Raw genomic sequence first — 288358 nt, forward strand, 5'->3', positions numbered from 1 at the left:
ATTAATATTTTGTAAGTGTAGTTGTTGACTGACCTTGGTGAATGTCTGTATGGTCTTTTTGGGCAATTATAATCTTTGTTGATTCTCTCTGCAAAACACAAAGGTTCAATAAGTAATTTGCAGTGCATTAGATAAACACTGAATAATGATAGGATTAGCAATTTTTTTAAAAAGGTTTTCATCTACAAAGCTGGCATGCACCAAGCAACTAAACTGCAAAACAAAAGCCAGTAGAGCTTGACCCTACCCTAAATACAATAATCTCTCAAAATAGCACCTGAATAATTCCCCTGTTGGTTACTGGGTAACCAACCAGTACAGACCACTACACCACCACCATCGGAGTGGTGGTGGTGTAGTGGTCTAAGCACATAACTGGTAATCTGGTAATCAGAAGGTTGGTGGTTTGATCCCCACAGCCACCACCATTGTGTCCTTGAGCAAGGCACTTAACTCCAGGTTGCTCCGGGGGGATTGTCCCTGTAATAAGTGCACTGTAAGTCGCTTTGGATAAAAGTGTCTGCCAAATGCATAAATGTAAATGTACTGACCATCAGGAGGTGTTCCATTCAATCAGCTAACACCATCATTAGCCAGCTGTAATGGCAGACTACAGTGACCAAGGCTCACCCAAATGGAATGCTATTAAAGGCTTTTTTTATTATTATTATAATTTTATATAGTTAGCAGTCATTAAGTCTGTCCACTTTTGTTCACGTTATTCAAAGGGACTCCTGTGGGGAGACATCACATTTACGAGTGAGACGCATGTGAACCACTGACCTTCATCCTAGCTGAAACTGGAGTGCAACAGCCACGTGCTGGAGAGCAGATGGGGAATTTGTCTGGACTCCCTGGCCAATAGCACTCCAGGCACATGAATGTTGTTTCTTAAACATACAATAAAAATACTTTGAATAAGTACATTTTATTGAGAACATAAACAGTTATTTATGAATTGATATTCTTAAAGATGGTGGGTTATTCCATGTCAAATCAACCAAATGTAAGAAACTTCCCCACTTTATTTCTTAAGAATGAGAAACATAAATGATGATGAAAGCTAAGATATTAAATCAATATTTTTGGAGGATTCCATTATTCTGTAGAGGGGGGTCAAAATGACAATTCGCCAATGATTTGGATCAAAACTACAGTTCCAAAAAATAACCTTTGTAAGGTAGCAGCATCATTATTTATAAATGTGTAGGTCTATTATTAAAATCAGCTGACTTCAGTGCCCCTTGTTTCACTATATGCCAATAGTGCGAGTCCAAAAATGGGAAGGGGGTTATTTATTTTTAAAGTTGGAATGCATTTAACCCTAGAAGTACAAAGTATCGGAGTGACTATTTGCACTAGGTGTAAATACCACCTGGCACACAGCACAGCTATAGCAAACTGCACCCCCACTGTAATGGTGTAGTGGGTAACAACTGAGTCGATTGTGCATATTTTCATGTGGAATACACAGGTTCTAATCCGCGTTTTGTCCCACCTTTTCCCATCCTGTTTTGGTCTCCATCCTAATATTTCCTGTAACACTACTTATAATAATGAATACAAAATGAATATGAAGTTTCATTTCCTCGTAGTAATTTGGTCACAGTGAAGGTCTGGGAATTGAGAGAATGGTTAGAGCCAGGTACAATTAGCCATGATTTTACTATAGTAATATTGTAGTAGCCATATTTTAATGCAATTAATCATTGTACTACTACAGCAATATGGTGATAGTATAGTAACATGTTTAATTTTGTGGTGACTGATTTGACTACAAAATACAATGGTGATAATATGGTTACTTTAGTAAAACAATGGTGGAGATTTGTAAGGGAATGTTAGGGTTAGGTGTAAGGGTTGATTTAGGTTCTCTGTAGGACTCATTATATATAAACACAATAAACACGCTGCAGTGATGCCACTATACTGTATGTTAGTTTTTAAATAAGGGTGCAAATTGTATCTGCCACTATTTGCACTTAGTGCAAAGATGCTTATTTTGCTATTTACACATGCAAATAGCCTCTGCCATAAAATATATCTTAATATCCTTTTAGATTCTGGTTCAGAACAAATTTTCCCAAATGTATCTTCATATTATTCATGACCTTATATAGTTAAATCCCAGAGATATGAGTCTCTCAATGTGGCTTTGTGCATAAATTGTTAAATGTTACAGTTTTCAATGGTCGAAAACCAAACGTGGGTCACATGCTATAAAAAAAAAGGTCTAACAAAGTACACATTCTGTTGAAATTAGAAATGTGCCTGTATTTATACCCATAAAAAGAATAAACTTAAAATCTCAATTTTGATAGTAGAAAAATACACTATTTTTTAGAATAAGCGGCACATTTAAGCAGTGCAATGCATATCTAGATTACGGATTTCAGAAATGTACCTGTAGTTTTGCTCTATGTGCAGCAATTTTCATTGTAACCCCCCTTAAAAAAAAGTGGATTAGATAATGATCCTGATGATGGGAACGAGATTGCAAATTGTAATTCTATTCGATTTACCTGCTTGTGCTGAAGAATTCATTATTCTCAGAAGCTCTTCTTTTATAGAGCTCTTAATCTGAGAGATGTACCACAGAGCTGTGTGACCTCTTTGGTCTGTGATGTTCGTGTCACTGGAAAGAAGAACAAGTGAATTAGTGAAGATTCATCATGAGATCTTGATCTCCATTTCACCCTGTGACTTTCAAATACCTTGGTTCAAGAAGATTTCAGAATGCTTACAAAATAATCTGTGATGTTATGAAATGAAGTGCACTGGAGTTCCTTACACTGAAAGAGACATAAGTTCTTTCACCACTTCCAGTGGTTGATATTCCCATGGCATCTCCAGTCCTTCAAACAGATCCACATCCCTTACAGCCAGAATAAGAGGGGTCAGTCCATCTCTGTTCTGTTTATTGAGGTCCACCAAGTCTGTCTGGGCCTATCACACACAACAAAAGACTAGAGAAAAATATATCTTGTTCTCTCAACCTGTCAGATGGCCAATACTGATCCATCAGAGAACTCTCCATGGAGTCGGACCTGCTGTGACTGAACCTAGTGTTGATATCATATTTCAAATAGTAAAATGGCAAGTGGAAATGTTAGCCTGAGCCACTCACCATCAGGTCCTGTAGACAGCAGAGGTCTCCCCTCCAGGCTGCCTCTGAGAGCTGCTGCTGGTGGGGTAAATCTCTGATGATCAGGCCCAACAGCAGCTCCCCCTGGAGTGCTGGCTGACTAACATGAAGCGCTGTGTGGTTATTGTTGTTACATAGAGTAGCATCTGCTGCTCTTTCTAGAAGGAAATGCATCACCTATGTCCAGAATATATGTTGAAAGAGGTTTCATCAATGAAAAGATCTAATGATCATTAATTATTATTTGGCCATATATCCAGGAACACAGGTTTATGATATTGCTAAATGAAACGTATACATCCATGAAACAGGAACAAGTAAGAAGTCATTAGAGAAATATAATGTCCACACAATCAATCTGTACATTACACCCCTATCAGCTTCACTACACAAGTCACCTATCAGCTTAGCTTTTCAAAAATGATGATCATATCAACCCTGGTGTCACATACCATAGTAAGTCCCCTCTGGCAGACACAGATAAGCGGAGTGGAGCCTTGTGAATCATGAGGCAGGTTAATTTCGTCCCAGGAGTAAAGTCTTTGCTGCAGCCCCAGAGCCACGGCCTCCAGATCTTCCTTCAACAGCAGCCCAATAAATCTGCTTCTGTCATGCGTCCCCATGCTCCAGTGTTCTAGTAGATCCACAAGCACAGAAACTAGTGTCAGTGAAACTCTTGTCACCTTACTGTAATGAATATCACGCCTTTCTTGGTATTCTCAGCTCTACATGAAAAAGAGCTTTTCTTCATCCATGCGGTTTTGTGTTTACAAAGAAATTCCCATTACAGCTCTATTTGAGCTGGAATAAGATATGCAATATTTTGCTCTTGCTGACAAATTCCTTAATAAATAATGCATTTTTTTTTTGGCATGTTTTCTTATTGATTTGTTCCAATGCAACTAAATAATACATACTGTAGATTAAAAATGACCATAGACATGAAAACAGCTTTAAAGTCACAGGAAGAAAATCACTTAGTCATAATAGATAGCTGAAAAACTCATACCAGAGATTCCAAAGACAAATCAGATGATGTCAAATTAAGAATGACTGATTTTAAGTTAACGAAAAGCCTCTTGCTGTCATTTACATTAAGCCAGTAAGACTCACCTGCACCAGCCGTTTGTTGTCCAGTGTTTCTGGATTTAAGTGTTTCAGTTAAATGTGCAAACAGTTCCTGTATTTACGTCTTTGTCTTTTTAGGGGTCAGTGCTTTGTCTTCATTGCATCTTTCTGCCTGAAGCAGCTTTGAGTTTACAGCCTGTTGCCAAGGAGACAGTGGCTTTGGCATGGAGACAATGAACTCACTATGAGACCTTTGTTTTGGTTTCATAGGGGGAATTGGGCCGAAATGTCCATAGAAGCATTTAGTTATGATAATATACTACCTTATATTTCAATGTGAAAACTTGTAGGTTACATTGTCCACTGTACTGTAAGCAGTTTAGTAAACATACAAGAAAATAATAAAGAAACAGAACTCTATTTCCTGAACATGAAAAGTGGAATTCTTTAACAACATTACACAGCCTGAGTGCTTCTCTGAGAAGAGTTGGTGCAACATAAATATGCACATCATTTTATAACCACAAACCCATCACTGTCAGTGATATAGAAATATCACAAATCTCTATTACTTTATTCAAATAATTGACATCATATTGTACACCAGAAGGTCTGCAGAGAAGTTGTAATTTGTAACATCTTTGCATATCATGCCCATGGCCATCATTCTGTGGGATTGGCCTTTAATAGGTGCAACAGCCTTCATAGAGCAGCATTATACACTTTTATCCTGCTGCATTAAAGGATCATTTTATATAATCCACTTATATGATCTGAACCTTTACTACTTTTTCAGTAGTTACTGGAACACCACAACATTTTAGATGTTGCTTTTGTATTTATTGAAACTACAGCTACATGAATTAATCCAGAACACAAATGCTTCAAAGATTAAAGTATTAATGACAAGATACATGAAAGATCAAAAGACCCATATCAAAAGTAAGCACTACACATTTGCAAGGGCTGACAAGAGGAACATGAAGACAGTAAACAAGAAACACAACCATTTCACACTAAATGTGTTTTTACAAGGCCGATCCAAGGCTGCTCTGTGCCTTCTCAAATTTCTGTGTAAGGATACAACGGTGCAAATAAACCAGACTAAAGATGCCTGCTTTGACCCACCTCCTCAGCCGCTAGTATTAAAGGCAGTTCTGATACTGCTTTGGTTCTGTGTAAATAAAATGCATCATCAGAGCAAGCTTAAACTTTATTGTTTTCATGATAGAGCATTTATTTCATAATTTAGTTTAATATTTAAAAGTAAAACTTAATATTTTCATTATTTTTACATTTCTATATTCATAATTTGAGTTTGATCTGTTCAAATTACTATCTCTCTCTCTGAGATGCGTGTGTGTGTGTGTGTGTGTGTGTGTGTGTGTATACTGTATAACAAGCATAGTTAGTTTACAGATCCCCAATATGTCATTATAATGAAGATCGCTCAGTATTAGATTCATTACAACAGCAACAGGCCTACATGCAGATTTTTCAGGAAAAATGTATCCATCCTCAAACTAAATATTAGCTCCACTCTACTACACTTAAAACAAAATACCACTTAACTTTAAAATGTTTTTTCCCAATTCAGTCCCTTGAAAAGCATGCAAGGATCTGGACATCCCTTGTTCGGTTTCAGCAATACATTGATGGAACAAATATTATTCACATGGTCATAACACAATTGGATTAAGTGAACATAGATGGATTGTAAATATTGAAATTAAGTCGAGACCAGATGCTAAAGAATTGTGTTTGATTAGCTCATTTCAGAGAAACAGACACAATGGTCATAACGTGAGTCATGAATAGTGGGCAATGGAAAAAGCTCGGTAAGACAGGGGTTAGCTGGTAATACTTCACAAGGAAGAATGGATATGCATGGCTATATATACATATAGCTATATATGGCTATATATGTGGCAAACAGGAAATGAGCAGTGAAGGAATGTGTGATGATCAGTATTCGGGAGAGAGCTCCCTCTGGTGGTTGGTAGGTTGTGTATCAAACACAGATGTCTGCACATCTTAGTTCCTCTCTAATTAATTTGACTTCCTGGAAAAGAAAGCACATGGATAAAACTTGCCTGGGTTGCCATGATGTTGTGATATAACCGCTCCAATGCCACAGTCTGATACAGTACATCAACTTCCACCACGAATGGAAGGTTAGGGTCTGGAAGTTGTTTTTTAGAGAGATTAAACCCTCTTGAGCTGCATCACTCCATGGCAATTTTTTGGGTTTACCCTTGAGTAGTGACGTGAGAGGAGCTGCGATGAGACTCTAGTTTCTTATAAATCTATGGTAAAAGAGGGCAAAACCCCAAAATCACTGGAGCTCTTTGATTGTATTGGGTTTCGGCCATTCTGTAACTGCCTGGATCTTGGAAGTGTCCATTTCTACGCCTGGTATGAGTGGTGTGTAACTCACATTTCTCAGCTTTGACATAAAGTTGGTGTTGTTGGAGGCGTGAAAGTACAGTCTTGATGTGTTGGATGTGTTGTTCTGTGAATAGATGAGGATATCGTCAATATATGTAATGACATACTGGTTGAGAACTCACGGAAGATTTCATTGATGAAAGATTGAAATACAGCTATTGAGTTAGCAAGCCCATAGGGCATGACCTGGTATTCATAGTGCCCCCTACTGAATGCAGTTTTCCACTCGTCCTCTTCTCTAATTCCGATGAGATTGTAGGTGCTTCTCAGATCAATCTTGGTAAATATGTGGACTTCACAAAGCTGTTCAAGGGCTCAATGTTTAGCTCATTTCAAAGAAACAGGAACAATGGTCATAACGTTAGACATGAATAGCAGGCTATGGAAAATACTCGGTAAGACAGGGGTTAGGCAATACTTTGCAAGGATCAATGGATATGCATGGCTATATATACATGTGGCAAACAGGAAATTAGCAGTGAAGGAATGTGTGATGATCAGTGTTCAGGAGAGGGCTCCCTCTGGTGGTTAGTAGGATGGGTATCAACCTCAGATGTTACAGCTGCTTTCCCTTTTTTCAGTGAGCCTGCTCTGAGTAGTGTAAATGTAAAAAAATACCACCTCAGATGCAGCTTCTGTGCCACCTTTGCTGTGTATAGATGGCTTAAGACACACAGTGGAAACAATATGTGAGGCGATCTGTTATCTTTAATAACTGTTGTTGAGAAATCTATAAATCAAGTTAAAATTAATGGTGTTATGTCTGAACATGGATTCAAATATAATTTTAAAAAAAGTCAGTTAATAAAAACAAAATCAGTCAGGCATAAGCAACGACTGGCAGAAGACTGAGTGTCCAATAATAGAAGAGGCAAATTGCAGATTTAATTTTTTTTTTATTATCAACTGCTTCGATTTACCTATTAGAACTGTTTCCAGTTTGATCAACATTTCTGTATATATTAGTGGCTGAATATTTGATTACCAGATTGCTGTTGTTATTGTTGTTTTATCTGTTTAGACATTTCATAATTGCTTGTTCAGTTGATTGATATAGATTTCCCAAATGATTGTTTAATGGTACCTACAGATGGGGCCCCATGGTGTAGGACTATGAGATATCAGGGAGTCTATCATAGATTATCATAAATTGTCTGCTTTTCCCATTTCAACATTTGATTCACAGTTTTTATTGTCATTGTTTTTCCAATCAGTGTTGAAATAAATGAGTGAATTAACAGTGTCTGCATTTAAATTCATGATTTGGATTATTGCTTGGACTGGCCACACTTACTGTTAACATGGAATGACAGGAAGAGGAATTTACTGAATTGCAATTCAAAGAAATTAAACAGAACAGAACAATTTCATCAGTTCAGAAAAAATTGACAAGAGCTATATGAATGAAATGAACGATGCAGAGCAACGGTGCTAATACCTTTATATGATTTTAGTTCATTGTTTTGCATTTACGCACAGCTCTGCGGCGAGGCGCTGTTGGATAGAAAAAGCGCCCTTAAGAAAGACCGGCCCATTAGACTTTCCGCAAGCAGACAGAAGGTGGAACTGTCCAGTGCTGATGCTCATCCAACGCTTAAAGGTGGACTCGGGTGAAGCTCCAAATATCTTCCATCAACGCAAAGCATTTGTCGACACGTCTAAGTGATTATAAGTGGCATTTAAAAGCATCTGCAGGAGTTGCGTCTTTTATTTGAGGTTGGTTTAAGTTTCAAGGCTTCTTTCGCTCGCGCAGTGGGAATGGACATTACGGGCTAAACAGCTGGCAAGCATTAAGACATTAAGATTGTTTGACTGGTGCATCCCTCTCTAAAGTGCGGGCTGGATGTAAAGATCTCTTGACAAGAGAGAAAGTTTCGTTGGATAACATTAGGTCGTATCATTCACGATGGTGGATGCAGCTGAATGTTGCGTGAAGGTGATGTGCCGATTCAGGCCACTTAACGAATCAGAAATCAACAGAGGTGACAAATACATACCGAAATTCAAAGGAGAAGACACCGTCGTTATTTCGGTAAGATACCTTCAGACTAGCGCACAATCTGGAGAAGTTCCTGAAGCATTTTCTCACGATCTACTTTCCATTCTTTGTGCATGATCTTTGTGCAACCTCAGTTAAATGTAGCCTATTGTACTACCTTGATAGATTGATTTATCCTATTCATATTACGTTTTGCTTCTAAAGGTTCATCCTGCACTTCAGTAACAGAGTTTAGGGACTGTATAAATCTGGTGCATCTCATTGGTCGTTGTTGTTGGTTTTCTTCTATATACTGTATTAAGTGGAAACCTGCAATTGTTACATTAAGGAGCTATTTCTACATGTTTTGTTGGTGTATCCTAATGTATTCAATGTGATTCAGTGATGATAAATAATATTCGACTGAAATTAGCCCAGATAATTTAGATGAAGCACATTTTCTTTTCTGAGTATACAACCCCAAATCTCTTTTATTTTATGTACTTTGAGTAACGTTTGTTGCTTTTCATTTTCTAAGCATTTTAGGTCGTTTGCAACCATTAATCCTTTCACTTATATCTACTGGAGAACAGATTTTCCTTTGTTGTCTATAGATCTGGAATTGTGTATTTTTTAAATCATGGCGTCTCTTGATTTGGGTCCCTTCCAATCATAATTATTGTTGCAGGATACAAAAGTATTAAATCATTTTCACATTGGCTATGAAAGTTATTTGTCTATATTGAGTGTCACAATTTCAATACGCCCTATTACGCAAGTGCACATAAGACACAGTTGAACGATAATGAAAGAAACAGCAAAGTCAATAATAGCAAAAGACATTTACAATATTTATTTCTTTGCCTCATTAGAAGACTTTTGTTTACTTTAATGTCTTAATTGGTCTTAATTGCCAGCAGTTGTCTCGGGCTTCTTTAAGCTATAATTTGGAATGACACGAAATTTGTTACATATTTCACATAATTTCATTTGTGTCTTTAATTCAGTTTCACACAGGAAGTATTTTCTTTCTGGGTGAGCTTATTGCATTATATGCTTCTTCTTCTTTCTTTTTTTTTTTTTTTTTTTTGTATCTTTGCATGTTTGTGTCATTTAAATATTGAAGAACATGTTGATTTAGATTATGACTACAAATGTTTTAGCAGTTTTTAATACTACAATTTTTTTTGTAAATGAACACAGGCGTATATTCTGTATATACATTTAGTTTTTCCACTAGAGGAAATATTTCATTCTTGTGAGCTTGTCAACAGTTGCAAAGGCTTCACTTTTAGGAATGTAATAATTTGTGGTTACTTTGGAAGATACGCTACTGGTTGTGGATCAAAGCTATTAACAAAATATGTATTACATTGTATAGGCTAATCAAAGTAAAGATCATTTGATATCTGGAATGCAGAGTGTGAGTAACTGTGCATGTGTCTGTGTGGGTGGGACTTGCTATAAATACTGCATCATGTCGGCGCATCAACACAGTAAGACGCTGATGATTTTCATGTTCTACAGTAAACCTATAGAATTCCCTTGTGAAAACTAAATAGGCCATATTATCTCACTTTTTCAGATGGTAATCGCCTTTACCATGCCAAATCGGCACAGAAAATCAAGCATAGTACGTATTAGCATTCTGTTTATAATGTAAATTTCCATGAGTGGTACCCTGAAGCCTCAACCCAGCCAGCTGATCCTCATGCCAGACATTTAGCTTTAGGATACAAGTGTGATAATGACTGTAGATCTGGATAATATATGTAGATTCATTACAGTCAATGTTTAACTATCTACATCTTATTAGTAATTGTTGTTTAGAAATGGACGTTTCTGTCAAAGGCTACATAAACAGCTTTAACCCAAAAGGTTTTAAATGGTCAATGAAATAAAATATATGGGGGAAGGGGGAATTTTCACACATCATCCCCCAACAGCACTGCTGGATTGGAAATGAAGAGGTCTATCTATCTATCCATCCATCCATCCATCCATCCATCCATCCATCCATCCTATAACTATCTCCATTTTCAAGTCTCTTTTCTCTTTTTAAAGAACATAAAAACTAGCATAGCTATCAGTTTACTAATATATCTACTGTACATAGCATCTGTGTGTATGCACTCTATGTACAAACAATTGCAGAGAGATTCATACAACTGTTATTGAAAGATTGTGTTTGCTACTGATATGCAGTTTGTCAGTATCAGGCTGGATTTGATGTTTTGCTTTATGGGGGTTGCCTGTTCAGCAGTGTTTAATTTAGGTGGTAGCATCCTATTATATGTGCAAGGCCACAAAGAGGCCCAGGGCTCCTGCAAGTAATTGCTGTTGCCGTAGTGACCATAGAGGTGCCGTTTTAGGGGTCATGACTGGCGGGGAATAGATGGGATGTATTAGTGGAATATTTATGCAAGTCCACAGAGAACTGGGAGCACTGGTGTTCGACACACTGTTAGGATCCTGTCATCTTTGTCAGTCATGTTTATTGTTGTGACAGTATCCTGACACATATGATCTGTTAGTTCATCGCTCTGTGTGAGTGCACAGTTTTTGGTTGTTTTCCGTGCCGTGTGCTCTTCTGTTTTGTCTGTGTTTCATGTTAAGAGCATGGTGCCTGGATCCTGACTCTTCAGTCTTGTTTCTGAGTTGGGATCTGGACACTCATGCTCCATGTCTTGTCTTTGTGAGCGCATGTCTTTGTGTTCGGTTTCGGTTCTCTTGCCATGCGCTTCCTGTCTGTTGTGTTTGGTACGAGCACATGGTTCTTGTTCAGTTCTTTGCCATGTGCTCTCCATCTCTCGACCTCACCCCACCCCCTTGTTAACGCATTATTAGTTAATTTGCTTCACCTGCCTTCCTCGTTTTCTTTCCTATTTAACCCCATTGTGTATTTTGTCTTGTGCCAGTTTATTGTGGATGTTCCTGTGAATGTTTCCCTGCCAGGTGTCTGTTTGTTGGTTCCTGTCTGTCCCAGCCCTGTGTCTCCAGCCCAGCCCGTCTTCCCTTCGCCTGCCATGGACTGTTGAGTTTTCCTCTACAGGGTAGTTTTGTTAATTTTAAAGTTCAAATAAAGCCCATCCTTATTTCTTCATCTGAGTCCTGCCACACACACACAGACACACACACACACACACACACACACACAGACACAGACACACACATACAATGACATTTCATTCAGATTGAGTGGTGTGTGCATTGGAAAAATGGCCCGTTCAGGCTATAGTACCATTAATGTATTATTTGCTGCACACAGATCAATGGATGATGGACCCTTGTATTTACATAATTCCAGATATATGTAGTGTACTATTTATTCTAGAAACCCTTTGGAAAACAAGGAGAGGATAATCCTGCATTATCTTTTAATACACGAGCAATGATCAGAAATAGGCTGCATGGATTTTTGATTGAAGGTTGTAAAATGCTAAGAAAAGCCTTGATGGTCCCCAGACATTTGCATCAATTATTGTCTTAATGCTGTGCGTTCTCCTGGCCACATGTGTGGTTCTATACAATAAGCAGCCTTTAGTGTGTGCATCTGTGCAAATAATACTCATCTGTGTGGAAGCATACGTTTCTGTTTCTATTTTACGGAGCTTAATTTGAGATTGCACACTTTGCTGTAGGCCAATTTTATACAAAATGGCATTAATATGGTAAGGTCACAGAAGAAATCATGTTCATTTGTGGTAGTATTTGTTTGTTTGTTTTTTGTTGATCACAAAATATGAAATACCAGTTTAGAAAAATATATATTATTTATTTCTATCCATATAATCAAAGATAGAATGCGAGAGAGGTCATGAATGCCTGTTGACCGTGGTTTTCTGGTAATTATTCTTTCTTCTCCGTGTACTTGTTTAACGTAAGATTTAATAAGTGTTTATTTGACATTATTATCACTTTTCAAATAAAAAAAATGGAAAGATGGAAGGCTTTTATGATTGCCATCACTTTATCTCAGAAATCATGCTATTCTCCTTCACTATTGGCTACTGACAGACTGGTGCTGCCAATCAGCCAATCAGAGCATGATTTTTAGGGTGAGATGTTGTTTCCGTGGTGACAGTCTGGTTTAGAGCAACAGCTCTCATTTCTGTCTCGGTGGGAATGCATGACCCCTACCTGCTTAATCAAACAGAAAAGGAAATCATGTGAACACTGTCAACCATTAGTACAGTCAGATTAGTGTCTACAATAAAAGCAAAAACACAGTTAATTTGCCCATGATCTAATTGTAAAAAAAAAATGTCTTTAAATTATTGGCATGGGCAGACAAAAGAACAGATGACTGACATCTGTTGGTTTTGTGTCTTATACAGAAAATCAACATTTCAGGCACATTTCATTGTGCTGTTTTATCTCATTTGGTCGAAATAATTTGATGTTACATTTTTGAGTTGAATAAAACAAGTTAATTTAGATGTTACCAGACCACATCTGTGTTTTTGTGTGCATATGTGTGAAAGAAGTGGAATACATATGAGCTCCCCATGATGTCTGTGTTCATATATAAATAGTAGGCTAATGCTAATGCTAATGCTAATACTTTTCTGATAAGTGTCAGGATCTTGCATTCTGTATGGTTTCTTGTTTATTCTTTATTGGCAGAAACCTGGCACTTATGTTCTGTTGTTTCCTCTCTGTCATAATGTCTGTTATGTTGTCTCTCCATGGATATCTCCCTCTATATATTCTCCTTGTGTCTCTTGTCTCGTATCGGATTCTTCCATTGGCTTCCCTCAGTCTGGTCCCCAGTGTTTGGTCTTGTTGGTCCACGGCAGTTGTTTTGTACACGGTTTTCTAATATGTGTTATTAGATTCAGATCCAGTGCTTTTTGTTCATTTTCTTAGTTTGTTAGTTTCTTACTTGGTTTGTTTCCTTTTAGCTTTTGCCCTCCCATGGGTTGTTTTTGTTTCCAGCCCCGTTTGGCTAAAGTCTGGGCATTTATGTTTGTTTTTGCACAGTTTTGTGTTTGTTCTTTTCCCTTTTTTAATAAAGAAGCATTTTTTGAGTTATTGACTGTCTGCAATTGGGATCTTCTTTACAAGAAACCTGACAATAATTTGCTTTTCTATGTATATAATGAAGAAACTCGCTGCATTTCTTGTTCAAGCGTTCATTTAATTTGTGTTAATATTTTTTATTTGTGTCATGATACAGTTTTTCTGTTGGTGAACTATTTGTTGTTGCTAATCACATTTGAAGCAAGTTTCTGGATTTCAGCAGCAGGTTGATGCTCTGGTTTGGAGAAACTAAAGAAAAGAGAGGGATTTGTTTGGGCTCAAGAAGATTGAAAGGCAGTTGGGGGATGGTTGTAATGATCACAAGGCCCCTCTTATTTTCTCTTTAACAGTGTATAGCTACCTCTGAAATCCTCTGGGGAAGTTTGTAATAACAGCTGTTTTTAGATTCCATTCAGTGTCAGCAGAAAAAGGAGTTGGGTCCATTTATGTGAGCAACCTCTTTATGTAAGCTAATGGTATTGTTTTACATTTATAAATTATATTATTTAAGGTGTGTGCACATGTCTTGTGAAATGAATTCAGCTCTTTCCATATACTTAATCTAGTCCTTGAAACTACGTATTGTTCGATTATAACCGTAACATTAAGTTTGCTGCTTGTGTTTCAGTTTCACGTTTGTTGAAGTATTCAATGGAGCTCTCTAGATTCGCATTCATGGAACTTTCAGGGTTCTATTCAACATTCTGTTGTTCTGATCCTCCATATACTGTGTGTTCATACAAAACATTTACGAGAAAACAAATGGGCAGTTTTGACATGAAGTTAAACCCCTTATCTAAACCTAACCAATCAGTAGTGTGTGTAAACATGATAGGAATCTGCTGTGTGTGACAGAAGCAAGTAATTGTCACATGAGAGTGTGTTGGAAGACACAGGGTTGGGAGGGTTACTTTCGAAATGCATTCCACTACAGATTACAGAATACATGCTGTAAAATGTAATTTGTAACATATTCCGTTAGATTACTCAATGTCTGTAATGTAATCTAAATACTTTGGATTACTTCTTCAGCACTGGTAGATTTGTTTTCACTTGTGTTGACTATAAAAACTCTGCCAGTACTGTAAGACAAAATACACACGTTAAAAATACATTCTCTGAAAAACCCAAATATCTTATGCAGTGTTGTTTCTAAAATAAGATCAATACAATTGATCTTGTTAAAAGGATTTTTAGATATTTTTACAGGAAAACAATACAAAAATGATCAAAAAACCATGGGAGTGGTTGTGGCGGAGTGGGCTAAAGCACTAAACTGTTAATCAGAAGGTTGCTGGTTCGATCCCCACGGCCACCACCATTGTGTCCTTGAGCAAGACACTTAACTCCAGGTTGCTCCGGGGGGATTGTCCCTGTAATAAGTGCACTGTAAGTCGCTTTGGATAAAAGCGTCTGTCAAATGCATAAATGTAAAATGTAAATGTAATATCAAAGGTCTTAATAGAAAAAGTAATTATGATCCAACGTGAATTTTCTTGATAAATAAATATGATCTTGCCTGGTAACATGTGCATGTAAAATGGCTAGAAATAGCATTTTAGTTTAGCATAAAGCTGACAATTTACACAAGGTTTATTTCTATTTCTTCTGCTCCAAACTTACTTCAAACTTACTTCTCTGTCTGCTCGTATAAATGTAACACATCATAAGAAAGTGTTTCACTGCTATTTAAATGCACTTTGAATCGCATCATTTATATGTATAAATGTTTTCCATCTGAATGGACAAAATATTAAATTAAATAAATTACAATAAAATGCAAAGTAATCTCTTCAGTAATCAAAATACATTTCAAATGTAACTGTATTATAATTACCAATTATTTAAATTCTAACTATAGTGGAATTGTTACTTATATTTAGTATTTTAAATGCGTAATCCCATTACATGTATTCTGTTACTCCCCAACCCTGGTCATACATACATACATTACAGATCGACCTGATTTACTCCACAGATCCAGTTACAAAAACGTGCCACACAGAAGGAATGCCTTTGTAAATTTGTAAATCTGTATATTTCATATCATTGTGGGGTTTTAAAGCCTAAAACGATCAATTCTATCAAATATATGAGCTGTTCTTTGACAGAGATACCTCTTGAACTGTTTCTTTAGGCTATTACTTGTTTTTGACTGACCTGCTTTTCTTTGTAGGGGAAGCCATATGTCTTTGACCGAGTCCTTCCTCCGAACACAACACAGGAACAAGTATATGACAACTGTGCCAAACAAATTGTAAAAGGTTGTATATTCATTACATTTTTTGCAAATCATGGTGAAGAGAAAGGCTAAATTGTACAGACCTGGAAAGAAATGCATAAATGTGTAAAACCTGTGATGTCAGTTACAAATTAGTCATTTTCTTTTAAATAATGTCAAAATTTGTAATGGTTTTTCAAATATTTGAGAAATGAATATTGGGTAATACTTATTTTAGAGTGTCCTTGTTACACATATTACATGCATTGACTATAGTAATATCAGTAAATGATACATAATTACAAGCAACTAAACCTAAACAAAACCCTAAACCTATAGTAAGCACTTATTGTTAATAATTATTACTCAGTACTTACTTGTGTAATTACACTGTAACAAGGACACTGAATCTTGCATTTCAGATGTGCTGGGTGGCTATAACGGGACCATTTTTGCCTATGGCCAAACCGCATCAGGCAAGACTCACACTATGGAGGTAAAGAAGCAAACCCCTTGTATCATAAGATAATAATGTTTCAGAAGAAGGTCTCACGTTGTCTTAGTTCATCAACAGAATACCATTTAGCCACGTGTAAGGCTCATAGGGGAAGATACATTTTTGCTATCCTCAGTCACCAAATGCTTTAAAAGGATAAATATCTTTCAACATCTTTCGTGAAATGACTGAAATGTCAAACCGCTGCAGTAGCTGCAAAATGGCACTTGACTGCAGGCGTTGCCCTGGAAACAGAAGGTTCTTTCAGCAAGTGATTTGAATGTAAAATTCAGACGTTTGAACAAATGTTGTCTGAGGTGTCACAATTCATAAAAATTATGTACTCTGTAACTTTCATCTCTATCCTGGTACCTCATAAATCCCTCAGAAGCAATAAAGACATGTGACCCTGTCTGCTCTAGGGGTGCCGTATCAAGGCTAACCCTGCGCTCTGACCCCAGCTTAATAATTTCACTGTATATGTGCAAATGTATAATGTGTGACAAAAATAAAGCCTTCTTCGAATTCTGCTAAACAGTGTTTAGTTCTCACACAACCCTGCTGCATGATTTTGCAGACTCCAGTAGCATCTGATCAAATATTAGTCTTGACAGGGAAATGACTCCCTTTTGTGCCCTTTTGTCTCAAACACACACAGGGACAACTACACAGCCCTCAGCAGATGGGTATCATCCCTCGCATTGCACAGGACATCTTTGACCACATCTACTCCATGGATGAAAACCTGGAGTTCCATATCAAGGTATTCAAAAAAGGGAAATATTCAACAATAAATTTACTTGTGAATTTTCACATTTGATGCCACCAAATACTACATTAGTTTTACTAATATGCACATTTTAGCCAACACACATGCACATTTAACTGCCTGTGGAGTGGTGGTGGCGTAGTGGTCTAAAGCACATAACTGGTAATCTGGTAATCAGAAGGTCGCTGGTTCGATCCCCACAGTCACCACCATTGTGTCCTTGAGCAAGGCACTTAACTCCAGGTTGCTCCGGGGGGATTGTCCCTGTAATAAGTGCACTGTAAGTCACTTTGGATAAAAGGGTCTGCCATATGCATAAATGTAAATGTAAATGCCTAGTAAAACAAATATAAGTGGGCACTGGCATACATCATTATTCAGTTATATGTTTTACTATGTGTTTTACAACTAATTGAGATGTTTTTATATATTTAGTCATTTAGTATTAGTTAATGATTTATTAATGGTGTCCTCAGTAATTGTTTTCAGTAAGGGATGCTGTTACTGGACAGAATAAATGCTGTGTGTCAAAATACAGCATTCTCACATTCCCATCAGTCACCGAAAACATTTGCATTTGGGCGATGCTACATCCACCCCAATAAGTGTCAGTATAAAGTCAAAGATTGCCACCATTTGTGCCAGCACAATATTTATACATTTTTTTGCTGAGTGCACTTTTAATAAATAGGCCCCTTTTCAGCCCAAACTATTGTATCTTTAACTGTTCCTACGCATACAGAATAGGGTCATTATTTTTTTATTCATGCATATTAAAGGTTATTCCTTACCACAGGTCTCTTATTTTGAAATCTACCTGGATAAAATCAGAGACTTACTTGATGGTAAGTCTCATTTAACTTCTAATTCTTTTTGAATAGAATCAATGGTTATTTCTTGGTGTGAATTAAATGTTTGTTTTCTATTTCTAAAGTTTCCAAAACCAATCTTGCTGTACATGAGGATAAGAACCGAGTGCCCTTTGTCAAGGTATGACTCCTGCCCAATACAGACTGTTTAATGTTTTTTAGTCACCAGCAGGGATGGATTACCGACTGGGACAGTGCCCAGGGGCCCTTGGCTTTAAGGTTGCATTATCTACCTGCTTGAAAACCCATTAACATCTTTTGGGCATGAAAATAAAACAACCCCCACGCTCAACTAATTTTGTAGGGGGGCCCTTGGAGATAATTGGCCCCGGGGCCTTTGCAAGTCATAATCCGTCCCTGGTCACCAGGGATGAAGCAAACTGTACCTTGATGTCTCGTGTTGTTTGATGTTTTTCGGTGGGCAGGGTTGCACAGAACGCTTTGTATCCAGTCCAGAGGACGTCATGGATGTGATCGATGATGGAAAATCCAATCGTCATGTGGCCGTCACGAGTGAGTGGCCTTACAAAAAAATATAAACTAGCTGCAAATTTTGCCGCTCGTTATTTTCACATGCAAGTTAGCTTGTGATTCACCACAAATGTTTGCCAGAAGTTTGCAGCTCTTCACTGGTAGTGGTGATCCTCGGCAAACCTTTGGCAACAGTGGACAATTTGCCGCAAAGCTCATTTGCATGTGAAAAGTATCTGTGGCAAGAACACTACATTTTTGTAAGAGTAACCATTTAACATGTTTTCCTTCACTGAATACATCAAACCTTGCTTATCAAATACAGTATAACAAATATACAGTGCTATTATCCTGGCTGTGTGTTACAATATTAAATCCTAACCCATGGTCCTCTGATAGTTTACTGTGTCTGTCTTTCCACAGATATGAATGAGCATAGCTCCCGCAGTCACAGCATTTTCCTCATTAATATTAAGCAGGAGAATGTGGAGACTGAGAAGAAATTGTGTGGGAAGCTCTACCTGGTGGATCTGGCTGGAAGTGAAAAGGTGTCATTTAGTTTTTTCTGTTTTTGCTTTTGGCTGTGGTCAGTGAAATCCTATCGAGATTTGTCTCTAGAAAAGTAAACGAAAAAAAAAAGTACACTGTATTCAGCCATTCGGTACTCTTGCATAATTAAGGATGCTGGAATTATGCTCGTTTTTACAAGACTCCTAAATTGATATGAGCAGATATATAATATAAAATATGCTAAGATAAAATTTCACTCTCTGTCCCTCTCTCGTACAGGTCAGTAAAACCGGAGCAGAAGGATCTGTGTTGGACGAGGCTAAAAATATCAATAAGTCTCTTTCTGCTCTGGGGAACGTCATCTCAGCCTTGGCTGAGGGAACTGTAAGTGCTCTGCCTGGCTCATCTGACCAAATGTTTCCTTTTCCAATCATTTATTTGAGATGCTGCTCATCCTGTGTAGAATATCTAGGCCATATATACACAGACATTTGTTTTGTTTTTTTTACATTTGCTTTATGCTTTTATATTATAATATTATATTATATTAAATATGAATTATTCACTAGCTTTATTATCTTTCTCTTAACAGAAAACTCATGTGCCATACAGAGATAGTAAAATGACCAGGATTCTTCAGGATTCTTTGGGTGGGAACTGTAGAACCACAATCGTCATCTGCTGCTCTCCCTCCATATTTAATGAGGCTGAGAGCAAATCCACTCTCATGTTTGGCCAGAGGTGATTCCATTTATGACCTCTAATATTACTCTTTCAGCTGAATGAAGATCGACATTCACAGTCAATTTTACTGAAACAAACAACTGACTGTTGATAAGAGTGCACTTGATAAAATATCTTCCTATTGTTTCTTAACGCAGAGCAAAAACCATCAAAAACACTGTTTCTGTTAACATGGAACTGACAGCTGAAGAATGGAAGAAAAAATATGAGAAAGAGAAAGAGAAGACCAGGGGTCTGAAAATCATCATCCAGAGACTAGAAAATGAGCTCAAAAGATGGCGGAAAGGTATACAGAGAAGAGAGTAAACACACGCACACAGCGGTTGAAAAACTGCAATGTTAAGCTGGCGTCACACTAGCAGACTCCAAACAACTCAATTTGCTTACCAACTGTTTTGCTGATGTTTCGCTCGTTTCCGTTGAAGGTATGCCACATTTGCTGATACAAAATAGTGGAGGGGTGACAGACATAATGACTCCCCATGGCTCTCTCTCTGATTCCCTGTCACGTGGAGCTTGCCAAAATAACAACAGGAGTACCGTGAACATAAGAAATTTTAAAAGAGGGATTTAGGATGTTTGTGATTGTGTATTTATCGCCTTAAGGCTTGCCGTTGAACACGTTTGTCTATTTGTTGTTTCAGTAAAGAATTATTTTCCGTAAAAACACTGTATTGCCTCAGGTTTTTAAGTTAATTTGTCATTTTAGTGTAGGAGAACGCCAGGAATACATAAACAGAATCACAATCTGCATTTGTAATGGTATGCGGATGAGTGCGATCACTGATGAAAATGTTCAACTCAGCATGACGTCTTGTCAGTTCTTCAATAAAAGAAGAAGCTCATTAGTCACTTGATGAGAACTTTAGCCCGTCCTGGCTTCTGATAAGCCAACAACTCACCCTCATTTCCTATTTTATGCCATATTAAAGCAAATTAACTTTGTTGTGTCTGCCATTACAAACGTACAAATCTTTAAAAAGACTGTAATAGGTAATGAGGTTTAGATTGCTGCTTTGCCATAAACTGCTTATGGGTTTGTTTATTGGAGTCAGGTTTGCAGAGAAGCTAGGGACATTTGTTGATGTAATTGTCTTAACAAAAGCATTGTTTTTGAGTTTTTCGAGATCTTAGATGGAGAGCCTGTTTGGCCCCATATGTCTGATAATGAGATGTTTTTTTTTTTCAAAGTGAAATAATGATGTTCACAAAGGGGCAATAAAGTTATCCCATAGTATACTGTATTTATTGCTGAGAACTTGACAAAAAGTGGCCTCCATGTAAATCCCGTCTTCAGGGTTCAAATGTACTGATGACAAAAAGGCAAAATAATTGGCACTGATAAATACCAATTACCACAGATCCCACAGATTGTGGAATAATAAACAAAGATTGATAGGCCTGTCTTTAAGCAAATGCTTGTACATGTAAATGTGAACAATGCTACAGAATATGGCTAAATATGTTTATGTTTAATCTTTTCAGATCTCGGGTAAGCTTTTACTTTCGTCTATATATTCTCATATATTTTTCATCATTCTATCAGCGTGTATCACTTTTCTCTACCGCATTCTAATGTAATCATTTTCATCTCTCTCAATGTGACAAGCTCTCACTCAGCTGTGTCTAGAAGGCAACACCCCAGCAGCCTAAGTGTAATATATTAAGGGCCATCAAGTTTTGGTATTTCCGTGCAAGCATGCGCTAAGTCTAGGCACAAGCGGGTCTGGCGAAATCGCATGCACAGCGTGCAATGCTCAAAAAGGCTAGAACAAGTGCAATTGAATTCTGAGGTTGTTCTCTGGTTATTCCAGCAAGCCATATTTTAACTTCTTTATCTTCAGGTGAGAGTGTACCTGCTGATGAGCAACTCAACAGCAAAGAATCCAAGAATTCTGAAGCCCCTCCCATAATTGACAAATCGGCTCCACCCCCTGAGCCTCTTTCAGATGCAGAAAAAACCCAGTACGAGGAACTGATCAATGACCTGTATCAGCAGCTAGATGAAAAGGTGATAAATACCTCACAAAGGGTGTTAGATGTGTTACATATGTCTAAACATTTCAGGAGGATAGTGCAACCCCCCCCCCCACCCCCCACAATCTCTTTTTGCCTCTCCTTCACCTCTCCCTTTCTCTTTTTCCCTCTTTTCCATCAGGATGATGAGATCAACCAGCACAGTCAGCTGGCAGAGAACCTGAAGCAGCAGATGGCAGATCAGGATGAGGTGAGTTCACTCCAATAGCGTCACCATAGAGCACAACACCCATGCCATCCACTATGTGTGCCTTATGTCGCACTTAAGTCAAAAAGAGGGGGAAAGCTCGCACACACAAAATTAAAATTTTTAAGTTGCCAAAAAGTGCAAAAAGTGCTCAGTGCAATGACAAAACATTTTCATTTACATTGTAATCAGTGTCCCGTTAACAGTAGCGCAACTGATTCCATTTATAAAGAGGGAGTATTTACCGAATATGTCCTAATAGAATATACTTAAAAATATACAAATGTTTGCTAAATGTTATGGACATATATTGCCTCTTTATATGGTATACCGGCATTCACATATATTACTAAAGCAACAAAGACAAGTTATCACAAATCTATGTGCATACATATATACATAAAAATGACATATACAAATATGACCCATTATATTTTTATATCACTGCCATATACCAATAATATTCATTATTCAAAGAAGAATTGTTGTATGCACACAAATCATTGAAGAATTATATTTTGTGTCATATTTACTTTATACTTGTCAATTATGTCAATTATGTCAATCGTGCATAATTCCAAAACATGGGCATAGTACTACAATCACTCGATATACAAAAATGTCTACATGTATTTCCAAAAGTAAACAAAGTTATATTTGCAAATATACCATGATTCAAATCATAAGCATGTGCAAATAGAGATGTATCATAATAATCCTACAGAAAACTGCTGAGGGACAAATCTTCATTTTTGAATATCGAGTGATTGTAGTATTAATATGTCATTTTTATGTAATTTATCTCCTGATATATACATGTAGATACATAATAACTTGTCTTTGATTAGTAATATATGTGAATGCTGGTATGCCATATAAAGAGGCAATGTATGTCTATAACATTTAGCAAATATTCGTATATTTTTAAGTATATTCTATTAAGACAAATATCTTCGTTTATATATTTTTATATAAATACTTGCTCTTTATAAATGGAATCAGTTGTGCTATTGTTAATGGGACAATGATGACAATGTAAATCGAAAATGTTTTGTCATTGCACTGAGCACGTTTTTGCACTTTTGCACTTTTTAGCCTCTCAATAAACAAAACATTTTTAAGACGTTTTCTACACATTGTCTGCAAGCTTCCCCTCTCTTTTGGACTAAAGCTACTGTACTTGGAAATATAAGCCCTTTCAATATTTTGGCAAGGATGTCTTTACAGTTTTTGTTCTGCTGTTGGTTTACTAATGTCACATTTTGAAATAGAAAAAAAGTATTTTTGAGAAGGCTTGCAACAACATAATGAATAACTAAAACTGTAAAAATGCTTGAAGACCTTTTCACACCAGAGCTGATGCAATTTTGAGAAATGAATTGCAGACAAATGGCCTGTTCACATTAATAATGTATTATTGAAAAGCATAAAGTAGGAATTCCAAAAGATTACAAAAGGTTTCAATAGTCCTTTGATGTCCAAACTCACCAATCCTGCATACGCAGCTCCTGGCATCCAAACGACATGACTATGAGAAGATCCAGGAAGACCTGAGCCACTTGCAGCATGAGAACGAGGCAGCTAAAGAAGAGGTGAAAGAGGTGCTTCAAGCCTTAGAGGAGCTGGCAGTGAACTATGACCAGAAAAGCCATGAGGTGGAGGAGAGAGGAAAGACAAACCAACAACTTTCAGAAGAGCTTGTGCAGAAAAGTGTAAGTAAAACAAGGAGAAGGGAAAGAGAGAATGCAGATATCAGGATAAGGCCACAAGAGTGACTACTGAATAGCTCATGTGAGTGAAGAATGAAGGTTTTGTCGCTTTGTGGAGTGATTCTGGCCTGTTATTATCTTGTAGGCAGCTCTGGTTGGTGTGGAGAGGGATTTCGCTGCTCTGCAGGAACTGAGTGGACATCACAAGAAGAGATCAGCAGATATCCTCAGTCTATTGCTCCGAGATCTCAGTGAGATTGGCAGTGTTATTGCCTTGAGTGACCAAAAGGTTGTGAGAACACACACCTGTCATACAAACACATACAACATACATTTGCCCTTAGCATCAGTAGCAGGCATTTTAGCATCTCTTTTAGCATATTTACTAATGGTCTACCATGGGGAGCATGGTAAATGCTACACAAAAAAATAGCTTTTGATAGCTATTATAAGACGATATATGTGTGTGAGGCCATACAATATTAATGGGTTTTTTTTATATAGAGAGATCATTGATGTGCCTGAGATCACACAAATAATAAATAAATGGAAAAGAAAATCTTAGTTTCCACCTCTAGCCCTATTTATGTAGTTTCTATTTCCTCAGATGACAGAGGTGAATGGAGGAATGGAAGAGGAATTCACCATGGCACGTCTCTTTATAAGTAAGATGAAGTCAGAAGTGAAGTCTCTGGTCAACCGCAGCAAACAGCTCGAAAGCGCACAGACCGATACAGTGTGCAAAATGCAGGCCAACGAGAAAGAGCTCGCTTCCTGCCAGCTCCTGATCTCTCAGGTACCCATTATTACTGATCTATTCATTAAAGGGCAGCACACAGCTCCCTCTAGTGGTGAATTAGAAAGAAATACTGTAACCTCTATACTGAGCCTAATGAGATGTATTTCTCAGTGATTAAAAATGTCATATGATAATCTACGCTTTTCAGCCTTTGATTTGAGCATCCCTCCACATTCTAGTTCATCCAAACCAGGTCTATTTACAGCAAAAAGTCCATAAAACAACAAACAAAAACAAGACAGTTTATTTGATCAATATGGACCCCTTTTTGCTGTGATAAGGTCAATTCTTTATGCTTTGTTTCAGTGTTGAATGACTGAATGGCATCAGAGATATGTAAGCGCAGTGTAGTTCTAGCGGGAAGACTAGCAGCTGTACATCATCGCGCCATTAACTGGGTAACTCCTAGCCAATCACATGTAAGCCGTTGCTTTATAAGTCTGCTCACAATCTATCACATTGGTGTTTCAGTGTGCTAACCTCCACCACCCCACCACCACCAGTTGAGTCCCCTCCTGCACGGGGGTAGGCTCCTCGCCCCTGCTTCCTATCTCCGGCAGGATATGACAGTTCCGAGGACAACTCATTCGCCTACTGCCTACGCCAAAGAGAGACATTACTTTTCTGTTTTACATTCTTCAAATAGATGTCATCTTAAATCGCACTCGAGTCTGCAAGTCTTCCTGATAGAAGTGCTATGCAAAGAAATGTAATCTTTAGTTGTCTATTGTCTTTCTCAGTACCAGACATTGGAATGTGTGTGTTTGTCTTTTGTTCTAGCATCAGGCAAAGATCAAATCCCTTACAGACTATATGCAGAACATGGAGCAGAAGAAGAGACAACTGGAGGAAAGCCACGATTCACTGACGGAGGAGCTCGCTAAACTCCACGCAAAAGGTCTGTGCGGTACACATACACATTTTGTACTGAATGCGTTTAGGCATTACCTACAAAAAGTTGTGATAAATTATTTGTATCTTTTGACAGCCCATATATCATACTAATATAATAATGAATTCATATTTTTTGTTTTATAGCAAGTTTCACATAGCAAATCAAAATCTTTCCATGTCACCCTGGTACCGCATACGGTGTTTCCGTAACTCTGGTTGAGAATCACTGTACCTAAACAATCCTTGTGCCACAAAAATTCTGAGCACCAGATGTGGTTTCATTTAAATCTAGAAGCTCAACATGTTTATTTGACAGTGATTTGTCTTTGTTTTTGTTGTTTTTTGTTTTTGCTTTTGTTTATACAGAAAAGATGCATGATGTGTCAGTTCTTGATAAGGAAAAGGAACACATGAGCAAAATCCAGGATGCTGTGGAGATGAAGGTGATCAATGCAACAACTGTTTTCTGCTATTCTCACCTCTGACCCACATAGGGTAAAGGCACAGTTCACCCCAAAATGAAAATACTCTCATCATTTACTTACCCTCATGCCATCCCAGATGTGTATGACTTTCTTTCTTCTCCTGAACAAAAACAAAGAATTTTAGAAGAATATCTCAGCTCTGTAGGTCCTTATAATGCAAGTGAATGGTGACCAGAATTCCAAAAGCTCCAAAAAGGAGATAAAGGCAGCACAAAAGTAATCCATACGACTCCAATTTAACCAATGTCTTCTGAAGCGATCCAATTCATTTTGGTTATGAACAGACCAAAATGTAACTCTTTTTCACTGTACATCATGACAGCAGCGATCATGACTTCATACTCGATTACACTTCCTAGCGCCATCTAGCGATCTGCGCATGCACCAAACACTAGGACGTGTAACTGAGTTTGTACATAAAACACATGATCGTGCCTAGAGACTGCAATGGCAAGATGTAAAGTGAAAAAGGAGTTACATTTTGGTCTGTTCTCACGCAAAACCTACTGGATCGCTTCAGAAACATGGATTAAACCACTGGAGTCGTATGGATTACTTTTATGCTGCAATTATGTGTTCCTTGGAACTTCAAAGTTTTGGTTACCATTCACTTGCATTGTACTGTCATACAGAGCGGACATATTCTTCTAAAAAACTATGTTTGTGTTCAGAAGAAGAAAGAAAGCCTTACACATCTAGGATGGCATGAGGGTGAGTAAATTAGATCATTTTCATTTTGGGGTGAACTAACCCTTTAATGCACTATTTCTTTTCATCCATATTTAATCTCTTGATGCTTCACGTTTGTTCTGTCAATTCACATCACAAGATCACATAAATCTGCTGTATAGATACAGTGGATAGTTTAATAATACAAATAATGCCATTTTGAAAAACTTTAGTGAATGTAGGTTAAAACAAGTACAAATGTTTTCTACTTCTTCTCTATGGATGTCCTACAGTACCTTCTTGGACCACCAGGGGTCCCCAGACTCTGGTTTAAAACCTCAGTATTGAAGATTACCAGACAGTGATTTTTACATAGTGAAATAAGTACATTCTCTGTATATTTGTATGTAGAAAGCCCTTGAACAGCAGATGGAAAGCCACAGAGAGGCTCATCAGAAGCAGGTCTCTCGTCTCCGAGATGAGATCGAAGAGAAACAGAGGATTTTGGATGAGCTGAAGGAGTAAGGGCTTTTTCACAGTTTATTTCTGCAGAGTTGTGGGCAGTTCAGTAGTTGTTTATTATGATATTCACTTGAAAATTGTGTTAAAAAAAACGAATCCAAAATACTTAAAATGTCCCTGTCGTTTCCCATCTGATGTCAGTTTGAATCAAGCTGTACAGCTTGAACAGAAGCAGCTTATGTCTGACTATGTGAAGCTGAAACAGGAGGAACAGAAGAAGGATGAGAGACTACAGAAGCTTGTGTGAGTCTACTGCTCATATGAATAAAGTCATATCAATGATCTTTAGCTCATGAAAGCTGAAGTGTAGAATAAAGTTACCTAGAGCCTCAGTAACAAGCAGTGACAATGTCAGATTCAGTTCAATGATGTTGTGTTTGTTTATATGCGTTTAGTAAAGACATCTTTTACATATAATGAATTATACCTTGTGTTATAATTAGGTTGTTGAATGAGAAGAAGGAGCAAGCCAAAGAAGATCTCAAGGGTCTGGAAGATACTGTTGTGAGTCGGCTCTCTGCGTGGTTCTTCAACATAACATTCAGCATCTGTACAGCTGTTGTTCTTATCAATATACAATATTTTTTTAGATTTTGATCATGTCGTTTTATTATCTAATAGGCCAAAGAGCTCCAGACTCTCCACGATCTGCGCAAGCTGTTCATTCAGGAAATCAGTGATCGAATTGGACGAGTGAGTTGTCAAACATTGAGTATCTCTCTGTTTTTGAATTTACTGTCATCTGAGTCTCATCAGGCAGGGTTTTGTTCTGTTATCTGTGCCTAAAAGCTGCCTGTAAACTGTCGCTAATGATGCAACAAACCACAGTAACGGAAATAAGGAAACGCTCTTTCAGCCCTGTTCAAATGAATACATGATCACTGGCCATTGCTTGTGAATGTGAAATAAAATAAATGGCATTGCTTGTTAAAACTTGTCTGGTTTGTAGAGTATGGAACTGGACGATGATGAATCAGGGGGAAGTCTGGCTCAAAAACAAAAGATTATTTTCCTGGAGAACAACCTGGAACAGCTCACTAAAGTCCACAAGCAGGTTTTTTGAATTTCTGAAAACTTTCAAATATAGCAATGCACTGAGCAATAATACATTATATCAACTGAAGTAATTCTACCTGTATTCGATATCTGTCTATATCCTTTTTATGTATCTATAGTTGGTACGTGATAATGCAGACTTGAGATGTGAGCTGCCTAAACTTGAGAAGCGCCTACGTGCGACTACTGAGCGGGTGAAAATTTTGGAGTCTGCTCTGAGAGAGGCGAAAGAAAGTGCCATGAGAGACCGTAAGCGGTACCAGCAAGAGGTGGACCGCATCAAGGAGGTCATCCAAGCGAAGAATCAGGCCAGGAGGAACCACACTGCACAAATTGGTCTGAAAATCCCCTTTACGTGTGTGTGTGTGTGTGTGTGTGTGTGTGTGTGTGTGTGTGTGTGTGTGTGTGTGTGTGTGTGTGTGTGTGTGTGTGTGTGTGTGTGTGTGTGTGTGTGTGTTTGCTTTCATGGGATTAACATTCAAATATTGCACTCTGTCGTGTGCATTTCTCAGTAATATTGAGTGTTTTACTCTATAGAGATCTTGCTTTGTCTTCTTGCTTTTTGGAAAACATTTAGCTAAATACCTGCTTACAGTGCCAAAGTCTGTAAAAAGAAGACTTCAATGTTGCACTGTAGCCAATATGGGGTGCCATATACTCACAAACAGCTAAAATGCTTTGTCTCCAGTTACCTGAAGACCAAATATGTGCATGCATTGCTGCAAATGTCTTGTCTTGTCTCCATATACTGTGCATATTCCATATGTTTGCATGTATTTATGCATAAAGGGTGAATACATGTGAAGTGTGGCACTTTCTTACTATTTTTTTATTGTCGTTGTTTTTAAAATATGATGCCAAATTATTGATCCCCTCACACGGTACCATTTTAATGGTTTGACGGCATTTGTGGCATAATGTTGATTACCACAAAATATTTTAAAATCGAAGTTACAGTGAGGCACTTACACTGGAAGTGATGGGGTCAATTGTTGGAGGGTTTAAAGGCAGAAATGTGAAGCTTATAATTGTATAAAATAACTTAAATAAAAATCACGTATTATTTGAAGTTGTTTAAATCATAATTATTTACAGTCGTTTTAGGGTTTGTTGACATTACATCGTCATGGCAATTAAGTTGTAAAACTGGATATAACTTTACACCAAGAAGGTTAGTAAGTGATGATATCACACTAAAATCATGTAAACAGACATATTGTTTTTGTCTTGCGGCTGTACTTTTGAAACTGTGAGTATTTTAATATTTACGGATTGAAAGAAAAGGAGGGATGACATTATGCCACAAATGCTGTTAATTAGGCTTAACTTGTATTGAACCCTAAATATTCCTTTATATAGCTAAAGATCTCCTCCACCATACAGAGGACAACATGAAGAATTATAAATACGTACACTTAAGTGTCCCACTTTACCTGTATTCGCCCGTCAAGCGTGCATATTCATTTGCGTTTAGATTCTATCTACTGAATGTGTACAGTATGTTATTAGGAGCTATTTCTCTGTTATAATTACATTTCTTTTTGAACTGCGCTGTTTCTTTTATAGCTAAGCCTATTCGTGCTGGACATCACCATCCAGTGGCTTCTGCCTCATCTGGCCACACTGTCAGAGGAGGTGTCTCCAGCCCACGACGACACCATCATCAGCACCAACAACAACAACAACAGCAGTATCATCACAGGACCAAGTGAAAACAGGCCAAGTAAGTGTGTTACACTACACTCTGTTTTGCTATAAAATGGATTTATATCTTTTCTGCTACAACATTTAAATTTTTTTACTTTCAAGAATTCAATTTATATGTCTTGGAATCCTGTTGTAGATGCATTAAACGTTGATATTTCTTGCATTTTAATATTGTGAGACATCTGACATCTCACTTTGCTTTGAAGCATCTGCTGAATAAATGAATAAATGCAAATATCACATGATTAACAGCTTTTCAATAGAGGAATACCAACATATCTGACTTTACCAGTTAACAAGTATTTTTTCTGACCTCTCTCAGAGCTAAATTTCTGGATTCCTATCACACAGAGCATGTTACAAGACTGTCATAGGAAAAAGTTTTGCTTTCCTTCACAGGCATATTTGTCATGCTGCTTATTTAATGTCGGGACATGCTGGTGTGTTTATCTTGGGCTTAATGTTGAGATTAATGGGGCAGTGCAGAGAACTGCAGCTAATTAGGTTTCAGTAGCATGTGATGCATCTGGGAACCACTAGCGACTTAAGTCGGAAAGTTGTGGTGTAGCATTAGTTACTGTGCCAACTATTTGACAAAGATGGAGCAACACAGTTATAATAGCTACAAAGGATCTGTGCCGGCATATGCCCAGGAGTCCTTGGGAAAGTCAATGAACGATGGACAGTTTCTGGCACCATCTGGCATTCACTGCCATCTAGTTTATGGATCTATTTAAGGTTAGTTTTTTCCATTGTTTTCCTTGTCATGAAAATGACTTTAGTCAGATTAGTGATGGTACAATCTCTGGAAGAAAAGCTGTTTTTGTCAGTAGTGATAAAATAACCAATGTTTTTTTGTTTTGTTTTTTGTTTCTTTCTTTCTTTGTTCCTTCGCACAGGATGCTTTCTGAAATTTGTCTAACTTTTACCAATTCCAACAGGGTTGAAAAAAATGTGCCATCAAGAGTACGTCTTTTTCAATGAGGAAAAAGAACCACTGTCATCTTTTACGAAGAATTCTCAAGTTAACTTGCTGTCCTTACCATGACCTCCACTCATTCATTCTGTTTAAGTCGGCTCCTTCCCTCCATTTATTCATCAGCCCTGAATGGGGATCTGAGATCGCTGGACTCTTCCATAATTAAACATTCACAGAAATGGGCAAACTCAAACCCACACTCTTAAGACAAAGTGATAGTGTCTTTTAAATTGAAGTGCTAACTTCATCTAAGTGCTATTTTATTGCTTGTTTCATGTTCTGACTCTTCCTCTCTATGGCTTCTTTCTACCCTGAGTCACTTTGTATTTGAAAAAGTCTTCAATGTTGGTGTCACATTCTGATTATAGTAATTCAACTCATCTTTCATCATAGATGCCAGGTTAGTTTCCATCAAAGGAAATAACAGTCTTGGAAGATAATATTGCATAGATAAAACATTGTCACTAAAACAGCATTAGAAGACATTATACACCCCTGGAGTAACATTAGGGCCATTCTGCGGTTCTCTTAATTGGCACTAATTCTTTCAGTCTTAATGGCCACAAAGAACATGCAGTGACATGACGGGGGAATGTAATTTAGGAACACAAACATTGTTTCGAACTTAATGCTGAATTATTTAATTATTTATAATGCTTCAATGACTGAAAATGCTTTTACTGCATGTTCATTTTTTATATTTACTATTTATTTTTGTATACATTATGAGTGATTTCAATTTATTTCCAAATGCAATTTTTTACTTTTTGTATATTAATTTTAAGTTCCTCACTTAGAGCCAGGAAAAACGTGCATACACATTTTTATACAGATACCGATATGGGTGCTAAATGTGCTCTGGAGCAAGAAAAGAACAAATCAATTTGAGATAACAAATGACCACGGAGAGAAATTTCACAGCTAATTCCATTCCAAAATGTATACTTTTTTTATCATAGTATCCATCCATCCATCCATCCATCGTCAACCGCTTATCCTGTGTACAGGGTCGCGGGTATCATAGTATCATTATTTATAATTTGTTCATTTTTAGTAGTTTAATCACGAAGTGATGAAACCGTATTGTAATTGTCAGGATTTTTAGTATTATTTTTCCACCCTAAAACTGATCGTGTAGACCAAACCGTAAGGCCTAGAGCAAGGGTGGGGAACCCTGCTCCTGGAGGGCCACTGTCCTGCAGGGTTTAGCTCCAACCCTAATCAGACAAACCTGAGGAAACGAATCATGGTCTTGATTATGTGAAAAATGTAAGGGCAGGTGTGTTTGATTAGGGTTGGAGCTAAACTCTGCAGGACAGTGGCCCTCCAGGAGCAGGGTTCCCCACCCCTGGCCTAGAGACTTCAACCTTTGGGGAATGGTAGCTGGCTAATCATACAAATGGACGCTAAATTAAAAGCAAATGACCATAACTTTGGGCCATAACTCCTGAAATGTATGTCTTATATCATTGGAATCCTTCCAGCTATTTTGGATTTTTCTAAAAACCTGCTTTTTCAAACTAGTCCTTGGCTGTTGGCCCGATTGAAAACAAACCAGTGCAGAAAGATTCTCTGGAGTCTCAATATCAATAATTATCCAAAAAAAAGAACTTTCGAGTCACCTTCGCAACAATACACCAAAACTTACAAATTTGAAAATAATTTGCCACCAAGAGGCACTATCGTGTTTTACATGATCGTATATACAGCGGTGTTACATACAATTCATATCATATGATAGCACTCCTCATTTTGAACAACTTTGCCTCAAGAACCATTGGTGTGAATTGTTTGTTAAATATTTAAGATTTTTTAACCTTTTTAAACTAGTCCTAGGCCGTTCGCCCGATCGGAAGCAAACCAGTGAGTCCCAACATCAATAATGGCCAAGAAACGTAACTTTCAATTGATTGTCGTAACAGTATGCCAAAACACACGAAGTGGGTGTGGACACTTTTACTTAAATGGATATAACTCTTGAGCAGACTGAGATATTTTCACCAAATTTGGGACATTTATGTGGGAGGTCAATCTGAGGACACATGAAAAAAACAGAGGCCACCTTTACCTCACTATAACAGTCAGGAATATAACAAATGCCATACCTCTGTGCTACCTAACCTGATGGTTCTGAAAATAAAGGTGCTTTATCATTGTTTTAGACTGTTCAAGTAATACTCGATATCTGCCACATATTTACTTAAAAGCTTGAACTCTGTTAATCGGCTGCTTGCAGTTATATTTACTTTTGATATAGCTCTATGGTCATAAAAATGCAAATACATCAACACAAATTCATATTAGTTGAGAATCTCCCGTCACATTAACTCCTTCACTATAGAATCAAATAATACGTTTGTTCTTCTTTAGACAATCTTCTAATGTAAAGTGCACAAACACCAGTGATTTACCCAGGTGTAGTGTTTTTTTGTATCTAGTACAATGTTCTTGTACTGTGTTTTACCTTGCACAGCTTTATGGTGGTGATTTACTGTACTGCACACACAGACCTCTATTACAGTATGTGTTTGTCTTCAGGTTCTTGTTCATCAGTGTTTTAAAGTTTATGTGCTATGAACTTTACCTCTGAAAATGAGATATCAGAGAACATTGAATAAACTTTAAATGCCACGACAAGGATTTCAAATGAATGTTTGTTACAATATATCAAGCTTAAAGCACACAAGTTTAATAACAGGGTTTCAGCTTCAGAGTGTAACACTCATTTATCAGATGTTGTGGAATAAATAAACGTTTACTGAATGTATCCTGTATTGCTTTCTGTCTTTCTTTACTTTAACTTGCTTCGGTTCCAAAATCTTAATTTCTATTGTATTGATGGATTAAAATGTCAAACCTTACCAATTGGATGACATATATAATGCAGGCCACAAAGTTTTGGGTGGTGACAGCAACAGGACCCAGTCACATGGCAATAATTCTACAACGCAAGCGAGCGGGACACGTTTTTGGATGGACCTTCACAATCTACAATACAGATAATTACATAAAATATAGTATGAATATAGTAGTGTGTTGTCTTCTTGAGCATCAATGAATGTTTGCACCTTGTGTAATAGTTGTGAACAAGTCCCTCAATTTTCCTAAATGTCAAAAGCTTGATCTTCTCTCTCTCTCTCTCTCTCTCTCTCTCTCTCTCTCTCTCTCTCTCTCTCTCTCTAAATTCATGTATCAATCAATATTTGGTGTGAACACTTTTGCCTTCAAAACAGCACCAATTCACATACTTACACCTGGACACAGTTTTACTTGGTTGTTGGCAGATAGGATGTTCCAAGCTTCTTGGAGAGTTCGCCACAGTTCCTTTATTTATTTAGGCTGCCTCAATTACTTCTGTCTCTTCGTGCAATCCCAGACTGACCCGATGTTCAGTGGGGGGCCCTGTGAGGGACATGCCATTTGTTGCAAGGCTCCCTGTACTACTACAAGCTTGCATTTCTCAGTAATCTTCCATATTACGGTCCAGGGACATTGCGATTAATTGTGTACATTTTTTTAACGCGTAATTTTTAATTAAATTAATCGCACTGAATAAACGTGTTAAATCGACAGCCCTAATATCTCTCTCTCTCTCTCTCTCTCTCTCTCTCTCTCTCTCTCTCTATATATATATATATATATATATATATATATAGTATATATACAGTATATATACAGTATATAAACTGTTACCAGATGGCCCAGACACTGAGATTACATGAATGCAAATTGAATGAAATCCCAGATGCAGTTTATTGTGCTACTCCAATCCCAATCAATAATTACCAGAAGAAAAAAGTGGTACGCAATACAGGACTTTTAATTATAAGCCTGAAATACACATGGGACTCTTATTTTGAAATGTCTATACTTCCAGTTGTGAGCTCACTGATGGCTGATTCGCTGAGAAAGTGAATCTGATTCAAATTGCTAACCTGTGCTCTTGAGTTCAAACCCTCAGTTCTTTTCGGGTGATTCATGAAAAAGATCCAGTTCAAAAGAGGCATTTAGTCACAACTTTCTTGCTCTGGGTTTGTTTTTGTGTGCGGTTCAGCAAGCTCGTCAGAAATAGAATGGTGGAAAAGTGGCACGAGACACACTGGCACTCTATACATGTATTCACATAACTCACAAGATGATATCTAACAAAACGTCTCTGGTTGCGTATGTAACTTCGGTTCCATGAGATGTAGGGAATGAGACATCACGTCACTGACGCTTATGGGAAAAACTCCTTTTCTCAGATTTCTGAACTCCTATTGGATCACGCAAATTGAGAAAATGGTGTTCGCGTCCGCTCAGCCAGTGACATTGAGCGCGCGGTGCTCAGCTCTCTATTTAAGCGGACGGCATAGGTAGTATAAACAAAGTATGACAGCGCTTAACATGAAGGGCCGAGTATTGCATTGTTGAATAGAAAATGCTAAGTGGACCTAGGAGAGCACAGGCGTGTCAGTCTGGGAGCGAAGTGAATTCATCGAGTTCTCAAAGAGGACCAAGGTTGTAAAATCATGCAAAGGTGTTGGGTGAAGCCCAACCTGCCACCAGGCAGATTTCTTTTATGGATACACCATTTTCCCACGCCCAAGAGGTGGCCATACTCTCGTTGAGTGGGCTTTAAAGCCAATAGGGCATTGGGCTCCCTGAGATATGTATGCCAGTGTTATAGCATCGACAATCCAATTTGACAGTCTCTGCTCTGTTACATATACTTTAAGTGCAGAAATAGGGCAAATAATGGGATTGTCACGTCGGGTTTTGCACCATTTCACAAACACATTCCATTTGTAGGCATAGAGCCGTCTCGTAGATGGGGCTCTAGCATGCAAAATCTTATTCTTTCTCACCTGTGAGAGGTCTTCGTCATCCAACATGACCCATTAATGCCACACATGTAGATTCCACAACTCCAGCTGCAGGTGCCAAATCAAAACTCGAGCCTGAGAAAGAAGGTACTGTCTCAGTGGGATTTCCCACGGATGTGCATAAAGGAACTCCTCTATTTCTGGAAACCACGGTTGATTGTGCCACCTCGGCACAATCAGTAGTTCTGTTTCCATTTCCTCCCTGATTTTGGAGAGGAGTTGAGGAATGAGGCGCAGCAGAGTGAATGCATACTTTCAACCTGCTGTCCATTTGTAAGCTAACGCATCCACTCCCAACGGGGCCTGTCCTGTCATGGAATACCACAGTGAACAATGAGGGTCTCCTGGGAGGCAAATCAATCTATCGTCACCCTCCCAAACCTGTTCCAGATCTCTGAGTATCCACTCCCCTGGGATCACTCCCCGTCGAGAGAGCATGTCCGCTACGAAATTCAGGGCTCCGGGCACATGGGTTGCCTGTAATGACAGGAGATGCTTACCGCTCCATTTCACGAGCTGCCACGCGAGTGTCATCATTGTTGGAGCCCTGGTTATTTATGTATGCTACTACCGACTTGTTGTTGGTGCGAATCAAAATATGATGCCCCGTCACCTCTCACTCGAATGCTTTTAGGGCTAAAATAACCGGCGACATCTCCAAGCGGTTGATGTGCAAGGTCTGTTTCACATTTGTCCATTCCCCAAATGCCGGGCGGCTATTGCATAACGCACCCCAGCCCGTTTTGGACGCATCTGTACTAACTACATTGTGTCTGGAAACCTGACCTAAGGTGACCCCAGGCCAGAAAAACCCTGGAGCTGTCCATGGTGCTATCGCAGTTAGACAGTGGTTGGTGACTACAATGTGATGGTGCCCGTAGCGCCATGCCCATTGAGGAACTTGGTGGTTGAGCCAGCATTGCAGAGGTCTGATGTGTAAAAGACCAAGGGGTGTGACTGCCTCTGTGGCTGCCATAAGCCCGAGAATTTCTGAAAGCATTTCAGAGTTAGAGCCCTGCTAAATTTGAAACTCGCTGCCGTGCTGCATATCGAGTATATTCTCTCAACTGAGAGCAAGCGCGCATTGTTACAGAGTTCAAACGCAACCCGAGGAAGGATATTTCCCTGACTGGGAATTAATGAGCTCTTCCTCACATTGACCAGTAGGCCATGTGTATTCAAATGTACGAGCAGCCTATTACCACAATCTCTCACTGTGCTCAAATGCGCAGCCCCTCTGCTTTCATATGAGCTAAAGCTGCATCCATCGCGGAAGAGGGAAAGGCCGAATAGCAGGAATTTTCCTTGAATGCGAACCTCAAGAAGCGTATGTGATGAGGAACAATCGGGATATGAAAATAGGCATCTTTCAGGTCTATTGAGACAAACCAGTCATTCTGATGGATGTATGCTATGATCTGCTTTTGTATCAACATTTTGAACTGACGCTTTGACAGAGTGTGGTTCAGAAGTCCAGAATTGGACGCAACCCGCCATCTTTCTTCGGTACAAGAAAATAACGGCATTAAGCTCAACAGGTTCTATTGCCGTTACTGCTAGCAGGCTGTCAATTTCTGCACACAGAATGTGAGCATTCTGAAATGACATTGTGGATGGCTTCGCGCCATTGAAGCCCAGAGGCTGTCTCGCAAACTGAAGTGTGTAACTGTGCTATGGAGTTGTTAACACCCAATTTGATATGCCGGGAAGGGATTACCATGCTTTTATTTGCTATGACCTCGGGGATAGCGAGATGGCTGTAGAGCTCTACATGGTACCTAGCCCAGGGGCGGGGCTGATGGTTTGTGGGATGTGCTCTTTTCGAAAATGTTTATTTATTTATTTTCACACTGCCTGCAAGGCGGGCCGTCAGGAACGCTGAGGCTGATCAGAGGAATGTTTTCCCGATGGGCGGGGCCCTTGGTGCGGTGGCTGTGGATAGCGGCGCTTTGGCCAATGCTTTATCGAGTGAACGGCCATCTCAGATGGACCCTGAGGGACCTGGGTCTCCACCTCTTAGGTTTGGGGAGAAGCAGTGTGCTCCATTGAAGCCGACGTCTGGCGAGCAAAGACTTTTAGTGAACAGGACGGGGGAAGAAGAGTGTGGGGGTGTGGGTGCATGCGGGACCTGATCCGGCAGTACAGCCTCACAATCGGTTTGCTCCATATCCTCGCCTTGATCATCATTGTTCCCCAGGTCATCGAGGAATGGGGGAGGCAACAGAGCGAGAAAAGGTCATTGTGCTTAAACAGCGCTATCAGAGCGCGGAGTGTTTTCAGGCACATTGCCTCGCAGTGTGGGCATTCAGCCTTGACCAGCGCTGCTTCTTTGTTGGTGGCCCAGACATAACACACAGGTCTTATGGCCATCAGACATGGGAACAAGTTTCCCACATCTGCACTTATGCGACGGCATCTTGAGAAGGTCCATGCATGTATGGGAATTATTTAACTCTTTTAGATCACTGGCAGTCATCTTCAGGAAGGGAAGTGCTGTCCACTGCAGGTAAGTGTGATTCGACAGTGAAATCCAGGAGTAAAGGAGATCAATTCTGACTGATGGCGTTATGCCGCCTGCTTAGCAATGTCATTGGCTGAGCAGGCACGAACGGCATTGTTGCATCTGAATTGCCTGAATTGAGTTCAGAAATCTGAGAAAAGGAGTTTTTACCTTAAGCATCAGCGATGCAATGTAAGTGACCAAAATCGAAAGGAAACCGCACAACCTGACTGTCGCCAGTGGCGACTAGATTTTAAATTATAGTTGCACTAAATTATTTTTGGTCACATTTGCCTGGAGCCCTGCTTACAATGGCGGCCAAAAGTTTGGAATAATCTACAGATTTTGCTCTTATGGAAATAAATTGGTACTTTTATTCACCAAAGTGGCATTCAACTGATCACAATGTATAGTCAGGATTTTAAGAACATGAAAAATTACTATTACAATTTTAAAAAAATTTACTTCTTAAACTACTTCAAAGAGTTCTCATCAAAAAATCCTCCACATTCTAGCTGTCAGTTTGTCCAGATACTCTGGTGACATTTCACCCCACACTTCCTGTAGCACTTGCCATAGATGTGTCTGTCTTGTCGGGCACTTCTCAGGCACCTTACCGTCTAGCTGATCCCACAAAAGCTCAATGGGTTTAGGATCCAGAAACTCTTCTCCAATTATCTGTTTTTCAGTGTCTGTGTTTCTTTGCCCACTCGAACAATTTATTTTTTTTTTCTGTTTTAAAAGTGGCTTTTTCTTTGCAATTCTTCCCATAAGTCCTGCACCTCTGAGTCTTCTCTTTACTTTTGTACATGAAACTGGTGTTTAGCGGGTATAATTCAATGAAGCTGTCAGAGGAGGACATGTGAGGCGTCTATTTCTCAAACTAGAGACACTGATGTTCTTATCCTCTTGTTTAGATTTTCTAGGACCAAATTAGCAATTTAGCATGATTACTCAAGGATAAGTTATTGGAGTGATGGCTGCTGGAAATGGGGCCTGTCTAGATTTGATCAAAAATGACTTTTTTAAAATAGTGATGGTGCTGTTTTTTTACATCAGTAATGTCCTGACTATACTTTGTGATCAGTTAAATGCCACTTTGGTGAATTAAAGTACCCATTTACATCTGAAACAGCAAAATCTGTACATTATTCCAAACTTTTGGCCGCCTGTGTACATCCAAACGAAGAAAATCTCATTACTCGAAACCTTCCTTCAGTGAATAAGATGAATGAACTTCAGATTGAGTTTCAAAGAGGCTCAAATAAATAAGGAGGTTGGTGCTAGTTGTCAAAAATGTTATTCCGTCTAATATTTCTCATGGTACGATAATTATTTTACAAAGTGCACGTATCTTGATGTCTTGACAGTAAAAAAAGACACATGAACACATGTTAACCTTTTGTGTCCATATAGCAGTAATATCCTAAGACATGTTGAAACTGCTGCTTATTTATTGACACAGTATTTCAATTATAAACAGTAAAACAGTTATAGGTGTTTGAAACCAACATTAATGCTAGAGAAAGCATTATCAAGTGCACTTTGACTCAAAACCTCATTGTTGAGATATATCCCTAGTGACAATATCCCCATGTGTCAGCTAGACCTCACTTTGACTGAAACAAGACTTTAACGCATGCAGAAGGTATTTTCCTGTTAAGAAGAAGAAGAAGAAAAACAGAACAGAGGTTTATTATTGTTCTGCCAACTTTTCAAGATGGCAAGCATCTATCCACCTGTTCTGACAGCAGCTGGTGTACAACAGTTTTTAAAGTATTGTGTTTACCCAGCTGTTGTGTAGTTGATTTAAAGAACAGAACAGGATCAGTCTTTCAATGCACTTCAAGACAAATCTCTCAATGTGATTCCTTGACTGCACAAGAGTTCCAACAACACTTCTCAGATCCACACCTCCAAATCCACAGATCCTGGCAGCTGACAAGAGAATATTACATTTGATACACCAAATTAAATGTAGGATACACAAATTACTGTATCTTTTACAGCTATTGGGAAACAAATGGTTGTCCCTCTAAAGGAAGCAGCAGAACAACTAACATTTAGGCTATTTCTCCAACCTGCAAACTTAGTTATACAGTACTCACCTGCATCCCTACACTTGTCAGGTCTTTTATTTTAAGTCCATCACTGAAAAACATTTGTATGTCCTAAGACACAATAAATACAATTCTTGCATATAATTGAGCAGGTTTGGGCAAAATGAAATTCATTGGATTTTGAATTGATTTAATCACACCCCACAGGATATTAAATAGTAATGACAGGACGAGGAATACACTGAGCTGCAATTCACAGAAATTGAACACATCACACAACAGAAAAGTTTCAGTTCTCCATATTGTGACAAAACATAAGTAATTACATCATTACTTTTGACTAACTGAGCCTATTTATACTCATGTAATACTCATTGATTCAGTACCATCAAAACAATACATCCGATATTTTAAATTTGTGACACAGCTCCACAAAATTCAACAACCAAAAATAGTCCACAATGTATTGTTTTCAGATAGCTTTATAAAAAATAAATATTGAAATTGAAATGAGAATCAATTAAGGATATATTGATGTTTGTCTCCGTTTAGTTTGAGCAAAATTAGAGCATTTTTAGGAAATTAAATGTTCTTCCAGTCTATAAAATAAAACACCCATATTTTTGTGTATTATAATATGTTTATAGTTAATTCATACAAAAAAATTATTAGTTAAATGAATCTTTGAATTGTATTCCATTTACAATTTTACTGTTTTAAATTCAAATTCGAATTTCAATTCTGCATCCTGATTGTTATCTCATTTTAAACTCAGAAACTGAATCCGAATTTAAAAAGCATTCTCAATTCAATTCATAATGGCACACCCACCTGATATGTTCCCCACCTCTTGCCACCCTCCCAACCCTTTTACATTTTGTCCTCTGCCTATCTTCCTCCATCTGTAAATGTTCCATGTGCTGAGGAGTAAAAGGGAGCCCCTCCTCTCTACTTACCTCAGCTGTCACTCATCTCGTTTCTCATGTAGAACTGGAGGACACCAGCAGATCACAGGCAGGATTGTTCTCTTTGATGTGTCCCTCTGCTCATCTAGATAGCCAGAGAGGGAGCCTCAATGATACGAGAGAGCGTCCATTAGTCTGTCATTGACAGCGCTCTCTTTCTCTGGGATGGCGGGGATCAGATTCTGCTGTCAGCTGGCATGTATCTGTGCAATCGAGAGTCCAACTGTAATACAAATTTGTTTTGGAGCCCACAAGATAGAGATGAGTGTGTCATGTCAAGTCATTCAAACCCTGGTGTGCCGTACACCTCTCTGACCCCAAAGATTTGAATGGTTTACTGTTTAATCACCCCTCACACATTTAAACAACTTTGTAAAAACTCAGCTAGTTTTAGCTAACTTGTGTATCTCATTTAACACTAGTTGCGTCCAAATTCAAAACTTTCGGTCAGACGGATCTCACTGTGAATTCAGTAACAGCAGGTGGACAGTTCTTGAGCAAAACTTGGTCTGTGCTTACCATATTTGGAACTACTGCCTCCAGTGGCCAAAGTGGGAAGTGTTTTTGAAGGTAAGTGCACGTGTGAGCTCCAGGGTGAAATGTCCACAGAGGAGTGCCAAAAGAGAGTTGTAAAGGGAGTTGTTAATAATTGTAAATTATATAATACAGTGAAGAGGAATGCATTTTTTATTAATTGTACCTCCTAACACAAACCCTAATCTTAAACCTAACTGTCAGTGGAGGAACATGGAACCTCTGGATCTAAATAGTCTCTGATAATGTAAATGCAACTACTTCCTGGTTTCAATGTGGGACGAGAACCGAGGTAGTAACTTACCTAACACTGCTTGTCAGTAACTTGGCCGTCAGTATCACGGGTTGATGCCAGGTTACTTGAACATTTGGTAGCACCATACTGTCTTTCCATGTTGTTTCAGAGTATGTGCAGCATGGAAGTTGCAAGAACCTAGGCTGTCTCCTTGCAGCAGTAAATACAAGCAAATCCTTGTCTTAATGTTTTTTGTCAGTAACCTTGCAACAGTTTGGATCAAAGCCACATGACTCGCTCTTTTGGTCCTTCCCTCCTGTCAGTTCACTAACTGGCTCCATCTTGGTTGATTCTTAGCAATTGCTGTGGAATTTAATGAGTGGCCACATAACACCAATTATGTTTTTATCACTTGTGTAGAGAGTGGAAGCCTTGTTTTCCTACCCTGTTTGATTCAGAAGATTTGTTTTGCTGTGGGAAGAAGACAAAGGGAGACATATGGTAAGAAATCTTTATAATCATGGAAGGTTAAGAGGTTGCAGTTGCTGTTGACTGACCTTAACTGCATTGTATTGAGTGTTATCACACAAAAAATGTGCTATACTGAAACTCCTTTGTGTGTTACTTTGAAGGTTGCATTACAAAGACCATTTCATGTGGTCAAATCATTTGTTTGTAATCAGGGGAAGATATGTCTCCTCTCTTCCCGTTTTGGCAGTACATGTTTTTCCACATTTTTGTCCAGGTTCGTTCCTTATGGATGATGTACAAAGTTTTTTGCTTAATTGGTGCTTAGATGTTCTTTAAACACAGGGTTGTTTTACTTCCTGAAGTGCTGCTTGCAATACCTAAGTGCTCAGCTATATGCACTCATCTCAGTGTACTCTATCATTAGAGTTAGTCATGACTATCATCTCTTTACATGTACCTGCTCGTGTCACATGAATTTAGTTATGTCATCTTAAAGTTAAGGAATCATGCAAAGATGCCGTTTCAGTTCTTCTAAAGGTTCTAACTTGTATATTTTGCCCCTGTTTTGAACTACTACCAATATAGACCCTGAATTTCTGCGGTCATGTTTAAAGCAATACATCCAGGTGTAAAGGTTATTTCTTGAAGCTACCATTTCACAGGTTGTTGCTCAGTAGTGTGTCACTGTGGGCATGTGAATTTAACCCTTCAGAAGGATTGGGGATGGTTATGCATGGAGATAAGCTTGACCTGAGGAACTTTTCTGTCAGAAATATCACAATGTCACGGAGTAGAATGACAGGGGAGGGTCACCTGTTTTTGCCCTCAAGGTCACAAGAACAATAGAGGTCTACAGGGTCATCGATTAGGGGCACATACTTTTCTATCTCCAAAGTGAGAGGAAGCATTAGGAAATGATCTAGAATCAACTCTTTGTGTATAGCCTTATGAGAAATGTTTGTTCTCTATTCACTATGTACAATTTTCTGGAACATCTTGGCGTCTGGTTGGATTCGCATTGTTTATGAACAGCATCAGGTATCCTTCTTGGAGTTTGAGCACATACTTTCATTGTATAGCAAAGGGGCTGGTATAGCAATCAGGGCAGGAGACATTATTCTGTACTCTTTCCAGACTGATCTCACCATTAAATTTTAAACACTGCCCCCAGTGGCCAAAATCGGTAAGTGTTATTGGGCGTTTGGGCACGGAGGGGGTGGTAGGGTAGCCAAAAACTGTACTCAAGTAAAATTACAATTACTTCAAAAACATAATTACTCAAGTAGAAGTAAAAGTATTAACATAAATAATTACTTGAGTAAGAGTCAGAAAGTACCTAATTAAAAGAGTACTCAAGTAGTGTGTAACTCGTTACTTTCTCAAATGACATAATAGATGTTTACTCCCCTATGTTCCATTACATAATACACATTCAACATGTACTGCAGAATTATGATTATTATTAATGGAAATTCTGTCATCATTCACCATCATGTTGTTCCAAACCCATATGACTTTCAGTCTTCCATGCAACACAATAAGGAGATGTTAGACAGAATGTTTGCCTTAGTCACTATTACTTTCAGTGAATGTTTATATATATATATTATTTGTAATTATTATTTTTTTTTAATTGTTTTTTTTTTAAAGTCATGTAAATGTAACGGAGTAAATGTAATATGTTACTACCCACCTCTGGGGGTCAAAATGAGTTTTGAATCGAGTTGTGCCCACTGTACAGGTGTCTGGGTTTATTTTTTGTTTTTTGTTTTAAGCTGTACAGAATGTAATACAGTGATGAGGAATGAATATTTTATAAACTGTACCCCTAACCCAACCCAACCCATCCCAAAACCTAAATCTAAACCTAACCATCAGTGGTGTAAAAATGTAATGTTAGAGGATAATGTGCATAATGTGGCCGATCCTAGTGTACTGGCACTCTCGGAAACATCATGTTGACTTCCCGTGTGAACATGTAGCTATTTCTACCTTTTTGTCTCTTTCCTCAACTGCCAATGACCTCTGCAGTATTGTGCCACTTATTCCATACATTTCTTCTAATTGCTCCTTTTAATAACAGCACTGTAATCCTCATCAAATCTTGAGAATACAGGGAGAGAGTTTAGAGCTTACTGCTCTCTCAGACAGAATAAATGTCTACACATCTCTATTCAGCTTCCTTGGCCACAGTCCCAGGTGAGACAGCTAAAGGGTTCTATTTAATCTTAACTTGACGAGAGCATTTTGGAATAAAAGACAATCTCTCATCATTTTGGGAGATTAGACCTACACACGTTCAAATCAGCTGCGATGAAAGCACTGGCCAAAGTAATGGGCACTTAGGTCTTCTGACCCCAGTGTATCTGTAGATAGAGCACTCTGCAAAGTTAATTAAACATGAATAGAACGATTCTGCAAGAGTAACAAGTAGCACTTGACAATCCACGCTGATATGAGCTGAAAACAGATACAATCCATGCCTAGATATTCTGAATACGCAAACTTAAGGCAATACACGGTGATGTTGGGTGCTTCAACAAGCTTCAACAGGCCAAAGTAGAGACACTGGTCTTCACATCTCACATCTTGCATGTTTGTTTACACACAGGACTGCATGTGTTTCTCCCAGTCGGTGGCGGCAGCAGAATGAGACACGTTTTTAAAAGCTGTGCTTGTACCGCTTTTAAAAAGCAAGCGCACATTGTGGAAACACATCAAAACTATCAAAGACGTCCATCTAGTTCATAATAGCACAGATGGGGGCAAAACAGTCCAGGACACCTTCAAAACAGCACAACAGCATGACAGCGCAGCTGATTGAAACAAAATAGGGGTCTCCTTTTTAGAGTTATAACTTGACATTGACCATTATCATGCATCTCGTGCTGCTTTTAAATGACGCAAAGACAATCATCTAGTGCATGTTTATGTAGAAAAACATTTAAATCCAGATAGGCTAATGAAGATGTCCTGTGGAAGTCCCTTTTGGATTAATCTCTCATGACAGGCCATCTCTCTCCTCTTCACCTGTGTGATTGACTGAGTGACGGTGGGTGCTCAAATTCCAAAATTCCAAACAATAAATTTTTCCATATTTGTGTAAATAAATGCTCTTTTTCTATTAAAGAGGAAGTTTTCGGTTCTGATTATACTTTTTTATAGTAAAATGACCTCTTTTATGTCAAAAGATCAAGGAAAATTTGATTCCTCATGCCATGGCCCCTTTAAATGTTTTCAAGATAATAAGATGTGGCACAAAATGTGGTATATCACTAGCAAAATACAGTTAGAAGGTACAATATCAAAAGTAAACCATCAAAAGAATGTTCTTTATGATTTGTACATTATGCTTATTAGTTGCCATTGCTAAGGATCTTTAAAGATGTAATGCTCTTGTAGGGGCTCTTCTAGTTTGGCTGGAATAATTAAATCAACGTCAAGCAGGACTATCCCGATTCTGATAAGGATTCTTAATATCATGCTTTAAAAAGTCAAAGGATCCATAGTCACAAGTAGGGCAGCACAATTCAATGAAAAAATAAGAACGAGACAAAGGGACCCAAAAGCAGAGGAACAGTTCAAAGGATTTATTTACAATAAATAATAATGTTAACTGTGCTAAGTGAAGACTGGAGATCCCGGCACCGGCTGCCGTAGAGGGAAGGAATCTTGTGAATGAGGGTGCGCCGTAATCGCACAATGGCCAGAAGAGTTTTAGAGTGTGTGCATTGAGAAATCAGAAGCAGATCTGTAGGAATCCTCTATAGAAACGTAGTGAGGTGCAGAGAATAACTGTCAGCAGATTTTAAGGTAATCACATTCCCGACATGCGGACAAAGACGAGGAATCCTGCACTGAAGAGTGCAGAGAACAAGCGGACATACAGCAACCTGGAAGGTACACACACAAGCGACATGTGGGTAGAGATGGGCAACCACACAGATACCGGCAGCCAGTGGAGAGAGACAAAGAGTGGTGTAAAATGTGCTCTGTTTGGTTCATTAAAGGCCAGACGTGCTGCTGCATTCTGGATCATTTGGAGAGGTCTAATAGCACATGCAGGAAGACCTGCAATGAGAGAGTTACAGTAGTCCAGTCTAGTTATGACAAGGGACTGAACGAGCAGTTGTGTGGCATGTACAGAGAGGAAAGGTCTTATCTTCCTGATATTGTAGAGTGTAAATCTACATGATCTTGCAGTCTTTGAGATGCGGTCTGTGAAATTTAGCTCATCATCAATGGTTACCCCTGGATTTCTGACCGTTTTGGAAGGCGATACTGTAGTTGAACCCAGCTGCATGGTGATGTTGTGTTCAACAGCAGGGTTGGCTGGTAGTAGCCCCACACAAATGAAGTATTTAAATGTAAATTCTATTAATCAAGATGAATAATCACAATTACAATGCCAAGGGAAATAATCAACAATTATGATTTTCATTTTGGAAAAGCATATACAATTAATGCTGTTAGCAGTGTGGTTTGAGGGACCATTAATACCCCTGGAATCTAAGCTAAGATTGAGTTTAGACTGAGCAAAACTTAAACAATGATGATGAGAAGAATTAACTTAAAGAGTGTTAACTTGGCACCATTGTGAAGAACATCGGTGCGCTATAGTCATGAAATGCATTCTCTGGATTGAAATGCATTTTTGATTTTTCCAGATCTAGTCTAGTTAGATATCAATTCAAAGCCATATGTTTCACCTGCCGTTAGTGATACCTGAACCTGCTTTTCTCCCAGGGCCTCATCCAGCCCTCACTGCGGCCTCAGAGGCAAATAGACAAACTCATCTCCATTTCCCAGCCCAGTGAAGCACACAAAGGAAGCTGTTGTTCTAGGGCTCTGATCCCTCTGAACCTGCAGGCCAGAGAACAGGAAGGCTTCTGAGAGTCCGCTAGAGAAAGGGGGGAGTGATAGAGTGTACGTGGTGTAATCACTTGGCCAATTAAACAGACCCTGGTCTCTCGCCCCCATGTAATGAGAGAGCCTGACACTCAAGGGTTTGTTTCTTAACATATGAACCCTGTGAAGGGCCACTTCTGCTTCTTTGGTAATGCAGAGATAAGCTATAGCTTAAACATTCCTTATACTCTTGTTACTATAAGATATTAACGTGATCTCAGGATTAAAATACTATCTACATTGTTTTGAAAGCAGATGGAAGTTCTACTTGCAGGAACTGAGAAATGTAAGTTGATCTTACTTAGATTTTTTTATGCTTTTTTTGAGTATACGTACCTTTTTGGCTCAAGTAAACTGAAATTAATTGTTTTAAGTAAAGTTAACTAGTTACAAGTACGCTTAACTTGTCTGTGATTAAAGTATCATTGTTTTTATTTGGAGTGGTGGTGGCGTAGTAGCTAAAGCACAGGGCTGGTAATCAGAAGGTTGCTGGTTCGAACCCCACAGCCACCACCATTGTGCTCTGGAGCAAAGCACTTAACTCCAGGTTGCTCCGGGGGAATTGTCCCTGTTATAAGTGCACTGTAAGTCACTTTGGATAAAAGTGTCTGCCAAATGCATAAATGTAAATGTTTATTTAATTATTTATATTGAATTATAGCACATCATACAATATAAGGGAAATTATAACTGGAATCTCAGTTAGCCATATGGCACACTGGATTATTTTCAGTGCACATACTGTACATCGCACATACATATTGTAAAGTACAATTCAGTAAAGAAGAATGGCTTAAATTGAACAGGCTCTAGGTTTACCGGACGTAACACTAATGACCCTAATTGTGACATCAAACAAATAACAAATATCAACCAGATACAACAAAGCAACAACAATAGTCATAAGAATTTAAATTGTTATTTTTCTACATAAGTTCACTTGTTTTGACCAAACATGTATAATCTATTAAAGCGCAAAGACTTATGGGTATTCTCCACAGTTGCAATTTTGTACTTGATCAAGTCAAAGTTTAAAGATTGTATATATTTGAATAATGATTCCAAAATGTAACATTTCAAGTACTGTTCAATTAGGACCACTTAAATGTTTTTATTAAAGACAACTTCAGAGTTTAGAGAGTAACTGTAAATTAATTACTGAGAACTTAATACAAGTAAGAACAGTAAAACAAATGAAGCTTAATGTTATTAAACTTCTACTTATTTTTTTACAATTTTAGATAACTATTAATATTTACAGTGAATATTTTTCCTCCCTTAAACCATTTGGAACTGAAGGCCAAATTACTTCAAATTATGAACAGTTGAACATATGTGGACTTATGAAAGAGTAGGACAGCCAGAACTCTTTGAGACAGCAAATGGATGTTCTCAGTGGTTTTCTAAGGGTTTCTAAGCTGCTTTTAGGTGTCATGTACCAAAAAGTATTCAATACATGGGAAAGGGCCCACAAGAAATTTGAAGTGACATATGAGACGTGTGTAATTTTACCAGTGTGGCTGATGAACTCTTAAAATTGCATTGGAAGAGATGTTCGGATTCCCTTCTCTTAAACACTTTTCTTGGTTCATTGCTGGTGCCAAACAGTACAGCTCATTCTTCTGATTATTTTCAACCATTTGATCTTTGGACCAATTACTTATTTTCTCATAATTTACAACAAAGATTGTCCACATTGCCTTTCCAGTGTTCATATGGAATTTATCATTTCAATATATATGAACATTTCCCTAACGCCTTCCCTAAATATAAGCCTAAATATAAGCAAAGACTTCAGGCATTAGGTTGAAGCTTTTACGAGCATGTGATGTTTCCATTTCTTATCAAATTAAACAGCATGGAATGTTTTGTAGCAATTAAAAATAAAAATTGTATACTATTCTAGGTCTAGATGAAACTCCATGATGCAATTTAAAATGATACACCGCAAGCAAATTTTTTTTAATCATAACTCAACATGACCCTCCTCTTCACAAACGCACAAATACACACCTCAGGGATTTTCCACACTAATCTCACTTAGGCACGACTAGACCTGATCGGGTAACAGTAAGGCATTATGCTTAATTTATTACTGTACGTCACCTCCGTTATCCATATGAATTAGCCTGAAGGATATAATGGAATCTTTAAATGGTACTTTTATATTACGATAAATAGTTTGACGGTGATCTGTGCACGGAAAAGGTTATGTAAGTCGATATTTACGGAATTAATACATCAGATTTATTACTGTGCTTTTTGAATAGCTTATCCTGCACTGAATGACCAGAATAATAAAGAATAATAAAAATTGCATGATCTGTTCATTTTCTTCTTCTTTGTTTTACTTAATAAAAATAATACCTTCCCAAAGTCATTTAATTGTTTTTGGAGTTCTAAAGCAGTTACTGTATAATGAACAATGATTTATTATTCCCACTTTAGAATGTTTAAGAATATTATTCATTTACTTCTGAAATATTACATAAACTCATTTATTGAAGAGACAAAAAATAATAAATATGATCTGTAAATCTAATAGCTCCTCTGCTTGTTCTTTCAGTCCTGGTCTATTGTCATGGTGCCTTTGTGTTTTACAACCTACATGCCTGTGTGCTGAATTGGTCAGCATTGATAAATGAGTGAGAAAGGCACCAATCACAATTGAGCAATAAAAGCCACCACAAAAAGCCTCCTTGAGTTTATTTCCTTGACCTGGTGTTTTATGATGGTCTGCCTTCCTGTGAAGGTGGGCTCTCATTCCTAACTATTCTGTGATGAAAGCAAGACAAAGAAGATACTTGTGTTGAGATTGTGTTGGAAAATCCCTGTACTTTTTAAGTTTTATATGTGTGGTTGCTTAACAAGATTTTTCATCTTTATCAGCTGTTTAAGAGGAAGAGTGGTTGCTGGGCTGTATCCTTTTGAGGGACTCTACAAGAAATCTCAGGTAACTAACATTTGAATGTTTTATTGATATAGTTGAGTAGGATCAGTGTTGCTATTCTGTGGTGATTCATGAGTTTGGGGAAATATACACACACACTAGAGGGTGGTTTACTTGAAATGCTGCCAGTGTTACTGTGGACTGTGCAACATGTAGGTCTAATAAATATGGCTTTGATGTCACTATTTACCCGTATGTGCAAACAGAAATGTGATGCCTCATATATTTTGTTTGATGAAGGTGTCCTGGAACCAGGGTGTTTAGGTCTTTAGAGATTATTTTTCTTCTCCATACTAAACCCGCAGTATTTCAAAAGGTGAGAATGACATGAGGGTTTAAGTATTTTTCACTTAAATTGTCAGGATCCGGGTAGGTAACTATACAGATGCCTCCAAGTGAACTGTGTGAATTTTTTTTTCCCCCTTCTTCATGTTCAGACAAATTGTTTTTATATTGCTACATTTAGAATGGCATTGAAGATATGGTTGTTCAGGAACATAAAGTAATGCCAGTCTTAGGACGGAAAGATTACAAGTCAGGTTTTAAGTAATTTCAAGTTATAAATAAAATGATTTCTGCAGAAGTGTTACGTTTGAAGTTGGCCTTTGACTCATAATTTAGGTCAGATTACATCTGACATCATGTGCAATTTTGTCCTCGCTTTTAGCTCTAAGCAATCCCACATTTCAACTTCTCACATTCCTCTTTTTTGTATTGTAACCTCAAAGAAGCAACTTCATAAAGTATAATGAATATTCAATATGATGAATTTATAATGTTGTGATGAATATTCAATAAAATGAAATGAATCCAATGGTCCCTCAGGGGATTAGACAAGCCCTCCAGCACTTGAGAATGCAGTACCTATAGAAGAAATGTGTTCTGCTTTTCTGTTTTAAAGAAGAGCTGCAGGTTTCAAAACATAGTAGTAAATCTGTCAACAATGACTCTTGCAGTAAAAGAGCTGATAGAGCAATATAGTGTCCCTGTGACATATAGGTATCATGCAATACTGCAAATGATTCATTTAATGTGCACTTTATTAGGAACAACTGTACACCTACAGTTACCTACATCTTATTCATGCGATTATATAATCAGCCAATCGTGTGGCATCAGTGCAGTGCATAAAATAATGCAGCTACGGGTTAGAAGCTTTGGTTAATGTTCACATCAACCATCAGAATGGGAAAAACTGTGATCTCTGTCATTTGGACCGTGGCATGATTGTTGGTGCCAGACGGGCTGGTTTTAGTATACGGGCTGGTTCTGAGCTCCCGGGATTTTCATGCACAACAGTCTCTAGAGTTTACTCAGAATAGTGCCAAAAACAAATAAAAACATCCAGTGAGCGGCATCTCTGCAGACGGAAACGCCTTATTGAAGAGAGGTACATCAACGGAGAAAGGTCAGACTGGTTCGAGCTGACAGAAAGTCTATGGTAACTCAGATAACCACTCTGTACAATTGTAGTGAGCAGAATAGCATCTCAGAATGCACAACACGCCAAACCTTGAGGTGGATGGGCTACAACCGCTGAAGATCATGTCTGGCACTTTATTCGGACCATAGTTATCCTAATAAAGAGCTCAGTGAGTATATTTTGATTGATATTTTGAAGTTTATGTGCTAAAAAAACCATTGTAGAAATAATGTTGATCACATGTAAGTAGCTGTCAGAGTTATGGTGTCTGATTCTTTCACTAGGCTGATCAGATCTTTGGCCTTGTAATTTTAGTTTGCTCTGATTCTCATTCTGTACATAGGGAAAATATTCATCTCCATTCAAAGCAAATTCCAAGCAAATATTCATTTATTTATTTATGTGTTTATTTTGTACTCATGCAGTTAACTCTGAGTTCACTAATTGTATGCCTCTGACACTTAGTAGCAAGGGTAATTTTGCTCTTTTAATTGTTATGGTCACTACACATACAGTATACTCTATATTAGCTTGATTTTGATGCTATTTAAAACACTCTTTAATAAAATGTGTATTTATTAATGGAAAATAGTGATTGACTAGTTAAAAACTAATTTAACCCTAAAGGCATGACCATTTGTCCCTCTCCTTCCCTTCAAATCATGTTGAAGGTCTATCTTTTTAAATCTTCTTAACTATGGAAGGCAGTTCCCTTGAGGCAAGGCACATGAGTGGGGTTGAGAGTTTGCATTCCCCAGATGGACTTAGATAGAGAACTTGAATATGCAATAAAATACACTCACTGAGCACTTTATTAGGAACACTTTGGCCTTAATAAAGCACCCAATGTGGTCTTCTGCTTTTGTAGCCCATCCGCCTTAAGGTTTGACGTGTTGTGCATTCTGAGATGCTATTCTGCTCACTTCAATTGTACAGAGTGGTTATCTGAGTTACCGTAGCCTTTCTGTCAGCTTGAACCAGTCTGACCTTTCTCCATTGACCTCTCATCAACAAAGCATTTTTGTCACAGAACTGCCACTCACTGGATTGTGGCAGGGCGGAGGGCGGGGATAAAGGTCCCCTGCAGTCGACCTTTATCCCTCACGGAGGCTTAATTAGCCTAATACGGGACCGGGTGTGTAGGATCCCGCCCTCCGCCCTGCCACATGGATGTTTTCTGTTTTTGGCACTATTCTGAGTAAACTCTAGAGACTGTTGAGCATGAAAATCTCAGAAGATCAGCAGTTACAGAAGTACTCAGACCAGCCCATCTGGCACTGTCATGCCATGGTCCAAATCACCGATATCACATTTGTTCCCCATTCTGATGGTTGATGTGAACATTAACTGAAGCTCCTGACCTGTATCTACGATTGTATGCATTGCACCGCTGCCACATGATTGGCTGATTAGATAATCGCTTAAATAAGTAGGTGTACAGATGTTCCTAATAAATTGCTATTATAGTGTATATATAAGAGAAATAGTGCTATTACAGAGAGCAAAATAATTAAATTGGAACAGGTGGCTGTGACCTCCAGTAAAAACTTGAAATTCTACCCTAAAAGATGGATGTGAGCGATACCAAACAGTTCAGGACCGATAGACTGTAAAAGATTAAAGCAGTTATAAAATATTCAGGAATTTATTTTAAGAATATCATCAGTGTTTTAATGTGGATATGCATTCAAAGAATGAGCCACCATTACTTTGAGGGATTTTTAAATGCTCAAGTTAGTTTAGGAACATTCCTGTAATTCAAAGCCTGTCATCACATCAGGCTTATGTAAACCTCAAAGGATGCTCCAAAACTCACTGTTGTATGGTATTTACACAAGGCTTGAAGATTTCACAGCTGTAATTTATTGTTCAAGCCTTGAGGGACTGCCAGAACTTAAGACAGTCTAGAGTATGAACCATGCCTTTTCAAATTTCATTGATATTTCATTATTTCAACATGAGTCTTCTCATTCAAAGCTTTTGAGGACATTATGGACACTTGCAGAAAGGCATAATATATTTGACAAAATATAGAATATTGCACCATGTACATCTTCAGAGCTCAACATGTTGAACTAAATAATTTTAGATCATGATGCTATAACAAAAAGTCAAGATGAATTGATGAAAGCAGAATAATACATTTAATGTACTAATTTTGTCATAAATATTCAAATATTCTGGCTTTTCCTTCTATATACATTTATGTTATTGATAGACATGCCCCTATCCAAATATGTAAATTGTGTTTTTTATGTGTTTGTGGCACTGAACACATTTACATGCACTTAAGAAAACAGTTTATTCCAGTGTTTTTGCAGAAAGCAACCTCATGTAAACAAGAACGGCAGTTTCCTTACGCAGCTAAAAGGATTAAGAGAAAACGGTTTAACACACCTAGGTTCCTCCCAGTAAATGCAGTTTATGTGGCCTTGTAAACACATAAGCACTGTTCTTACAGGTTTTTGAAGAGTGAGTATGTGTGTGAAACAGACCAGATAACAAACTTCAAAGCATGGAGCCCAACAACAAGTCAACACAGTGGAAAGAATTCAAAATGTTTGTGAGTACAGTGTGCAAAGCTCGTACACTGGGGGAATCCCAGAGTTTTATGTAAGAGGGAAACTCTTAAAAAACTCTTAAAAAAAGTAAAGTAAAACAACTGAGAATAAAATAGCGAAGTCTTCATCTGATGGACATTATGTTGCTGTGGAGAAAGCTGCTTACTGACAGAGCCACAAGAATACGGGAGTAAAGAGAAAGCCGGTAACACAGTACATGTAAACGCATTTACCTATTTTGAGCCTTTTTCACAATAAACAGCTTGATGGTGTCCAATTTTTACCAAACAAACATTGGCTATATTCATCTAAAGATACAAATCAAAGCACTTTTATACAGCATATTGCATGAGAGAGTCATGTGTTGCCATATACAGACATTAGTCAGATAATTCCAAAGGGGCCTCAGTGCTGTTATTGAATTTATTAATTGTTCTCCTGTAGGGTTAAGTCAAGTCAAGTCATTTTTATTTGTATTGCACCTTTCAAAACACACATCATTTCAAAGAAGCTTTACAGAAGATCAGGCATTAACAGACGATAAAACTGTAATGTCTATAATGTCAATGAATCATCATTGTGTAATTAGATAAAATACGATTGTTTAAAAATAAGTAATTAAATAATAATTTTATTATTAACCGCAGTGAGCAAGCTGAAAGCGACTGTGGTAAGGAACACAAAACTCCATAAGATGTTGTTTAATGGAGAAAAATAACCTTGGGAGAAACCAGTCCATCATTAGACCAAGGTGATGCAGGCAGAGATCAGTGAGGTTCATCGCAGTTCAACCTGGCCGGTAATTTCGGTGAGGTCCATCCTTAGTCCAAGGTTTAGGCAATGTCACATGAAATATCCCATGTCTTATGGTTGGAGTTGGCATCAGTTCATCATCTGAAGTCAATCGTAATAGACTGAAGTGATGTTTGGCTGGCACCGGCTGCTATAATTCATCATCACTCAGCAACACGTAGCAGTGGAGTCCAACACAAAGCAGGAATGTAGCTGGATCCAGCCAGTTCTGGTGAACTCAGGATAGGAGTCCCGAGATTGAGACAGGGAAACCAATAGAATAATATTAGCATAGTTGCCATTCAATTCATTGCAGAGTTATAGATCAGGATCAATGTTTCTGGTTTCTGGTTCCAGTAGACCTAACTAAAGCTGCCTAATTGTGAGTTGAAGGATACATTTGGAGTATGCCTGGCTAAATAGATGAGTCTTTAGTCGAGACTTAAATTGAGTGTGTCTGCATCTTGAACAGTGTTAGGGAGACTATTCCATTGTTTAGGAGCCAAATATGAAAAAGATCTACCTCCTTTTGTGGATTTTGATATTCATGGAACTATTAACAGGCCAGAATTTTGCGATCATAATGAACATGATGGAATGTAGCGTGGTAGAAGGTCACTGAAGTACTGCGGAGCTAAACTTTATAAGTTAACAGAATTTAAAATTTAATAAGAAATTTAACAGGTAGCCAATGTAACGACGATAAAATGGGGCTAATATGATCATATTTCTTGGTTCTAGTCAGCAGTCTGGCTGCTGCATTTTGAATCAATTTAAGTTTTTTATTGTTCTTGCTGGACATCCTTCCAGTAATGCATTACAATAATCTGGTCTTGAGGTCAAGAATGCATGAATTCGTTTTTCGGCATCAGCAACAGAGAGCATGTGTCGTAATTTAGCAATATTTCTTAGGTGGAAGAATGCTGCTCTATAAACATTGGTAATTAGATTTTTACAGGACAGATTGGTATCAAATATAACACCTAATTTCTTCGCTGTTGAAGACGATGTAACAGTACATTCATTGAGAGTCAAATTATATTTTATCGGCTTGTTTTTAGAGGTTTTTGGTCCAATAATTAGTACCTCTGTTTTGTCGGATTTGAGTAGAAGGAAATTTCTGGCCATCCAAACTTTTTTTTTCATTGATATACTCTGTTATTTGGAGAATTGTGAAATCTCATCAGGTTTTGAAGAAATATAAAGCATAACATAAACTTATTTCATGATTCCTGATAATATCTTCCAGGGGAAGCATATACAAGGAGAAAAGCAGATGCCCTAAAACTGATCCCTCTGGCACTCCATACTTTACTTTTGTTTGGTTTGACAATTCCTCATTTTCATAGACAAAGTTGTAGCGGTCTGCTTTATAGGACCTAAACCATGCTAATGCAACTCCACAAATGCCAACATAATTCTCTAACCTATTCAAGAGAATGTCATGATCTATTGTGTCGAATGCAGCTCTAAGATCTAAACTAGCACTAGAAGTGAAATGCAGCCGTGACTCAGATGATAAAAGTTTCTTGGGACATGTCCCAAATATAGCGATGAGTTAATAATATTAAGAAGAGGTTCTGAGATTACAGGGAATACCTCTTTTAAGAGCTTGGTTGGTATTGGATCTAACATAAAATGTTGTGGCTTTTGATATTTCAAAAAGTTTGTTAGCTCTTCATGACCTATGACAGCGAATGATTGAAGTTGTATGTGAGGAAAATTATGAGACACTGTTTCCGGAGGTACTGTTAGAGATGATTGCATTATTTCAATCATTTCAGTAAAAAAACACATGAAGTCAATACTCTTGTGCTGCAACGGAATATCTGGTTCTGTTGAGGCTTTATCCCTAACCAATTTAGCCACAGTACTGAATAAACACCTAGGATTGTTGTGGTTATTTTCTATGAGTTTGCTAAAATATGCTGACCTAGCAGCTTTTAGTGCCTATCTGTAGCTACAGAGACTATCCTTTCATGCACCACGAAATACCTCTAATTTTGTATTCTTCTACTTCGCTCCATTATCTAAGCTGCTCTTTTGAGAGCATGAGTGTGATCATTGTACCATGGTGCAGTGCTTTTTCTTTCATTTTCTTTCATCGAAGGGGGGCGACATTTGAAAGAGTGCTAGAGATGTCTGTATGTATATTTTCTGTTATTTCGTCAAGTTCTTCTAGACTTTGGGGCTTGTTGAGTGTATGAGTAATGATCTGGATGATTATTTGTGAAGCTTTCTTTAGTGGTCGAAAAAATAGTTCTACCTGAATGATAACGTGGTGTAGATTGAGTAACATTAGCTGATCACAGCATACAAGAGACGAGGTAATGATCTGAGATGTCATAGCTATGTGGCAGAATTTCTATGGTATCAACATCAACACAATATGGCAGAACTAAATCTAGTGAATGATTGTGCCGGTGAGTTTGTCCTGTTACATTTTGTCTGACTCCAAGAGAGTTGAGAATATCGATAAATGCTAATCCTAATATGTCATTTTCATTGTCTAATTGAATGTTGAATCACCAACAATTAAAGCTCCATCTACAGTAACTACAAGATCTGATAAAAAATTTGCTATATCACCAAGGAAATCTGAATAAGGCCCAGGTGATCTATATACTGTAGCAAGGGTAAAAGACAAGTTTTTTTATTTATATCTGACGGTTTCACATTAAGCATTATTAGTTCAAAAGACTTACATTTATATCCTGTCCTCTGATTAACACCAAAAATGTCACTGCAAATTGTAGCAACACCTCCTCCTCGACCCTTCAAATGAGCCTCATGTTTATAACAATAACTTGGGGGAGTAGATTCATTTAAACTAAAATTAATCTGGTTTAAGCCAGATTTCAGTCAGAGCACATCCAAACTATGATCTGTAATAATTTCATTTACAATTAGTGCTTTGGTAGAAAGAGATCTAATTATTAGTAGCCCTAACTTCATACAATATTTATCTTTAATTTGTTTTGTTTTTTTTACCTTAATAACATTTTTATATATGATTTAGCGAGAGTTTTGTGTTTGGTAGTTCGGGGAACAGACACAATCTAGATGATTCAGTCTCTATGTGTTGTAGTTTATGTGACCTGTGTGACATCTCAAGGCAGCTAGCAGCTAGTTTGGATAAACCAGTTTGTCTGCTCCCTGACCTGGGCCCCAGTTAGTCAAATGCTATCATTATTAAGAATATGAGCCAAATTATTAGAGAGAAGAGCGGCACCTTCCCTGAAGGGATGGAGTCTGTCTCTCTTTAGCAGGTCAGGTCTACCACAAAAACTCTTCTAATTGTCTATACATCTTATTCTGCTCTCCAGACACCACTCAGACATCCAGCCATTCAGTGACACAAATCTACTATAAACCTCATCACAACGAAGAGCAGGGAGGGGGCCAGAGCATATTACAGTGTCTGACATTGTTTTTGCAAATTCACACAACTCTTTAACATTATCTCTAGTGATTTCCAACTGGCGAAGCCGGACATCATTAGTGCCGACATGAATAACAATTTTAGAAAATCTACGTTTAGCATTAAACAGCACTTGTATATTTGATCTGATATCAGATGCTCTGGTACCCAAAATGCATTTAACAATAGTGGTTGGAGTCTCTATTTCCATGTTCCTTACAATAGAATCACCAATAACAAGGGCTCTTCAACATCATTCTCAGTGGGTGCATCACTGAGTGGAGAGAATCGATTGGAAACCCTAACAGGAACGGGAGAGTGGTGTCACTTTGCTGAACGAGTATGCCGCCGAGACGTCACCCAAATGCCCTGCTGCGGGTGCTCTACAGCCGGAACCAAAGTGTGTGTGTGTGCTGCTCTCTGTACTGCCCGTATCTGAAACAGTATCTACCGGCTTCTCTTTCTCACTAACCCCCACTATTACAGGATATATACAGGAGATACATCCTGTATCTCACATTGACAGTGTTGGGATACGATTTGCACACTGTTTTATGTAATCCACAGTTGTAGGTCAAATTCTAGATTCAGTTTTGTAGACAGAATTTGCAATTCAATAGATTTAATGAAATCTTATAAAATATATACAGTATATATTCAAGAGGAAACTGCAGCTAAACGTAGAACGCAAAAGTCAATTTGCAAAAATTTAGTTATAGTAATGTTCATGCTATGAGACTAGGCTGGTTTAACAAATGTAATTTATATTGGTTGATGTCTACTCCTCTATTTTAAGGTGTTGCATACATTTTTCTTTAATTTCTCGCTATTCAGTAAACTGCATTGTTGTAATTAAAAGGGCAGTCTATTGTTTTAAAGAAGACAATAATATTCTGTTTTTAAGACAAATAAAATCTGATTTTCTCTCCAATACAGATTTCCATGCTAAAATACTGAAATAAAGCAATTGAACAATTCTGCTAGTTAAATGATATAGATAGCAGATTTTTTATTCACAGATCAACTTTATCTAGCACAGTTTTGCAGACAATTGAGAAAATTTGAACATTGCTTTATGATAATTCTGTACCAGAATGGAAAAATAGCCATGCTGCCATATGTCAATCCTCTACCACAATGAAAAATCTGCATATCCATCTATTTTTACAGAAGAGTTAATAAATTGGATCAAACCATTGGAGATTTGAAAGTTAAAATTGCCATTGACTGTGCAGTTCTATCGAAGACAATCAAGTACCTCATATAGTAAAGTGTTTTTATTACTGTATTGATCTCTACTGCTATGATTCACTCATGCCAGTGTTTTCAGGAAATTACTGCTAATGTAGCAGACTGAAGTGTGTTCTTTGTTTGGGGCTTTTGGGCTCTTTACGGGTTATGAGAATGGGGTGTGTTTAAGGAGGGTGTTGCTGAGTGAATGGTAATTACATGGGCTAGACTGGCTTGACACCACACTGTTGACTTCACACAATGGCTAGAGGCTCCACCCCCAAACTGCACCTGCTGTCCAATCAAAAGAGGGGGGTTGCCAGTTGGTTGAGGACAGCGGTTTCTTTGCTGTTGTTGTGGGAGAGAGCTAAAAGTGTAAATGACTCCTAAGCTTTCTCTTGCCTTTTCATTTGAAAGTCTGAGTCAAGACAGGATTGTCTGTGCACTTTAGCAGGAAGTCTATCTGTTTGGCTGGAGCTGCATGTAAGCTTTTATTTTCTTTTTTTTCTGAAAGCTTTCTATTTTACAGACAGAAGGTAAGTCTTTGTTTCTTGAATGTTGAATTTCAAATTCATGTATAGATCCTTTGTGAAACTTTCTAAATATTATTTTGTGTGTTTGTGGATTGTATTAATTTTATTTGTATTTTTTTTTTTATTACTTGTTTTATTACTTGTCAATTGACAAGTTTATGTTTTAGCCTATTTAGTCTCTCTAACAAGTGGGTTTTTGGTTATTCATATGGCTTTGCAGACCACTGAAGCAATCAAAAGGCCTCTCCTTTGGTTCTTAAACCAGTCAAGACAGCAACTGACATGTGTAGCTCATTAACATGGACTTAATTGACAATTACTTGAAAGAATGCATTTATATGCATAAAAGACCAGCATTCTGTACAACTTGCAAATAATTAGTGGCTATGTAAGAATGAATATCTTTGTGTATGTGTGAGTTTACATTTGATGCAAATAACAATTTTACTCTCTTCAAGCTTAATGAACTGCTTTTACGTCCCTACATGTCCACGGGCTGATCTGTGACCTAAGAGCAATTGTGTTTTGAGCTGAAAAGATTTGAGACTACAGGCTCCTGTGTGTGTTCTAACCTCTGGGTCAGTGGAGCTGATTGCTGTTGTTGTGTCAGTCGTTATATATCTGTGATCTCTGGAAACTCTCAAACCCACAGTGTCATTACCACAAGATTAATGACACTTTTCTGTTTGTTTAAAAGCACATGCTACAGTATATCAGAGCTGATTCATTTATATCCTGTAGAGATCTGCAGGTCACTTTCAATGTTTTTCAATTTACTCACCCTCTTTTTGTATCAAACCATACATGAAGAATATCTTTGCCACTCTTATAATGAAAGTGAATGAGGACTGAGACTGTCAAGCTCCAAAATGAACGATAAAAAGCATTATTTTACAGATTTGTGTTTATTTAAAGATGTTCACAGGGTGTTGAACTGATTCAGTCTCATGTTTATTCAGACAGACAGAATACGTTACTAGCCTAAGATCTTTCACACAATGTGAGATTGTCAATACTACAAAGTAACCAAACACTGATGGAAACAAGCACTAGAGCATGTTAATGTACTCAGAGGATGTGTGTTCAGCCTTAATGATTAACCTCTGAGGTCATCATGCCTTACTGCTCCTTTAAATGCCAGGGGCAGGTGAGGGAGATCTTCCATTGAAAGAAATTTCAACTATTTGGTCGGACGTCAGCTAGATATGCACTTTGCTTAAGCCTCTAGACATCAGTTATTATGGTCATATTCAGAATTTTGGTTTCTTGTTTGAAAAGCAGACATTTGTATCAAATATCTCAGATGGCTTTGTACAAATAAATATATGTGACTTTAATGCCATAATTTATAAATGTAATGCAATTCGGTTATATATATATATATATATATTATATATATATATATATATATATATATATATATATTAGTGTGTATATATATATATAATACGAATGTCACCAGTTGACATGACTGACAATTATTGCAATATGAGTCTCTTTGTCTTTTGACACTTGGAGGAAATCAGATTTAACTGATCTGTTAACTATTTATTTTAGGTGTCACTATCAGTGTTTTAAACATGACAACAGATCTGGCCTTAGTCACTATTGTCGTTCAGCTTCTTGCTGATTTGGTGACAAGCGACAACATCGACTTCTACAATCTCATGCCTGCTCTAGAAGGTGTGTTTATCCAATCAAAATCATGAATACATTTTTCATGACATTATATATTTGAATGTACATTAGCCGATTAAAGCACAATTTCATGTAATAATGTTTGTCAATGTTATTAATGAATGATATTATAGTGTGTATACATTTATATTATAATGTGTTGATGTCTTTACAGCTTCCCCGTACCCCAACAGTTTCAAGTGCTTCACATGTGAACAGGCCTCGGACAACTACAGCTGTAATCGCTGGGCAGAGGATGTTTGGTGCCCTCAAAGTGAGTTTATTTGTAACATACAAAACACAAACCCAGCACTCTCTGACCTTCACGCTCATAGACACACCCGGCCCCTAATCAGACTAATCAAGTCTCAGAGAGGGATAAAGGCCGAATGAAAGCTGCAAGTGCGAGAGAGAGAATTAAGGACAGCTGTCCGACACCTTTGTGTGTTTGTCTTTTTGTTTCAGTTTTATATTAAACTATTATTTGTATTATCAAGCCGGTTCTCGCCTCCTCCTCTCCATTTAATCCCTTTACAATGTATTTTCTTTTTTTTTTTTTTTTAGGTTCCAGCATTCCAGCCTTTTGCTGCCTCCTTTCCAATTGGTAACTGGTTAGAATTAAATTAAAGAACGGTTAATAACTTTTTTTTTTTAATTTTGCATTATTATAATAATTGATAATTGAGTTAAATCTTTGTTATTGAAAAGATGAGGTATTCAAATAAGCCCACAAGTGTTTCTAACATCTCCTGCATATCACATTTCTATTTTGTATTTGTAAAGCAGTTCAATGGAAAGGAGGAGGCGAGAACCGGCTTGTCAATATAAATAATATTTTAATAATAAACTTAAACAAACGACAAACACACACGACGGACATGTCCGTAAACTATCTCTCTCTCTCGCACAATCCTCCGCAGTCGACCTTTATCCCTCTCGGAGGCTTGATTAGTCTGATAAGGGACCGAGTGTGTAGAATCACGACCCGGCCCCGCCCTCCGCCCTGCCACATTCCTCCCTTGTTCTCTCAGGCAGGGGAGCCCCCGGCATGACGTACATCCCCCCTTTCCCTGGGGAGGGGCGGGCCTTTTTGCCCCGTCTGCCGGCAGGTCATCCCAGTCTACCTGGACAAGGGAGGGGACAAGCGGAGGGAAATAGAAATAATTAAATAGGGGGGGTAGTCCTGTAACAGTGTAGTACCCCCCAAAAAAACACTAAAATTTAAACGAGAGGGAAAAGGCCAACGCGGAGCGGCAGTGAGAAAAAAAATAAAACAAACTTAATAGCCAGTTCTCCGATATGCCGTAGCTTGTTGCTCGGCCACTCTTCCACCCTCTAACGGACGACAGCCGTGCCTCTGGCGGACGGAACGCCCCACTGCTTTCTCGGGGAACAGAAGGGGTCTCCCCTGCCCCTGGCAGCGGTTCTCCCGCTCCAGGCGGTCGGCGGTCTCAGACCCCGCCGCGTTTCAGCGGGTGGTAGGCGACTCCTCCGCTCCAGGCGGTCGGTTAGGAGCCCCTTCTCCCCTCGCGGTCGGCAGCCGTTGTCCTCTTCCAGGCGGCCGGGCTCCTCGTCTCCCGGTAGATGGCCGCGGCTGCTCCGTTGAGGTGGACGGTAGTGGCGAGAACTCTACTACGGTGTATCCCTCCTCTTTCCCGGATTTCGGCACCAGTGTAAAGCAATCAATTGAAAGGAGGAGGCGAGAACCGGCTTGTCAAAATAATATTTGAATAATAAACTTAAACAAACGACAAACACACACAACGGACATGTCCGTAAACGATCTCTCTCTCTCGCACAATCCTCCGCAGTCGGCCTTTATCCCTCTCGGAGGCTTGATTAGCCCGATAAGGGACCGGGTGTGTATAATCACGAGCCGGCCCCGCCCTCCGCCCTGCGACAGTATTATTGATTTGTTCTTTTATTATTGGTATGCCAAATAATAAAAAAATCTATTAAACAATTTTGATCCATGTAAGGCAATTATCAGCACAGAAATCAAGTATACAGTAGCCTATATAAAATATTTTAAATAAATATATGCTTTATACAAAATAAATCTTCAAAAATATGTAAAATATTTAAAAAATTAATCTGGCCATTTAAAATCAAATAATAAAAAAGATATCTCTCTCCTGCATGCACACTGCTTGGGTGTGTTTGGACCAAGTATAATTTTATGCAGTATATTTGTAATAATTAATTTATTATTTTATTTTAATTATATGTTTTAACTGCAGATCTGTTACTCGGTTAGAACCAGCAGCGTCAAATCTGCATCAATGCATCATATCTAACAATCATTCAGTGAATACTTAAAACAATTGAGAAATGTACTTTTTACCCCAATATTTTTCCTTGTATCTGGATTAACCATACATGTACATGTAGTAATAATATAATTATCTAAAAGGTCTTCAGCGTGTCACAAACATTCTACAACATTCATTCAGGCAAAAAGAAATGTGTGATGCAGCAGTTTCCTTAAGAATCAAAAGATAAGCTCATCATGGCCAACTAAAAAGAGAGAATGTGTACAGGAAGTCGAGTAATTCCGAAAAATTACTATCTTTGACTTTGGTTTAATGAAAAAAATTATTAAAATGAAATTAACAGGTTTTAACAAGTTACCAACATTTTAAAAAGTTTTAACTGCGGAACATTTGAAAGGGACTTTGTTCCCATTTTCGGCTTTCGTTTGCGTTCCTTGGAACGTTTTCAGTCCCTGCTCACAGAAAACATAATTAAAACGATTTTTAGGGAGCCATTTAAAACAGTGATGTTTTCCTTAGAAATATTAACTGTTCTTGAAGTTTTTCAGGTTATAATATATCACAGAGATCTCTAGATTATATGGAACGTTCTGTCAAAGGACTAGTTCACCAAAAAATTTAAATTCTGTCATTTACTCAACCTCACTCACCCGTTTTGAAGCTTAAAAGCTTTAGTCCCCATTCATTGTAATTGCACGTAAAAGAGAAACACGTACAAGGTTCTGAATTTCTCCTTTTGTGTTTCATCGCAGAAAAAAAGCCATATGGGTGAGCAAATCATGACTGCATTTTCATTCAACTATTACTTTCAGCAAATTACAACAGACATTGAATTATTCAGGGACTTTCTACATCAATATCCTTTCCTAATTTCTTGTTTCTTCATCAATAGATACACAGTACTGTATGACAATACATCACTTCAACCATCATGGAAAGACAAAGTTTGTTACCAAAAGATGTGCAGTGCATGAAGAATGTCAGTTAACAGGCTGTAAACATCACAAAAATGGACACCAGATTGTGAGTATCCACACACACACACACACACACACACACACACAATTCTCCACTTTAAAAGCACAATTTGTCCACATAAGCAATTATCTTTTTACTTAAAGGGATGGTTCACTCAAAAATGTCAATTCTGTCATTAGTTACTTATCATTACTCATTATGATGACATCTGAAACCCGCTTGACCTTCAGTGAAATACAAAAGGAGATTTTAGGCAGAATTTAGTTTGGCCAGCCTCCACATTCAACAAGTTTTTCCTTTTGTGTTCAATGGAAGAATGAAGGTCATGTTGGCAAGGTCATGAGGGTAAGTGATGTCAGAATTTTCATTTTTAGATGCACTAACCCTTTCATATATTAAAATTTCATATATTTCACATACAGTGCAATATATGGACAATCTCTTGAATATTTTCATTTTTTTATTTACATTATCACCTTCTGATTCTTTGTAGAACATTCTATCTTGCAGGAGTGTGTATCTTGCTGTGAAGGGATGGTTTGTAACATAGAGCTGCCAACCAATCACACTAATGCAGTGTTTGCTCGGAGCCAAACCCACAGCTCTGTGACACCCACTTTCAGGACCTGGGATTCTGTGTTTCTGCTCATCCCAGTTCTCACTGGACTGTTACCATTGTGATACTCATTCATACGAACCTGTTCAGTGATGAACAGTACACAAAAGAATGAGTCATTGCCACGGAAGCCAGAATCCACCCTGGAATATCGCATTCATCTGTCATGGGCAAAGTCTGCTGTGTGAAAGACTGCAAATAAAATGGAAAAACATGATTTGGACTCTGAAAAGAGACAGCCAGTCCGCCAATGGTGGTAGTGCTGTAATCAGATTTCAATCCGGAATTTCTATCAATGGAATACTATTACTGGTTCCTAAGGAAAAAAGGCATTTAGCAGCTAAAGGCAGTGGATGTGACTTGAGATGCTTAACTGGATTTGTATTGACCAAATTAAGGCTCGAACTGAGCACTGAAAGCCTCTATGTGGGTAGGACGGCCTTGCTTGATGGCTCAGATCCCAGATTCTGTCAAACAACCCTAGCACAGCAATGAGAAGGCATGGAATGTATTGTTCTAGTTTTCTGAACAATGCAGAAGTCTCTTAAAGATATCTTGATTGCTGCAGAAATATCTCAATGCTTTAAGAACATGGACTATTCTGCTCACTACAATTGTACAGAGTGGTTATCTGAGGTACCGTAGCCTTTCTGTCAGCTCGAACCTGTCTGACCTGTCTCCGTTGACCTCTCTCATCAACAAGGCATTTCTGTCCGCAGAACTGGATGTTTTTCTGTTTTTGGCACCATTCTGAGTAAACTCTAGAGACTGTTGTGTGTGAAAATCCCAGGAGATCAACAGTTACAGAAATACTCAAACCAGCCCGTCTGGCACCACCAATCAGGCCATGGTCGAAATCACTGAGATCACATTTTTTCCCCATTCTGTTGGTTGATGTGAACATTAACTGAAGATCCTGACCTGTATTTGAATGATGTTATGCATTGCACTGCTGCCACATGATTGGCTTATTTGATAATCGCATGAATAAGTAGGTGTACAGATTTCCCTAATTACGAGCTTTGTGAGTGTATACACAACAGCAGGAAAATACCTTTTATTATTTTTTATTCAAAGCCTTTTGAAAATGACCTTATTTAACTTACAATTTTAACTCATGCACAAATTGCAATATGCCAAATTTTATGTCCATTTATTAAGGTGCAGTCATGTTTTCTTTCACATGGCAAAAATTCCATGGGTGAAAAACAGTCATCTCAATCCATGCAACTGTGAATTTCGGGTGGAGTTAAAGTTTGGTGAACTTTGACAGGCCACTTTGACCAATAGGAAATTGCTTGCTTTGACAGTGACCTCTGTGTGGGTGGTTCTTCTTCCACAGCTACACTGAATGTTCACAATAGACAATAGGTATAACGGCTGCAGCAAGTTTCTTTTTAACTTCACTCTCCTAGAGTATAAAGTGCAGCATTAAAAAGAGCCAATCATTTTTTTGCTGGTTTCACACACGCTTAACATCAGCCCTCGACGTTTTCATTCACAGAATTTAGCCATGTAATGGTAAACGTGACCCCGCCTTTACACTACTGACATCTTCATTTAAAAACGATTTAAAACTTACCAATTAAGCTGAATTTGAAGTAAAAAAATTGTTCTTTCAAAGGGAATTCTAATTTCTGTTTAATTATGCCAAAATAGTCAGTGCATATTAAAATGAATATGAAACAAATTTGTTTGCAAATAAACAAAATTAATAAAAACTATTGCCGCAGACTATATCTCAATGTTTTCTTTATAGATTTACCAACTTGACAACATAGTTTTGCCCATTTGCTTTTCTAATGTTGAGTGGATCTGACATACACTCTTGTTTATGTTCATTAGTTTGTAGTACTGAATGACAGTTTATCTCTTCGTAGTGTAAATAGTTCCTTATTCTTCTAATGTATAACATACTGCTGTGCTTTTTCTATGTGTGCAGCAAGGGCTCATTTTTGACGGCTCAGGTTTGAATTTGAAATAGGGAGCTAGACCTTGATCAGTACAAAAGAGCAGCTTCCCTCCAGAGCTTGCAGCATAATAAACACATTCCCATGAGCATCCCAGTGTGGGACACAAAGCCGTGGACCATTAATATCACTGCTGTCTGGAATAATGAGAGTTTTTTTCCAGAATGAACATGATAAATGACTTTTACTTCAATATTGTTGCTGGGGAAATGAGATGTATTGTACTGTATGTTTGTTTCAGTGTAAATGCTTCACTGTGAAGATAGTGTGTGTGTGCGTGTGTGCACGTGTGCGTGTGTGCGTGTGTGTGTGTGTGTGTGTGTGTGAGACCTTGTGGTGACATTTTGTCGGTCCCCATGAGGAAAACAGCTAATAAATCATACTAAATGATGTTTTTTGAAAATGTAAAAAGGTTTCTGTGAGGGTTAGATTTAGGGGTAGGGTTGTTCAGTATAAAAACCATTATGTCTATGGAAAGTCCCCATAAAACATGGAAACACATCGTGTGAGTCTGAGTGTGTGTGTGTGTGTGTGTGTGTGTGTGTGTGTGTGTGTGTGTGTGTGTGTGTGTGTGTGTGTGTGTGTGTGTGTGTGCGTGCGTGCGTGCGTGTGTGTGTGGTTTACGAGGACAATCTTTTTAGGTTACAAACGGGTAATTACAAGGGTATTATGCTATAAATGTGGTTTATGAGGACATTTCTAGTGTCCCCATCATTTAAATAGCTTAAAAACATATTAAACTATGTTTTATTGAAAATGTAAAAATGCAGAAAGTTTTTGTGAGGGTTAGATTTAGGGGTTGTGCTAGGTTTAGGGGATATAATCTATAGTTTGTTCAGTTTAAAAATCATTATGTCTTTGGAAAATCCTTATAATGATATGTAGACCAACGTTGTGTGTGTGTGTGTGTGTGTGTGTGTGTGTGTGTGTGTGTGTGTGTGTGTGTGTGTGTGTTCCTGCTCTGCTGACTGTCTCGCCATGTATGCTGTTTGCGCTGGCTGCTGGCTCTCTTTGTTCTGGTTTTATTAGGCGTAGATTTGGAGTCTATCACTTTCAGTCACTTTTCTCCCATTGTGAGAGAAACACTATTTATTCTGCTGCTCTAATTTGCCTGTGCCTTTAATATTCAGAACTCACTATGACCATCAAGAAGCGATAAAGGTTATTCCATATTCAGAAGCAGTGTTGGGGATAGTGTGTTACAAGTAACATGTATTACATAATCAGATTACTTTCTCGAGTAACGAGTAAAGTAACGCAATATATTTTTGTTTATTTTAGACCATAGTATCGGAGTTACTATTTAAATAAAGTAACTTGTTGCTTTTGTACACCTCTACTTTCCTTGTATTGTGAGAAATCAGGAGTAAAAGTGTGCAAACTCTGGGGAGGAGACATAGAGCATGATGGGTATAGTTCTGTAGAGTGTGAGGCTAGAGACAATTTAGCAGAGATGAATCACTTCTATTTAAATAATGGGAGAAACTGGAACACCCAACCAAGAAGCTCTAGCACCCAACTGTCAATGGATGTAGACAGGAAGTCCTGCCTTGCAGGTAAAAGAGCCAATCTCCTGTCAATCAACTTGCTAACTCACATGCGCATTAGCTATACAAGCCAGGAAAGTTGCGTGTTTTAGCTTCATATGAGTTTAACGTTCGGTAGAATGAAACACGATTGATTCATGTGTTAATACACACTGCATTAAAAAACCAGTAAACACATTTAGGCAGAGGGATTATAAGACTAGTCTTCCACTGGCCACAACATGATACACAGGATGAAATACTTGCTCAATTCACGGACTTATGCAGCTGTGTTTCAGCTCCCTGTAACTGGGAGAATGGGATGAGAAAATCTGACTCTGGATCAGTGACTCCGGGCAACATTCTACATCGATTGTGTATGTATAAATTGTCTTAATTTCTAAAAAGATTCTAAATTTTTGTTTTATAATAAACACGTAGTTTGATTCATGAAACAAACTATTTTTATGACATTTTGGTAGCATTAAAACCAATTCCATTTAAGTTGTATCAACATGCGCCTTTGCAGTTGTATGCGATTAACCAGTGGTGTCTGTACGCACCGTGGTTACACAACTCAAAACAAGCATTCACCGACCATTATCAGACACATTCCTTGAACATGTTAGGCTGGCATTCCCCACGGAATATTATCCTAACTTTTGAAAATGATCTTATGTTGACTCTGACATTGTCGTGGGCACAGCACATGGACTTTGCTGCTTTGGGTAATACAGTGGTTATACTTCATTGTTCATATTGGCTGCCATGTTGATGGAAATACAAATCATGCATATTCATGTTATTGATTCTTTATCATAAATATGATGTGACGACCTGCTTTCTAAATATCTGTTTGTTTACTATGTTGTTTTGACATGAGTGTTGTTCAGTAGCTAGCATGACCTGTAATGTCTCTCGTATGCAATGCATGGCTTATTTATATGGAATGCATAGCATAGAACAAGAGAGTGGTGGTGAGAAAATAAGTAACACAAAAATAACGTAAAATTTACTTTCCATAAATATTTACTTTTTAATTAATTAAGTTTATTTTTTAAGGAGTAATACAATATTCTAAGGAGTTTTAAAAGTACCATTACCCAACACTGTTCAGAAGCATTAAAGTCTGTGTACATTAGCCCTCGGAAAGACATGCCATTTTTTTAAGAATCATAAGTAATAGAAAACATCATGCTTATTACACTCACCTAAAGGATTATTAGGAACACCTGTTCAATTTCTCATTAATGCAATTATCTAATCAACCAATCACATGGCAGTTGCTTCAATGCATTTAGGGGTGTGGTCCTGGTCAAGACAATCTCCTGAACTCCAAACTGAATGTCAGAATGGGAAAGAAAGGTGATTTAAGCAATTTTGAGCGTGGCATGGTTGTTGGTGCCAGACGGGCCGGTCTGAGTATTTCACAATCTGCTCAGTTACTGGGATTTTCATGCACAACCATTTCTAGGGTTTACAAAGAATGGTGTGAAAAGGGAAAAACATCCAGTATCGCGGCAGTCCTGTGGGCAAAAATGCCTTGTTGATGCTAGAGGTCAGAGGAGAATGGGCCGACTGATTCAAGCTGATAGAAGAGCAACTTTGCCTGAAATAACCACTCGTTACAACCGAGGTATGCAGCGAAGCATTTGTGAAGCCACAACACGCACAACCTTGAGGCGGATGGGCTACAACAGCAGAAGACCCCACCGGGTACCACTCATCTCCACTACAAATAGGAAAAAGAGGCTACAATTTGCAAGAGCTCACCAAAATTGGACAGTTGAAGACTGGAAAAATATTGCCTGGTCTGATGAGTCTCGATTTCTGTGTAAACAGAATGTAAACAGAATTTGGCGTAAACAGAATGAGAACATGGATCCATCATGCCTTGTTACCACTGTGCAGGCTGGTGGTGGCGGTGTAATGGTGTGGGGGATGTTTTCTTGGCACACTTTAGGCCCCTTAGTGCCAATTGGGCATTGTTTAAATGCCACGGCCTACCTGAGCATTGTTTCTGACCATGTCCATCCCTTTATGGCCACCATGTACCCATCCTCTGATGGCTACTTCCAGCAGGATAATGCACCATGTCACAAAGCTCGAATCATTTCAAATTGGTTTCTTGAACATGACAATGAGTTCACTGTACTAAAATGGCCCCCACAGTCACCAGATCTCAACCCAATAGAGCATCTTTGGGATGTGGTGGAACGGGAGCTTCGTGCCCTGGATGTGCATCCCACAAATCTCCATCAACTGCAAGATGCTATCCTATCAATATGGGCCAACATTTCTAAAGAATGCTTTCAGCACCTTGTTGAATCAATGCCACGTAGAATTAAGGCAGTTCTGAAGGCGAAAGGGGGTCAAACACAGCATTAGTATGGTGTTCCTAATAATCCTTTAGGTGAGTGTATATAACACATATATCAACAAACGGTGCCATTTATCTTTTTATATCTTTATATTTATGCATTTGGCACACTTTTATCCAAAGCAACTTGCAGTCCATTTATTACAATCATGTTTTATGAGTATGTGTGTTCCCTGGGAATTGAATCCACAACCTTGGTGTTGCTACCACAGTTGAGTCTCTGCCATAAATTATGAGTATGCTATTGAAGCCATAAACTCACTGGAAAGTCCCCTCATAATTATTTATTATTTTATATGCAGTGACTAAATGAATGAATTATTGAATTATCTAGTGAAGCATTTGGACATATGAGTGATTGTAAATGTTTATGTCATAAAAGTACAAAAAATACATTAATTTACTTAATGACATTTGCTTCTGTTAAACAAAGAACAATCTAAATTCCTGCCCTTGTTGTTATGGTGGCGCCACAAAAATTTGTTTTATTGAATTCTTGTGATTGATGATGTCTTCTCACACAAGCCATTTTCAATAATTAGTTTCCCCTTGTTGAGGAAGTGACTTGTGGGTGGCTCTACTCTACACATGATTCCTTCTTTAGCAAATAATATGAAAGCAATCAATACACTCACTGAGCACTTATAGGAACACTATGGTCCTAATAAAGTGCTCGACATGGTCTTCTGCTGTTGTAGCCCTTACGTCTCAAGGTTCAACGTGTTGTGCATTCTGAGATGTTATTCTGCTCACTACAATTGTACAGAGTGGTTATCTGTACAATAAGTTACTGTAGCCTTTCTGTCAGCTCAAACCAGTCTCCAACAATCATACCATGGTTGAAGTCACATTTTATGTATTGCACTGCTGCCACACAGATCTTTTTTTTTTCTGGGCATAAATCTGGAATGCAGAGCAGAGGTTTCACTAGCCTGGGGCTGTAGTGCCAAATCTTTTCTGTATAGCCATACATATTTTAGAGGCACAAGGATAAAGAAAGTGAATTCAATTTGACTTTATAAGTGGGTCATTAACAGACATGCTAAAAAATATATAAAAGTATACAAAATTATTTGGCAATAATAATCTAATACAGACCCAAACAATAATCCTTCTCAAAATAATTCCAACTGCTAAATCAGAAACAATGGCAGATCCTGGCATAGCCAAAGCTCTTCCTGGAGCAGCATCCTTTCACTCTGTGACAGTTTCTCAAGATTGCACCCGCTCTTGGAACTGCACCCTTTCTCACCACTTAACATAAATAATGGAGCGCAACAGTGCCCGCCCACTTTGGATCCTGAAGTGTTTGTTTTTTTCCATAGAGACTTCATAAAGTCTTCATAAAAGCGTTCTAAGCCATGAACCAAACCAACCAAATCTGAGGTGAATCACAAGACTACATAATTTGATTTGAAGTAAAAAAGTATTTGAAAATAGCATAAACTACAATCCCATGAAGTATTGCGAAGAGCGTAATCAAATTAAAAAATAAAAAATAAACAAAACTATTGTTTTTAAGTTACTACCCATTAGTACCCCCATGTCTACCCACTACCCATTTTCAAGTATATATAGTGATACTGATACTAACTTTTCCACCTCTTGTATCTGTCACGAGGTGAGGTAGCGGAGTGAGTCCCTTATAAGCATTGAGTGGGGGTATGTGGGCTGTGCCCCCTTTAGTGAGCCGCCGGCACCCTCATTTACATGGAGGTATGCATTGCATAAATCTTTGCGCCTCTGATTATGATAATGTACTAAATATTGTACACATCTTGCAAAATATTTACATATATACAAATACTTAATTAGTTTGAGCTTGTTGGGAGACCGACTCAATTGCATCATTTACAGTGTGTCGTGGGAGTGCGCTGCAGAGATTGGTTGCTGTGGTTGGTCGGTCTTAAATTATATATTTGATTCTTGATTTAGGTGAGCATTTATTTTATTTGTTCATTTATTATCTTTGTTCAAGCAAACCTTTGCATTGTGATAAACCCAGGATGTAATTTATTCCTTACCGAAGCCACCGATTCTTAGTCTAGTTCTGCTGTTCTGAGAATCCAGGCACAACTTGGCAGCTGCTTCACATCTTTAGTTGTCAGTGAATGAAATTCTGAAAAAAGAGACAACAAACCAATGGAAATATGCCCTTCCTTGCTGTAAGGGCTCTTGGCAGACTGCTATTTAATCCAAAAATTTACTTTGAACACAAATACCCTCCTTTTGGACAACCCTTGTTTTTTATGTGGTAATCAAAACACAGCACTGGTTGCATTTGATCATTGGATCTGTCCAGTCCTTTAATCCAAATGTGTTACCCCGGTTGCATTGTCTACTTGTGTATATGCTGTGTGACGACCAGCAAGGCTTAACATTCCGACGCAGGGCCAGAGTTCACTTTGCTAATTGGCAGTGGCGCAGTGTTTCCAAAGAGATTTTGTTCTCCATGAGGATGTGACCCCTCGGAAACCTGGTTGAGCCAGACATCAAAGGCAGCCCTGTCCCCTCTGTGGCACTTAGTCATGGGAGGATAAAAACACCAATGACCGAGAAGTTCTTTAGATGGATTGCAGAGCAGTGGCCTTCCCCGATGCTTATGCATCTGTATTCATCGAACAGGGACATTGCCTGTTGATCCTATAGAAATACACTTAGTATACAGTGGGTTTATGCTATAGTGATATTATGTCATTAGCACAGATGTTTCTTAATAAAGTTTAAATTCATAAAGAAATAGTTCACCCAAAATAAAACAAATCTGTCATCATTTACTCACCCTCATGTCTTTGGAATGACTTGTATGAACATGAAATGAGTTAGACTATTTATACCAGAATATCCAAGCTGCAACTTTTCTATACTAAGAAAGTGAATGGCCATGGCTCTCTAACAAGATTTTCAGTGAATAAAGACTTAAAATGCAGTCTGTTTGGCTTACTATCATTTGGCTTTGGAAGACTTTAAAAAAATACAGTAGTGCATGGATACTTTTAGGGTGCATTTTTGTCCTTTTGGAGCTTGATTCCCAGGGTCCCTATCCACTTTCATTCTATGGAACAGAGTAGCATGAACATGCTTCAAAATATTTCCTTTTTTTTTTTTTATGAACTACCGATTGTAACAAATTAAAAAATCCTGAAACTCAAGTCAGAAACAAATTGTATAATGAATGCTCTGATTGTTAAAGACCTTCCAATGTAGCCCTACCATTTAATACAGGAAGGATGAGGATACATTTATGATCCCTAATAAGTCCTTAACAACATATGAGCATGCATGGCCACTGCTTTGTGTCTGAGTGAAACACTGATAAACTTGGGCTGCCACCTCTGAGTAGGTTCTAACAATAGGTCAACACTCAGGGTGGTCTTGTATGTCCTTCGCTGTAGCAGCATGCATGAGTTTTATTACCCACTGGTCATTGAATCTCCTTTACAATTCCTGATGATATAAGACTTCTGCTTCCAGCTGATGAGCAAAATATAAAATATTTTCATTAGCATCACAGATGCATATAACTTCCTTTCTTCAGCAGAACACATTTGAAGAAAAATTTAAAATATCTCAGCTGTTGGTCCTTTAATGGAAGTCGATGGTAACGTGATTTTTGATGCTCCAAAAAAGCACAGACAATCTGCATTAACGTCATACACACAACTCAAGTGGTTAAGACCTTGGTCAGAAGGTGGAGGGTAATGCCTATGCTTTGTAGTGACATTCAGCTGATAGGACAGAGACAGGTGTAACTCTGTGATCTGGCACTTGTGAAGAGCAGTTTCTGTGAAGTCTGAAGACTTGCTGAGATCATACACCCCCTGTGTTGCCAAACAAACATTTCAACATAATGAAGAAATAACTTGTGGTTGATGGAAAGTGCATACTTGCTCCTTGTTGAGCCTCTTTCCCCAAACATTTAAAGTGAACAAAGATGACCCAAAGCATAAATTGGATCCAGTCTGTGAATTGGCTCTCATGGGATATAATGGGAAGCAATGGTAGTTTAGCCACCTTGCCTTAATCAATACAAATAGCACAGTTAAATGTAATTTATACAACAGTTAATTCTGTTCCTCTAATCTCATTCGACAAATTCGCTCATTCGCTGACTTCATTTACATGGACACCAGAAAGCGGCCTTTTGCGGATAAAGTGGGTTATTTACTAGAAAGCAACATTCTAGTTTACCGTAATTTCCGGACTATTGAGCGCACCTGAATATAAGCCGCACCCACTGAATTTTAAAAAAATTATTATTTTGAACATAAATAAGCTGCACCTGTCTATAAGCCGCAGGTGCCTACCGGTACATTGAAACAAATGAACTTTACACAGGCTTTAACGAAACACGGCTTGTAACAAAAATAAATAAGCTTTAACGAAACACGGTGTGGCAGCGGGGGCGTAGTCAAGTGCCCGTCCGGGAGAGAAAAGCGGTAAGGGCACTTACATCAAGTGCTGAAAACTGTCAAACTGGTGCCAGTGTGACAGTTTTCCCAAGAAGGACACGTGAAACAAGGCACTTGACGTTCCAGGTAAGGCTTTTAATGGCCACAGCAATGTTTACAATCAATTTTATAAAGTTTCTCAATTCTTGGTCTTCTATGCGCCAACACTAGACTGATGTGTGTCTGTCTGTCACTCACTCACTCTCTCACTCACTCACTCAGTCTCTGCTGCCTTTTTATGCCGCTCTACCCACGCTTACTGAAATTAGACACAGGTGTTACACAACAGCTCAGGTGTAAGCGCCCTTACCGCTTTTCTCTCCCGGACGGGCGCTTGACCACGCCCCCGCTGCCACACACGGCTTGTAACAAAAAATTAAAAATTAGCAGTAAACAGTAGCCTAGCAAGAAAGTCATTGGTCACTATCTTCCTCCTCTTGTGCACATGAAACCAATGAAGTCATCTCTTTCGGTGTCGGAGTTGAATAGCCTCAGCTTTAGTTGTTTTTTGCACTGAGTCAGTTCATCAATTCATTTTTTGCACTGCTGTTTCTAACGTCTCCCGTGCAGCAGCTCTATTTCCTTTTCCAACAGCCAGATCAATCACCTTCAACTTGAAAGCTGCATCATATGCATTTCTCCGTGTCTTGAGGGTGACAAAATAACTACCGTAATCAGAATGATGGGAAGTTTGAGCGCGCTCGATTTAATCTAAACCGTAAACAAAAAAGTTGTTTGACCTTAACCCGTTCGGCAATTTCATTGGTCTAATGAAAGCTTCATGCCGAGCATGTCACAGAATGTTTTTTTTTTTTTTAAATAAAATTTGAATGCGGGAAAAATCCATATATTAGCCGCATCATTGTTTAAGCCGTGAGGTTCAAAGCGTGGGAAAAAAGTTGCGGCTTATAGTCCGGAAATTACGGTACATGGATTGTAGAAGTGGCATACGCTTTACTCCAGTATACATGCAGCTCAGACAGTAAGCCTTCGAGAGCGTTGGGCTGGACCGGATCTTCCTGTCCCACACTCAGCCCTCACGGATAGATAGTTGGTTCCTCGGGTCAGGGCACCGCTCACAGCCAATCTCCTCACTCGTCCGTTCTCACTACCTTCGACGGTGGGGTGGTCCACCTGGTGGGATCGCCCAGTAGTCCCCTCCGAGGACGATGTCGTCCCTGGCATCCAACCGGACGGGCCGCTTATGCTCTGCATGCCTCGGCCCTCCTGCAAACCCACCAGGCCAATGCACTTAAAGAACTGCACTTGATTAGTCCTTAGCCTGATGTGCTGCAGGAACTATTGCAGCGCAGGCACTCAGACAGGTGATGGCCACCCTCGTGGTCCAGGAACAACATCTGTGTCTGGACCTGGTTGAGATACTTATACTGAACACGAGTGGTGGTGTAGTGGTCTAAACTTCATAACTGGTAAACTGGTAATCAGAAGGTCGCTGGTTCGATCCCCACAGCCACCACCATTGTGTCCTTGAGCAAGGCACTTAACTCCAGGTTGCTCCAGGGGGATTGTCCCTGTAATAAGGGCTGTGTAAGTCGGCCGGTTCTGATGAGTCCAGAGGACGCCTCACTAGGACATCCTCCTCAGTCACTAACCCGCCCCCCAGCTGGGTACGCGGAGCAAGGTAAGTGCTTTGAGTCTTTTCTCAGCACACATGCCTCAGGGTGCAACTTTGCCTCCCAAAGCAACACTATCTGCTCCCCGGCACTGCAAAGCTCCACCAGATATGTCAAAAGCAATCGTCCCCTTAGTGCCCCTCGCGCAGAGCTTGGACACGTGGCTTACGCTTTCCAACCTGTCGTGCTGGCTGGCCAGGATCATCCGACTCGGCTACGTGATTCAGTTCGCCAGGCGCCCACGCCGTTTCAGCGGCATCTGCCCCATCTCGCTGCATGGCGAAAAAGCCAGCAACCTGTGCATGGAAATCAGTACCCTTTTACAAAAGGATGCGATAGAGCCTGTCCCTCCAGCCGAGATGGAGAAGGGTTTCTACAGCACTTACTTCATCGTACCCAAAAAAGGAGGTGGGTTGAGGCCAATCTTGGACCTGAGAGTTCTCAACCGGGCTCTGCACAAGCTCCCGTTCAAGATGCTCATGCAAAAACACATTCTAACATGCGTCCATCAAGATTGGTTCACAGCAGTAGACCTGAAGGTCACGTCAGGTGTTCCAGTACAAGGTCCTCCCCTTCGGCCTGTCCCCCCGCCCTTGCCCCGCTAAGGGAATTGGGCATCCGCATACTCAACTACCTTGATGACTGGCTGATCTTAGCTCACTCTCAAGAGGCACTATGCACACACAGGGACCAGGTGCTCAGGCACCTCAGCCGTTTAGGGCTTCAGGTCAACTGGGAAAAGAGAAAGCTCTCCCCCGGTTCAGAGCATCTCTTTTCTTGACATGGAGTTAGACTCATTCTCAATGATAGCGTGCCTCACATCGAGCGCACGCAGTAAATGCTGAATTGCCTTTTGTCATTCAAAATAGGCACTGCAGTCCCACTAAAATAGTTCCAGAGGCTCCTGGGGCATATGGCATCCTTGGCCGCAGTCGCGCCGCTAGGGTTAATGCATATGAGACCCCTTCAGCACTGGCTTCAGACTCGAGTCGCGAGATGGGACGTGTGCAACGGGCATGCAGCTGCTGGCTCCTGATCAGGCCAGTGATTACTTTGGCACATCAACTGCCTAGAGTTCTTCTTGCCCTGCAGAGGTTCCTCCCACTGATCCGAGGTAAGCAAGTCTCGATCCGTTCAGACAGCACCATAACGGTAGCGTACATAAAGCAGAAATGGAATGCTGTCTCCAAACAGAGGCTCACCCACTGGGTAGTCGACACCATTGCATTGGCCTATCGGACCCAGGCCATTCCCAACCCCTTGCAGGTTCAAGCACACTCTACAAGGAGCGTGGCACCTTCGTGGGCACTGGCCAACGTCACCTCCTTAGCAGACATCTGCAGAGCAGCGGTCAACACCCAATACCTTTGCGAGAATCTACAATCTCCGGGTTGAGTCGGTTTCATCCCGTGATTTGTCAGGTCTGAGCATGTAGAACTCAGTAACACGGGACAACTGACCATGTATACCGCTTGCGTTAGAGCATTTCCCCTCCACTGAGGCGAACACATGAGCTTTTTCTCCCAGGTGAGCCCACAAACTTGCGCTCCCTGGATGTTCTTCCTCCCTAGCCCTCTGGCTTGCGAATTCAGCAGAGGAATTGCCGACCAGACCCACTACTATTACTCTGTACTGGTATAGGTGCTCCATAGGTGCTGGTTATCATGGTAACCCCCTGTGATGTATTTTCTGCAGTCCATGCTGCCCCGGTCGCCATGTTTGTAGAGCTCATCCCTCATTAGGCAGGACCTACCAATGCGCCACTTTCATGTGTGCCATAACTGGCCCATGTGACATATTTGCCACATATTTACCTCCCCAGCCTGGGCAGGATGAGGTCTCCGCGGGGTCTTTTCCCCCTGAAATAATAGGACTGGAAAAGAACGCATTCCGCAATGTGTGTTATAGCTAGATGGCCCCAGCCGCATCTAACACTCTATGAGGAGAAACATAGAGAGAGAAAAGGGTGGCGCGGCCTGCTCCCATGCTTGTCACGTTGCTTGTTCCCACCCCTCAACGGAAACCTTGGAAAAAATAAAAACAATATGACCTCTTAGTGGAGCATTGGGGAAGGTTACATGCAGTCTGATGCCCATGCTCCTTTGGTACGCTACAGCTTGCTTTCACCAGCATCAGCAGATCACGTAACACGGTTCAGTGTAGGTGGTGTTATTGAATAGGGGACCCTTGTGTCACTACAATCTACACAACTTCGAGTGAGTGACAGAATGGGAACGTCTATGTTACTAGTGTAACCCCCGTTGCCTGCAAGTGTCCCACTTGCCACAACACTGTACCAAGCTGCTGTAATGGCTGAACCGTATCCTCGGCAACTCGGAGAACCTGACAGAACAGATGCACGATCCCCACATTTCTACCCATATGTCCGGGGACGGAACATGCAAATTCTGTTCGCCAATTTGAAATTGGCCTTTTCTCATATTCAGAGGTATCTGAGGCTCTCGAAAGAAGCCCCTTGTGTCACTACAATTGACACAACGTCTTGCTCCCTCCATCAGGGAATGGGGGTTACACTAGTAACCTAGACTTTCTTTCCGCTGTGTTGACTTGTTGTTTGGTTCCATCCTATGGTGTTTGTTTTCCAGTCTGTTCATGCAGTGGCGCCTGCAGCTGTACGGCCATACCATGAGTGCTCTGCTCGACCAGAGAAATATTTACTCTCAGAATATTAAATCAATCATGAAGTGTCCCGTATTTCTGTAGGCTGTAGTCTGAAAAAATGCTTCTCACAAAGTCACCAGAATTGAATGCTTTTGCGTTGTTTTTGCAAAAAAAATCTCACGGGGGAGCATGCTCCCGGACCCCCCTAGATATAAGGTTATATTGGGCAGATTTCTGTGCGTACCCTCACATGCAATTAAATTTGTTCACGCACATGCACACTTTTCAAAAACCCATCAGAATACCGCTTATGCATTTACATGGCCACATTAAACTACATTTTTGAGGAAAAACCTAGGTGTGTTAAAACGCTAGTCAAAGTTTGTCTGGAATGTAAATTATTCAATATTATTTTCTTGTTTTAGAACTATTGTGTAAGAGCAATATCACACTCACAATTTTGCTGTTGTATTGTATATCAGCACAGCTGTGATTACCAACAGCCCACTACCTGCATTACAACAGCACTCTTTCTTGCGTGATATGGTGTAACGAATCCCGCCTCTTCGGCTCAACCCATTCCCTCGTGTTCCCACACTAGTTCAGTTTCCCCGAGCGTTCATGCTCGCTCGCATTCTCCCCCCTCGGGCACTCATGCCCGCTCCCTATCGCCAGAGTATTAGACGCTTCCGCACTCGCCTCTCAGCCCCTCATTGCACACACCTGCCACAGTCCCAATCACCTGTCATTCGTTTCACCTGCACCGCTGCTTTGGTTCACTATATCTACCACTACACATTCATTTCAGCATTTGTTGGTTATCGTATAGTTTACCCCTGCACTTTGCCAGCTACTAGTGATCCCCTAGTTTATCCTTGTCCTTTCTACTTGCTAGATTACCCTGCTATATATTTGATTACCCGGCTTGACCCCTCGCTTCCCTTGACCACTCTATTTGTAGATTTGCCCTTCTGTTTCATCCTGATTACCCGGCTCTCGACCCTACGCTTTCCTCGACCATTCTCTCTGGATTTTCCTTATTGTACCTTCGCCTGCTCTTATAAAAATAAAAGCAGTTTTGATATACATTGTGACTGTCTCATCTTGTGTGTGCGAGTGTGGGTTACAGAATAACCAACCCCACCGCAGGCAGTCACAATGGAAACCGCTGAAGATTTCCGCAGCTCATTGGAGCCGGATTTGCACGGCGCTTTCGCCCAGGGATCTACGATCGGCCAACACGACCGAACTCTCATGACTCAGGGACAGCAGATTCAGGAGATCCTGCAGGCGATGCGTGCTATTTCTACTCAGTTTTTATCTGTTCGCCTGCACCTGTCCCTGTGTCCGTTGATGTTCCCACTGGTGATGTTCCCAATGCATTCCCCAGCGCCGCTGAGCTTTCAAACCCCGAGCGGTTTGGCGGTTCGTCGGGCGCTTGCCAGGGGTTTTGATGCAATGCTCTGTGTACATGATGTATCACCCCTTTTGCAAACCGACTGTGAGAAGGTGCACTTTGTTATTTCACTGCTCTCGGGCAAAGCACGGCAATGGGCCACCGCATTGTGGGCGGCGCAGAGTCCCCTGTTGTTATCATACAGTCAGTTCTGTCACCAAATTGCCGTGGTCTTTAATCACCCGTCAGCTGGCGAGATCTCGGCAGCCGCCTCATGTTTTTAAAGCAGGCGTCGCGCCGCGGCCGCCGCCCTACGCACTCGATTTTAGCACCATTGCCGCGGGTAGCGGGTTCAGCGACCGGCATTATTAACTGTTTACCGCCTGGGGTTGAATGATCGACTCCAGATGGAGTTAAGCGTGCGCGGGAGTCGCTGTCACTGGAGGACTATATACAGCTCTCTATCACCGTGGATAATCTGCTTCGGGATCGTGCTTTTGAGCCCTTCTGTAGTCAAGAGCCTCCAACAGCTCGCAACCCATCGAGACCCGTAGCTTCCGAGCTCTTCGCTATTGAGCCCATGCAGCTGCGGCGCCCCACTAACTCTGGCGGGCGAACCAGGCGGCTGAAGCTGAACCTCTGCATGTACTGTGGCAACCGGGGCACGGCGTTAATTCCTGCCCGCTCTGCCCTCGAGGCTCTCTCTGGAAGCCAGGTGAGAGCGTCTGTTTTTCTCAACATTACCCAAAAACAAGTCTGCCTCCCAGTAGCGTTGATTTTTAACAATGTCTCTTTCCCTACCCCAGCCCTAGTGGATTCGAGGTGACAGGGAATTTTTAGGCGATGGCTTGGTCAGGAGCTGTCCATCCCCTCTGTCGGTCGTACCACCCCTCAGAATCAATTCTCTGGATGGGGCACCCCTCGAACAGGTCTCATCACCCTCCGGACCATGCCATTGTCCCTCCAAGTGGGCCTTTTCCACACGGAGGTAATCCAGTTTTTTATTATACACTCCCTAGGGACCCTGTGGTTTTAGGCCACCCCTGGTTAGCGCTCCATGACCCCCATATTTCCTGGCGCGCGGGGAGCTGTTGCGCTGGACAAACCACTGCCTATCCCACTGTATTTCCCTTCCTGTGTCCTCCACCTCCGTAGAGAGCCCGAAGTGGAGTCGGTCTGTTACCATCCCACCTGACTATTCTGCGTTTGCAGGCGTGTTATGAGACCCAGATGCGCCTTCCCCCCACCGTAGTAGTGACTGTGCCATTGAACTCCTCCGGGGACTCCACTCCCCAAGAGCCGAGCCTACCCTCTAACATTGCCCGAAACCAAGGCCATGGAGGATTATATCGATGAAGCACTCAGGCTGGGCATCATCCGGCCGTCCACATCCCGGTGGCGTCCGGTTTCTTCTTCGTGGGCAAAAAAGATGGCGGACTCCGCCCCTGCATCGATTACGGGCCCTAAACAAGGCCACTGTGAAATTAGCCTACCCCCTACCTCTCATCCAACCGTCCCTCGAGCAGGTCAGTAAGGCGAAAGTCTTCACAAAACTTCGACCTCAGGAGTCGCGTACAACCTCGTCGCGCATCCGCCAAGGGGCGAGTGGAAGACGGCGTTCATCACCACTAGGGGGCACTATGAATATTTGGTGATGCCGTATGGCCTCGCCAGCGCCCCTCAGTGTTCCAGTCATTTATGAGCGGCGTCTTCGAGACATGCTAGACCGCTTTCTTCTCGTCTACATCGACGACCTGCTGATCTACTCCGCCACGCTCTCCGAGCACACCGTCCACGTCTCGAGGGTGTTGCAGAGACTACGTGAGCATGATCTCTTTGTTAAGGCCGAAAAATGTGCCTTCCACCGCCCCTCCGTCTCATTCTTGGGCTATGTCCTATCAGCAGGAACCATGGAGATGGAGACCGACAAGGTGGCTGCGGTTCTGTCTTGGCCCGTGCCGAGCACGCTCAAGGAACTACAGCGGTTCTTGGGTTTAGCCAACTACTACCGGCGTTTTATCAGGGACTTCGGCAAAATCGCCGCACCCCTCACGTCCCTCACGCGGGCAACCCGAAGTTCCTCACCTGGAACACACCTGCCCAGCAAGCCTTCCAGGCCCTTAAAGAGGCCTTCACGACCTCGCCGGTCCTTCAGCAGCCCGACCCCACTCTCCCGTTAGGTGGTAGAGGTAGACGCCTCTGAGGTAGGGGTGGGGCTGTACTCTCCCAACCCCACGGAACTCCTGCCAAGTTAAAACCGTGTGCGTTTTATTCCCACAAGCTGTCTCCCCGAGGAAAACTACGACGTCGGGAATCGAGAACTGCTGGCCATCAAGCTGGCCCTGGAGGAGTGGCGCCATTGGCTGGAGGGCTCAAGGTTCCCCTTTGTCGTCTTCACTGATCATAAGAACCTTGAGTACCTCCGCGCAGCCAAGAGGTTAAACCCTCGGCAGGCCAGGTGGGCAATGTTCTTCACCGGTTCAACTTCACCGTAACCTTTCGTCCGGGCTCCCAGAACCTCAAGGCGGACGCCCTGTCTCGCCTGTTAGGCCGTGGTTCGAGACTCCGGGTCAGAGAACATCCTCCCCATGTAGATCCGTCGTAGCACCCGTCCAGTGGGAGCTGGCGGAGGCCATCCTACAGGCCCAGGGTGGCGAACCCACGCCTCCTCAGACCCCCCAACAGAGTATATGTCCCCACTGCTATCCGCCCCCAGCTCATGCAGTGGGTACACACCTCACTTTGTTCTGGCCACCCGGGATTACCCGATCCACCCAACTGCTCGCTAAGAGATATTGGTGGCCCTCACTCGTTGATCGACATTTCTGACTTTGTCCTCTCTTGTCCAGTTTGTGCCCAGTCTAAAGCGCCCGCCACCTTCCTGCAGGTCTCCTCCAGCCATTGCCCGTACCTGACCGTCCGTGGTCTCACATAGCCATGGACTTCATCACAGATTTGCCCCCTCCGGCGGCCGGACCGAGATCCTGGTGGTCATTGACCGTTTTCGAAGATGTGCCGTCTTATCCCTCTGCCGGGTTGCCCAATGCTACACAGCTGGCCGACCTGGTGATAACCCACGTCTTCGGAACTTTGGCATTCCGAGGAGATCACCTCTGATCGGGGCACCCAGTTCACATCCTGCTTCTGGCGAGCTTTCAGCGACAGGCTGGGCATCCAGCTCAACTTCTCCTCGGGATACCACCCTCAAACCAATGGCCAAACCGAGCCTCAACCAAGAGGTAGGCAGGTACCTAAGGTCCTATTAGCCCAAAACCAAGGCAGCTGGCACACCTACCTCCCTTGGGCCGAGTATGCCCAGAACAGTCTGGTCAGCTCCTCTACACACCTCACCCCCTTCCAGTGCGTCCTCGGCTACCAACCACCTCTATTTCCGTGGGAGGCTAACCCCAGTGGCGTTCCAGCGGTGGATGCCTGGGCCCAGAGAAGCGCCCAGGTCTGGAGGGCCACCCATGACCGCATACAGCGCTCGGTCCAAACCCAGAAAGCTAAGGCAGACCGCCCGGCGCCGTCCTGCCCCCTGTTCCATCCGGGCCAAAGGGTTTGGCTCTCCACCCGTGACATCCGACTCCGGCTGCCGTCCAGAAGCTAAGTCCGAAATACATTGGGCCCTTTAAAATTATGTCGCGTATTAACCCGTCACCTATAAGTTACTTTTACCACCCGCTACAAAATTTGTCCTGTGTTTCATGTGTCCCTTCTCAAACCAGTGCACTACAGCCCTATGTTTCCACCCACGGCAGCCCAGACACCCCCTCCACCACTTTCGATGTCGGTGGCCAGCCCGCCCTATACAGTCCGGGCTCTACTTGACTCCCGGCGTCGAGGAGGCGAGTTGCAGTACCTGGTCGATTGGGAGGGCTACGGACCTGAGGAACAGTCATGGGTGCGATCTAGGGATGTCTTGGATCCAGCTCTCAAACTGGACTACCACCGCCAGCATCCCGATCGCCCGCACCACTTCCTAGAGGTCGCGCCCCTCGTAACGGCCGGCCGTCAGGAGCCGCCCGTAGCAGAGGGGAGTACTGTAGCGAATCCGCCTCTTCGGCTCAACCCATTCCCTCGTGTTCCCACACTAGTTCAGTTTCCCGGCGTTCATGCTCGCTCGCGTTCTCCCCTCGGGCACTCATGCCCGCTCCCTATCGCCAGAGTATTAGGCGCTTCGCACTTCGCCTCTCAGCCCCTCATTGCACACACCTGCCACAGTCCCAATCACCTGTCATTCGTTTCACCTGCACCGCTGCTTTGGTTCACTATATCTACCACTACACATTCATTTCAGCATTTGTTGGTTATCGTATAGTTTACCCCTGCACTTTGCCAGCTACTAGTGATCCCCTAGTTTATCCTTGTCCTTTCTACTTGCTAGATTACCCTGCTATATATTTGATTACCCGGCTTGACCCCTCGCTTCCCTTGACCACTCTATTTGTAGATTTGCCCTTCTGTTTCATCCTGATTACCCGGCTCTCGACCCTACGCTTTCCTCGACCATTCTCTCTGGATTTTCCTTATTGTACCTTCGCCTGCTCTTATAAAAATAAAAGCAGTTTTGATATACATTGTGACTGTCTCATCTTGTGTGTGCGAGTGTGGGTTACATATGGCTTCATTTTCCAAACATTAAAATGACTACATTCCCCTTTATACAACATAGGGTCATAATAATTTATTTTTGGACATCAACCCTAAATGTAATTTTACCCCACATGTGAACCATTTAAAAGAAAAATAACCTAATGCAAATGTGTGAGACTTGATTGTAGATGAAAGGAGAAAAATAAGGAAGTGGCAAAGGATGTTAGATGTAGAAATAAAGAACAAAAGAATTTCTGCCAGCGTTTCAGCTGTAAATCCCCTAAGTTGAGATGGGCAGAGGCATTTGTCTCATTCAGTAGAAATGATTGACATGTTGTGAGGAAAGATCATCGCACCTTGAAGAGGCCATCTCTGCTGATTGAACTATGCTATAGGCAGTCATGTGTTCACTAATGTTCTGTCCCTCTAGTGTGTATCATCAAAGCCAACCCCTTCATTCAGTTTTAGATGACTATGCACCTCTTGCATGCCAACTAACTCAACAAGAAGCGTGGTGACAGGTAAGAGGACATACCAGGTGTGTTAATCCCCTCAGGATGTAAATAGCATAAAATGGTTGTGATGAGTAATAGTAATAGCCTGTCATCTCATTGATGTGTTTTGGACTAAACACATGGGAAAACACTCAATGTTTTGGGTTGTTTTGTAGATTTTTACCATGGATTGCAAAGAAGGTTATTATGTAGACCAGCTCTTTCCTCTAGTTTGAGTTAAGGTTTGTTTGGGCTTATTATCTTTTTTTATACTTAATAAAAGGAAGTAGAATTTTGGGTTCACTGTAATATCAGATGAGGTCATCAACATCACAAACCTCACCACAGCACTGCCTGAAATACAACTACAACTGAGACATTCCCAAAGAGAGCATGCAGGTCTGTAATGACTGGCAGTGTAGGTTTGCAGCTGCTATAGCCTCGGGCAGAAATGACAACGGCAGTTTAATCTGTTTGTTACCTTTGCCTGTGTTTATAGCAGCTCTATTTTCAGAGGAGCTGGAGGAATGTGGACAGCAGATCTAAAAGAAAAGGTGTTCTGACTAAAGAATATTTACTTTCCAAATCCTGCACATTACAGAACTCTTAAAATAAAAAGAGCTTTGATTCACTTTGACATTTCAGATCAAATCACAGCATTTATTTGTGTGTCATGTTCCTTGTGCATGCATTTTATATACTGTATATATTTCTCAGTGAGATACCAACTAATCCAAGTGCATGCCGGGAATGCATATAATACAGAAGATAAAACAGATGCTTTAGTCTCTGATTTCTGTTTCTTAATGACTTTTGACTAATACTACAGATAGTGCTGTCACAGTGACTTTCCACTTGAGATAATTTTCCTAAAAATGATCTCCTATTCTTCCAAGAACATTCAAGCATCACTGTAGACACTTTAAATATTGCACTTGAGAAGCAACATATGGAATCACCATAGATTAGTGTTATATGCCACCTCATATTTGTTTTTAATGAACTGCTGCTTTAACCTTAATGTTCTGTTTGGGGCTTGAGTGAAAAGAACAAAGTTTGATGAAATTAGAGTTTAAAAGATAAACACCATAATCCAAGATGGCAGCAGGGACTATTAAGAGATGAGCCACTTCTACTAAAATGAATTGGAGAAGTTGGAATGCCCAATGGTCAACGGATGTGGAAAGAAAGTCCCGCCTTACAGGTAAAAAAGCAAATCACATTTTAGATACAGACATCGCCTGTTAATCAACTCAAGAATGCACATGCAAATTAGCTATACAAGCCTATAAAGTGTGTTATTTAGTGTAATCTGATGTAAAGAAGCACAATTTAGTTCACCATTGTTGTCAGATATTACTGCTGATCTGAAATATGTTTTTTAATCATAATCTTAACCAACAGCTTCAAGTAGATATGAGCTGCTTGTTTACATAGAAAATAGCTGCCCGAGAGCATTCCAAAGATGGTCGCCGAATGGACCGACTTGCTAGAAATACTTTGATGGTGGCCACTGTAATGGGTGGAGTTTTAATGTAAGGGGTCTATTAAAATTAGCAAAAGGAGATACATTAGATAAAAAAAGAGTTTGGTTTCTTGGCCAAACAGTTGAAATGGTATGCACAAAAGAAAAGTAAATTTTTCAACTTCTGGCTGTTCTAGAATTTGTCCTAGAGTCCGCAAATTTGCACTGGGGGCTATTTCCTATCAGCGTGCTAAATGTAATAATTTTTCTATGTATGGTTCATATAAGGCTGCCATAGACACCAAGCTAGCAGAATAATAATACAAAAAATACCAGATAAAATAGGGACCACGCACCTTCTGTGCCAAAAAACGTAACATTGCGGAATGTTCAGAAATGTAAATCCCAACCGATGTTTTCACACACACAGACACCAAAGGGCCTGACAGCCCTGCATCTCTCCCAGCATGATGCTAGCACGTTTTTAGCATGTTTTAGCACTTGATTTTAGGTCATTACTTATTGGCTGCTTGTTAATATAAATCCTCTGAGGGAGATCTAGCATCATAATAACACATGCTAGCATCGCCTAGCAAAGTGTTAAAACATGCTAAAAATGTGCTAACATCATGCTAACAGATGCTAGCATCACCTTACGAAGTGCTAAAACATGCTAAAAACGTTCTAGCATCATGCTAATACATGCTAGTATTGCCTAGCGAAGTGTTAAAACATGATTAAAACGTGCTAGCATCATGCTAACACATGCTAGCATCGCATAGTTATGTGATAAACATAACACCTACATGCTACCATCATGAAAAACACATGCTAGTAACATTCTAGGACCATAATTTTAGTGCTTAGCAACAAGTTATAACATGCTATTTGACGAGTTTTGCCACGGCAAGCACCACTCACATTTTCTTCAGGAAATGTACCTATCTAGTTATTATCATTATTATAAACATTATAATAAACAGATATATTTGTATTATTCTTTTATTGTTCCTTTTATTAATATTATTATTACTGGGGTTATTATATCACTGGGGTTTCTGGGACCCCAAACCATTAAACACTCAATGTAAAAGACAACACAAGGGTTAAATATTCACTTTCATTCTTCCTCCAGTGTCTGTGTGAGCTGCTGTTTCTCTGCTATGCACTGTTCATTTCAGCCTGTAGTAAAATTATCCTTATCTTGTGGCTCTGCATACCAGGGAGACGCTGCACCTCCATTACATGAAACCTGACCCTCTTGGAGGAGGTTGTAATTATGGCTGAACGGCTGATTTTAGATTTAAACTTCAAGCGGAATTCAGTCATGCACAAAATTTGTACAGGGTGCTGATGTTCTTTTTCCCAACATGACAGCCATGTCAGGCTGAAATTCCACTTGCTGTTTTGTTGGACACTATCTCAGCCTGACAGACAGGAAATTCATGAGTGAATGAATGTCATGTAGCCATGTATTGCTTTTACAGTAGTGTGAAATAGTAGTCTGAGAAAAAATCATTATCATTGTCATATTTTTTGCTGAGCAATCTCTGAACATCTATTTCTGTTTATTTGTCAAGTTACTTTGCTAGTTTTTGCATTGTGCCCTATGGTACCTACTTTCAAAACGAGAGCTGTGTAATAAGTCAGTAAACCACACTAAAACACTGTATTTACATGACTGGTCTCACCTCATGTTCTAACCCTGACATCAATCTGTTTGCACTTCCTTTCGTCTCCCTCATTGCTGTCTAAATCCGTTCACTACAAATCAAACTCTCATCCTGTGTAGGTTCCTTGAGCACCAGTGCTTTGAAGTAGATCTTATGCGTGGCTTTTAACTAGCTACGATGGATTTATTTACACTAAGTTCATATTTCAATAGTTTTTCCAGAGGAAGTCAGTCATCTTCAAAATACCAATCTTTAATAATATTTTACATTATGTTTTGTAGGCTACACACAGAAAAAGAGAAAACATGCTAGCTGGTTATTTTTACCTAATTAATTTACATCTTTTTTGTTTTTTTTACTTTAGACAATATTAAAGAATTTTTATGTGATGTCAAGCATTAACATTAATGCAATGGTTTCAGTGACTTCTGCATACACACGTCTGCATTCCTCCTGCTTATGTCACATTTGATCAGCTTCTCTGTCTTTAGACTATGTTGGAAATAGTTGCCTTGGGGGAAACTTTTAGGATTTTTGTGGTATGGAGTCTTTTACAACACATTCAAGACATTATAGATACAATATTTGAAGATTTAGCTGACGATTCGTTAATTAGAAGTTTAGCAAGGCAGATTTACTGTGAGCATACATGATATCGTTATGTGGGAGGTGGATGCTTTTAATCAACGTGATTCACAGTACACTAATTACAGAGACAGTCCCCTTAAAGATACCTGGGTCTTGCTCAAAGGAAGAATGGTGACAGGGGGTTCTCTGAACCCTGGTTCATGGGTTACCCCCCTCATGGCTTTTGACTTGTCCTTGAAATAATACATTTTGTTAAATTACACATTTATGTGACTATCAACCTGGATGCCCACAAAGACAATATCTCAAGGTTCTGAGTTGGTGATTTTGCTTAAAGTATGAGAGTGTTATTTCAAGAATTATTCAAGTTCAAGTTAAGCTCAATTGACAGCAATTGTGGCATGATATTTATTACCACGATGAGTCTTAATTTAGACTCGTCCCTCCTTTTCTCTGGGTTACAGTGAGGCACTTAAAATGGAAGTGAATGGGGCCAATTCATAAACGTCAAAATACTCACTATTTCAAAAGTATAGCCACAAGACATGATTTTAGCATGATAAAATTGCATACTAACATTTTCTGAAGTTATAGTCAATTTTACAACTTTATTGCCATGATGATGTAATGTCAACAAACCCTAAAATGACTGTCAAAATTATTTTAAACAACTTTACAGCCCAAATAATACATGATTTTTAACAGAAGAATGAATGTAAGTGTTTTTATACAATTATAAGCTTCAAATTTCTGCCCTTTAAACCCTCCAAATATTGGCCACATTCACTTCCATGTGCTTTACTGTAACTTTGATATTTGAGCTTTTTTAAAGAAAAGGAGGGACGAGTCAAAAAACTGTTTTTGTGGTAATCAGTTTTATAGCTGATTTACTTTGAAAATCCAGTCTTATTGTTTTAAATGATCTGTTCAATTATTTGGTGACAGATTGATTTAGCTCCTACAAAAGGAAAAGGAAAAGGTAATTGCAAATAGATACTACAGCATCTAGTATGTAAAAAAAAAAAAAATGTCTATTTATTATTTGTTGGAGGAAAAAGATTATATATATATATATATATATATATATATATATATATATATATATATATATATATATATATATATAAACTTTTATGTATTATATATGGTTTGTAGCGATTTATTGCATGATTAGAATTTATAAGTCTGTTTTTCGCTGTAAAAAAGCTATTTGGCTGTGGTTTATTGAGAAGGCTGTTGATGTAATAGTTTGTGTTGCATTCACCATCTGAAATAAAGTCTGTCTGTGTTTAGAAAAACATGGTCAAATGTATCTACCATTGTGGGGCATTAATTTACATGTGTATGATGCTCAAAATGCTGTCTCTAGGCAGTTCACTACTGATATGCAGCTATTGACTAGATGTTTCTGACAGATTAAATATAGATTTACCTAACTGTACAAATAAATGAAAAGCTGTAAACGGTCTTCAGGCCAAGAGATTTTAACCATGGCTCCAGGTGGTGTGAATAAGATCAGTAGTGCTCTCTCTCTGTGTGTGTGTGTGTGTGTGTGTGTGTGTGTGTGTGTGTGTGTGTGTGTGTGTGTGTGTGTGTGTGTGTGTGTGTGTCCATCGGGACGCACCTCCTCTCAACCTCTGATAGGCGCAGCCGAGAGTCTCATCCGCCTTTTAGTAAACCTGAGTTCAGAGGGATTCAGCTCGGACGTGTCATGAGGAGAACTGAACGGAGACCAGTGATATACATGAGTCGTTTCGGTCTGTGCCACACAGGAATAAATCTGCCGTCTTTAAAGTTTCACTTCAGTCGTTTGAGTCATTTTAGGTAAGCACATTTTTTTATTTGACCTGCTGCGCGTGTTCTTAGTGCATTCACACCCTTTAAAGTCTCTGTGTTGTGTTGTGTTGCACAAATGTTTTTTTTCCCTTCATCATATTAATAGTGTTTTTGAACTCTTTTGCTGTAAAACGAATATTTTATTACTGAACAGGGCGATAATTGCTCCTATCTTGATCCAAACTATAACATAATGACACAAACACAACAAAATAACAGAGACAGACTGTTTGACAGCAAGCGCGCGACAAACTAGAACGCTTCCATGATAACCTGCGACACTGTACATTACACGCGCGCGACCAACGCTCCTATTGATTATAATGAGAGCATTTAAGTTTGTCACGTAGCTAGGAGTGCAGATGGGATGTTTTGAAACTTATGAATAAACAACGTAAAGGAAAGGTGTGGAAAAAGTGAGACAATATCCCATTTTCAAATGTTATCTTATAAGAGTTGCATTCGCGGATCGATTCTCACCATTCGATTTCGACCGAATATTTATGTTGCGAATGTAAATTTATTCAGTTCGATTGTTCAATGTAAGTAGCTTAATAAATATATATAATATATATAATTATGCACTGTAGGCTGCATCTCTCTAAACCCTGCGTTGGCTTTCATTTATCTTATTTTCTTTTTCCACTCTCGTGTAAACGTGAGTATTTTGACATTTTGTCAAAAGCTAGAGGTGACCCGTCAGTCATTGTACATACAAAAGGTCAGGAATCACGTGCAGTTGCCCATCCCGATTCAATGCTAGGAATGTAGGTTCACTGTCATGCATTTGTACTGTATTAGATGGAACTAATCAACAATGAAGGGCTCTTAGATCCACTAGTATGATACAAAAAGAAAAATTCAACACTAATTTGATAGTAAATTATGCAGCCGGTGCATGGATACTGCATTAAAAGGGGTTCATTTTATGTATTTGGGGTGGTTTTGACCCCAAGCTTTAATGGAGCTTTGTGTGCCGCTTTGTGTTTGCCATGTTGTGTAGGAGTGGTTAAATCACAGTGTGTATTTGTGTGCCCTGTTCACATCGGCTCCTACCATTTGTACTCTATAGCCCTTAATTATGCATTGTCTTATCTGAATATGTGATGTGTAGGCTGCTGAAATTCTTCTTTATTGCATGTTATGTAAAGATGTTATTTGGCTCAAAGTCAATGCCTAATTTTGACTGAACATCTCAACTTCTCATTTCTATGACTTTTTTTTTATGAAAGAACCCCTTGTAGAACAGTCTGTTGTTTATCTCTTTATTGGAATGATGCTAGATTTCATTTCGCTGCACTGCACCTGCGTGGGGTTGGGGAAGACAAACGACTCCATGCTCATTTCCTCAGTGAGATTATTTTGGGGGGAAATTGTGTCTGAAACGCATCTTATCGGCAGGCTGTGTTAGGTTGGGTGAAGAGAGAGACTCAACACAGGCAGCCAAGGACAAGGGGAAGGAACACTGCTAAAAATTCACACTTTGCAGTGAGAACAAATCCATCGTGCAGGAGTTACTTATGAGTCGAGCTGCCTTTGATATCAGAGCTAAGAGAAAGCATTTCCACTGAGGTGGAAAATTATCACTGGGAAAGCACAAAAACTATTTCAGACAATGCAAAGTGAAAATAGTAAATCTTGGAGCCATGAAGCGACATTCTATTCACCTTAAAATTCAGTAATATCGATTGAATTATCCTGGGATTGGACTAAGCAGTTTTCACTTTTGAACAAACTAAGGCCTATAGTCTCAACTTCCAGTCATGGTCAGAACGAAGGAAATGCATTGTCTCCTGCAAACATGCATAGGAATAATAGAATTATACAGTTATGTGTGTGTCTAAAGCCCATCTGTAGACTGTCTGATTTTGTGGTGGGGCAGCAGTCTTGGTTGAAGAGACACGGACAGAACAATGAATTCAAGAAGAAAATGTTTAAGAGATGAAAGGATCCTCACCAGCGTGAAGAATGCATTTGTCTTCGTTATACAAATCTCAGTGCCCACGCAAGATTTAGTGTCCTTTCTCTTGGGTCTGATGGGTTCACTTTATCTGGGTGGGGGTGGCGGAACCCCATAACATCTCGTGCATAGGCTTATATATGATTTTCTGTACATCTAAACTGAATAGGTTTGCATTAATGGGTTGTTTGCAAAGCATAAAGGTATAAACCTCAGTAAATACAGTCAATATGCTCTTAATATGCATTGTAATTAAATGCTGTAGCTTAAAGTCATTTTTATTTTTCGCCAATGTTATACTGTCAATTCAAGATTTATGCATTCGATTCTAATTAATCCAAACTAATAGGATGTGCATTCTAAATAGCAACTTTAAATGCAAGACTTTAATAATACACTTATTTCACAAAAAAACACTTTATTTTAACGTGTCCTTGTTACACATATTGCATATATTTACTATAGTAATAATAGTCAATTATGAGTGATTATAAGCAACTAACCCTATAGTAAGTACATGTTGTTAATTAGTAATAATCAGTAATTACGTGTGTAATTACACTGTTGCAAGGTCACTAAAATAAAGTGTAACTGAAAGAACAACTAGTCATATTTTGATGTCACAGCTTTTTCAAAGTACCTGTTTATTGTTACAGTAATACATTTGTCACATAGTGATGATATACATTGTAGTAATATAGTATAATAAAATAATACTTCAGCTTTGAAGAGTGATTGAGTAATCTAACATCCTGATGAATTAGCTTCACCTGACAATCAGTTAGCTCAGATTTGTGGATACTTTCCCTTATAGATACTTCTGACAATAAAGCCCGCATATTTACGTTCCTTGACCCAAAAAAACATTTGTTGAACACCAGTATGATAACATGTTCGAGCCGGTGCAGGTGTTTCCCCAGATGGGCCAGCCGAGGAACTGAAAGGTGTTATTTGAGCCGTCCTAATGACAAGGATGTGGAAGCATTAAGAGACGTTATATGGGTCATTATTAGCAGACGTCATGGCCAAGTGTGGGTTTTTATGTGATGTTATGATGCAGGCAAAAGGAATGTCATGAGAAGGTTAGATTTGGTCCTTCTCAAGTGTGTTTTATAGCTGGGTTTCTTAGATCATGACGATGGATTGCCCTAAATGTAATATCCAGGCACACACTGCGGTCACTGTGTGTTGATTTTTCATTTTTTGTTAATCTATTTATCTCTTTCTCAGTGGTTCTTTATCCCTAATGGATAGGTTTGGAATGCAGTAAACTATAGTGGGGTTAACGTCAGTGGAGGTGAATGGGAGACAATATTTGCACCAACAGCAAAAGAAAAAATCCACTATTATGTTTCCAGGACTTTCCAAAAAAGGAAAGGATGGATTGCGTCAGTCAAGATGTCAAATTTACTCTCACTCCCTCAGAAGCTGCATTTGAAACCTCATCACAGCAGTAGGGCTGGGCAATATGGCTACAAAAATTATATCTAGATATTTTTCAGCCAATTTACGATATTCTATATATATCGCTAATTATGAATTTGCTCTGAAATACTCAAAAGTGATTTTTTTTGTCAGAGAAACCATAATTTCATCCAAGTAGATTCCATATTTTACAGGTGTTGAATACAAATCTATTTAAAAATAATAAAGGCATGTTTCCAAGCAATTTTGCACTAAATGAACACAAGGGAGAATGATATTAAATAATTTTCATTGAAGTGCACATTTATATTGATATTTTATAGACAATGGTAGATAGTAGTTTAATAAAAAGCATTATTAATCTTTGTATATTTAAAAAAAAAATATATATATATTTAGCAAAAACTAATCCACTAGTTTTTTGGAACCCAATTTAATATTGCATAATAATTAATTTCTAAACAATTTCTGTGAGACCCAGTCAAATGTATTATTATAATATATTTGTGTCCTATTTACTATTTTGACACTGAAAGTGCACTGTGTATTTGACAGTTTGTAATGTTCCGTATCTGATACGCTGTCATCTCCTCCTTTTCTGTTATACTGTGCTGCATTACTAGATATGTAAAATAACTTGTAGCGGTTACTAAAGCTTGAACCTGCAAATGCTTTTCTTTCACCTTGCCTGTGAACTGCTCTTAAAACACTAAAACACGAGCCCATGCACGTGCACAGAACAGCTTGTCACCTGATTATTCTGAAGTGCACGTCTGTCTTTAATCGCAGACTTTTGCAGTTTTATAATGACAAATGACAATATCGCAATTTTTATGTTATTTTTATTAATTTTGCAGCTCTGAAGGATCGTGGAATTAGTCTGATGTGCTCTATTTATAGGGCTGGGCGATATGGACAAAATTGTTATCACGATAATGTTTTTCATATTGTTCGATATCGATATTTATCACGATATACATTTACAGGTTGCACTTTCTTTTTTTTATATTCAAAGTTGAAAAATGTATTTTAAACAGTCAAAATAGTCTCTACAAAACCGCACAGGGGGTCCAGAGACGGCCAAAGCAGCGGTGTCTGCGGGATCTTTTACCAATTTTTCCGTCTTTTACCGTTTATCAATTGAAAATTAATGTTAAAAGATCATCTGTTTGTTCTGAAGCGACAGCAGTCCAGTATTTGTTGGAATATTTTTACGTTACAATGAAATCTTTTTTATATTTCTTTAGATTCAGATACCCAAGTATGGGGCATAGAAGCCCTTGTGACTGTGGAATGAGGCTGAATGTGGGTTCAGGGGTGTCCTGAGAGAAAATGTAGAAAATGTTTTTTTAAAAATGTAAATGTACATTTTCATTAAAGTGAGAGACTAGTCTACCAACTAGTAATTTTAGTCTTTCCTTATCCATTCCAGACATCTAATTCATTTTCACAAAATTAGAACAGAAATCGATTTGGATTTTTTAATTGTTTAATATTAAAGGCTCGTAACACGCTGATTAATAAAGATACATTTAGAAGGGAAAAATGTTTTGGTCTAAAAGGTGCTTTGAAACCACGTTAATTCATGCGGCGCTTCATGTCTACACACATGCAGGGAAAAGAGGTGACGCGTGCGGAGTGGGACAGGGCAGAAATGATGCATGTTTGGTGCTAGAGAACAATATTCAAGATTACAGCGCAGAAAGATCAGAGCTGTTGTCCACATCACTGTTGTTCTGTCGCGCTCTTCACTAGAGACTATGAGAGGGCGCAACTGTGTTCATGAAGCATCTTGCGGTGCGGATGGAATCAATCCAGTGTCCGACGTAAACTAATCATTAGCAAGGCAGCTAGCATTAGCAAGTTCATCCAGTCTGACCCTACGTTACCACTGGCACGTTGTGAGCGAAGCTGAGAGCGTTTTCAATTAATTCCTATGAAAGCCGAGCGTCATGCTCGCAAGGTGGATCGTAGGATTAGCAGCGGTGTGGGGCGAGCTCTCTCCTACCGCTGTGAGCGCCTTTGAGCGGATTTCGTCCACCCCTGTTGAAACGCAGCCCGAGAAAGCCGAAGTGCTTGTGTTTTAGCGACATGCAGTAAATATCGAAAATTCCTCAAAAGCTTATCGTGGATTTTCTTTATCGTGATATATATCGATAGCCCTAGATATTTAACAGTAATCATTTACAACTTTTTATTTTCAAAAGCAAATATTCATTGAATCAAGCAAAATATAATCTTACTAGCGAAAATAAATGTATAATATAGAGGTTTCTTGCAAAGTCACCATAACATTTCTGAAATGAGAAGAGTGCCAGGTCGTTTGGTCTATCCTGAGACATTTCTGCTCTCGGGTAGATTTAGAAAGTCTTGCTAGCTGATATTAACACAGGGTCCAAAATTAACTTAAAATTAGGGCTTGCCTGGGTATTGTTACAGATTTCTAGATGCTAGGTATTTTTTGGTTACAATTGCCATTTAACTTAAATATGAAATAAATAATTTCTCAGCTCAACCTTCTAGGTACAATTTGCAAATATTACTTTTTTAAATTATATTTTGTCAGTGTTTATCATATTTGTTGCATTTTAGCTTTTGATAAATGGTCAAATTCATGATATTCCATCAATAAATGTCTTGATACTGCATTTATTATTTTGCATATATATATATATATATATATATATATGCAAACACTGAAGATTTCATATAAAGGTGTACACTACAGTTCCCCTTCTGTCGCTCACTCCACGTTGTGTCAGAGAAGCGACACTAGGGGTCTCTCTTGAGCGCCGATATTCACCTCTGATCTATGAAAAAAGGCCAATGAGAAGTTGGCAGCCGGTATTTGCATATCCCGCCCCCGGACATACGGGTATTTAGGCGGCGCAAATACGGGAGTTCATTCAGGATTTTTCTGAGGAGCCGGAAATGGTCCGGCAACAACAGTGGCTCGGCTCAGCGACGTGGCGGGGAAGACACAACGTCTCGTTCCCTCCATCGGGGAACGGAGGTTACATACGTAACCTAGACGTTCCTCTTCTGTCGCTCTCTCCACGTTGTGTCAGAGAAGCGACACTAGGGCTCAAGAGAGACCCCTAGTGTCGCTTCTCAGACACAACATCTCGTTCCCTCCATCAGGGAACGGAGGTTACATACGTAACTTAGACGTTTTCAAAGATAAAGGACAACTGTCTCTAACAAGGACAGAAAGAGATGTGGAAGACCAGATGTACAACTAAACAAGAGGATAAGTACATCAGAGACTCTAGTTTGAGAAATAGACGCATCACATGTCCTCCGCTGACAGCTTCATTGAATTCTACCTGCTCAACACCAGTTTCATGTGCAACAGTAAAGAGAAGACTCAGGAGGACATATGGGAAGAATTGCAAAGAAAAAGCCACTTTTGAAACAGAAAAACAAAATTAAATGTTCGAGTTGGCAAAGAAACACAGACACTGAACAACAGATAATTGGAGAAGAGTGTTACGGATCTTAACCCCATTGAGCTTTTGTGGGATCAGCTAGACTGTAAGGTGTGTGAGAAGTGCCTGACAAGACAGACACATCTATGGCAAGTGCTACAGGAAGTGTGGGGTGAAATGTCACCTGAGTATCTGGACAAACTGACAGCTAGAATGCCAAGGATCTGCAAAGCTGTCATTGCTGCACATGGAGGATTTTTTATAAGAAATCTTTGAAGTAGTTTAAGAAGTTGTACCAATGAAGTAGAATAATGTGAAAAAAAAAATCACATTATTAACATTTACGTGTTTGGCAGATGCTTTTTATCCAAAGCGAATTACAGTGCACTTATTACAGGGACAATCCCCCCGGAGCAACCTGGAGTTAAGTGCCTTACTCAATGAGCACAATGGTGGTGGCCATGGGGATCGAACCAGCAACCTTCTGATTACCAGCTATGTGCTTTAGTCCACTACGCCACCACCACTCGCATATGTAAACCAACTTCTTTCCATAATAGCAAAATCTGTATATTATTCCAAACTTTTGGACACCAGTGTATATACACACACACACACACACACACACACATATATATATATAATGCTAGATTTACACTTCTAAACAAGGCAGAGATGTGACATTACACTCTTTAAAATGGGTCTAATGCAGAATAGCTGGGCTAATAGTATTTGTTTGCAGTCCGTATGGCTGACCGCTTGATACTTAATGCATACAGAACTGGATCTGTTAAGCTTTTATCTGATTGGCTGGCTTTACACAAGTTCCATGCATAAGGGCACAATAAAGTTGGAAACAAAGTTGTGTTGAAAAGGAAGCAGGTTGACAAGATTTCTTCTGGAAGAACTAATCACTGGATTTGCCTAAATTTACCAGATTAATGACTTCAAAAATGATTCAGTGTTTTGTTTTTTACATTTGGGTCTGTACAAATTGTCTGTACTTATTTTCTGCACTGTACTAAACTTAAGGCCTTTCACACCAAAAACAAATTCACAGTGATTTCTCACCATGATTAAGATTTTGAATAGAAACGTTGGATTCCTATGCAGATTCCAATTTTGTATTATTATTATTATTTAATTCATATTTAATTATATATAATTTTTTATCACTGTCTATTATTGTGGTATAATCTATCTGAGATAAACCCGCTCCTAAATGGCATGTAAAAAACTATGGCTAGTGATTACAGTTTTCTGTGATTATTTATAATTAATCATGGCACATGGTACATTTAAACGAACATAATCATAAATACATTTACTTTATACTTTGTCTCAAATAATTTGCAAGGCATTAGTTAATCATCATTTATTTAAATTATTTAAATATGTACATATTTCATTTTGTGCATAGAGTTCATTAGACACAAGTCTTTTATACAAGTAATGTATATGTTTGTATATTATATATAAAATCAGTGGATATGCTGTAATTAAAAGTTAAGCTAAATCTTTTGGTGTTTTCAAGTGGACTTTTTTAATTATAGTATCAAGTTAAACTTAAAAGTACATTGCCAATGCATCATTAGACACTATACTTACAAATATTAAACAAATGCAAAGCTAAAGTTTAATTTGCTAAAGTTTAAAATCTCAAAATTATCATTTCTATGGGTGCCGTTCAGTCTCTCTCATGCACACGCTTGGTCTCATTCGGTGGGCATGTTGGGCGATGCGAACTGTCCGTATCTCTCCCATACCTGGCTCACCACTTGTGGGTTAAATCTCCATTCTCCATACAGTAAATCAAGTCGAGTTGTGCATGGACCTCCTAGAAATGTATATATGCCAAGTTTGGCCACAGAAAGTGAAAAAAACAGATTTTTAAATTTTTTTTAAATAAGTTAAACAGTAAATCTTTAATAGCAAAAAATGAACGCATTAAATTTCCCAGCCCTAGTAAAAACAAAATTAACTGTGATCGATCGTGGTTATAACACTTCTTGCCAGTAAAAGGTCTGGCTATACAGGATTAGTATGGATGTGAGGAACAGCATTATTTTCTATCATCTTGGAATCCACAATGACAAATGTGGTTTAAAAGTTGGGTGAAAATGACACCTTTTTATAAGAGGTCAGCTCCATCGCGTGACTATCAGAGCAGCATTCCGTGTTGTTGTGGGGGAGGGGGCTCAGTGCTCCATGTGCTGATCAGGCTCTACATTACCCAGAGTGCCATCTCAATGGGGACAGTGAGGCAGAAGGCAGAGCAATGGCTTCATCTGACCCCTTTGTTTCCCTGCACCATGTCAAGAAACTTGACAATGGCTGATGGTCTTTGGATAATGACACTTCTGCATGGGCTCTGTATATAACACAAGCTTGTGCACCAGAGCGTATAAAAGAATCCCTCAGCGCTGTGCATTACTTATGCTCTTTTTGAATTATTTAGCAAAGTTTGTTTTGCGTTAACTGCATGAGTGACCATGGCAAGATCACAGTCACTGGGTCAGAACAAGTATGCCTGAGGCTTTCAGCACTCTTAATGCATGTTATTTTTGCACATCACACCCTATTATTAATTTATAATTAATAATAAATATTTTGATTTACAAAACAATGTATATATATACAGTATATCTATCTATCTATATATATATATATATATATATATATATATATATATATATATATATATATATATATAAATACGGGAGAAGATAGGCCTAAGACTTTGTCGTGTTAAGAAGCTTTTGTCAAATTTTGATGCTAATTAGAGGCTCTTGTACCTCATTTGAATGCTTTACTGAGCAGATGTATCCGATTTGTCTTACGGGGCCTTTTTGTACCCTGTTGTGAAGCTGCTGCCATCCTTTGTCGGTGTATGAAGATTTATATGTAGTCTGTTAGAACACTGTGCACTAGAGGATTTCAATAAGAATGTTTTAACTCTTTCAAAGTGACTGTACACTTCATATTAATGTAAATAGATGTATATTTTGTACGTTTTGCTTCTCAAACATTTTCTTATGAAGTCAAGTTTTATAGGTTTTCTGTTTCCTTTTTAACATAAAGATTTTTTAATACCAAACTACATTTTTCTTTCTCATTGCCAGGACTGCTACAGTATTTTTGCCAATACACATGAACCCCATATGTATGTAGTCAACCTTGATGTTGTCTTGTAGATTCACTGGTGCGGTCCATTTTTCCTTCTTCAGCACCAGCAACTATATACTTAATGTCTCCAGAGGATTTAGTTCCTTTGAAGTTTTATTTATTTTTTGCTCCACGAGAAACATTGGTTTGATTCTTGTTAATTCACTTTGCACATCCTACAAGTTAAGAGCTTTTAACATGTTCATGTTTTGGCTTAAATGTCAAAAAGTGAACAGGTTAAAAGCGCTTTACTTTACATAGCCTATACAACTGTAAAAAGTGGTAACCTGCTATTGTTTACTTGAGGAGCTATTTCTAACAAACCTAACCCCTTAAATCAGTTTTGTTGGTGTAATCTAATGTATTCGGGTTGATGCAGGGATGTTATATTTTGTACTTAAACCAAACCAGTCATTTAGATGGCAATTTATATTTTGCTATTATCAGCATCGGCCGAAAACCAGGTTCACTTGTGCCTAACCCTTCACCCCTTGTGTCAGTTCCGTCAGTGAATATCCAACACTTTCTGTTTTCAAGGTTTTTTTCTTTTGAAGTTTTTGAATTAAATACATATTTAATAAAAAACTTGTTTGTTTTGCTTTAGACATTTGGTGTAAATCTGATTTGCTGTTTTTAAATTGTATTATGGTTATGGGCATTTATATCGGCCAACCTGCTCCCTAGATATTGGTATTGGCCATCGACAGACCTGTATCGGTCGACCACTAAATGTAATCTTTAACAGTACTAAATGAAATTCTGAATGTCTGGGTGAAATTTTAGGGTATGATAGACTTTTTTTTTCTTAATGAATATAAATTAAGCCAAATGCCCTTTAAGTTATTCCTTGCAAATATAGTCCAGCCATCCCATATTTTGTTGAGGACATTGTAGACATAAGCTTTAAAGCCCCATGTCTAATTGTAGTCTGGTGGTTTTTCTCTCACTGCTGTCTCAAACCTTTAAAGTTTCTAAAGGGAAATTAAGTCAAAAATCTCATTCTCTATAAAGCTGACATGACTTGCTTCATGTCTGGATGCACATTGGTGGTTTTGCAAAACATAGATTGAAATGATTTCTTTACGCAGCCATCTGATAATCTGTCTTTCTGCTTTCTCACTCCTGCCATTTGGACCTTGAACAGACCTTGATCACTATAGTGGTCTTATGTTTGGGGAATTTATGTGAAGAATGATGTTCTTTGACATGGTAGGCCGACTGAATCACAAGCTCATCTAGTGTCAGGTGATCTCTAAATATACTAATGATGTCTGAACAGTGTTTAGAGCTGTTTTTGATTTGTGAACATGCACAAAAGCACCAGTGATAGGATCACAGAATGGGAGGTGTGTTTCCCCCATGTGTGGAACTTGATTAAACTCAGACACACTCGGTCCATGATCATGGTGTGGAAAGGTCGTGTTAGGAGACTGTGTGGTTTGCCATCTGAGCCCCAAAGACAAAAAGAGGGAAGCAAATCCTTTCATGAAAATTCCTAATTAGCCCCATTGCCCTTTCTTCCTGCCATGGTTTTGGTGGCCCAAAGTTCAAGGGACTTAAACACAACCCACACCCCACCCTTTTGGTTTTCTTCAGCTGCCACAAGGATATCTTATCCTTCCTCAGTCTGATCCCCCAGCACCAAGACATTATTGCATCTCTCCCACCATGCGAAGGGCTCTACTCTCTACCCCAGTTTCTGGAATTGGGGTTCACCAACTGAGAGGGAAAGAAGAGGTAGTAATGTAGAGATCGTTATAATCAAGCTAAATAAGTTAAATATAAAACAACACGAGCAACAAAGATGATTGACTCAATAACTTGCACGAAAAGCATTTACAATTGGCATTGGTGTTTCAAATGTCCATATTGAAAATCTAGGATTCAAAATATTATTTAAACCTGACATAATAACATAATAACTAGTTTTATGATTTAAAAAAAATAAAAAAATAAAAATATTGATATAAAATGAATAATAAATATTTAAGAGTCAGCACTATTTCTAGGTCACTAATAAAATTAGCAAATTTGTGACATGCTAACTCCTTTGCACAAAAGGACAGATAAAAAATCTTTGGAATGTTCTCAAATCTCGATGGGATGACATGAATCATCAGGTTTTGCATAAACTTGTGGAATCCATGCCAGCTGGAGTGCATTCATGCATTACAGCAAAAGGAGGATATATCAAATTGTAAGAAATGTATGTACATTCTTATTTTCATATTTTCACTACATTTTTATGCTGATAATATCATTTGTAATTAAAAAAATATTCAACCAGAAAACAGTAATCAAAAAGCATTTTCACAAGTAGACTCATATGCTTGAACTCCACTGTATGTACTGTATATTATAGTGCATAAAGATACAAATTATAACAATAACTTATTAATAACTCAAATATTTTGCTTAACTTATGCATGCAGCATACGGCACATTGTATCATGTTAATATTATTCCAACAAAGATTTTAAAACAGACTCCCCTTTTCTGAAGTATTTGCAGCTGATGTTCCATTGTGTTATTCTGAACTACATGACTGATTCCTTGGATCTTTAAATGTGTCAAGAGGCTGAAGAGAGGATTAAAAATTATACAGCTGAACCGGACCACTTCAAAAGAATAGTGCCGGATTAGTGTGTGTGTGCATGTAGGATTTCAATTAGCTGGCCTGTGACTCTGATCCATCGTGACTTCTTTGGTTTTGTTGGGGTGCACTGCAGGGCAGAGGCATAGTTCATTGCCATTTTGACAACAGAACTCTCTGCTGAGAATACATTGTGCTCTCTGAAATGAATGGAGGAACACAGGTTCATCATTAGAAATGCAATACAACCATATGCTTGCCATAGTAATGACTTAAGCATTAGCACAGTGCCAAAAGACATTAGAGAGTAGCTGTCATTGTCAAAAGAGAGGATTGAAATCTGGAAAGTTTCCCCTTGCTCATGTCCATCGCGATGTGGCGCTGAATTCACGAGGCCCATCAGAGATATAAGTGTCAGAGGCATTACTGTATATTATGCATTCATGCATATGCTGTGTCTAAAACCACCAGTTACTATTCATTACATAGTGAGTGCCACATGTTAGCATAATGATGGGATTCATAAACAGCTGAACTCTGAACTGTAGGACAGGGCTTACGCTAATTTATCTACGGTAAATATCTCTAATACTATAGTCGTTTTAAATCAACATCATTAGGTTTGTCAAACTCTATTTAATAATGTTTAATTTCATACAATTTACTTTATTAGTATATGCCAGGTGCGCACGTGTAGGAATAGTTGCACTGTCAATTGTTAGCAACTGCTTATGGAGCTAAGTCAAACATCATTTGAAAGTATAAGTAAACCTAAACACAAGCACCAATATTCACCACAATGGTTACCCCCCAAACTTCAGCCTAACAGAAACTTTTTTAAAATACCAATCTAATAAACCAGAACATTAAACAAATAAAAAAATATCCTCTTCTCATTTTGCTCAAAAATGCATAGAATAACACTTCTACATTTGTTCACCCCATCCAATTGTTGGAAAATGGAAATCCCCTGCCCAGTTTTAACAATGCTACAAATAGTATTCATGTAGTCCCAATTTAAGTGGAATTAAATCAAGTTGTGTTGCTTTATTTCATTTTAATTAAGTAAACTGGATAACCTGCAAATATCCTTTTTTTGAGTGTACTTTACATTGTGTATGATGTTAAAATCATGTCACATCAAGAAAAAAACACGAAAGAAAAGACAAATGCTTTTCTACAACTCTCTTTTAATTGATTTCAAATCACATGTAAATGTGGTTTGGCTCAGTTTTGTGAAAATTAAAATGCATGTGTTGTTTTGCTGTTCAGAATATACAAACTAAACGGATCTGAGCCAGATATACAAAAAAAAATACAAAAAATATTCGTTGCATGGAAAGGGACTGTTTTATTGTAATATTATTGTCTATTGTGTTTTTGTGCAGCTTCTACCATATGATCTTACTCATAGAGGAAATTTATGCCTGTCGCAAACTGGAAAAGAGCCACAACTGACAGCTTGTGGGTTCCTCACAGCTCTTTTCGTTTCCCCCTTCTCAAACTTGTGCAAAATCTGGTCCAGCAAGTTTTGGAAGTCACAAGAGAGGATTTGCATTTCTCTCCCTCCGTTAATGGGAGCGACTGCCATTCACAGGCCAATTCACAACCCAGTATATCATGTTTCTGACCTGAGTTAGTCTTACTCACCTGGCATTGGCTCATGCAGGAACTCCAGAGCCCTAAACCTGCAGAGAGTCACATGCCTCCCCTTGCTGCCTCTTACCTCCACCCTGCTGGGTCTGAGTCAGCCAGTGACCTTCAGTAATGAGATGACATGAATGTGACTGGGTGTATCATAGTTTAAAGAAAGGAAGTCATGCGTTCAATGCCACAGAGGGTCCACAGTGATTTCTTGCATTGTATTTCATTGGTGCTAAAACTAACATCAGCACTTTGTTTTAAAAGCTGTTTGGATGGTTTAAAATTTGTTGTCATGGGGTGACTAATTGTTTTAAGGTATTCTAATTGGTTCTTTTTAAATATATTTGCTCAGATTTGCTGAGATTCTAAAGTCTGCCTGTCAGAGATTACAATATTCAGCAACAGATAATGCTGAGAAAGATGCCTCTGGTCTGAAGACACCTTTGAGTTCAAACTGAAGCCATGTTCTCTTATCAGTAGGATAAGAGACATTTCTAATCAAATTCTTCCAAAATTAATTTTTCTGAGCAATGCTATACACATTCATTTTATGGTATGTCATAAAATGACTGTATGTCAAAAATGTTCTCATTTGTTTGTATTTTTCAAAAAGGAGATAATGGCAGCAGATCTCCTTTATAATATATTCTTTTTGGAGTTTCAAAGGCCTGATCTCCATTCACTTCCGTTGTAAGGACCTACGGAGCTGAGATATTCTTCTAAAAATCGATGTTTGAAAGTCACACACATCTGGGATGCCATGAGGTAATGATGGGATCATTTTCATTTTTGGGTGACCTATCCTTTTAAGGCTGCCAATTTCACTCCACAAAAATACTTTTCCTAATCAGTGTTTATGGCTTGTTTTCAGGTATTAAAATTTCTAAGAATACTGTCAATAAATTTCTAAATAATTTACTTGAGAAGCAAAATTACATAGATATTAATACTTGTTTTGCAGTGAAAATATATATATAATTTAAATAAAATTACCCCATAGACATTTTTGTCTTGTTTTAAACACAGTAAATCATGTAGCATTTGTAATGTTTATGCTTAAAACACACACACAGACACACACACACAATTTTCCACTTTGTCGTATATCAGGTCTCAGTCCTTTTCTTTTGTTGAAGGTCTCTTATCACACATGTTCTTAAAGTTGTGGTCTAGCAGCTGGGGCTCGGAGGACAATGACATTAGATTCCTCAACCACAGATAATGCTGAGAAAGATGCCTCTAGTCTAGAGACACCGTTGTGTTGAAACTGAAGCCGTGTTCTCTTATCAGTAGGATGTCTTTTTTTGTTACTCAAGGCTTTGCTTACTTAACTAATTTTCTCAGCCCTTAATTTCAGACTCATACAGGTGGTTATTTTTTGAGAGCTTTTATCGGTTTGCTACTCACTTCACCTGAAAATGAATGCTGTTTATTGTATCAATACAATGCAATCAAATTAAGCACCGACTTAGTTACAAACAAACTAGTAGTTACTAAGACCTTAGTGTGAACTTTACGTCCCAACTTACACTCAGCTGGGTAGGGTTGCCCCAGCTGTGCGTATGTTGTCACGTAAGTTAGGACGTAAAGTTCACACTTAAAAAAACCTAACTAGTAGGTCATAAAGCTCTCTGTAAAGTAATGCGTAATCGCCTCTGGGACTGCCACAATGGAACTGCTGTGCCTTGTCTGAACAAACTTTTCAGCACCGGCTGCGTGTGCTCGCTTGTGAGGCACGCTGTCATTGAGACTGAATCAAACTCCATTCCGAGAAAATGGGAACAGCTCATCTTGTTCAGCCACAGATGTCATTCCTGGACCATGAGGGTGGCCATCACCTGTCCAAATGTCTGCGCTTTGACCTTTGTGGCCCGGAGGGCGAGGTCAGTTTGCTGAGCGCAGTTCCAGCTGCACATCAGGATCAGGACTACCCAAGTGCAGTTCTTTAAGTGCCTTGGCCTGGTGGGTTTGCAGGAGGGCCGTGGCATGCAGAGCATAAGTGACCATCTGGTGGCTCTGTAGGCTTTGGACACCAGGGACGTTGTCGTCCTACAGGCCTTGGAGGGGGTTACTGAGCAATCCTGCCAGGCAACCGCTTTGTCCACCTGGGAGACCTCCGTGTACCCGTGGACCGCCCCGCCGTCATTGGGGCGGTCGATACAGTTGCTTCTAGCATGCAGCAGTCTGCTTACACCTGTGTTAGCAGTTCACGTAGCATGGTCTAGTCCATGGCGCTTTTGAACGGGACCCCTTGTGTCACTTAATTCGACACAACGTTGAGTGAGTGACAGAAGGGGAACGTCACGGTTACTGTTGTAACCTCCATTCCCTGAGGGAGGTTACGAGATGTTGTGTCCCTTCTGCCACAACACTGGACCTACCGCTGTAAACGGCCTTACCTTATTCTCGGCTCCTTAATGCAAAAACCTGACTGACAGACACGCCCGCTTCCCTTTATACCCTTATATGCGGGGGCGGGACATGCAAATTCTGTCTGTCAATTTCTCATTGGCCTTTTCTCAAGTTCAGAGGTACGTGAGGCTCCCAAGGAAGACCCTTTGTGTCACTTCATTCGACACAATGTCTCGTTCCCTCCCTCAGGGAACAGAGGTTACAACAGTAACCGTGATGATTTTATGAGTCAGCAATTTTGCAAAGAGGAGTTCAATTTCAGAGTGTGCGAGTTATATACAAAGTTAGAAATGAATGGATTGATTTCTGGCCTCCCTGCCTGACTCACTGAAGAAAGCACACAAAGCGGTTTAGTCAAGCACTTCTGAAAAATGTGTTATCTGCCTCTGCTTTTCGTTTCAGTAATGTAAACCACACAGCTCTGTGTTTAAGCCATGGTTTTTCCTCTAGGCTTATTTTAGCCTTTCAGAGTTCATTTTTTTTTATAGAATAATAGCATGAAAAGTGTCACAGATCCTTCTTATTTTCCTATCTGCCTTTGTAGCGGATATTAAAAATGTTACTTGCTGAAAATAAACCTTAAAAGCTTTTAAATAGAAAATGTATTTTACAGACAATTTAGAAGGTAAAGTGTGAAAATTTTTGAAATACTTTTTTTAGGCCAATGCCAATTGTGTCATTGATTAAATGTATCAAAACTGTGCCTCACAAAGCACATACAAGTTCTGTTCAACTACAGTAAGTGTGAGCCTACTATATTTAAAGGATTGCAAATATTGCTGTCCATTTTGTTCTCTTAAAAAAACTAATTCTGTGAGACCATGGCATTTACTAATTGAAACAATGGATCACTGTTTGTTGTCTATTGCCAACAACCAAACAGCTAATATGGTCACTGTTGCTGGAGGGTCAGGACATTGGCAGACAGCTGACATTGTCATTGATATAATAAGGGACTTGCTGTAATAACAAGCATGGCTCATTGTGTCCGGTGTTTTGAAAAGAGATTGAAATGCTTTTGAACTGCTTTAATCCTGTAGTTTCCTCTCTATCTTCAGCAGATTTGTCTTTAATCTGTTGTTAAACAGGTCAGATGTATTTGCCTCTCAATAGAACATTTGGTTTGGCATGACTATTGTTTTATGTGTTTAATAAATAGCCGTTTTCTTTAACAGGTGCTGTGGTGGATCTGGCTTATTGCACATGTGAGTTTTCCTCCAGCAATGAAACCCTGGCCTATTATGGCCTGGGGCCTAATGCTGACCGCCATCACTGGCTGGATAAAAAATGCTCAATCAAGGGACTTTACAGAAAAAGACATAATTTTCCTCCATCCCTCAAGTAAGCGTATGTTTTTTTCTCTTTCTTTCATCTTAGATTCTGACACAATGGAATGTATTAAATGGACCATAAAATGTAAATGTATTCACATATCCTCATGTTGTTTCAAACCTGTACTTCTTTCCTCGGTGGAGCACAAAAGAAGATATTAGGCACAATGTTAGTCTCAGTCACCATTCACTTGCATTGCATCTTTTTTCAATTCATTTTCATGCAAGTGAATGATGACTGACACCTAACCCAACATTCTGTGTTCCGCAGAAGAATGTAGAGGTGTGTTCCAAACCGCTTCTGTACTATTTTACGCTATTTTGATGTGTAGTACGAGTAGTACATTTACACTGAAAATGCACTACAAGTACCCGGATGATGCACTTTTTCAACCGTCAAAACAGAGTGTGGAATGTTGGACACTTCATGCACTCAGCGCACGCGGGTTGCCGTACATAGCGGAAGGGCGCAGTTACCGGTGTTCTGTCAATGTAGCATACTTTGTCAGAATAGCATACCGGAAGTTGAGTTTTATAGCAGGGTCTGTCAATTTAGCCTACTTTGTCAAAACAGCACACCAGTGTTTGTGAAGGGTATGCTGTTTTGATAGCCCCTGGTTTAATAAAAATACAGTTTATAAAGGGGTATGCTGTTCTGATAGCCCCTGGTTCAATAAAAATACAGTTTATAAAGGGGTATGCTGTTTTTATAGCCCCTGTTTTTATAGGTCTTGATTCATAGAAAATGAAGTGTTGGGGTATCCTTTTTTGTTAGTTTTCACACTTACCATCATACCCCTTCATAACCTATTTCTGTGTATCTTACTAAAAGAAAATAAATTATAAAAACATTCTTTGTTTATAGACAGATTGAAAAATTTAACGTTTTAACGCGACTTTACGACTCCACTTGCTAAAAATAATATATTGAAAACGTCTGTCAACAATTCTTGTGATTGTACAAGAATTGTACAAGGCAACAATTAGGTAATGTGTATATAATACGCAATATAATACACCAACACTTACCGCTTGTAATCTTAGGTTTGCTGAAATTATGTTTTAAATTTAACGCATGCGCAATTCTACATATTTCACTGCTGTGCATGCGCATTAACCGAAGGTATCCCATTCTGATGGGTATGATGTTTTGTCAGAACACCGGCAGCAATGGTGATCTGGCAAAACAATTGTAAATAATGGAGAATATGAAAACTAGTGAAACTTCTTTGAAGACAGCACCTTACAAAAGTGAGTTAATGCTTTACCATCATACCATGCTGTGTGAATATGTATATTATTGAGATATAAGTGTTGAAATGAGGGTGGATAGCACACTAAAGCTAGCGAAAACACAATGCTTGGGTTTGAAATGTCACTTCCATCAGCTGTTAAACGGCTTCCGTGTAGTAAAAAACATTAAGTATTCCATTTGGGATGATACTACACATTGAAATTTCATTCACTATATTGATGAGTGCATAGTACATTTTGTAAGTGCATAGTTTAGTGTGTCATTTGGGACACAGCTTAGGTTATGTAGGTTTTGAACAAAATGTGAGTAAGTAAATAATAAAATAATACATTTTGGGTATCCCTTGAATCCTTGAAAACGAAAGATATTAAATAACAAGGAACCCTATTTGGCACATATGTACTGTCATCATTTAAATGTTCCTCAGCTCAAAATGTATATGATAGCCTTTACATTTCATTGATATCAATCATTTCTATAGCTCAAGAATACAGCTGCAGCAAACACCTATGCAAAGGTCAGCTTTAGTGTGCATTGCAGATAATCCATGTTATCCTTGGTCAGGTTTGGATTCCAGGACAAACAAAAGGATCACACCTCAGTTGTCAGTCATGGCTTCGGCTGGCGTAGAGCTGTCTGACCTTCTGACTCTGGTGTTTATGACAGGGCAGCTCCAGCTTTGTTCTTAAAGCTCTTGATCTCCTCTAGTTGTCATGGTAGTTATCTCAGCCATGTCCAATAATAATGGTTGGGTCTAATCTGATATACTCATCATATTTTAGGTATTCAGTCATTTGTTCACATATTTTATATCTGAAACAGGATTGTTCCCAATGTAGTGCCCTATAGGGTATATATTGCATAATGTTGCCTAATATTTCAGGCAAATAATAATTGCCTAATTACTGGCAGCAGGCTCAACAAAATATGTGCTCATCAAATATGTGGGTAGCAATTTATAATAACTAGTGCTGTTAGTCTATTACATTTTTTTAATTGCCATTAATCGTTTAATTTTTCCTACTTAATCGCGATTAAGTGCAGATTTTGAAAGTGCTGAAATTTCACTCTAAATATCTTCTTTTCCTGTCAAAATGCATTTATGTCCTTATTGGGGAAAAAACATAATATGTAAAAATATAATGCTTTATTAAAATTTTCTAAACAAAGCCTTCCACAGTATAAAGATAGAAATGCACTAAAATAGCACCAATACAAGTAACGTTAAATGCTTCCCAAAAGTGGCAGTTTGAGCCTGACTACTTGAAAGAACTAGTCCCCACATAGGTTGCATATTCATTGAAATGGGCATTCAATCTCTTAAACTCTCTTCCTCACCAATGTTAATTAGCTGGCAGACTGTGGCTATCCACTTTGCTACAGAAATCGTGAAGCTGCGTTCATGATTCACGTCAGGGCCTCAGCGCCAACATCAAGTGCTGCTTTGAACTTCACATGAAAAGTGCTTACAGACAGAAACTTCTCATTCTGCATTTTGGTGAGAGTTAAGACTTGCCGTGCTTCTTTGGTAATTAAAATGCACCTTACTTGAAAAATACTTGATTTCTGTCACAAGTTGCAACTAGGCTTGTTTTGTTCTTGATCACTGACACAGAATCACTGCTCTGTGTGTGTGTGTGGGGGGGGTTGAATGTCAGTGTAATGACATATAGTGTAGCATTACTACATTATACACTGCTTATCTGTACTACTTGCCTCTGAGTGCCATTAATCACATCAAGAATTTATGAATAGTGTTTGACGATGAGCTTAACACATATTAGCAATGTCAGCAAAACAGCATATTATCATCTTTGCAACATCTCTAAGGTATGTGATATTCTCTCCTCTGCTGACAGTGAGAAACTTCCTGGTTACTTTAGTAACCTCCATTACCTGATGGAGGGAACGAGACGTTGTGTCGATGTAGTGACACTAGGGGTCACTCTTGGGAGCCCGAGACGCCTCTGATCTTTGATAAAAGGCCAATGGGAATTGATAATCAGGTCGTGCTTTCCTAAGGACTTGCCGTCCACTGTGTTGTGGTGCGCAGCTATGGCCGCTACGTACACCTTCAAGGTGGAGGGGTCAGCCGTCCCCCCAACCTCTCCTGCAGAAAGGAAGTACTGAGCTGACTGTGCATCATTTGTGGAACCTCCCAAAATCACTGTATGAATCAGTATAAAAGCCAGAGGAGACTGATTGCATAAAGACTCCTCTCAATAGTTAACTGCGTTCAAATGATGCAACGTCATCTACTTTTGTTCATTATATGGCTGAAAAAGAATCAGAGATATCCATTCAAGCCAATCAGCTTTCAGTAGCACGTTAATGCTTCATCAAGCATGCTTGTGGTTAACATGACAGGTGAAGAGACAATATCAATTCAATTATATAATTATTGAAGTATCTAAAACGTGTATGACTGAACAACAAGATTATATATATAAATCTGACTCTATGAAGCTGTGGAAGATGGAGTTAGATGGAGTAGATGTTACTGTACATGGAATGGGGCCGTCCATGTATTTATAAATGTTTGCATTGATTATAGTCTGTAGATGGCACTGCTTGATTTGTTCTGTTTGTTTACTGTATAAAAAGTGTTGGGTTAGTGATCGGAAAGATTATAACACATTGGTTTCAAGACTATTTTAAAATAAAAGGGGGAGGGGATCATGTGTGTATGGGAGAATTACCAGCATAAAACATGATATAACATGAACCCACTGCAATCTTTTTATTGGTTTGATCTTTTAATACTGATTTATATATTTGCCTCCCTGGAAAATTCCCTCATGGACCACCACTGTACCTTAGCACTATTAAATACCCTCCACCTAAAGCCCTCAGATCACCCAACTTCAATTTGCTGGTGGTCACTAAAACAGGACTGAAAAATGGGGAGTCAGCCATTAGACACTATGATCCCAAGCTTCTCTCTCTCTCTCTCTCTCTCTCTGATAGCCCACGAGCAACTGACACAATTAGCACTTTTAAAAAGTATCTCAAAGCACACTTATTCACTAGGGCTTTTTTTCTCTATTTTATTCTCAGATTTTTATTTCTAAATTCTATTTTTAGTTTTACTCTATTTTATTATCTGTATGTGAACATCTGTAAAGGACTGTTGAAGGAGATATATACGTAAATACAACTTTACTTACTCATTAATAGCATAATTTGTTAATGTACATTCAAATAATACTTATTGTTTTAATAAGCATTATATTCATATTTAATGTGTTCGTCTGTGCAGTAGTAAATGTTTGTTAAAGGGATTGTTGTAAAATGAAAACTCAGTCCTTATTTACTCACCCTCATACTATAGATTTCTTTCTCCTGTAGAACACAACAGGAGATGTTGGGCAGAATGTTAGCCTCAGTCACCATTCACTTTCATTGCTCAGAGAATTGTTACTGAGACTAACATTCTGCCTGATGTCTCTTTTGTGTTCCATTGAAGAAAGTACAGTAAGTCATACAGGTTTTGAACAACATGATGGTGATTAAATGATGACAACATTTTCATTTTAGAGTGAACTACCCCTTAAATGACTTATTAATAAAAGTTATAATGTGTTACCAATACATTCTGGAGAATCTTTAGAATCATTTGGTTACTTTGGGTAACATACAAGTCCAATTATTGTTGACCATAATGAGAGACAATAGAAGTCACTAATTTCACGTTCAGAGTTTCAGTTCCGTTAAGAGAATTAATCTCTAAAATCCCAGACTCTTTGATCACAGAGAGCAGGACCTCCCAAGATCACTTTAGCTGTGAGCTGGCTCTCCGGTGTACAGCTGGAGATATCCGTATCTGCTCAATATGCCAGTGGGGATTGTGTGAATGTGTGTGTGGATAAGGTTAAAATAAACCTGACCTCAAAATAGTTTGTGTACCCAACACTAGTTCTGTGACCTGCTGATATCCTGCTGTTGCTTATTGATGTAGAGGATTTGTCATTGTGGTGAAGTTCACTTAGTTTTATTACTCCAGATGTCAAGTATCGATTTACAATCCTATGAGACCATCCGATGCAATGCATAGGAGGAAAATGTATAATGTTATGATGACACAGATACCAGACCAGAGGGTTGTAAATTAGAGGGTTGTGTGTGTATATTTAGTATTTTACTGTTGTTGCTTTTTAGAAGGTTACTCTCTCCTTTAAGACTATTCTATATAAGGAGGATACAGATGCATCTTCATTTTTTAGTACACTAACCATATGGCCACATACAAAGGCATCAGAAGAATTTGGGGAGAGTTCTAACTGTAAAAACGAAATGTCATAAATGAACTACTAATCTCTGTTTCTAATAACACTTGAGGGTTATCTGCATGAATGAATGGCCTATTTGAAATGGTCACTTGATCAGATTCTTGAAATGATTGCTGAGAGAGGTCAACAAGAGGTTTTTCTCAACTTTAAGGCAAAACGGGACTCATGTTTCTGTTTCATGTGAGCCGGTTAATCTGTCTGAGGACTTCCAGAAAGAACTGTTTTAGCAAGGATTTTTTCCCCTAATAATTAATGGCAAATGTTAGAGGAAATGCACTTGATTAGATGGTGTTTGTCTTTGGCAGGTGCTTCTATTGATTATGACTGGGTTTTCCAAATGAGGAATCACAAATTCCTAGTGGTTTTGATGGAACTACAGGAGGTGTGTTAGACTGTAATGGAAACGCTAATGCTTAATTAAATTAAACAGCGTAACTTTTACAATGAACTATGTTGAATGTTTTGAAAGACTAGTCAGAATAGTAGACCTGATGGCTAGAAGCAAAAACATATTTTTAGCCATGTAATATAAAGTCAATAATGTGTGGGAAAGTTGTTATATTATTTCATTCTTATAGATTTGCATTGAGTTTAGTGTTTGCATATCCTGTGCATTGTGATGCAGTTTGGGAAATATAATTTTTCTTGTGTGAGTGAGACAAGTAAAGAGCACTATTGCATAGATTGATCTCTGTCCAGTGTCTTCAGATATTTGGGAGACCAGGGCTAGTTTTCTAATATTTCTCAGGGAAGATTTATTGTTGAAAGTCAATTTCTGCATAGCTACACCTTGAAGCCTTGCTGCAAAAAAACAGTTTTACTGTTCTTGCCCAGCAAAAAAGATACAGCCTTCACTTTGTAACGCCAGGTCAGGTTTGACTGTAAGCTTAATGTGACATTATTGCAAAAACTCTTCAAACAGTAAAAAAAAAAGTTAAACTTTGACATATAATAGTTTGATAATTTCTAAATAAATATCTATCTAAATGCATACCTTTTGATAAAATGTAGAATTACTACACAGAAGGTGGCTGCATAGAACACTGCAGCCATCTACTGGCTATTATTGTCATAACATGATTTTTAAGTCATGTTATTTATCTTTTTTCACCAAATAGCAGCAATCTGCCCTCAATACAGGACACATTCTCTTATTTTCTTTATTTTTAAACTAGGTTTTTACTGTAGTGAAGAATAAATGTGGCAATTTGCATATGCAAATGAATGGTGAAATCGAAATGTACATATTAATAATATAAAATCTTAAAAGAAGTGCATAATTTTATTGTTTTTTTTTTTACTTAAGGGAAGAAGAAATGTTATAAATGAATAATAGGGTTAAAAACACCAATGTGCCCTGACCTGACTTTCATTAAAAATGTATTTGTCCTCATAACACATTTAAACCTTTTGGTACAAATCTGCCTTCATTATATCATTGTCCCTTGGAGTGCTGGGCGGATTACTTGTGAATTGTAATCAGGTAATGATTACAAATTACATGACAAAAAATGCAATCAGCAATGATTACTTTTGGATTACTTTCAACCTGATTCTATTTTATTTGATGTCACATCCATTTGAGTAGGATAATCATTTTAACATAAAAGTGCAAAGAGGATGAAAATATATTCCATTCTTTATTACTAACAAAAAAGCCTCAGAAAAAAGAGCTTGTTATGACATTTTTTAAAAGTGCATTAAACATTACATTAAATCTAACAGCAATGACAGTTTCAGTGCATGGCCAAAGTTCATAATTCAAAACACTGATATATCAATTTAATTTTAATTACATAAAACAATAGCATCATTATGAACATTAATAATCATAAAGTCAACATAAATGATAAAACGAATGCAAATTAATGACCATAAAATCAACAGTAACAGTGTTGCCTAGGTCAAAGAAACACTGAAACACTTTGAACCCTTACTTTACTGATAGTCCATCGCTTAGTCCAAAGCTGAGGTGCAAGCTATTATCTTTTGAACAGCAAGAATATATTATAAAAGAGCAGAATATTTCAAAACAGCAGAGTTCCACCAATCACACAAGGAACAATTGTGTCAAGTTTCACACAGTGGACTTCACTGCATCAACAGCAACAGTAGAGCGATGGACATAAAATGAACTAGACATTACTAGGTCATTGCTAATATGTAATCATGTAATCCATAAAAAGTAATTGGAGTAAGATTACAAGTAGTTTAAAATGTCATCTAATACAATTATAAGTACTTGATTTGTGTAATCTGATTATATAATCCTGATTACATGGAATCTGTTACTACCCAGCACTGGTCCCTTGTGTTCATGTGTGCCAGTGTGGTTTGATTATGTTTCCCAAGAGCTGTAACAAAGCTATGACAGTGAAAGTTTACTTTTGAGGATAGAATTGATGCAAATTATTCTAATTTAATAGGGTTTTGAGCTAGTTTATAAACAGAATACCAAACCTCTGCTAGAGAAAACACAGGTTTGTTCTCTCCTATATATTTTCTGCTGCAGGTGTAACCTAAATATATCACTAAGACCAACGCTTGAACATGTTATTTAGCTTTCTCTCCTTAAAACTTTTATATAAAACATTTGGAACCACTGAATTGGTAAATTATATTTATAATTAATAAGAGGTCCATCACTCACATTTGATCCTCATTTGATAAACGCTGTTTGTGAAAATCATATGTCAGATGAGGATGTTTGGGATGTTCGCAATGATGATGTCAGCTGTTAAACTTTGTTTTACCAGCAGTTTTGCATGCACTAAACTAAATCATTCCCATTCTTTTTACATTGATTATGCTTTTGTCACCTGTTTTTCTAGCAACCCCATATCCAGGAGGATTTAAATGCTTTACTTGTGAAGATGCACCTGACAACTATGAATGCAATCGCTGGGCTCCAGATTTGTACTGTCCAAGAGGTACTAACATGTACATTAAATCTGTCTTATTAGAGAGAATGCTTAAATTACTTTGAAAGAACCAACTATTATTTGTCTTTTTACTGCACGGCCACTCTTTCTCTAACATACAGTATTTTTTGACATTCTGCAAAATGCTCACATGCCTATGAACTTTCATTTGGATTAGGCACTTTGCAAAAGGACTTGCTATGCCTGTGTGTTGCTCCATATAATTCAATCAGTAAAAGGTTTAGCCATGAATAGCCTCCCATATAAGGTGGGTTGTGCTGTGCGTGGACTGATTTACAGCACTGTTTTAATGACTCAGGATTTCTTACCCCCTTTCACTCATTCTTTCAGTAAGCACATGTGCTGCTGCAGGTCATCTGGAATATTGCACGGAACTTCATGGAATGCTTAAACATAGTTAAAGGGATAGTGCACCCAAAATTGAAATTCTGTCATGTTGTTTCAAATCTGTATGGCTTCCTTTTTCTGTGGAACACAAAAGGAAATAGGTAGAATGACGCAGCCTGATCTGCAGCCTGATCTTTTCTTTAGCTGAAAGCTAAAAAGCTAGCTGATATTTATCCAGGAGAGGTCACCAGAAGCCATTTGTAAATAGAATTGCTTTTAGCTGAAAAAGGTGTAAAACAGTGAAGAGAAATGCTTATTTTATTTAATCTACCCCCCAACCAAAACCCAAATCCAACCCTAACCATTACTAGAGACAAAATACAATGTTAGGGATAATAATTTAACCTCCTTATCATGCTTGTGATTGTTTATCGTGATTACTTCCTCGTTTGAATGGGGATTGGACTGCGGTCTCCCATGCAACTGACGCAATGCACTATGCCACGAGGGAAAGTAATTGTTGTTGAGCCGTTCCAAATATGTCCAATGGGAGACGATCGTCCATACTGTTGACGATCCTAGGGTAGCGGAACTTTTGGAAACAGCATGCAGACTTCCTGTGCGATCATGTTGAATGATGGCCTCAGTCCCATTAACTTGAATTGCATCTTTTTTATATTCAATGAAAGCTGTTAATCTGCGTAATATAGAACATCTCCAACAACAGCACTAGTAATAGATAGTTATAGATACTGTGCAATATTGTAAAAGCCACATTTCTTGCCAGTTTTTAAAGATTTTTGAGGTAAGTACTTCAAGATCCTATAACAATTTTTTTTCAGTGGAATCTGAATCTATTAATGAGATACGTTGTGTTTTGTGATGTACATTGTATGCTAATTTTAACATTATGTGAACAAAAAATGTCTTTGTAACTTTCAGAGAGCAGATATTGCTACACACATCATAAGATGATCTGGGATGGGACCACAGTGTCAGTCACAAAGCGTTGTGTGGCACTGGAAGACTGTCTTGCAACAGGGTGCACTGAGATAGATCATGAAGGAAACAAGGTGAGCACAATTAAAATAAAACTCACCATATCAATGTTAAATCTTATGTGTATCAAGAGCAACCACATACTAACAAATTATGCAAGTCATGGTTCCATTGTCACTGTACTGAATGTATCAGAAGTAAGGCTGTCAATTGAATGCATTTATTTGGAAAAATTATTAATAAAAAAAATGCATTATGCAAATAGCATGACATTTTTTTTACGCAAATTAATGATTTATGGTCCCAGACCCATATGCAAATTGTATAATAGGGAATTTTCCTACCATTGGAGCCATTCAAGCTTAAGGTACCATATAAATTCAAGAAAAGGGCATGTTTGTGTCCTCTAAGACACAGTTACGCCTCCTTCAAATAACTGGCAAATTGTTGAAGTCACATTTATCTTTGATTCTCATCTCACCTTAGAGTCCACTTGAAGTGATCTTTTTTCTTCTTCTCCCCAATCTGGAATGCCCAGTGGAATTGGCATCCATGCACAACTCACCATGCGCCCCACCAAGAGCGAGAACCACACATTATAGCAACCAGGAGGAGGTTACCCCATGTGACTCTACTCTCCCTAGCAACCGGGCCAATTTGGTCACTTGAGTCACTCAGCACGCCCTGGATTCGAACTCACGACTCCAGGGGTGGTACTCGGCGTCAATACTCCCTGAGTTACCCACGCCCCCACTTGAAGTGATCTTAAAGAAAACATGTAGAGTGGACGATACAGATATCTGATCGCCCCTGCTGCTCATAGGATATGGCTCAGTCAGTGACACTAAACTCTGCTCTTTAGCTAATCCATTTATCCTCTCAGGTGATTTCACTGCAGATGAGATAAAGTGGTGAGTTATGCTCACTTCTCTCAGTAATCCCTCTCTCAGTAATCCCTCTTGAAAGATGAGCCTGGTCACTGCCTGAATGCTTTGTGTCTTAACTTTTACCTCTAGAGTAGGGCAAGAGTTATGAGGAGGGCAGGGGGCAGATGTGAGAAGGGCAGATTGAGAGATAAATGTGGTGTAAAGATGCCACAGCTACACTGCAAGGGGTCATTTAGGAGTGAAATGTTCATTCTGATTTATGTGTTTTGTCTGAATGTAATTTATCTGTGTGTAACCTATAAATAAATACAGTTCAGTTGTCATGTTCAAACAATGTGAAGAGCAGCATTCTGGTTAGGGGTTTATCCAGGTGCTATCTATATTAGATTTTATTTTTTCTCTTAATACTTAATATACAAGAAATGTAACATTAAGGTTTGCAAATCTCCCTTTGACCTACATTGATAAAATGTTCATCATTCCAAAAGTCAATATTTTCATACTGAATTGCAGTTGGTCTTTCTTTCTTACATTTATTTGCATACTGAATTGTGATCGGTCTTGTCTTCCTTGCATATACTTCACCACCTACAGTACTGTGCAAAGGTTTTAGACACAAAATTAATGCCATAAATAGTTCCAGTAAAATCATAAAATGTCCAGTAAACATAAAATAGCTTAATCAATGTTTGGTGTGACCGCCTTTGCCTTCTAAAGGCACCAATTCTAGGTTCCAATTCATTAAGTACACCTGGAAACTGTTTTTACTGGGTTGTTGTCAGACAGGATGTTTCAAGCTTCTTGGAGAATTCGCCACAGTTCTTCTCAATATTTAGGCGAGAAGTTTTAATTGCTTCTGTCTCTATATGTAATCTCAGATGGACACAATGTTCAGTGGGGGGCTCTGTGGGAGCCATGGCATCTGTTGCAGGGCTCCTTGTTCTTCTATTCTATAGGCCTTTATCACACGTCCGTGGTCGCAGAGCGGAAGCTTAGCTTAGTAGCGTAAAACAATTTCCACTGCAGTCTGTTTCAATGACAGTGCCCAGAGCGCAGAATTATTGTGGACTATTTTCTGTACAATTCATCTCAAATACTTAATCTAAACAGACCACCTCACCATGCAATCATTACTAAGGCATGATTAAGTAAAGAAAAACAGTGTCAGTTTCTTTACATTTTCAAATAAAGAAACCTTTCCATCCCAGAGTCTGATTACAGAAAATAACTGGTTTAATCGTTGTAAACTTGGAGTTATATAATTGTGGTTTGAGAACATGAAGATTAAAATGTCCCAATGTCTACAACTGTATTATATTAACAATAGTGAAAACAACGACATTAAAACACTTAAACGCTGTCTCTTCGGATTTGTGTTGAGCACAATATTCCTCTGGGACTAAGCTGAACTAAGCACAGCTCCTTGTGAATTGGGAACACTTGCACTGATGTTCGCCTCACTCAGATACTATTACACATTAAAGTGGTAGATAACACATATGTTGAAGTTTTGTGTTTATCCAAAGAAGCAATTAAACATCATATGTTTACTGCCAAGTGCATCCAAGTTGGCTACACATATTTAGAAAAACTGTGATCGTCCATAGACAGAGTTGTGAGACGGATGTGACGACACATGGACTGTGATAAAGGCCTATTCCTCTAGTTGCAAAAGGAACGTTTGGTCTAAAATGTATATTTCCATTTAACTAGTGCAATCTAATTAAAAAATGCAAATCTAGACACATTTGTCAATTTGTACTTTTTTTTTAATCTGTGTATTATTTGGTTATCTCAATGCAGGTGTGCACAGCCTGTTGTGAAGGGAACATCTGTAACATGCCCCTCCCACAAAACGAGACTGACGCCATCTTTGCCACCACATCCCCCATTAACAAGAGCATGCGACCGGCACAGAGTCATGTGCTGCTGCTTTCTTTCTGTATCATCAGCCTGATGCTCCACAGTATTAACTGAAAGAGTTGTCCATAGTGGAATAAACCGTAATGGCAGTACTTTTGGAAATTATTTGATGACAGCTGACTTTTTGAGGACAGCTGTGGGCATCACTTTTCTCAACATGAAGTGTTAATTGTTTGACGTAAGAATACGTTTTCATGATTCTTATACTAATGTTAATCCAATTTCTATAACTGCTTATCCTATGTAGGGTCGCAGAGAGTGCTGGAGCCTATCCCAGCTACTTTGGGTCGTAGGCAGGGTATCACCCTGGACAGATGGTTAGTCCATCACAGGGCTAACACACAGACAAACACATTCACACTCTCACTCACACCTACGGGCAATTTAGAGTTTTCAGTTCACTTAACCTGCATGTTTTTGGACTGGAGGGATACCAGAGCACCTGGAAGAACACATGCGAACAAAGGGAAAACTCTAGGACTTGGCCTAGTTCTGTGAGGTGACAGTGCTAACAACTGGGCCACCATGCCACCTGTTTACTATGAAAAAATATAGTCCAGGATAGGGACTAAAAACAAAATGTTTATCCTTTTGTTTCGTTCTAAGCTGAAACAGTACTTTTTCATTCTGGTTTCCGGCGCTCAAAGGCCTCCTTCCTACAGTTATTGTTCTTTTTAAAATGACTGTACTCTATGCTAAGAGAAACAAGATAAAAATAAGGGACTTCTGAAAATAAGTGATTACATTTTATTTGAATTATCAGCATAAAAATCATAATATGTATAGTATACTGTATAGTAGTTTAGATCAAATAATGCATTTTCAATAATATTAAATATCCCAAAAAATATTTTAAATATACATCTGATGATCTAAAATCAATTACAGTTCTTCTTCTTTCGGCTGCTCCCGTTAGGCTCGCCACATACATGATATTTGACTTGGCACAGGTTTTACGCCCAGTGGCCGGGGGATTCTAACTCACACCTACGGGGCAATTTAGAGTCTTCAGTTAACTTTATATGCATGTTTTTGGACTTGTGGGGGAAACCGGAGCACCCGGAGGAAACCCATGCAAACACAGGGAGAACATTTAAACTCCACATAGAAAGCCCCAGTTGAGCCGGGACTCGAACCCGGGACCTTCTTGCTGTGAGGCCTAAAATAATTTACCATTAATAGCCTAAATATATCAGTTCTGCATACACAATCTGTATTTGGACTAAATGTTTTTGTACCCCCTGAGTGTGCCAGCACAGACCATGTTCTTCAGGAGCTAATAAAGTACTAGAATCAACTTCTATAATGCTTTAATAACCAACATTGGGGTAAAACAGAAGGACACATTCATCGCTCTTGGCTCTTACATATCTGTTCTAATGCATCATAATTAACAATAATCCAGTGAAGACTTGAAAACTACTGAGAAATTAACTTTTTATGTCTAAAAATATTTTAATCGTGCCTGTATAGTGTATGTAGTAATTATATATATTTGTTAAGAAAGGTCTTCAACTTGAAGGCTAAATCCACAATGTGCAATTAGGAAAAGAAATGTGTGATGCAGCGTTTTTATTCAGAACCAAAGCATATGCTGATGTTCGACTAAAAAGAGAGAAACCTCAAATTTTTTCATTCAACAGAAAGTGGAGTAGTTCTGAAAGTTTACTGTGATAAACCCTTTGGTCTTTAGTTTCATGAAGAAAAAAATCGCAAATAAAAATAATTTTTTTATCATTAAAATAAAGTAACATTTTCACTTCGGAACAACTGACTTTGTTTCCATTTTGGGTTACGTTCCACAAAAAACTATTTCATCGGCTTACGATTTGTGTTTTTGTTCCTTCTACGTTATTTTAGTCGGTGGTCCAGGATGCAATACTGTAGAACTTCTTACAACCAGCTTCAAAAATATGGGTTAAAAACCAAAGTTTTTGAAGTCATTTCCTTCAGCCTGTGTGGACTTGTCTAGCAGGCTCTGAACTGGACCATGCTGTACACAGGAAAGGAAGAGTTAGGGTGGGAAGTGAGATATTTATGGCAAAACTGAAACAAAACTGCACAACTTTGTTTTTAATCAATGTGATTCGTGTTTTATACATTTGTAAAGATATATTTATTTTTGTATTCATTTTTTGTAGGCGACTGAGCATAATTTAGGAGTCAAGCTAACTTTCCACCCAAAACAGGTAACTCCTCTCATCGTTGTTGTATGGTTAGAGTATTTTGGTCAACATGGGGGAAGGGCTTGGCACCTAGGAAACAAGCTCTATGTTTCATCTAGAAACAGTATGGAAAAAAAGTGCTTCCTCACTCCTATTAAAAGAACGTTCTATTTTAGTTTTTGCACTCTTGTTTGTTACTGTTACATATTGCAACATAATCTTAAAGCACTTGTGTACAGATTTTTGTCATGTGGATGCTTTTAGTGACTTTTGAAGAATTTCTAATGACCTAATTCCTCATTAGCATTTGGCCTCCACAATATAGCCTACAGTGTAGGGCTTTGTTATTATAATGTATGTTCCTAAAACACATTTGTCAATCCATTGTTCTGTGCTTTAACATTTCCTAATCATGATTCTTAGCTGACAGTGCCATCAGTAAAAAAGTGTTGAGTTGTTATTTTATTGTAATTGTTTTTCTAGCTTTATGATTTATTTTGGCGACCTCCCCAGCTGGAAAATCTATTTCCTGTCTTTGCTTTGTCTTGGAAAAAGATATGAAAGAGATATGTTGAGATATGAAAAGTATTGTAGCATTCGCTGAAATCAGTAACATTTAAGGGAATGGTGATCACAGAAGGGCTAAAACTCTAGTGTATTTACTCAGGTAATTATGGATCACCTAGTGCCAGTTAACTAATGAATAGAACACCTTTAACCTGAGTAGACCCAGCCAAACTTTTTGAAGGTTAACTGAGGTTTTATGCAGAAATCTTTTCTCAGAATGTGCTGATATAAAATCAGCTCTCCTTAGCTCAGATTTTTATGATTATGTACATTTTTTTACTCTCATCTCAACTGTAACAAAATAATAATAATAATAGGACTTGTAATGAGTTTGCATGATCTTCTTCTACTTACAAAAGTGGGACTACTGCATGCCAACATGTGCCAAGACTTTTTCTATGCTTGTTTGGAATATTCCTGTATATTCTTGTGTATATAAATGTGGATGTGCTTTGTAATGTCAAGCTAAAGATAAGTATGTTTTAAATCACAGCTTTGGAGTAATTTTTTAACACCTGTGGTTGTTTCTTACTTGTGTTGTTATGTATTAATTGTAATGTAAGAAAGTTTACCATTGTTTTGTTTACTGATAATAAAAATGAATCTCGAAAGTGAACTTTGTTTTTGCTACATTATACAGAATCATGTTTCAAGAAGAAACACAAATGAGTTTGTGCATGTTCTTGCAATGAGTGTTGTCAAATAAGAGACATGCTATTTGAGTCACGCAACAGATATTTTCCACTCAATCTCTTTGTACACTACTGCAGATTTTCCACCCAAAAGGACAAACCTAAATTTCTAAATTTGTCTTGTGGTGTTTTCTTTTTACTTTTGTGTCTATAGTTAACCACTCTTAAGTCCATATCGGTGCTAAATAACATTAAATTACATTATCAGGATGATGAGTGATCTGAAGAGCTATATGGGAAAAAAGGAATAGTTCTATAGGAATAGTTCGTTTTTTAAAGGAATAGTTCTATAGGAATAGATACTTTTTAAAGGAATAGTTCTATAGGAATAGTTCGTTTTTAAAGGAATAGTTCTATAGGAATAGATACTTTTTAAAGGAATAGTTCTATAGGAATAGTTCGTTTTTAAAGGAATAGTTCTATAGGAATAGTTACTTTTTAAAGGAATAGTTCTATAGGAATATTTACTTTTTAAAGGAATAGTTCTATAGGAATAGTTACTTTTTAAAGGAATAGTTCTATAGGAATAGTTTGTTTTTAAAGGAATAGTTCTATAGGAATAGTTCGTTTTTAAAGGAATAGTTCTATAGGAATAGTTCGTTTTTAAAGGAATAGTTCTATAGGAATAGTTCGTTTTTAAAGGAATAGTTCTATAGGAATAGTTCGTTTTTAAAGGAATAGTTCTATAGGAATAGTTCGTTTTTAAAGGAATAGTTTTATAGGAATAGTTCGTTTTTAAAGGAATATTTCTATAGGAATAGTTCGTTTTTAAAGGAATAGTTCTATAGGAATAGTTTGTTTTTAAAGGAATAGTTCTATAGGAATAGTTCGTTTTTAAAGGAATAGTTCTATAGGAATAGTTCGTTTTTAAAGGAATAGTTCTATAGGAATAGTTCGTTTTTAAAGGAATAGTTCTATAGGAATAGTTCGTTTTTAAAGGAATAGTTTTATAGGAATAGTTCGTTTTTAAAGGAATATTTCTATAGGAATAGTTCGTTTTTAAAGGAATAGTTCTATAGGAATAGTTCCTTTTTAAAGGAATAGTTCTATAGGAATAGTTACTTTTTAAAGGAATAGTTCTATAGGAATAGTTCATTTTTAAAGGAATAGTTCTATAGGAATAGTTACTATTTAAAGGAATAGTTCTATAGGAATAGTTCGTTTTTAAAGGAATAGTTCTATAGGAATAGTTACTTTTTAAAGGAATAGTTTTATAGGAATAGTTCGTTTTTAAAGGAATAGTTCTATAGGAATAGTTACTTTTTAAAGGAATAGTTCTATAGGAATAGTTACTTTTTAAAGGAATAGTTCTATAGGAATAGTTACTTTTTAAAGGAATAGTTCTATAGGAATAGTTCGTTTTTAAAGGAATAGTTCTATAGGAATAGTTTGTTTTTAAAGGAATAGTTCTATAGGAATAGTTCGTTTTTAAAGGAATAGTTCTATAGGAATAGTTCGTTTTTAAAGGAATAGTTCTATAGGAATAGTTCGTTTTTAAAGGAATAGTTCTATAGGAATAGTTACTTTTTAAAGGAATAGTTCTATAGGAATAGTTAGTTTTTAAAGGAATAGTTCTATAGGAATAGTTCCTTTTTAAAGGAATAGTTCTATAGGAATAGTTACTTTTTAAAGGAATAGTTCTATAGGAATAGTTCATTTTTAAAGGAATAGTTTTATAGGAATAGTTACTATTTAAAGGAATAGTTCTATAGGAATAGTTCGTTTTTAAAGGAATAGTTCTATAGGAATAGTTACTATTTAAAGGAATAGTTCTATAGGAATAGTTACTTTTTAAAGAAATATTCCCCCCAAAATCAAAATTCTGTCATCATTTACTCACTCTCATGTTGTTACAGACCCATATAGCTTTCTTTCCTCAGTGCACCACAAAATGAGATGTTACAAGTTGGCAGAATGTTTGCCAAAATCACTGTTCGCTTTTATTGCTACTTTTTTCCATAAATTGAAAGTGAATCGTGACTGAGGCTAACATTCTGCCTAACATCCCATTTTGTGTTCTGCGGAGAAACAAAAGCCATACAGATTTGGAACATTTTGAGCGTGAGTAAATAATGACAAGATTTGCATTTTTGGGATGACTTTCCCTTTAAGTCAGAGCTGACATAAGCTGATTATTGTGGATTTACTGACTCCAATGGCTCATATCACTCACATTTAATCTTTGAAATATCTAGACAGGTTTATATCTTATTTTATTGGTCTTTAGATTTATGATGTAGTTGTGGCTTTTTGAAATGTAGCAAGAAAGAGGAAACTCTTATTAAGCCTAATGCCAGAGGTCAAAGGTGAAAACCCTGCGGCCTTGTGTTCATTTGTGTCACAGATGGACTACAGGTTAAATATGAAGTCGACTTTAGTCAGTCATGAGGGTGATAACTCTGCTATTGTGACAGTAGAAACCTGGATCTTCAATGACCTTTTAACATAGGGGTTGTGTCATATGAGAACATGAGTGGAGGGCAAAGAATAAAACAGAAGAGCTGCCTTGCAGGGCCAGAGGAGACAATCCCTTCAGAAACCTTGACCAGGAAGTCTTTCATGTTGTCTCTTTTATGGCATTATCTTACATGACTTTTCTACAAACAAATAAAACCCACTACAGGAGGTCATGTGATGTGTCAGGTTCATGTTCAAAAGACCAGCATATGTTGTGTTTTGTATCCGGATCCTCAGAGGGGAACTGGCCCCCACAGTGAGTCTGGATTCTCCCAATGTTATTGGGCTTGCTCACAGGGGTTCAAAATACAATTATTATTTAATTATTTATTTTTATACACAGTATACAATTGTATTTAATCAAACTACACAATGATGACTCTAAGACTTTATAGATATTACAGTTTCATGGTCTGTTAATGCATGATTTTCTGTAAAGCCGCTTTTGAAACGATGTGTGTTGTAAAACACGCTACACAAATAAAAATGACTTGACTTGGGACATGGAATGCTGGAGACCCCACCAGTCTTCTTAAAGGGATAGTTCACCCAGAAATTTGAACCTCCTGTTGTTCTTAACCAGTGAAACCTTTTCTCTTCTTCGGTACATTTTGAAAAAACAAATCTACTCAAGATTTAAAAGATGCAAAAGTATAATTCAGAAGTCATAAAAGTTATAAATTATTCATTATGACTCATGCCTTGTTCAGAAGGCATATGATAAGGTTTTTTGAGAAAAGCTCTCCTGTCAGCGTTCATGAGAGTGCACCCCCTTGCGAGATGGGCCGTTCAAGTAAAAACTTGCCTGTATGCTTCAATCAGACTGTGGCTTATTTATGTATGTGCAGCTCTTCAATCTTTCACAGTTTGATTTCTGAATACTGTGGTTTATACATGTAAGGCTGGGCAAAGAAATGCATCTCCTCTTCGAATTCAAACTCATCAGACATGTTTTGTATGTTTGGTTCTATGCTCCAAACCTTATTGGTGCACCTTCGGCATGAGTCACGTTGAAAAAATTATTAGACTTCTGAATAAAACTTTTGTGTCCTTTTGAAGCTTGACGAGTGGTCACCATCCACTGCCATGTTATGACATCACTAAGTAGATTTGTGTACCGAAAAAGATGTTCTAAACCAGTTACATTGGTTTAGAACGACACTAAGGTGAGTTAATAATGAATTAATTTTCATTTCCAGGTGGACTATCCCTTTATCTAGCAAGACTTCATGAGTCAAACAGTTTTCTGTTTAACATCTTGGCTATGCTGGTCCACCTGCTAGACTACCAAACCAGCACTATCCAGCATAAACCAGCATTGACATTTTCAGCAGGGTTAAACAAAGTTGTTTAATTGCACAAGCACCAAGGTCAGCTTTACATTTTATTATCTTCTGAAAAGGAGGTGATGTTTGGAGCAAAAGAAGAAATAAAAACGAAATGAACCAAAATAAAATAGGGTACATTTACGCATTTGGCCGACGCTTTTATCCAAAGCGACTTACAGTGCACTTATTACAGGGACAATCCCCCCCCGGAGCAACCTGGAGTTAAGTGCCTAGCTCAAGGACACAATGGTGGTGGCTGTGGGGATTGAACCAGCAACCTTCTGATTAACAGTTTAGTGCTTTAGCCCACTACACCACCACCACTCCATGGTGGTGGCACTTCATAGTAATGTTATATATGTTAACATTAGTTAAAAGTTAACATGAAATATCAATGAACACTACTTTTATAGCATTTATTAGTCTTGGTTTATGTTCATTTTTACATGCTAATACATTTTAACACTGCAATTTCAATATGTTAACATAAGTTAAGGCACTACAAACGTATACAGTATGCTGACATTAACTAACATTAATAAATGCTGTACAATTATTGCTTATTGCTAGTTTATGCATCAACTAATGTTTTGGAATGTGTTTTGTTCAGATCGCTGAACAATTGTAATTGCAAAAAAAAAAAACATTTTGACAATCAACAAAAGCTGCCTTTAACTTCTTGCTTTCCTCTGCTAATCCAGTTTCTTGGCTCATTCCCTGCCGATTCAAAGTCAAATTCCCTCTCGAGCTGACTTTCCAGATGAGCAGTAACATGTTTTTAATGATCAAGAGCTGTTGCAGGCAAGGTTTCAGGTACCTTGTCTGGAGTCCAAAGAATGACCCTTATTGTTGGAGACATGGCAGCATATCCTGTTCAGTATGGCCATGCTGGGATTTTAATTACTCTACTGCAGAGCTTTGGGATAGATTGAGCAGCGATGGAAACAAGTGCAGCCCTTCTTAACTGTGGGGAAAACGACAACTGTCTGCGTCCAGCGTGCTTCAGCCACATGTAAAAATAAAGGTTTAATATTGCATGAGACAAAAACATATTAATGACAGAAGGAAGAATTTTTCTCACAATCTCAGCAGTTTTAATTCTACTGCAATGATGCATGTGGCATTAAGACTGGAGTATAGAATATCATTTGTTTTTACTAATTTGTACAGAAAAGGAATGCAAAAATTCTAAAGTGAAAATTGTTATTTGGTAACTGCTGTAAGTAGTGATATTATATTCCAAAATTCTGTATATTTTTACTGTTAAATATTGTGTGAATTAGAATGAATTGTTTTACAATTAACATTGAATGTCATTTAGCAAGACAATACATACACTTTAAAATATTTTTTTCAATTATGCTTTAATAAGTAAAATGTATGAAACATATAGGCACCATAATAGCATTCTGTAATGCCACTGTATTACATTCTAATAACATAACCATTTTTAATGCACATTTCTGGCGACCACAGCGGCAAGTTTATTTTACCATACATTTTTTTTTTTTTTCTAATAACTTATTCCTTTGCATAAAATTAATAATTATACTTATGTTGGCTTGACAAAGGTTTTTCCAAAATCCTTAAACCAAGACCAAAATTATGAATTTGTGTGTGTGTGTGTGTGTGTGTGTGTGTGTGTGTGTGTGTGTGTGTGTGTGTGAGCGTGTATTTATCACTTTGTGGGGACCAAATGTCCCCATAAGGATAGTAAAACCCGAAATTTTTGACCTTGTGGGGACATTTTGTCGGTCCCCATGAGGAAAACAGCTTATAAATCATACTAAATTATGTTTTTTGAAAATGTAAAAATGCAGAAAGTTTTCTGTGAGGGTTAGGTTTAGGGGTAGGGTTAGGTTTAGGGGATAGAATATAAAGTTTGTACAGTATAAAAACCATTATGTCTATGGAAAGTCCCCATAAAACATGGAAACACAACATGTGTGTGTGTGTGTGTGTGAGTTGTTTTTTTGTGGTTTACGCAAAACATTTTTTAAGTTATAAACTAGTAATTCCGAGGGTATTGTGCCATAAATGTGGTTTATGAGGACACCCCTGGTGTCCCTGCAATTCAAACAGTTTAAAAAACATACTAAATAATGTTTTTTTTTAATGTAAAAATGCAAGTTTTCTGTGAGGGGTAGATTTAGGGGTAGGGGATAGAATATATATAGTTTGTACAATATAATAATCATTATGACTCTTATGTCTAATGTCAACATTTGTCAAGCTAACATCAAAGTTTGTATTGACAGACTTGACTACTGTTATACAATTGTATTGAGAGAAATGTAGCTAAAAAAAAAGCATAAATAATGGCTTTATTGGTTATAGAGAATCATACCTTTGACAAGGTTATACATTGAAAAACATGTTAACCTAAAAAGTGTGCTTCATGTCATAACATCTAAATGAACTGGTTTTATTGCAGTCCAGCTGATATAACATCACAGAATCAACCTGTTGTTGAATACATTGTAACATCAGGTAAAGAAAAACTACTTAACGTAACAATTGCAGGTTATACTTTTTACAGTGTACACAAGATTGTGTTTTTAAGCATGCCATGCACTTTGAAGTTACAAGGCTTGAAAATGTGTCAAGGATACGAAAACTAAAAATGGTTTCATAATGACAATGTGAACAGACAGAGAGCAGAGGTTATTTGTGTTCCTGAAACACCTGGATTACTGCATGAAGCCAAACACGCAGAACAAACTCAACATCACATTTTACTGACCAACATCATGTGAATTCCTAATCATTTCCAGAACAAGGTGGAGGCAACAACAGATAATGATGTAAGTGTGAAAAAAACTGTCTTCAAAGGAAGACAGAGACAGTGGGAAAATCTCACAGGACAGGAAGAATGTCTGCTGAAGTGTTTTGAGAAGACCTGAGGAAGGGGTGGACTAAGAGAAGTGCAGAATCGAGTAATTCTATCATTCAACAAACTTTTAAAATATAGCAATGCAAGCAGGACAGAAAATGTGAGCAAAAATAGTCCACAAAAAGCCAGATCTAAAGGAAAAATAGTTTGATAATCATTTTGTAGAACATTGGAAATATCTTTAAAAATACTTAATTATTTGTTGAAAATATAAGAAAATCTGGTTCAGCATCAACTGTCTGCAGAGTCAAATAAAGTAGTTTTTGAAGATCCAATTATTTTATACATGTGTAAACTGTTCTGGCTCATTCTGTCTGAGTTCTCTTGTTCATTACAAGTGTTAACTTTATTTTCAGCCTTAATTCGTTGAAATTCCTGCAGAGAAAGCCCTAAAAGGATTACGAATCAGAATACACAGAGCTGAATGAAAAAAGAGCACATGAGCTTAAACAACACAGACTTGAGAGTTTTTGGTCTTATGTTCTGTCTGATGAATTATCAGTTCTGCCAGTTTGCAAAAGTCATCAAAACTTGACTCTGGAAAAATGAAAAGGTTAAATATACAAATCAACTTTAAAGGGTGTCGTTATTGAAATGTAAATTGCCACAGCAGATACCTGGATACTGTCCTTAGTTTTAACCCTGTAAAATCACCTTCCATTGTTTGGCCAGTTCAGAGAATATGTATAGTCATATCTACTTAAAAAGCTCTCTGACCAAGCCAATGTAAATCTTAGCTGGTTTCTAAAAACAGGAAAGTGTTGGCAGATAACTAATGGGAATGTTCCATTGTCTGAACAGACCTCTGACATCAGGTTTTCCTTTGCTTTGCTGGCCTTGCTTTGGTTGTCACTGGCCTAACAAGGGGGAGAGAAGCACTCCTCCCCCCCTCTTACCCATTACACACAGTTTTAACAGTATTTTTTGATCACCAGTTGATTTTCTTGATTTTATGTTGATATACTTTCATACATTGAATCCATTTGAATTCTCTACACCTCCACTGTCAAATGTGTCTCAGGTGCAATAAATATGATTTCAAAGGACATCTTCAAAACAATGACACAGGATTTAAATAGGACCTGTATTGATCAAATACACAGACATTTCATAATCGGGGGTGTTTGAATAATTCATTTATCAGGAAAGTAACAAGATGGCTGTCTGACCTAGATTTGTAACCCCATTTAAAAATGCATGACTCGTTTCCTCGTGTGATTTTGAATTATTCCACAATTGCAAATCCTTTAGTTGAGAACGAGAAATAATATTAAAATATTATCATTTATTTTTAAATATATAATTAATCTTACACTTACAGTTAAGAAGAAACTTAAAGAACTGTAGGAAGCAGTAAGGGACTGTTAAATGTTAAAAAAAAGAGTGAAATAAATCATGACAAATAAAATGCAAAAAAATTAAATAAATATTATTTCATGTTTTCTAAGTGATTAATTCCAAAACATAATTCAGTGTTTGAAAACCAAATTTTATCTGATCTTGGACTTAAAGCCTCATGTTTCTTTGAATTGAGATGTGCAGATACCTTGGTCAGCTGGTCCATTTTTATTTTATCTATATATATATATATATATATATATATACACACACACTATTGGGTAAAAGTTTTGAAACACTTATTCATTCTTTATTTTATATATATATATATATATATAACTTTTTTTTTCACATTTTAGAATAATAGTAAAGTCATCAAAACTATGGAATAACATAAACTGAACAATGGGAATTATGTTGTGACTAAACAACATCCAAAATAAATCAAAACTGTGTTAAATTTTAGCATCTTCAAAGTAGTCACTCTTTTGACTACAATTTGCAGAAATGTACTCTAGACATTTTCTCAACCACCTACTTGAGGTATCATCCTGGGATGTTTTTTAAACACTATTGAAGGAGTTCCCATCTATGTTGGGCAGTTATTGACTGCTTTTCTTTATATTTGGTCCAAATCAACAATTTCAAAAACTTAATTTTGTTTTTATTAAATTTTAGTTTTATAATGAAATAAATTTATATGGTGTTACTATTATATTTTGGTTAACAAAACTAATTTTAAGATTATGAGAAACATTTCAGTCAAGTGTATAAGAATATATTTGTATATATATCAACACAGTGGCGATTTATATATTCAAACATTTATAAAGTTCCTCTGGAGGGGTTAAAGGAACAATTCACTTTATAATCATTATAACTATTAAAAATTAATTATCGCATTACTCTAGAATAGTCCCATGACTTTAGTGAAACAGCAAGCTTTCAGATTAACAAAGGGGAGGGACAATTTACTTGATAGCTACATCAATCAAGCTTGGCTGTTAGACATGCATGGGGTGATGTCCGTTGTCCCAAAAGCATGATTTAATATCCAAACGCAGCCTGTCTTTTAACAACCAAATACACCTTGATTAGACCACACGGACAGCTAAATGTTCTTTTGGTAAATATCTTCAATTACATCTTCAGATGGTGGTTATTATAATAAAATGGTAGCTTGTACAAATTCAATGCACTTGCCATACAATTGTTGACTCAACATATTTCAAGGGCAGAAAAGCTGTAAGCAATAGGGAATATCTGATTAAATAATGCCATAGATTTTAAATGTAATAAGAAAAAACTTGCCATTATCTCGGCTTGTGTCTTACTCCTATAGATGCATTTCAGAATGATTACAGACAGAGCTTAACACATATTCACTGACAGACATGTACTAATGGAGAGTGAAGAATTGGCTAAATAATTGAAGTCTCAAAGTTGAATGATAACTGATTATAGTACATCAGATCTGATTCAGAATTCTATTGACACCCATGAGATGCCGACCCCAGCAACTGTTACTTTTGATCGCTTCAAGCTAATCAGGCCTAAACCTTCACCATTCAGTTTAGAGACAGGCTAAGATATCTAATCTCTAAAATAAAACAAACATTACAGAGAACAATCCTCCTTTCTTATTTATTGTGTCTATCATGGACATATAGAGAAATCTTTTCCTGAATAACTGAATTAAGTTGAAAGGCCCTGGATTACTTCTATTCTTTGATTAATATGTCGTACACTACTTAATAACTTAATCACCATTGACCGGTACTTCCCAATTCTGATGGAGCAATGTGGCAGAAAACAATCTGAACTCTACAACTGCTTTCAGAATAAGTTTCTTTGAGGTTTGCATTAAAAGAAAGGCAACACAGAGAGAGAGCTTCTCAAGAGATGTAACATCTAACATACTTTTTACTGACACAGAACAATGCTCTGTAACACAAGCAACCAAAATCAAAGTCACATCAAAAGTGCCTTTTGTTCTACAAAAATAAATACACATTTCTCATCACCATTGAGCAACTTCGTTGTGTGCACTATTGGACACAAGTATGTTTTTGATTTTGTTGAATGGTGTTAAAAAAATAAAATTAAAAAAATTAAACACAAAGATTGTTTCAATCTGCATTCTGGTTTTGAGACTGATAGTGTTCCCATGGTGACATGGTATCTTTAACTTTAATGCCCCTGTAGCTTCTTCATGATTTGGCTGTTGGGTGGCGCTGTAGTGAAAAGTGTCCCCACAAAAGCGTGCGTCCCCCACATCGTGTGCCGGATCACTTTACAACAGCCCAGATCCTCGATCTGAAAACCTAAATGGCGATACCTTTCATCCGTTTCAAAGAGGGTGTTGTTTGTGTATGATCCAAAAAACTGAGGAAAGAGAATAAAAAGTCACAGAGATTAAGACATGTTAAAAGTTTAGCAGCAGCTTTTGGACTGTTTCTTGAGGTTGGTACTAGTTTGTGACTTACTGCAAGACCAGAGGATGGGTCAATGAAATCTGCCCAAAATCCTTCTGTTCGGAGCGCTAAACATATCTCCTTAGCACCTGCAATAAACTGCATATAACACAATTATCAACACTCTCCATTCAGTAATCTTTCGAAAACCATGGAGCATGCATTAAGTTAGCTTACAACAATGCTTTGGCACATGCTCAGTTATAAAGCTTCCCTTTGAAATGTAGTGGCCCACAAATAAACAAATACCATGAGAATAATACGGTCACTCCAGTATTCCAAGAGCTGGGCACCATGCCAATTGCACAAGAGCCCCACAGCCATGTGAACCAGACAGTAAATAACAAAGACTCTCAAAAGGCATGCATTGCAGAGTCACAACTATCTCACTTTGTCACAAACATGTTCTAATGTACTTCAGCCTTACAAATTTGTTAAGACAAAAGACAATGAAAAACAAAATCACTTAAAAGGCACTAAAGTTTCGATTAATCATTAGCACTTAACAGATTATTCAGCTTGTGTCCAACTTAAAAGGTTGTATTAAACATGCTTACTAACAATAAAGCAGACAAAATCATCTTTTAAAAGTACCTCTAAATGAAAATACTTTTTATTAGGATACATTTTCTTAAAACAAGTCCAAATATTAAGTATTTTCTCATGAAATTGTAACTTGTTTTAAAGGATTTTTAGACCATTTTAAAATGGAAAACAAGACAAAAACTCTTGATAACAATAAGATTTTTTGCAGTGAATTTCTTTACTGAATTAATCATTATAATTCAGTAAAGAAATTCACTGCATAAAATGGGGAGGGTAGAGGCACATGGGGTAACCTCCTCCTGATCGCTATAATGTGTGGTTCTCGCTCTCGATGGGGCGCATGGTGAGTTGTACGTGGATGCATCGGAGAATTGCTTGGGCCTCCACATGTGCTACTTCTCCACGGTAACGCGCTCAACAAGCCATGTGATAAGATTGACGGTCTCAGATGCGAAGGCAACTGAGATTCATCCAACGCCACATGGACTGAGGCGAGACACTTACACCACCATGAGGACTTCGAGCATATTGAGAATTGGGCATTCCAAATTGGTGAGAAAAAGGGAAAGAATGTGAAACGTCAGAATAATAGAAGAGATCTCATCACATTCCCAGTGGGTCAGAAGTTTACATACACTATGTTAGTATTTGGAAGCATAGCCTTTAAATTGTTTGACTTGGGTCAAGCATTTTTGGGTAGACTTCCACAAAATTCTTACAATAAGTTGTAAGAACACACTTTTTCAGTTCTGCCCACAAATTGTCTATCGGATTTAGGTCAGGGCTTTGTGATGGCCACTCCAATCCCTTGACTTTGTTGCCCTTAAGCCATTTTGCCACAACTTTGGAGGTATGCTTGGGGTCATTGTCCATTTGGAAGACCCATTTGCAACCAAGCTTTAACTTCCTGGCTGATGTCTTGAGATATCCACATCATTTTCCTTCCTCATGATGCCATCTATTTTGTGAAGAGCACTAGTCCCTCCTGCAGCAAATCATCCCCACAACACGATGCTGCCACCCATATTCTTCACGGTTGGGATGGCGTTCTTCAGCTTGCAAGCCTCACCCTTTTTCCTCTAAACATAATGATGGTCATTATGGCCAAACAGTTACATTTTTGGTTCATTAGACCAGGGGACATTTCTCCAAAAAGTAAGATCTGGATGAAACAGTCTTGTGGAGGTCCACAATAATGTTTCTAAGGTATTGGCTGATTTCTTTTGATTTTCCCATGATGTTAAGCAAAGAGGCACAGAGTTTAAAGGTAGACCTTAAAATACATCCAATGCTACACCTCCAATTCAGTACACCTCACTCCTGTGCCATCTGCCACGAAAGCCATTTACACATCTGGCCAAAATAAGATATGCCACTATCACATTTCGTTTGTCTGTATTATGAACATTAACATTTTACATGTCCATAAATTACAATAAAGGGTAATTGGCGCATATGACCCTGTATAGTTTGTTGAGGATAACCATCATTAATTCACAATGTAAACGTGACAAATTAAACCACCTGGTCATCTTATGGTTAGATGGAGACCTGGAGTGGCCATCAAGCACAGTGTCTCGACCCACTGTGAAATTTGCCGGAGGATCATGATGATCAGGGGGTGCTTAAGCAAGGCTGGAATTGGGCAGATTTGTCTTTGTGAAGGACGCATGAATCAAGGCATGTCACTTCCTTCTGCTCTGACAGTGTTCCCAAACTATAAGGATTGTTTTTTCCAGCAGAACAATGCTCCATGCCACACAGCCAGGTCAATCAAGGTGTGGATGGAAGACCACGGGATCAAGACCGGTCATGGACAGCCCAATCTCCAGACCTTAACCTCCACCTTAAGATGGATGGCCACAAGCCAACAAGTCAAATAAAGTCAAGCTGCTTGATTTTTTGTGCCAAGAGTGGCATAAAGTCACCCAATAGCTATCTGTACATTTTACTCCAACACATCCTTATAAATAGTAAATCCAGAGAAACTGATCATTTTTGCCCAGAGCTGTACAGTAATACATTTTTAAAATCAAACATTGTACATGTTAACATTAGTTTATACATTAGGTATCATGACCAAACAATGAACAATATAATTTTGACAGCATTAATCTATGTTTATGTTAGTTAACAGTGTATCAACTAATGTAAATATATACAACTTAAGACTTTATTGTTCATTGTTAGTTCATGTTAACTAATGTTAACAAATGGAACATTATTGGAACATAAGTGTTACCAAGTAATCTATGTCACTGAGTCCAGTTAAGTAAAACAACTAGATCAACTCACCTGAGCCAGCAGCTGTTCTCTCTCCTGGTCCACCTTTTCAGTCCAGGCCGTCATATCGTTCTGTGTCCTTTGAGTAACGGTGACCACCATCATGCTAGCTGACGGTGCTTCAGGAAACATTGACTCAAAATCTGAATAACAAGACAAAAGGGACACAAAACTAGAGCCAACTGCATAAATAAACAACAATCACGTTTGGTTGACACTCAAATAAAATACTTGCTGTATATGACGGAGTAAAGCTACACTGCAGAAAAAAAGCTAATATGGTGTATTCTGTACAGTAGTTACACACTCATGGCTAAACTTAACTTTAAATTGTTCTTAAACTAAATGCTACATTAAGTGTCTAACATAATAATGGAAATGCTACCCTCTTGTGGCCAAATTGTACACAACACCATTTAACACAAACCTGATTTTAATGTGTACCTACAAAATTGTCCCAGACAGAGCTCAGCCCTACTAGGACACCCTTCCCTTCTTATTAGATAGTTATAAAGCATTACACTAGTTCAGGTTAAACCTGAGAAGCTCAGCTAGTCTTGAGACTGAAGCATGCATACCTCTCTTTAACAGTTCAGGGCAAGACTGAACAGCACACTCCACAATGGAATGATCAAAATAATTTTCTGCTTTATTGATGTCCTGTGCTGCAGCGGTTTTATCACTTTCCTATTTAAAACAAAAAAAAAAACAGGAAGTCATCAGGAACAAGAATTAGAATATCTGAACTTATAATCACACAACATAATGAACAAACTTTATCATTAAGATTAGAAATCCCTTTTTTTATATACAAGATATTATTACAATCACAAATTAAGTCTATTCCAAAAAGAGATAATTCGGTCTCGAAGGATCATACATGAAGTTCGTGGATGAACTGGGCCAGGATGAAGTTGTGCCTCTCGCAGCTAGACTGAGCAGTGAGCACATCTGGCATCACACTGTGGATTGGTGCAGTCTTCTGCTGGACAGTGCCCTCTAAATGGCAGTCAAAACCAATGTTACCCGGCAATTGGAAACGTTTATCCTGAGGTCCAAACGGGCCCATGGTGTCATCTGGCCACACTGTCCTCGGCGCTAATAACAAACACAGAATGTTACTAAATGGTCTATATAGCCTTTATATCAGTAACTCAGATTTCTTTGGTATAATACAGATAAATGCACTTATTCACCAATGTCAGGGGTTGTGTTGTTCAGGTGTGGCTCATCTGAACCAGATGCCCCAGAGAAAGTTCTGGCCCCTACAACACGGTGAACTAGAACGTGAAGCCCCGGCAGGTATGTCACCAGCCGAGCTCTGCCACAGAGCACCTGAGAGAACAGAAGACACATATTACTACACATCTATGATTAAATTCGTTTTTTAGGTTCTTCGACTATGCATGTAACCCTTTGCATATGACAAACTGAATGGGCAAATTGCAGAACTGAAAAGTACACATACACTGGTCATCCTGTTGGGCTTCTCTTGTTCAAGAATGGACTGTGGGTAGAAAATAAAACGACTATAAGTCAGAAAAAGCCAGAGCAATGAAATATAGCTCCAAACACACAGTGAAGGTATTTATTTATTTTTTTTTATCTGAACGGGTAAATAAAGGGTTAAAAGAAACTGCAACATTAGTAAAATATTTTCCTGAGTAGCAAATATTTCCTATGAGAACAACTTATAACAAATTTGTTGTTATACACATCTTAGAAATTAGCAAGGTGTATTACAGCAGATTCAATTTCATTTTAAGTGACATGTTGAATAATAATGTTCGTAGGTTCAATAAAGGAAGTGTATAAAGTTATTGACCAAAACTGAAATGTTTTGACCAGAAAAGAATACAAAAATATAGACAGTTAATGACACAATCCGAGTCTACACAACTGTGTCATTAGCATAGATGCTAACTAAATAAGTTGGGGTCGCATTTAATAACACTCCTTTAAAACTGACACATAACTTGTATTATATCTTCTTTGGCACTCTCTTTGTGAATAAGCAGTAAGTATATTTAGATAACGAATGTATTTGTTCTTACCTGAATATTTGTATGACTTATCTTAGCTGTTTGCTTGCTAGAAGCTAGTCTCCTTTAACCTTATGAATACGTAATTACGGCAACCTGTAAGGGACAAACAAAAACAGTTCCTGCAATTCATTACAGCTCCACAAGATGTCAGTAGATATAAGAAATGTTGTCTGTAACAATTTCTCTCTCTCTCTCTCTCTCTCTCTCTCTCTCTCTCTCTCTCTCTCTCTCTCTCTCTCTCTCTCTCTCAATTTTCAATTGTCAATTTCAATTTAAAAGTACTTTATTAGCATGATTGTGTTTACATACAATATTGCCAAAGCATTAGTACACAAAACAGATAATGACAAGACAAATAATAATGATAAGATAGAATTAAAATAAGGTGCCAGGTAATTAATCAAATAAAATAACAATATACACTATACAATATAAAATAAAATATGCATTTGACAGGACATTATGAACATAAGAGTATATGTTCAGTTTAGCTGCAACTGATGCATGATCTCTCTCTCTCTCTCTCTCTCTCTCTCTCTCTCTCTCTCTCTCTCTCTCTCTCGTCTCGCTCTTCTAGACAGAAAGATTAAAAAAAAAAAAAAACAATTGTCACACAAATAGTTAGTCATTCACACTCTCCAACTAGAAAATTTAATTTGAGTTTTAATCATCAATGATTGGACATGTCAGTTGTCGTGCTGATTTCTCACTCAATTTTAAATTTGAAAGTACTTTATTGGCATGATTGTGTTTACATACAATATTGCCAAAGCATTACACAAAACAGATCATGACAAGACAAACAATAATAATAAAATAGTAACAAATAACAATGAAAATAGAATTAAAATTAGGTGCCGGGTAATGAATAAAAATAAAATAAAAACTATAATAACAATATACAATACAATATAAAATAAAATAAGCATTTAACACAACATTATGTACATAAGAAAATAAAAGCACTGTGCAGAACTGTGACCTTGTATGGGTATGTTTAAGGCTGCCCATTGCACAAATGGGCCTCTATTTGTTCCTGGGAGACAACAGATGCCCTAACCCCGCCCCCTCCCTAATCCTAACCATATGGAGTATCCTGCAAGGAACAACCAGAGGCTACTTTCTCCCATCGTGGTTTAGGGGAAGGTGTAGATGTGGCCTTTAGGGATAGGGACCAATCAGGGGAATAAGAATCTGGTGGGGAGTCAGATTTCGGCACAACATCGGCACATGGTGCATTGTCAGATTCGTCAACAGTCATGTCATGCATCTCTTTTCCTCAGAAATATGTTTGAGAAACCTCAGTTATGCAGACTGTTCTAGTGTTTCTCCTCAGTGAAAATCTTCCAGTAATCTTCCATCTGTGTGAGGGACATAAAGAGTGGAAAGCACATTCTGTTTGCTTTGTAAAAAAATATTCTAGATTTTTTTTTTTTCTTGCAAATGCATTTAATTGGCAGCTGTAGCTTGAAATGAAAAACATGTTACACAGTAAGTGTAGAAATATTTAATACGTAAAAGCAAACACTATGAGCTTTCCACTTTTTAAAATCCCAGACAGATATGATAACTGGACATTTACTGCAGCTATGCAGGGATGAATATTATAATTTCACACAAAGGTTTGGGGTCACATGCCTGAAATGTTTCCAATGATCTTAAAAATCTTTTTATCTGAAGGCATATGCTTAAATGTTTGAAATTAGTTTTGTAGACAAAAATAAAATTATTGCAACATATTAATTTTTAACATAAAACATTTTATATTTTGCATATTCATACTCAATTTATATATATATATATATATTAAATGGATTACTTAGAATAAATAAGAAAAGCTGCTATATGCAGCACTAAGTGCCCAACATATAGATGGGAACTCCTTCAAGACTGTTTAAAAAGCATCCCAGGGTGATACCTCAAGAAGTTGGTTGAGAAAATGTCAAGAGTACATTTCTGCAAATTCTAAGCAACGGGTGACAACAGTTTTGAATTATTTGTATTTATTTTTTTCACATATATTTTATTTAATTCAAATATTTCTTTTTCTATTATTCCATAGGTGTGATGACTTTACTATTATTCTAAAATGTGAAAAAATAAATAAAAAATAATTAATAAAGAAGGACTTTTGAACGGTAGAGTACTGTACATTCAAAAGAAAGTTTCCCAGCTGCCTATATCAGTACTGAATTCAAGGCATGTAAATGCAATTCCTGTCTTATTCAAATCAAATGATAGAACACTGCTGTGGCATTGTGCATAGTGCACCATGTTTTAGGCATGTTCTTACCAAAACAACTTACAGTAAAGAGCACAAATCTAAATCCTGCCAGTTACCAGGACATATATGTGCATGACGCCTTCAGTTCAACATAAGGTTTCATTTGTAAACATTAGTTATTCATGAACTAACAATGAACAACATGTATTATTACAGCATTTATTCATCTTTATTAATATTAGTCAATAAAATACAATTGTTCATTGTTAGTTCATGTTAGATCATAGTGAATTAACTAATGTTAATATATACAGCTTTCGATTAAAAAAATGTGTATCCATGTATGTAGGCTATACATACTATATGTTGATGTACTAAGTGTATAGAGATTTTTCCATCTCAAAGAACAAAACTATGTTAAACCTTGACAGACAGAAAATATGATAGCCTGTTAAAATGCCTTTGTCTTGCTTTTCCATTCTGCTAAAGCCAGTTGGAGAATAAACGCATGGAATACATAATAACCAATGCCAAATCTAAGATATAATATTTCATCTTTCAGAGCTAATTTAGCATCTTTTGACAAATGTTAGGTGCACCGAAATCATTTCCTTCTTTCCTTCTTAAAGGAAACTCCATGAAGAAGGCTGGGCTTCATTAGTCTGTTTGGACTTTTAGAGCTTATTTGTCTTAAAGAACAAATTATGAGACAATTTCTCCTCTCTGTTGGATATTGAGAAGACTCAATAAAGAATATTTTATAATGCTGTTGCCATAGTTTCTGACTTTAATAAACACATCATTGTTCTGATTAAACATAAATATTTTCTATACTGTGAATGTATAATACTGACTGTATTTATTTAAGCATTTTAGGGCTAATACGTTTATTTAGTAGTTGGCAATATATGCAATATTAAAAGAAAATTATGTAATAAATTATTATATACATTTAATTAAGGAAATTACATTCGCTACTTTGCTTTTGTACCTAAGCTTTCTGTTTCAGTTTAGTGTTATGCCTACATTAACATACAGTTTATAAAACATTGACAAATGTGAAGGTGTACTGGGAGGGTATTTGTGCTCTTTTTTGTCTTTTTGTCCTTTTTGCATTTTGTCCATTTGGGACAGAATTATGGCTTTCACTGCATTGTATGCTCCTCAGAATCTCTAAGAACATTCAGGTCACCCTGAAGCTCTGAAGTCCATTACCAGCAACCGTTTGTCAATCCTGTCAATGAGCTTGTGGCATCTCTTTTAACTTTTAAAAGCAGAATCCACGTCAAAGCGTTTCTTTTGAACAAAAGACACGAGTTGAAAACTGCAGCAGTGCACTTACTCTAATGAAGTGTAATGGAAGCTACAATAGCTTCAGGTTTTTCCACAGTGTTCTTTTAGTGGCACCCTTGCAGCCATTTGGCTGCCATATTTCTTATTGTAAAAACATGAAAGATGTCCCAAAATGCTTTCAGTGTCTAGATGTGTGTTGAAGAAATGCTTGTGCTGGGGCAACCACTGAAATATTGCAGACAAGTATTCTTACTTGATTAATAGATTGTGTTTTCACATCACATGAGGGCAGATTGTTTAAAGGGGAAGTGTGTAAAAAAATAAATAATAAAATACATATCCCAGCTTGATACACAAGACAGCTTTAAGTAAGCCACTTGTAATTGTTTCAGTTGAAAATTGTGGCTCTGTGGTGATATGTAGTGGGCTAAAGTGCTGAGCTTGTAATCAGAAGGTCGCTGGTTCGATCCCCACAGCCACCACAATAGTGTCCTTGAGCAAGGCACTTAACTCCAGTTTGCTCCAGGGGGATTGTCTCTGTAATAAGTGCACTGTAAGTCGCTTTGCATAAAAGCGTCTGGCAAATGCATAAATGTAAATGTAAATGATTTGTCATTGGTGCATCCCGACCAACCTGGCATAGCGACATTGGCTCAATGGAGTGAGTTTGGGGTGGGACAACTTGTTTAAAACCATGTGGGGGGTTTCTAAATGCACTTGTAAATACCTCTGAAAATCAAAAAGCAAAATGAGAGATGTTCCTAGAGATTTTCAGGTCAAGAAGGCATAAAATGAAGTCAAACTACAAATCTTTCCCATCTGCAGAGCTCTGTCATCAAAACCACAATTCTCATGTATTTATAAGTTTATCAACTAGACCATTAAGCCGAAACTACTAATGATCTAGTTGTTTCCCTTAGTCAATTTCTGCGGTTTGCATTTTTGGTATACAAACTAGCTGAACGTCCTCTGCCCAAGGTTTTATCTCAATACAAAGTTATAAACTTTTCAAAGTTTTCTGGCATCATATCTATAAATAAAACTATGTTGCAATCATACAGTACATTGGAAAAATGTACTAAGTGAAAACAGATGCAAGATAATCTCCCATCAATTTTGAGTGATTTCCAGACCATGCAAACACTACAATTTATAGACAAAATATTGCAATGGAGTAAGCAACAGATTAGGCAAGCTGTGAATATTTTCATATGCAATGCTATTTTATGAATTTCACAGAATGTCCAAATTTGTACTTGATATTTTAAAGTTGTATTTTCAGCAGATGCCAGGGGGTAAAAACTAGCACTGGCAGCACATTCAGTTAGTTATGGTATCAGCTGTTGCTTATTCTTATGCATCACTGTCTCCAGGAATCTTACTCAAAAGATGAGATAATGCACCCATCACACATATCATAAACATAGTCTTATCAACAACAAAAATCACTGATCCACCACTAGCATATATTTCATGATCCAGTAAATGGTTTGTGCCTCTGGCTCCAAGTAGCAGTAAATGTGTGTTGCACAGGAGCCAGACAGTATCTCTGAGTCTGAGCCGACCGGTTCATCTGGTGCTTTGGGATGTGACAGCATGTGGTGTCTTGTCACGATTTAAGTGGTTTTGACTTGAATGACAATGAGGCTCAGAGATGAACAATTAAAGTATTTCTCCATACTGTATTTATACATCATGGCACATCATGAGTCTTCTACAGTGTTCGCATTTTACACTGTTTTCCACAAAAACAGCAATTGTCTTAACTGCGGTTGCCTATGTGTTTAGCAATCCCGCAACTGACTCTGCCTGGCATTCCAATCCTCCAGTTGGACATTTTTCCATGAGACACCACTATAATCCAGTGACCTCCCAGAATCTGAGTTACAATCAATCTAGACAATGAACAGGAATACAGGAGTTCCAGGAGTACATTAACACAGAAGAAAGAAACAACAGTAATTAAAGCCATATCAGAGACTATTTAGCAGAGACGGGCCAGTTCTATTAAAATGAATGGGAGAAATTGGATGCCCTGCAGTTAACGGATCTAGAAAGGAAGTCGCGCCTACAGTATAAGAGCCAATCACCTTTTAGATACAGACATTGACTGTCAGTCAACTCGAGAGAGGAATTTTTATTTGTATTTATTTTTTTTTTTTTTTGCGTAATCTGAGGTAAAGAAGCACAATTTATGTCAGATTTTACTGCTGATTTGAAATATGTTCTTTGATCATAGTCTTGACCAACCATTTTGGAGATTTCTGTCTTTCCCCATTCAGTAGATAGCAGCTGCACTTTCATGACTGGAAATAACTTTCCAAAGATGTCTGCCATTGGACTGACTTGCTAGAAAGACTTTTACCAAATAATTTCACAATTTGACGAAACAGATAAGTTCTAAAAACTTTCCAAACATTGGTTATATCAGACTGCTTAACATTAGTTATTAAAAATGAATGTAGCCTACACCATTATTATTAATTTTGAGAGCAGGTGCTAGGGCGTTGGTGAGTTGCTAGGTTTATTTTGGATGACATCCATGGTCCCCTTGTCCACTGTTGGTGATTGAATGCGGGCTCCTCTGCCCACAACTCATAATAACTCTAGAACTCAAAACAATCCACAAACAGGCACTATCTCCTATCCTCTTTGAACTCAGGACTTCACCATCTGCAAAGACTCATGAATGATAGTGAAAAATTATATTGTCATAATGAAAATGAAATGAAATGAGCTGAAAGACTACCAAAAGAAAAACAATTTCGAGATCCTCTCAAATGTATTCTCAGCTTTTCTAACTTCGCTAACTTTGATCTGCAGCTAGATAACAAGCTAAAAAGCCAACACAATGAATTTACTCAGGTTTATTCGGCTAGTGTTGTTGAATTGTCCAGCTCTAAGAGTGATCATTTGCTGTTGAAACAGGAAGTTCAGGTGGGACATATCAAAGTGCTTGTCCCATTTTTAAATAACTACTATTAGGGGGAGGGATGTTTTCATTTCAGAGAGCATTTTATTGGACAAAGATTTGAATTCAGCCAGTGCAGAATGAGTCATCAATATATTTAATTAATTTCTGGAAAAGACTGAAAATTTTAAAATGTTAAAAGATACAGTCGAAGTAGGGGTACACTAGCGTACAGCTTGTCTACTGCTAACAGTCAAGGACTAAAAGCCTTAAATCTCAAATTCCAAACTTTATGGGTCATAGCCATGATTTAAAAAAGAAAATAATCACAACTGCGCTCCTGGTTACACTTGGCTATGGCTTTTTGCAAAACACAGCTTTTGGGGGCATTTCCTCAAACTCATGAAATGGCCGCAAATATAAATATCTAAATATACATCTCTTTCTAGTAAGACTGGTCTTGCAAATAGCAGTGTAGTTATTTATTTTGTTCGGGTATCCCTCTACAGTGGGAACAGCACATATTTCTGGCAAATTGCCCGCATCTTTGACCCTTTCCTCCCCTCACTGGCTCAAGCTAAAATGAGAGAGCTCTTTTATCAGGTGAGGAGTTGCCTTGCAACAAAAGAGGCCCATGCTTCATGTTTAACTTTCACATTCCACAGACTCACAAAGTTTGTTATTGTATATTCTAGTGGTCCAGTGGGGGGTTGCGAATAACCTTTTAGAAAAATAGTGTTATCAAATCCATATGCTTCCACACACAGTGAGTGACCGCTACCTTCGATTTTTCAGTTCAGTGTAGAGCACATGTGGTTTTTCTGCTCAATCAGCACAATGTTACACCAGCCATAGCCAAAAGTTTCTAGGGACAGAAAAGGAAATGACACAAACATATATTGACAGAGACATAAATACAAATACTTGTGAGTGATTAAAAACACCAAATGTGAATAACATTCAAGATTCTACAGTATACAGTTCTATAACAATATCAAATACACTGTGCTACTAAAAAATAAATGCTGTAATTTAATATGTTATTAGTTTTCATGGAAAAATATTAATGGGTCATGACATATTCTTTTTTTTATACATATAATAACTATGTCTTCTCTGAGGTCCACTGATAATGTTAGTGAAGTTTTTTGCACTAAAACAGTCCTAATTTAGTGATTTTCCACCCTGCCTCTGGCCCTCTGTCTAAAACGCTCAGTTTTGGCCTCTGCGCCTCCTTTAAACTTCAACGTAACACCCAATGTTATGATTGGCTTACATCATGCAGCCTCTCAAATACAACCATATTTGAAACTCAATCAGAAGAGAATGAATAAGCTCTACTACATTATAAGACAAATTTTACACATTTCACACATCCAACACATTGCATCTGAATATATTAAACTGTTCATCTCAAGCACAGCAGCACCATAAACTATCAAAAAGACATGACATTTTAAATATTTCTGAATTAAACTAATTACTAATGGTTTTGCGATGAGGTCCAATAGTATTTTTAACTGCCACGTCTTTCAATAACAGTTTATTTGCAAGGCTTGAATCATATTATGACTGGTTCACAAACAATCCACGCTGATATGAGCCAAAAGAACACACATGCATAGTCCAAAGCGTGATGAAACAAATGCACACACATACAGTATCATCCTGCCCTGAGGCACACATAGGTAGAAATGCATCAAAACTGTCTAAGATGTCCATCTAGTACATACACAAACAATAAAAAATAGCACAGATGTGGCCTGGGTAGCTCAGCGAGTATTGACGTATTGAGTATCATGAGTTCGAATCCAGGGGTGTTAAATCACTCCAGCCAGGTCTCCTAAGCAACCACATTGGCCCGGTTGCTAGGGAGGGTATGTCACATGGGGAAATCTCGCCGTCACAATTAGTGGTTCTCGCTCTCAATGGGGCACATGGTAAGTTGTGCGTGGATCGCTGTGTGTAGCATGAGCCTCCATGTGCTGTGAGTCTCTGCGGTGTCATGCACAACGAGCCACGTGATAAGATGCACGGATTGACTGTCTCAGGAGCGAGAGGTAACTGAGACTTGTCCTCTGCCACCCGGATTGAGGTGAGTAACCGCGCCACCATGAGGACCTACTAAGAAGTGGGAATTAGGGAGAAAAAGGGGAGAAAAAAATTGCACAGCTGGGGCAAGGACGTGTCCAGGACACGTTTGTGCTCAAAACAAAAAGACTCAGAGCAGCTAAATGAAATAGAATGCCGTCTCCTTTTTAAACATGACACTGCATCTTTTAAAAGTGGTGCAAGATACATGACAGTGGTCAAAGATGTCTGTCTAGAGCATGTTTATATACAAAAATAATCCCAAATAGTTTTAAAATTTACAGTATGTTTTTAGAGAACAATGACCTCTTCTATATCAAAATATTAAGACAATTTGATTCCTCATGACATGACCACTTTATGTCATGCCAAAGAGGATGCTTACAGAAGTATGAATAAAATCTTGTACATCCAGGCCAGAAACACACTGATTAAGGAAAAGTTTTTAGTTGCTAAAAGAATATACTCTGAAAAGCTGAAAAAAACTGTTTTCAGCTAACGATCCTGCATCTGTGTGGAAAAACCTGAAAAGCATTACCAAGATAAGATATGCAATTGAATGTGTTTTACTGCAGGTTTGAAAAGCCCAGTCTAACACCTCCCACCCCTTATGATCTTCACTTTATACACACCAACACCTCCTGCAACTGCACTTATGGTCTGTGAGGTGGATGTGTGCCAGGTCTTCCGGAAACAAAAGAATAGGAAAGCTTCAGGCCCAGATGGTGTCTCACCTGCCTGTCTGAAAATCTGTGGTGACCAACTGGCCCCCATCTTCACTCAGATCTTCAATAGATCACTGGAGCATTGTGAATTTCCCTACTGCTTCAAATGTTCCACCATCATTCCGGTCCCCAAAAAAACAAAATCACAGGACTTAATGACTACAGAGCTGTCACACTCGCGTCTGTTGACATGAAGTTGTTGGAGAGACTGGTTTTGGCCTACCTGAAGGACATCACTGGACCCCTGCTAGACCGCCTTCAGTTTGCTTATAGAGCAAACATGTCTGTGGATGATGCTGTCAACATGGGGTTCAGCCACCAAATCAGACAGAAGGAAACTACAACGGACAGTCAGGACTGCTGAGAGGATTATTGGTGCCCCCCTGCCAACACTCCAAGACCTGTACATCTCCAGGGTGAGGAAATATGCAGGTAGAATGACTCTGGACCCCACAAACCCTGCCCACTCCCTTTTTGAGCAGTTGCCCTCTGGCTGGCGCTACAGAGCACTCAGTGCCAGGACAACCAGACACAAGAACAGTTTTTACCCTCAGGCCATTTACCACATGAACAATTAAACTGCCTTCAGGACTCCCATAGTGTAATAATATATAAATATGTAATATACATATGTAAATTCACTCACATTTAATTCAATAACTCTACATACCCCTCCCTTGCACATATATTACCACTTGCACATGTACACATGCCATTCTATGCTATATGTACAGTTTTCTATGTCTGTTTATACTCTTACCTTGTTTTATTTTCTGTGTCTCACTGTAATTTTCTATGTACACTTGCTTGTTTCTCCTATCACAAGCACACTTGGCATTAATGCTCATTCTGATTCTGATATCTGCTCAATGTTCCTGAAAGTGATTTCACAAGTATTTACCATCATTTGTAGATCAAGGAAGGAGACATTCCTTGTTAGTTGACTCTTAGGATGTGGTATTCAGCCATGAGCAGCTTCTTGCTCTGGCTGTATCCCAAACATTCCTGCTCTGGGTTGTGCTCTTAAAAGGCTGCTGACACACAGAAACAGGAGGGTGATCTCTATTATTTTCAGCATAGATAAAACACGTTAAAAAACAATAATGAAAATTGTATTTAATCTGATGAAGAAAATCTGATTAACATGATTATAATCAGATTATGATTTGTTGAATAGGTCCTGCAATCTGCTCAAATGGCAATATTAATTCAAAAAGCAGATATGATTTAATTATCATGATGATTAGTGAAATGTATTTACACCACACAGTGAAAATACATGATTCATGAGTTTTTAATGTTTAGATGTAGGCTTGTGGAGCCAGCAATATTGCGAAACTGAGTTGAGAAAAGAGGACACACCAACCACAAGACATTCTTCTCACATTTTCTCAAAAGCTTGCGCTCCCATAATGTTGAAATTTTCCTTTATGGGTATTTCCTCTTAAAATATCTCAGTAAGTGCCCTTTAAGACAAAAGAAACAGTCTTAAGGAAGCAAGCACATATTCCAGAAAAAAAAAAAACAAAGTAAAATGTAATTAGTTCAGATTCAGAACAGTACAAGTGAGGATCAGATACCGTAACTTTAGTTAAATGTTGCAAATGTTGCTTCTGTTATAGCTGGACTGAGAGTTTGTGATAAATGGTATTTGATTTAAAACCAAACAAGTTTTCATAAGTGACTGATGTTCCATATCTGCTCTATTTTAGGCACCTGTTCAAAAGGCTGACTAAAATTCTCCTGGTTTTCCGGTTGACCATTTTTTCATCCGGAGAAACAATGTTGTATTCATGCACATTTGTTGCATGAATGCCACGATAGGCTATATAATTTGTATTTTAAAAGTATTTAAAATCAAGTCAATAATTTTAGTGTTGTTTGCTCATAAATATTAAATGTATTAAGATATTTGAATTTTGAAATTTGGGGAAAAGTAAACCATTCTTAACTTTCATAAATATTGATGAATAAATTCTTCCAAAAAACTTGCACAAGGCTATTTAACCTATTGCACTGTATGTGATAAAAGATAACTGATAACTGGAAGTAAACATCGCTTATGAATAAGTGAAAACATTTTTATTAAAAAAATAAATCAATAAATAAAGAAGATTTTTTTTTTTTTTTTTTTTACACCAGGGTCCTGTGATATGTCTGTAATTACAAGTGAGCACATGTGTACTCTTCAGCACGTGTCTCTTCGGTTGTCTATGTCAGTTTTGAGGGATAGGGCGCGTCTCTTCTCTCTCTCTCTCTCTCTCTCTCTCTCGCGCGCGCGCGCTCTCTCTCTCTCTCTCTCTTTTCTCTGATGGGCGGTCTCGCTCTGCGCTCATCACACAAGTATGTGAACGTTTACAGTCTCCAGAGCGAGACGACTGAAGATATTTACTTCTCAGTGTTGAGGATGCACCTCATGCCTATTCAATTGTAAGAGCTCGATAGAGTGCACCAGCACAACCTAGCTTCACTTATACAGATAACTAAACTTTATAAACACTTGAGGACCACTGTGAACATCTTGAAGCGTTTAAGATTTATGGATAGAGTAAAGATTCTCACGGGGGATCTGGATGATGTTTAACGACACTGAATGAAGATGAGGTTGACATCGTTTCGGTGCAGTTAGTCCATGATGGATCACCATCACGATCTGAAATGTAAAATAGTTGTGGTCGGGGACACTCAGTGTGGGAAAACGTCTTTGTTAAGTGTTTTTGCCAAGGACTCCTTTCCAGAGGTTTGTAGAAATTGTTATTTTTGCTGTTTTCAAAGGTTGTATCTCATTCGTTTGAAATGGAAATATGCTCTAAATGTGAACATTAGATTCGTGTATGCATTTGTGTTGTAGATTTAAAACTTTGTTTCAGTCACAAATCCTAAAAGCATGGGATAGCTGTTTCATTTGAATGTCATGCATTTTTAGGGACCGTTCAAACCGAACGTGTTCTTGCGCAAAAAAAAAAAAAAAAAAAAAAAAAGAAAAAGGAGAAGAAGAAAAGAAAAAGCTAGAAGAGAGCGCGTGCATCTCGAGACGCGTTTATAAGTTCTTTCCAAAAAAAAAAACGCGGCGCGAGACGCTGAAAAACGGTCAAGTTTACATAGAAAATCAATTGGAAAACAGACGGACGCAAAAAATAAATAAATAAATAAATAAATAAATAAAATAAAAACACAGTTCGTTGTGAACGACCCCTAATGGTTTCTTCTTTACTTGCAGAACTATGTTCCGACTGTGTTTGAGAACTACACAGCCAGTTTTGAGATCGACGCGTTGAGAGTTGAGCTCAGCCTTTGGGACACTTCAGGTGAGCAGGACGGGCCATTTGCTGATGAACAAAACCTCTTTGAGGACATACAGATAGATTTTCATCCAAGACTGCATAATATGGTCCATAGGATGTACAAAGATGTGGTGTCTAGTCTTTTTAAGAAAACAAATCGCTATTTATAGGTATAAAATACCCTAATTCAGTAGCACACCTTTAATTCTTAAGTTTTGGCAAGTGCGATTATGTCATTTAAAGGTTTTGTCCTTCTGGGAACTGGGAGAAGACCACAGAGGGGACAGTGAAATACTTGTCGGATTGATATAATTACAGAAATAGGCAATTCAATTTCACAAATACAGAACACAGGCTGAAAAAGTCTTCCCTCATTCCTCATCATTTTATATTTGAATAAACTAAAGTGACCTACAGTAGATCCTGCTTTTGTGATATAGACTCAACCCGGATTTCCCATGTTGTTCTCACACACTCAAAAACATGACTAGTAAGATTTACTTCATTTTTATCTTGCAAGTTTATGCACACAGTTTTTCACAGTAAATCTTAACTGTATAAAACAAATTAAAAAATGTTAGAACGTAATATTGATTAAAGTTTTGCGAGAAAAATTAACAAACATTTGAGTATATTGAGTATGTTTTCTTAAAAATACTGTATATAATAGATATACTACTTAAATGAAGTGAATCAGCGAACAGCTTCGAAGTTAATTACATTTGACTTATTTTTATTTACCAGTGAAATTGACTGAAATTAGCAAATAAATATGACAAGATTTTCTACATTAGGATTAATGCAGGATGACACATTGTAAAAATAACAAATCATAAATAATATTAACATATGCTAGAGCATACATTTGTACATTTGTACAAGTTTGAATGTAGAATTTACAGGTTTATGCTTTAACTTACTTTATGTAGAAAGTTCTTGATCTTTTCTGCTATATTTACTTAACCACAAAACTTACAGATATGAAAATATCTAATTACAGATATGTTAGCGATAAGCAAGATTTGATGATGTCCTGGTTACGCATTAATTCCATTTAATTCTTTTGACAACAAAGAGATTAAAACATGTATGTATATATAAAATATTTCAGTAATGGTGGCTAATGATCTGAGCTTTGAACTCATTTCAAGCCATACAAACTTTCTAGAGCATATTCAACAGTCACCTCCCAGAAATGCAGTGTAACCTAATTTACTGTGCTTGAATCATGGGTACATGCTGTCTTCATATTTAGGGATATGGAAAATCAAGATACGGATCAGACAAGAAGATTGTACTTTCAGCAAGACAAGGCGAGGAACATTGTCGACTACAGTACAGCAATTTAATTATTTGCAGAATATGAATTGTGGATATCAACAATTCAAGTTTCACTAGTTAAAATACTAATTCTTGATATTAGGAATTGAATTACTTGTGACATCACACATATTTTAAGTAATTACATTTGAACTAGTAAAAACTTTTATTCTTGATATCAAAAATGACATAATCACTCACAGAAATACACAATGTTAATATAATTTTGTTTATTTCAACTTGTAAAAACTGTAATTCTTGATATTTTCAAGAAGTAATTTCACACTTATTTGTCATCCACTTCTATTCAAAACGCAATTGCGGATCTCTAAAATTTGTTTCTTACTACTTTAGTTGAAATTCCAATTTCACTTAAAAAATCTAAAATTTTCACATCAATAATGACATGTTTACTATAGTGCAAATGTCCATTCTTGTGATCAAAACTGAGTTAAAATGCTCAATTTTGGATTCCAATAGTGGCAATGTTAATTTCTGATATCTGTAATGTGATTGTAACTAGTTATTATAACTTGTAATTATATTATATTATTTTTTTAATTACTTTCCAATTTATTGATATCCAAAATCCATTTCCAGATATCTGAAACATCAAATCTACAAGTTGAAATACATATAGAGATTTGAAAAAATTGTCATTTTCACCAGTTGAATTTAATTGTTGATATCAGGAATGCATATTTGCACTATAGTAACAATGTAATTATTGATAACAAAAATTAGCATTTGTACTAGTAGAGTACACAGATTTTGCTGTTGTATGGAAAATTCGAAATAAATAAATAGTCAAAAAGTAAATAAATGATTATACAATCTTTAAGTGGTGTAATATATGACATTGTGTAGTATCTTGTCGTCTCTTCCATCAGCTTTTATAAAAATAAGAAAAGCACTTGCCATAAGAGCAATGATTTCTTTTATAAAGCTCCCATGTAGTTCAGATGAAAATCTTGAATTGAAATTGCCAGTGAGCTTTGTTGAGGATATTGTTATGCTATCGCTTAAAGCAGTGTTTTTGTGGGTATTTCGCCTCTTTAAATGCAGAGGGTGGCATCTATGGCACAAAGACACATTAATCAACAGTGTAGTAGAGATTTCTTTCTTCTGAAAAATGAGACCTTTAGACAAATGGATTCATAAGCTCTCAAGTGAAAATGCTTTTGTTGGGTGGTGAAATATCTGCTGTTTAGTGTAACTGAAATAAATAAATGAAATTAATTTCATGAGATAATCCCAGCTTGGTCTGTGCTGCATACTTTGTCCTGTTATGTCCATAAAGTGAGTCTGGGTTTGAATTTCACAATAGCAATATGTTTTTGTAACAGATTGTGAATAGAAGTAAAGTTTGAAAGATAAATGTATCTCTAAATATGGAATACATCAAATAGCAATATACCATCTTTGTACAGTTCACTTTATCAGCTGCTTAAATGTATTATGAGTATGACATGCTGCAACAGCTTTCTAGTTACCAATTTTCTAGTTAACAGTTTTCCATTGCATTGTCAGGCTTATATTGTTCAGAGTTTTTATTCATTTATGTTCATTAATCATTTCTGAAGTAGTTTTTGTTGTTTGGCTTATTGTAGGATCTCCATACTATGACAACGTGCGCCCCCTCTCTTACCAGGATGCTGATGCAGTTCTCATCTGTTTTGACATCAGTCGACCAGACACTCTTGACACTGTTTTAAGGAAGGTAAGCAGTTTTATCGATTTTATAGACTTTATTATAGACTTACATCACTTCAATTATATTCTCTGTATATAGTTATATAAAGCTCTCAGATCTAATTTCCAGAACTCTCTTGGAAATATATTTTCTGCGGAACAATCTATAACACTTTAAACAACTGAACATTTCATTGAAGAGATCGTCTATCCCTCACATTGTTTGTCATTCCCGTCAAAAATCAAAGATGGCGCTGCTGTGAATAAGGTCTCCTAGCTCTCCTGAATTGTGTTTGGTTGGAAAGTAGTAAGTACTGATATTCTCACAAGCCTTGCCTTTGTGGTAGCGCGAACAAAAGTCCAGACATCTGAGAAAAGGGTCAAATGAATGAGGGAGGGAATGTGTGGGAGTAATTGGATCCTTTGACTATCACATGAAGGGGATAACAGCAACCAAAAAGAGCTAGTTTACATTTAGTCTCAGAATCATAGAGCCTTTGTGTGGCAGAATGCCTTGTAACCTCTGATGTAATTTACACTACAAGTGGTGCCAAAGGGGAGAACTGCACATGAAGTATAGAGACAGCATGACCTTCTAGATAAGAGATAAGAAAAGAGTTAGACATCTGCTTTTTTTCTCTCTCTCTCTTATGCTCCCGCAGAGAAAGGTGATCTGTGCCAACCGTGCATTGATTTATGCACTTCTTGGACTGCACAGTACAAACAATGTGGAAAACAATGTTGGGGGCCAATTTAACTCTCGTTTTCAGTTATGCAAGAAGCAATGGCGAAGATTTGGTTTGAAAATTTTTGTGTGTGTGTATGTGGGGGGGCAAATGTGGGTCCGGTGGGGTTGTAAAGTTTCATTACAACACGTTACAGAGTGCATAATAACTGTTCAAATTAATGCACAGATAAATAAAAAATTATATTAATGACATAATCTTAAATGCTTACACTGTGTAACATATCAAACATTCAGAAAGTTAAAAAAAAACCATGAACCCTTTTATAACAATGTACAGAATAACAATATAAAAATGTTTACACAGATAATATACAACATATATATATTTATATATACAAACTGAACAATTTAGGGCAATTGCACTGAATTGAATTAAGCACAGTATACATAACGTGCAGTGATGTGTGGTATTTACTATTGTGTTGCCATTAATTCTCAGATGTGCATGAAGAGGTAGATATGAATAATGATAGACATGATTTATACTGTAGATACATAATGAGTCCAGTGAAATCCAGTGAAATTAGTGTTAATGTCCCAGGGTATGGAGTTGTTAACAGTTCAGCAGTATGATGTCCTGAGGGAAAAAGCTATCCCTCAGCCTGCTGGTGTGGGCTCTGATGCTGCGGTACCATCTGCCATATGGTAGCAGTGAGAGCAGTCCATGGCTTGGATGGCTGGAGTCTCTGATGATCCTCCATGTTTCCTTACATATCGCCTGGTATTGATGTCCTGGAGGGAGGGAAGCTCACCTCCAATGGTGTGCTAAGAACACAGCTCCAGTGGAGCTCCAGTATTGAGGTTCAGTGGAGTAGAGATGTTGCTGCCCATTCTGACCACCTGGCGTCTGCCTGACAGGAAGTCCAGGATCTAGCTGCACAGCAAGCTGTCTAAGCCCAGAGCCCAGAGCTTAACATCAAGCTTGGAGGGCACTATGGTGTTGGATGCTGAACTGTAGTCCACAAACAGCATTCTCACATATGTGCTCCTATTGTCCAGGAAGGAGAGAGCAGTGTGTAGAGTGAAAGTGATGACATCATCAGTGGAGCGGTTGCCACGGTAAGCAAACTGTAGTGGATCCACAGAGGCAGCAAAGAGCAAATGTGATCTCTGATTAGTCTCTCAAAACATTTGCTGATTATGGAGTCAGAGCAGCAGGACGGCAATCATTTAAGCAGGTGATTTTAGATTGCTTCTGTACAGGCACAATGGTGGACATTTTGAAGCATTTGGGAACTTTAGACAGGAAGAGGTTGAAATTGTCAGTGAAAACACCCGGTAGTTTGCCTGCGCATGCTCTGAGGACTTGCCGTCTGGACCCACGGCCTTGCAAATGTTTACTCATTTGAGAGATCGGGTTACATTCGCAATCGACAGTTAGTGAACTAGCCTCTGCTATGTCGGCTGCGGTTGCTCTTTCCACGAGGGTGTTGTTGTTTACCTCAAAGCGAGCGTAGAAGGTGTTAAGCTCGTCCGGAAGAGTGGCGGCTATGTTTTTTGGGAGTGTTAAACAAGTTTCTAGTGTCGCTGGTGTTAAACTGTAACACCACTTTATCCCTGTAGGGAATAACTGACTTATTTTTGCTCCTCCTTGTTCCCGGTATTAAAAGCGGAGGTCCACGCATTTAGAGCTGCACGGACATCGCCATTAATCCACGGTTTTCTGTTGGGGTAAATCCTTATTGTTTTGGTTGGTAGTAGGGTTGGGCGATCCTATCATCAGCCTGTGAGATTGCCAAAATCGCGGTGTCCACGTTCAAACCGACAAACACTGGTATTACCGCTGGTTGGACGTTAGGTTGTACTATGGGGTCATTTTTGTTAAGCAGGGTTAGAGTTCAGCCTACACAATAAAGCAAGACACCTTGATTTCAAACTTTGTACTTTATTTTTTATTTATTTTAACTAACATTCAGATGAAATGTTGAAAAATGAAAAATTAAGTGCAATTAAAATGTGTGTTGTTCAACCTTTTGAAGGATGGCTTTACAACAATTGTGAAGGCAACATCTCTTTGGAAACTAACCTACTTCATTTGTGCATTCTCTACCGGTTGGGTATTTCATTGTCCAGGAAAATACATCATGTGTGTGAATAAATTTGTCTCGTTCCCTCCTTCACGCTACATATATACACTGCCAGCCAAAAGTTTGGAATAATGTACAGATTTAGCTGTTTTGGTTGGAAATTGGTTCTTTAATTTACCAAAGTGGCATTCAACTGATCACAAAGTATAGTCAGGACATTACTGATGCAAAAAACAGCACATCACTATTTGAAAAGAAATATATATTTGTTTTAATCAAATCACTTGCCATTACATCAAACACAGTTGAAAGCTATTTGGTTCAATAAATGAAGCTTAAAATTGACTTTGTGTTTGATTTTGAGTTGCCACTGTATGCAATAGACTGGGATGTCTTAAGGTCAATATTAGGTCAAAAATGGCCTAAAAAACTTTCTCTAGAAACTCAACAGTCTTCAAAGATAAAGGACAACTGTCTCTAACAAGGACAGAAAGAGATGTGGAAGGCCAGATGTACAACTAAACAAGAGGATAAGTACATCAGAGTCTCTAGTTTGAGAAATAGACGCCTCACATGTCCTCCGCTGACAGCTTCATTGAATTCTACCCGCTCAACACCAGTTTCATGTACAACAGTAAAGAGAAGACTCAGGAGGACTTTTGGGAAGAACTGCAAAGAAAAAGCTACTTTTTGAAACTGAAATCAAAAAGAAAAGGTTAGAGTGGGCAAAGAAACACAGACATTGGACAACAGATAATTGGAAAAGAGTGTTATGGATCTTAACCCCATTGAGCGTTTGTGGGATCAGTTTGACTGTAAGGTGCGTGAGAAGTGCCTGACAAGACAGACACATCTATGGCAAGTGCTACAGGAAGTGTGGGGGGAAATGTCACCAGAGTATCTGGACAAACTGACTGCAAGAATAACAAGGATCTGCAAAGCTGTCATTGCTGCGAATGGAGGAATTTTGATGAGAACTCTTTGAAATAGTTTAAGAAGAAAAAAAAATCTAAATGTAATAGTAATTTTTCACATTATTAATGTCCTGACTATACATTGTGATCCGTTGAATGCCATTTTGGTGAATAAAAGTACAAATGTCTTGCCATAAGATTAACCACCTTTCCATTTACTGTCAGGCAAGTGTCTGTCTAAATATGCAGGTGGAAAATTACTTACACAAATGAAGACATAAAAACAATTATAAATGTAAAAATAATAATTATAATGATGATATTAATCACTGAAATATAAATCATGGTTCGAGTTGAATGTGTTTTTGTATTATTATATATTTTAATCACAGAATGTGTAGGCTGCAGAGTTGTGGTCAATATTAGCTGCTCTGTGAAAAAAATCAAGTGAATTGAACTCAAAGCACCTCCTGAGCTGAGACGTCTGGGGTCGTTTGCAGCACTCATTGATGATACTGTTCTTGCAAAAACAAAATTCAGAAGACAGAAACGAAGAAAGAGTTAGAACCTTTTACATGAGGCAATTGGCCAATCAGAACTGAGTATTTTGTAGTGCTGTGCAATTAAAACTTACAGCTGAATCCGGTTTTATCTGGATAACACATAATCAAATCCATTTTTGTCTTATATTACTTATAGTACGTTTTAGTATTGCTTTACTGAATTGAATGATGATGGTTTATAATAATAGCATTACCGTGGTCATAATAATAACCAGTATAATATTTTGTACCATGATTTATGTTTGCCATTGGTCTAACACCATGTTTCCCTTAGTGGAAGAGGGAAATTGAGGAGTTCTGCCCCAATACCAAAATACTGTTGGTTGGATGCAAGTCAGACCTGCGGACAGACCTGGCCACATTTGTGCAGCTGTCCAATGACATACCTTTATCTTACGACCAGGTGGGTTGTTAAAAAGGAGTTTAAACAGTAGCTATACCAGAATAACAAAACTGGAAATAGAAAAGGTGTAACACAATTCCTAAAGATTATACTACAAAGTAATGCAATCCGATAATTGGAAATAAAGTAATTTGCTCTGAAGCAGTTGGCTGAGTTTATATTTTTGTCTCCTTATCTCTTTTAGGGGTCAAACATGGCAAAGCAGATCTCCGCCCCTTACATCGAATGCTCAGCACAGCAGTCTGAGAACAGTGTGAGGGACATTTTCCATATAGCCACACTGGCTTGCGTCAATAAAACAAAAAAGAATGTCAAGCGCATCAAGTCAAGCAGAGCCACCAAGAGGACCTCACACGTACCTAACAGGCCTGAGCTAAACTCAGTGTCATGTCTACACAAGACCAAAACAAAAACCTGCATGGTAATGTGATTTCAAAAGCCACAGAAAAGACTTGAGGCAATTTCCGCTGCATGCATTCCTCCAATCAGGATTTTTCCTAAAAGTCCATTGGAAATAAATGGGACATGAGCTGAAGGGAGCTAATTTGCACTTCACAAGCATTCATACTAATTTCCAGCTGCAATATGTACCTCTGAACTAAGACAAGGACATGTATTAATGGTAATGAAGTCTATTCTTCCCTGTTTATGTATGCATTTAAAAAGCACTTCAGAATATTTTTGGCCATTTTTAGTCATCATTAAAAAACTTAAAGCAAGGAAAACATCCATTGTCTCATATACTGCCTAAAACGGAGCACTCCAAAACAAGAATCTGCTCTGGATTTAGTTGTGATTTATAACAACACCCAATTTATGGAAATAACACATTTTAACACTTGATCAGTGCTGTCCTGACTACACTAAAAACTTGTTAAATAATGTTGCAAATATACATTGTAGGTAGAGTTTTGTATTATGAGAAAAAAATATGACAAAATCAATGAAGAATATACCTGGTCCAAACGCCTGATTTGGTCACCTCATGTCTAACATTTCGCCAGCAACAACACAGCCTCAAAGCTATTATAAGAGCTCTTCTATTTGTCTGTTTGTATTTCTATTTCTTCTATCTATTGTGAATGATTTAAGGATGCAAAATATCAAGAATCTAAACGAAGTAATCTGGCTCATTGTTCAGCAGGCTTTCACCCAGTTTCTTTGAAATGCTCCGTTATCAAGTCTAGCTTATTTCTTATTGAGTTTTTTCAATGTATTGGTGGATCCCTTATGAAACTGAAATGGTAAAGTGCATTTCAGATAGATAATTCGTCATTGTGACTGTGGAATCCATAGACTCTGCTGGGATTTGGAGAATTGTGGTTAAAAATTCCAATTGCGATCAAATGCAAATGTCTACCATGGTGTGACATCACAATGTGGAGGAGGTAAAGAACGAGTCATTTTGGCATCTTGGTTTGAACAACTGCTCTTTTTGCATTGAGGAGCTCTGAAACTTAGTTTTTTTTTAGTACAATTGTTTTATAGTACTAAGATCAAGGAAAATTGTATTCCTGATGTCATGATCCCATACAGTTTTTTTTTTTCTTTTTTAATTGGAATTTTTTTGTGAATTTTTTGAAAATTTGAACCATTTGAGAAGTGGGAAACAGGAATTGTAAGACCTTTGCTAAACTCTGTGTCATGAATAAAGTAATATGTACTAAATGCATTCCTTTTTCATCAATTAATAAGTGCTTAATAATAATAAAGCGGAAAACAGATAGTCAGCACACTTAACCATCACATGTCTATATACTGTATATTGTTTATTGGTGAATTATGTTTGTAATGATCTACAAGTTGAAATGTCAATTAATCAGAAACATGTACAGAGACCTGCTGAAAATCTTTCCATATGCAGAAAATTAATGCACCTTAAATTATTAATAACTGCTAGCCATTAGATGGTTGGAAATATCTATTGCATTTTCAATTCTCAGCAACATAGAGGCATCAGTAGAGCTCCTTCTACAACAGAAAAGAGATATCTATTGGAATTCCAGTAGTGAGACAGTGTTCCAACTGTGGATATGTGTTGGTATCTGTTATGGACCATGCATTCTGACACAGGAAACATTAATACAAACAAAAATATTACTTAAAATATTTAACAGAGGAATTCACAACAAACTAAAATGAATGACAGATTATTTGTACAGAATAAAAATAAAGGCTCTTATATCAGCTTGGCAGGAACCTGGCCGATGAATCCACATGCAATATCATTAAAAAATAAAACAATTTATACTATGTAATGCCACAAAAATTATATTTCATTTACAGCTCTATACTAAACATATATATATTCTAAATATATATACTATGCAATGGACAAGGCATCAGTAAAACAACGTTTTTAGTATGGCATTAGCTTTGTATCCACAAGGTATGAATTGTGTCATTTATGTTTATGGTGTATGCCTAAACAACATCACATACAACACATTGCAATAAAATCTGCAGTCATTTAGATAGAAGCCTTTGCTTTGACTGGATCCTCTTGCTGGTTTTGCCTGTCATAAAATTGAAGGTCAACGGATGTGGCTGGGATCAGCAAAGTTCTTGTGATTGGTTGCACAGTCCTTCCTGAAGGGTCTGGGCGCACTTCATAGTGTTTAATTAACTGCAACATGCAAAAATAAACATTTTAAACAAATTGAAATCTACACAACCTATTGATCAACCCTGAAACAGCCATGGTTTACCACACAAGCTGATGAAATGAGAAGAAGTATACTGCAAATATTGTTCGACTGTTGTATGACTGCTTAAATTGCTTGTGATGTTCCTCATTTAGCGTCTGTTAAATGATTACGTTGAAATGCAATGTAATCCTAAAGGGTAGCTGACATAAGCAGTGATAGAAGTGTTACATCCGTCATATACTTCAAAAGCATTTAACATGCTTAAAGCATTCATCTTTGTTACTCATTATCAAGCAGAATTATCTCTGACCAAAGGTGGTCAGACCAGTCAATACCCAAATAACTTAATAAGATCCAAAGCTAACACACTGTTTCACATTCATTGTACTGTATGTAACGTATTGCTAGTGCTGGCTAATGGCGAAGTCGATGAAATGAAGAACCCAAGGGCAGTTTTATTTACAATAGTGCAAACTAGTCACCATGAAAACATGAACTATACTTGACATAAACTAGACTGGGCTTGACTTAAACATAACATGACTTGACTTGACTATGAACTGCGTTACACATTCAGTACTTGGCAAGGGACAATGGAACTCATGAGGGCTTACATACACAGACATGGGTAACAACACCACCGATGAACAGACAAAACTATAAACAAGATAACAAGACTAATAAACTTAAAGCAATGACAAACTAGAACTGATAATGAGTAAAAAGACAATACACCACTCCACCTGGCATGGAGCAGGCTGAAGTATGGCTGAGACATGGCATAGCAGACTGAGGTTCGGCTGAGACATGGCATGGAGCAGACGGAAGTTTGGCTTTGACATGGCATGGAGCAGACTAAGGTCTGGCTGCGACATGGCATGGAGTAGTCTGGGTCGTGGCTGTGACAAGGCCTGGAGCTGACTCTGGCTTGGCTGTGACATGGCTTGGAGCTGACTCTGGCTTGGCTGTGACATGGCCTGGAGCTGACTCTGGCTTGGCTGTGACATGGACTGGAGCTGACTCTGGCTTGGCTGTGACATGGCCTGGAGCTGACTCTGGCTTGGCTGTGACATGGCCTGGAGCTGACTCTGGCTTGGCTGTGACATGGCCTGGAGCTGACTCTGGTGTGGCTGTCATGACTTGGGGAAAAGTTGTGTAAGGTGGAGCTGTGGGAGGCTCGAAACTAAGAGTCCTGGTTGACTGGGAAAAGACCTCATTGGTCGTGAACATGAACAGAGTTTCGGAAGCGACCTCTATGGTAGTGGGCATGGACTGAGTCTTGGGAATGAACTTTGGGGTCGTGGGCTGTGACATGGCATGGAGCAGACTGAGGTTTGGCTGAGACATGGCATGGAGCAGATGGAAGTTTGGCTTTGACATGGCATGGAACAGACAGGGGATTGGCTGAGACATGGCATGGAGCAGACTGAGGTTTGGCTGTGACATAGCATGGAGCAGTCTGGGGTTTGGCTGAGACATGGCATGGTGCAGACTGAGGTCCTGCTGTGACATGGCATGGAGTAGTATGGTGCTTGGCTGAGACGTGGCATGGAGCAGACTGAGGTTCGGCTGTGACATGGCATACCTCAGACTGCTCCATGCCATGTGGCTGTGACATGGCCTGGAGCTGACTCTGGCGTGGCTGTGACATGGCCTGGAACTGACTCTGGCATGGCTGTGACATGGCCTGGAGCTGACTCTGGCGTGGCTGTGACATGGCCTGGAGCTGACTCTGGCAGACTTTGAAACGACCTCCGGGATCGTGTACATGGGCAGAGACTTGGAAACGACCTCCGTGGTCGAGTACATGGGCAGAGACTTGGAAACGACCTCCGTGGCCGTGCACATGGGCAGAGACTTCGAAATGACCTCCATGGTCGAGTACGTGGGCAGAGACTTGGAAACGACCTCCTTGGTCGTAAACATGGGCAGAGACTTGGAAAAGACCTCTGTGGTTGTGTACATGGGCAGAGACTTGGAAACAATCTTCATGGTCATGTACATGGGCAGAGAATTGGAAACGACTTCCGTGGACGTGTACATGGGCAGAGACTTGGAAACAAAAGTCTTTCTCTTCCTCCGGGAGGCCGAAGTTGGCAGTGCAGGCTCTGGGATGGACAAAGCTGACAATGCTGGCTCTGGGATGGATGAGTCTGGCAACGCTGGCCCTGGGACGGACAAAGTTGCCAGCTCGTTGGCGGTGGCAGGCGTGGCCATTTGCTCGTCAACTGTGGCAGTTTCTCATCGGCCATGACGTGGGACGCTGGATCGTCGACCATGTCGTGGGACACTGGCTTGGAGGCCATGAGGTGAAACTCTGGCTCGGCATCCGCCTCCCCCACAGGGAACGTGGAATCAATGATCTGCAGGGTGAGGTCGATATATTGAGCGAGGGTGAGGGTACTCTTACCTCCTGGCATCAAAATGGAGATTGGCCAAATCGCAAAAGTCCTCCATAAAGTCCTCCAGGGGACGATTCCCCTGACGTAGGCGCAGAAGCCGAACTGCTGGGTTCATTATTCGGTCAAGTATTCTGCAACATATTGCTGGTGATGGCAAATGACGTTGATGTTGAAATGAAGAACCCAAGTGCAGTTTTATTTACAATAGTTCAAACTAAAAACCGTAAATTCAATGTGAAAACATGAACTAGACATAAACTAGACTTGACATAAACTAGACTGGTCTTAACTCAGGGCTGGACTGGTAATGTGGCATTTTCCTGGTGGGCCGACGCACTTTGGGGCCGATCAGGGGCTGACTGGTCATCGGGAGAACCGAGCAGGCCGGTGGGTCGGCCGCGAAATGTACCGAATGGGCCGCAATAAGCAAAAAAAGACTAAAAAACCTCAATCTATGTGTCATTATAAAGCTGAGATCTTCCCTATTGCGATGTTGTATAACATTTCATCATCAATAGTCAATAACATACATATATTTCCAATTATTTGTTTAGTTTGCTTTCCTGCTAGACTGCATATTTTGTTCTGGACATCAAGCTATAACATTGGATTATTCGCACAAGTAAAAAATTGCTAATATTTTAGAAAACTGCAAAAGGTACAAACAGGTATAAAGTTTTTAGCTTTTTGGGGCTTTCAGCAGCAGTGATCGGCACATAAAAGAGACGTTTATATTTAATGTATTACAAAAAATATATTTCTGTGTTTCTTGTGAATGTATTCGGAGACTTAAACATTTTAAGCCACCGGCGGTTTCCAAAGAATAAAAGAGGTTAAAAGTTAAATTCTGTTTGTGAATTTTTCAATCAGATTTTTTTATCGATAATAGAAAACAAACAGGTGCAAAACCATGAAATGGTTGATATCCACACTTACCCTGGACAAAAGGAGATACATCTCCAGTTCAGCCACTCTGCGACCCAGGCAAGCACGGATGCCGAAGCCAAACGGTACAGAACCAAAGGGGTGATGGCTTAACTGCTTCTGCCCACGGATCCAACGCTGTGGGAGGAAGGCATAAGGATTTGGGAACACCTTCTCATCGTAGGACACAGCAAAGTGGCAGAGATGGAACAGAGTCTAAAAAAAGATGCCATAAACAATCTGATTAGTTTGGATGTCTATTTATTGGTATAAATTTAAAGGGCTTTGTAACTTTAAAACTTGTAATTAATTAAGATAGGAGGCAAATGAATGCATATATGATTCTTACAAAACGTTTGACAAATGAAGTCATTTTTGCATGTACCATGTGGAATTATTTGAACAACTTTCTCTATTTGGGGTTTGATATTGCAAGAACAAATAATCTTTTTGGTGTTTGATGTTGCTGCAAGTTATCAGGGTCATGAGATGCCAGTTTGTAGTTCAGCTTACGTTTTTAGGGAAGAGATGGCCACCAACCACTATTTCATTTTCAGCGACAATACGAGCATTCCCTGGAACCACTGGGTATAAACTGAGAATGCAATGTGGATTAATATAGCATGTTAAACAGGACGCGCTCTTGCAATGAAAAACAGAATTGAGGCATATTTTTTAAATTTGAACTACCTGACAAAGCATCTTACAAAGCAACAAATATGCCGCGAGAAAAACAGCGAGACCCGATGCAACAACCAAAGACATCCTTCTGATGCATGTACATAGAATAAATAAATAACACAGATGTAATGCAAGAACACATCCTTTGTTTGTATATTTCCTCAAAAAAATGTTTTTGCTGACATCCTATTACGTTTATAACACAGTATGGATGTGAGATACAGTATGATGTACCGGAGAGTCTCTCTAACAATGGCTTTCAGCAATGGCATCCTGGTGATCTCATCACTGCAGGGCACTTTGTCACCAGGGCAGACACTGACCACCTCCTCATACAGCTTCTGTTGGATCTCTGGCTCTTGTGCCAAGTGATAAAGAGCCCAGGAAATAGTGTTTGATGTCTAGAATGAGAACATATCAAGAGCCACTAGAAGAGTCCTAAATTTGCTCTCAATATCATGCCCATTAAGCAAAGTTATATGATAAGTTTGGGTGAGAAACAGATCAATATTTAAGTACATTTTTACCATATATTCTTCGACATACCCAGTAGGTGGCGATATGCACAAAGAATGCAAATCACCAAAAACTAAAAAAAGAAGAATGTGAAAGTGTAGACTGATAGTAAAAAGGACTAAACTATTGATCTGTTTCTCACCCACACCTATCATGGATTCAACCACCAGTCTTATGGATTAGTTTTATGCTGCCTTTATGTCTTTTTGGAGCTTTGCCATTTTGATACTCATTTACTTGCATTGTTTGGACCTACAGAGCTGAAATATTCTTGTAAAAATATTTGTTTGTGTTCTGCAGACTAAAGAAAGTCATACACATCTGGGATGGCATGACAATGAGTAAATGATTAGAGAATAAAAATTTTGGGGTGAACTACTCCAAACACAAGAAAAAATAGATTATCTCTATAAAAATAGTGAAAATGCTTACGGTGTCGACTCCAGCCAATAGTAGCTCAGTAATGCTTCCCAAAACCTCAGTGACAGACATCTGTTCACTGACCAGGAGGTGTGTGAGATACTCTCCCTCCACTGGGTGACCTTGTTTCACCATTTCCTCAATCTCGGACATCTTCTTCTGCACCAGTTTCTCAGCTGTGCATTTTTAAGAATGACTGTTATGGTGTTTTAGAATATACATGCTGTATATACAGTATAATATAAATAAAATTGACTTGATTTGATTCAATTTAAACAAGTAACAGAAACATAATTTCAAATGCAGTTTTGAGAATACATATCAAACCTTTATGGAGAGCGATTTGTACTTAAACATTTGTGTTAGTGGTTTGTGGGTTGGATTCCAGCTGTAAGCCATGCCTTTGAAAACTGTGGACTTTTCAATCTGCATGACAATACTGTCCTTTGGAAATTAACCATCTTATTCTTGATTCCAAAACAAGTACTCACCAACTTTGAACAAATGGTCCCAAATAGCCACAAAGTGCTTCCAAAAAGGCATGTAGGGCCAGACAGATTTGGGGAACAGGACTATGATTGGGGAAAGACGGAACATTTCTCCAACTGAGAAGATAAACTTCTGTGTTTCTTCAGGAACAACTTCATTCAGACAGCCCAACCGAGTCTCAAACAACACTGAGCAAATTCCTTATGAAGGAAGAAACAAAAACCAAATCAGTGTGATGGACGCCAAGGTCATTTACAAAAATCATCGTTTACCCACCATCACATTGTTTCAAACCTCTATAACTTTTTTTTTAGCCAGAACGTCAGTCTGACAGTCACCCCATATCCTTTCATTTAGACTGTCAGTTTCTTACATTCTGACCAACATCTCCTTTTATGTTGCATTTATGAAAGAATGCCATAGGGGTTGGAACAATGAGGGTGGGTAAATGATGATAGAATTCGTATTTAACATCTAATATAGTATTTGGGTGCAATTGCTTTATAGTTCTATAGTATCTATTAAGCAATTCTCAGAGTAATTAAGGCCAAAGTCAATTGCACATCACCAGAAGCTATCAACACATTAAGCCCAATGTTCTTTATAGGATTACCAGTAGTGTCATTGGTAATTAAAGAGTTGAATTGGCATGAAGCCTTTGTCCGATACAAAGTGGAAGTACTTTAACTAGTAATTTCTTGTGGGTTTCCTTTATACTTTGCTCCCTTGTCATTTTATGACATAACTATAGCACAACTTATCTAGAAAATATCTTATCTAGATCATGCCTTACCACTTACATCAATGTACACAGATATGATAAAAATGTATTAGCATTCTGGTGCATAACATACTCATAATTGGCATACACTTTATTCAATCCTGTAAATCAACAATTCATTAAGAAATCTGCTAATATGAATACCTGGTGGGACACAAACTATATAACATAGTCCAGGCAATGACCTTGACCTTGAAATTGCCCAATATGTCATACCTTCAAAGGCGAACTTGTACAATTCTCCTGCCAGGTCATGCACCATAACGCCATTGCCTTTTGTTGTCCTAAGCCAAGCCACCTTCTCAATAAAGTCAGTCACTACGTCATTAATGGCACAGGTGTAAGTGGACACATGTTTGGGCTTCAGCATTCGAGGGTTCAGGATGCTTCTGATGCGCTGCCACTCAACTCCCATCCTGCAACAGAAAGCCGGACTTATATGAAACAATAGATACATTAAGTTAAGAGTTTTTGGGAGTTATGAATACTCAGAGCCGGCCCAAGGCATAAGCGAACTAAGCGGCTGCTTAGGGCCCCTGTGGCCGCCAGGGGGCCCCCAAGAGCACAAGAAATGACAGCTTATTGGTAATTATACAAAAACGAAATATTAAACGCAATATTATGTTAACGGGCTGCAGCATGCAAGCAGAGTCAGACAGTTAGTTCATTGAAGAGGCTGCAGCGTTGCAGAAAATCATCAATGTCACAAAAAAGGACATATTCCTCTGGTGCAGAGAAAAAGAAAAAAACAGAGCAAGAGAAAAAAACAACATGAAAGTGACAGGTATGTTAAGTAGCAAGGCTATGTTGCGAGCTAACATTAGCTGGCTAGTTAGTTAACATACAGTGAGGAAAATAAGTATTTGAACACCCTGCTATTTTGCAAGTTCTCCCACTTAGAAATCATGGAGGGGTCTGAAATTGTCATCGTAGGTGCATGTCCACTGTGAGAGACATAATCTAAAAAAAAAAATCCAGAAATCACAATGTATGATTTTTTAACTATTTATTTGTATGATACAGCTGCAAATAAGTATTTGAACACCTGAGAAAATCAATGTTAATATTTGGTACAGTAGCCTTTGTTTGCAATTACAGAGGTCAAACGTTTCCTGTAGTTTTTCACCAGGTTTGCACACACTGCAGGAGGGATTTTGGCCCACTCCTCCACACAGATCTTCTCTAGATCAGTCAGGTTTCTGGGCTGTCGCTGAGAAACACGGAGTTTGAGCTCCCTCCAAAGATTCTCTATTGGGTTTAGGTCTGGAGACTGGCTAGGCCACGCCAGAACCTTGATATGCTTCTTATAGAGCCACTCCTTGGTTATCCTGGCTGTGTGCTTCGGGTCATTGTCATGTTGGAAGACCCAGCCTCGACCCATCTTCAATGCTCTAACTGAGGGAAGGAGGTTGTTCCCCAAAATCTCGCAATACATGGCCCCGGTCATCCTCTCCTTAATACAGTGCAGTCAGCCCTGTCCCATGTGCAGAAAAACACCCCCAAAGCATGATGCTACCACCCCCATGCTTCACAGTAGGGATGGTGTTCTTGGGATGGTACTCATCATTCTTCTTCCTCCAAACACGGTTAGTGGAATTATGACCAAAATGTTATATTTTGGTCTCATCTGATCCACATGACTTTCTCCCATGACTCCTCTGGATCATCCAAATGGTCATTGGCAAACTTAAGACGGGCCTTGACATGTGCTGGTTTAAGCAGGGGAACCTTCCGTGCCATGCATGATTTCAAACCATGGCGTCTTAGTGTATTACCAACAGTAACCTTGGAAGCGGTGGTCCCAGCTCTTTTCAGGTCATTGACCAGCTCCTCCCGTGTAGTTCTGGGCTGATTTCTCACCTTTCTTAGGATCATTGAGACCCCACGAGGTGAGATCTTGCATGGAGCCCCAGTCCGAGGGAGAATGACAGTCATGTTTGGCTTCTTCCATTTTCTAATGATTGCTCCAACAGTGGACCTTTTTTCACCAAGCTGCTTGGCAATTTCCCGTAGCCCTTTCCAGCCTTCTGGAGGTGTACAATTTTGTCTCTAGTGTCTTTGGACAGCTCTTTGGTCTTGGCCATGTTAGTAGTTGGATTCTTACTGATTGTATGGGGTGGACAGGTGTCTTTATGCAGCTAACAACCTCAAACAGGTGCATCTAATTTAGGATAATAAATGGAGTGGAGGTGGACATTTTAAAGGCAGACTAACAGGTCTTTGAGGGTCAGAATTCTAGCTGATAGACAGGTGTTCAAATACTTATTTGCAGCTGTATCATACAAATAAATAGTTAAAAAATCATACATTGTGATTTCTGGATATTTTTTTTTTAGATTATGTCTCTCACAGTGGACATGCACCTACGATGACAATTTCAGACCCCTCCATGATTTCTAAGTGGGAGAACTTGCAAAATAGCAGGGTGTTCAAATACTTATTTTCCTCACTGTAGCCTAGGCAGCATATCTTCTTGTTTTAGGAAAGTACATGTTTGATTAAACATCTGTAAATAGCCTTGACATCTTAATATTACAATATATTACTTAGCTAGTTTTAGATTAAAGTTTTTGTCTTCAGTGTAAAAATAACTTTAGTGGGTACATATTTTTGTAAACTCTTCCATAAACTTGGTACTGATAACAGGTTAACATTATTTACATTAGTCCACCATTTTGGGGTCTTTGCTCTAATATTCCAATATCATTATGCCTCAATTAGCTAGTTATAGATTAAGAGTTGTTGTTTTTGGTGTACAGATGGCTTGCTGCTGTGTATAATAATTTATGTTGTTAAAATAACATTCTGTTCCGTCAACTATGTACTCTTATGAAACTTCCCTAGGAGCACTGTTGAAATATTTTGGAGGTGGGGCGTAACCAACGCCCCAAGTGCCAGTGCTACAGCTGGTGATAATACAGCAGGTGAGTTTTCAACAATCCCAGATCAATATATTTACATGGATAAACCATGCCTTTTGTGAGATCTTTTTTGTTTTTGACAGACAGTTACCTTATAATATGACATCTAACATGGCTAGCTTTTTATTATTATTATTATTATTATTATTGTCATCAGGTCCATCCTCTGCAGACGAGGAGCACTTCCCAGCACCTGCATCCACTGATCATACTGTTCCTATGTCTGTTTCAAGCTCAGCGGATATGGCACGTTAATAGCACAGCAGCCTTTGTATTTGCTCAGTTTACTGTAGAATATCTTGAGATTAATATTTATAATTATAATAATTAATGTAATTTCCTTATAGGTCATTATACTTCTGTGATCATTGGGATCTATGTCACATTCACTTCCTTAGCAACTTCCAGCCTACACCATGGATCAGCAGCTGCTCCAGTTGACCCAGCTGAGTGGTCATCTATCCTGTCCGACTCAGAAAGGACTGATCTGGTAAGCAGAGGGCCACTGCCTATAAAGGAAAACTTCACATTCCCTGAAAAACCTGATGGCCGAAGCTTCCACTACACTTATTCAAATAGAAATGATGCAGTCTACTGCTTCTGCTGCAAATTGTTCTCCAGGAAGTCCACAAAACTGGTAACAGAGGATCAACAGTATTGGGTAAATAAAGGTGTGCTACTGTTACAATTAAAAACCGTAGAAGGGTAAAATCATGCCAGGCAGACATTGGTATGATGTAAGCAATACAGCTACATCTAATAAAATTGATAATGGGCGTGATCGATTCATAGTGTGCGAATAATCAAGCATTGACAGTCAGTAGTCAATCATAATGGTGTCACCGAGGGGCCCCCAAATCAAATTCTGTTTAGGGCTGGCCCTGTGAATACTGATTGTAATTTTTGAATGGCTGTACACAGCAAGTGTGAAAATTTGCTATAGATTTTTGGCAAAAATTTGTACAAGATATAGATTATTAGGTAATACAGATAAGATTTATAAAAAGCTCTGACTTGTGCATTGCCGAGCTTCACACCTAAGCAGGAAAGAACTGGTAATGTTGTAGGACTAAGTTCCTTATCGTGTCACACATTAATTGTATTTTTTTCCTAGTGCTTTTGAATTTATAGTTGTTGTTTTTTTTCTTGTTCTCTAACCTTTCATTCATTCTAAATTAAATAGATTAATGCAAGTTTTAAATGGAAGTATTTTTCACTGGACCACTTCTAATAATGATGGCACTTACTACAAAGGCCAGTTGAGGGAAGACAAAGCAATTTAAGGATTTTTTTTGGATAACTGCAGTTACCAGGAGCTGTCACTTTCACTGACCTGTTTTGAATAGCTTTCCATCAGTCTATTTATGTTAGAGATGAATGCTGACAATCTATCCATAATACTGGAGTCTAAGGTGTTACTTACTCTGTTAGGGGTCCATAGGCTTGATTCCGGAGCTCCCGATAACTTCTCCAGTGCGGCATGTCAGTGCGGATTGGGTGGCGACCCTCTTGCCGAAGAACCTGCTCTATAAGATCTGCATTGGCCACATTGATAACAACCAGTGGTCCATATTTCGACTTCCAAAGTGGGCCATAGATTTTGCTGTGCTCAATCTGTTTTAATAACAAATATTAGTTTTAATAAACTGCAATACCTGGGTAGTAATTAATTCAATGTAATCTGGATTATATAATCACATTTTTAAAAAATGTATTACTTGTAATTAGATTGAATTACATTTTAAAATACTCATAATCAGATTACAGTTACTTTTTATAGATTACATGTTTGCATATTATTCAGCCAAAGGCAGTAATTTGTTTTTAATTTATTTATCATATTCTGATATACATTTGGTAACAAGTCTTTTAGAATGGGAGGTTGAGGGTTGCTTTTGTAGTCCTCCAGATCAACTTTTGAGACAGTTTTTTGTGACGTTGATTCACAAACAGCTGGTCTGATTTGTTTCCACACCTGGAAGGTGTTTCCAAAACCAATATTGCCAGTGTAAGTTTTAAACACACACACAAATCATACCAATTCTCATATTGTGATTCGGGAAGGGCAGATCGATATTGAAGTATCGATACTTCTGATACTGATGTGGTATAAATATTGATCCTCACATAAAAATATCAATTCTGACATATTTTTGTTTTTGTTTGTTTTTAAACAAGTGATTTTATTATTGAGATTATATGAATATTAATGCATCTCATAAGCTTCAAAGTAGAAAAAATATATATTTTATTAGCGAATTGTTGCATGGCATCCAAACTATTTTAGCAGAAAAGCTAAAATACACCAGCAGACACAAAAAGTGCTCAAACATTCAGTCACAGCGCTTGTTCAAAGAGAGAACAGTGCTTTCCTGAGATAAAGACAGAAAAACAGAATCTGGAGTTATTCACACTAATTAATGACAAACCTAGACATGACATATATATAATGGGCTTGTGTGACCATTTTTACAGGTTTATTTAAATTCAGAGTTGTTAAAACATTGATAATGATCTTTAATCCTTGTTAATAAATGATACCCTTATGAAAATGCACCATGGATTTACTGTAGTAATACTGAATTAACCACGACTAGTAACCAAGACAGTAGTAGTAACCATGTTTTGTTTTTTGGCAGTAACCAAGATTGACACAATTAACCATGGTTTTACTACAGCATTACTGTAGTATCCATATGGTAACTTGATTTAAGTAATACTAACCATACAATAATATCTATGGTTAATTTTGAGGTTTATGTGGCTATACTAACACATTTTTCAAGAGTAAAACAAGCAGCCAAATAGTTTTCTGTTTAGGCCCATAAATATATACAATTGAAGTAATAATAACAACAAACTCTCACCGTGAAATAGTCAGGATTCGTACGACTTTTCTAAATTTGGCTAATTCGTAAAATAGGCTATCACGCGCCTGCAATCCTACGACTGACACTACAGTCAATGACGTCGCTGGACATCGATAATACCTGACAATTATTTGCTTCTGTAACACACAACAGCTTCCTATAATGTTTACACACTCTACAGATTGGATAAGTTTAGGTAAGGGGTTTGGTTAAGGGCATAATTTTTAATAAGTATTTTCTTAACGCCTCATGCGCAGAGACGCCCGGGAATTTGCACGTGATGAAGTTGTTCGATTTTATGCTAACAACATCGTGCATGACCATACGAAATAGCCAACTCGTAAATTATGTAGGACTTTTCATGAAATCGGGGTGAATAACAGTTACTAATTTTATCCAAAGAATTCTTAAAAATTTAATTTAATAGAGGTATCGGTTGGTATCGATATCGGCGATATTCCCCTAAAAGTAGCCTCCTTGGTATTGGATGGAAAAGACAAGTGGCATTGCCCGCCTCTCTGATTGTGATCCATCAAGTTTCCTTTAATGCATTTAAGCAAAATTATGTCAAAATGGTAAATGTATCCGGCTCGTAGATGTGACAAATAAACAAGAATTAGGTCAGAAGCAATCCAAAAAGCGATTCCCTTAAAACAATGACTGACTAAATCTGTATTCATGTCATTTGTAATCTGTACCTGATTGTAATTCAGAAGTAATCTCAGCACTGGCTATTTGGCGACAAGTTATTTTTAAACATGTTTTAAGTGCGTATTTTCGGACATTTTTAATGTACGGATGTCATCACTAGTTCATTACGTATTGAATGATGGAAAACATCAGCCTAAATCACCTCCCATCTTTTTTAGTTAAATTCAGCAAAACAAACCATTTATTTGTAATGCTTTCAATGAAACTTGCATGTCGGACCACCATATAGCTGCATGCTATACAGTACATATCCGAACATGCATTCAGTAACATACATGCATTAACCGCATTTCATGACAATTCGCTTACCTGCATTTGATGTGTCGTTTTGAAATAACCTTTTCCGAAAAGCCAGTATAATGATGTTAAAAAGTTAGGGCCGTCCAAATCGTCCATCGTTTTCTGTTTATCAGCACCGGTCAGTGTACTGAGTGTCCTATTGACAGTTCTGAGCAATGCCGATGCCAGACATTTTATTCCACGGTTTTCTTGCTTGCAGAAAAATAATCCACTTTTCAGCAGTGAACTGGAAAACATCATTTATTCCGTAGTCAACAGCAGTCTATCTAGAATCCTGCACTTCAGTGTACTCTCCTAAAATGGCAACCAGTCTGTGCAGGAGCAGACTTTATTTCATTGCCCATGAGCTTGAGTACTGTTGTTACTGTGAGCGCATATCAGTTATGGTGGGATGGGGATGCATGTGTATTGCAGGTGTTGCAATTGGTCAGCACTCATGTTTTAATAACTATTCACAGTCCTGCAGTGTGACAATTATTACAAAAATATACCAATCAGTCTCTCAATATGAGGTCAAACTGTGCATTAATATCCATACACAAGTAACAGTTTTGAAGTCTGAGATGCAGGACACTGTCTGAAATGTCATTGTCATGTTCATGTCATATTTATTTCAATACTATGATATCTGATATCAAGCCATCACGGTTGTATTCACTGTAAGCCCGGATTTAATATCTAATTAAACAATTTAATTACAGTGTACTAAATTATTTAAGTTTGATTGCATTACTATAAAATGTAAGTATATTCTAATAATTCGTAGACCAATTAGAATGTGTGAATAACTAAGTTAAATGGCTTAAAATGATTACGTTTTTGTCCTGACCACACCTCTTCCACTTGAAAGTCACACACGTCTAATAATAATGACGTTGTATGATATCTCATAGTTATGATTTTAGATCTTGTAAGATCATCTCTCATAATTATGACTTATGTCATAATGACTTTTAGTATTTAATAATAAGGAGAATATTTCCCATATTTAAGACATACGTTCCCTTAATAATGACTTGTAATTATGTCAAGTCATTTTACGATCATAGAAAGTCATAATTATGAGATATGTAACGAAACGAAAAGGCACACTATGTGACTTTTTGTTTAAGTGGCGGAAACAGGTTTCCATATGTCTATGGAAAATTTATTTCTGATAAATCAAATTTTTCTGTCGATTCTGTATGTTTAACGGCACCAAATACTACAGTAGCCATGAGCCGCTGCATACGTTACTATGTAGACGATTGTGGCTAGATCCGCAAAATATATTCAAATACAATCAGTATTAAATTATATTGTTGTCGAAGGTAGCGGATGCATCTTTTAACAGAATACAGCGATTGGCAGTTTCTTGAGGCAATGCACGATTGGAACGTGAACGCACACTTGGCCTGTAGATACCTCGCCAGCCCATCCCCCACACTAACGTCTCTGACGCCAGTGAGCTGCTGAGGAGTAAGGCAACGCCATTTTCTCGTGGTTGCACAAGTGTGTGCGAATTCGAGGAGCTGTTGTTGAGAAGTTGGAAAGTTTGTTTTAACCAGTTCGACAGACATTTTTCACTTGTTACATTTTTATTATTCCTTTTTTCCCCTCGAGGGGCTGTTTGTGAGCAATGAAAAATGTTGTTTTACACTGTTCAACGAGACAGTTTTCACCTGTTAGCTAGCTACTTTTATCTTTCGCGTGCAGTGGACACCACCGCGTTTGAACCCCAGCCCGGTGAGTTTGACAGACATTTTTTGTCTGTTAGGGACAGACCGTTTTGACTGCTATTGATTGAAATAAAAAGTTAATTAACGGTTTAAATACAAATACAGTAGCTACTGAATGTAACATAGCTTTATCTAGGTTCATAGCTTTCTAACAGGCTTTTCTGTGATAAACTAACTTGTTTTATTGTGTTGCAGGTCACAGGAAGAGATGCTTTGGAAGTGTAAGTATTGTTCTATCAGGAAGACTTGCAGACTTGAGTGAGATATAAGATGACATTTATTTGATGAATATAAAACAGAAAGGTAATGTCTCTCTTTGGCGTAGGCCCCGTCTGGCAGTCCGAAGAAGTTGTACTCGGAGAAGTTGTCATATCCTGCCGGAGATAGGAGGCAGGGGCCAGGAGCCTACCTCCTCTCTGAATAGAAGTTCTCTGTGTCCAGAGGTATTTTACATTCCCAAATTTTCTGTTGAGTATCGGCTTTGTCAAAGTAACCTGCTGTATCTCAAGGATGCAACCAATCTGAAAGTCACAAAAGAGCTTAAACATGATATCCTTGAGAAACTAGCCGAGACCATGTATGCATTTAAAGCATATCCAACAAAGGAAGAATTTGAAGCTGTTGCAAAAGCCTTAGTACAAGCACACCCGTGTCTTAAAGAATCAGGGTGGAAGGATGGAAGAAGAGTCTGAAGTTCAAGATGGGTAATTATAGGACCAAAATGCGCCAGCTGGGTCGAATTGAGGTCACTGTCAATGGTGGTCAACGTGGAAGGTACACTACAATCGGTGACCCTCCCAACAAAGACATCAAAAAGCCAAGGAAAGGAATGACCTCAACCTTGAAGGAGATCCCTTGTGTGGATCCCTTGTTAAGAAACAGATGGACATGACGTTTGCACTTCGCAGAAAAGAAGTTGTCAAAGACAATTCTGACATCAGCCAGATGGTACTTCGATGGCCAGCTCTTTTTACAGAAAGCCAGGTATGTATGACTTTTTTTTGGAGTATTTGAGTTAACAAATTAGTAAATTCAATCCTTAGACTGCTTGTTCGTGCTTTACTCCCCAATTTTAAAAGATGGCTCTGCGCTATTCTTCGCTGCACCTTGATGCACACATTGCTCCCAATAGCCTTTGCTTGTGGATCACTTTGATTTGTGCAGCGAAAAGAGCACAGAGGCATCTTTTAAAATCAGAGTAGGCACAAGCTGTCTAAGGATTTAATTTACTAATTTGTATACTCCTATACCTTTAACACACAGGAAAATGCAACATGCAGCTGAAAATGGTGTATAAATAACCATCTGGGAGTGGTTAACACTGTGTGACCCAAATCATGTAGTGTTGGGTGTCATAGATGAGGTAATTTGACCATGGGCTTATACATTGTTAGCTATAGTTTATGTTTCAGGTTTATTACGAGTTCAACAGAGTGGTGGGGAAAAATCTCAGACAGATCTTCTTTGATGCACTTGACCATTTCTCTCCAAGCCTGATTAACCTCTTCAGTAAGAAGAAAGGCCTCACCGCCAAGCTTCTGTCTGAGCTTTTACATCAGACAAAGGTGGGTTGACTTGTCTACATCAGTCTAGTCCCTTTCTTCCCTATCTCCTTCCCTGTCCTTTCCCTGCTCTCCTTTCTTCTCATCTCTTCTTTTCTCTCCTCTCCCCTTTCCTCTCATCGTCTCCATTCTTAAAGTGATAGTTCACCCAAAATTTCTGTCATCATTTACTCACCCTCATGTCATTCCAAACCTGTATGACTTTCTTCTGTGGAACACATAATAAGATATTTTGAGAAAAGTCTCATGTTTTTTTTTTGTCCATACATTGGAAGTCAATGGGCACCAATGTTGTTTGGTTATCAACGTTCTTCAAAATATCTTCTCTTGTGTTCCACAGAAAGGAAGGCATACAGTCATACATTAAAATGAAACAAGGGTGAGTACATGATGACAGAATTTTAATTATTGGGTGAACTATCCCTTTAAATCCCTTCCAACTCATCTTCGGTCTCTTTTTCATTTGTCTTCTCCACTTTGCTCTCCCCCTTTTCTTGTTTCATCTCTCCTCTTCTATCCTTTACCCTTCTGTCATCTCCCTTTCCTCTCTTCATTTTGTGTCATCTCCACTATTTTTTTATTTATTTTCATTTTAAGCTATTAGTGAAGACTATCAGCTACTAACTTTCAGAGTCATTTAATCAGCATTCAGTGTTTCCCAGAATTTTATTTTATGGCCAAGTAAATTTTAACTAAATACATTTTTGAATATCTGTATTATTGATTTATGACATGACAAACTGAAAATATTTGACTATAAAAATCAGTACAAATGGGCTCAAATGAACTTTTTCCTCAGCTGTTGCAGTACAAATGAAAGGAAAAACTTTGATTAATGTTTTCTGAAGTTGAAGGACATTAATGCCATCATTGGATATGTACATTACAAGTATTGGTTGCAAAACTGTGCACTGAATATGTTTTGGTAGCTAGGCAGCTCAGGAGAACTTACCCATTTTCAGTCACAGTTGTGCTGAAAAGATTTTAAAAACGGATTCCAGAAACTTAAGGTGTATGACCTTACACTTTACATTCGCCTAATTTCTTTTTTTTTTTGTACTTAACTGTCACCAGTTGGAAGTTACACACATGTCTTGTACACTTGTTGAGTTGTGGGTCTGCTTGTTGTTAAATCCTGGTTATTCCAACAAGTGCACTTAAAACTCCCATTTCAGTTTGGGATCCAAAGACATCTGCAAAACTTTCCACTGGTGACTGTAAAGCAGTTTAAGCAAATGTACATTGAGTCACATGATTCACAAAAATGTTGCATGGCAACATAGAATTTTCTGGGAACAGTTTTTCACATCTTCTGAGCATGACTGAGGCTGAAAGTGGGTAAACTCTCCATAGATGCTAATCTTCAAAACCATATTTGGTGCACAGTTTTGCAGTCAGTACTTGTAATGTACAGATCCAAATATGGCAGTTGATGAAAAAGTTAATTTAAGACTGGTATTGCCCTTTTAATAATTACTTTCAGTGCAGTTTATATTGTTTGGTGCTTTTCATTATACAGTCAGAGGTACATTTTGGTGGACAACATGGCATTATAATGTCTTCTCCTTGTCAATCTGTTTCTTTCTTTGTTAGGATGTAACTGACAAGGACGTGTACAGACAGACTCCAGTGGAAATCCTCTGCGTTGATCGTGTAAAACAGGGGAAAAACGGCAAAGGGCACACTCACAAACCTATCGATCCGGAGTGGAACCGTTTGATAGAATAAAATAGATTGCCCTTTGAAGGTCTCTGCATTGTTCTGTCTTTGAGTGCTGAACCAAAACGGTTAATTTGCACAAATTCATTCCGTTATTTTATCTGACTCCAATTTTATATTAATCTGACTCCAATTTTAAGTTGACCTCCATTTTAGATTAAAGGTCTAATTATTTTCTGATCCTTCTTTTAATATAACATTCGTAGGTTATTGATTACTCAAAATCCTCTTCTATTTATTGTCATTTTGAACTTCAATTCTTTAAATGACTTTTCTCCTACTCGGCTCTCCTAGGTGGCTGTCCTACCTGGTTCTCCTGAGTGGTTTACTCCATTTAAAGCTCCACTATTCTAACTGAAATTCTTTAAATGGCTTTCTCCTGACCGGCTATATCCAGGGCGGTTTATCCTATAAAGCTCCAGAAATTATATAAATGATTTCAGAGGAATACAGAATAAATAAAAATAATAAAAATGTATTTGCCAGATAGGATAAAAAAAAAACGTAAGTCAATCAAAGCCAAATTCACATGTGATCAGAAAAAATAAACATTCCTAAAAATAAAATACAAGTCAAAGAAACATATCTGGCACTTGAAGAAACTACAAGCATGGGAGATCTGAATGCAGATTCCTATAATTAAAATTACACACATCATTGTGTGGAATCGCCGGACTACAGAGAACCCCGATTCCTTTATCATCTCTCCTTACGTACCAAGCGATGCTATTATTATTTCAGATGTGTATGTTTGATGTTATCCAGGTTTTGGTTAACAATTCAGGGGTTTGAAGGTGGACCTTTGAAACTTGTGATTGAGTAGGTCTAATCTGCATACAGAGATGCACTCTCTGGGAGGAGTTATGCCTCTGATAGAATACAGTATTTTTCTAAGTTCTTAAATCTTACTTGCGATTTGACTTTGCTGAAAGGGAATGAGATGGTGTTACCAGTCGAACTGAGACCTCTTGAATGATACCAAACATGTATGATCAAAAAATCCTTTTACATGACAGGATAAGTCATTACTTGGTTTTAGGTGACTCTAACATTACTTTAAGTGAGGTATGTAAGAGAGGGGGGCAGATGTGGGTGAGAACTGCGTTTTATGGTCCTTGCTCAGTAGGGTGCGTTTTGTCATGTGGAGATGTTCTTCTGTGTGAGAGGTTTTATGACTTGTTTCTCGCAGAGTTGCATAGTCATCTCAGTGCTAGCAGCCTTACAATCAAGAAAATCCTCGGCTAAAGTTATCCAGAGTGGGGATCGTCTTGGAAGGGAGTTTGGTGATTGGTGAACTGGCTAACCTGCCTCAGGCCTTCGGTGTCCTTTTCAGACTGATTTATGCACTACATCTGGACTACCCCAAGTGCATGAAAAACACATTCTCCTTTATTCAGCAGGTAATGCTCAACCTGGGAAAAGGTGAACGGACACCCAAAATTCAGTCTTTGAAAAAATCAGCTTGCAGCGTAAAACGAGCTTCCCAATAGTCATACCACCGCTCCAAATATCTGGTGGTTAGTTTGAATGTTTTAAAGGTTGGAAATATTTGAAACTTGAAGTTATCAAGGCGAGGCAAAACGTTCCTTATGACTGTAAATGAAAAGTTCTAAATTTAAATAAAACCGAAAAAGAATGTACTTTTGTTATTTGCTTTGTTTTTTAATTAATTAAATTATCTAGTTTAACAAATTAAAAAAAAATTATAAACTTTACTTAACTTAAGAATCTAAGCGGAGAAACTGGACAGAGCAATTGAGATTACAAATTATTTCAAGTTAAATCAACTTAGAATTTAGTGCATTGAACTTCAATATACTAAGTGAAAAAACTGCAAAGTAATATATATATAAAAAACTTTTAAAAACGCTAACTTTTTAGCATTTAGTGTATTGAACTTAAAAATTCCAGTGCTTCAAACTTGTATTTAAAGTTAAATTCACTCGTTAAAAGTACACATTACTTACATTTTTTTAAGGCAACCAGTTTCCTCAATTCTTTTTCATTCAACGTATCCGGGTTTGCAGTGTTGGAAGCAAAAATATCAGTGGTAACTTGAGGTATTTTGGGTAGGTACGATTTTAGCGGAATCTTGGACTTGATCAAATGAATTATGCAAGGACAATAAACTAGGCTAACATATTTGGCTGCACAAATGTTCACTGCCAATAGCATTATAATTACTTCACAAAACATCTTTATTGATCTCCACACAATTTTAATGATCCAACTCCTTACATACTTACAAATACCTGCTATATCACAAAGGATGGCACATCATATTTTGCAAATAGGGCTAAAGAAGAGCTGGCTAACATCCTTTTAGTGTGAGCATTGCTCTTCCACCTGCCTAAGGCATACAGTAGGACACACACAACACAGGTTTCAAACCCTTACTGAAGATGACATCTTAAGGAATCCAAGCAAGATTCTAAATAAATAGTTCACCAAAAATGACAATTCTCTCATTTACTCACCCTCATGCCATCCCAGATGTGTATGACATTATTTTGCTGAACACAAACGAAGATTTTTAGAAATATTTCTCAGCTCTGTAGGTCCATTCAATGCAAGTGAAAGGTGATCAGAACTTTGAAAGTCCAAAAAGCATGTTTTTCTAAAAACAAGTTTGGGTTCAGCAGAAGAAAGTAAGTCATGCACATCTGGGATGGCATGGGGTTAGTAAATAATGAGAGGATTTTCATATTGGTGTTAACTATCCCTTTAAATGCATGAGAAACCCCAATTATTAGTAATGCACTAATGAGAATATGAAGGATAATTAAAATACACCTTATAAACAAGGCACAAGAAAAATTCAAGTATTGCAGTTCAGGTAATATCTCAGATTGCTGAGTTTGGCACTTTGATAGCACACAGATCAATTTTGGTAATGCACTGGTGCTCCTTAAGACTATAAGAGACACTTTATGATGATCATGTGCCATATCTGAACTAAGAGGATGATCTTTCTAAACATATACGTTACTAGAACTTCTGATGAAGCAACTATAGTATATCCCTATAAAACTAACATCAATGCAGTAGCATTCTCAACTAAATAAATACTTTATCTTAATGAACTAATACAGCAAATACCCCTGCTTTGTATCCAATTTGATAAATCCTGACCTCCTGGACATTTTCAGCATCTAATCCAAGTCAAGGAGGTTGTCCAATACTTTGTCGATGTGGTCAGTCATCATCACTTTCACTCCCAGACTCACTCAGCTGGAGATCATTCTCTGAAATAGATAAAACTGTATATCAGATACACAAAAGAGTGTGTCAGATCAGCCAAAACTAGCGCTGTCACAATCTATTATTTTGGTATTCGAGTAATGTAACGATTATTCTGATGATTAATCTGAAATATAATTTAACTCAGATTGCATGAAGTTGTCGAGTTGAAGTCACGTTTGGCTAAAATGCATTCTCTATGATTGAATAAGAACAGCAAAACATTTGTGCAAACAATATCTAAAGCCAACAAACACCCAAAGCAGATATAGAATCAAACATTTATATAATTCAAGCTGAAAGAGACTGGCTATTACAGGAGTGCCCGTATTTTTCATCTGAACATTCAGTTCGTTCTTGAGTAAACACTGTTAATACTTCCACATGCAGAGACTAGCCATTACCTCACATACGGAGTTCAGCCAAAGTTTCATATAGTGTCTGCGGGGCACGAGACCCGCAGCTGTAATGTCAGGTTCACGTTGAGTTTTAAATAACAGTATACAGAGCTGCTGCTCAGTTCAGTAAATAAAGCCCTCTGGACACCCATGTAGAGTTTTACCTGTGATAATAGCCATAAACTATAAAATATTGATTGGAAGTGGGGCACTGAGAACTATTACAAACTTAATCAAATTTACATGAGGAAGATCACATTTACATTTAAATGGTCATTCATTTAAACAGAAAGGAACCCAAATCACAATCTGCAAAATATAGCCTTCTTAGATCATCTGGCAGACAGATTTATCGAACAGAAAGTGTTTGTTCATCCGTCACTGCGTATGTACCTTTAATCAAGTCCAACAGGACGTCTATCATTACATTATTTAATGTTGCTTCATAAAAACCTATATTACCAACGAGTATGTTGATTATTTGGTTTAGAGTACATTCCAATGTGTTTTTAGAGCAGAGTTCAGCGAGTCAGCCATAGACTAGTTAGCAGAGATGGGCCACTTCTATTAAAATTAAGTTGGAACACCCACCAGTCAACGGATGTAGGAAGAAAGTCCCGCCTTGCAGGTAAAAGAGCTATTCACCTTTTAGATACAGACATCAACTGTCAATCAACTCCAGAACGCACATGCACATTAGCTATACAAGCCCAGAAAAGTTCATTTCTTTAGCGTAATCGGAGATAAACGAGCACAATCTGCACTTTCATGACTGGAAATAGCTTCCTGAGAGTATTCCAAAGATGGCCGCCAGTGGACAGACTTGCTAGACTTTTGCTGAGCTTACCGAAAAGTCTCCAACGGGTCTGTGTAAACTGAATATTCATGTTTTTGATATATATTGGATTGCAGAAGTGATGTAATGGTTTTTCAGGTCTTGCATTGTTTTTCCAAATCAAAAGTGAAGTGCTCTAACACAGCTCGCACCCGTTTGTCATTATGTGTTTTGGACCCTTGTCCATAGACTGCGTCACTTCCGCCTTATTTTCGATTTGTCGATTCAGCAATTTTTAAATCGATGATTTTTAATTTTTTCGAGTAATCGTGACAGCCCTAAAACCATCATATTTCTGAAACTCACTAAGGGTGTTTATGAAATTCCCACTGTTCTCCTCCACACGACTTTGAGATGTAGCAAGTGCTGATGTGCTGTGAGGGGGGACTGGGGCTCCACCAGGCGTTGGACGGCCCTCATCGTCACTGCTGCTGGAGCTGTCCTCGCTGCTGGATGATGAAGAACTGTGGGAATCAGAAGAGCTGTCTCCACTGCTCAGCTGATCCATGACACGCGCCTCAGCCATGAGCTCTGCACAAACACGTGAAAACACACTTTGACTTGCATTCAAAAATCCAGGAAAAACCTTGTTTGAGGTTCTGTTCCAGATTTCGGCTATACCTACCTCGTTCGATATCATCCATGGGGGACGATGGAGACATTTTCTCTTTAGGAGGGGAGTTCTTGCTGCTGGATGGAGCCTTGTTTCCGCTGCCAGTCTTCATCTGCTGACTAAGCCGGCTAGTTTGCTGCTCCAGACGTGACTGAATCTTACTGCTTCCCTCAGCCCTAGAAGAAAAAGGGAATATGACAATTTATTTACTCAACATGAGCATTAACAATCAAGCTCTTTAAAGTTCATGTTGATACAGCTATCTGTGATTTAAAATGTATAACCAGCAGTGTTGATATGGTTAATACAGACCTGGTCTTCTTGACGGCAAGGTTACTGCTGAGTTTCTCCAGGCGATACTCTCCTGTGTCATGGTTAACAATGAGAATACATTCTTTCATATAAGGCCTTTTGGACCCTTTGAATACTGTAACAGGAGCTGTGGATCCCTGGGAAACATTGAGAAGAAGAGAGTACAATGCTAAAATGCAGCTGATTTACCAGTACTTGTAAGAAGAAATGTAGAATGAGTTGACTGAGCCTACCTCCAAGTTTGGCAGTGTAATTGTAACTTGCTCTCCCTTGCCAACTTCAAGCTCTCCCTCACATGTAGTGTCTATGGAGGCTGGTTTGAAATCATCTAAGGCCAAAAAGAAAACATTAATATTTCATAATATTCAGGTTGTGCACAACAGAAGTGTAGTGCCAAAGCGAACCAACAGATGGCGTCTGTTACCTATTATAATGAAAGAGCATAAATTCAAAATAAATTAAAAGGATTTAAATATTTCATTTTCAATCACAGGTCCAGCTGAGAAGAACTGATGCATTTTTGGATGGTTTACAACTTACAAACAAATACTTTTTCAATCAACGTTACAAAGCCGAGTCGCCAGCAGGGTGGAAGAACATATTGCTGCCTTCTCATATGCCTGTGCTAATAGTTTGAAAGCCCCCTTTGGCTTCACTAGCAACGTGACAAACTGCTTTAATTTTCAAAATATGATCTCTGTCGATGTATTTAAATGAATAATTTAAAATACAGATATTAATGTAAAAGTACACTTACATCGTACCGTGTGGTATGCACTTTTAGGTTGTTTCTCAAAAGTTTCGCCTAGTTTGAGAACGTGTTCTTGATTGTCAAAGTTTGAATATGCTGTTCCATTCATTCTAATTAAAATTTTCGATCATATATCACCAGTTTCCAACTTTCTACTTCGATACCATCTAAGGCAGAAACAGGCACCTCACTTCTGGACCCGTTGCTTGCGCTTCCTATGCCGTGATTGGCTGCGTTTGTGCACTTGGTTACGCCTCATTAGACCTCTTCTTCACTGTAATTAGTTGATAAAGCTGTCAATCAACTTAAACGCAACGTCAGACGGAAGTGCTAAAAGTGCACGGGTGCCCTCTAGTGTTCACTAAGGTAATCGTATTTTTCAAGGGAAAAATACAAGCGCTATTCATAAAAGCATTTTAAAGAAAAATATGAAAAAGTATAAATATATTTCATCACAGTTTAGAGAAATTTGATTAGGGTGTCATATGGCCATTTTTACAGTAGCGCGATCTATAGTTTTTGACGTGTATGCCAACGAGGCTGTGAGGGATGTACTGTTCAATGGGTTGCGCTGTTGTAACGTAGTTTAGCGACTTTAGATCGTTCCGCTGACGAAATATTGGACAATAAAAATGCTTTACAAGAAATTTCAGTTGACAGAAATCAGCAGAAAATACGAGTTGTGGAAAATGAGCTGTGATCTAGCTTTATACAGCTACCATAAATCCCTCAGCCTCGTTTTCATTCATGTCAAAAGTCGTATGATTCCCGATACTTTTCGAATGTAAATGAATGAATGTAAATCTTGGTTTTATACATTTTAAGAGAGAACAATCTGATTTTCTATTTAATAAATCTTGTTTTGCTTTTGTTAAATACTTAATACATAAGTGTAAAATTTGTAAGAGTAAACCTTTCTTTAATGCGTACGGACTTTACATACAATTGATTTCAAACTCTTCCAATAAGAAAGCTGTGAAGACACTAAATCCTTTTAGAAAATACAATATTTTCTCCCTCCCTGGCATGTAATATGTCATTTCATACTTCCTTGCGTTCTTTAATAAATAATAATAGAATATAAAAATCATGTCAAAAGTCAATATGGCGCGGCCTATAGAAGATTTTAGTAGGCCTATGCTTGTAACATTAGGTTGTTCCATGAAAACAGTTCCTGCATCTGTTTTGCATTTGAAGAAATATTAAATGCAATGAACATATTTTGATATTAGACGTGAATTACAATGCAGACAATCATTCAGTTCTTCATTTCTGGTCACAGCTCAACTGATAGGCTATTTAATAATTAGCTGCCTTATTATCACTGTCACATTGCTCAGCTTTCAGATACCAGTAACTGGTTGTGCCACCAGTCTTTCTTACTGCCATGGGTGCCATCTGGGTCATGCTTTTATGGCTTGTTACACTGGTTTTGACTTGTTGAGGGTATGTTACAATTTAACAATGCAAATGAGCGTTAACTTACAGAACAGTAGTTCTACAGAACACACCAGTCTGGGTAGGAACAATGTAATATAATTGAGCTAATATGTGTAATATATGAAAGAGTGGTTGCTCTGAAAATATATATTTTAGTCCTCAAAATAATGTTGACACTATTCTTTTTTCTCTATTAGTAGTATTTTAAAACAAAACAAAAAAATTATGTCTCACTGGCATTCTGGTCAAATTTGGCCTGTTATACACACTTGATAAAACAACGTAAATAAATAAAAACCTCATATAACGCTCTTGAAAAGTTATCTTTCCAATTAGTCCATCTCCAGAGAATTCTATGGGGAACAGAGTCCCATCATGCCGCATTACGTAGCTTCATACCCTAGATGTACCAGGGTAGAAAATCTTCTGTCTTCAAGTGTATATGAAATTTAATGACTACACATGGTGAAAACCAGATGAAAAGTTAATCTTAATCTGAGGATCTATATGAGTCATTTAATACACACAGAATAATTAACCCCTTCATAATCATAGGTAGGGAGGGAGGTTTTATTCTATTGTAAGTTCTTGTGACTTCTAGTGGGTGTCAATTGTATACTAATTGTATACTGTAAATTGACTGCCCAGGCGGCTATATAAAATTTATAAAAGATAGCCTGCCCGAAGAAGGAGCTCGGACTCATCTGCTGGGTGAAGGAATAGTAACTCTCTAGACGGAGAGGACTCGTGAAGCAATGGACGCCACGTCTAGGTTATAAAACCTTGCGAACGTGTTCCGTGAATGGGCCTTTACGCCAATAGGGCATCTAATGCTCTGCAACTCATAAGTGAGGGCGATCGCATCAACGATCCAGTGAGAGAACCATTGTTTGAAGACGGACATGCCTTTTGTGCATCCTCCATAACAAACAAAGAGCTGATCTGACTGGCGATTGTGCTCCACATATCTGTGCAATGCCCACATGAGGCATGATAAATGCGCTAACTGCTCCTCATCCGAATTAGACAGTGCAGAAGAGAAAGCTTGTAAGTGCACTATTTGAGCCCTGAAGTGTGTGGAAAGCACCTTAGGCACATAGCCTTTTTTGGGTTTGATGGTGGCTTTTGAAAGCCCCGGACCAAATTCCAGAACTGTCAACCAACAGCGCCTGTATACCACCAACCCGTTTTACTAAGGCCAGAGCCAACAGCAGTGTAGCCATTAAAGAGAGCACACGCAACTCAACGGATTCCAATGGTTTGAACGGGGGGGGCTTGTGAGCACCCTCAGCACCAGATTTAAGACCTGTGTTCAACTGCTCTTGAAGGAATGTAAGGATCTCCGTTATGGAGCAATTCACTGGGTGTTTGTTGCATGAAGAGTCCGCAAACACACACCATTTTAGTGCATAGATGCGTCTCGTAGACGGTGCTCTATTTTGCAAAATGGTGTTCATTATTGACTTGTGCTCCTTTCAGGGGTCATACATGCAGGTTCCACAGCTCCGGCTAGGGATGCCAAATTGTGCCCTGCGCTTGAGAGAGCAGATCCCTCCTCAACGGTATTTCCCATTGAGGGCTACCTAATATCTCCATCATTTCCGGAAACCATGGCAGGTTTGGCCATTTTGGCGCAACCAATAGAACCGATTCCTTGTCCTCTCTGACTTTGCTGATGACAGAGTGGAGACACACCGGGGGAAACTGTATTTGCGATTCGCTGGCCATTTGTGGACCAAGGCATACACTCCCAGCGTGGCTTGGGACATGGAGTACACAAGAGGGCAGTGGGCTGTCTCTGCGGAGGCAAATAGGTAATCTTCCGCTTTGACAAATATTTCGCAAATCCTCAGAACCATCTGAGGATGAAGTCTCTATTCCCCTCCATCGGTCCCTGGTTTGACAACATGTCCGCACTGCAGTTCAGATGGCCCAGAAACATATGTGGCGTGCAGGGTGAGGAGATGGTGTGTGCTCCACATGAGGAGGCGATGCGCCAGGCTTGTCATTGATAGCGATCGAGTGCCGCCCTGGTGATTTATGCATGCCACCACTGACATATTGTCTGAGTGAATCTGAATGTGATGATTCAATATGTCACCGCTAAGAAGATGACAGATAGCATTTCCAAGCAGTTGATGTGCCACGCCCGTTTTGCACTCATCCAAGTGCCGAAAGCCGGGCATCCATCGCACAGCACTCCCCAACCCATGTTGGATGCATCTGTGGTCACCACTTTCTGCCTGAACAACCTGACTCAGCATCACACCCTTCTGATAAAGGTTTGGAGCTGTCCATGGTCCTAGAGCAGCCAGGCAGCGGTGAGTCACAGTGACGCGCATGCACCCCCCAAGGCCAGGTGTTACAGTACATGGTGTTTGAGCCAGCACTGGAGAGGACAATTAATTAACAACATTTTGTATAACACTCAGGTCCCAGTAAACTGCAGGAAGTGGAACAGCATTTGTGTCAAGCTGGGCTTTATTTGGATCTGGGCCAAGAAAAACTGTGGTCTCCAGACTCCTCTTCACGGAGTTGCACCGATCAGGAATGCACCTGCTGCCTGGGGGTAATTTTCCCTTCGGTGTGGATTTTGCACTGAGGCGGGCAAGGCTTCTGTTTGGGCCACAGTTTACGTGGTCTCACCGATGGCTCACTGGCAGCTCTTGGCGCCACTGAGGCAGCGGGAGTGGGGTGTTTCCACCCTGCACTGTAATTTAATAGCTCACCGATCTGGCACTGTGGAGCTCTTTAACCTCATCAGGATTCAGGCCTTGCTCATTCACATCTTCGTGGTGCTTGGCCTGAAAGACTTGAAGCACTGCCATACCATGGAGCACCGAACCAGCCTGGCCTGCTGCTGTGTAAGCTCTTCCAGCCAGTGTGGACATCAGTCGGCATGGCTTGGAAGGGTGAGTGGTGCGGGATTTCCATCCTATAGTCCCCATGAGAGCTGCTTTGGTGTGGGTGTGGGCCAGGCAGCGAACGCTGCTCACATGTTGGTCTGATGAAGTGATGTGTCGCACACAGGAACACTTGCAATACGACATCTTTAAAAAGATGCGTACAAACAAGCGTCTCTTTTATGTGTGATTTACGTCAATTGGATGGAATTATATTATATATAATGAAATGATACAACTCCTGACAGGATACTACAGGAAGCAGGTAGATTTCTTGCTGAGTGACGTCTTGGAGAGACTTCTTCACCGGAACACTAGAGAGGGGGGGTTAATCTTTGCTGCAGGCACTGCACTGGTGCAAATAATGTCCTGATGCATCTGCAGGGAATCCTGTCCGCTGAAGGGTGTCAGTCAATAGTGAAGAGTGGGCTAATCAAGATGAGATGATCTATCGTAGTCAAGACGAGCCCATGTTGGTCTTGAAGGAAGAAATTCAGTTTGAACGCCCGCTTATATAGGGCAAATGAGCGCCTAAAAGGGCGGAGCTCGAAAATAATTGCCAACCACAAGATTGGCATTGTGATACAAGGGCTTCAACTAGGTCGTGGAAAAGGGATTTTCCCCATAGCATTCAAATGCAATGTCGAGTGAACTGAATCGATAGGGAATTGAGAGAGAGAGAGAGAGTCTTGGGCCACATTTTGAGGTTGTCACAATTTTTTGTGTTTCATATTCATTCACTAATAGCGGGTATCCTGTCTCTCTCTGACATAATCGCAATAACATTAGGAAAACTGTACTTAACGCAGGATAAATAAAAGGGATGGTTGCTTCACTTTACACATACTGAGCAAGGTTTTTCCATATTAAACATTACTCAGGGTCAACTAGATAACAGTAGGTATTCCCTGAAATTAAAGCAGTTACTGTCTTTGTTACCTTTAGATGTCAATCATAAAGTAAGTTAATATTTATTTTCTGTTTATATATACAGGCACATGGACTGTGTATTTATATATATCTATACACAGTGGGGTCCAAAAGAGAACACATTGAAAATTTTAGATTTTTTTCTGAGAAACTAGCCACTAGCAGAAGATGTGACATGTGAGCTGAGGAGATATTATCTCAAAACTGTTTGGTATGAGTCACTTAGAGCTCATTTGAATATCTTGTGTCCAGTAGATTACATACTACTTGTGTCACATTGGATGTTTTATGTAAACAAACATTTCATGTTCTACAATTTATCTTGGCTAAGATGCAAATTATGTTTTATGGCCACTTCTTGTTTTGCCTAATGTGAAGTAACTTCTCTGAAAGGTTCAGACTGCCATTGTGTGTTCTACAGTATAAGGAATGTCGCTTTGTCTCAAGCATCAGAATAATCAGCAACGTTACTAAAACTAGACACACATAACATTGTCATCTTAAAACCATTCATTCTATATAGGGTGAATTAAAGAAACATTGCTAGAGCATGATGATGGTCATTTCTTTGATGAGATTGTAAGTAGAAAAGGGGAATTGCCTTAATGATATCATCAGCATCACAAGAGCAGTTTTTCAATTATCATCTAATGCTCATACAAAAAAAGGACCTGATAGGTGGGTCTGTTTGCTATAGGGCAAAGGAACAAAATGCTTACTGTATGTGCTTACCCTTGAGACACCTCTTACACTGAAAACAAAATGATACAAGATAATTGAAAACAAGACAAAAATACTTTTGTATGGTGTTGGCAAGCATCAAGTATTGCTATTAGCTTTAAGGTAATTTATATACTAGTTTACATATAAACATTGACATCAATTTCTTTTCAGAAGATATAAGCTTTTAAACTCTGCAGTCTCTCTCTTTGGGCTAAAAAGACTCCATAACATCACATAGAGGTTATCACCCTTTATCCATTTGAAGCTCTCACAGTGGAGGGTAATTGTCTTCGAAGGGCATAGGGATGATCACTTCAGTATGAGACTCACCAATGCAGGAGCTGAATGAGAGGAAAGTTGCTGGAGTTTATTTGTATTTTTTGTGCAGCCGGAGGTTTTGGGGGATTTACAGCTCGGGTAAGTGTTCTTTACTCTTTAAGCTTAGTGTATTATTATTCAAAACATTGATGTATGATCTTTTACTCACTTGTTTCTCATTCATCTGCACTGGACTCAGCGTAAGCAAAGAGCACGATGTGCTGTGTGCTGATGTGGGCTGGTTATGGATATGCCGAATGATAGTTAGATCATCATTCGGTTCTCAAGTCTTTCGAAAAGCTAGCTGGTATCGAGATCGCTTCTCAAGTTTCCCTGGTAAGTGGCTCTGACATGAGCAGCATTGTGGAAAGGAGCATGTAATGTATGTGTGGCTGTAAACTAAAGCCTATTCACAATTCTTTTGTTTTTTAATGGGACGAGTCTTTCAACATGTTCCTCCCATTCTTGGAAACACATCAAAACTCCAAATCGAACTGCGCACATCAAGGAAGTTCACTGGAACTTTAAGTGGAAGCAATGAACACTGATACTGTATTTTTTTTTCATTGTTATCAGCATCACTGTCTCTTTAGCCTGTTAATGGTCAGAACAAAAACAGACCAGTGAAAGGGACTTGAGTCAAATTACCTTTTATTGAAATGATGTGGAAATTTGTTCATTGTCAAGATGCTTGTAATTAGGTTTATTCACTGTTGACTAAAGTACATTTTCTTGTTTAGGTATTTGCACAACTGTTCTGTCCAAGCCAACATGATTTATATTGATAAAATTCAACAACCTGTAGGCATCCTTCCCATTATGTCATGTCCCACAATTCAGTTGTGATTCAGTTGTGAGGACCTTTTGTATAAATCAGAGCCCATGTTTGTTGTTTATGTCCTCTATAGCCCAATGTGTAACAAATGGTTGCTGATATGAGACAGGAGATGTTTGATCTATTTGCAAGCTTTAATAAAAATGACAGTTAAACAACAAACAGGAACTGACAAAGGAGGAACTAATCTGGAGGTATTTATGCATACAAGGCCTAATGAGGGAATGCAAAACAGATATGATGATGATGATATTGACTTTATTGAGAACAATAAGGAACAGATGGCAGTGATGAGGGCAGTGTATACTGGTTAACGTAGTCTGGGTGAAACACTTCAAAATAAGAGTCCTAGGAAGATGAGGGAGACAGACTGTGATACAATGGCATATATTATTATGCCAACCTGTTTTCGTAGCTACAGTGTAATGTTTTCTACCTACCTGTAACTTCTTGCCTGAAATATGAATCCATATACAAGACATGAGTAACTATTGGTGATCATTCAATTCAAATATACACTTTGATTGCACTACAAACATTTACTAATTTAAATGCTCTTAGCTGTCACCTTGTTAACACAAAGAGCTTCACCCATAAATATTCAAAAGGTTTAGAATGTGTCTGAACTTGAAGAGTTGTGTACAGTTCCTCTTTATTTTTAATTTGTGAAAGTAAATGTAATACCCTAATGCGTTAATATCTGGAAAATGGGAATGATAACTGAGCTTTTTAAAGCAGTGCCCAAGTGCATCATCCAATACTCTGTCTGCTGTGGTTGTGTGGGTACTCAACTGTAGCTTAAATAGGGCAAGGGAAGAACAGTTCACTATGCCTGTGGGGTGCCCATCAACGGCCATCAGTCCTGGCCCTGCAGGCAGAGTTGTTCCAGACTACAGAGCTCTGTCATTTCACAGAGGGCACTGGCCATGAAGTCCCAGTTGTTCCCCAGTATAATTAGCTTGTGTCCTTCATTCCATTCCGTGTTCTTTACAACACTGAAGACATTTATACATTATATAGTGAAAATGGCACCAGCCGTTTATTGCGTTCATTTTCATGGATTTTTTAGATCCAGCTAATGACAGATTTTCCATTTATCAGGAAATAAATGCCATCTATTTACTTCATCCCATAATTCACATCTTTGAGCATCCAATGTGGTGATTTTAAGTATTGGGTAAACTTTAATGGAGTTGAATCTGGGGTCATGCCCATTTATAAAAAATACTATAGTTCTATCAGAAAGACTCTGGATTAATTGGATTAATGAGAAATACTTGACTACATTTGGTGTAAGATTCATCCTACGGTTCAGCGCTCTGATAGTTGCTTGAACTGTTGGATCCTGCCGTAAGCAATGATGGCAGGCGAACGGAGCTTACCCCAACCCAGAACGAAACTTAAAATGGTGGTGATGGGGTGAAAACAACAGAAGTATGCAACAATGAGAACAACCTAAACGGACTTATAAAGTGGATACTTTGACTGTGTTAATCATGTTCCAGGTCTCCAGTAAGAGTGACTGAATTAGGAAACTGAGAAAACTATGGGGCCACTGATTAAATAAGTGTTTTTTAATTGTATTTAGATCTTTCTAATGGCTTTCCTTTGAAGACTATTTCATGATTCATGCTGGGTCTCTGGAAAATATAAGGCAATGAAGTCTGTCCCCATTCCCTTAAAAGTTTTAAAAGTATCTAAAATGGAACTATCAGTTATCCTGTAGCAAAAGTAAGAGTTCATTGTATGGTTTCCACTTAGTAGATGCATCAATCCCATGTTTAATTGCTGTCTATTGTGATGCAGTACTCTCTATTCAGCCAGGCAGTGGGATAAAGACCTTCAGGTTGTTTTGGTTAGTCGCTTTACATTATCAATATCACCTGGCTCCCTTGAATCAAGGCTGTGCTTTTTCCATGGGTGTTTTGATGAACTAAAGGCCATCAGTTGGTTGGTAATGAATTCAGTGTGTAGTTTTGAATTCTCTCTACATCAAGGCTGGTGAAAAATCCCAATTTCCAGGGATGAAATGGCCACATTGTTGGTTGCAAAATCATCCCTGCCTGTTGCCTTACATCATCTGCATAGCGCTCAAATCAATCAAATCAAATCACTTTATTGTCACACTACCATGTACACAAGTGCAACAGTAGGCGAAAGTCTTGTGTGCAGTTCAGAGCAACATAGCAGTCATGACAGTGATGAGACATATACCAATTACAATAAACAACATATTTACACAACACAATTTACGCTCAGCACCTAATGCACTGAATATTTTACATCATAATAGCGCCAGTCCTTGATATGTGCGGAAAGTGCTTATTATTCCCCTTTTGTTGCGTAAATACTGATGCCAATGAGGAGTTCAGCTCTTCCTCTTTTTTACATAAAGTTGACTTTGAAAATCAACACATGGCCTATTTTACTCTTTGTTTTTGCTTGCTCTCAAACATGACATTTATATGGACCATTCTGACAAAATATGGTCCACTTCCTGGAACCATTTGCTTCCTGAAGATGGAGGGAACAATTTAAGCAAGACCCTAAACATATGAGTATAAGTCAATGATATTATAAATGTGGGGTTTCTATTGATGAGCTTGACTCTTCCACCCTACAAGTCCCTTCGTACTGCCACTGTAGGGGTGTTTGCCAAGATGTTGCTACTGTATGCAGTAACTATGGTGTTCTGAGTGTTTTTTAGCCCATTACAATGCAGATGCTTGGGTGTTTGTTTTAGGGCATTGCTAGGTGGTTGCTAGGGTGATCTGGGTGGTTGTTAGGTGGTTAGTTAGTGGCCCAAGTCAACCAAGCCCCCTCCCCCAAGTTTCAATGAAATAGTGTTTCTCATTGACCACGTGAAAATGGGCCACAAACAAGTGGAATTTTAGACATTTGTTTTGTGTGCTTTGAAGGAAAACATTGTAAAGAATGACCATGTGGGCAAATCTGATTTTATGGTATAATTATGAGACACCAGGATTCAATGAACAGTTTAGGAGTTTGATTGAGTTTTCACCTTCTTAGTGTATCTAACATTTCATTAGAGACCAATTAACCAATAGGTAAAGCCATACAAATCTGACTGTGAGAATGTGGTTGGTAATGGTTACATAAACATTGACATGCCTTCAGTCTGGCAAAACATGTTAATGGCAAAATCAACCCTTCAAACTTTCCATTCATACACTGCACCCATTTCTTGTTTTGATGTGTTCACTGGTATATTTAGCAGAGATAGCAGCTTCAATTCAATAGAACAGTTAAGTCACTATCAGTGGAGTGTAGCCTCATCTCATGGTTCAATGCACTAATGACGATACATTCCAACTGAACACATTTGCAATCCCCACTCGTGACTCGTCTGAGGAATGTGGGACAGTTCCCATGCTGTTTCCCAGGCTCAGAGCAGCACAGGAATCAGTCTGTACCTCAGTATGGCACGTTTAATGTATGCATCTACTGTAAATGAGCAATGCACTGTATGCAGGAGCAGCATAGACCCACATCTGAGACATTGTATATACATTGCACATCCCATACAGAACAGTTTCTTTGTTTATCTGCAAGAGCTAGTTTGAAATCTTCACATGCACCTATGTATTGAATATGTGTGTCAGTGTGTTGGACTTAGGTGCCCTCTCTCCTTATATGTGTCAATGGGTTTTGTGAGCATTGTGCCTATAGAAGGGTTTCCGTTAGCCGGTATTTACCAGTTTTTTAACGTTAAAATGTCCAAATATCCAACAAATTCAAACATGGTCTGACACATTGTCCAGGAAATATATTAACGTGAAGCGTCAGGAACCCCTCTAGTTGATGCCACAAATGCACAGAGCGACACTATCCACATTATTGCAGCGCTTCGATGCCACGGTGGTTTAAACTTTCCAGAAGCGGAGTCATAATCCTAAACTGTGAAAAGCTGTCTGCATTATTCCTGTCTCACGTCTCACAATAAAAAGGCATTGTGTCTTCTGGAAGAGCTTTTATGCTATGAAAATCTGAATAAAATAGTCTTATATGACAACTAGGGGTGGCCGATATGACCAATCTTTTACACCACGACATGTCATTTTATAAAAATACATTTAATAAATGCAGAAGGTTGCTGGTTCGATCCCCACAGCTACCACCATTGTGTCCTTGAGCAAGGCACTTAACTCCAGGTTGCTCTGGGGGGATTGTCCCTGTAATAAGGGTACTGTAAGTCGCTTTGGATAAAAGCGTCTGCCAAATGCATAAATGTAAATGTAGATGTAATGAATTCAAATTGGTTTATACATTAATAATCATTTTGAAATGCCTATTTTTTGGATAATCCACTCAGTGAATTAAATACTTCCTCTTATATAATTTTCTCTTTATTTACTTGACAATAGTCAAAGTAAAAAAATAAATAAATAAATAAATAAAAGTTCAACTTGGATATAAATCATTACCATAATGCTAAATGTCACATTATGCCACATTCCAGTTTGATATGTTTTTGACAACAATGGAACAAAAAAGATAATAAGTTACATACACCGATCAGCCACAACATTAAAACCATGCCTAATATTGTGTAGATCCCCCTCATGCTGCCAAAACAGTGCCAACCTGATTTTCTACTCACCACAAATGTACAGAGCATTTATCTGAGTTACCGTACACTTTGCCAGTTTGAACTAGTCTCTCCATTCTCTGTTTGACAAGGTGTTTCCATCCGCAGAACTGCTGGATGTTTTTTGTTTTTAAAATCCCAGGAGATCAGCAGTTACAGAAATACTCAAACCAGCCCATCTGGCACCAACAATTATCTATTATCTAATCAGCCAATCGTGTGGCAGCAGTGCATAAACGGGTCAGGAGCTTCAGTTAATATTCACATCAACCATCAGAATGGGTCAAAAATGTGATCTCAGTGATTTTGACCTTGGCATGATTGTTGATGCCAGACGGGCTGGTATGAGTATTTCTGTAACTGCTGATCTCCTGGGATTTTCATGCACAACAGTCTCTAGAGTTTACTCAGAATGGTGTCAAAAACAAAAAAACATAAAGTGAGCGCAAGTTCTGTGGACGGAAACTCCTTGTTGATGGTTGGCGCTTGTGGGGATGGGGATGGGGGCGCGGTCATGTGTCTGTTTGCGGGAGAGAGGGAGTGGTGTGGATTGTCAAGCTGGTTGGCATAATTTCTAACAGCTGTTTTTTTGTTGCAAAGATGGCGTGGAGAGACCTCAAAAGCAGCCAAAACACACCAGAGAGCTGAGAGAGAATGAAGCGACTGGCGTGCCTTATTGTGTGTTTTGTTGTGAAGATTTTGAGAAGTTGATGTTAACTGAGAGTTTTGTTGCACTGAACTGACTGAACTAAGAAAAGCACAGAGAAGGCTGCACTGAAGTATACTTCTGGCAGAAAATGAAAGCCTACCCTTAGCATGCCACTGCTCCCCATCTCCTTCCATACCCAAATCTTAACGTGTTACAGCGCAGTTTTGGTAGCACGAGGGGGACCTACACGATATTAGGCGGGTGATTTTAATGTTGTGACTGATCGGTGTAAGTATCTTAATAATAATAAAGAAAAGAAACTTCTTGCAGAAAATAAATATCAAATAAATATAAACCCTTCTTGCAAAAACATACATGACTGAAATAATGCAGAGTGCATATTTTGACTTTCATAATATTCTATTGGATGCTTCATTTGATGTCCAGATGTCCTACTTGTTTTAATAGCAAGCTCCTCATTTCCTTGAATTGTTTGGGAGTCGTCTTGTTCTATGTTTTTCATTTATTTTTATTTTTTTCACGTTTGACATTTGGAAATCTGAGTAACAGTCCATGTGGTTTCGTGACCATTTTCTGAATGAAGTTTCATTCTTCTCTTCTTTCAGCAATTTCTACGTCAGATGCTGCGGTCCCAAATATAGCCCATGTAGCCCCCCCAAACCCCCCCAAAAAAAAAAAGATTCTCATAGAGTAGCAACCCTTCTCTGAAAGAGAATTGTGTTTATTTATTTATTTGTTTGGTCTTGTGTGAAAGGCACTCCGTGCTTCAGTGATCACTGTGTGTATATGAATTATTGAGGCTGTGGTAGAGCCTTCATAAATTAGAAATGGTCGAGTCTCGGGGCAGTGGGATGGTCATGAGTCTGTGGCTGCTCTGCATCTTGAGTGTCATGGCCACCGGCTTGACATACTCACTGCTGAGGCCCATCAATCCTTAAATGGTTCCCCTTTCAGAGCCACAGCATGAAACACAGTGTATAAAGATGAGGAAATTGATCCATTCTGTATATTTGTCAAATAAATAGATTTTTATTTTCACTTCAAAATTGTGAGTTAAGGGACCCTAAACATGTTTACTGTGCCATTCACCCCATGGATGTCTGTGTAAAGTCATATGATCATGTTGTACTGACAGTCAGATGATATTTGTGAGCCCTCACTAACCATATTTATTTTATGCGCACTGTGTAGCGCTGCTCATAAATAGGCGGTATAAATCCAGTCCTCTGGAGAAGCAGTCAAGCTAATGGATGAGGCATTTACTGACCATAGTGTAGTTTGTTAAGCCAACCCCAACTGAACCGCAGGGACCTGTGATTTTTATCCTAACACAACTGTGGCTAGCTATTAAAGTACTTCAGAATAACAGGATAAATAAATTATTAAGATAAATTACACAATGACAACCAAAATGAATAATTATAACAGTCATGTTATACATATTACAGGAATATGGGGATGTTTTTAAGAGGGCAAAACACAATGTATAAAGTTGAAAAAAGCACAGTACTTTAAAGGGATAGTACCCAAAAATGTAAATACTCTCATCATTTACTCACCCTCATGCCATCCCAGATGTGTGACTTTATTTCTCTGACAGCAAACAGATATCTTGAAGAATTTCTCAGCTCTCTATGTCCATACAATGCAAGTGAATTGGTACCAAAATTTTGAAACTTCAAAAAGCACATAAAGGCAGCATAAAAGTAATCCATAAGGCTTCCGAAGCGATATAATAGATGTGAGTGAGTAACAGATGGATAGTTAAGTCCTTTTTACTATAAATTCTCCTCCCTGCCCAGTAGGTGGCGATATGCACAAAGAATGTGAATCACCAAAAATAGATTGTCAAAGTGAAAGTGCAGATTAATAGTAAAAAAGGACTTAAATATTGATCTCTTTCTCACCCACACTTATAATAACGCTTCTGGAGATATGGATTTAACAACTGGAAAATATGGATTATTTTATGCAGCTTTTATGTCATTTCAGAGCGTAAAAATGTTGGTACTCATTCACTTAAATTGTATGGACCTACAGAGCTGAAATATTCTTCTAAAAAGTTTGTGTTCTGCAGAAGAAAGAACGTCATGCTCATCTGGGATGGCACGAAGGCAACTAAATTATGAGAGATTTTTCATTTTTGGGTGAACTATCCCTTTAATCATATTTAGGTTACCTGACAAAAAGTGCACTTTTATCTTGGCCTTGGCTCGTGTAAAGCTAGAAGCCTTGAAACAAAAGCTTATAGTAGATTTGGGTCCCTCTAGGGAGCTTGGAATCAAATGCTGATAATGCATTGGCCGATGACCTATTGTAGGGGTTGGCAACTTATGGCACTGGCATGCGAAGGGGTAATCTCTGGCATGCCAGCAACAGCGAGAGAGGAATGGACTATTTTATCTATATAAATTGCACACCTGCATTCCAATCTACATCTTCATGTAATCCTTCCTCATGATCATGCAGCATGTTTTTATGAGCTGAATGAGAGGCTAAACAAAAAGTTCAAATGTGACGAGACTGCAGTATAACCAACGAACTCATGCAGCGTGTGCAAGCCATTTGTGCACCACGAGCCGGCAGTGCTTCACTTTGTTAATCGCACGAGTAAATGACAGCCTACATTCTATATTTATCCATGCTTTCAGATCAACACGTAATGCATCAAGAAATACACCACTATTAATCCTTGAGATTTCCAACCCAGCATACAGGTACACCCTCCTTAAATCATGGACATTCAAAATGACATTAAAAGATTATAAGAGAAACATAAACCCACGTGGTGTGGTTCCAAAATCTGAGTCTATTCAAAATGTGAATTAAACTATTAAATTAGGATTTTGCAGGTGCATTAACTGAAAAGAGCTAAATAGTTGATCGGCTTTTGATGCACGAATGCCTTGCACGTGCAGTCAGTGTAATATCAGTAATATCAGTTTAATGAAAATAAACTATTAAATTAGAAAAATGCAAAATAGAAACATTCTCACAAGGTGAAAATCGCATACATTTGCATGTTTTGTCGGCACAGCCATTGACCAGGAAAATAAAAAATGGCACTCCATGTCAAAAATTATGCCGAGTCCTGACCTATTTCATTTGATCCCAAGGGATCACAAAGACATGACAGAAACAAATATGAAATCCCTCTACCTGTTCCATCCCTGAGCCCTAGATATACTGTGGCTGAGGTTATGACACAATCCCAGGCCTTGACAGGCTCAGCTGAAGTCTGTTTAGTGCTCTGATTGCTGGAAAAGCTGAGCAGCATGTGTGGTAGCAGAGAGGATTAGCTCTCTCCATATGGTCTGGCCACGACAACCACACAGAACATACTGTAATTACACTGCACAGTTAATATGCAGTGAAAGCCCTCTCATGGGAATACTGAGGAAGGCTGCAGAATTCCGCACTGCGTTCCAGTAGAGACAGCGATTCCAGTGCTTAGTAATTGGGATGAAACTCATTTAATTAAGGTTCTGACTGTGTTGTGTAACTCGTTTTTAAAAGAGTAGTTGTTACATCACTGTCACTTTAAAGAGAATGGCATTGCATTTAATGAAGATGAAAAGCAATGGCTTAAAACAACAGAGAAAAGGATGTCGTAGCCTCTTTGCTTCTCAATATAAGTTCAGTTAAACTTTAGTTAAAGCAATAGTTAAAGGAACCCGTTTCTCTCACCCACACAGCGCTGACGGGTGGAGAAACGATCCCGAGGGAACACGTGGGCTGGATTTTTCCTGGGCCAATACTTATTCCCAGTCCAGCCATGGGCAGAATGTTAGGGACTGACTGCCTCAGTCACCATGCACTGCATTGTATGGAAAAAATAATAGATGGTGACTGAGGGTAACATCCAAAATCACGTACTGTCAGAGTATGTACTGTATTTGATGATTTGATGTTTTACCCACTTCGCAGCGGGTAAAACAGTACAATCTTTAGGTACACATGCAAGAAGTGTAAATAGATTCGGGACACATCATCCAGGAACATGGGTATTGTTCCGTGACACAAATATATGACGCGATAACAAATACCACAAAAATAAACTGCTCCGGTTTTTTAAAACAAGCACCATCAAAGCACAAGGAACAACTTTCTTGGTATATCTAGTACTGACAATTGAGAAGTGCAGCTTGACTCACAGTTATCCCTTTTAAACAAATACAATAATTAGGGGTCACCCTTAAATTAAAATGTTCTCATCATTTACTCACCCTCATGCCGTCCCAGATGTGTATGCCTTTCTTTCTTCAGCAGAACACAAACAAATATTTTTAGAATATCTCAGCTCTGTTGGTCCTTACAATTTAAGTGAATGGTGACCGGACCTTTGAAGCTCCAAAAAGCACATAAAGGCCAAATAAAAGTAACCCATATCTTCAGAAGTGTGGGTAAGAAACAGAACAATATTTAAGTAATTTTTTACCATAAGTCTTTCACTTTCAAAATGTGACGTATGTAAAAGTGAAAGTAGAGATTTATAGTAAAAAGGACTTAAATATTGGTTTTGAGAGGACTGTCCCTTTAAATCCTGCATTGGGAACGGGACATCTCCTTGGCTCCTGAGGGATTATGGGATAGGAAAGTGTCCAGTCGATCCGCACTTCAGAATGTCACCAGAAATATTAGGTCATCCCGGTATTTCTCACTTAATGTTTTATGATTACTGAGAATTCAGAAATACTACTCCATTGGCATACTTGTTTTTGGCTTACTATATATTAGGGATCTATGGATATTCGGATGCAGTGTTAGTGTTCCAAGATAGAAAGAATGTATTTGGAACTACATGAGGGTGAGTAGCCGATGACAGAATTTTCATTTTTGTGTCATTCATTTTCATTCAAGTTCTCCATCAATGTTTTGTCTTCTGTGTGGCTTTGCTTTGGTTTACAGGGTTACAGACAAATAAATCGCTGTGAGAGGACAGGTGGGGGAAAGAAAGAGTGTATATCTGGGAGGTCCTCTTCAATGTCTGTGCTTGAGTGGTTCCCATGACAACGGTGAGTGGATCGGTGTTTGGAGCATGCTCAGTGAGGAGCTGGCGGCTGTAACAATAGCTGAGAGAGCTAAAGGATCTCGCATGCTGCTATCACATCAGAGTGGAATAGAGGTCTTCATGCACACCGCTGTTTCTACTGTCATGGTTTTGCCTTCTCGTGCACTACCTGTCGTTTCTGCATCTGAGAGAGGTATGAAACCTGTAGATGGACATTTGGGAATTATTTTGACTTTCAAAATAATAATGATACGGCTGATTTATTCTTTTGAAAATGCTCCTATTTTGTGCTTGTTGACTGATGCTGCGTTGTGTTGGAATGAATGGATAAATAGTTTGTGATGTTGATGTTGTCTTGATGTATCCACAATTACCTCAAGGTGCTATTTGTACTTGATCTAACCCTTAAAAAAGGACTTTTGTCGGTGTAACAGAATTTATTCAGGTTGATTTTGTCATTACAGTTAATTAAGATGTTATCACATAAATGCAAATAAGAATGGAAATAAGAAATTTGACTAATAATGAATTGAACTCATGTTTGCCTTTTGAGCGAAATGCCACTTGAGGACATTTTCAGCTTGCGTTTCCCTGAGTTGCCTTTCAGTACTGCTCAAGGGAACGGTGTGAATATGATTTGCATACTTCTCCTCATGACAAACCAGTAACAGAGGACAGACCTCTCGTGTTTTCTAGATAGATAGGGAAATAGAAGAGCGAAATACATAGTCACTGCACTGTTACACGATCCTTCTGTTGTGAGGAGTTTTCATGCCTCATTGAACCCCCTGACGTGTCTTCTCGACGATGGAAGGTGAGGGGTCAGTCTGTTACAACGCCAGTATTCTAATTTTTAACCTGACCTTGTCCACCATTATGCACCTTAAAGGGATAATTCACCAAAAACAAAAAAAAAAAAAAAAAATATATATATATATATATATATATATATATATATATATACAGGTATATATATATATATATATATATATTCTGCCATCATTAGCTCACCCTCATGTTGTTACAAACCGAGATGTCACCATTCACTTTCATTGTATGAAAAAAAAGATGCAATTAAATTAAATGGTGACTGAGACCAACATACTGCCTAACATTGTTTTGTGTTCCATGCAAGAGAGAAAGTCATGTTCAGAATTTTCGTTTTTGTGTGAACTATCCCTTTTAACAATACACAGGGCACGGATATGCTGGAGACTCAGCCGTCTGCCCTAATGATATCCTTTATTGATTTATTGTATGTTTGTGTGGGCACAGAACTGGGTCTTAGAAGTGACCCGGCTTGATGCTTTCACTGCAGACAATTGCAAGAGTGTCTGTTGCACGTGGGGTGATAACGGGCAACTTCACTCCTGAGCAGAAAGCCCTCAATATTTCATCCTGTTAGACAGCAGAGAATGAGAGGGAAGGAGAGAGTATCTCAGCACGCTTGAAATTGGAAAATAAATTGAAGTGCAGTTCAAATGAACACTTGCAGGTTTGCATAGTAGCCGTCCAGGGCTAATGCCTTCACTGTGGGAGTGGATGAAGCAGCAAGAGTCGGGGTATTTGATGGTGTTAAAGATTTTGCTTCCTAACTAAAGTGCTTTTCACAAGTATGCCTATTATTTAAAATTAACCCCTGTAAATTGGTTGACTTGCCTTGCTAGGTGGAATACTCTTCATTCATCACCTGACTGTAAATAATTTGTGTACAGTATTAATAAGTGTTTTTAGATTGCAGACATTTGTAAAATTTTATTTGGTGCCTAGTGGATGTATAGTAGAAATATTTATGTAACGCCTAGAAAGTTTGAGGCAAGTGTCACATTTGTCAGGTGAATGCCATCAACAGAATGCTCAGCAAGTTTATGGAGAAACTAAAGGAGTTTGGTATGTGGACTGCCAGAGTTTGGTTTTGTTATCAGAAGACAGTTATGTTGCAAAGTATTTGGGGCACTGGCATTGAACTGCCTTTGTTCATGCATGATAAATGCTTGGAATAATTACAATGAAATGCATCAGACAACTGCAGTAAAACCCCAATTTTTCATCTCCTATATAAATCTTTAATCAAATCAAAATTAAACTTAAGGTTTACATTAGGGCTGGGCGATATGGCAAAAAATATTATCACAATATTCTTTTTCATATCATTCGATATCAATATTTATCATGATATTCAATCACATTTGCACATTGCAAAAAAAAAGAAAAAAAAGAAGAGAAAACAAAATCATTAACAGTCTAAATAGTCTTTACAAAACTGCATTGGGGTCCAGACACAGCCAATGCAGTGGTGTCTGAGGGATCTTCTATGAAAATATTACAATATTTTATAGTTTATCAATTGAGTGCAGTTGGATATGAATGTTATAAGATGATCTGTTGATTTTTAATCATAATGAAGGTATGTATGTATGTATATATATATATATATATATATATATATATATAAGATATTTTCATATTTCTTGACATTCAGATATCCAAGTATGGGGGCATAGAAGCCCATGTGACTGAGGAACGATACTGTATGGGGGTTCAGGGGTATCTTCAGAGAGAAACTTTTGAAAGTGTAAAAGTCTGAATGGACCATTTTTCTATTTTCATTAAAGTGAGAATGACAAACTAGTAATTGTTTTGCCTTTTATCCTTGTCAGAGATGATGAAATCTGAATAATTTCACAAAATTAGAACATAAATCTATTTATTAAAGGCTTGGAACATGCTGATTAACAAAACTACATTTACAAAGAAAAAAACGTTATGGTCTAAAGGCGCTCTGGAAAAAACGCACCTCATGTTTACTCAGATGTGGGGAAAAGAGGAAGCGGGTGCGGATTGGGACAGGGCATCTGTGAAGCATGTTTCAGTGCTAGAGAAAAATATTCAAGAATACAGTGCAGAAAGATCAGATATGATGTAACCGGCACTGTTGTTTTGTCACGCTGCTCACTAGAGACGATGAGAGGGTGTAAGCGTCGTCATGATGTCTTGCAGTCAAGATGGAATCAATCTGGGGTCTGGAACGCGGTGACCTGCGTAACGAGGGCAATAGCGACTTCATACAGTCTGAGGCTGCGTTTCCACTGATGTGGAAAAAATCTGCACAAAGCCACTCCCAACAATAGGGAACCGCTTGCTGTCAATTTTACAATCCACCTCACGAGCTTGACGCACCAATTTGAAAGTGCTCGCTCACTACGCGCCAGTGGAAATGTACGATAATAAAGCCAAACTGCTAGCGTTTTTAGCAACACACATGTCTAGATGTTGAACACAGGCTAAATATCGAAAATTACTCAAAAGCTTATCGTTGATATCATGGAGTATTTTTATCACGATAAATATTGATATCGTTTTATCGCCTAGCCCTAGATTACATTATGGTTTTATTTGATTTTTCAGTCACTGAGCACTTTGTTAGTAACACTATGTTCCTAATAAAGTGCCTGGCGTGATCTTCTGCTGCTGTAGCCCATCCGCCTCAGTGTTTGACATTTTGTGAATTCTGAGATGCTATTCTGCTTGTAGTGATGCTTTGCACTAATAATAGGGGCATTACTTACCTTAAGAAGTAAACACAGTTGTGGTAGAGGCCTACATCTATTCATTCATACATTTAGATGTGTTGAGATTACAAGGACAGGGTCTCTGATTTCATGACGACTCAATCACTATATCATTGTGTTACTGCATGATTAACCAGAAAAAAGTCATAAAAGACAATGAAAGCATGAAAAAGGACACACTTTCTCCCAGATGCAGTTGAAATGTAATACAAGCAGATTTTGAGTCGATTTCTTTGTTAGTGGAGTAGCTGTGTAGTAGTGGCTGAGTGTAGGAGTAGCTGTGTGGAGTAGTAGTGGCTGAGCATCATGTGTGTATGCCCCCTGCTTGTTGATATCAGATACACTGTATAGGATCTGTGAAGTCCCCGTGCATGTAGATGTTGCCGCTTTTTCAAATGTTCAGATCGGCTTTTTTATGCGCAGGGTGCGATTGACAGGTGAGGGGTGGGTGGTGCTTCACTGCTGTCTAGGATGCATCAGAATGCCATTTATGCCTCAAATACGATGTTGTCACATGCGTTTTTGACTACCTCTGTATGTGGTTTTTGTGATTCGATCACAAAACATCTCATACTCTCTTTACCACCATATTTAGCTCAGACAGCTTGTAATCGGAAAATCGGAAAATCATCTTAATACCAGCTGTAAACAGTCTAAAATTACTGCAGCCAGAGCTAGTCAATGCTATAGAACGACTTCCATCGGAGGTAGAAGCCCTTTACAATCCGATTACAATTGCTGAATTTGTGGGCCATAGTTTTAGCATTCAAATGGAGCCACTTTGATATGGAGATAATCATGCCCAGTCAGCATCTTATCCATTTGGACCATACAGTTTCCTGTGAAAGGTGTGCCAGCCTACAGTAAACAGAGATGACAGCTGATCAATTATGGTCCCCCTCCCTCTCCTAATTCCTAATCCCCCTTTCTCCACCACCTGTCCTCTCTTGCTCTCACCTCATCACCCCCCGATGAAAGCCCATTACCGACCAACTGGTTTCCGATGGAGACCGGGGCACCTTCACACAGAGATCCGCTGCTTTGATCCCATCTTCATTCACAAAGAACAACAAATGAGCTGATGTGTGTGTGTGTATGTGTGGGAGGGCCCCTTAGGATAGGGTTGTGTTGGTCTTATGATGTTCTCCCAATGGACCGTTATTAGGGCTCATGTGGAGTTGTTGAAATCTGAAAGCCCTACTCTACCGATAGAAATGCATGAGACTGTCCAACTATATAATCTATGTCATGCAATTAGCCCATTATGCACTATAGATTAACATATAGGCTTTGTGTAATGTGAGGTGTTGTAGTTGAGATATTCTCACATTGCCTTTCTTTAAACACAGGAACAGTTTTCTCCAGGTGTGCGTTCCTCACAAGACACCAGTAGATTTCTCTCATAAGATTGTCTGGCCTGATAAGAGCATTACTCCAGGTTTGTGAAGTCCAATACAGACTGTAATGGAGAAAAAATGATTGATAGTGATTCCATGATAGAATCACGTTGTCTGTTTAGGCCATCTCGATCTTGCTTTATCTGAGCGAGTCTGAAGGCCACCTGCTTCTTACAGTAAAACATCTTCTAACTGTAATAGACCATTTCAAGGACGTAAACAATAACAAAGGAATTGGAACGCTACTGCGCATGTCTTGTCCTGAAGCATTTGCAGTTTGCTCTTTTTATAACCCAGATCTGTCAAAATAAAACTACTGTATACTTTTAGAGTCTAGCTAAAACATATTGTGGAGCGGAGGGGGGCGGGGCCGGACTGGAATGTCGCACGCCCGGTCCCCAATCGGCCTGATGGGGTGCGCGAGGGATAAAGACCAACACGGTACGACAAAGAGAGAGAGAGAGAGGAGAGAGAGAAGAAGCTCACATGTACCATCGCGTGGTCCTCGAACACTCCGCCACACTCTCCGGCGGACGACAGCCACTCCTCTCTGGGCAAACCGGAGTCAAACCTCCGACCCCCAGCGGACAGAACGCCCCTCCGCTTTTCTGGCGGCACCTGGGGACATTCCTGTGCCCCTGGCAGCGGCCCTACCATTCCAGGTGATCGGAGAGTTACTTCCCTCCTCCCCTCGCGGATGGCGGTCTTCCCTCAACCCCTCCACGTTTCTGGGGGACGGCAGGGCACTCCTCCGCCCCTGGCAGCGGCTCCATCGCTCCAGGAGGTCGGGGAATCCAGTCCCCACTTGCCCCGCAGACGGCGGCCGTTCCCCGCATCCGGGCGGTCGGGCTACTCCGTCACCCGGCAGATGGCAGCGGCACTCCCCGGGTGGACGGCAGTGTCGAGGACTCTGCGACGGGCATCCCTCCTCCCTCCCGGGTTTCGGCACCAATGTAAGGGGAATAAGATGGGCAAGGAGAAGGCGAGAACCGGCTTGTCAATATAAATATTATTTAAATATTAAACTCAACCAAAACACACAAACATAAACACACACATGACGGACATGCCTGTAGTTCTCTCTCTCTCGAACCATCGTCACCAACCGCCTTTATCCCTCGCACGCCCCATCAGGCCGATTGGGGACCGGTGTGCGACATTCCAGCCCGGTCCCGCCCCTTCCGCTCCACACAGATCAAACAAGATATGTGCAAAAACAGAAAATAAATTATGAGTTATCATTACCAGATCTTTTAAATAAGACTGAGTCAACAAATTTTCTCAAAAGAACATCAAACGTTTACATGAAGTGACTTATCCAGACATGCTGTTGATACTGAGCATCTACGCAAGAGAGATGATGAAATTGTATCGTAGTTTAGACGCTCACAATTATTTCCTCAGCAGAAAGGCCAGGAATATTGGATCACTCCTGTTATAATCAATTAAGCCATTAATGCTGCAAGCGTGTGACTTGCAGACAAGTTAAGGGGTTTCTTTTTAATTATATATTAAAATAATGTTCCTTGTGTGTTTCTTTCTTATGCGGTAGCTTCTATACTACTACAGATACTCTAAGAACTTGGCAGGTCAATTCTGCTGATATTGTTGACTTTGGTATGACAAATTGCTTGTTAGGTTCCTCATTTGTAAGTCACTTTGTATAAAAGCATCTGCTAAATGACTGTAAATGTAAATGGTTTGCACAGCTTCATTCATCATAATTGAACAGCCTATAGTCACTTTTAGAGCCCATAAAGAAATATTCTGACATTATTAGCCAGCTAAACTCTGCCTATCAAACTTACTATTAGTTGGCAAAAATGTCGTTCACCTGCCAGATATAAGAAGCGTGCTACAGTTGTTAGTGCTACTCGTATACATTGCGCTGTCTCGCTTCACTGCAGCAGTTCAAGCATCCATTAGTGGTTTGCTTTTTCAGAAATCTAAACACATTAATTTCCAATTGTTCGAGGCATCAAGGGAGCATCCAGCCACTGAACAACATGGTCCAAATTGTAATAATGACATGCTATTACAATTGTATTACCGTCAATCGTGTTAAAGTTATAATAAATAAAGTGGATCCCGCTGCTGTTTTGAATGAGTTTGACAAATATCCTTACACCGACAAATAGCTCTTGAAATGGTCTATACATCTGAATTACAGTTGCTGTTGTTTATCAGTGTAGCTCCTGAGATTTTCTCTTCTCTCTCTCATGTTTGCTCTCGTGCCTCTTCACTCTACCTCTCATCACTCACATCTCCTCATCTCCACACCTAACTCTCTTATCAGGCTTCCGGCTCTCACCTATCAATCACTGTCCTATCATATCCCTCTCTGACCTTGGCACAGTTTTCTCTGCATTATCCTTGTCACATTTCACACTGGATCCATAGTACTTTCTCCTCTCTGGAGATTGATAAGTGTGAAGTCTCTCAAATCTACTGCAGGCCTGTAGATTGTTGTTATTGTTACTGTTGCCAGAGGTAGAGCTGCTGGTGTCATAATCCACCTAATGAAAGCAAAAACAGGGACACACTGAGGACTAATCAAGAGAAAGCCCTGGACTGCCTATAGATGACATATAAAACCATGGAGTCTGCTGTATTTATTTACTCACCTTTAAGTATAACAGCTCTCCAATGAGTAATTCAGTATTCGAGGGATTGAGTTATGCTATTAAATGGTCTGCACTTATATAGCACCTTTAACGGTATTCAAAGCGCTTTACACTGTGACTCATTCACCCATTCATACACTCATTCATACACAAATGGCGGTAGAGCTGCTATGTAAGGTGCTAGCCTGCCATTGGGAGCAACTTGGGGTTCAGTGTCTTGCCCAAGGACACTTCGGCATGTATAGTTTTGTGGGCCGGGATTCGAACCACCAACCCTGCGATTAGTGGCCGACCCACTCTACCTGAGCCACAGCCGCCCAATTAGAATTATGCTATTAGTATTTCACAATTAAGTGAGGATAATAATGTACAGCCAGGCAGTCATTACCGCAAAATAAAATCGTCAATAAAACTGATCGCAAAAGAGAAAGGGAGCACAATAATTTTTATTAAACTGTGCCGTTTTTGTGCCACTGAATCAAATTTAATGCTACTCATCTCGTGTTCGACGCTTAATATGCTTCTTATCTGAAACATACGTCTGTGCGTTACGATTAAAGCCTAGTTTCACTTGCATCCACCAGAGCAACACTCGGGCAAGTGATATCCTCTGCACTATCCTGTCCATGAAGCACCACAAAAATGATTAATAGATGGTCCAAAAATGTGTTTTATCATTATTATCCACTTCATAGTTTACTAGTCAAGGAACCCTTTTCAAAAAGCACTGTACAGTGATGATATCAGACCGTAAAACCACGATACCTTGGTATAAACCATGGTTCTAAATTATTACCATATTGATGCACCATGTTATTTACAGGTTCAAAAACCATGGTACTTCATAAAAGGTACCTTTTATACCAAATATACCTTGATATTACCACGCCATGTCTAAAAATACATAATAGTACCATGGTACTTTTTGTAAGTGTAGGTTTATTTAATTGGATTAAAATTGTATTTAGATGTACAAAAAAATAATTAGGGATGTCCTGATCAGCTTTTTTGGCACCCGATCCGATATTTAAATAATAAATATCTGCCGATACCGAGTCCCGATCCGATACTTGTATTTGCCTAGATAATAGAGCTGCAGACTGTTTTTTTTTGTTTGTTTACTAAAAGTAACTAAAAGATGTCTTCAGCTTAATGCATTTAAAGTTTTTTAAAAACTCACATATAAAATCAACGTCTACTTAGAATGGTGTAATAGCTTATTTTAACTTTAATATTCAGGTACAAAAATAAATCACAAATCCACTGAGTTCTGTATGGATGAATAGAAATCTTACATACACTTGCAAATGGTGTAAACAGCTTGACTTGAATAGTCACAACAAAACATGTATTCTAGAAAAACGTATTCAGAATTTCGCGATTCCACTTAAAAGTGGCGTAAATAGTTACACTTGAACAGGCTCAAGTTCAACAACAATAAAACGGTTATCAATAGTTCTGTTGTCAATATCAAAATGCCATTGTGACATACTGCCAACCAGTAAAAACCATGAAAGCATCACACAGAAATGCATTCAAATATATGACAAATATATTCATAACAAGCTCTAAAACTGCTCCAGTGAGAAATCATTAATATCTATGGACTGTTTACTGTTTTTGAGTTATTAAGCAAATGCATGAAGACGCGGTGTCGTTATTGAAGGTTAAACAGTTATATTTATTATTAGTGGTACTGTGACCAACATTAATCTGATTTAAACTGGGATGAGTGACTGATGATGAGATATTGAGAGCACCTGAAGAGTGCACGTCTTTGATTGACACCGAGAGCACTCATGTTAAAGTGAGTAAAGCTAAAAGTGCTCATGATTGCTCAAACTGTCTCTATCACTCAACTCAACACAATTTCTGATTGTCACAACTCACGTCATGTATCATGTATTTGCATGTTTATTTGTTGTCTAATTTGTTTTTAAACCTGTTAGCAGCCTCTATATCAGGGGTTGGGAACCTATGGCTCACCAACCACAAGTGGCTCTTTGTTAAAAATCAGGTGGCTCGCCAGGTGTCTCACCAATCACCAACACATGAACTTTTAAAACTTTCTAGATACTTTTCCAACAGAAAGTGTGGTTGCGATTGCAAAGCTTGAAGTCAATGACACTGTTTTGACAGCCTACTATATTTTAAATGCGATTATCATTAAAATGCTTTTTACATATCGCCCAGCCCAAAAGGGAAGTTTTCATGAAGTAAAATTAAGTAATTGTATGGAGACCCGCGCAAACACGTGTACTCAATTCCATATTGCAACGTTACCTATTAATATTTGCATATTTGTTTGTTTTTGAGTAGTCTATGGGCAATATAAACATTTAATTTTATTGAAAAACTTATGTTTGAAAAACTGTTTTTGAAAATAGTAAACTATTCGTTTGTGGTATGGCTCTTTAAAAAAAATGCATCAATGCATCAACCAAAAACTGTGCAACGAGTCCAAAGAACTACCATAATGACTCTAGAAAATGGGAAAATTTATATTCATACACATGTAATTCTTACACATTTTTAAAAACAAACCGGCATATTCATCTCAATTACATCATATCTGAAAGTTTAAATTCGTGAATGCTTAGAATTGCCAACAACTCCCACTCCATAGTCCATTCTGTCGTGCTTCAAGGGCTGAGAAAGCACTCATTCTTTAGAAGAGCAGTGTATGTGTGATTGCCTGCATGCTGCAAAAAAGATCGGACCTATCACGGATTTTGATTGGTGGCCGATCGATTGGGACACCTCTAAAAAATGGGTTATGTATCATTTATTGATATTGTGACAGCACCCCACCCCCCAATCTCTCTGTTGACATTATGTCCGTAACTGCTTAATCTTTGAAAGCATTCGTATCAAGTTTTCTCTAATTTAGAAAGAGGAAAAATAGCCTTGTGTGGATCTGCTGCTCATTGATTCATCAGTCTAAAAGGCAATTATCATCTTGCTTTATTTCCCTCAGCTTTTCAAGGCTGAAATGCATATTAATTTCATGGGAAAGATTTTCATTTCTTCAATATATCTCTGTGCATCATGTAAGCCATGGTCTGTCATAATAAAGTGAGGGTATATGTGTGAAAGACATGTACTCTTTGGCTTTAAACCATAGTAAAAAAAAGGTGGTTTGCAGGTCTTAACTGGCAACCAAGGTAGTTAGGCTGGTCTAGTTGGATGGTTTTAAAGGGGTTTTAGACACAACTGGACAGACTGTGTGATCAGCTAGCTAAACCGCTAAACCAGCTTAGGTAGACTGATATATCAATTTTACAGATTAAACTATGCAGATAGTTGCTTTTTGGATCTATAAAATAGTATTATTATTCCTCCGTGTTCCTGTGTGGCTGATTGGTTCTGCAACATTACAGCAGCCTCTTGAGGTGAATTAAAAACAATCCCAAACACCTCGTGGGGATTTGCTGTATATATTGTCTTTCATTGACAATATTCGTCCATATTTTTGTTGTCACTTCAGTGCATGTTTTGTTATTTCGGCAAATGAATAACTCTATTGAAACGATCCCCGGCAAGACTCTTGTCTCTTTGTCTGCGTCCATCATAATAGGGAAAGACCAAGAAAATATTTTAACATTTTATAAATCGATTTTAAAAACTATCTACCGATTAATCGTTAGTTTCCACCACCTTAGATATCGGTATCACTAAATTCACTGTCAATATATCGGTCGACCTTTATTAAACATCAGCTTAACCACACTGGGAGACTAGAAAAACCAGGCTAATCTAGCTAAGACCAGCCAATGAACTTATACTGGTTTAAGCTGTCTTTTCACATTGGAAGTCTATTTTAGTATGTGCAAATTTACAGATGAACCAAATTTACAAGCTTACTTGAATTAATGCTCCAATTTTCTTGTGAAATCATGCAATAATGATATTGCTTGTGGCAATGTGGTCATTAATTAAACATCCACCAACAAGAGGACCGGCGGACATTGATCCATTGCCATATTGATGTGTGTGTTTCTTGGAAATGCAAGCTCTGTAAATTGCCTTAGTACAATCTATTGAGGCTAGCTAGAATGTCACGCCAGTGTCTCTGCTAGTTATTTGAGACAATCTCTAAACTAGGCCAGATGTATAATGATTCCCTGCGAGATCGTTACATCTGCAAATGGTGTACACCAATTAGTGATGAAGAAAAACTTCAGCATTGCTTTGTACATATTGTTAGGGCTTCAAACCTTTTGTTTGAAAGGCCTACCATACTGCTTACCTAAGAACAGTAGGATATGTTTATGGAAAAAACCTGTGAACTAAGAAAGATTCTCTCACCTAATCTACCTAATACATTATTCATCAGCGCATTTAACACTGCAGAAACAAAATATTTAAAAACTTTCTTGAGCTACAGTAAAGACACCTATAGCAGGGCTTGTCAACTCTGGCCCATGGGCGCAATCCGGCCCACCAATCATCTTTGTCTGTCCCTCCGACTGATTTTTGATAAAATTGCCTCACCATCTGAAATCCCAGAGTGCTTTCTGTGCAAAACTCAGGGGGCACAGTCAGTTCCCTAGTTTTCAGTAGTCAGGGCACTGATCAGTGAGTCGGCCATTTTTAGGGCTGTCTCATTCGTAAAATCGTTCCAGTGCACTGAAACATTCGCTTCCTAAAAAAATCCCACAATGCACCTTTAAAAGATGTTGTTTATAATGTCTTTCATTCATAATTACCATGAAAATGAAACAGTCTTTTAAATATTTGAGTTGTTAAAAGAAGGTTTAAAATACACTCCATTGTATTTTTATTTGTTTATTTAAGCCTGTGACCGGGTGGAGGGCGGAGCCGGTCGTGATTATACACACCCTGTCCCTTATCAGGCTAATTAATCCTCAGAGAGGGATAAAGGCTGACTGCGGATGGTGGTGCGACGAGAGAGAGATCATTTACGGTCAGCTGATCGTCATGTGTTGGTGTCATTTTGTTTAAGTTTTTCATTAAACTATTATTTATATTGTTAAGCCGGTTCTCGCCGCCTCCTTTCCATTGAACTCCTTTACACTGGTGCCGAAGACCCGGGAAGGAGAGAGAGATTGTTTACAGTCAGCTGACCATCATGTGTGTTTGTGTCTTTGGTTTCAGTTTTACATTAAACTATTATTTATATTGTCAAGCCAGTTCTCGCCTCCTCCTTTCCATTTAATCCCTTTACAATGCCACTTTTTTATGGCATTTAAATTGTCGCAGGTGATTGAGTCATAAGTGTCCCAATGTTCAGTGGATTAGTTCCCTTATCAGTGCCCGAATTCATGTTCACAATATACTGATTCACCAATCAGTACGATATACTGATTCACGAATCCATTATATTGTGAACACTAATTCAGGCACTAGTAAGGGAACTAATCCACTGAACATTGGGACACTTATGACTCAATCACCTGTGACACATTAACAAACTTGAGCATTCAAGCGCAGCTGTTATTAAAGAGAAATCGATTTTGAACCTGCAAAATATCCTGATTATATTTGTTTTTATTCTGCGAGTCAGCCTTCTCAATCATGAACAGCATCAACTCAGTTTGTTGTTCTTTTGCCAATGATTATCAGCACAAAAATATGGCTCATGCACTGTTTAAATTCACAATATCCGCAGGACAATTTAGAGAAAATGGAAGAATAGATATTTTATCTCTTTTTCAAAAAGAAAATTAAATGTAAACGCATTCTTAAGTAAACATGACATTTCTTTATGACCATTGTTTTCATATGTGGGTTGATAATGTGAGAGGGCTTTAGCAGATCTAAATGTTTCTCCTCAAGTTGTATCATTTGTAAACAATAGCCTTAAAGTGTTAAAATTATATTATGTTTTTTTTTTTCATATTAAAGTTTATCAAAAAATATTTGTTAAAGTCATGTTTGATTTTCACCAGATCTTATGAAGGAATTTATGGCCAGACTTTAAAAAATAATATTTCAATATACAGTATACCCTGTGAATATTTTAATATGAATACATGTTTTGTTTTTTTATATGCTTGATGCATGTTACAACCTCTGTTCACCTTGGACACTACATACATAGATACATGTGATTAATATGTAGGCCTGAATAACAAGCTAATGTTCCCATTTGACTGAGATGTTGCAGATATAGCAGACGGTAAGCTTTGTTCAGTGCACTGTTGAAGGCAATGAACCCATGGCAGGCTTGAATCCTCATTAAACGATATCATTGTTCCTCAAATACACCTTGTAATTGAGTCTTCATCTCAATAACATGTTTTTGAAGCTGCCTCCTCTTTAAAGAACTGCAACCCAGCTCCATCTCACCGCTTTAGTCAGAATGAGTATGGTGCTCTGCTGACAGAGCCATGCTCTTCATTTCAGTAGTAGAAGTTCTGCATCTAGTTATACAGGTCTCGCTCTTTCAAGAACTATGTGTTTCAAAGAGATTCTTTGTCAGTTTTGAATGATGAATTGGAGTTTTTTGGATTTGGATATAATAGAAAGATATGAGGACATTAACCTATTTATCGACCCTTATTCTCCAGAATAACTAGTGTACAACCATTTTGAACATTATTTCATAGAGCTTCCAGTGTAGTGTACCACCTTTTTCCTGGGGGACTCACTGGGGAAACTAATGTGGGTTCTGCCGGAAATCGTTCTACAGCATTCCCTAGCTCTGGCTGCAGTCATTTTAAGACCCTGTTTACAGCTGTAATGAGACGCGTTTCGGATGATCTGAACGCAATGTTAGCGCTAAATATAGTTGTAAACGGGGTGCAACATTTTTGTGATTGAACACAAAAAACACATACAGCGGTAGTCAAATACCACATCAAATTTTAGGTTTAAAACACCCTCCTGATCCGGAAGACCAATCAATCAGCAGCCGAACAGATATTTAAACTTACGTGCAGATTTAATAGGAAATAACCGTCTGATCGGAAAACTCAAAAAGCAATTAAATTCCCAAGTATGAGAACTTCCCGGCTCTTCCTTAGCGTATCTGTGATTTGAACATGCAGTTGGCAAGATGACAAGCACACACATCTGAAACTGAACTAACACTACTCCACTAAAACAACCAATAATGTTGCTCGAAATGTTGTGTTTGTGTTTAGATTAAATCTCAACTGCATCTGGGAGAAAAAGTGCGCCGGTTTTGTTCGCGATCTCTTTGTCTTTGTAGTCAACCTATTACCTGTGGTAAATTCAGTTGATTGGACATGATTTGGAAGGCACACACCTGTCTATATAAGATCCCACAGTTCACAGTGCATGTTAGAGCACAAACCAAGCCATGAAGTCCAAGGAATTGTCTGTAGACCTCTGAGACAGGATTGTATCGAGGCACAGATCTGGGGAAGGTTACAGAAAAATGTCTGCAGCATTGAAGGTCCTAATGAGCACAGTGGCCTCCATCATCCGTAAATGGAAGAAGTTTGGAAACACCAGGACTCTTCCTAGAGCTGGTCGCCCGGCCGAACTGAGCGATCGGGGGAGAAGGGCCTTAGTCATGGAGGTGACCAAGAACCCGATGGTCACTCTGACAGAGCTCCAGTGTTTCTCTGTGGAGAGAGGAGAACCTTCCAGAAGAACAACCATCTCTGCAGCACTCCACCAATCAGGCCTGTATGGTAGAGTGGCCAGACAGAAGCTACTCCTCTGTAAGAGACACATGACAGCCCGCCTTGAGTTTGCCAAAAGGCACCTGAAGGACTCTGACCATGAGAAACAAAATTCTCTGGTCTGATGAAACAAAGATGGCCTGAATGGAAAGCGTCATGTCTGGAGGAAACCAGGCACCGCTCATCACCTGGCCAATACATCCCTACAGTGAAGCATGGTGGTGGCAGCATCATGCTGTGGGGATGTTTTTCAGCGGCAGGAACTGGGAGAGTAGTCAGGATTGAGGGAAAGATGAATGCAGCAATGTACAGAGACATCCTAGATGAAAACCTGCTCCTGAGTGCTCTGGACCTCAGACTGGGGTGAAGGTTCATCTTCCAACACAACAACCCTAAGCACACAGCCAAGATAACAAAGGAGTGGCTACGGGACAACTCTGTGAATGTCCTTGAGTGGCCCAGTGTATACTCATTTAAAAAGATACTAGCATTAGCTATTGATTTTCAACATGATCAGCACAACTTTGTGTGTTGGAATATCTGACCTGGTTGCTGGTCGCTCCTTGAAGAACGCGATTTGGCGACTGTTTATAAAAGTTGGAGTAAGATATTCAAGTTGGAGTCCATTGACATGATGGAAAGCATCCTTATTATTGCCTGCAATCAAGATCCCATAACCGTAACCATCTGAACAAGTGGCTGCAAGAGGGGGTAACCTGTCAGATACTTAAGCTATGTTACAGCTCAATGTATTCCTACCTACTGTTGCACACTTCTTACAAAAATATGCATACAATGATATAATATAATGATTGATGTTTCCAATCCGTTGTCGTACAGTCGGCGTTAATGTTCTTGTACTTGGAGCAAATTCTGCTGTTACCTGCCCCAAAGTGTAGAGTTTTGCTCTAAGGTCAAGAACGTATTGAATTTGATTTTTACTATTCGAAGGTCCTTCCTACCAAGCTTCCCGTATGACATCAAGCATGCCACGTGGCCAGCGCTCATACAGTAGCTTAAATGGGGAAAAGCCGGGGGGAGGCTTGTGGGACCTCTTGTACTGCAAACAGCAGGGGTTCGAACCACTTATCCCAGTTCTTAGCATCTTCGTGTACGAACTTACAAATCATGTTTTTAAGGTCTTAGTAAATCGTTCAACCAGTCCGTCGGTTTGTCCACTCTAATTTTGAAGAGTGCCTCCGCAACACTACGTTCTGAGGTGTTGCGTAGAGGCCCTGCTTCCGGATATCACATTGCATAGTCCACCAGAACTAATACAAAGTGATGCCCGCGTGGAGTCTTCTCTAATGGCCTGACGAGATCCATTCCAATTCTGTCGAAGGGGATCTAGATCAACGACAGCGGGCGCAATGGCGCTTTTGGGGTGGCCGGTGGATTCACCAACTGACATTCCCGGCACGCGCACATCAATTACGAAGTTCCCCGTGAATGCCCGGCCAAAAGAAACGGCCATTATACATTCTCCGCCTCCTGGGAACGACGCCATGTAGTCCTGGACCTGGACTTGGAAGCGTTCTTCCTGTTCCAGGCGTACCTCCATGAGGGCATGGTGTTGTGACTGCTGGATGCTGGTGAGGGTTTTGAAGACTTCGGCCAGTGGTGAGGCCTCCATAGCAGCGTTCCCCTCCAAATCTGGGTTCTCGGCACCACTGTAGAAAAGATCTTTGTTTGGGGCAAAGGAGGAGACAGTAGACAGCGACGCAGGGTCAAGGTCAGTTCTTTAATTGGAATGATTTGTTACACACACACACACACACACCGGTAACCGTCGTTGTGAACATAAAATAATAATGTCAGACCTGCTGTTTGTTTGTAGATCTCTGGATTCTAACGGCCCATAACCCCCAACCCCCCCCACCGTTCTTTGGACACTCTGGCATGCCTTTTATATCTCCTTCCGCATCACTATAACGAGAGACAGGTGCTAGGGGTAATTATGAACCAGGTGACAAAACTTACTGCTCTCTCTCCCACAGACCAACAAATGACCACGTTCCACGATGCCACATCAAGAAATTACATGTATTATAATAATACAAGCTGTATGAAATTTCATGTCAGCTATACATTTTAACACAAATTATTAACAAAGCTAAAAAAGTTGAAAACCGAAAAAATAAAACACATAACTTGCCACATATAACTTACATGGGTTGTGAAAAAAGTGGAGAGTGTTATAGCTGTTTGAATGGGATCTCCAAGGTCCGATTAACCTCTGTGAGTATATGAAAATGAACATTTACAGTGACAGCCAAAAACATTGGTTGCATTTTCACGTTGTAGAGTGGTAGAGCCTCTTTGAAAAAATACTTGCAGGGTTTCCACACAAATTCCATCGACTCTTCTTAGTATCTTCAATGAAAACTGAAAGTTCAAAGACAAAACTTGGAAGATTTGAGCCCTGAAGAGGGCCAGGGCCGAATAAGACATTTATGATATTATTGGCAACTTGTATATTACTTTTAATTTTTTAAAAAATGTTTTTATCCAAACTGAATCAGAAATAAAGTGAAGCTTCAACATTTTTACAACAGCTCCTATTGTGTCCACTAGGAAAAAGACATGTTAATGTTGTGTGGGTAGATGATAGCAACATTTTCAGTTAAAGCATCTGTGATCTGCAGAAGTTCAATTGGACTGACCAAATATATAGATGTGAATTTTTTGTGCAACTTCATGCAATTGTACTTTCTATTTTTTTTAAAAATAACGTTCATAATCCACTTGGCTCAAAAATCTTAGGGGGCACACTTGAGTTGGCATGACACCTCTGATCAGGTGTTCCTTAAAACATTTAAAGCTGTGAAAGGTTACTTTCGTATGGATTTACATCTAAACTCTAATATAGATAATGTGACCATAAAGATAGCCCTTAGACCACTTACTGCAAGACATTGGAGATAAGCAGCCAATGATCAATAATTGTCCGGACTTTCTAAAGTCTTCCCGTATATCGGCTTTCTCCAGGATAAGATGGAATCTTGGGGATCAGGCAAAATTGTCACCAGGCACTAATTCAATAATGACTACTTAACCCTAGCATGCATTATCCACATTCACTAGGCAAGCCATCCTCATTATAAATAAAGCTTACCTGTGGCCTGCAAACGTTACTCTAGTAAGGGAAGATTTGAGTCTGCACTGATATGCACATTTTAGCAATTCCACCATTGCCTTTATCTTATAGCTATCTTCTGTCAATGACACTCTCCCACCAATATACTCATATGTCGCCCTTCACTAATATTGCTCCTGGAAATAGCTTTAATTCCTTTTTGTGTAAGCACACATGCAGAAGAAGGAAACAGGTTGGATATATTTTACTGCATCTATTGTGATATTGTAATAAATAGCAACTACACTTTAGAGCCAGAAGTATTATTTTCTATATTGAGAGCATGATGAATCATGGGGTCACTCTTCACCCTGCAGCTTAGTTATATTCCATGATTTTCCACCTGCCTTAACCTAGAAAGCACCCCTTCTATGCTATCACGTAGACCTGCAAATACAATCAGTATGTGGTCTTTTAGTCTTTGATTCCCGATGAAGCAGCCTGCATTGACCAATATGTAGCCTCACTACAGCTGCAGTACTGTGGAAGAGATTTAAGATTCCACATTTGCAGGTGTGAGGCATGTAAGCAACACCTGCAGAGAATAGGGTTAGATGGTTGTGGATGCACATTTTTCTTCTTCCTTTTTCTATGGTTTTTACTCCAGGGATTTAAAGGAGGAACTAATAGAGTTGCTACGATGAATGATTATGAGGATATATCACATCTTTATATGCTCCCCAGGAGTGTGTGTGTGTGTGTGTGTGTGTGTGTGCGCGCGCGCGCACTGTTAAGCTATCACTTGTAGCACTCTTGTTTTTGTCACACACATATGGACACACCATATGGATAAAGCCACAAGCACACATTTATATACACTGTGATAACAAGATGAGGAAGTGCTGCTTGCTGCCTGTTTTCTGAGTAATTGTGATGTTAGTATAAATAGTAGCATTAGACGACGGACGGATGGATAGATAAATAGATAGAACAGCATGCAGTGTTACACAAATGAACACATAATACACATAAATGTGTAAAAATGCCCCTTCAAATGTATTTCGGGGGGAAATATTGGCCTTAAAATACAAAATAGAATTTCTGACACATACTACAAAGTCCTCAGGTTCTGGCAATCGTCTTAGCGAGCAGCTGGACCACATACTGACAGACATTTTCCAAACACCAGGCAGAGCTGCTCATAAGATTAGTAAGATAGAGTGGAAAAGCAACTGAATGTGTTTATTGACAGGAGAATGACTCCTTTCTGGTTGAGGTCGATCAGTGTCTCCCTGAGTAATGATGAGTCATTAAAACTGCATTCACTGAATTGCCACTATCAAAGCTTGAAGAATGTCTAGAAGGTCATTGGGCTGATATTGAGGTGAGAGGAGATAAATTGCAAGGCAAAACATTCCCTGAATTTCAGAGCCTTGAGTCACAGGAGCTTAAATGACATACCAATGTGTGAACTGTGAGTTGTGGTCTTGTTGTTATTTGGGAATAAACATTTAAAGAATTGACATATAGCTTAAACAATATGTTTGACAATAATTCAGTCTGTAGATTTGGACCTTTAGCAAAATTTCCAATTCTTGAAAATCTGTGTTATAATAGTGTTTGTCCAGAGAACTCATACTATTTACCAATGTTTATTTGGCAGTGTTGATTTGTTTCTGGATGTGCTTTGTTTTAGGGAAACTACAATGATTTAAAAGTGCACTCAGCAATTCCTGAGATTTGTTGATATTCAAACTCAACTGCCAAACAAACACACCCCTCACTTCAGCGCTCCTTTGGAAGCTCTGCCCCCCAATTCATGCACGCATGACGGTTTTACGCACACTAGCTCCAGACACTCACTTCTCTCCTGCTACTAAATCAAACATCACAACAACAGCATGTATGGGTTCTGTGAAACATAGCACATTTTATGTTACCCATCTATCAAGAAGAAAAAGAGCAACTTCTTTATCCATCTTCAAGTCTTTTACCTCTTGGAGGTCTTTCTACTGCTGAAAAGCCTTGCCAATGTTGCACAGCTGCTAGCCCTCAACTTATCATAATCCTTCTTTTTAGTTTATATTCGTCTGAATTTTTCTCTTGGTCTTCTTCTCAGCCATTTGTCCTCCTTGGAGTTTAGAAAGTTTGCATCGGCCAGATTTGCCATCACTCTTTTCCTCTTGCTGTGCCCCCACCCCCATCCTGAGCATGCGCAAGAAGCACCCCCTGTTGCTGATTGGCTGGCGTAGTGTTTTTTGGACCGGTCTGTTCCACTTTGTTTTTGACCCATTTACAGAACCATGGCTGTGCACAAATACTAGTTTTTTTTGTTAGCCCACCCACATAACAGACAGCTAGCAGACTGTGAGGAGAAATTTGCAGAATTTGACAAAAAGTGTATTGGATTAGAATTACTGTGTGCACCTTTAAAACTTCAGTTTTATTCAGAGTGTTTGGCTTCTTAACAAAATTGCCTCAATCCAATCAAATGTTTTCTCTCAGAAAAACATAACAATACAAGACTTAGAAATACTTCAGTCTCTTTGTTAATTCAAGACATGGGTCAGTATTATTTCTGGACACCTGTATTTATGTTTTTCCCTTTGTTTTGTAGTTGCCTGGGGTCTCAGCACTCTGACACTGTGGATTGTGTGTCTACCTCTAAGGACACAATCGTTGAAACAATCGATGGCCCTGAGCCTGTGAATGGGAGCCTAAAGCAAGCAGAGTAAAGGTTCACACACACACAGTTGATGAAAATGGGGTAAGTTTAAGAACTTAAAGCTATAAGACTAACTGCAGTTCTCCGGGGATTTTCTAACACACCCAATAGGTCAAGAAACCTGCAAAGATATACAGTGCATCCGGAAAGTGTTCACAGTGCTTCACGTTTTCAAAATTTTGTTATGTTACAGCCTTATTCCAAAATGGATTAAATTCATTATTTTACTCAAAATTCTACAAACAATACCCCATAATGACAACGTGAAAGAAGTTTGTTTGAAATCTTTGCAAATTTATTACAAATAAAAAATGAAAAAATCACATATACATAAGTATTCACTGCCTTTGCCATGGCACTCAATATTGAGCTCAGGTGCATCCTGTTTCCACTTATCATCCTTGAGATGTTTCTAAAACTTGATTGGAGTCCACCTGTGGTAAATTCAGTTGATTGGACATGATTTGGAAAGGCACACATCTGTCTATATGAGATCCCACAGTTAACAGTGCATGGCAGAGCACAAACCAAGCCATGAAGTCCAAGGAATTGTCTGTAGACCTCCAAGACAGGATTGTATCGAGGCACAGATCTCAGGAAGGGTACAGAAAACTTTCTGCAGCATTGAAGGTCCCAATGAGCACAGTGGCCTCCATCATTCGTAAATAGAAGAAGTTTGGAACCACCAGGGCTAGAGTTGGCCGCCCAGGCAAACTGAGCAATCAGGGGAGAAGGGCCTTAGTCATGGAGGTGACCAAGAACCTGATGGTCACTCTGACAGAGCTCCAGCATTTCTCTGTGGAGAGAGGAGAACCTTCCAGAAGAACAACCATCTCTGCAGCACTCCACCAATCAGGCCTGTATGGTAGAGTGGCCAGACGGAAGCTACTCCTCAGTAAAAGGCACATGACAGCCCGCCCGGAGTTTGCCAAAAGGCACCTGAAGGACTCTCAGGCCATGAGAAACAAAATATTTGGTCTGATGAAACAAAGATTGAACTCTTTGTCTGGAAGAAACCAGGCACCACTCATCACCTGGCCAATGCCATCCCTACAGTGAAGCATGGTGGTGGCAGCATCATGCTGTGGGGATGTTTTTCAGCAGCAGGAACTGGGAGAGTAGTCAGGATTGAGGGAAAGATAAATGCAGCATTGTACAGTGACATCCTTGATGAAAACCTGATCCAGAGCACTCTGGACCTCAGACTGGTGCGAAGGTTCATCTTCCAACAGGACAACGACCCTAAGCACACAGCCAAGATAACAAAGGAGTGGCTGCGGGACAACTCTGTGAATGTCCTTGAGTGGCCCAGCCAGAGCCCAGACTTGAACCCGATTGAACATCTCTGGAGAGATCTGAAAATGGCTGTGCACCGACGCTCCCATCCAACCTGATGGTGCTTGAGAGGTCCTGCAAAGAAGAATGGGACAAACTGCCCAAAAATAGGTGTACCAAGCTTGTAGCATCATACACAAAAAGACTTGAGGCTGTAATTGGTCCCAAAGGTGCTTCAACAAAGTATTGAGCAAAGGCTGTGAATAATTATGTACATGTTAATTTTTTTATTTGTAATAAATTTGCAAAGATTTCAAACAAACTTCTTTCACGTTGTCATTATGGGGTATTGTTTGTTGAATTTTGAGGAAAATAATTAAATTAATCAATTTTGGAATAAGCCTGTAACATAACAAAATGTGGAAAAAGTGAAGTGTTGTGAACACTTTCCTGATGCACTGTGTATGGCCTTGCTGTACATATACATAAAGTATACATGATAAAATCAATCATGCTACCTGAGCAGTTTTGAGGCAATTTTTAAATGCTCTCTGTCTTTTCTTAACTCTTAAGTGTGTTTTTATTGTTGCTACTGGTGACAGTTTAAGCCATTATTCTGAAATTATATTCAGTGGCACCACAAAGTGTTTAAGCAATTGAAGTAATGCTTCTAAATGTATGAATGTCATTGCATTAGATAAAAAGATAGTAAAGTGGCATCTTCAAACTAATTATGCTCAAGCTTTTTTCAGAACTAACTTAAACCAACTGGTCCAAGGTTCATATTTAATGGATGTTTCCTCTCAAGTTCACAGGTGTAGCTCATCACATTACCTATGGACATGTTCCAAGTTTGACTTTTAGAAAGTGTCCAAATACTTTTTTGTCTTATTTTTGAATAGTATGTCTATTTTATAATAACACAATTTTAAGAAATTATTTATTGGAAAAGTGTTTTTGGGGGGACAAAAATGCCACTTAATTCTATATTATGCTATATAATGCAAATAAAAGTTTTAATGTAGAAACTCTATTATACCCTCACCTAAAGGATTATTAGGAACACCTGTTCAATTTCACATTAATGCAATTATCTAATCAACCAATCACATGGCAGTTGCTTCAATGCATTTAGGGGTGTGGTCATGGTCAAGACAATCTCCTGAACTCCAAACTGAATGTCAGAATGGGAAAGAAAGGTGATTTAAGCTATTTTGAGCGTGGCATGGTTGTTGGTGCCAGACGGGCCGGTCTGAGTATTTCACAATCTGCTCAGTTACTGGGATTTTCACGCACAACCATTTCTAGGGTTTACAAAGAATGGTGTGAAAAGGAAAAACATCCAGTATGCGGCAGTCCTGTGGGCTGAAAATGCCTTGTTGATGCTAGAGGTCAGAGGAGAATGGGCCGACTGATTCAAGCTGATAGAAGAGCAACTTTGCCTGAAATAACCACTCGTTACAACCGAGGTATGCAGCAAAGCATTTGTGAAGCCACAACACACACAACCTTGAGGCGGATGGGCTACAACAGCAGAAGACCCCACCGGGTACCACTCATCTCCACTACAAATAGGAAAAGAGGCTACAATTTGCAAGAGCTCACCAAAATTGGACAGTTGAAGACTGGAAAAATGTTGCCTGGTCTCATGAGTCTCGATTTCTGTTGAGACATTCAGATGGTAGAGTCAGAATTTGGCGTAAACAGAATGAGAACATGGATCCATCATGCCTTGTTACCACTGTGCAGGCTGGTGGTGGTGGTGTAATGGTGTGGGGGATGTTTTCTTGGCACACTTTAGGCCCCTTAGTGCCAATTGGGCATCGTTTAAATGCCACGGCCTACCTGAGCATTGTTTCTGACCATGTCCATCCCTTTATGGCCACCATGTACCCATTCTCTGATGGCTACTTCCAGCAGGATAATGCACCTTGTCACAAAGCTCGAATCATTTCAAATTGGTTTCTTGAACATGACAATGAGTTCACTGTACTAAAATGGCCCCCACAGTCACCAGATCTCAACCCAATAGAGCATCTTTGGGATGTGGTGGAACGGGAGCTTCGTGCCCTGGATGTGCATCCCACAAATCTCCATCAACTGCAAGATGCTATCCTATCAATATGGGCCAACATTTCTAAAGAATGCTTTCAGCACCTTGTTGAATCAATGCCACGTAGAATTAAGGCAGTTCTGAAGGCGAAAGGGGGTCAAACACAGTATTAGTATGGTGTTCCGAATAATCCTTTAGGTGAGTGTAAATGCCACACTGTACAATGTTTTTTTTAATGTCCCGCATTTTGGCTCAGTATGGAGCTCTTGTAAAATCATTCTGTATCTCAACGAGACACTGTCTACTCATTCTCTCTTGTGTCTGCAATAATTCAGCTCAAACAGGAAACCGAGCATCTGCCTGTCTGTCATATACAGAGAAGACATGGTGGGTCTGGCATGAACTGATCCAGAGCCACATGCTCATTAAACAAGCTCCTTATGCTAATTGACTGTTTATTCACACGTCAGCAGTTTTCAAGCGCATGTGAATGAAAACACTGGCAGCTATTGAGACAATGAGTGAGTCTACTCGCTCACAAGGTCAATTTCTTCCCAGTGATCCACTGTACAGTTCACAAAAATACACAAAGGTTTTTTTGCCTTGCTTATCTCCCAAATCGAGCATTTAATTTAGCCTGATAATACCGCTGGCATTTCAATTGCTCAGTTTTAATTAAATTGGCCAAAACATGAATTGAACTCCTGAACGTGCTATAGGCTTCCCCCACTATTTGCTGTTCAAAATCGCTATGATGGTTTTAGCCTTTTTCAATGTAATCGCAATGCCATTGTTGTTCTCTGACAGGCCATTTTAAGATGATACATTTTCATCTAAATGAATTTGTTCCGAGTGCAGTGGCCGGAATGATTCTAACATGCTCTTTTGTAACTCCTGCCTTGACCCTGATATCTGTTTAAGATTACATTTGGATATTAATATGGCCTTAAGCCAGGCAATTTGTACTTATTACTGTAAGAGAAGCACTCTCTTTGCTAATCCACAGTTCTCATCTGATTAGTAGAATAAGAGCCCTGGGCGATTGTTGTGGCTCTCTTCATTACTGTCTCTTTTGATTTTCTTCCCTCTAATTCTTTTTTTAATGCCATAAAAGATTCATACAAAAGTGTGAGCCATTTTTAGAGTATTAATTCAATTATAAAAGTCATGTAGGAATACGCACGGTGAGCATTGTGATTACTCGTAGCAGTGGTTGGTTAGAAATTGTCTTTGGTTGTATCACTTGATTCAATATAGATGAGTGCACAGCCATTTCTAGCATCTATAGGAATATTTTCAGTATTGCATATGAGAGCCTTTTTTAATATATATATATATATATATCAGAAATAAAAAATGCACTCTCATAGCTTTCACTTGTTAAGTTCATATGAAATCAAATGTAAAACTATTTACTTTCTTAATATTTATTCCTGGTTATTTTGAATGATTTATGATTGACAACATAATCTTTCATCAAAATATAATAACTTACACTACCTCTGAAATGACTTTGCTTTTTGGCTGACATAACCAAGCACGTCTATTTTTCATGTGCTCCCCTTCCCTACTTTCATAAAGCTGTGGCCCTCAACTTTCTTTTACTCCAAGGACCCAATATTTAAGAGTTTGAAGACTTTTTCCCCCCTAGTCCCTACATAGTTTCTCATTGAATATCACATCACAATATGGAAGTAAAATGGGGTGCAAATCATGTTGATTTTAAAAACCAAGCTGTTTTTTTAACCATTTGGTATTGGTGAATAATAGATGTTTAGATGCATTGCTATTTTCAGCATGTGAACACTGTATGCTGTCGTGATGCTAATGCATTCTGATTTCTGCAGGGCTGTGGTCCCATTGATCATCTCTGATAGACTGCAGCTCTTTCTGTGGCAATGCCAGATGTGAAAGCTCTACCATGTGAGTACTCCCCAGCAGGCTCTCCTGCAGGCTGCAGCATGGACTTGTCCATGGACCTGTCCGCCCTCAACTCCCCACCCTTCCCTGCCCAGGACAGCACGCCGGGCCACTGTCCTTTGGGTTACAACAACAACAATGGCCTGCTCAGCAACCTTGGACTCTACTGCTCCACCAGCAGTATGCATCCCCTTAAACAGCCTGACACTCAGTCTGGATACAGAACAATGAGTTTTCCACAGGGCTGTGTAAACGCAAGCAGCACCCGGCTTTACCGCAGCCTGGAAAACCTGCACTGGGCCGCAGTGTCTGACCCCAGCGCCTATCCTTATAGGAGTGTGGACAGTGAGTTTATTCTTCACTGTGCTTCAAGTAGTCATTGGTATGGTGGATCTCCTCAGGGGTCACAGGACTATGGCGTAATGCCATCCCCTGAAAGTATGGCATACTACAGTCGGCGAGGAGTAGTTCGAAAGGAAATACCTCTTTTCCCTCAGTGGCTCTTACCTGCAGTTGAGGACTGGGGAATGAATGGAAATGGGCGAAAGGGCCTTAGAGACAAACTTCGGCTCCAGAGCACACGTGCGACGGAGCCTCTCAAGCCCTTGAGACCTCAACCTGTGCTTGGTAATGCACCAACTCCAATGTATCCATGCGATCAGGAAGTAGCAGTTCGCCTGGGACCACCATCCTCCTTGGTACAAAAAAGTGGACCGCAAGAGCTTTGTGTTCGTCGCATCACTAGTCCAGATGAGATCAAACAAGAGGCTCTGCGACGATTGCAGCTTCGGAGGCAGAGAAGCACCCCTAACTTGGCACTGAACTCTAGACAGGAGTCTAGCAGCATCAGTAAAGCTCACACCTCCGAGCCCATCTGCTTTAACTCTGCCCAGTCAACCCCTGAGAGGAAAAGACCTCCCATGGGCCGCCTGCACATTCCTACATTTGAGGAGTTTAAGAGAATGAGACAGAGGGAGAAAAGTCTGAATTTGAGTCCCTCGAAATCTCTATCTTGTGGGGAAATGGAGAGTAATAACACGTATAACGAGTTTACTGGAGAGCAGAGAGTGCATACAGAGCAAATGCCAAGTGTAGAAAGGACTGATACCAACGTCAGCCTAAATAACAGCACTGCTGAGAATTCAAACTTTCCTTGTGAACACAGCACATCAGATATGTCTGAGCCCGCTCCCAAAGCAGAAGTCCTTTGTGGACCCATCCGCACAGGCCCTGTGGCCCGCTATCCATTAAACCCTCAAGCTGCTACAGGAAAAGAGGAGACAAAGGGCCCAGCAGGCCCAGGGGCCGCAGATGCAGTTGCTCTTCTCTTACCGTTCCGCAGGGAGATTGGAGACAGACCTTCCAGCTGCTGCCCTGCAATCCTTCTTGACAGCGCAGACCTGTCCAGCTATGGAGCCAAAATCTACAAAATGAGGGATGGCTTCCTGGGCTCCGCCCTGGACCTCATTAAAAAAAGGTGAGTGGATGAAAGAGCTTTTGTATTATTCAGGGCTCAACAATAGGGATTTCTTTTTGTTGCCTTAACTCAAAAATAATCAATTTTATTTTTAGGAACATATTATTATTATTATGTAATTTACAACAAATCATTTATTAGGTTTTGCATTTGTTTGCAATGAAACATTCTTACACTGGCCCCAAGCCATCGGCCCATTATTATTGTTGAACCCTACTATTAGTTGTACATGCATTTACATAACTTGTGGATTTATGCAATATCAGTAAGACTTTACAATAAGGTTCTATTTGTTAACATTAGTAAATTCTCTGGTTATCATGAAGTAATAATGAACAATATGTTTTACAGCATTTATTAATATAGGTTAATGTTCATTTATAAAGATACAATTGTTCATTGTTACTGTAGTTAATGTTAGTGCATAATGCATAAGCTTGTGTTACAATACACAACTTTTAATTATATAATGTATAAGTAAAAGTTGAATTAACATTAACCAAGATTAATACATGCTGTTATATTATTGTTTGTGGTTACTTCATGTGAGCTAATGCAGTAAGCTAATGTTAATGAATTCAAACGTATTACTGTATAAAGTATTTGCCAATTTACCTAAATGCATCTGTTCAATTGTTTGTTTAATTCTTAACTTTAATTCTTCTAGTTTATTCTACAGTCTGGATTTTTGTCAAATGCTGAAAGATTCATGATGTTGTCCATTGGTCAGCAGGGAATTTTTTTTATATATATATTTGACAGGCTATTTCAAGTCAACATTTCTGAAAAATACACACATTTTGTGTTTGAATGGGAAAAATATCATCATGTTGTGTAAAAAATAGACATCACCGGGAAAAGGTTATTTTGGGGTTATCAGTATTGCTTGTTAACTGTGAAATTAGATCCCATAGCAGGCTCTAGCAGTGGTTGCATCAATATTTGTGTTGGTATTGATTTATTCCAGCATCTCTTAACAGCTTGTGTACAGTGATTCAGTGTGAGCTAATTACCATTATTGATGGGATACCTCATTTCCATACCTTCATTCATGCCTGGCAAACAGGAACCTTAGCAGATATGATATTGTGTGACGATTATAAGATTTAGCAATACATTATTAAACATATGGCAAAATGGCTCAATGTATCTTTCAAAGCAAGGTTTTCAAAATGAAGTAAAATACGATATTTCGACTTTTTAGAGAATATATGTTAAATATGAAACTTATAGCAGATTTTTTTACTTGTGCATAAAGCTCTTTAAATTTAGATGAAACAAAGCTTAACAATAGTGACACAATTTAAGGATATTTAGCTATTTTTACCCTTTACTAAAAAAGAACTGGACTTAAACACAATGCAATAAACAGAGTTAAAGGGCTGGATGCTACAGTATAGCAATAAATGTGCAGCCCATTCCCCATTGATTTAGGAAGGCAGTAATTACATTGTGAGAATTCTGCAGAGGTTGTGTTTTTTAGTGCTGGTTGTCTGGTTCACCCCCATCCTCAACAGCATCTGTCATATTGATGCTTTTCACACAGAATCTCACACAAGCATTAAATATGTCAAGTTGATAGGAATTTTATTAACATAACAGCACATAACTCTGCCCCTGACAGTCTTCTCAACTTTTGCATGCATGCATAAATCTGTATAGATTTTTCTTCAGCTGCAGACATAGTACAGAGCTTAACTGCTGGTGAATGTGAGGTATGTCAACACAGACCTTTCTCCAATGTTATGTACCTCCAGGGCAGGAGTCCAGGCTGCTCACAGTCTTCATATAACATCCATTATCCCAGCTGTACCATAGTGCCCCAAGTGTGGGATATTCATTACAGAGAAGCCTGGGGCTTTCAGATCCATTTTATAATACTTTTATGCAGTTATTTTCATTTATTGTTCCCAAATAGGAAAAACAAGAATATGAACATTGTTATTGTTCTAATTAAGCTTACATAATCTTGATATCTTTGGACAGTAATGGTTTATACATTTTAATGGCGGCTAGTGTGCTGATATACTGTATGACTAATCCGAGGCCTTATTTTTATAATTGTGTTAATTTAATTATTATAAATGAGTTGAGTCAGTTTTCACGGACAGCATTTACATATCGTACCTTTGTATATCACATAAAACGAGACAACCTTTTCATTAAATGGATGTTAAAGGGATAGATTGCCAAAAATGAAAATTCTCTCATCATTTACTCACCCTCATGCCGTCCCTCAGCTTTGTAGGTCCATAAAATGCAAGTGCCTGATGGCCAAAACTTTGAAGGTTCAAAACACACATAAAGGCAACATAAAAGTAATCCATCGGTGTTTCTCAATGCAAAGAATGCAGAGAACGGACTTGCATTCTTATGAAGACCAGTCTTGCCAAGCCACCTTGGAAGAAAAAACTCGGAAGTGTCTTTTGTAGGCTTTGAGATGTCCTATGAACTTCCTGTTGTGCAATTAACCGTCACAGCACATTTGAAGCCAGTGTGAGAACTTCTGCCATTATCACACCAGTGACAGACAGCACATTATAGTCATCACAGCAGTAAGATTTTACAGGACTAGTTACATGTTAAAATAATGAAGTCTGTACACACTTGTTTCCTACATGTGTTTATTTCTATATTATAATGATGTCCATCAAAACAACAAATATTGACAGAGTATAACGACTCTCACAAGACTCGCAAATTTACAGCAAGAAACTCTTGAGGTAAAACCACTGATATATCAGTGGGTAAAACACAAAGATAAATGTCCTTTGTCAGCCACCGTATTACCAGATTCTTGCCCACAAGTCACCATTCAATGCATCCTTGATATTCGGCTTTATCAAGAACACATCCAGGTAATTGTATGCATTCTCTGTACTTGAGAATTGGAATTTAACTTCGCCATGGATGATGACATCGAACGAGTACACGAGAACATAAAAGAACGCACATTGAGAAACATCCCATTTCTTCTGACATGGATTTAAATTCTCCTCCCTACTTTACATGAAGAATTGGAAGTGAAAGTGGAGATTTATAGTAAAAAAGGACTTAAATATTGATCTGTTTCTCACCCACACCTATCATATCGCTTTAGAAGACATGGGTTAAACCACTGGAGTCATATGGATTACTTTGATACTGCTAAATGTTTTTTTGGGTGAACTATTCCTTTAATAGCACCGTACAGTCAATTGAATAATGTCAGTAAATAATTTTTTTTTATCAATCTCTTGACCATTCAGCATTCAATATGGGTGTTTTCATTGTGTCATTTACTGTAGTTTTGCTGCTTTTGAATTATAAAATGGCTATTTAAAACAAAATGAAATACAGTGAAAATCCAAATATATGAATTCGGTAATACAGCAAGCAGGGCTGTATTATATCCATGTGATATCTGCTAGGGGTCATTCGCTCTGGGTTGTGTTTGACAGTAGGTCCACTGACTGTATGCTGGAATATGTGCCTCCATACACAGTAATAATACATTTTAAAATAAATAAAATCAAATAATAAACTCACACATACCACTGTTGATATGAAAGGCAATATATCTGAAACGCTTTATGGACAATTTCATTCGTGTGTGAAAGACATTTATTTTATTGCCCCTTTCAGAGAAGAATATAAATTGAGGAGTAACTCTTCCACATTTTATTGTTAGAAACAATATTTCTAGTGAGGGGTGTGTGTGTGCGTGCGTGCGTGCGTGTGTGTGTGTGTGTGTTTCATTAAATTTAATTCATTAGTGCTCATGGTTTTGCTGTCAGCAGAATTCTCAGATTTGATCTATGTAAATGATGAGAGTGATGAGAGCAGCATTATCAGGTATTGGCACTGAGACATCAAATTAAGTGGAAAAGATGTGGGAGAGCCAATTAAGAAAGAGCTCATAACAAATCAATCAAAACACCTGTTCTTTACACTTTAGAGACAAGTGCAGATGAACAATTGTAGGAAAAATGCAAACACCTGATTAATGTGCTTAAACATGTTTATTTAACAATGAATTAATCTGCATTCATACCCAAATGTGTTACTCGTTGAATGTTGGCCCCTTTACACCTGGTCTTAACATGCGTTTTGCATCGGATGGTATTTGGATAGTCTTTTGCAAGATTGGACTTACTTTGCATTCTAATATTAATTCAATAGTTATACAGTCAGGTCCATAAATATTGGGACATCGACACAATTCTAATCTTTTTGGCTCTATACACCACCAAATGGATTTGAAATGAGAGTTGACAGCAACAGATTCCAAATGCAAATAGCACACTTGAAATTAACTCTGGACCTTTTATCTGCTCCTTGTAAATGGGATAATGAGGGAATAACACACACCTGGCCATGGAACAGCTGAGCAGCCAATTGTCCCATTACTTTTGGTCCCTTAAAAAGTGGGAGGCACATATACAAACTGTTGTAATTCCTACACCGTTCACCTGATTTGGATGTAAATACCCTCAAATTAAAGCTGAAAGTCTGCAGTTAAAGCACATCTTGTTCGTTTCATTTCAAATCCATTGTGGTGGTGTATAGAGCCAAAAAGATTAGAATTGTGTCGATGTCCCAATATTTATGGACCTGACTGTATATGCAGATAATGCATTAGCATTAACACCTATGTTGAATGTGGTCAACATCCAAACGTGGTGTCAGTGATCCAATCACAATAAAGTCTTGGGTATTCCAGTGTGTTCTTTGTGATCCGATTACAGAAAACGTATATTAATGCGAGGTGGAAAGGGAGCCATTTCATGTCTTTGATTGTATGTCGCCTAAACGCTTTCATCTGCCTGACCAAAAAGAGCGAAAAGATTTGATTGAGAATCAAAACAATGGTGGATACTCATGTGAGACAGATGTGCCGTTATTTAGTCACTCAGTCTGCAGTGTGTTGAGTTAGCCGCGGATACAAAAGCCCCTTTTCCAGAATGCACACACACAAAGAAATCTAAAAGACTGATTATGCGTGTTTAGATTCAGACCCCTGCAGTGAGCAGTTCAGGTGTTAATGTGAAGTGAAGCATCTAATTGCTGTCCTCCATGAGCCCCTCTGGTCTGGGAACACCAGCCCTACATAGGGGATGGGGATTCACTGCAAACAATCATTTTCTAAATCACTTTTTTGGTCTTGTTTTCCAGTACAAATATCTAAACATTTTAAAACAATACATTTATTCGAGAATTAAATTTGTGATAGATAATATAGAGAATATCTCTCTCCCAGCTGCAGTGCAGAGATTGCAGCCGAGACTCCCGTCCGACTGTCGCGTGTGCGGAATGACATCACTGACATCACCACTCCCCAGCCTAGCCATCAATCTGCACACGTTGCCATGACAACGTCGGCCTGCGGAGAGGAGGCTTGCAACGAGCCCACAGAACAAGGGGGAAAACCGGCAACAGAATGCGTAAGGAATGCTCCTGTCTCTCACATACACACGCATACTCATACACAAGCACGCACACCTTTCGCCTGTGAATTTCACCTGTGAACGAGGACAACAGAGACTCATGCATGCATGCACGGGAGCATAATCAGGGTGCAAGGAAGGTTGCAGGAGAATCTGCATAGTAGAGACAACTGCAGCCATGCAGCGGAGCGCGCAAAGCCGCGGCTAAGAGCGGCACACAGGGAGGATTAAAGCAAGGTTTCATGGTGGTAACTGCTTTTCATGCCTTCTTTATGTCAGGTTCTATGTGGATGCTTGGCTAACTGGTTACTGCCCTTGCTGCTTGAAATGCTGGCCAGATCTTCACTGCGCCACATTCATTTATGCCATAAACCTGGCTGTATGCTCAGAAATGACAATAATGTCAGTACAACTCACCCTCATGTTGTTCTAAACCCATATGATTTTCAATTTGCTTTGATGCACAAAAGGAGATGTTAGGCAGAAAGTTTCATTTTGTATTTTTGGGTGAACTATTGGATGTTGTGTTTTGCATTAGCCCGGTAAAGATGACATTCATGTGCTCTGTATCTATGATTCATTGTTCTATTGTTGAGCATATCACTTTGTCTGTAATTAATTACGTTAACAGCTGCCATTTCAATTATTCTGTACGTTACCTGAACCTAAGGTGTCTTGTTTCTTGTGCATTGATAACACTTGAGAACCCAATGCTGTCAATCAGTGATCAAAATAGATGTGTGTTTGTGTATCGGATGCAACTGAAAAAGGCTAGATACTCTTACATGGCTCCGAGACATAATTTCTGAATTGCTTTCTACTGTTTCAGAGGTGTAAAAGATGAAAGGTCAACGGTTTTGTCATAACTGTGTCGGACAGAGACAGGCTGACACAGATCTGGTCAGTTTCAACACCTTTGGGCCTACTAGGTTTTTGTTTGTAAATTGTCTCCTCGAAAATGCTCACCATTACCGCATACTTCGGAAAACAACAACGTTAGGAAACTTAAAACGGATTAGTGTGGGCGTGGCCTTAAAGTAAGCATGAAACAGTGTTTGCAACCCAATGTACTTCCATATTTGGACATTTGTCAGAAAAACAGGATATTTCCTGAGAAAAATATTTAGGGCAGGACCATCGGGCTCATAAAAAGTGGTATTGATATGACACGCGGTTGGACTGGAGGACTTGGTTACATCAAAGGTGGAGAAAGTAATTATATTTTGATAAATGATTCCAAAGACAAACATCGTTTTTCTCCTATGGAATAAATAACACCCACAAATCATTTACAATAAAACCAGGAAAGTAAACCAGGAAAGTAAATAGGGGATCAAGTCTGATTGTATGTTAACTTAAAAAACCTTATACCCTGTTTTCAGTGTTGGTATGTTGCTGCTTAATAGGAACGTTTTGAAAGGAGGCTGCGTTTCCAAAGACATATTTCTTTAGAGGAAAAATGCACTTTATAATCTTTGCATAAAACCCCCTAGCAGAGAATATTCCATTTACTGCCACAATTTATTAAAAGCCTCAGTAATGTATAACCCCCTTTGGAGGTATTGATGTCAGAAACAGTTAGTGGTTCCATTCATTCTGATGCGTGTTTAGAGATGATCAAATTTTCCTCATTGAGGCTGTATACTGATCAACTCTCTTATTACTATACACATGAATGGTTTGTAAGATGGGCATGGTTGACTGACAGATCTCTGTGCTATCAGCAAGTTTCTGGAGCATGCTGCAGACGCTCCAGCTCAGACGCCGCTTATGAGCCGGCCGAGTCTGCGAGGGCCCAGCGTGAGTGCCGTCTGAGGCCCCACTACAGCGACCCCATGCCCGCAGATGCTGCCAAGCGTAAGCAGCTGGAGATGAAGATTGCGGCAGCGGCACGTTTGCACATTCACCGCAGAGAGAGGGACAGTGGTAAGAAAAATAAACACACACACAGTGTAAAACATTTACAAAAACGTCCAACTGTACTTTAAAGCTCACATCTTAGTATTGTACATGCAAAACTCCTGATAAAACAATCTGCAGACTGCAACCCAAGGGTATCTCTTTTGTTATATCACTATGTGACTATGCTATCTCTTAAAGCTGCCCTTAGGTGGCTCATATTTTAGTGCTGCCACATCACATGCATGACCTCTTCTTTCCACATCATGGCACCCATACTCTGCTACCATTCTTTGTTTTATTGTTTTTTTTAGAATTATATGCATTTGTAACTTTGGGTTAGTTTTTGTTAGCTTAATGGGGTTATCTTATGGAATCTTCTTTTGTTTTGCTATCTGTTTACAAGGTAGACAAAAGACATGTTGAGTTTTATTTAGAAGTTTTATCATGTCATTATTAGTGCAACTGTTATGATATTCTGAGAGTTGATGTGACGTATCTTTTGAGGACCGAGTCATAAGCCCCTTCAGGGTTTGGAGGGTTACTTTTAAAATGTAAAGTGGATTAAGTTACTGATTACATTTTTTCTAAGTAATCAGTAACTTAACCCAGTTACCGCAATAAGAAAACAATGTAATCAGATTACTTTTAGCTCAATTTTGATTGCCTCAAGATCACATATGTGAATAAAATCAGGAGAAAAGCAATATTTTCTCAAAGACTTTTAATCATGCCTTCTGAATGCAAACAAACCATGTTTGAGTAATGTAGCTATTATATATATATAAAAAGAAAAACATGAAAAACAGGGACACTAGAACAGCTCAGCATTTATAACCACATCAGGCGAGTCCCCTATCTGTTACAGAAGATGGTTTATGTTCTCATCAAGTTAGAACAGATGCACTGAATTGTGTCTTCTTTGTTAACACTAAACAAAATCTGATATACCTCAGATTCAAAAACACTTCCAAGTTAAATTCTGCCATGTATTGCAGTTAGCATGTAGACTAATTGGCACTGACCATTTATTATTACCTTCTGACTGCAATAGGTTGATCATTTTATCATTATCATTATTATTATTATTATTATTAATGCAGTTCCATCAGTGTCTGTCCTCTGCTTGCTCATGATCCACAGTCAAACATCACCAGCTAATGTTTATGGGTGATCCTATGTTGGGAGTGTTTCCCTGGCAGCCATATCACCCTGCCTGGTTGCCCATTAAAGCTAAGCAGGGTGAGCCTGGCCAGTGCCTGGATGGGAGACCTCCTGGGGAAAACTAAGGTTGCTGCTGGAAGTGGTATTAGGGAAGCCAGCAGGGGGTGCTCACCCTATGGTCTGTGAGGGTCCTAATGGCCCATTATAGTGACGGGGACACTGTACTGTAAAAAAAAAAAAACATTGTCTTTTGGATGAGACGTTAAACCGAGTTCCTGACTCTGTGGTCATTACAAATCCCAGGGCACTTCTTGTAAAGAGTAGGGGTGTAACCCTGGTGTCCTAGCCAAATTCCCCTCATTGGCCCCTATCTATCATGGCCTCCTAATAATCTCCATCCCTGAATTGGCTACATCACTCTACCATCTCCTCTCCGCCAATAGCTGGTGTGTGGTGGGCATTCTGGTGCACTATGGCTGCCGTCGCATCATCCAGGTGGATGCTGCACACTGGTGGTGGTTGAGAAAGCTCTTTGAGTGCCTAGAAAAGGGCTATATAAATGTAAGGAATTATTATTATTATGTTTAAGGAGGATTTTAATGACAAACTAAAAAGATAAATTCAATCTAATATTTAAAACAATAATTTATGTAATCGATTGAAACATTTTTAGTGTCTTGATTTATTTATTTCTACTTTCGATGAGTTTTACCAATATTTTTGAACTTTTCTTAACAATACATTTATAATAAGTATTAAAATCTTTCCCATAAGAACTTAACATTTTCAGTTCATTTGGGATTGTACAATGTGGATATTTTTAACAAAGAACAAAAGAAAAGTTATCTGTATTCATATATGTATTCTGTGCTCAAGCAAGCAGTGGTCTTTATCATTTTATGTCAGGAGGATTTTATTTTTATATTTTTTTTTATAAATTAACAATTGTAATCCTGCTAGTAATCCCAATTTTTACCAAATGTAACTGTAATTTTACTACATTGGCTTTTTATGTAACTGTAATGGATTACAGTTACACAATTTTTGTATCATAATTACATAATGCCATTAGAAGTATCTTTTACTCCCCAAGCCTGGGCCCCTAATAGTATTACCATTTCGGATTAATACAGGCACTCAATGCAGGTATAAACGAGGTCCAAAACATTCAAAACCACATCTGGAGGTAGCTAGAAACAAATGAGACTAATTGCTACTAATTGATCAAACCATTTCTCTGTTTGATTGAGTATCCGACCAGCCCGATACATTTGCTACACCAATGGCGTTAGTTTTGAATGGGACTATGTGTCTGTCTGACAGAGGGAAGACAAGGGGAGTGTTTGGGAAAACTTTTGTAATTCTGTTTGGTGTCACTAGAGGCAGAGAAACCAAACAATTCACCTTTAAATCCCCTCTTTTACCTCTATTCTTTGTGCTTTGTCATCAGTGCCAAGCACAACCAGGGGCCGCTCAGAGCCAAGAGGAGAGGAGAGAAGCAGGGGCCTGGGTATGACCCGGACAGCCCATCACCGCTGGAGTACAGTCAGCAGCTTGAGTGCAGACAGTGGTGTGGTAGGGTTGAGCGATGAGCGCGAAGAAGAGGAAGAGTCCCGGCGTGCCTCTCACAGCACTGGAGCTGAGGTAGAACGTGTGGACAGTGGCATCGGCCCCGGTTTGTCTCAGGACTGGAGGAGACCCTTACCGTCTCTCAGGACCTGGGAGGTTCAGCAGCCCTGCCCAGACTGTGGCCACAAAGAGGGGGCTCGCGGGGAAGGCATGTGCGAACGCTGCTCCAAGCTCCGCACTGAGCGCAAGGAGGCCATCCTGGAGTTTCTCAACACAGAGTCGAGTTATGGAGAGGACCTGCGCATTATCAAGGAAGAATTCTACTGCCCCATGCAGAATGCAGGGCTGCTTACAGCCGAGCAGCTGGCTGTGGTCTTCAGCAACGTTCAAGAGCTCATTGATGTGAATGACAAGTTCACTGAGCACCTGCAGGACAGTATTGATCAGGCTTTTGATCAGGTAAGGAGCACTACTGATAAACCGATTTGGCCGGGCTGATTCATATTTTGCCAATATTTAGCCAACTTGATTCTTTTATGTGCCAGATTAACAAAAGTGTTTATTCTCTCTTGTGTCAGTTCCAAATTTGACAGACTTTGTCAACAGATAATGCAGATGTTGCACATCTGTTTTTCACAGATTCAAGCGTTGTCTTATTTTCCATTATTCAATTATCAACAGTTATTTCAACATTACATTTGCCATCTTGTTCTCTAGATATCACAATTGAAAAACCCACATCGTTTAACCACTTCCATAACCTAAAATGTTTATCATTTATAATAACTGATATTGAAATTAGCATTCAGGTTAGAAGTTGTTCAAAAGATTGAGCAATCTGTTTTTTTGTGCAATTCATGCTTTAATCTGAATTGCTTGTTTAAACATTACAAATATATAAGCTAGGCAACCTAAAATGAATGCTGACTGCCTCCATACAGGGTGATGAAGACCTGCAGACTGTGTGCATTGGAGAAATCTTCTTGGAGTTTGTCAACATGCTTCCAGCCTTTCAAACCTACTGCCTGCAGCAGTCCACATCTGTTAACATGCTTAACACTCTTGAGAAAGAAAAGGAGCTTCTTAGGTACTGTGAAACATTATAACACACATTTACAGCTGTTAGGATGGTGCTTGCAAATTTCCAATGTATCAGCGCCATGTTGTTTTGTCACATGACTCCGTACATTGAAAGTTGAACCATTTACTGACAGTCCAGAGTCTTCTGAACTGAGATCAGTCTGTTTAAATTAATTAAAATTATGTGTTGCGAATAGCGAAGCCCAAATACAATGTCCACGCATGTGTACACTGGGTCGATTGAGGATAAAAGTTGCAGATGTGTAAGTATGTATATATGTTAGAAAACCCCATGTATATAGATACATGCACTAGCTCAGGTTAATTGTAACGTGCTTTATATATTTTATGCTGACATTGCAATGATAATCAGATGTTTATCACATCCCTTTGCAACCTCCTAATGGGCTAAGAAGGAAGTCACTCATTGAACTCACTTTGAGAAGGTGACAGTCATCATTTTGGATTCATAACTAATTATTCCAGTACAGTAACAGTTTATATGAAAAAAGTATTAGGTCTTGTAATTCTAACAAGATTAAATTGTGTTTTTCCTCTCTTACTGTCCCTCAGGATATTTCTTGACGTGTCCCAGAATGACAACATGGCACTCAGACGCATGAATCTACGGTCCTTCCTCATGGCGCCACTTCAACGCGTGACCAAGTACCCACTGCTGCTGAGTCGTATCAGCAAAGCCACTAATGAGTGTCACCTGGACTACTCTCGTTTAAAGGAAGCCAAGAGCCGCGTGGAGTCCCATTTAGAGCACATCAACATGAAGACCAAACAGGAAGGCACCACCACGTGGTCCTTGCGCTCTTTCCGACGTGACAGCCGCAAGAACCGTGAGGTGATTAACATTGAGATGCGAGAGCTGTCGATGAAAACTGTGGGCTGGACACGGGAGAGCACACGCTTCATCATGGAGGGGCCTCTACAACTGGCCCAGCCTACTGATGGGCAGTGGCTTAAGAAGGGGAGCAAATCCCTCAAATTCCAAAATGTTCAGAGCTTACTCATGGTACGCACACTGCGATCCGCAGAGGTGGTGACTTCAGCTGATGGGGCTTTCAGAGGAGAGCATTTGGAGAGCTCGGAGATGCTGCAGGACAGTGTACTGGTGCTCATCAAAGACAAGAGCAGTGGGAAATTCACTGTGTTGCGCGAGCCGATCCATTTGGCTAACTGTGTGGTATCCACTGACACCGACTGTGATGATACTTTCGAGGTGCTGGACATCCAACGCGAGGCCTTCGTTTTCCGTGCCTCGGACAAACCCCGCACTCAGCAGTGGTTTCGCCAGGTCAAAAGATATGCTTGTGATCTGGGATCTTGGAGAAAAAGACGCAACGCGCTCCCTAATATCATGATTAACACAACCCAGAGCCGGTCTTGAGACTGACCCTTTAAAAACATCTAAACCAATCCCAGCATAACTCTGATGTAAATAATAAATCAATATTTTGATGACCAGATGGTATTTGTTTTAGGGTATCAGATCTAATTAGGTTTCTCCACCAATGAACTTTTAAATCGCAAGGTTTTACTGTGATTTAAAAGATAAATGGAATATTAATAGGGGCACTTTGTATACCTGGAAAGCAAATAATTTACATTTGTCAAAAAAGGGAAAAAACAACGGTGAAGCAAAAAAGGAACGCCCTTTGGCGTATCAAAATGAGGACCTCACTAGGTGCCTCAATGTTGCACTTGTATAACACTGATTGTACAACCAGTTTGCTACTGAGAAAAGGAAAATGCTTAGATGTTTTTTTAGTTGTGAAATGGTTTCTGTGATTGAATGGACTTTCATTTGAACTAATTCACAATACACAACAGTATGAAAAATTGTGTTTGGTGTGAAGACTGAGGTAGAGCTCGAAGTTTGTTTGTTTTCTGACCGTGGTAATTCATTTACCTCTTCCTCTGTCTTGTTAGAAACTATTCCCAAAGCAGCAATAATCTTCATTGTACTATGTAGCGACAGTAAAGCTGTTTTTTTTTTCTTCCACATTTAAATGAGTAAACCATAAACTAGAATTTACCCCCCACCCCCACCAATGATTACACAGTTACTTTCCTTGGTAACATTTGAGGGGGAGGTCATATGTGCCTTTTGTTTTTATTTTATATTGAATGGGTCAGTAGTATTATTCCGTTTTCCCTCTTCTAGCCCACAAATCAGGCCTTACGTCTATTGAAAAACTATTCCTTCTCAGTAGCTGCTATATTCTTACTTTCCCACTGATGTAAAAACCATGCTTCATATGACATCTTGCTAAATGTTACATGTTTTCGTTTGATGCACTTTAATATTAAGGTCCTAAAACTGGAGTCAGGACATTGTTCTGCAGTTTACAAAGCTTTACTCTTTGTTTTAAAGATTGTTTGAGCTTTAAGAGAAATATGAACCAGTTGACTTCAGCAATGGCGATCAACCACATTCACCCAGTAAATACAACCTCATTGTATGTTTCAAATTGACACAGATGACACTTTTTGGATTTAGGTTTCAACAAGAAAAGTTATTGTTTTTCCAATGGCATCGAAACTGTTACAAACATCTTAGCTTCCACATTACCCAACAGAAAGAGGAATTTTACCTGCCAGTGAACTTTGTCTGAAATAATACTTAGACCAATCAAGCTGTTAAATACTTTTTCTGTTCTTCTAAATCCTAATTTCATATTTTTGTGGTGTAAAATATTGTGAATTACAATTAAAAATGACATTATCCAGATTTGTTTGTTTTTCTGAGAAAAAATGTTTCCCAGTGAAAATCTTTATTACGTAATGATGAAAAATGAGGGTCAAAAGTTGGAACTACCACATGAACTTAAAATACTTGGTGAAATCTTTCGTGGGGGGGGAAAGAATACAAAGTGGTATTTCTGACTATTGCTTGAAATAATTTTTTGTATTACCGAAACAAATTTTCAAAAAGCAGATGAAACGCATGCACCCACAAAAAAGGGTGGTTTGGAAGGTTTAAGTTCCACAGGTTGTGTGCAGCATGCAACAACACAAGACCAGAAACATTAAGGCCAGGGAACATATGAACTGACAAGTACAAATGAAGGTAAGCAATCAAACATGCACAGCAAGAAGCCAAGTTACCAAATGCATTAAGAAAGTCTCCTGAATCTGATGATTTGTACATCATTTACATTACCAATTCAAATACCAAAATGTCTTTGCAGTATAAAAATTTAAAATTTAGGCTCAGGAACTTTGGCACAACTTTATCAATTTTATCTTCATGTAGGCATCAGCAAAACAACAGACAAATACAGTATTTCAGTCATGGTTATATTCAAGAAAGGTGCTATGTATGTGGAACACATCAAAGGAATCAAACAGCTTAGATAATGGCAATTTTACATCTGTAGGTTAACATTATGAAAATGTCGATGAAATGGTTTTTATTGGTCAGAAAGTAACAAAACTAGCATAGAACTTCACTGTTTCCAACATCATATCCCAATTTGGCTCTCACCAAAACCATTCAAGTGATAATCTTTTGACTGTACAATGATTTGCAATAGTGATGACCAAGACAAAAACACCAAGTATAATAAAACAGCACAAGTAAAACAGAATGCATCTGTACATGAGCATCTCTCAAAAGTGGTGAGAAACTGAACATCCCACTAAAACAGGCCTGAATGGCTTTCCATCATGGTGAACAAGTGGCTTAAAAGACCAGCCACTGTCCAAGGCTGCTGGGGCTTCAAAACCTCCATTCCCTCCCCTCTTCCTCCAATCAACTGTCCGCTGACAGGTTTATCCACTCTCCCAGTCGAGAAGAATCCCAGCCAGGGTAGTGCCCCGCGGCCTCTTGCGTTCCCTACTGGCTCTACTTATCTCCTCCAGTCTCCTGCTCCTTGGCAAGGCCTCGGATGGAAAGGTCATACACCACCTCCTCAATCTTTTTCACATCATACTTGAGGCCATCGTAGCGCTTGCGAAGAGGGTCGTTCTTTAAATTAAGCAGGCGAAAGCCAGAGTCCAGTTCATTGATGAAGTTTGAGATACGGAGCGGCCGTCCATAGTCCCCTGCTGTCACGCTGTTCACTGCCAACCTGGACTAGAAAAAAAAAGAAAGTGCAACATGGTATGATTTGTTTTTTACCTCACTTTGCTCCATGAGACCAGCATTTTTTTCACTCTTTGAACAAATTATTATATGTCAGGGAGAGACTTAAAAATCCACAAAAATAATTAACAAAGCAACAATATTAGGCACTTTGTATGCCTCCAGAATACTAATGGATGAATTGCATATACTATTTTTGTGATACATTTGGGTCCATTTTTAATTTGTGCAACTAGCACCAAAGTAAGGAATAATCACTGTTTTCAAACAGCTTTCTGAATATAAACAGTCTTGCCCCAAACTCACACCACTGGTTTAGTCAATGTTGCTAGTGGTGTAGCTCAAACAAAGAGGAATTTTTATAGCACCACAGAGATATACCGTAATTTCAGGACTATTGAGCACACCTGAATATAAGCCGCACCCACTGAATTTAAAAAAATATATTATTTTGAACATAAATAAGCCACACCTGTCTATAAGCCGCAGGTGCCTACCGGTACATTGAAACAAATGAACTTTACGCAGGCTTTAACGAAACACGGCTTGTAACAAAAATAAATAAGCTTTACTGTGTGGCAGCGGGGGCGTAGTCAAGCGCCCGTCCGGGAGAGAAAAGCGGTAAGGGCGCTTAAATCAAGTGCTGAAAACTGTCAAAAAGTTTTGGAAAAAGTTTTCCCAAGAAGGACACGTGAAACAGGGCACTTGATGGTCCAGGTAAGGCTTTTAATGGCCACAGCAATGTTTACAATCAATTTTATAAAGTTTCTCAATTCTTGGTCTTCTATGCGCCAACACTAGACTGACGTGTGTCTGTCTGTCTGTCACTCACTCACTCACTCACTCACTCTCTCTCTCTCTCTCTCTCTCTCACTCATTCGGTCTCTGCTGCCTTTTTATGCCGCTCTACCCACGCTTACTGAAATTAGACACAGGTGTTAGACATTAGCTCAGGTGTAAGCGCCCTTACCGCTTTTCTCTCCCGGAGGGGCGCTTGACCACGCCCCTGCTGCCACACCGTGTTTCGTTAAAGCCTATTTATTTTTGTTACAAGCCGTGTTTCGTTAAAGCCTGTGTAAAGTTAATTTGTTCAATGTACCAGTCTAATGTTCTAATGAAAGCTTCATGCCGCCAAAAAACTGAGCACATCACAGAATGTTTCTTTTTTTTTTTTAAATAAAATTTGAAAGCGGGAAAAATCCGTATATTAGCCGCATCGTTGTTTAAGCCGCGAGGTTCAAAGCCTGGGAAAAAAGTTGCGGCTTATAGTCTGGAAATTACGGTAGTTTAAAGTTTGAGAAAATGAACCTACGAATGTCTACGTTGGATGTTTGGGAAAAATATAAAAAATTGGTATTGGAGGGAGTGTGGGTTAGGATTCTAAAAAACATCAAGTCTACATCAAGAGATGCACCTTATGCAATTTACAGCTATTCTATTGGACCCACTATAGATTGTATAGGCTTGGCCTTAAAAACAGTCCCACCTGCTGGCAATGCCAATCAGAAGATGGGGACACAACCCAAGTTTTTTGGTGGTGCGTTAAGATCCAAGAATTTAGTTTTAAGTGTGACGTATTGGGCACTCAAATTTCATTTTGCCCCAGACTTTGTATTTTAGGCGATGGGGAGGTCATTATTATAGGGGATAAATGCATAAAAAATTGGGTCCTAGCCAGTGTAATGATCGGCAGATGGATTATTCTTAGGGGATGGAAGTCAGCTGGAGTGCCCTCATTTCAAGAATGGTGCACAGAGATGGAGAGGGTAGCGGCATTCGAGAAAATGTCATGTAGAAGGCTAGGCAACTTGGCGCAGTTATTTGACCGTTTTTGGAGGGCTCTCGGGGAGGGGCAATGGAGAGAGAAGTGTAGTTTTAAATGTGTGATATATATATATGTATAATATATAAAAAAAACTCCTACCAGCTCACTGGCCATAAGGAGAACTCCTGCTAGATAGTCTTCTACATCCAAATGAAACCCTTTTTCTCGGTCAACTTCAACTGCAAAATTAGAGAGTAGTATTAATCTATAGTAGCCTCGTACATTTTATAAGATTTATCAATTTACACAACAGACATGCATATTACGTACTGGCAAGTATTTTCGCCACTTCCTCGCGTGTAACCAAGGACTCGCTTTCCAAGTATACCACAAAAGCTGCAAGAAAGGCAAGCCGCTGAAGAACAAATCTCCAATGCTCGTGATACCTAAGAAAAGGTGAAAGGCCAAATTGAGGCTAGAAACATAACCAACATTAAAAACAAATAGCTCAAGTGATATCTGCACTAACCGATAGTACTGTTCCACAGGGAACTTTGTTTTCAGTTCTCCGGTGTGAGTTCTAACAGTGCAGAACAGTTCTCTGGCCTTCAGACACTTGCTGGGAACTGGAGAAGAATAAGATGTCATTATAACGACAACTTGTAGATCACCTACTAGAGGTATTGCAACTTTTCTCACTGTCTTTGAATCCAGTAGGCTGATGGACACTTTGAAGAACTGTTAGGATCTCTCTCGCTGTTTGCTCCAGGACCTGGACTACTTTTCTTATGTCCTAAAAGAAAAACAGAAAGAGCAGTCAGCCGAGAGCCCATTTGATTTAGAAAGAAATCTAGAAAGAAAGACTTTAAGACTGTGGAGTCTGTTGTGCTTTGTTATGTAGGATTCAATGATCTCTGATATTATCGTTCCAAATAAAGTGTTTTCCATATTTTTATCGGAAAAGTATTCTCATAATTTGATCCAAAACGGAAAACAAAGTCACACACACTACAAATTTAAAAGTCTTTCTGTGGAAGCTGAGAATTTTTTTTTGCCTGTTTGTAAAGTGCTCATGGGTCTGTCTGATCTCTTGTATAATTATGTACAGAAAAAGGATTCATTGGTTCTTTTATGTCATCACATAATCACATCAATACATGTTCTCTGTTCTAATCCTTCTCTAGCATGCATGGCATATAACATGCATTAATTAATGGTTGTAAATCTATAATTATTTAAAGCAATATTCCAGGATCAATACAAGCTCAGCTCAATCGAGAGCATTTGTGGCATATTACTGATTACCGCAAAAAAATTAAATAAAAATAGATTAAACAAATCGTGGATAAAGAAGCACTTACAAATGGAAGTCAATATTTTGGAGGGTTAAAGGCAGACATGTGACGTTTATAGTTATATTAAAGCACTTACATCAAATATTGAGTTAAAACTGTTAAACTCTTCGTTTTGTGGGATTACATGGTGACATTTCAAACGTGTGAGCTTCATGGTAAAAAACTAAAACAAATTACCTCTCGAATATCTTGGTCAGCACTTAAAAACCCTTGGATGTAGCTAAACATCTCCGTTACAGACATCTTCAAAGGTGTTTGTCTTGCGCACCGTTGTTCGTTACACTAACTCGCTGCTCAAGAAAATGTGGATAATTTTTTGGATTTAGATAATTGATTATGACATTAATTTTCGTGAAGACGAACCAAATCTCGTGCAGATACGATTCCAGTTATCAGCATGTACGTTCACAACGGTCCTTCCACCACCCGTCGCATGATAATGACGTAATGATGGCCGCTTCATGCGGCGCTGGACATAGAAACAGTGCATGTCGGGGAGAAATTTTGTCCGACTTGAACCGCCGCGTCACCGCTACGTAGATTATGCCGTCACTGAATGTGCCGCTATAGTGACTCGTGGCCGTTTCTCCTTATCGGTGTTACATATGGAACAATAGGAAGTTTTTATTTAAGAATACATCTTTGTTCTATAATCACTTGTTCAGTAGTGGAATATTTCATGTTAGACAGCTCTTTAATAACGAAGGTCTGCTTTTTAGGTATACAGAATTTATCTCAAAATATAATAAACCAGTAACTCCTAAAGAGTTTGCTACAGTTATGGATGCTATTCCATCTGACATACACATGCATTTAACAAAAATAATACTTTCTCTTTAGGTTAATTACCCTCTCCTGAACCTGTAAACACAACTATTTATGAGATAAGTTTCACTGAAAAAAAAAAAAGCCAGAAATTAGAAAGTAAGAGCTCTATTCCTTGAGAACATTGTCTCTGCCACTTCTGCAATCTCATATTGGAATGGACTCTTTGATTATTTAAATTGGAAAAAATATATGGTCCGTGCAACAAATGTTTTTCCACAAAAAATAAATAAATATCTTTTAAATTAATTCATAATATTTACCCTGTCAAACATATCCTATGTAGATTTTATATTCATAAATATAAGTTTTCGAATTGTCTTTTTTCGAATGATCTTTTTTTGGTATTCTTGGTAAGAGATAAAACAGTATTTGATACTGTAATTTCATCTTAACAAAAAAGCACTCAGAACATGTAAGCCTACAATTTGCATGGATTACAAACTTTTTACTTTAATGAATGTGTAATTTTCAGTACAAACCATAAAGTAATGCCCTTTCTTTCTTTCTTTCTTTATTTCTTTCCTTTTTGTTTCTTTCTCGTTTATTATTTTATTACTGTTTAGTTTTGTTTCTGTTTTGAACTATGGTGTCGGTAATGTGTTTTCTTTAACTATTCTTTATATTGCTCTTATTTTTAATACTTATTGTTGTGTACAATTTTGTTGTACCACAATGTAAACTGAATGTTCAAATAAAGCATTAAAAGTTTTTTTAATGCGAGAGTAGCTTCTGTACAGAAAAAAAGCTTCTTTTTTTTTTGTGCTTTTTTGTTTATTATTATTTTTAAAAAACATACAGATTTAGAAATGATAAGCACAATAATGGGGGATAAACTTACGTACGACGTACGTAACCTCGGTTCCCTGAGACCAAGGGAACGAGACATTGCATTTACTAATGCATAAGGGGAGTGCCTTCATACACAACCTATTTGATACCTCTCTACAATAACGGCAATATTCTAATATTGGCTATGGGTTTTGAGCCCCGCCTGTTTTGGTGCAAAACTGACCGCTCGTTTCGGCGCGAACTGACTGCAATAAAACAGGTGCACAGACACCATTTCCTCAGAATTTCTGACTGAGGACAAGGAGCGCATTGCTCGTGCCTCAAGAACTCTGAGTCTTGTGGTGCGGCTAGCGTTCGCAATGTCTCGTTCCCGTCGTCTTAGGGAACCGAGGTTACATATGTAACCAAGACGTTCCCTTAAGACTTCAGTCCACATGATGTTGCGTTTACTAACACATATGGGGAACAGAATCCCATCACGCTGCACTAAACAACATAACTTCCTAAAGAGGAAACATGGCGGCGCGGTCTATGGGACGGACGACCAACATGTGTATGCCGCAGTGAGTGATCCTCATGATGGCCAGGAGGAGAGCACTCATTATGAATATATTAGCTATAGCCATATAGTTTGAATTACTCCTTATGATATATATAGATATTAGTGCTGTCGAAGACCAGTTGTGGAATTCCATTGGGAATTGGGCATGCCAAATTGGGGAGAAAACAATAGTGAATGTAAGAGCATTTCTGCACAATGTGATGAGATATTACAGGATTGGGACTTAATAGCTGTGTTGCCACAAGAAAGCCACTTGTTAGTGAGGCCAATCGGAAAGAAATTACTTCAATTTGCTAGGGATCATAAAGATTGAACTGTGGCGCAATGGAAAAAGGTAATGTGTTCGGATGAATCCAGATTTACCCTATTCCAAAGCGATGGGCGTGTCAAGGTAAGAAGTCAAGCGCATGAAGCGATGCACCCATCATGCATAGTGCCCACTGTACAAGCCTCTGGAGGCAGTGTTATGATCTGGGGTTGCTTTAGATGGTCAGGTCTAGTCTCAGCAATGTTATGCATCAGCAGACCACCTGAATGTACTGAATGACCAGGTTATCCCATCAATTGATTTTTTCTTCCCTGATGGCACAGGCATGTTCCAGGATGAAAATGCCAAGATTCATCAGGCTCAAATTGTGAAAGAGTGGTTAAGGGAGCATGAAGAATCATTTTCACACATGAATTGAACACCACACAGTCCTGACCTTAATCCCATTGAATGTCTTTGGGATGTGCTGGAGAAGACTTTGCAGAGTGGTTCGACTCTCCTGTCATCAATACATCATCTCGGCTTAAAGTTAATGCAGCTATGGACAGAAATAAATGTTGTGATGTTGGATAAGGTTGTCAAAACAATCCCACGATTAATGTGTGCCATGATCAAAGGTGGCCCAATGAAATATTAGAGTATGCAACCATTTCCTTTTTCTTTTTTTGGCCAGGCATTCAAGAATTTACTGGACAAACAGTGTTCTATGTTATGATAGTTCACCCAAAATGAAAATTGTCTCATCATTAAATCACTCTCATGCCATCTAATATGTATATGACTTTCTTCTTCCGAACACAATCAAAGATCTTTAGATGAATAATCAGCAAGTGAATGCTGATTAGGCCTTTGAAGCTCCAAATAGGAGATTCAATCAGCATATAAGACTCCAGTGGTTTAATTAATGTTTTCTGAAGCGATCCAGTTGGTTCTGGGTAAGAACAGACTAAAATGTAACTTTTTCATTGTACATCTTGACAGCTTGATTACGTTTCATATAGCACCATCTAGTGCTCTGTGCATGCGTCAAGCCCTAGGAGGTGTAATCAAACTTAAAATCATGATTGTTCCTAGAGACAAAGAATAACACTGAAAAAGAGTATCCCCTTTTTGGAGCTTCAAAGGCCTGATAACCATTCACTTGAATTATATGAACCTACGGAGCTGAGACATTCTTCTAAAAATCTGTGTTTGTGTTGAGCAGAAGAAAGAAAGTCATATTCATCTGGGATGGCATGAAGGTGAGTAAATTATAAGAACATTTTCATTTTTGGGTGAACTATCCCTTTAAGGCATTATTTTTTTTTACAGCTTTTTAAATACTTTTAAGAGATCTTGAGGGCCCCCTGGCTGAGAACCACTGATCTAGACAATTCTGTTTACGCATTTATTATTATGAAGAAATACTATCTCTAATATTCGCAGTCAACTATCATGCCAGAGGGAGTAAGGTTTTGTCTCAGTCAAACCCCTAGTGGGCTGCCTATCTAGACAGCGTTTTGGGCATAATAGGGCATAATTTATGTTATCTATGTTTCCATCAATTATGTTTAGGAATGTGGTAAGTTCTGAGGCAGATAGTGAAAGTAACTTCCGGTGCGTGTTGCGTGGCTGTAAAGCAGCTTTGTTTGAGTTCAGTGATTGCGGCAGCGGGCAGGCGCTCCTCTGACTGCCGCAGACACCGACGACAAGCCGAGCCAAATGAACGCTCTCATTTCCCCTAGACATGACAGCGCGGTAATGAGGCAGTATTTCGAAACCCAATCCTCACGACACATGGATACCGTTCACAGGAAAATATTACAAAAGTGAAAAGCTGTTACCGCGAGCTCTATTTTGTACTGAATTGGAGTGGACCGTTAGCTTAGCTGGCTAGCACATACATATTTTGTCTCTGCTCCGGCGTTCTGTTTGCCCGTTGCCGTACAGCAGAGATGGGAATCATTTTCACGAAGTTATGGAGGCTTTTTAACCACCAAGGTACGTTGAATATTAAATGTTAAAATATCAAATTGTCATTTTATATTAATAACATACGCGTCTCTACCGCTGTATGGCTGTTTCTCTTTAAAACAGCAATGCTGATATTTGTATAGATAATTAATTAATTATAAACATGGCTTAATAGACATTCTTCAGGGCAGAGGTATTCTGACACGGTCTGTGCTCATATTAAATAGTCGATAAGACGTCAATAACCATGGCTAAGACAGTTCTACACAGATGTTGAACTGCTGTCAGGTTCAGTACACAATCTCTGTTTATGGAGGCTTTAGCACTGAAAGCTTTATTTCCACTAATAGGTCATTGTTGTGCAACATTTCAATGCTTGTGGCATGCTTATGTAATTCAAATATCAGATTAAACATGGTACAAGACATTTAATTGTGTTTTATACTACAACCCTAATCACAAGTAGTCATTTAATGTGGGTACTAGGCCTATATGTTGGCTTGTTTGAATATTTATTGTATGTGCCTGGTCTGATATTGAAAACACATAAGTTACGAGTGAGGACGGACATTTGAAAGGAATTGAACAGAATTTAAAATATATTTACATGCTTTAACGGTAGATATGAATAAAATAACAACGTGAAACACACATTGCACCACTTTTTGCTTTCATAACAAATTTTGTTCCTAATTTCCTCTGAGATGCCCAACACTGGTCAGCTGTGGAGTTTGTTGCAGCATTGATTGGTCCAGACGTCCATGTGATAGCTAGTGGCCTCTCATTTATTATACATGCTGTGGGTGTATAATAACTGTGGTGCTTCTAATGGTTGTGGCATGACTGCCCAAATCCATAAAGCGTAATCTATGAACACTTGCACATCTGTGTATGAGGTATTGTGCAAGGAGTTTATCTAGAAGATGTACCTGTAAACCCATTTTCAGTGCAGACTTTCAGGTGGCTTGTGCCTGTGCAAAATGCAACATAAGCCAGTGGAACATTTCCCATCAGCTCTCACCTTACTCATTAGCTGAACAGATCACTGTGATATGGGGTAGCCTTGTAACATGATAGTTAAGACTGTTTCTTGCAAATAGCCTAGAGATTTTTCAATTGTGTTTACTTATTTCTTATTAGATGAGGTCCAATGATTGATTAAAAAGAGTTTCTTATGACAATCCTCCTTAGTTGTACCCTCCTACTGCACATTGCATTAGTTTCACAGGTTTGCATTTTTTTCTGTTTAACTATTCAGTGTTTGTGCATCACAGAATAGTGTCCTCTCCATTTTGAAGACACAGCTACTTAAATTCTCTTTCAAAACAATTGGAAAAAGTGGTGAAAAGACCAGACCCTTATAGATAATGCTGTGTGGGAACTTTAACCATTGTATAGTCTTTTTATTTGTTTGTTTCCCATATCACAAAATCACATCCTCCCATGGTTTTATTAGTTGCATGTTTTATTAGTTTCATTCTTGTGCAGGGGAAGATTAAACTTTCCAGGATCGAGAAAGTTTCTTTGACATTTATTTTATTATTTTTATGTTTTAAATAGTAAAATAGATGAACAAACAAGTTTTAGCATTTCGTTTTTTTATTTGTAATTTTCTTTTCCCTTGCGGTGAACTTTGGTACATTACTAGATGTACTTTGGACACTAGAGTCCCTATGAATGCACTTTGTGTGTATCTAAAACACAGAGAAATGGAAGCACATACTTTGCAGTAGGAGTCACATCTGGAACCAAGTGGCTCCAACTTCCTTTGTAAATCGAAATGCCAACTGAGCATTACAATTTGAATGTGATACACCATGTTTCCTCACATTTAGCCCCATATTTTACTAGAGTTAACTTGGCCTATTTCTCTGACAAAACAGGGGTCGAATTCCCAAAAATGATCTTAATTAAGGAAGTTCTTAGGATAAATTATAGGGATGCACCGATGTATCGGCCAAACATCAGTATCGGCCGATTTTCACCTTGTTGACTGACATCGGCCTATCGGCAAATACGATGTCATTCACAGATGGCAGTGGCCGATGTTTATATGTCTTGTTTATTTGCGGTCGACTTGGACAACAGTTGCCTACCCAGCTGCAGTTTCGGAGAAGATCCAACAGGTGGAACTATAATAGTACCCACAGCCACTGGCTGGACACGACTGTGGCATGATGTATGTGGGCAACGGATGCCATGCGCACGTGTGGTTTGTTTTCAAATAAGTGCAAGAAAATGTCGGTGGTTATTTTTTATAATGAAGATTTCTTTGTTTCACTGGCACAAAAGGGGGATTAAATAACAGCAAAAACAAAATAAACAAACAAAAAAAAAATCGGTATCGGCCAAATTGTTATTTTAAACATCGGTATTGGCCCAGAATTTCACAATCGGTGCATCCCTAATAAATGATAAGAAGTTCATAAGAACATTCCTAAGTGCAATTCTTGAAAAAATCTTAAGAATAAAATGGCAGGCTTTGACATTATCTGATCATATTAGCCTGCTCATTAAATATTCCTTGTGTAATACTACAAATTCAACTCTGATAAATCGTAATGATAAATGTATCTATTCAAATATTTTTTTATGTAGCAATCACCTCGCTATAATGTTTTAGAATGTAAAGTGCATGAGATGAGTTGGTGTAATGACACGACCAATCATAGGAGAATTGACGTGATGGGTACCATTTGATAAATTTAAATTTGACATGGAGGAAAAGAAAAACAAAAACTTCAGTAAACTGGAGGTTTTTGTTGAGGAAATTACTGCAAGGAAAAAGTTCTCCTCGGGAAGCTTGATAATTATATAATGTCGGGTGGTGGGTAAATGGGAAAGTGGCTGTCTCCACTGTGGCCAACTCCAATAGGGATGGAGGGGGGAGGGGGGAGGGGTAAAAAAGAAAGTCTCAGATTTCTAATGATATTATTATTATTATGTTTCTATGACCTCTAAAGATCGCAGAGAGAGAGAGTGCAATATGCAGCACATCCATTAACATGATTGCTTGCCACATTAAGACGCTTCAAAACAACATTTATTGCTTGAATTTGATGATAACGTTTACATGGTTTGAAAGCTGAATATAAAAATAACATAAAACACAAAATAGAAGAAAATGTGTTTTGGTTTAAAATCACATTTCTACATAAACAGATAGAACATGCCACATTTGAAACAACCCAGTAAACTCATTAAACATCTTGCCTTTTAAGATTTAAAACAACTGTGAGGTTATCCTAACTTTTAAGATGTTATTTACAATTTTCTTTTTTCGAGAGCTTTAATGCTTGTTGTTTGTTTTGTTGTTGTTTTTTTTTAAGAACAATCTATAGAAAAAGATAAGAACTTTCTCTAGAAGTTTTTTTGGGAAAACATTTGTCTTTAAGTTAGAAATTAAGAAGAAATTGTTAGCTAAGATCAGTTTTCTTCTTAAAACCGTTTCATGTATTTGGGCATTTTATTCCTAGCAAATTTGGCTGATTTAGTTATTTAATTTTGATCCATTAATAAAAAAGTTTTCGAGTGATGTGGGCAGGTGGGCTTTATTACATTTATCAATGACTGGGCAGGTTAATGTTATTAAAATGAAATGTATTCCAAAATTAAACTACCTGCTACAATCTGTCTCTGTAGAGGTCCCCCCCATTTGATAGCATAGCGATGTCCTTCATTTGAAATAGTAAACGTCCTAGATTACATTTCAATAAGTTACATAGGCCGATTGACAAAGGTGGCCTATTTTTGAGACCATGCTTTTCGGTCTCAGACATTTGGCTCATTGTCGCTTCCACCTGAGAGAGCCCCTCCCTGGTTATGTATTGAACAGGAAGTTCTTGTCCCTACAAGGCCTTACCATGGTATATGGACAAAAAGTGTCCAGAGTGTTTAATTCAGACATTTATTTAAATGTTGCCTCAAGCATTTGTCTGAACCCAAAATTATGTATTAATAAGTCCCCTTTCTGCTGATCAGAGTGGATTGTGAGGTGGGTTACTACACGGTGACTTATATGAGAGTGGAGTGTTGATACCTTTTGCAAATTTGGTTCAACATTTTGAGGATTCCCAGATCTCAGTTCTTTAGGTATTTACAACTGTGCCACCTGCTCTGTACTATTTTTGGGAGTAGCACACACCCCTCTAAAGTGGCAGATACTCCGGGAGGGATGATTACTGCTTTTGAAAAGGTCATGAGGCATCAGTGTATTACTCCCTGATAATTCAGAGTCTGGGAGACGGAGCTTTAACTTCTCTCAAGAGATTGTGAGATAGATTTAAACTTGGTATTGGAGGAGGGAGTGAGGGCTAGGATTATAAAAACATCAAGTCTGTACAGTGTTGGGGAAGCTACTTTGAAACTGCAATTTGACAAGCTACAAGCTACTCATAATTTTAAGTAGTTTAGCTACAGTCAAGCTACTCTTTTGAAAAAGTAGTTAGCTACACTACAAGTTACTATCAAAAAGTAGCTAGCTACATTGAAGCTACTTATTGAGGCAATATTTTTTAATCTTACTATCAAACCAATAATATTAATAACATTTACACTAATGACATTTATTAATGTATTAATACAATTTAATGTGTTTAATTAAATATATGAAATGTATTTAATGAATAGCAAAGATTAATACAGTTAATAATGGCCATAAAATATAATGCAACAGTATAAAATAAAAACAAAAAAGTTATACTTTTTTTCACACTTTTCCATGCTGCTGTGACCAGGTGTTGCCTACTTCCCTAAAGATCAAATTGTTTTTACAAACTCTCCTTGGGATGGCATTTTTTGTTCTTGTCACATAATATTTAATGTGGGTAATATGTGAATAAAGACTTAGGGCTTGTTTCTCCCCTTAACTGGGTTCATGCTCATTGTATTTTCAGATTTTTTTGCCATTTACATGCACGTGCCAGCTTTACAGGTCACATACAGATGTTGCTCTACAAATATTTGTTGGCTTTGTTCAGGTCCAAAAAAAGTGGACGGATGGTCATCCTAGATTGTTGCATAATAATACATGCCATAAATGATTTCTTTTACCAATCATTTTATTTATTTTACATGAAAATAATAGTTAATGAAATGCTAATAAATGGAGAAATATAATATTATATACTGTATATTTATAAATATTATAGTAATATTTAATTCACTGCTCCCAATAACGCACCGATGATAAGCGAAATCAACATATTTAGAACAGAAACAAAATCCCTCAAATTTTTTAATGATTTTATTTAAAATAGTAAAGGTAAATATGCTGTTGCGTGTTTACCTGCTCCTGTACATCTTGTAAACAAACTGTAGTTGCTCGCTTTACATAACTCTTTTTATCCAAGTGAGCTGTAATATGCTCTCGGTAGATGGCGATAATTCAAAATGTTTTTTTGTGATCAGCCATTACAAAAGAAGAAGAAGAAGAGGACGACGTTGCCTGATTCTGATCAGCAGACAGAAATATGCTGCAAGATCATCGGTTTTGCCAGTACAATTTTGGCTTCTGCGCAATAATGAAGGCTATTAGATATAATCTGACTAGCATGTTTGGTCACGCTACACCGCTACTTGCTGGAAGAAGTATTTAGCTACTGGAAAAGCTACTCTGTTTTAAAAGCAGCTGAGCTACTGTCAAGCTACTGAAAAATGTAGTTAAGTTAGTAGCATCGCTACATGTAGTTAGCTACACCCCAACACTGAGTCTGTATCTAGAAATGCAAGGGTTTGCCTTATGCAATTCAAGATTTTACATAGATTCTGTTGGACCCCCTCTAGATTGTATAGGCTTGGTCTTAAAGACACAACCGCCTGCTGGCGATGCCAATCGGAGGATGGATCCAGGGTTTTGCAGAGTTTTGTATGTAATGTCTTGGGCATGGGTTTAATTTCATTCTGTATTTTGGGAGATGAGGTGCCCCCATGTCAGGAGTGGTGCTCGGAGATGGGGAGGGTGGCGGCTCTCGATGAAGGGTCATATAGAAGACTGGGGAATTTGGATTTGTTTTTTGGGAAATGGGGCAGATACTTTGCGTTCTTGGTGGGTTCTCGGGTTGGAACAATGTCTAAAGAGGGGTAGTTGTTGATGTGTGTGTGTGTGTGTTTTTTTTTTTTGTTGTTGTTGTTGTTTTTTGGTATGTGCTCATGTGTAACCTCAGGGGTGTTTGTTGAGGGTCGGGGTGGGGTTGTTGATTTTGTGTATTTATGTTTTTCTTTTCTGTTATCAAATAAAAAATGTTAAACATAAAAAGAAAAATGTGTTTCGTGAATCCGGCCCCAGGTTATTAAGTAGTTTTGTTTCTGTGTATACAACAAAGCTTGTGTGTGTGTGCGTCTGTTCTTTTCCAGTGACGTAGAAAGAGGTGGTAGAGTAATTTATGACCTTAAAAACAATGGTGAATTTTATCTAAAAATATTTAGAAATTATAAACTGATTATTAAGGTTTTGCTCCATTGAGGGAATTTAAAAACAGGTGTGCCTTCTCTGGTAAAGACATACAAACATATCTCAGTGCGTTAATTATTTGTGCATTATGCTTTGACCATTTTGTTTCACCAAGTGTGAATCACAGAATACAAATGCTCACATCCTGTCTAAAATGTGGAATACAGAAAAGCTTGATTTCATTTTCCATTTTTTGTGGTTTTATTCAAAATATAATCTTGACAGAGCTGGAAATTTCCAGTTAAATGAGTTTTCATGATCACTTTTACTGTTTGACAAAATACCCAAATAATGTGGCTGATATGTGTATTATTTAAAACTTATTTTGTGGACAATGGAAAAAAAGCTATTTTGCATGTTGCAGTCAGTTAAATTAGCCTGAGATATTTGCATTACCTGTACATTTGCCTTTTTTTGCATTGTCATACTTGATTCACGGTAGCAGGTGAAGTCCTGTCATGGGCATTTTTCAAATTTTTTGGAAACTATTCGGCCTCTGACACACCCTAATGGGTGCTACCACATCACCTAGTCTCTAATACCTTTGTCGTTTGTGCACGTGCAAATACTTTTGTCCGGTGGTTGATGTTTATGTTGTGTTAGCTTACTTCCTTTCCCTCACAGTTGTTCATCAGAAACCTTGCCAGGGTGCTGGGCAATGGCAAATTGTAAAACAATAATGCTATTGTTTTATAGAACATAGCTGTAATCTTCAGTTCATATTTACAGTGGGGAATGAGGACTATATACACCAATACCGTACACCCAGGTTTTGAAATTAACACTCGGAAATCCATGCGCAGTGGTGGGTGGTGGGTACTTTTGCTCATCTACCAGCCACTGTAGTGGGTGACCTGTAATACGGATCAGAGTGACATACAAGTTCTATCTTTTCTCCGTTTTAGTCATCTGAAAGCAGTTTGCAATAACAGTCATCTATGAGAATGCTGCAATGATCTCGGACTATCTTACAAGGTGCTCTGAGTTTAGTTTGCTTTATTTCCACAGAGCAGTTCGTGTTTAACATGCATCATGAATGATGCGGAATCACTTTATTTTGACTTAATTCCAAATATTTGTGGCTGTAAACATTACCATTAGGGCTGGGCATTACCAGCCACCTCCCGATACGATACGTATTGTGATACGCATGTCACGATTCGATATATCGCGATACATCACGATATCAAGATTCAATCTTGCTTAATTCGCTCAATTTATTAATTTCTATTAATTTGGGCATAATTTAGTTATAATGTCTGTTTTGCTTACAGTATGAAAGAAATTCTCTTTCAGCTAATGGTGTTATTCGTTATACAGGGGACCTTCTAACTTGTTAAATTACAGACATTCAATATCAATTTTACAGATTTTATTATTATTAGTTTTTCATCATTTTGGTGATATTTTAGCTTTTATTTATATACACTCACCTAAAGGATTATTAGGAACACCATACTAATACTGTGTTTGACCCCCTTTCGCCTTCAGAACTGCCTTAATTCTACGTGGCATTGATTCAACAAGGTGCTGAAAGCATTCTTTAGAAATGTTGGCCCATATTGATAGGATAGCATCTTGCAGTTGATGGAGATTTGTGGGATGCACATCCAGGGCACGAAGCTCCCGTTCCACCACATCCCAAAGATGCTCTATTGGGTTGAGATCTGGTGACTGTGGGGGCCATTTTAGTACAGTGAACTCATTGTCATGTTCAAGAAACCAATTTGAAATGATTCGAGCTTTGTGACATGGTGCATTATCCTGCTGGAATGGTGGCCATAAAGGGATAGACATGGTGGACATAAAGGGATGGACATGGTCAGAAACAATGCTCAGGTAGGCCGTGGCATTTAAACGATGCCCAATTGGGACTAAGGGGCCTAAAGTGTGCCAAGAAAACATCCCCCACACCATTACACCACCACCACCAGCCTGCACAGTGGTAACAAGGCATGATGGATCCATGTTCTCATTCTGTTTACGCCAAATTCTGACTCTACCATCTGAATGTCTCAACAGAAATCGAGACTCATCAGACCAGGCAACATTTTTCCAGTCTTCAACTGTCCAATTTTGGTGAGCTCTTGCAAATTGTAGCCTCTTTTTCCTATTTGTAGTGGAGATGAGTGGTACCCGGTGGGGTCTTCTGCTGTTGTAGCCCATCCGCCTCAAGGTTGTGTGTGTTGTGGCTTCACAAATGCTTTGCTGCATACCTCGGTTGTAACGAGTGGTTATTTCAGGCAAAGTTGCTCTTCTATCAGCTTGAATCAGTCGGCCCATTCTCCTCTGACCTCTAGCATCAACAAGGCATTTTCAGCCCACAGGAGTGCCGCATAATGGATGTTTTTCCTTTTCACACCATTCTTTGTAAACCCTAGAAATGGTTGTGCGTGAAAATCCCAGTAACTGAGCAGATTGTGAAATACTCAGACCGGCCCGTCTGGCACCAACAACCATGCCACGCTCAAAATTGCTTAAATCACCTTTCTTTCCCATTCTGACATTCAGTTTGGAGTTCAGGAGATTGTCTTGACCAGGACCACACCCCTAAATGCATTGAAGCAACTGCCATGTGATTGGTTGATTAGATAATTGCATTAATGAGAAATTGAACAGGTGTTCCTAATAATCCTCTAGGTGTGTATATGTATGTATGTGTATATATATATATATATATATATATATATATATATATATATATATATATATATCTATCAGTCCATGTATTTCATCAATAAAAATGTATGTATTGAAATTGCTTATATGCTTATTTGAGCGTGTGCTCTGTTACTTCTTTTACACTGAAATGCACAACTAATCAAATTAAAACCGTGATATGTCCTAGTGTGATTATTAAACCGAAATGCTGCAGTCTTTGTCTGTATGAGCTGCATGAGCTTTAAATGAATGCGTGAAGCAGACCGCTCATACACTAGAAACTCCACTGACTATGAGAATCATTCACGTTGAATGAAAGATGACAGAGCAGAGCACTAATCCACTCTGAAGCGTTATTGTTATATAATTTATATAATTAAATCACAGCATTTGGGCTTTAGCGATCACATTGAACCATGCAGCGATCTGTTTATCCGGAGAGGTAAAATTAGTAATTGTTCAATTTTTTATTTTTTTATTTCATGAAAATATTTTCATTAGACACCATTTTGATAAATACATTTTTAAAACATGGAATTATGGAGAGAGAAAAAAAAAGGATTTGGTGAGAAAATAAAACAAATTCCAGTAGGGCCCTGCTTAAAAACTAACAAGTGCTATAAACACTTGAAGGAAACATGCATATATTTTCATTTATAATTTATATTGCATTCATTGCAATATCACATGAGAGAGAGTGCGATATGGCCCTATATCAGCACTGCTGTAATTTGGCCTCAGGCACGAGGATGCAGGCATATGTTTTCAAGTTATGCAGCATATTTAACTGTGTGGGTTAGTCCAGGATTTTATTGTTCTGCTCATGGTTCATCGCTATTGTAAGGAGAGTTTGACGCCACCCATCATGCATCATTAAGTTGCTGTACACAATGACACATTGCTCAAATCAGACAGCTTTCATTCACGTACTCTATGCATTTCCTTTTCCTTCCACATTCATGTTTTGTTCTAAATATCTTGGCTATTCTGCTACCATTCTGGTTTATCTGCCATCAATACCTGTTGTTGAGTGAAGGTTTTTTTTTTGGTATGTGCAATGAAAGAAAAAGCAGGATTGTTTTGAATTTAGACTATTTCCTTTTGAATATATTTAAAAATGTTCAAGTTTCAGGCTAGAATCACAAGGTGAAGGGCTGCAGTTGTCGCAGGTGTCTTAAATTTAGCAAAATATATAGCAAAACATCTAACACTGGACTTGATATACAATGCTTACCACAACATTTACAACAATGCTTCCCCCCCCCTCAGAGCACAAAGTCATTATTGTTGGGCTGGACAATGCAGGGAAGACCACCATCCTTTACCAGTTGTAAGTATTGTGCTTTCTTGTTAAATGCAGTCCATTCTTGAATATCATCCAAATACATAAATGTGTAGTTTTACTTTACATTAGATTTTATGAATAATTATCTTGATGTGCAGGCATTCTAAATCCCTTAATACAGAATGCCGAGCTTGTTTTATGTTGTGTTTATGTTGTTCTCATCTTCAGCTCTATGAATGAGGTGGTCCACACTTCACCAACTATAGGAAGCAATGTGGAAGAGATTGTGGTCAATAACACACATTTCCTTATGTGGGACATCGGAGGACAAGAATCACTGCGTTCCTCTTGGAACACTTATTACACTAATACAGAGGTAGGCTTAAACTCTCTGACCTTTCTATGTTTGTTTCTGTTAAACATGATTTTAATCTAACTAATGTAATTTAATCAAATTATTATTATTATTATTATTTACAATATTAATATATTTCTTTAGTAATTTTTTAAATTGCACACTTGTTTTTCAAGCCTTTATTTTGGCAGAAAACTTTCTGTGTAGTTGAGTTGACTCCTTATTCCAAAAATGGGGAAAAGTCCTCATTTTCTTCTTGGTCCACAATACCCTGGTGTCATGTAGTTACTTTAGATTTGTTTAGTAACTTGTGGCAGCCTGACTTATTTGGAATTATACAAATGTGTGATTAAAGTAAATCTGGAGCGCTTTAAATATAGCACATGTTCGCTAACCAAACCAAACTGCTAGCACACTTGTTCAAAGAACTGCTCTGAGATCGATGAAAACACACACAGCATCATGAGCCTCATGTGTGTTCAAGTATGTGTAATACGCTAAAGACCAAACAGAACAGTGCTTATACGAGCCATACTGGCTGAACCATAGTCCAATTATGTCATCAACGTGAGTACAGTCGGTGTAACTAGGTAACAAATCAAGCAGACGTCAGATTCAATGTGTTAAGCAAAGTATTTAAGTTTGTCTCTTTGGATTCACCTTCAAAACGTTACATGTTTAAAACGATACTTGTGTTCATCCTCCAAGGATGCATTGAATGTGCAATGATGTGATGAATATTAGCGTTTGTCAGCTGCAAGCCAAATGTATTTGGAGACAAGCAGGTATGAGAAATGCTTTGTACCATAATAATTGTGATGGGGAATTATACATCATAAATAGTGGTGCACTTCCGCAATTTGGTACGATTGCGTTCATGTCAGCAGTGAACCGTACGGGAGTTCATATGAACTGTACCTTTTTAAGTGGACTCCGGTATTGTTTGAGGGTGCCCACACGAGTTCGAAAAACAGCATACACATAATCCAAACAAACCTAAATTTGACGTCACTCGAACCTGGGTGCGCACTAAATGTGCTAATGTGAAAGCACCCTCACGACCCTTCCATTCATTTGCGCTCTGCCCAGTTGTTTGCATCCTGTATGTTTAAATCATAAAAATAAGGCCCTTTTTTGACACGTTCATGTATAGTTGATACTAGAATTCAAATTCAGTAAAATGGTCCCCATTTTGAAATAAAGATGTACTACATAAAGATAAAAAAGTACAGAAAGGCAAAGGGAATGTGTCTCAAAGTGTTTTTCTTTGCAGTTTGTGATCGTGGTGGTGGACAGCACAGACAAAGAGCGAATCTCAGTAACCAAAGAGGAGCTCTACAGGATGTTAGCCCATGAGGTAGGCATTTGCACATCAATACATGCCAGTGAGTGTACGTACAAATATTCTAATAGGATTATTATCAGATGTGGTGGTGATTTTCTCTTTTGGTTCTTATTGTTATACTGCTAATTTTTCTTTATTAGGATCTGAAAAAAGCTGGTTTGTTGATATTTGCCAACAAGCAAGATGTGAAGAGTTGTATGACTGTTGCTGAGATTTCCCAGAGTTTACAGCTTACCTCTGTCAAAGACCATCAGTGGCACATCCAGGCCTGTTGTGCACTCACCGGGGAGGGGTAAGACCAATTTAACCAACCTACAGACAGCACATATGCAACACAGGGTTTCTGCGGGTCTTAAAAAGCCTTAATTCGCCCTTCCTTTAATTCATACGGTCATGGCATTAAATGTTGTATGAGGTATTGTTTTCTCATTGCATTTAAGTTGGGTGACCAGACCTCCCGTTTTGAAGAGGTGTGTCACGACAATTCTGTAAACATGCTAATTATGCTCTGGTTTCAGCTGGGAGGCTCACTGATGTTTTTATGTTATGTACTAATTTTCCTTCTCGCTATTGTCTTTGGTATCGTTTGCAGAGAAGAGAAGCAATTTCGAAGCTTTACACGTTGATTTGACGATACTTTCATTCTAGTCTTTCTGCTAAAATGTATCTGGATACCATGGCAATGACGTCATACTCTTGACACACTCTTTGTCATCCTGTCAGTCAGCACATGTAGAAATGCACCAATAAAAAAACAGATCCATTTCTTTGCGCAGCACGTGAATATGTAAGCGATTATTTTTCTGTAATGTTAATTTCCCCACGAGCACAGAGGTGAATCAGACATTTAGACAGCTACACTGCACGTTTACATAGTAATAGCACTTATATGTTCAGATTTGGGGGTTGTAATTTGAATCTTTTAAGTCGTATCATAATTACACATACCATATGACATCATATGGATGGGATAGGCTACATGGAATTTGTACATTTAAAAAAGCTAAAATGTTGTTAAATTGTGAAAAAATAAAATATACATTTTCACACACTATATAGCCTATACAGTTAAGTGCAGAAGTTTGCATAACCCTTTTATAATGTACACAAATAGCCTATAAGAGATTATATTTTATATGTAGTACTGCCCTTCAAAAGCTACATAACACTAAATGTACTCGTATATACACAAATCATACTTTTCAAAAGTTTGCACCCCTTGGTTCTTCTTATGTTGCCTTCTTGAGCATCAATAATTGCTTGCACCTTTTGTAATAGTTAGTCCCTGAAATGTCCAAATCTGGACCTCATATATAACCACTGTTAGGAAGAACTCAAATGTGCAGAAGATGCTGAGAAACCAAATAATTTAACTGTAGTTGGGTGTTTTTCTTAGGAAAAGGGGACATCTTCACTGCTCTGGACAAAGCAGGGATTCATGAACCATTATTACACAAACAGTCATTGATCATCAAGAAACCAAGGAAATGTGAACTTAACAAGATCATGTGTGTATATTTAGTTACTATTTTGTCACGTGGAATATGTGTGAGGATGTGTTATGTCAAATAGCTTCTTTGGGGAAGTACTAAATAAAAACAAAATGCAATTTTTATGATCCCTCATATACTTATTGAAGTATATAGACACCATTTGCTGACAGACAAATGCAGAGCCATCCTTGTGTTTCCGGTCCAAAGTTGTCTTTATTGTAAAAGAGTTAATCTGCCATTTTGAGGGCTTTGTGCATTGCCAGTGCACAGTCACAGGGTGATAAAATTTATTAATCAAGCAGCAAACAGACCTTTCTAAATGTGCACTTCTGCTGCTGCTGTGTGCATTCAGATGAATAAATGCACCCCGCTCTCCTTTTTGGCCAGGAACTAGTATTTAAAATGTGTTATAAAGTCATAATTTTGAACAAAAAGCTAATGCGACGTAGATCCATTAAAGAAACAGAGCTTAGTTTTTCATTTACTCACTCTTATGATGCTCCAATCTTTCATTTCATCTTTTTTTTTCATACAATGAAGTTAAATGGTGACTGAGACATTACATTCTGTCCTATGGGTTTGGAACGGTGGGTAAACAGAATATTTGCACAAGTTGCAAGTAAATAAAAACATTTAAAAGTATAAGCGGTCATGAAGTGTTTACAGAGAAGACGATGATGTATGACCCCGTTTTGGACTCCAGGTCATTAGTTCAGAAGGCTCTCGCTGACAGAAAGCACAGAGCACAAATGTCTTTCATTGTGTAATTTTGAGAGAGCTAGAAAAAGGACTCCTTGTTAACTGCCGGCACTGAATGGCTCTTTCCTGTCCACAGGCTCTGCCAGGGTCTAGAGTGGATGATGTCACGGCTACGAGTAAGATGACCACTGACCTCAGATTGCAGCGTGCTCTCTCACTCTTTCCCACCGGGCGTGGAGGTCGGTTGTCACTTACTGTGAAGGTGACTCGGCAACGTCACCAGAACTTGTTTCATTAATTTATTACAGATAATTGAGAACTGTGAACAAAAATCTGCAACTAACTTACTAAATTATGTCAGGACTTGTAAGACAGCATAAATCCAAGTGTTTTTCTGCATGGATGTCATGGAGTTTTATAGGGTGGTACAGACCTTGGTCTAAGAGGACTTGTCTCTAGCTGAGTGGATCCCTGCCTGGAGTGGCCTTGCAGATTTTCCCAACTACCTGACATGGTGTCGCCCCGTGTGTACAGTCCAGTATTTTCATTAACCTTGTGCCTGCACCTGACATTCTGTCTTCACTGGGCTAAGGAGGCAAGATACCATGTGGGGGGTGGGGCTGCACTCATGTAAAATACAGTTAAATAAAGTGTTTTTATCTGTCATGACAGAGGTTTCACCTTTTATTCTCTACAGATTTTCTTATTACAGCTTATTAAAACTTGATCTGAATTTTAAGAATTGTTTGCAGAAAATTCACAATGTTGAAATGTTGCATTTCATATGTTTGTTTTTTACCTCTAGGGGGCGACACATTGTTTGCGTAGACAACTTCTGAAATCAGTTTAACCTGAAAGGAATAGCTGATATGTGTCAGGATAAGAGTTCAGTAAGAAACCAGGACACTATTCAGGGCTGACTAAAGTTAATATGGAAATGTATATTGACATGATAGTATTTTAATATATGCTTATACCAATATTGCAGAATTTATATGCCAGTCCTGCTTAATTTTGAAAAGATAAGTTCTCCTTTTCCAGTTCAATTTGCAGAGACTACCTAATGTGAATTATAAGACTTTCTCTGACTCCGAGGATAAGACACCTGATTTCGCTAATTATTTAAACTCAATTTTGACCAAAGAAATGTTCTTTATTTATTTATTTTTTAAATCAGGCTTTGTGCTGCTAATGGTACTTAACTTGTAATTTACTGCAATGTCTTCTTTTGATCAGCCAATCAAATTGGTAATGTGGAGCTTCTTGTCCTCACCTCCGGAAGAGTCTCACCAAAGGATGACCTCGTAACTCCAGTCTCTGTTAATGAGGAGTGAGATAACTGTCCTTACAGTGATTCTAGATCCATTTGAAGACAGGACAGCACTGTTTTGGTAATACTCATAAGCTCTTAGTGTATTAAAGCACAAGTGTACATTGTTACCTTTCTGAAAATTCCCCTACTTTCACGAGACTAAACACTTTAGAGCCTGAGAACTATTTCTACTCAAATTTTGACCTGCTTTCTGACAAGTGGTAGTGCTGATTGTGTAGACAGTTACTTTTATTTCAAGTTTCATTTCATGATTTATTGTAAACAGGCTGTCTCTATCACAGCATCTTCATTTAGTCCATGATCAATGTTGAGATGATGTTTTATTTAAACAGGTGCCATCCAAGTTGTGTCAATACCCATCCTCAGCTGTTCAGATCCCCCCTATAATAGCTGCTACTCATTTTTTCCAGTGATTAAACTTTGTGACACCACATGACAAACGTTTCCCTGCTGTTATGTTACTGAACATTTTTGCGTGTCGTAAGCTTATCAGAATCAGAATGAGCTTTATTGCCAAGTATGCTTACACATACAAGGAATTTGTCTTGGTGACAGGAGCTTCCTGTGCAAAAACAAGACAAAGATAATAATAATAATAATAATAATAAAAAATAGAATAAAAATTGAAATAATGAATAGAAATGTGAAGTATATTTAAAAATCACACAATGAGACATATATACGTATGTACAAATACAAATCTGTCATACAGTTAGCGCAAGGGAATGTAATGTGCAGAAGATGTAGGATATGTTAAATATAGATGTCTAAGCTGGTTATTGCACATAATTATGGCTCAATGGGGTGGCTTTAACTGTTCATGAGATGGATAGCCTGAGGGAAAAAACTGATGGTTCTGGTGCTCAGTGCTCTGAAGCATCATCCAGAAGGCAACAGTTCAAAAAGGTAGTGTGCTGGGTGAGTGTACAGTCCTTGGAGGGTGGTAAGGGTAGAATCAATAATCCTCTCAGCAGTCCGAACTGTCCTCTGTAGTCTTCTGATGTCTGGTTTCGTAGCTGCACCAAACCAGACAGTTATTGAAGTGCAGAGGACAGACTCAATGACTGCTGAGTAGAACTGTATCAGCAACTTTCATTGTTGGCTGTCATTTGGGGGAAACAATAGCAGAAAAGCATTTAAATGTGAAAAGTTAAATTTAAACATTTAAATGTGAAAATTCTAAAAGAATTGCAATTAGCAGAAATTCCTTAACTTTTAAATTTTGCTATGAATGTCATGAGGAGGGTCATTCTTTGCATGTGCTGCCTTTCCCTCAAGATAGTCATCTCATACACCATATCATTTAAACCATTGTTTGAAATGACTCCCCAGATTATTCTTTTTTAAATTTAGTTATTTAGTTTATTAATGAAAAATTAGCCAACATATATTTAAATAATTAACATTTACAGAGGAAGTGTTTTTGACTTTTTAACCAAAATCATGAAATCTGTTAAATAAGTCCTTTGTCTTAAACTTCATTATCTGCCTGCATCCAACACTCCCCTCTGTTAGAAGTTAAAAATGCTAGCTCAACCTAACCAAATATGACAATTTTCCTGATGTGGCATAACATCATGACAGTAATTCATATAGAAAAATGTCTAGAAAATAAGTCTCAATCCTCTTTATTTATGATCTTTTTATGTTTTAGCAGTAGTGTCTTATTGTCCCACACATGCTGGTTCCATCCTGTTACAGTGCATCCGGAAAGTATTCACAGCGCTTCACTTTTTCCACATTTTGTTATGTTACAGGCTTATTCCAAAATGGATTAAATTCATTATTTTCCTCAAAATTCTACAAACAATACCACATAATGACAACGTGAAAGAAGCTTGTTTGAAATCTTTGCAAATTTATTAAAAATAAAAAATAATCACATGTACATAAGTATTCACAGTCTTTACCATGACACTCAAAATTGAGCTCAGGTGCATCCTGTTTCCACTTATCATCCTTGAGATGTTTCTACACTTTGATTGGAGTCCACCTGTGGTAAATTCAGTTGATTGGACATGATTTGGAAGGCACACACCTGTCTATATAAGGTCCCACAGTTAACAGTGCATGTCAGAGCACAAACCAAGCTATGAAGTCCAAGGAATTGTCTGTAGACCTCCAAGACAGGATTGTATCGAGGCACAGATCTCAGGAAGGGTACAGAAAAATGTCTGCAGCATTGAAGGTCCCAATGAGCACAGTGGCCTCCATCATTTGTAAATGGAAGAAGTTTGGAACCACCAGGACTCTTCCTAGAGCTGGTCGCCCGGCCGAACTGAGCAATCGGGGGAGAAGGGTCTTAGTCAGTGAGGTGACCAAGAACCCGATGGTCACTCTGACAGAGCTCCAGCATTTCTCTGTGGAGAGAGGAGAACCTTCCAGAAGAACAACCATCTCTGCAGCACTCCACCAATCAGGCCTGTATGGTAGAGTGGCCAGACAGAAGCCACCTGGAGTTTGCCAAAAGGCACCTGAAGGACTCTCAGACATGATGAAACAAAGATTGAACTCTTTGGCCTGAATGGCAAGTGTCATGTCTGGAGGAAACCAGGCACCGCTCATCACCTGGCCAATACCATCCCTACAGTGAAGCATGGTGGTGGGTGAAGGTTCATCTTCCAACAGGACGAGGACACTTAAGCACACAGCCAAGATAACAAAGGAGTGGCTACGGGACAACTCTGTGAATGTCCTCGAGTGGCCCAGTCTTGAATCTGATTGAACATCTCTGGAGAGATCTGAGAATGGCTGTGCACGACGCTCCCCATCCAACCTGATGGAGCTTGAGAAGTCCTGCAAAGAAGAATGGGAGAAACTGCCCAAGAATAGGTGTGCCAAGCTTGTAGCATCATACACAAAAGACTTGAGGCTGTAATTGGTGCCAAAGGTGCTTCAACAAAGTATTGAGCAAAGGCTGTGAATACTTATGTAAATAAGTTTTTTATTTTTAATCAATTTACAAAGATTTCAAATAAACTTCTTTCATGTTGTCATTATGGGCTATTGTAGATACCCCATAATTGTAAATTATTTTCCTCGAAATTCTACATTTATGCATTTTGCAGATGCTTTCATCCAAAGTGACTTACAGTGCACTTATTACAGGGACAATTCCCCCAGAGCAACCTGGAGTTAAGTGCCTTGCTCAAGGACACAATGGTGGTGGCTGTGGGGATCCAACCAGCATCCTTTTGATTACCAGTTATGTGCTTAGACCACTACACCACCACCCCTCAAATAATTAATTTAATCATAGGCTCACAATCACATAATAACAACATTGATACTTAACATAATCAAGGCTGTAACATAACAAAATGTGGAAAAAGTGAAGCGCTGTGAATACTTTCCGGATGCACTGTGTAAATATATATCAATTGTGACTATGTAATTGTAGATATTGAATCACTGACAACTAATTTAGCCTTCATATTTCCACTGTCAGTCTCCACCCTGTTATACGATATAAAAATATATTTCTCAAAAATTATTTTCCATTTTATTTGCAAGTAAAGAACATGTAACAGAACATATAACATCTAATAAAACAGCTACATGCATTTTTTAAAGAAATGTTGGTGTTAATTATACTCTTTAAGTCTACATTTCAACCCTGTTATGCCACATTGCACCTTGTAATACAGGTTTATGTGTGTGAAAATGTGAACAATTCATTAAACCATTTTGAATATATATATATTTTTTTTTTGATAAACCATGTCATTTGTAAAATATATTTTAAAAATGTGTGTAATTTTAACAGTAAAAGAATGTAAAAATGCTTTAGTAAACATTCTTCCACATTTTGAAAGTGAAAAGTGAGATTTATTACAAAACAGGACTTCAATATTGAACTGTTTCTCACCCAGACCTATCATATAGCTTCTGAAGATATTGATTTAACCATTGGAGTCTTATGGATTCTTTTGTATGTGATTTTTGAACCTTCAAAAGGTCTGGTCAACATTCACTTGCATTGAAAAGGCCTACAGAGCTGAGATATTCTTCTAAAAATCTTTATGTTCAGCTGATGAAAGTAAGTCATTAATATCTGGTATGGCATGAGGGTGACTAAATAAGAGTATTTTCATTTTGGGGTGAACTATCCCTTTAACCGTTTTTATCACCGTTCAGAATGCTGATACTACAAGTGAAACACTGAGATGACACTGTTGCAGCTGCCTCTGTCACTCCACTCTGTAATACTGCCGCACCAAGGAGATGTGGAGAACTGCAGACCTCTTGAGTAGAAATGGCTTGAAGACAAAAAGATAAAAACGGTGTTTTCATATTACGTTTCTGGTTTAAAAGTGTATCAGAGCAGAGTATATTTACATTTGTTGCTGAAACCCAACTGTATAAAGGAATTATATCCTCTGTATCTGGCTACATCATTAGACTCCTCTGCTGCTAAATGAAGCTTTAAAAATAGTGGCTGCTGTATTTTTGAGCGTCCCTGAATAGTTTCAATACTGTAACATACTCATCAGGATTAGATTAGACACCAGAAGGGTGAGACAGCAGCTGTCTGTGTGAAAAGGAGTATTTGGAGATGTGGTATCTGTAGCTGTAGCATTTGCTGCTCTACTTTAGCGATTTTAAAATAAGTCACCTTTATATAATCTTGAGAGAGTGTTGATGAAATAAACAAAAACAAAAAACAAAAAAAAAGATTATCAATAATAGCCAAATAAAATTTAGTCAGGATCCCAGAAGTAAATATGAAGATTACAGGTGAAGATTTGTGTTGTGTCTGGAGATATCTAATACGTGTAGTTTTATTTTAAGTTCACTTGAATTGAGCCTGTACAATTACCCCAAAAATGTATATAGACTTTTAGACTCTGCATTGACATCTGCAAACAAATAATACAAAAGATTTTCTCAGCTATATCTTGACTTTCTTAACCATTTTTAAATTTACTTTCAAACAACTGCAAGTCATTTTTAGTGGACATATAGTAATTTCCTCTAATATTCACACCTAGCAGAGTAACCACTGGTATAGTCCATCACATTAACTACTGACAGGTTCTACAAACTTTAGCCACCAGAAAGTGACCATTTATGAACGTTATGTACAGTGAGGAAAATAAGTATTTGAACACCCTGCTATTTTGCAAGTTCTCCCACTTGGAAATCATGGAGGGGTCTGAAATTGTCATCGTAGGTGCATGTCCACTGTGAGAGACATAATCTAAAAAAAAAAATCCAGAAATCACAATGTATGATTTTTTAACTATTTATTTGTATGATACAGCTGCAAATAAGTATTTGAACACCTGTCTATCAGCTAGAATTCTGACCCTCAAAGACCTGTTAGTCTGCCTTTAAAATGTCCACCTCCACTCCATTTATTATCCTAAATTAGATGCACCTGTTTGAGGTCGTTAGCTGCATAAAGACACTTGTCCACCCCATACAATCAGTAAGAATCCAACTACTAACATGGCCAAGACCAAAGAGCTGTCCAAAGACACTAGAGACAAAATTGTACACCTCCACAAGGCTGGAAAGGGCTACGGGGAAATTGCCAAGCAGCTTGGTGAAAAAAGTCCACTGTTGGAGCAATCATTAGAAAATGGAAGAAGCTAAACATGACTGTCAATCTCCCTCGGACTGGGGCTCCATGCAAGATCTCACCTCGTGGGGTCTCAATGATCCAAAGAAAGGTGAGAAATCAGCCCAGAACTACACGGGAGGAGCTGGTCAATGACCTGAAAAGAGCTGGGACCACCGTTTCCAAGTTTACTGTTGGTAATACACTAAGACGTCATTGTTTGAAATCATGCATGGCACAGAAGGTTCCCCTGCTTAAACCAGCACATGTCAAGGCCCGTCTTAAGTTTGCCAATGACCATTTGGATGATCCAGAGGAGTCATGGGAGAAAGTCATGTGGACAGATGAGACCAAAATAGAACTTTTTGGTCATAATTCCACTAACCGTGTTTGGAGGAAGAAGAATGATGAGTACCATCCCAAGAACACCATCCCTACTGTGAAGCATGGGGGTGGTAGCATCATGCTTTGGGGGTGTTTTTCTGCACATGGGACAGGGCGACTGCACTGTATTAAGGAGAGGATGACCGGGGCCATGTATTGCGAGAGTTTGGGGAACAACCTCCTTCCCTCAGTTAGAGCATTGAAGATGGGTCGAGGCTGGGTCTTCCAACATGACAATGACCCGAAGCACACAGCCAGGATAACCAAGGAGTGGCTCTGTAAGAAGCATATCAAGGTTCTGGCGTGGCCAAGCCAGTCTCCAGACCTAAACCCAATAGAGAATCTTTGGAGGGTGTTTCTCAGCGACAGCCCAGAAACCTGACTGATCTAGAGAAGATCTGTGTGGAGGAGTGGGCCAAAATCCCTCCTGCAGTGTGTGCAAACCTGGTGAAAAACTACAGGAAACGTTTGACCTCTGTAATTGCAAACAAAGGCTACTGTACCAAATATTAACATTGATTTTCTCAGGTGTTCAAATACTTATTTGCAGCTGTATCATACAAATAAATAGTTAAAAAATCATACATTGTGATTTCTGGATTTTTTTTAGATTATGTCTCTCACAGTGGACATGCACCTACGATGACAATTTCAGACCCCTCCATGATTTCCAAGTGGGAGAACTTGCAAAATAGCAGGGTGTTCAAATACTTATTTTCCTCACTGTATATGTAACCAATCCTGCTCGACCTGCTCCGAGAAGGATGCAAACCGTCTCCGGCATGGAAGCCAGGCATGCTAACGAGGAGGCTAAAGGCTACATCCTCTATTGTCAGTATTGCTAGTGCGCCTCTTGAGGCCAGGGGAGTGAGGTTTACACATACCACACAGCTATCACTTACCAGCTGGCTCTCGTTGCACTTACCCCCCTAAGACTCACTCGCACCCGGGTCATGGCACCACTTTCACCAGTCTTGTTCGATCTGCTCCGAGCGGGATTCAAACCAGAATGGGAGGTGGGCGTACTAACAAGGACCTTTTCACGCCGCCAGCAACTTTGCGCGAGACAGAGGCACAATGCCATTAATTTTCAATAAGAGCATAGTGACTTCCTGTGACACAAGTTGTCGACAGAGATTGCCATGGAGCGTGACAAGACAAGTTGAGAAAATTTTAACTTTATGCTAATTATGAACGACATTCGCAAGCGACTACCAATGAGACTGAAGACAGTGCAGCTCACGTCACCTGTCTCCTGGTAGACTGTAGATGAGTGCTGGCAAGACAGAGAAGTTTCAGCGTTAGTTGTCTGTAATCACATGCATGGTTATAATAAAACAATGATGAGTGGAAAAGCGTGTCAGAAATGATTCTGCATTACGAGTGAGTTTGATTCATTCATTCATGAGACAGTCATGGTACATATTTATCATACATTTAATGACTTATATTGATATATTGATCGACTTGTTAATGATTTAATGCACTAAACACTGCTCGATATTTTATAAAACACTCTATACTGTAGAATGTAAAATCTTAGAGACATGAGAACCGATTCCTTGTCAAATTCTAATGATATCTTATTTTTACCGGTGTTAGGTCTCATCCGAGATCAAATTTTAAAAAGCTATGGCCAGACGTGCAGTCCTCCAATAACGTTACAGCGACAAACAGTAGGAAAGCCCACTAGTGACACAGATCGCAGAGTCTAGCGACACCAAGCTACAAAGTCGCTGGTGGTGTAAACTGGGCTCTAGTGTCAGTCGCTAGCTATCACGAACCAGCTGGCTTCCGTTACATATACAGGTGAAACTCGAAAAATTAGAATATCGTGCAAAAGTTCATTAATTTCAGTAATTCAACTTAAAAGGTGAAACTAATATATTATATAGACTCATTACAAGCAAAGTAAGATATTTCAAGCCTTTATTTGATATAATTTTGATGATTATGGCTTACAACTTATGAAAACCCCAAATTCAGAATCTCAGAAAATTAGAATATTGTGAAAAGGTTCAGTATTGTAGGCTCAAAGTGTCACACTCTAATCAGCTAAACACCTGCAAAGGGTTCCTGAGCCTTTAAATGGTCTCTCAGTCTGGTTCAGTTGAATTCACAATCATGGGGAAGACTGCTGACCTGACAGTTGTGCAGAAAACCATCATTGACACCCTCCACAAGGAGGGAAAGCCTCAAAAGGTAATTGCAAAAGAAGTTGGATGTTCTCAAATTGCTGTATCAAAGCACATTAATAGAAAGTTAAGTGGAAGGGAAAAGTGTGGAAGAAAAAGGTGCACAAGCAGCAGGGATGACCGTAGCCTGGAGAGGATTGTCAAGAAAAGGCCATTCAAATGTGTGGGGAGCTTCACAAGGAGTGGACTGAGGCTGGAGTTACTGCATCAAGAGCCACCACACACAGACTGGTCCTGGACATGGGCTTCAAATGTCAAACGTCTTACCTGGGCTAAAGAAAAAAGAACTGGTCTGTTGCTCAGTGGTCCAAAGTCCTCTTTTCTGATGAGAGCAAATTTTGCATCTCATTTGGAAACCAAGGTCCCAGAGTCTGGAGGAAGAATGGAGAGGCACACAATCCAAGATGCTTGAAGTCCAGTGTGAAGTTTCCACAGTCTGTGTTGGTTTGGGGAGCCATGTCATCGGCTGGTGTTGGTCCACTGTGCTTTATTAAGTCCAGAGTCAATGCAGCCGTCTACCGGGACATTTCAGAGCACTTCATGCTTCCTTCAGCAGACAAGCTTTATGGAGATGCTGACTTCATTTTCCAGCAGTACTTGGCACCTGCCCACACTGCCAAAAGTACCAAAACCTGGTTCAATGACCATGGTATTACTGTGCTTGATTGGCCAGCAAACTCGCCTGACCTGAACCCCATAGAGAATCTATGGGGCATTGCCAAGAGAAAGATGAGAGACATGAGACCAAACAATGCAGAAGAGCTGAAGGCTGCTATTGAAGCATCTTGGTCTTCCATAACACCTCAGCAGTGCCACAGGCTGATAGCATCCATGCCACGCCGCATTGAGGCAGTAATTAATGCAAAAGGGGCCCAAACCAAGTACTGAGTACATATGCATGATTATACTTTTCAGAGTGCCGGCATTTCTGTATTTAAAATCCTTTTTTTTTTATTGATTTCATGTAATATTCTAATTTTCTGAGATTCTGAATTTGGGGTTTTCATAAGCTGTAAGCCATAATCATCAAAATTATATCAAATAAAGGCTTGAAATATCTTACTTTGCTTGTAATGAGTCTATATAATATATTAGTTTCACCATTTAAGTTGAATTACTGAAATTAATGAACTTTTGCACGATATTCTAATTTTTAGAGTTTCACCTGTATAGTACTATGCAAAATTCTTAGGCACATAAGATATTTTTAGGGTTATATGGTTAAAATATCTTCAGCTTTAACTTCAGTTCATGGCTAGATGACTGGGTCAGAGCATCTCCAAAACGGCAGATCTTGTGGGGTGTTCTCGGTATGCAGTGTTTAGTACCAACCAAAAGTGGTCCATGGAAGGACAACCGTGAACCGCGACAGGGTTCATTGATGCGCATGTGGAGCAAAGGCTAGCCTGTCAGGTCCAATCCCACATTAGAGCTACTGTAGCATAAATTGCTGAAAAACGTAATGCTAGCCATGATAGAAAGGCGTCAGAAAACACAGTGCATCACAACTTGCTGCGTATGGGGATGTGTAGCCGCAGACCAGTTAGAGTGCCAATGCTGACCCCTGCCCACCGCCGAAAGCGCATTCAATGGGCACATGAGCGTCAGAACTGGACCATGTTCAATGGAAGAAGGTGAACTGGACTGATGCATCATGTTTCTTTTTGATTATGTGGATGGCCAGGTGGATGTGTCGTTTACCTGGGGAAGAGATGGCAGTAGGATGCACTATGGGAAGAAGGTAGGCCAGCGGAGGCAGTGTGATGCCTAATTTTGGCCCATTCCTCCAGACAGAACTGGAACCCCCATAACATGATGCTGCCACCCCCATGCTTCATGGTTGGAATGGTGTTCTTCGGCTTGCAAGCCTCACCCCTTTTCCTCCAAATGATGGTCATTATAGCCAAACAGTTCAATTTGTTTTTCAACAGAACGGAGGACATTTCTCCAACTGGGAGACCATTGGTGTATGAATGTGTGTGTGGATGGGTGATTGGGACACAGTGTAAAGCGCTTTGGTAACCTTTGAGGTTAGGAAAAGCGCTATATAAGTGCAGACCATTTACCATTTACCATTTCCATGTGAACTTGCAAAATGTTTTTATAAAAGCAGTGGCTTCTTCTTTGCTGAGCATCCTTTCAGGTTATGTTGATATACATAGGACTTGGTTTACTGTGGATATAGATACTTGTCTACCTGTTTCCTCCAGCATCTTCACAAGGACCTTTGCTGTTGTTCTGGGATTGATTTGCACTTTTCGCACCACAGAATGCGTCTCCTTCCTGAGGGTATGATGGATGTGTCGTCCCATGGTGTGTATACTTGTGTACTATTGTTTGTACAGATGAACGTTGTACCTTCAGGTATTTGGAAATTGCTCCCAAGGATGAACCAGACTTGTGGAGGTCCACAATTTATTTTTTTAGGTCTTGGCTAATTTCTTTTGATTTTCCCATGATGTTAAGCAAAGAGGCACTGAGTTTGAAGATAGGCCTTAAAAATTATTCACAGCAACACCTTCAATTCAGTACACCTCCTATCAGAAGCTTATTGGCTAATTGTCTAAAGATTGGACAACATTTTCTGGAATTCTCCAAGCTGCTTAAAGGCACAGTTAACTTAGTGTATGTAAACTTCTGACCCACTGGAATTGTGATATAGTCAATTAAAAGTGAAACAATCTGTATGTAAACAAGTTTTGGAAAAATTACTCATATCATGCACAAAGTAGATGTCCTAAACGACTTGCCAAAACTATAGATTGCTAATAATAAATCTGTGGAGTGGTTAAAAAATGTGTTAATGAAGTGTATGTAAACTTCTGACATTATCTATATATATATATATATATATATATATATATATATATATATATATATATATATATATATATATATATATACTCCCTGAGCACTTAATAGGAACAATATGGTCCAAATAAAGTGCCTGATGTGGTCTTCTGCTGTTGTAGCCCATCTGCTTCAAAGTTCGACATGTTGCGCATTCTCAGATGCTATTCTACTCACTACAATTGTACTGAGTGGGTATCTGAGTTACCTTAGCCTTTCTCTCAGCTCAAACCAGTCTGACCATTTTCCATTGACCTCTCATCAACAAGGTGTTTCTGGACGCAAAACTGACACTCACTGGATGGTTCTTGATTTTGGCACCATTCAAAGTAAACTCTATAGACTCTTGTGTGTGAAAATCACAGGAGATCAGCAGTTACAGAAATTCTGTACTCAAACCAAGCCTGTCAGGCTCCAACAATCATGCAAAACTCACTCAATCATGCAAAACGTGCTCAGTGAGTGTATATAAGTTTTTATTGTGAAATCTTACGCTTATAACATGCTTATATGTTAAGCCAGATGTTTTGGTATTTTGTTATATAATGCAAAAAAAAATTATATTTTAAGTTTTAAATATAAAAATTTTAAATCCACTTATAGCTTAAGTGTCCAAGTACATTTTGGTTCAACTGTATACAGACTGAGAATCGAATCATTCTTGTCTGTTTAAAGTATCCTAAGAAAATCTTAATAGGTTTGTAATTGAGTGCACAAAAATTTTTCATTCTCTCTTGCCCTCCTGCCTGACCAGATTTCAGCCAATGGCCCCCATGTTCACTTGGACATAAATCAGTAACCTCAAGACTTTTCTCTGGCCATATTCATAAAGACGTCCCAATACCTTTGTCACAGATGCTATTACAGCATCTCTACATTCTGTCATATCAGAATATGTCATTTTCTAGTGTTTTTCTTTCCCTTCCTCATAGATGTATTGCTGATGATTTGCAGAACAGGTGCAATTTTCTGAAGGAATGCTAATGTATATTTAGCTTTTGAAATCTGAGAATGCTGCCCACCAATTGGTGGATAGGAGCACAGGATAACTGGAGCACAGTTGCAGCTGTGAGCTGTTCACCCACCGTTTCTCAGGAGGGAAGAGTTGGGGAGTCTCTGGCAGCTTGGGAAGCGTTTTTACTTTAAAATCACTGGTAAGCGAGGAAAAGAAAAAAACTGATTTCATTCTCCAGTGCTTTTTGCATGGCCTGCTCTTTGGATTGACCATCTTCTGCTGCCTGTTGGTTGTTGAAAGTGATGCTAAAGGCCTTGAACCACAGCCCGATAAGAAGCATCTGACTTTTTGGTCACCGTTAAAGGAACAAGCACTTAAAAAAATTATTTAAAGCTGGAACTTACTCATGGACTTAGTTCATCTTGGGAGATCTGAAGCACCTCACCTCATGGGCAGAAGTTTGTTCAAGTGCCATCCACATTCCTCTCAATCTTTTAGATATAAATGCATAGAAAAGTATAATTTTGTAATTTTCTGGGAGTCAGGTCCTAAAAAAGGGTAGTTAGTGGTCAGACCTAAATTTAACCTGCATCCTCAGAAGGCATTGGAGCTTCACTAGCTAAACAAAGCCAGCCAATCAGCCTGCAGCATTGGTTTACATGACAAATAGCTTGAGTGATTCACAGCAGCTGTCGCAAGGCTTCAGCCAGGAGGAGCAGCGGTTTGGGGGGTCTTAGGTGTCAAAGCTTCTCACCAACCAAGGCCTGCAGCAAGATTTCAGCACAAAAGTTAGATTTGTTATTGTGTCGAGCAAGGTGTCAGAGGAAAACTGACACATCTCTGTTTGTGTTTAGGTTTGCAGGAATACATAAGGTGGAATAGCAGATTGGGACACAAGTGGATGGACAGTGAGCACCTTCTTTATTGTAAGGTTGCTGAGCCTACTGAAACCTTCTGGTGAAGGTATGTATGCTTGTGCATATCTTTAAATGCATTTGAATATAAGGTTCTTTAACTTTCACACCTGGCCTGTTCTGAATGTCTCTTTGTCCTTCAAGTCCGGCTCAAATTGAAATCCTCCAATCAGGGTCACTTTAGCTTACTTCTTTGCCTTTTAAACTATTGTTACTTGTAAATGTTACTCTTTAATTTTTTTTTTAATGATGTTAATTGTTAGCTGAATGCACAGTATATACACTGAATGTATTTGGAGTGCCAGTGTGAAGCTGTCTGACAGTCTTCAATTTGCCTGTGCAGTTTCACTCTAACATTTGAAGATGGCATCAGAAGAGGAGTATGATGAGGAGTTTGAGGAAGAGGTAAGAGATTTCAATTGCAATGTAACAATCATACTTTACCAGTATACTCTTAAAGAGCATTAGCATTTGCCAAAAGAGTGAAAGTAATGTTGGTTTTTATTTATTTATTTTTGCCCCTTGAATCGTTTATAGGCTTCACCCATTATTGCCGCATAGATCTCATTCCTATAGGTATATATTGGCAACCCTATGAATAGTGATCTATGATACCTCCACAGTCAGCAGTTCAGTAGGAGCTGCCATGTCGCATATGATTTGCATTGGATCCCATTTCAAATGACCTCTTCTTGGAGGCTCTAGCACCACCCAAATGTGCAGTAAATTCTTTTTAATAAATGCTTCAATTGAAGCATGTCAGCAAATAAGCTTAACCAGATGTCAATTACAATAAACGTGGCAAGCTATCTTTCATATCATAGTTATGTAATTACCATCATTTGTGAATATCTGGTAATAAGATCTTGTTATGAACATGTTGATGTAATGTTTGCCAAAAAAAAAAAAAAAAAAACGATGCAATTATTGTTTATTTGAAATGAGCCTGAATGGAAATAACCATTGTTAGATATAATAATCAATTTTATACTAACATTGGGATTATGTTCTGTTCAGTGGCAAAATCTCCTGCAAGCTTCATTAAGAGCTGGAACTCAAATTCTATTTTAAATAAAAGATATAAACAACTTAGTTATCATTATATTTATATATATATATATATATATATATATATATATATATACCGCCATGAAACATAATCATTTTTGCATATATACCATTTTCAAATGAAAAACGGGATTTGTGATGACCAACTCAATCTAGATTGAACTACATATCCACAATTTAACAGCAGCTCTTCTTGAAGCTTCCAACAGTTATCTAGATGTGTTATGGGATGTCATTGATTATGTATTAATGCTAAATGTCCTTTGAATGTGTCTGTCTGAGTGTTCAATGGAAGAGTGAAAGCAGAAGGTTCATACTTTAATTCAGTCCCAGTTAAATTGAGTTAAAATTGACCTTGTATATTTTCTGTCCATTTCATTGTAGATATCTTATAGGGAACTATAAAACTATTCAGGAGGAACAGTTAACCCACGTTCACATTGATTAGATCTTTATTTATTTTTTAAGGTTTGAGCAAATGCTTTTGTATTCCCCTTTAACATATTACCAGAGAAATTAAAATGTGCCATCTTACATGTCTTGATGATGTGTACATACACGCTGTAAGCTCTGATTTCACTCATACTTTCATCTACACTTAGAATAAGACCTGAAAGGCATCAGCATTAAGATGGCTTCTTTCATTGGATCTATGGAAAGCAGAGGTTCACATTTTGTGTTCTAATATTTTGTCGATCTTTAAATACTGTAGTTGATCACATGAAACAATACTGAATCATTTTCAGGAATGAAGATTTCCAGGTTATAGTTTTTATAGATTAATGTGACACACAAGATCTTGAATTTAGGGAGAACATTTTGTGAATCTTTAATATTCTTTTCTCCCCCTTAATGGAAAAGAAGCCCCCCAACCTGGGCTGGAGTTGTTCTTTCAAGAGATATAAATATAGCAGTGGACATCTACGGCAGACTCTCAGAGAGGCAAATGAGATGAGCCATGTTGTAAATTACACTCCTCCATTAACGTCATGCTGGTAAAATGCTTTGGGGGGAGGACCAATGGAAAAATAAAACCTGTACAGAGTTGGAGAGAGAGAGATAAATAGTTGACAAAAATATATTGTTAGCAGATTCATCACTTTTCAGCTTACAGATCTTGCCTGTTAAATATAAGACACGTACAAGGCATGGAAACTAAGTGCATAAATGTTTTATTTCAGTTTTCCACTGATCCAAATAAAGAAGCCTCTAGCTACTTTAAATTCAAAGATCTGAGGTGTTTTTTCCTGCTCTGGTTTCAAGCTAAAAATGATGGATCCTTACACTAATTGTGGTGTAAAATTTTAAAGACTTACGGCTCTGACATGTGGCTTTTTGAGAAAGAAATGTCTGTTAAAATATTAGTGCTTTTGAGTACATTTCAGTCAGGATATTTGTAGGGGATAGTTTATACTATGGATGGTTAAATGACAATGTTATACACAACAGCATCTAAATATGTATGTATGAGTGTTTGTGTTGGAATTTGTTCCCTGAACCACTGTTTCTATTTACTACCATGACAATAACTTTAGCTGCAAATAACAATAGTTGTGAGGTCATTTGGGTGCTAAAATGTCCTGAGCACAAGCCAGACATACGGTTCTGTCAATCAAAGCTGCCCTTTGGGGAAACAACATTTATTCCCTAAACCACTAATATTCAGTTCGCATAAACTGCAGAGGATTAAACAGCAGTCATTTTTGTTTATGTTGCACTAGCCGATATAGCATATTGAACTTATACTGACACCTAGTGGTGTGGATGCAGTATCAAACAAAATAAAATGTTTTTAGTTACGCCAAGGTAGAAATGCGCTATTCACAGTCAACAGCCAATGATTTTGTGTTTTGTCCCATAACAGGGATATGGTGAATTATTCGGCTGGTGACATGATTTAAACACGTCGGACTAAATAAAAAATTAGAAGAAGAATAAGAAAATAATATGAATAAAATAGCTTTTTCTAGAACACTAAGAAAACAAAAGTATCATTTATAATGAAAAAAAAAAATCCCTTTTTAAGTATTATGTACAAAGAGAGTTATTTTATGAACAACAATATGGTTAATTTACTATATTAGTCTTTAGTTT

The 288358-nt window shown here is 38.6% G+C and overlaps 12 protein-coding genes across 33 annotated transcripts in view; 7 read left to right on the forward strand and 5 right to left on the reverse strand.

Annotated features, from left to right (window-relative positions):
- Window positions 1-610: 610 nt before the first annotated feature.
- LOC127654684 (uncharacterized) lies at window positions 611-2853 on the reverse strand. The gene is made up of 3 exons (XM_052141955.1): window positions 2792-2853; window positions 2523-2635; window positions 611-890 (listed from the first exon to the last, which is right to left on the reverse strand). Exons 1-3 carry the CDS (start codon window positions 2845-2847, stop codon window positions 754-756), a joined length of 306 nt encoding a protein of 101 aa, XP_051997915.1. The 5' UTR covers window positions 2848-2853; the 3' UTR covers window positions 611-753.
- Window positions 2854-8248: 5395 nt separating this feature from the next.
- Window positions 8249-33522, forward strand: kif5c (kinesin family member 5C). Its single transcript, XM_052143086.1, has 26 exons — window positions 8249-8693; window positions 15838-15925; window positions 16305-16378; window positions 17037-17141; window positions 17944-17992; window positions 18082-18137; window positions 18442-18529; window positions 18911-19035; window positions 19277-19381; window positions 19590-19738; window positions 19879-20027; window positions 21586-21752; window positions 21900-21968; window positions 23471-23677; window positions 23820-23963; window positions 24282-24470; window positions 25254-25371; window positions 25734-25810; window positions 26933-27042; window positions 27185-27286; window positions 27487-27547; window positions 27665-27736; window positions 27993-28097; window positions 28219-28435; window positions 29666-29822; window positions 30748-33522. Exons 1-25 carry the CDS (start codon window positions 8568-8570, stop codon window positions 29809-29811), a joined length of 2898 nt encoding a protein of 965 aa, XP_051999046.1. The 5' UTR covers window positions 8249-8567; the 3' UTR covers window positions 29812-29822; window positions 30748-33522.
- Window positions 33523-60086: 26564 nt separating this feature from the next.
- Window positions 60087-67523, forward strand: lypd6b (LY6/PLAUR domain containing 6B). The gene is made up of 6 exons (XM_052142919.1): window positions 60087-60236; window positions 60692-60811; window positions 61791-61916; window positions 62086-62184; window positions 65076-65206; window positions 65672-67523. Exons 3-6 carry the CDS (start codon window positions 61814-61816, stop codon window positions 65840-65842), a joined length of 504 nt encoding a protein of 167 aa, XP_051998879.1. The 5' UTR covers window positions 60087-60236; window positions 60692-60811; window positions 61791-61813; the 3' UTR covers window positions 65843-67523.
- A 24729-nt stretch (window positions 67524-92252) lies between these two features.
- lypd6 (LY6/PLAUR domain containing 6) lies at window positions 92253-139643 on the forward strand. Of its 5 annotated transcripts, none has more exons than XM_052142918.1 (5): window positions 92253-92396; window positions 110211-110382; window positions 118742-118840; window positions 120122-120252; window positions 139191-139643. In XM_052142918.1, exons 2-5 carry the CDS (start codon window positions 110259-110261, stop codon window positions 139329-139331), a joined length of 495 nt encoding a protein of 164 aa, XP_051998878.1. In that variant the 5' UTR covers window positions 92253-92396; window positions 110211-110258; the 3' UTR covers window positions 139332-139643. The 5 variants fall into 5 exon arrangements, with proteins under 5 accessions (XP_051998878.1, XP_051998876.1, XP_051998877.1 ...); XM_052142916.1 differs by lacking the exon at window positions 139191-139643 and adding an exon at window positions 122869-126324; XM_052142917.1 differs by lacking the exon at window positions 139191-139643 and adding an exon at window positions 122869-126324 and having other exon boundaries at window positions 110211-110376.
- On the reverse strand, window positions 132594-141876 carry mmadhcb (metabolism of cobalamin associated Db). The gene is made up of 8 exons (XM_052142913.1): window positions 141786-141876; window positions 141200-141238; window positions 140928-141066; window positions 140612-140829; window positions 140310-140418; window positions 139744-139874; window positions 136915-137001; window positions 132594-136813 (listed from the first exon to the last, which is right to left on the reverse strand). Exons 2-8 carry the CDS (start codon window positions 141206-141208, stop codon window positions 136619-136621), a joined length of 888 nt encoding a protein of 295 aa, XP_051998873.1. The 5' UTR covers window positions 141209-141238; window positions 141786-141876; the 3' UTR covers window positions 132594-136618.
- Window positions 141877-153367: 11491 nt separating this feature from the next.
- rnd3b (Rho family GTPase 3b) lies at window positions 153368-163618 on the forward strand. Its single transcript, XM_052142470.1, has 5 exons — window positions 153368-153760; window positions 154241-154328; window positions 157235-157344; window positions 161843-161971; window positions 162156-163618. Exons 1-5 carry the CDS (start codon window positions 153653-153655, stop codon window positions 162399-162401), a joined length of 681 nt encoding a protein of 226 aa, XP_051998430.1. The 5' UTR covers window positions 153368-153652; the 3' UTR covers window positions 162402-163618.
- A 107-nt stretch (window positions 163619-163725) lies between these two features.
- LOC127654915 (sterol 26-hydroxylase, mitochondrial) lies at window positions 163726-177975 on the reverse strand. The gene is made up of 9 exons (XM_052142469.1): window positions 177644-177975; window positions 175177-175367; window positions 171049-171248; window positions 170054-170251; window positions 169575-169738; window positions 168861-169027; window positions 168459-168540; window positions 167958-168161; window positions 163726-164597 (listed from the first exon to the last, which is right to left on the reverse strand). The coding sequence occupies exons 1-9, from the start codon at window positions 177872-177874 to the stop codon at window positions 164442-164444; spliced, it is 1593 nt and encodes a 530-aa protein (XP_051998429.1). The 5' UTR covers window positions 177875-177975; the 3' UTR covers window positions 163726-164441.
- Window positions 177976-184822: 6847 nt separating this feature from the next.
- eaf2 (ELL associated factor 2) lies at window positions 184823-188987 on the reverse strand. The gene is made up of 6 exons (XM_052142898.1): window positions 188789-188987; window positions 188265-188359; window positions 188032-188168; window positions 187732-187895; window positions 187413-187637; window positions 184823-185878 (listed from the first exon to the last, which is right to left on the reverse strand). Exons 1-6 carry the CDS (start codon window positions 188889-188891, stop codon window positions 185829-185831), a joined length of 774 nt encoding a protein of 257 aa, XP_051998858.1. The 5' UTR covers window positions 188892-188987; the 3' UTR covers window positions 184823-185828.
- Window positions 188988-206272: 17285 nt separating this feature from the next.
- On the forward strand, window positions 206273-247832 carry LOC127654641 (uncharacterized). The gene is made up of 8 exons (XM_052141870.1): window positions 206273-206414; window positions 227124-227273; window positions 232407-233956; window positions 239196-239379; window positions 241107-241308; window positions 243896-244473; window positions 244956-245101; window positions 245668-247832. Exons 3-8 carry the CDS (start codon window positions 232458-232460, stop codon window positions 246491-246493), a joined length of 3435 nt encoding a protein of 1144 aa, XP_051997830.1. The 5' UTR covers window positions 206273-206414; window positions 227124-227273; window positions 232407-232457; the 3' UTR covers window positions 246494-247832.
- A 53-nt stretch (window positions 247833-247885) lies between these two features.
- tsn (translin) lies at window positions 247886-252739 on the reverse strand. Its single transcript, XM_052141871.1, has 6 exons — window positions 252491-252739; window positions 251658-251751; window positions 251488-251584; window positions 251289-251404; window positions 251118-251197; window positions 247886-249184 (listed from the first exon to the last, which is right to left on the reverse strand). The coding sequence occupies exons 1-6, from the start codon at window positions 252554-252556 to the stop codon at window positions 248954-248956; spliced, it is 684 nt and encodes a 227-aa protein (XP_051997831.1). The 5' UTR covers window positions 252557-252739; the 3' UTR covers window positions 247886-248953.
- Window positions 252740-256238: 3499 nt separating this feature from the next.
- Window positions 256239-272755, forward strand: LOC127655085 (ADP-ribosylation factor-like protein 5A). Its single transcript, XM_052142692.1, has 6 exons — window positions 256239-256740; window positions 267095-267155; window positions 267339-267486; window positions 268739-268822; window positions 268951-269102; window positions 271139-272755. Exons 1-6 carry the CDS (start codon window positions 256695-256697, stop codon window positions 271185-271187), a joined length of 540 nt encoding a protein of 179 aa, XP_051998652.1. The 5' UTR covers window positions 256239-256694; the 3' UTR covers window positions 271188-272755.
- A 12386-nt stretch (window positions 272756-285141) lies between these two features.
- neb (nebulin) overlaps window positions 285142-288358 on the forward strand; it is a 72203-nt gene continuing 68986 nt past the window's right edge. For 5 of the 18 annotated variants that reach the window (XM_052142026.1, XM_052142029.1, XM_052142038.1 and 2 more), the window contains exons 1-2: window positions 285143-285245; window positions 285540-285601. In XM_052142026.1, the coding sequence (XP_051997986.1) occupies window positions 285560-285601 (42 nt within the window). In that variant the 5' untranslated portion in view covers window positions 285143-285245; window positions 285540-285559. Of the gene's footprint in view, window positions 285246-285539; window positions 285602-288358 lie in introns of all 18 variants that reach the window. The other 13 variants (XM_052142030.1, XM_052142032.1, XM_052142033.1 and 10 more) reach the window with 6 other exon arrangements.

Source organism: Xyrauchen texanus, chromosome 14 (genome assembly GCF_025860055.1).
Source record: "Xyrauchen texanus isolate HMW12.3.18 chromosome 14, RBS_HiC_50CHRs, whole genome shotgun sequence".
NCBI lineage: Eukaryota > Metazoa > Chordata > Actinopteri > Cypriniformes > Catostomidae > Xyrauchen > Xyrauchen texanus.

What these genes read in the sequence shown, in the direction of transcription:
- LOC127654684 (XM_052141955.1), bottom strand. Translation starts at nt 2,847, where the DNA reads ATGCCATGGGAATATCAACCACTGGAAGTGGTGAAAGAACTTATGTCT. An exon ending in GAACTTATGTCTCTTTCAGT is followed by an intron (nt 2,636 to 2,791) that starts GTAAGGAACTCC and finishes TCTTCTTTCCAG; the next exon opens with TGACACGAACATCACAGACC. An exon ending in GAATTCTTCAGCACAAGCAG is followed by an intron (nt 891 to 2,522) that starts GTAAATCGAATA and finishes TGTATGTTTAAG; the next exon opens with AAACAACATTCATGTGCCTG.
- kif5c (XM_052143086.1), top strand. Translation starts at nt 8,568, where the DNA reads ATGGTGGATGCAGCTGAATGTTGCGTGAAGGTGATGTGCCGATTCAGG. An exon ending in ATCAGCAGCTAGATGAAAAG is followed by an intron (nt 21,753 to 21,899) that starts GTGATAAATACC and finishes CTTTTCCATCAG; the next exon opens with GATGATGAGATCAACCAGCA. An exon ending in GAGAGACTACAGAAGCTTGT is followed by an intron (nt 27,287 to 27,486) that starts GTGAGTCTACTG and finishes TGTTATAATTAG; the next exon opens with GTTGTTGAATGAGAAGAAGG.
- lypd6b (XM_052142919.1), top strand. Translation starts at nt 61,814, where the DNA reads ATGACAACAGATCTGGCCTTAGTCACTATTGTCGTTCAGCTTCTTGCT. An exon ending in TCTCATGCCTGCTCTAGAAG is followed by an intron (nt 61,917 to 62,085) that starts GTGTGTTTATCC and finishes ATGTCTTTACAG; the next exon opens with CTTCCCCGTACCCCAACAGT. An exon ending in ACAAAAATGGACACCAGATT is followed by an intron (nt 65,207 to 65,671) that starts GTGAGTATCCAC and finishes TCTATCTTGCAG; the next exon opens with GAGTGTGTATCTTGCTGTGA.
- lypd6 (XM_052142914.1), top strand. Translation starts at nt 110,259, where the DNA reads ATGAAACCCTGGCCTATTATGGCCTGGGGCCTAATGCTGACCGCCATC. An exon ending in CCTCCATCCCTCAAGTAAGC is followed by an intron (nt 110,383 to 118,741) that starts GTATGTTTTTTT and finishes CTGTTTTTCTAG; the next exon opens with CAACCCCATATCCAGGAGGA. An exon ending in AGATTTGTACTGTCCAAGAG is followed by an intron (nt 118,841 to 120,121) that starts GTACTAACATGT and finishes TGTAACTTTCAG; the next exon opens with AGAGCAGATATTGCTACACA.
- mmadhcb (XM_052142913.1), bottom strand. An exon ending in AGTTCATCCACGAACTTCAT is followed by an intron (nt 140,419 to 140,611) that starts GTATGATCCTTC and finishes TGTTTTAAATAG; the next exon opens with GAAAGTGATAAAACCGCTGC. An exon ending in CCCTGAACTGTTAAAGAGAG is followed by an intron (nt 139,875 to 140,309) that starts GTATGCATGCTT and finishes CTTGTTATTCAG; the next exon opens with ATTTTGAGTCAATGTTTCCT.
- rnd3b (XM_052142470.1), top strand. Translation starts at nt 153,653, where the DNA reads ATGATGGATCACCATCACGATCTGAAATGTAAAATAGTTGTGGTCGGG. An exon ending in CAGCCTTTGGGACACTTCAG is followed by an intron (nt 154,329 to 157,234) that starts GTGAGCAGGACG and finishes GGCTTATTGTAG; the next exon opens with GATCTCCATACTATGACAAC. An exon ending in TTGACACTGTTTTAAGGAAG is followed by an intron (nt 157,345 to 161,842) that starts GTAAGCAGTTTT and finishes TGTTTCCCTTAG; the next exon opens with TGGAAGAGGGAAATTGAGGA.
- LOC127654915 (XM_052142469.1), bottom strand. Translation starts at nt 177,874, where the DNA reads ATGATGTTTTCCAGTTCACTGCTGAAAAGTGGATTATTTTTCTGCAAG. An exon ending in GGACCATTTGTTCAAAGTTG is followed by an intron (nt 169,739 to 170,053) that starts GTGAGTACTTGT and finishes AAAAATGCACAG; the next exon opens with CTGAGAAACTGGTGCAGAAG. An exon ending in TGTATCTCCTTTTGTCCAGG is followed by an intron (nt 164,598 to 167,957) that starts GTAAGTGTGGAT and finishes TGCATGTTGCAG; the next exon opens with TTAATTAAACACTATGAAGT.
- eaf2 (XM_052142898.1), bottom strand. Translation starts at nt 188,891, where the DNA reads ATGAATGGAACAGCATATTCAAACTTTGACAATCAAGAACACGTTCTC. An exon ending in CTTGCCGTCAAGAAGACCAG is followed by an intron (nt 187,896 to 188,031) that starts GTCTGTATTAAC and finishes TTTTTCTTCTAG; the next exon opens with GGCTGAGGGAAGCAGTAAGA. An exon ending in CATGGATGATATCGAACGAG is followed by an intron (nt 187,638 to 187,731) that starts GTAGGTATAGCC and finishes GTGTTTGTGCAG; the next exon opens with AGCTCATGGCTGAGGCGCGT.
- LOC127654641 (XM_052141870.1), top strand. Translation starts at nt 232,458, where the DNA reads ATGCCAGATGTGAAAGCTCTACCATGTGAGTACTCCCCAGCAGGCTCT. An exon ending in CTGGACCTCATTAAAAAAAG is followed by an intron (nt 233,957 to 239,195) that starts GTGAGTGGATGA and finishes TCTCTCTCCCAG; the next exon opens with CTGCAGTGCAGAGATTGCAG. An exon ending in TTGATCAGGCTTTTGATCAG is followed by an intron (nt 244,474 to 244,955) that starts GTAAGGAGCACT and finishes GCCTCCATACAG; the next exon opens with GGTGATGAAGACCTGCAGAC.
- tsn (XM_052141871.1), bottom strand. Translation starts at nt 252,556, where the DNA reads ATGTCTGTAACGGAGATGTTTAGCTACATCCAAGGGTTTTTAAGTGCT. An exon ending in CTGACCAAGATATTCGAGAG is followed by an intron (nt 251,752 to 252,490) that starts GTAATTTGTTTT and finishes TTTTTCTTTTAG; the next exon opens with GACATAAGAAAAGTAGTCCA. An exon ending in TCCTTATGGCCAGTGAGCTG is followed by an intron (nt 249,185 to 251,117) that starts GTAGGAGTTTTT and finishes TTTTTTTTCTAG; the next exon opens with TCCAGGTTGGCAGTGAACAG.
- LOC127655085 (XM_052142692.1), top strand. Translation starts at nt 256,695, where the DNA reads ATGGGAATCATTTTCACGAAGTTATGGAGGCTTTTTAACCACCAAG. An exon ending in ACCACCATCCTTTACCAGTT is followed by an intron (nt 267,156 to 267,338) that starts GTAAGTATTGTG and finishes TCTCATCTTCAG; the next exon opens with CTCTATGAATGAGGTGGTCC. An exon ending in ACAGGATGTTAGCCCATGAG is followed by an intron (nt 268,823 to 268,950) that starts GTAGGCATTTGC and finishes TTTCTTTATTAG; the next exon opens with GATCTGAAAAAAGCTGGTTT.